This window comes from Loxodonta africana, chromosome 7, assembly GCF_030014295.1.
Source record: "Loxodonta africana isolate mLoxAfr1 chromosome 7, mLoxAfr1.hap2, whole genome shotgun sequence".
Taxonomy (NCBI): domain Eukaryota; kingdom Metazoa; phylum Chordata; class Mammalia; order Proboscidea; family Elephantidae; genus Loxodonta; species Loxodonta africana.
In genome coordinates, this window is record NC_087348.1 from 13041587 (window position 1) to 13325775 (window position 284189).

Genomic DNA, 284189 nt, shown 5'->3' on the forward strand with positions numbered 1-284189 from the left:
ACCTGTACATAGACCAAGAGGCAGTCATTCAGACAGAACAGGGGAATATTGCACGGCTGAAACTCAGGAAACGCACGCATCTTTCACCATGCTCATTCAGTCTGTATGCTGAGCAAATAACCTGAGATGCTGGGCTATAGGAAGAAGAATGGGGCATCGGGGTTGGAGGAAGACTCATCAACAACTGGGTTATGCAGATGAGACATCCTTGCTGGCTGCTCAGTCTGATTCCTCAACTTTGTCTTTGATGTTCAAGGGCTCCTAGATTGTCATATGTAATTGATTCACTTGTTTTTTTCGAGTCTTTGTTGTAAGAGGGACCACAAGAAGCGTCTGACTACTGTGCCATCTTGACCCTGCCTCCTACTTCCTCTTTCTTGAAACAGGCTCTTGCCTGACTTCTGTGACCCTGTACTCTCTGATTATCCTCTTTCCATTCCGGGTGCCTTTTCTCAAGCTCCTTTTCTGGCTCGCCATCCTCTGCCCAGCACCTCAGTGTGGATGTTCCTTGGGCTTTGCACCAGGATTTCCTTCTCACTCTCCACATCTTCCTGGGGCAGCTCAGCCACTCCCTATCTAAGGGCCAGTGACTTCCAGACCTGTCTTCACCCAGAGCTCTCTTTCCAAGTGCTGACTGGACAGCCATGCTTCGGTGTCGCACATGTTTCCCAGACTCAGAGAATCCAAACCTAAACTCGCCATTTGTCCTCAAGGCTGCCCCTGCTCTCCCTCATCCTTGTCTCAGCCAGTGGCACCACTGTTTGCCAGGGGGTCCAATTCAAGCACCTGGGGCAATCTGAGTTCACCTCCCCCCACAATTTCAACGCACAATTTTACAATTTCAATTTCAAGACGAATAGGTGTTGAAGTGTCAGCAGAAACGCCTTCCCCGATCTTGTTCACCTGCCTCAGTCAGGGCCTTTCATATTTGTGGCACCTGACAATGTCATTTTCACCTTGTCTGTCGCCCCCTTGGACTTGCACCTGGGGGCAAGTGCCTCCATCTACCCCTCTCCCTCCATACCTCTGTGTCTACCATGCTTGAGAAAGGACACTGGGCCTTACTGGTTAATAGAATAGGAGCCCTGGTAGCACAGTGATTAAAGCACTTGGCTGCTAACCAAAAAGTTGGCAGTTTGAACCCTCCAGCTGCTCTGCAGGAGAAAGATGTGGCAGTCTGCTTCTATAAAGATCATAGCCTTCGAAATCCTATGGGGCAGTTCAACTCTGGCCTACAGGGTCGCTATCAGTCGGAATCAACTCGATGGCAGTGGGTTTGGTTTGGTTTATCCATTTCGTTCTACCCTGCTGCCATTACCCCCACACAACCATCATCCATCCTACACTGCAGCCAGAAGGGTCTTTCTGAAGGCAAGTCCAAACATGCCACTTTGCCACTTAAAACCATTCTAGGCTTCTCACTTCCCTCAGAATAAAGTCCAAATCCCTGACCATGGCTTACAGGACTCAGGTCCTGTCTGTCTCTAGCTTTCTTCTTCTTCCTTTTTTTTTTTTATTATAATTTTTTTTTTGTTTTGTTGTGGAGAATACACACAGCAAAATATGAACAAATTCAACAGTTCCTACAAGTTTGATTCAGTGGCATTGATTATATTCTTTGAGTTGGGCAACAATTCTCACCTTCCTTTTCTGAGTTGTTCCTCCCTCCGTTAACATAAACTCACTGCCCCCAAAGGTTCCTATCTATGTAATCTGTTGAGTTCCTCTCACCTATTTGATCTCACATTGAAATGGCATAATGCTCAAGGCAGACATTCTTTACTAGTTAAGCTAAACTACTGTTTGGTTTTAAGAAGATTTCAGGGGATATTTTTGGTTTAAGATTTAAAGATTATCTCAGGGCAATAGTTTCAGGGGTTCATCCACCGACCATGGCTTCAGAAAGCATAGTGTCCATGGTAATTTGAAATTTGGTTCTGCATTTTTCCTTTTGACCAGGATTCTTCTATGGAATCTTTGATCAATATGTTTAATAATGGTAGTCGGGCACCATCCAGTTCTGGAATCATAGCAAAGGAGAAGTTGTTCATGGAAGCAATTAGCCACACATTCCATTTGCTCCTCCTATTCCTGACTCTCCTTCTTTGGAACCATTCTTTCCTCGCCTCCTTCCACAACATACCCCCTCCAAACTCCAGCCTAAAGACATCAAACTCGATACATTGGAAACCACCTGACACAAACAAGACTTAGCTCATGACAATGGATCTAGAGGGAAGATCCAGAGTTTGGAAAGAAATGTCTAAACCAGTTTCAGGTCCCACCTCTGTCATTGACTCTTTTTTTTTTAAATAATATTTTATTGTGTTTTTGGTGAAAGTTTACATAGCAAATTAGGCTCCCATTTAACAATTTCTATACATATTGTCCAGTAACATTGGTTACGTTTTTCATAATGTGTCAGCATTCTCATTATTTCCATTCTGGTTGTTCTGTTTCCATTAATCTAACTTCCCTACCCAGTACCCCTTATCGTCTCATCTTTGCTTTAGGGTAAATCTTGACCATTTGGTCTCATATAGATGGCTATTTAAAGGAACACAGTACTTCTGGGTGACACTGTTTATTTTCTGAGCCAATTTATTTAGCTAAAAGGTGATCTCTGGGGGTGGCTTCAGTTTCAAGTTTAAAGGGTATATTAGGGTGATAGTCTTGGGTATTCCTGTAGTCTCTACTGGCCCAGGAAGTCTGGCCTCTTTTAGGAATATGAGTTTTTTTTCTACATGTTTCTCCCATTCAATACAGGATCTAGTTTCCTTCTTATCAGTTGCCATCTTGCCTCCTGCCCTGTCTACTGGACATCTCGCCCCAGAGTCAGCAGCCTGCCCTTCTAAGTTCCTAGGTGTCCTCCCCTTCTCCCATTTACACAGTACTGAGTGCCTACTTTCACTGCCTCCCTGTCTTCCAGAAGAGGGTTCTGATTACAAAACCCTACCAGGGTAACTACTAGGACAAACAACAAGGCTGGCCCATACCCAAATGAACAAAAAGCCACACATTTCTCCAGAAGTCCACTAACAGAGCAAAAAAGAAAAGAGAGAGACAAAACTCCTCTCTAGCAGCAGATCAAGGGCTTTCCTCACACAGGTGGGCAGATCCAGCCTACCAGTCATCAGGGCTCCTGGCTCCCCTTCCCTTCTGGAGGTTATCTTGAGACAGTGGCCTGAGCTTGTGACGAGGTTACTGTTGCTGACAACATCCAACCTCCAGACCATTTCTTTCTGTCATGCAGACAGCAAGTGCCTTTCAAGAAGACTAATGACAGGTCCTTAGACAACGGGCCATGACCTATCTGCCACAAATGATTGGGGAGATTATTATGGACTTTTGATAAGATTTGGCAGAACCCTAATGGGAGAACTCCAAAACTCTTATTGGCAATGCCCTGACCCTGGATCTAGCCAAACCTGCCAATCCTCCTCCTACTTGACCCTTAAGAAGCATATTCAGGTTCTCTCTGAACTTTCGAAGTCCAGCAAAACACATCTGAACAAGTCACAGCTTTGTTGAGCCCTGAGGCTTCCCCAGGCCCTGGAACTACATTCTTGGAATTTGACCAGCATTATAGAAACAGGTTTTAGCTAATCCAATACCAGGAACCTCTCCCCTAGCTAGTACTTGCTTTAGCAGGTTGGGTTATGCATCATTGACCATTGGGATTAGAAAAATTGTCTTGCCTGGATACAGGAGGCCAGACCAAATCACTCCCAGGAGTTGGCTCAGCTATGCCCCAGGAGGGTCTGTGAGTGTAGCCAGCAGACTCCTGAGTTTGCTGAGACTTAGTTGCTAGGTCTCCTCCAGTGTTGTTCACTGGCCAGGGACCCCAAAGACCCTGTCAGTTTCCTAATCCTAGTGTTCCAGAGTTAGCTTCAGCTGGTCACCTGAGACCATGAACGGTACCTCAGCAGCACTCCTTCTGACAGGAAGCCCAGTACTGGATTGTTCCTAAGCTTCAGAACCCAGTTAAGGAGTTCACAGAAAACAGCCCAGAAAAGCTTGAACCCACCTTGACTGGTAATGACAAATGCCCACCACGAACATCCTGAGAATGTGGGTGGGAGTTTTTCTACACGTTGGGGAAAGGGTGGTGAGCCCAGGGACGATCCCATAGCTGTGCCTCTTATACTGGGAAGCCAGTACCTCTGAGGGTACAGAGGCCATGGGATAAACTTAGCTCATCCCAGAGCTCCCACTCACTCTCCTCTGCCATTATGGTACTTCAGAGGGAGAGTGTAAGAGGCAATGTCCTGAAGGATAGAGAATCTTAGAATCAGAGATAACTTTGAAGGGGTAGAGTTGCTTGTTAACCCTAAAAGACTATTCATTCCGTTGCCCTTTTAGGAGCTGGTGGTTCCCGTGGAATGACAATTACGACCCCAGACTCAATTTCCAACATGTCCCCAGAATTGCCTGAATGTGTAATGGCTCCTTCATTTATTCATGCATTTTTGAGCATCCACCACAAGACAAGCATGGTGTTACTCATTTGAAGTAGTGGTTGCTGTCCTGAAGTATACGTCAGTTTAAGTTCTCAATGCTAAAGGCTAATGGAAAGGCATCAGGATCAAGTTAAAGTTTCTCAGAGTCCTCCATACAGACCCTAGAGAATGGGGGCTGCCCTTAGCCAAGAACCACAGCCACAATACCTGAGTTTCAATTCTTAAGAAATTTTCTCCTCCAGATATTCCAAAGTGAACTGTGAAATAGATATTATACCTAATAAGTGACAAAATTGGCTTTAGAACCTGGACCTGTCTGCCCCTAAAGCCCATGTATGCACTTTCCGCAGTCCTCAAAGCTCTTGAGAGAAGACATTCTTACTGCCCACCCTTGCAACTCAGAAATCTTGTGCCAAAATGGGCTTCTATTTGGAGCTGGGCTGGGGGAAGGGAGTAGAGAGCGACAGTTTAATGGGAAAAGCATTTCTTTTTGGAGTAAAAATGCTCTAGAATTAGATAGAGGTGATGGTTGTACAACATAGTGAATGTACTAAATGCCCCTAAATTGCACACTTTAAAATGGTTAATTTTATGTTATGTGAATTTTACTTCAGTTTTTTTTTAATGTAAAAAAAAAAAAAGACTTCTCTTTAACATACTGGGCACTGTGGTCCTCCTGCCCCCACCCCCACCACCACCATTGCTAAATCATTGAGGCTGTGAGGTTGCTGATAAGACAGCAAGGGATTTAGCTTTCTAGTACAGATAAATTTCCTGTTAATTTTCCCAAATAATCTGTCTCTAGAACTTTCTGACACACCACTATGAAACCTTAGGCTCTGAGTCTTGGTGCTCCAGAGTACCCAGCATGGCCCAGTCTTCTATTGCTGGCCCTAGCATTGCTAGAGACAAAGAGGAGAAAAAACACAGAACCCTTCTAGATAAGTTTTGCTTTGAAACTTGATGTGCATGTATGTTCATGTGACTGAAATATACAAATTCTATTCAGGGCAAGTCAGAAAGTCAGATTCCATTGTGTTACTACGGAGGCAAAGAACCACAAGTCAAAAGTCAGCTTTTGTTTCAGGGAATAATTCCCGGACAAAACTGCAGAGGAGACCCCGCAGGCAGAGATTACTTAAGAAGTTATTTTAAGTTGTTTCACCTAAGCAATATTTTTCTGGGTTAAAACACTTCCACGTGTCACTGTATATCATCCTTGGAAACCTACACTGGAAACATTGAGGACCTTCATGCTGAAATGAGTGAGCAGAGGAGCATGGACAACAAGACTTTTGAGGAACAACATCCATCCTAAATTCATCTTGACCAAATCATTAGAAAGTCCCATGTCAGTTAGGAGGGGCTGCAGGAGCGTCTCCTCAAGTCTCTAGCTGAGTGGTGACCAGGGCATGCACGAGAAGAAACTACCTGAGGCCAGGAAAAGACCCATCAGAAAGCTGTAGGCGAAACAATTCTTAAAGCACACAGAAGGCTGGGGATGGTTCTGGCAGCTGGAGTGGAAAGACCTTACAGTACCCAGGGCAGCACCTTAGTAACCAAATCAAACCAAACCAAACCAAACCAAACCAAACCCATTGCCATCTAGTTGATTCCGACTCATAGTTAGCACCTTAGTCATGGGAATAAATCAGTTTTTTAGAGTAAAGACTGCTATGGACCAGTCCTAACAAAGCTTAAAAGCAAGTCTCAAAAGGATCAAACTGATCCCAAGTAACTAACTGCATGCCAGAACACAGTCCAATACTACTTCAATGAATACAACAAAATCTATCATCCATCAATATAAAACTGACAATGTCTGGTGGCCAGTCAAATATTTTCCATGCATGCAAAGAGGCAGGAAACATGGCCTATATCCTGGAGAAAAATCAATGAATAGAAATAGACCTAAACGTGACAGAGATGGAATTAGCAGACAAGGATATTAAAAGAGCTATCATAAACAGGCTTCACGTGTTCAAGAGGTTAGAGGAAAGCATGAACAAGATGAGAAAAAAAAAGAAAGACATAAAAAAGACCCAAACAGAACTTGCAGGGATGAAAACTAAAATGTCTGAGATGAAAAACACACTAGATGGGTTAAACAGCAGATTAGACACTGAAGGAGAAAATATGGGTGAACTAGAAGACATAGCAATAGAAACTGTCCAAAATGATGTATTGAAAGCAGAGGAATGACAAAAAATGAACAGAGCTCCAGTGACCTGTGGACAATATCAAGCACTTTAGCATATGTGTTACTGGAGTTCCAGAAGAAGAGGGGAAGACAGAATCATTGAAGAAATAATCAGACCACTTTCCCGCTGAAAACTTTCAATAATTTTCCATTTACCTTAAAATAGTGTCCATATTTCTTATAGTATTGAGCTGTAAGATTCTACCCTCCTCCCTCACTGACCTCTCCAATTTCACCTCTCCTTCACCCACTTCCCACCAGCCATACTGGACTCTTCTAAGCTCTGCAAATCTGCTCTTACCCTGGGCTTTCCCACATGCTGTTCCCTATACCAGGAAGGCTCTCCCTACTACCAGCTGACTCCTACTCCTCATTTCGATCTTAGCTAAATATCACTTCTCCAGAGAAACCCTCCCTGAATTCCCAGCATCTTTGCGTCCACACATCTTGGCAGCATTTTGCACACATGAGATGAATTAACTAAAAATTTAATGTCTTCTTCCTAGATTCCAGTTTATCACCACATTTCCAGTACTCACCCTAGTGCTCAAGCCCCTCAGCTGGAAAGAGGCAGAGGTGAGATTTCAGCCTTGAGCTTCTCTCTCTCTCTCAAACTCTTTCTGTTGTGACAAGTAGCTCCTTGGCTTAGTTTCTGCCTCCTCAGCAGGGAATGGCTGTCTGAAACTCAGTAGCCCCTCTAATATCTACTGGCAAACATTGCCTTCTCCATGAGCATAATGGGCCAGGAGAGCCCTTGGAGAAGGTCTGAAATACCAGTCTAAGAATCCCTCATACACACACCTCTATGAAGCCCTTCCCCATTCCCACAAGTATTAAATATTTCTTTCTGTGCTCCCAAAACACTTTGTTCCTCAGTTATGGCAATTATTGTATGCTGCTTGGCTGTGCTGACACCTTCTGAGTAAGGGATCAATCTTACTCATTTCTGTGCACTCAGAGTTTTATCTTGGTAGCTAATTCATAGTAGCCACAAATAAACACTTGCCAACTGAACAACTTGGGTTAAATGCCAGGATTTACTCACCTCAGAGCACACCCTTTGAAGAGCTCCTCCAGAAACTCTGGGACAGATGGGCCCATTCACACTTTGGGCTCGCAGTTACCCTGACGAAGCAAAGTGAAGTCAAAGGAGCCAGTGAGGTTGAGCCCTGGGCCCAGGGTAACACTGCCTAGCTTGCAGGCCACAGTGGCTGCATGGAGACACCTTTAATTCCTGCTTCTCTGTTTTTTAAGAACCCAAGTCTTCACCATAGGGGCTTTGGGGTCATATATAACAGGGATCCAATACCAGCTCCTCTCTCGTATTTTTCAGTAAGAAAAAGATGAATGATCCATTAGAAGAAATGGCGAAGAGATATAAGCAAAATGGCAACAAAAATGAATAAATATAAAAAATGTTTGATTTCATTAATAATTAAAGAAGTATATATTAAAACAGGGCATAATTTTTCATCTAGGAGATGAATAGAGATGTAAAAGAATGAGAATACCCAGTGTTGACCAAGCCACGAGGAAACAGGTCTTCTCACCAATATTGTAATACCCATTGCAGTTGAACTGGTTCCAACTCATAACAACCCTACAGAACAGAGTAGAACTGCCCCATAGGGTTTCTAAGGAGCTGCTGGTGGATTTGAAGTGGCAGCCTTTTGGTTAGCAGCCAAGCTCTTAACCACCGTGCCACCTGGGCTCCAAATAATAGTAAAACAAAAAAAAAACAAACTTGCTGCCATCGAGTCGATTCCTACTCATAGGATTCCTACTCATAGCGACCCTACAGGACAGAGTAGAACTGCCCCACAGAGTTTCCAATGAGTGCCTGGCGGGATTCGAACTACTGACATTTTGGTTAGCAGTCGTAGCATTTAACCACTACGCCACCAGGGTTTCCAAATAATAGTAAGGATCTCATAAAACTTTTGGGCTAACAGGGTTTAGCAGATGTACATACATAACAAATGCTCCCTTTCTCTCTGTCTCCTTTACTTCCTTTTACCCTGTTGTCCGCCTTCTTTCTCCCTCTAAGAAGTCTTTTCCAAGCCATGAGCTTTGATTCTCTGGACAGGAATGTTTTGTCTTTACCATCCACAATGCTGCTTTTCTTCTCATGTCTGGTGAACCTTGGTCCATATTTGTTGTTGTCATTGTTAGGTGCCGTCGAGTCAGTTCCGACTCATAGCGACCCTATGCACAACAGAACAAAACACTTCCTGGTCCTGCGCCATCCTTACAATCGTTGCTGTGCCTAAGACCATTGTTGCAGCCACTGTGTCAATCCACCTCATTGAGGGTATTCCTCTTTTCTGCTGACCCTGTACTCTGCCAAGCATGATGTCCTTCTCCAGGGACTCATCCCTCCTGACAACAGGTCCAAAGTATGTAAGACGCAGTCTTGCCATCCTTGTCTCTAAGGAGCACTCTGGCTATACTTCTTCTAAGACAGATTTGTTCGTTCTTTTGGCAGTCCATGGTATCTTCAATATTCTTCGCCAACACCACAATTCAAAGGCGTCAATTCTTCTTCAGTCTTCCTTATTCATTGTCCAGCTTTCACATGCATATGATGAGATTGAAAATACCATGGCTTGGGTCAGGCGCACCTTAGTCTTCAAGGTGGCGTCTTTGCTCTTCAACACTTTAAAGAGGTCCTTTGCAGCAGATTTGTCTTTTGATCTCTTGACTGCAGTTTCCATGAGTGTTGATTGTGGATCCTTGACAACTTCAATCTTTTCTCCATTTATCATGATGTTGCTCATTGGTCCAGTTGTGAGGGTTTTTGTTTTCTTTATGTTCAGGTGCTGTGGTCTTTGATCTTCATTAGTAAGTGCTTCAAGTCCTTTTCATTTTCAGCAAGCAAGGTTGTATCATATGCATAACACAGGTTGTTAATGAGTCTTCCTCCAATCCCGATGCCCCGTTCTTCTTCGTATAGTCCAGCTTCTCGGATTATTTGCTCAGCATACAGATTGAATAGGTATGGTGAAAGAATACAACCCTGATGCACACCTTTCCTGACTTTAAACCAATCAGTATCCCCTTGTTCTGTCTAAACAACTGCCTTTTGATCCATGTAACTGTTCCCCTTGAGCACAATTAAGTGTTCTGGAATTCCCATTCTTCATAATGTTATCTATAATTTGTTATGATCCACACAGTCGAATGTCTTTGCCTAGTTAATAAAACACAGGTAAACATCCTTCTGGTATTCTCTGCTTTCAGCCAGGATCCATCTGGCATCAGCAATGATATCCCTGGTTCCACGCCCTCTTCTGAAACCAGCCTGAATTTCTGGCAGTTCCCTGTCAATATACTGCTGAATCCACTTTTGAATGATCTTCAGCAAAATTTTGCTTGCATGTGATATTAATGATATTGTTCTATAATTTCCACATTCGGTTGGATCCCCTTTCTTGGGAATAGGCATAAATATGGATCTTTTCCAGTCAATTGGCCAGGAAGCTGTCTTCCATATTTCTTGGCATAGACGAGTGAGCACCTCCAGCACTGCGTCTGTTTGTGCCCATTCCAAAGAAAGATGATCCAAAAGAATGCAGAAATTATCAAATAATATCATTAATATCATACACAAGTAAAATTTTGCTGAAGATCATTCAAAAATGGTTGCAGCAGTACATCTACAGGGAACTGCCAGAAATTCAAGCCAGACTCAGAAGAGGATGTGGAATGAGGGATATCATTGCTGATGTCAGATGGATCTTGGCTGAAAGATAGATACCAGATACCAGAAAGATGTTTACCTGTGCTTTATTGCAAGGGCGTTGGACTGTGTGGATCATAACAAATTATAGATAACACTGCAAAGAATGGGAATTTCAGAACACTGTATTGTGCTCACGTGGAAACTGTTCACAGACAAAGATGCAGTTGTTTGAACAGAACAAGGGAATACTAAGTGGTTTAAAATCAAGAAAGGTGTGAATCAGGGTTTTATCCTTTCACCATACTTATTCAATCTGTATGCTGAGCAAATAATCCAAAAAGCTGGACTATATGAAGAAGAGCCAGGCATCAGGATTGGACGACAACTCATTAACAACCTGTGTTATGCAGATGACACAACCTTGCTTGCTAAAAGTGAAGAGGACTTGAAGCACTTGCTGATGAAGATCAAAGACTATAGCCTCAACAAAAAGAAAACAAAAATCCTCACAACTGGACCAGTAAGCAACATCATGAAAAATGGAGAATACGTTGAAGTCGTCGTGTCTTGGTCATCTAGTGCTGCTGTAACAGAAATACCACAAGTGGATGGCTTCGACAAACAGAAGTTTATTCTCTCATAGTCTAGTAGGCTAGAAGTTCAATTTCAGGGTGTCAGCTCCAGAGGAAGGCTTTCTGTGTCGGCCCTGGAGGAAGAGCTTTGTCATCAGTCTTCCCCTGGACTACCGGGTCCAAAGGATGCACTATTCTGCTGGCTCTTGCTTCTTGGTGGTATGAGGCCCCCCCCTCTGCTAATTTCCCTTTCCTTTTTATCTCTTGAGAGATAAAAGGTGGTGCAGGCCATGCCCCAGGGAACTCCCTTTACATTGGATCAGGGATGTGACCTGGTTAAAGGTGTTATAATCCCACCCTAACCCTCTTTAACATAAAATTACAATCACAAAATGGAGGACAACCACACAATACTGGAAATCATAGCCTCGCCAAGTTAACTCGTATTTTGAGAGGACACAATTCAATCCACGACACCAAAGATGTTATTTTATTTGGACCCACAATCAATGCCCATGGAAGCAGCAGTCAAGAATCAAAAGACATATTGCATTGGGCAAATCTGCTACAAAAGACCTCTTTAAAGTCTTCAAAAGCAAAGATGTCACTTTACTAACAAGGGTGTGCCTGACCCAAGCCATGGTGTTTTCAATCGCCTCATAAGCATGTGAAAGCTGAACAATGAAGGAGGAAGACTGAAGAAGAATGGATGCCTTTGAATTATGGTGTTGGTGAAGAATATTGAATAAACCATGGACTGCCAAAAGAATGAACAAATCTGTCTTAGAAGAGGTGCAGCCAGAATGCTCCTTAGAGGCAAGGATGGGAGACCTCGTCTCACATACTTCGGATTTGTTATTCGGTAGGAACCAGTTCCTGAATAAGGACATCATGCTTAGTAAAGTAGAGGTCAGTGAAAAAAAGGAAGACCCTCAACGAGATGGATTGACACAGTGGCTGCAACAATAGGCTCAAGCATAAGAACAATTTTAAGGATGGCGCAGGACTGGGCAGTGTTTTGTCCTGTTGTACATAGGGTCACTGAGTCGGAACTGACTCTATAGCACCTAAGAACAACAATACAATGAAGGCTAGGTGGATTATTTTAGTAGCCAGTGTGCATGTCCTCTTTGCCCACAAAGTCTGTCTTCTGAGTGGCCCCTCTATGCGGCACTGGGTTTTTGGGCTCCTCTGGGAACCCAACTCTCACTTTAACTACCAAAGTTCTTCTCAAGCAGTTCATTCCTTTCCTTGCAGAAGAATACTCTTGGTTCTGTGCCTAGGGCTAAATGGCTGGTTATCTACCAGCACAGGAGTGGAGGTTGGAGGGAGAGAGTACAGGAGTGTGAGCATCTGATGAATACGGTTGTTCAACAGATGGACTTTCCATTAGTCCCTGACCTGCCTCCCCATCTCATTCCCACCGTCTTTTTTTTTTTTTAATTGTGCTTTAAGTGAAAGTTTACAAACCAAGTCAGTCTCTCATACAAAATCTTATATACACCTTGCTATATGAGTCAGAATCGACTCTACGGCAGTGGATTTGGTTTGGGGTTTTTATATACTCCTAGTTTCTCTCCGCCTAATGAGACAGCACACTCCTTCCCTCCACTGTCTATTTTCGTGTCCATTCCACCAGCTTCTGACCCCCTCTGCCCACATAGTCTCATGTGTCTACTTGATCCAAGAAGCTCACTCTTCATCAGTATCATTTCCTATCCCATAGTCCAGTCTAATCCCTGTCTGAAGAGTTGGCTTTGGGAATGGTTCCTGTCTGGGGCTAACAGAAGGTCTTGGGACCATGACCTCTGGGGTCCTTCTAGTCTCAGTTAGACCGTTAAGTCTGGTCTTTTTACGAGAATTTGAGATCTGCATCCCACTGCTCTCCTTCTTCCTCTAGGGTTCTCTGTTGTGTTCCTGTCAGAGCAGTCATCGGTTGTAGGTGGGCACCATCTAGTTCTTCTGGTCTCAGGCTGATGTAGTCTCTGGTTTATGTGGCCCTTTCTGTCTCTTGGGCTCACTCCCACCGTCTTAATGGAGGTATCCTACTCTCCTGGGTTCTATTCAGCAGGTTGACTGTATCCTCCATTGCTTTTTCTTGGTTGTGGTTTCCCCACTCCATTTCATCCTTCAAGATGTTTCTATCTATAACCTCCTAAAATCGACTTAAATCCCTTGTCCACTAATGCTTCCATCCTACTCTTCTTAGTATTCCTCATTAAGGTTTTTTTTTGTTGTCGTTTGTTTTTTCTAATTTTAATGGAGTATCAGGAGTGAGGGGAACAAACACATGTGTTCAGTTTGCCATACTGGGTGGGACATCCAGAGTAACCTTCTAAAAAGCTAACTTTCTTCTTACTTGAAGGTTTTGTTCCAAATCAAAGTTCACGATATTAAATTTGTATACAAACCCATAAGCTTTATTTATCAGCCTTCATTTGAGAAGGGAATCAGCCCTAGTTAAATGGAGACTATGAAGCAAATCCTTGGACCAAAAAGTACTTTGCTTATTTGGATACTGTGCGGGTACTCTTGTGGGAGACTGACTTTCCAACCTAGGCCACCATACGAAGATCCTTGATTGACGATGAATCAACTCAGGCAAAAGTAGCAAGTGAAACTGAAGCTAATTCTGTCCTCTTTTCTACCATAAATTACAGCACCTTCGTTTTCTTTTCCTACCATTTGACATAAAGAGATAAGAACCCTCTTGTCAAATTGTTTGACTACAATCTGTCTTTACCATCTGAAATAAGAACTTTATGTTTTGATAGACATCAAGGTTGTAAAACAGGTTTTAAATAACTATAAAAACCCATAAAATAGTACGCTATCATTTATCTGAAAAACTTACATACACACACTCATATTCACTAACACATGCTGTGGTAAACTGCAAAAATGCCATAAATTCTCATCCCTGTATGTACGCCTTTTTGCAATGTGACTTTATAGCTCCTCCCATCAAGAGGTAGAGTGTATTTCTCCATCTTGTGAACCTGGACTTGGCCATGCGATTTCCTTAGGCCAAGGGAATATCAGCAAATATGATGTGAGCAGGGACTTGAAAAGTGCCTGTGCATTGGGGTGTACCCTTTTTTGCTGCTGGGAACTCTTCTGTCATGACATGAGTGAGATAGGTCTAGCCTGCTGGAAGATGGGAGGCATGTGGCTTTCACTCTAGTTGACATCCAGCCAACTGTCAGACACGTGAGGACCCCCTAGTCCAGCTAGCCTGTTAACTGCTAGCATGAGCCTGAGTCCATCCTAGGCCATCCAGTCTGTGGTGCAATGAATTACTTAACATGGACCTTCCAGCCATGCATGGTCTTGTGGCTTCTACAAAATAATTGGGTGGGACAATGCAAATAAGGTGCTTATGGCCCAACAAGGGGATAGGACGGCCTGCTAATAATGTAAATAAGGTATATGGAACCTCTGTGCGGATACCAAAAAAAAAAAAGCCAAACCAGTTGCTTTCAAGTCGATTCCGACTCATAGCAACCCTGTAGTACAGAGTAGAACTGCCTCATAGGGTTTCCAAGGAGGGGTTTGTGGATTCGAACAGCTAACCTTTTGGTTAGCAGTAATAGTTCTTAACCATTGTGCCACCAGAGCTCCATGGGACCATGCAAATAAGGTGTATGGAACCCTAATGAGGGGATTGGTCAGTTTTGCCATCCTATTAGGCTTAAAAAGAAAGCCAATCCCAGAGCAGGGGTGATCTCACCACCACCAAAAAAGAAGAGACAAGAGTGGAATATGTCCTTTGGACCTAGGGTTCCCGTACTGAGAACCTCCTAGACCCAGGAGACAGACAGAGGGCTGTTACACAAGACACAGTGCAAGAGACAAGAAGCAGTGGCAGAGAAACAGCAGCAGCAGAACCAGCAGACTGGTGCAAGAGGGCGCGGTAGGTTTCCCGGCCCACAAAGCAAGGTGGCAACAGTGGGTGTGCTGACCCATGGATCAAGAGAGCTGAGTGCCTTCAGGCAAGAGGCTTGCTGGTGGAGTGGAGTGGGCTGAATTATGTCCCCCAAAAAATGTGTGTATCAATTTAGCTAGGACATGATTCTCCATATTGTGTGGTCGTCCTCTATTTTGTGATTGTAATTTTATGTTAAAGAGGATCAGGGTGGGATTGTAACACCCTTACTAAGGTTATATCCCTGATCCAATGAAAAGGAAGTTTCCCTGGGGCGTGGCCTGCACCACCTTTTATCTTACAAGGGATAAAAGGAAAGCGAAGCAAGCAGAGAGTTGGGGGCTTCATACCACCAAGAAAGAAGCACCGGGAGCAGAGCACGTCCTTTAGACCCAGAGTTCCTGTGCAGAGAAGCTCCCAGTTCAGGGGAAGATTGATGAGAAAGGCCTTCCTCCAGAGCCAACAGAGACCGAAAGCCTTCCCCTGGAGCTAATGCTCTGAATTTGAACTTCTAGCCTGTTAGACTGAGAAAATAAATTTTTCTTTGTTAAAGCCATCCACTTGTGGTATTTCTGTTACAGCAACACTAGATGACTAAGACAAGTGCCTTCGGGCACTTATCAGCAGAGCTAAAAGAGTTTTGTAACACTTGCCCAAGCATGGCAAAGGCCAGGTAGAGGGGCTGAGAGAGGTCTGCCTGTGGGCATGGCTGAGCAGCTATCCTGACTGGAGAGTTGTATCCTGAGTCATTCCTGATCCTGAATTGTAACCAATGGTTGTTGTTGTTATGTGCCATCCAGTTCTTCTGACTCATAGTGACCCTGTGTACAACAGAATGAAACATTGCCTTTTCCTGTGCCATCTTCACAATCATTGTTATGCTTGAGCCCACTGTTGCAGCCAGTGTGTCAATCCATCTCATTGAGGGTCTTCCTCTTTTACTCTGACCCTCTATTAAGCATGATGTCCTTCTCCAGGGACTGGTCCCTTCTGATAACATGTCCAAAGTATGTGAGACAAAGTCTCGCCATCCATGCTTCCAAGGAGCATTCTTGCTATACCTCTTCCAACACAGATTTGTTCATACTTCTGCCAGTCCATGGTTTATTCAATATTCTTCACCAACACCATAATTCAAAGGCATCAATTCTTCCTGGTCTTCCTTATTCATTGTTCAGCTTTCCCATGCATATGAGGCAATTGAAAATATCTTGGGTTGGGCCAGGTGCATCCTACTCCTTAAAGTGACCTCTTTGCTTTTGAACACGTTGAAGAGGTCTTTTGCAGAAGATTTGCCCAATGCAATACGTCATTTGATTTCTTGACTGTTTCTTCCATGTGTGTTGATTGTAGATCCAAGTAAAATGAAACCCTTGACAACTACACCTAACCTGTTACTTTAATAAACTCCATAGCTATGGTCTGTGAGTTCTGTGTGGCCAGTGCAATGAATTATTGGGCAGAGAAGCAGAGAGTGCTGAAGGAGGTATGTCTGACCTCCACAGGGATCAGTTTTGGGCTGATGCTGATGGTGATTTTCCCCCCTCGTGATGTTAGATGAAGAGGCCTGATGCCCCTTTGCCACTTTTTTTTATAGTAGGGGATTGGTAAGGCTTAAAAAAGAGCTAACCCCAGAGGAGAAAAGGATCTCACTACCACAAGAAAGGAGTGGAGTGTGTCCTTTGGACCCAGGGTCCTTGCACTGAGAACTTGCTAGACCCAGGAGACAGATAGATGGCACAAGATGGCTTGACGGCAAGAAGCAGTGGCAGAGAAATGGCAGCACCAGAACCAGGATACCAGTATGAGACAGCACGGTAGGCTTGAGGAATCACAGAGGGAGAGAGTTGAACACCCTCTTACTGGGAAGTGGGGCTCTTCTGGGCACTTATTAGAGTAGCTAAAGAGCTTGGTAACACTTGACAGAACCGGGCATAGGCTAGACCTAAGCGGGGGCCAAGGGCTGAGATAGGAGCCCTGTTCTAAGGGGGCTGAGAGGAGCCCTGTAAGGCAGAGAGGAGCTGAGAGAGCTGCCCTGCACTGAGGAAGGGAGACTTTACCTATGTCCTTCCAGATCCTGATCCCAAGTTGTAGCCTGTTGATCCTGATCCCAAGCTGTAACCTGTTATTTCTCTAATAAACCCCATAATTGTGAGTATGGTTTGTGAGTTCTGTGTGGCCATTGCAACGAATTATCAAAGCCAACAGAGAAGTAGAGTGCCGTGGGAGGAACGGCTGAAAGGTTGTAGGGTGGAGGTATGTTTGACCTCCACCTCACAGGAAATCAGCCTTGGGCTGATCTTGATTCTCTTTCCTCCCCCTTGTGAAGTTAGCCAAGGAGGCCTGGCACTTCGATGCTGCCATTTTTACACAGTCCTGGGTGAAAAAGCCCAGACCAGAACTGCCCAGCTACCTCATAGAATCTCGAGCAAACAAAAATGCTTATTGTTTGAAGCCAACAAGTTTTGGAGTGGCTTATCGGGTAGCAAAAACTAACGTAGAAATGCAGAGACTATCTCTTGAAAGATTTCTTACTTGGTTACATTGATTTCTGGGGTTTGGGGGGTACAGGCTGGGATAGAGGACTGAACCTGGGGCAGGGACAAGACAGAGAACTTTCACTTGTAATCCCTTTTGTACCTTTTGAATTGTGAACCATATGACTGTACATAATTGGTTCTAAAGAATAAATTTTAAAAGCTATAAAGCATGACTGGTGGAGTAGGTAGCTTCAGTTCATAAAATTGTACTTTTTGTTATTATTTCAGAAGTAACTGAACTGAAAATGAACTTAAAAGACTTTTTGTTTTGTTTTCCTTTCTCAGACAGATCTCGATCTTTGTTTTCCAGCACAATAAAGCCTCAGGGTACTTAACTATCTTGTCTTGTCTCTTCTGAAGTGGTCTAATAAAAATGCCTATGACAGTTTCTAAACCTATAAAGCCTTGAAGCACTTTTTGTTCAGATCTTGTCAAAGATCTTACTCCAAAGTCCATTCTTTCCACCATCATGTACTGTCTCCTTACTGGGAGAGAATGAAGCCCAGGGATCTGAATGATATTGGTTGCATGGGATAAAGCTTGAATTGACTTAGGAGGAAGGAGGAATTTATGGTCTCACTAAATTCAAAGAAAGGTTGAACCGTTAAACCGTGGGACAGGTAGGGATGGAGTGGGACCTCGGGAATACCTGGATCCAGGGACTTGAATGCTGCCATGTTTCTTTCTCTCTCCTGTTTCTGCTTGATGTCACTTCATTTTCTTTCCCTGCAGGCCAGTTTCTCCACGTGGTGCATACACTGCTGAACACTCCTAATCTCTGTAGGTAGAAACTCAAACACTTGAAGAAGGACCCTGACTGCCATGCTCTCTCCTTGGATCAAGATTCTACGCCTAGATTCACCAGGCTTGAATCAGAACGATCTCAAGTAATCCATGTGGTTGGACGAGGGGAAGGAGCCATTCTCAGAAGAAGACAGTGTTGCTTCCAGAAGAAAAGGGAGTGCTAGGCGGACAAAACCACAATCCGAAGGCAGAAAAAATACAGGCTTCAGCATCAAGATAGGCCTGGGTTGGTGTACTGGTGCTGCCAGAACTAGTGTGACCTCCGGCAGGTGCATTTTTCCAAGCCTCAGTTTTGTCATTTATAATACCTACTACCTAGGGTTGTTTTTAAGGAGCCCTGCCCTTGTGGTGCAGAGGTTAAGCTTGGCTGCTAACAGAAAGGTCAGTGGTTAGAACCCACCAGCCTCCCCACAGGAGAAAGATGTGGCAGTCTGCTTCCTTAAAGATTACAGCCTTGGAAACCCTATCGGGCAGTTCTACTCTGTCCTATAGGGTCACTATGACTTGGAATTAACTCAGTGTCAGTTTTTGGTGTAGGGTTGTTTTAAGTATTAGCAATAATGTGCCTAGCATACATAGTGGGGGCTTCAGTGCCGACAGCTATTCTTCACTGTTTTCTTAAGACCAATCTTTGTTTTTTAAGATTTTAAAGAAGTCTTTTGCAGCAGAATTCAATGCAAATAATTGCCTTTTATTTAAAAATTTGCCTTTAAAAAAAATTATGCCCTCTTAAGCGATCTGCTTCTGAAAGGTCACAGGCTTGAAAACCCTACTCTGCACACATGTGGTTGCCGTGACTCGGAATCGACTCAATGGCTACTAACAACAACAACAACAAATATCTTTGGTAGTAAAAAAAAAAAATTAATGAAATAATGGTGACAGTAGATGGTAGAGTTTAAAAAGTATGTTTACTGGACAAAGGGAAAATTTGATAACCCTATGCTGAGTTCCATTTTTAATGTACTGCTCCATAGAAAATTCAAACATACAAGAACCACCGAACCAGCCTAACTCTTCATTGTCAAGTAGGAAAAAAAAACGTCCTAGCATGATGGTATGACTTGTCCAAAGTTCTGGAGTTAGGAAATGAGTACTACAGAGATCATCTAGTCTTGCACTTTGACTCAAGGTAGGATTACATCAGGCAGAATGGATGGTATTCTGTTTTTAAGGTCTCTTTCATTATTTTTTATTATTAGAAAAACAAGAAACATTCACTTTGAACATCAGAAAATAGAGATAAGCTAATACATATGAAATATGTTTATACTGCCTACCCAGAAATAACTACCTTTATTACCTCTGTGTATGCCTAAATGATCTTTTTCTCTGTGTGTGTTGCTATATATGTATGTGGGTGTGTGTGTGTATAAACATGTTGTTAGGTGCTGTCAAGTCAGAACAAAACTCTGTCTGGTCCTGTGCCATCCCCATGATTGTTGTGGATTGGACCATTGTGATTCACAGGGATTTTTTCATTGTCTGATTTTTTGGAAGTAGATTGCCAGTCCTTTCTTCCTAGGCTGTCTTGGTCTGGAAGTTCCATGGAAACCCGTCCAGCATCATAGCAACACACAAACTACTGCTGACAGGACGGTCCATGAGGTACATTGGCCAGGAATGAACCTGGGTCTCCCATATGGGAAGGGAAAATTCTACCATTGAACCACGGGTGTCTCTTGTATAAACATATGTATACTTAAATAGAATAGCCCCTGGTCTCATGGAGCTCCCAGTATGCAGAGAAAGCCAGCCAATACATAACACTCACAAGACAGTGAGTTAAGTCCTGAGGAGTTCAAGGCTAAATGTTAAGGGGAGATAAAGTTGCAGAATAACCTGAGAGCCAAGAAGGTTGCATAGACAGGTGAAAGGGGACTGGGGAGTGGGGATGGTAAAAATGTTCCCAGAAGCGAGAAGAAATTATTCACAGCACAGAAATCAAAGAGATCTTGGCAGTTTCGAGGATTTGAAAGAAATGTAGTAGATCTGGAGCACAGAAACTGCCACGGAGTGGGCACATGGAGTGGAGTATTTCAGGCAGGAAGAGTGGGAGATGAGGCAGGAGGGGCAGGCAAGCATAGCTCATAAAGGGCCTTGCAAGCTATATTAGGGAATTTAGACTTTATCTTATAAAGGTCAGTGAGAAGCCAGGAGATTGGTTGGCTACAGTGTGCAGAAGGAACTGAGGGTGGCAAGACTGGAGGTAAGACATAACCCACTTATTCATTCAACAAATATTTACTGAATTATTGAATACCTACTCCACGTCAAGCACTGTTCTAAGTGTTGGAAGTACAACTGTGTACAAGAAAGAAAAGGTGCTTGTTCTCATGGTGCTTATATTTTAGTGGGGGAGAGAGAGATAACAAATAATTCCAGAGAGTGTTAAGTGCTGTGAAGAAGCAAAAATAGGGTGACAGAGAGTAACTGGCAGGGGAAAGATGACATAAGGTGTCTCAGGGAGACAAGTTATCTGGACTATTGGACAGCTGGATCCAAAGATGTGGCTTAGGGACACAAGGCCCTGACATAGCTTTTTCTCCCCTAGACGAGGATATAGTCTTGGTGCTACTATGGTTAAAAACTAGCAGAGCCCAGTGTTTATAAAGTTGCCCTTAAATGGAAGCACACAGACTGTTAGTGTAGTGTTCCCACTTGGTGACGTAACCCTGAGTTTAAAAAAGCAGTGCTATGGCATGAGTTGAGTTGAGTTTCCTTCTCAACTCCGGCAGGACTGTTCTTGTGCAGGAGGATCAGGGGACAAGAGGAAAAAAGCCCAGACAGACTTGCAGTTCTGCTCTGTAGCGGTATCATCCCCTCTAAGTCCTGTATCATTAGTTACCTAAATGCTAAGAAGGAGCCAGACTTGTAAAGACCTGTAGGAAAAGCATTGCAGGAAGAGAGAATAACGAGGAAACAGTGAATTTGGGATGCTCGGGGCGCAGAATGGACAGTGTAGTTGGAGGAGGTAGTGGCTGGGCAAGGAACAGTAGTTAATGAGGTTTGAGAAAGAGCCAGTGACCAGATCACTCAGCATCTTGAAGGTTTCGGTAAGGTGTTTGAATTTTAAGTCCACTGAGAAACCATTGGAGGGTTAAAGCAAAGGAGAGAAATAATCTGGTTTATACATTTTTTAAAAGATTTGTAAAGAATGGATTATAAAGGGGGCAAGAATCCGAACATGGTAGTAGTAGTAGTAGTGGCAAATGATGGAAGTGGTCCAATGAAGGCAGAAGTGATGGAGCTGAAGAGAAGTGGATACATTCAGAATATCGGTCGCCAAGAAGAAATAAGAGAAATCAAGGAAGACTCTTAGCCTTTTGGCTTGAGCAAGTGGGTGAATAATGGTACCATTAACCACGATGGAAAAGTAGAGCGGATGTAGAGATGAAAAATTCCTATGTATATATCAGGTGGTGGCAAACAATGACAATTTCACTTCTTCCTTTCTAATCTGTATGCCTTTTATTTCTTTTTCGTGGCTGGTCCCTCCTGTACAATGTTGAATAAAAGTAGCGAGAGCAGACATTCTTGCTTTGCTCTTTATCTCAGGGGGAAAGCGTTTAGTCTTTTGCCAATAAGTATAATGTTGGCTACAGGTTTTTCAGAGAAGCTCTTATCAGATTGAGGGAGTTTCCTTCTATTCCTAGGTTGCTGAGACTTTTTTTTATCATAAAGCATGTTGAATTTTGTCAAATGTTTTTTCTACTGGGAAATGATCATATAGATTTTCATCTTTATTTTGTTAATGTGGTGAATTTGCATAAATTATCATATACTTTTTCTTCTTTATGGTGTCAATGTGGTAAATAGCATTGATAGATTTTAAATTTTAAACCAGTCTTGCATACCTGAAATAAACTCCACTTGTTTGTCATGTATTATCCTTTTTATGTATTACTAATTTCCTAATATGTTAAGCTTATGTTCATAAGGGATTCTAATCTATAGTTTTACTTTCTTATGATGTCTTTGTCAAGCTATGCTGCCTTTGTAAGATAATTAGGAAAGTTTGCTTCATCTGCTATTTGTTGAGAAAGTTTGTGTAGGATTACTATTATTTCTTCCTTAAACATTTGCTAGAATTCACTAGTGAAATCAAAAAAAGCTTGACATTTTCTTTGTGGAAAAATTTTTGTTATGAATTTGATTTCTTTAATAGATATGGGTATATTCCGATTTTTTTCCTTATGTCCATTTTTTGTGTGTTTTTAAGGAATTTGTTCATTTCACCTAAGTTGTTGAATTTACTAACAAAGTTATTCATAGTATTCTCTTATTATCATTTTAAGTCCATGAGATCTGTAGTGATGTCTCCTTTTTCATTTCTAATTTTTAAAATTTGTGTTTTCTCTTTTTTCTTGATTATTCTTTATCAATTTAATTTTCTCAAAGAGCTAATTTTTTATTTTATTGATTTGCTCAACTTTTGTTTTTATTTCATTGATTTTATACATTCTTTTTTCTAACATAAGCATTTAAAGTTATAAATTTCCTTTTAAGGACTGCTTTAACTGCATCTCACAAATTTTGATATGTTGTGTTTTCATTATCACTCTGTTTAAAATATTTTCTAACCACTGTGATTTCTTTAAACCTTCCGGAATATATGATCCATTTTATTTAGTGTAATTATTCATATGGTTGATTTAAGTCTATCATTTTGCTAGCTTTTTTTTAAAAAATTATTATTAAGGTGTTTTATTTTTGTTTGTTTGTTTTGGCATTTCACTTTACCTCCTCCACCGGCTTTTTAGCTATACCTCTTTGTTTTATATTTTAAGTGGTTGCTGTAGGGAATATAACATATATCCATAACTTATCACAGTCTACCATACATTAATATTATACTGTTGTAAAAGAATAGCAGCAGTAATAGCAGTGGTAGTGTCTGAACCTGTCTAACTTTACGAGGGAGAATGATGAGAATTACCATCAGCATATAGCTGATCCTATGAGGTGGAGGTCAGACATAGCTCCACTCTCCAACCTTTTCACCAATTCTGACTCCAGCCTTCCCTCCCATGGCACTCTGTACTTCTCTTCTGGGTTTAATACTCCACTGCAATAGCCACACAGAATTCACAGACCATACTTACAGTTAAGTGATTTATTAAGGAACAGGGTACAACTCAGTATCAAGACCAAAAGGCTACAACTCAAGAATCAGGATCAGGAAGCATGTAGGCAAATCTCCCTTCTTCAGTCCAGGACAGCTCTCTCAGCTCCTCTGGACAATGCAGGCCTCCTTTCAGCACCCTGAGAACGGTCTCCTCTTGGCCTTCTGAGGACAAGTGCTCCTCTTGGCCCTGCTGTCTGTCACCACTGGCTTTGCCACTGGGACCCTTGTGGGCCTGTCACCACTAGTTCTGCCACTGGGCCTCTTTTGGGCCTCTCACTGTCTTCAGTATTACAGCCCTTGACCCGCATTACAGCTCTTTCAGAGAGTCCTTGCCTCCTCTCTCTCTACTTCTTTCTTCTTTCTGCTTCTTCCTGCTGCTTCTCTTCCTGCTTCCATTGTCTGGCAAACCTCTGTGGTACTGGCTGCTTATATACACAAATTCCTTGTCAATTTCAAGGCATGGCCATGAACTGACCAATCCCCTCTCAGTAGCCCACAGACACTTTATTTGCATAGCAAGTGTCTTAGTTATCTAGTGCTGCTATAACAGAAATACCACAAGTGGATGGCTTTAAAAAACAGAAATTTATTCTCTCATAGTCTAGGAGTCTAGAAGTCCAAAATCAGGGTGCCAGCTCCAGAAGAAGGCTTTCTCTCTCTGCCAGTTCTGGGGGAAGGTCCTTGTCATCAATCTTCCCCTGATCTAGAAGCTTCTCAGCAGAGGGAACTTGGGTCCAAAGGACACGTTCCCCTCCTAGTTCTTCATTCTTGGTGGTAGCAGGTCCCTCTGTCTTCTCTTTGCTCAATTCTACCTTTTATATTTCAAAAGAGAATGACTCAAGATACAACATAATTATTAACATAATGGCCTCTAATCCTGCCTCATTTACAAGACATAGGAAAATCACATCAGATGACAAAATGGTGTACAATCACACAATACTGGGAATCGTGGCTAGCCAGGCGGACACACATTTTGGGAGGACACAATTCAATCCATAAGAGTAGGCTACAACTTGCCTCATTTGCATAGCCCATTGACCAATCCCTGCAAGGTACATATTAATTACAGGGCAGGCTGCAGCTCAGGAGCAGATAAAAAGTATAAAAACCAAGTTGTTTACAGCGTACTCAGGAAATGTCAATCAACCTGGACAAAAGTAATGAACCCTCCAGGGTAGAAAACTTGGGCAAAAGTAACACATCAGGGTTTAAGGGAAAAACTCTCAAGGTGTCTTTCCAAAGAACCAAGGCAAAAGGCCACATAAAGGAACTTGTCTCACCACAACAGTATATATTATAAACCCCAAAATATACTATTGCTATTTCTTCCTTAAATAATCATCTTTTAAAGAAATTTAATAAATGAGAAAAAAGTATTTTACCCACATATATATCATTTCTGGGGTTTTCTATGCCTTCATATAAATCCTAGCTTCCATTTTACATCATTCTCTTTCAACTTGAAGAATTTGCTATAATATTTCATTTCTTGTACTGCAAGTCTACTAGTGAATTTTCTCAGTCTCTTTGTTTGAAAGTATCTTTATTTCGCCTTCATTTTCTTCAGGGATGTTTTCACTGGATATAGATTTTGAGATTGACAGTTTTTTTTTTTTTTTTTTAATCTTTTAACACTTTAAAGATTTTGCTCCATTGTCTTTTAGCTGGTGAAAAATCTGTGGTCATTCTTATTGTTGTTCTCCTGTCTATAATGTGTCTTTTCTTCTCTATTTTTAATATTTTTCTCTTTCTATATTTTCAACAATTTGACTATGATGTGCCTAGGTGTGATTTTCTTTGTATTTTTCCTGCTTGGGGTTCGCTAAGCTTCTAGGATCTACGAGTTGATATTTTCATAAGATTTGGAAATGTTGATATCTGCCATATTCTGCCTGGATTCCACCTTATTAGAGCATCATAAGTGCCTCATGCAGAAAGCCAGGGAGACTTTGGGGCTCACCTTGTATGTTTCCTTTCACTTAGGCATCACAGTCTTGTACTTTCATTTGTCTAGTGTCCAAAAACAGTTGCTTCATATACGTTGTCCAGTTTTTAGTTGTTTGTGATGGGAAGGCCTCAACAGTTGTGTAGAATTTCAAATATTATAATTTATATACCTTGTCTCTAATTCAATGGATATTTAGATTGCGCTAAATGATAGTTATGCCATTATAATTACGTGCATACTCTGAGTTAAATTTCTAGCTCTGCCACTTTCTGGATGTGGGACCTTGGGGAAGTTACCAGCTCATTTCCCTATATACAAAATAGGTATACAACAATAAAAACAATTTCATAGAGTTGCTCTGTGAATTACATAAGATATTATATTTGAAATGCTTAGGATAGCTCCTAGAACATGATGAGTACTCAAAATATTTGCTGTTATTATTCCATTTTATTACTATTACAAACAATGCTATAATGAACTTTTTGGAACATATCTGCATTCTAAGGTGAGAAATCTTTGGGGATTCCTATCAATGAATATATGCCTTTTATATTTTGATAGATATTGCCAAATGTTTTCAAAAACACTGCACTAATTTACTCTCTACACGTTTGTCAGTTTATCATATTGTGGTGGCTTGCGTGTTGCTGTGACGTCAGAAGCTATGACACCGGTATTTCAAATACCAGCAGGGTCATCCATGGTGGACAGGTTTCAGCTGAGCTTCCAGACTAAGGTAGACTGAGAAGAAGGACCTGGCAGCTCAATATCATCAGCCAGAACAAGGCCAGAGGCTGACTGTGGGACAGACCAACAATTGGTCATATGCAAGTTCGAGTTGAAGCTGAAGAAAATTAGAACAAGTCTACAAGAGCCAAAGTATGATCTTGAGTATATTCCACCTGAATTTAGAGACCATCTCAAGAATAGATTTGATGCATTGAACACTAGTGACTGAAGACCAGACAAGTTGTGGAATGACATCAAGGACATCACCCATGAAGAAAGCAAGAGGTCATTAAAAAGTCAGGAAAGAAAGAAAAGACCAAAATGGATGTCAGAAGAGACTCTGAAACTTGCTTCCGAACATCAAGCAGCTAAAGCAAAAGGTAGAAATGATGATGTAAAAGAATTGAACAGAAGATTTCAAAGAGTGGCTCAAGAAGACAAAGTAAAGTATTATAATGAAACATGCAAAGACATAGAGTTAGAAAAAGAAAAGGGATGAACACGCTTGACAGTTCTCAAGCTGAAAGAACTGAAGAAAAAATTTAAGCCTCAAGTTGCAATTCTGAAGGGTTCTACAGGAAAAATATTAAACCTTGCAGGAAGCATCAAAAGACAATGGAAGGGAGGCGGAGCCAAGATGGCGGAATAGACAGACGCTTCCGTTGAGCCCTCTTTACAACAAAGACCCGAAAAAACAAGTGGAATGAGTATATTTGTGATAAGCTAGGAGCCCTGAGCATCAAAGGCAAGCTCAGACAACGAACTGAGGGGCAGGGGAAGGAAGAGACCGTTCAGAAGCAGACAGGAGTTGCCAGACCTGAATGCCGGGGAGCCCTCAGGCACCATTCCTGGAGCAGCGGTGGCGGTGGTGATGGGCTGGTTCTAGGGTTCAGCCGCAGTTTCCTCAAGGAGAAGCAGCCAGCCACACAGCCCACTCACATCTCCGGAACCTGAGAAGGACAGCGCTCTCGGCAAAAGCTAAGTACTTGCATATAATTTACCGTGCCCCCCCACCCCCACCCCCAAGTCAGCCTCAGCAGCTGAATCCCTGGGCCTGAGATAGACCCTGGTGAGCACCTGGAGCCGTCCTCCCGGCCTTGGGGAGGGGAAAAATTTGCAACTGGGGGGAGAAGGTAATTTGCTAGCTCCATTAACTGGGGGAGCTCAGGACAGAGGCGGCTCCTGTCCAGGCATAAACCGTCCATGGACCTTGAATACCTTTCTCTTCTGCATGGACCTGTGTGGGCCTATTTCGGGAGAATAGACCCTGTTGGCAAACTCCAACCATTTCAGCTGTGCGGTGGAGAGGTGGGTGTTTGATGTTCGACATTGCTTTGCCTATTAAACAAGGTCCTCACCTACCCACAACAGGGACCTAAGGACTGGTGTCTCCACTTGGGTCGCCCAGCCACCTGCGACAGAGGCCCGGGGATAACTGGTACCTCCCAGTCCTTACAACGAAATCTTTGGGTGCCCATGGTCCCTCTGCAGAGCCCACCCACCAGCACGCTCTAGGGAACAGAGACGCGTTTTCCTCAGAGACACTTGGGGGTCGGTTCTCAGCCCCCTGCCTTGTTCAGAGCGTGGCCCCCTGCTGGAATCAGATACCGGTATATATGTCAGTCACCCCTGCCCCTCTAAGACTGTAGGACAGAGCCTGTACCACACACTTGATACCAGCTACCTGGAAACGTGAGCTAAATTCATACAAGAAAACTGAATGGACTCCTAGACTGATACACCTGATAAGAGCTCTAGCCAGCTGGGGACAGGACACCAGAGCTCCAAAGGCGAAAATAATCAAGCTAGCTCACTTAAGCAACCCATAGGGGTATACCAAAACAAAACAAAGCAAGCAGCTACAACACAGTAACCAAGCATAAACTAATACAAAAACTTACAGATGGCTCGGAGACAAGAGTCAATATCAAGTCACATAAAGAAATGATCACCTCAACAGGCTCTCAAAACAAAGAATCCAGGGATCTTTTAGATGAAAGTGCATTCCTAGAATTACCAGATGCAGAATACAAAAGTTTAGTATACAGAACCCTTCAAGACATCAGGAAGGAAATGAGGCAATACGCAGAACAAGCCAAGGAACATACAGGTAAAGCAACTGAAGAACTCAGAAAGATTATTCAGGAACATAATGAACAGTTTAATAAGCTGGAAAAATCCACAGACAGACAGCAATCAGAAATTCAGAAGATTAATGATAAAATTACAGAATTAAAAACCCAGAATTAGATAACTCAATAGAAAGTCAGAGAAGCAGAATTGAGCAAGTAGAAGCTAGAATTTCTGAACTCGAAGATAAATCACTTGGCACTAATATATTTGAAGAAAAATCAGATAAAAGAATGTAAAAAAATGAAGAAACCTTAAGAATCATGTGGGACTCTATCAAGAGAAATAACCCACGAGTGATTGGAGTACCAGAACAGGGAGGCATAACAGAAAATACAGAGAAAATTGTTGAGGATTTGTTGGCAGAAAACTTCCCTGATACTGTGAAAGATGAGAAGATATCTATCCAAGATGCTCATCGAACTCCACATAAGGTAGATCTTACAAGAAAGTCACCAAGGCATATTATAATCAAGCTTGCCAAAACCAAAAATAAGGAGACATTTATAAGAGCAGCAAGGGATAAAAGAAAAGTCACCTACAAGGGAGAGCCAATAAGAATAAGCTCGGACTACTCGGCAGAAACCATGCAGGCAAGAAGGCAATGGGATGACATATTTAAAAAATTGAAGGAAAAAAATTGCCTGCCAAGAATCATATATCCATCAAAACTGTCTCTTAAATATGAAGGTGAAATTAAGACATTTCCAGATAAACACAAGTTGAGGGAATTTGTAAAAACCAAACGAAAACTACAAGAAATACTAAAGGGAGTTCTTTGGTTAGAAAATCAATAATATCAGGTATCGACCCAAGACTAGAACACTGGGCAGAGCAACCAGAAGTCAACAAAGACAGGGAAATCCAAAAAAACAAAACAAAAAAAAAAACAAAGCAAGATTAAAAAAAAAAAAACAAAGCAAGATTAAAAAAAAAAGCCCAACACAGGATAACAGCAATGTTATTATATAAAAGAAGACAACATTAAAATAATAAAGAGGGACTAAGAAATGTAATCATACACCTTCCATATGGAGAGGAAGATACGGTGATACAAAGAAATAAAAGTTAGTTATAAATTTAGAAAAATAAGGGTAAATAATCAGGTAACCACAAAGGAGACAAACTATCCTACTCATCAAAATAAAATACAAGGGAAAATACAGACTCAGCAGAAACAAAATCAACAACAAGAAACATGAGGAAAGGACAATATATAAAGAAAATCTACTCAGCACATAAAATCAAGTGGGAAAAAGAAGCTGTCAACACACAAAAAAGACATCAAAATGATAGCTCTAAATTCATACCTATCCATAATTACCCTGAATGTAAATGGACTAAATGCACCAATAAAGAGACAGAGAGTGGCACAATGGATTAAAAAATAAGATCCATCTATATGGTTTTTTTTTTTTATATGCTGCCTACAAGAGACACACCTTAGACTTAGAGACACAAACAAACTAAAACTCAAAGGATGGAAAAAAATATATCAAGCAAACAACAATCAAAAAAGAGCAGGAGTGGCAATATTAATTTCTGACAAAATAGACTTTAAAGTTAAATCCATCAGAAAGGATAAGGAAGGACACTATATAATGATTAAAGGGATAATACACCAAGAAGATATAACCATATTAAATATTTATGCACCCAGTGACAGGGCTGCAAGATACATAAAACAAACTCTATCAGCATTGAAAAGTGAGACAGACAGCTCCACAATAATAGTAGGAGACTTCAACACACCACTTTCGGTGAAGGACAGGACATCCAGGAAGAAGCTCAATAAAGACACGCAAGATCTAAATGCCACAATCAACCAACTTGACCTCGTAGACATATACAGAACACTCCACCCAACAGCAACCAACTATACTTTCTTTTCTAGTGCACATGGAACATTCTCTAGAATAGACCACATATTAGGTCATAAAGCAAGCCTTAGCAGAATCCAAAACATTGAAATATTACAAAGCATCTTCTCTGACCATAAGGCTATAAAAGTGGAAATCAATAACAGGAAAAGCAGGGAAAAGAAATCAAACACTTGGAAACTGAACAATATCCTGCTCAAAAAAGACTGGATTATAGAAGACATTAAGGATGGAATAAAGAAATTCATAGAATCCAATGAGAATGAAAACACTTCCTAACAGAACCTTTGGGACACAGCAAAAGTGGTGCTCAGAGGTCAATTTATATCAATAAATGCACACATCCAAAAAGAAGAAAGGGCCAAAATCAAAGAACTAGGCCTACAACTTGAATAGAAAGAGAGCAACAAAAGAAACCCACAGGCACCAGAAAAAAACAAATATAAAAATTAGAGCTGAACTAAATGAAATAGAAAACAGAAAAACAATTGAAAGAATTAACAAGACCCAAAGCTGGTTTTTTGAAAAAATCAGCAAAATTGATAAACTGTTGGCCAAACCGACAAAAGAAAAACAGGAGAGGAAGCAAATAACCCGAATAAGAAACCAGATGGGCAATACTACAACAGACCCAACTGAAATTAAAAGAACCATATCAGATTACTATGAAAAACTACACTCAAACAAATTTGAAAACCTAGAAGAAATGGATGAATTACTAGAAACACACTACCTACCTAAACTAACACAAACAGGTAGAACAACTAAATAGACCCATAACAAAAGAAGAGATTGAAAAGGTAATCAAAAAACTCCCAACAAAAAAAAAGCCTTGGTCTGGACGGCTTCACTGCAGAGTTCTACCAAACTTTCACAGAAGAGTTAACACCACTACTCCTAAGGGTATTTCAGAGCATAGAAAAGGATGGAATACAACCAAATTCATTCTATGAAGCCACCATATCCCTGATACCAAAACCAGGTAAAGACATCACAAAAAAAGAAAATTATAGACTTATATCCTTCATGAATGTAGATGCAAAAATCCTCAACAAAATTCTAGCCAATAGAATTCAATAGCATATCAAAAAAATAATTCAGCATGACCAAGTGGGATTCATACCAGGTATGCAGGGATGGTTCAACATTAGAAAAACAATTAATGTAATCCACCACATAAATAAAACAAAAGACAAGAATCACATGATTTTATCAATTGAACAGAAAAGGCATTTGACAACGTTCAACACTCGTTCATGATAAAAACTCTCAGCAAAATAGGAATAGAAGGAAAATTTCTCAACATAATAAAGGGCATTTATACAAAGGCAACGGCCAACATCACCCTAAATGGAGAGAGCCTGAAAACATTCCCATTGAGATCGGGAACCAGACAAGGATGCCCTTTATCACCACTCTTATTCAACATTGTGCTGGAAGTCCTAGCCAGAGCAATTAGGCTAGATAAAGAAATAAAGGGCATCCAGACTGGCAAGGAAGAAGTAAAAGTATCTCTATTTGCAGATGACATGATCTTATACACAGAAAACCCTAAGGAATCCTCCAGAAAACTACTGAAACTAATAGAAGCGTTCAGCAGTGTATCGGGATACAAGATAAACATACAAAAATCAGTTGGATTCCTCTACACCAACAAAAAGAACTTCAAAAAGGAAATCACAAAATCAATGCCATTTACAGTAGCCCCCAAGAAGATAAAATACTTAGGAATAAATCTTACCAGAGATGTAAAAGACTTATACAAAGAAAACTGCAGTACAGTTCTGCAAGAAACCAAAAGAGACTTATAAGTGGAAGAACATACCTTGCTCATGGATAGGAAGACTTAACAGTATAAAAATGTCTATTCTACCAAAAGCGATCTATACATTTAATGCAATTCCAATCCAAATCCCAATGACATTCTTTAACGAGATGGAGAAACAAATCACCAATTTCATACAGAAGGGAAAGAGGCCCCAGATAAATAAGGCATTACTGAAAAAGAAGAACAAAGTAGGAGGCCTTACTTTACCTAATTTTAGAAACTATTATACCGCCACAGTAGTCAAAACAGCCTAGTACTGGTACAACAACAGATACATGGACCAATGGAACAGAATTGAGAATCCAGACATAAATCCATCCACATATGAGCAGCCGATATTTGACAAAGGCCCCAAAACAGTTAAATGGGGAAAAGACAGTCTTTTTAACACATGGTGCTGGCATACCTGAATATCCATCTGCAAAAAAATGAAACAAGACCCATACTTCACTCCATGCACAAAAACTAACTCAAAATGGATCAAAGACCTAAACATAAAATCTAAAACGATAAAGATCATGGAAGAAAAAATAGGGCAACGTTAGGAGCCCTAATACATGGCATAAACAGTATAGAAAACATTATAAAGAATGTAGAAGAAAAACTAGATAACTGGGAACTCCTAAAAATCAAACACTTATGCTCATCCAAAGACTTCACCAAAAGAGTAAAAAGACTACCTACGGACTGGGAAAAAGTTTTTAGCTATGACATTTCTGATCGGCGCCTGATCTCTAAAATCTACATAATACTGCAAAAACTCAACTGCAAAAAGACAAATAACCCAATTAAAAAATGGGCAAAAGATATGAATAGACACTTCACTAAAGCAGACATTCAGGAAGCTAACAGATACATGAGGAAATGTTCACGATCATTAACCATTAGGGAAATGCAGATCAAAACTACAATGAGATTTCATCTCACTCCAACAAGGCTGGAATTAATCCAAAAAACACAAAATAATAAATGTTGGAGAGGCTGTGGAGAGATTGGAACACTTCTACACTGCTGGTGGGAATGTCAAATGGTACAACCACTTTGGAAATCAATTTGGCGCTTCCTTAAAAAGCTAGAAATAGAACTACCATACGATCCAGCAATCCCACTCCTTGGAATATATCCTAGAGAAATAAGAGCCTTTACACGTTTTCTGGTTACACGAACAGATATGTGCACACCCACGTTTATTGCAGCACTGTTCACAATAGCAAAAACGTGGAAGCAACCAAGGTGCCCATCGACAGATGAATGGATAAATAAATTATGGTGTATTCGCACAATGGAATACTACACATCGATAAAGAACAGTGAGGAATCTGTGAAACATTTCGTAACATGGAGGAACCTGGAAGGCATTATGCCGAGTGAAATTAGTCAGTTGCAAAAGGACAAATATTGTATAAGATCACTATTATAAGAACTTGAGAAACAGTTTTAACTGAGAAGAAAACATTCTTTTGTGGTTACGAGAGGGGGGAGGGAGGGGCGTGGGAGAGGGGCATTCACTAATTAGAGAGTAGATAAGAACTACTTTAGGTGAAGGGAAAGACAGCACACAGTACAGGGGAGGTCAGCACAATTGGACTAAACCAAAAGCAAAGAAATTTCCTGAATAAACTGAATGCTTCGAAGGCCAGCGTAGCAGGGGCAGGGGTCTGGGGACCATGGTTTCAGGGGACATCTAAGTCAATTGGCATAATAAAATCTATTAAGAAAACATTTTGGATCCCAATTTGAAGAGTGGCGTCTGGGGTCTTAAACGCTAGCAAGCAGCCATCTAAGATGCATCAATTGGTCTCAACCCACCTGGATCAAAGGAGAATGAAGAACACCAAGGACACAAGGTGATTACGAGCCCAAGAGAAAGAAAGAGCCACATGAACCGCGACTACATCATCCTGAGACCAGGAGAACTAGATGGTGCCCGGCTACAACCAATGACTGCCCTGACAGGGAACACAACAGAGTCCCTGAGGGAGCAGGAGAGGAGTGGGATGCAGAACCCAAATTCTCATAAGACCAGACTTAATGGTCTGAGACTGGAAGGGCCCTGGTGTTCATGGACCCCAGATCTTCTGTTCCCCTAGGACAGGAACCATTCCCGAAGCCAACTCTTCAGACATGGATTGGACTGGACAATGGGTTGGAGAGGGATGCTGGTGAGGAGTGAGCTTCTTGGATCAGGTTGGACACTTGAGACTATGTTGGCATCTCCTGTCTGGAGGGGAGATGAGAGGGTGGAGGGGCTTAGAAGCTGGCGAAAAGGACACGAAAAGAGAGAGTGGAGGGAGAGAGCGGCTGTCTCATTAAAAAAAAAAATTTTTTTTTTTCATCTCATTAGGGGGAGAGTAATTGGGAGTGTATAAAAAAAAATAGCAAGGTGTATATATGGGTTTTTGTGTAAGAGACTGACTTGATTTGTAAACTTTCACTTAAAGCACAATAACCATTTCAAGAGGTAGCATATGATCAAGAACTGATGGTATTAAAGGACGAAGTCCAAGCTGCACTGAAGGCATCGGCAAAAAACAAGGCCCCAGGAATTGACAGAAATCAAATTGAGATGTTTCTACAAACAGATGCAGCGCTGGAAACCCTCACTCATCTATGTCAAGAAATTTGGAAGACAGCTACCTGGCCAACCGACTAGAAGAGGTCCATATTTGTGCACATTCCAAAGGAAGGTGATCCAAGAGAATGCTGAAATTATCAAACCATGTCATCAATATCACACACAAGTAAAATTTTGCTTAAGATCATTCAAAATTGGTTGCAGCAGTACACTGACAGGAACTTCCAGGAATTCAAGCTGGATTCAGAAGAGGACGTGGAACAAGGATATCATTGCTGATGTCAGATGGATCTTGGTTCAAAGCAGAGAATACCAGAAGGATGTTTAGCTGTCTTTTATTGACTATCCAAAAGCATTTGACTGTGTGGATCGTAACAAGTTATGGATAACATTTCAAAGAATGGGAATTCCAGAGTACTTAATTGTGCTCATGAGGAACCCGTACATAGATCAAGAGGCAGTCTTTGGAAAAGAACAAGGGGATACTGTGTGGTTTAAAGTCAGGAAAGGTGTGCATCAGGGTTGTATCCTTTCACCATACCTATTCAATCTATAGGCTGAGCAAATAATCCAAGACACTGGATTAAATGAAGAAGAATGGGGCATCAGATTTGGAGGAAGACTCATTAACAACCTGCATTATGCAGATGACACAACCTTGCTTACTGAAAGTGAAGAGGACTTGAAGCACATATTGATGAAGATCAAAGACCACAGCCTTTGGTATGGATTACACCTCAACATAAAGAAAACAAAAATCCTCACAAGTGGACCCATAAGCAACACCTTGGTAAACAGAGAAGAAGAGATCGAAGTTGTCAAGGATTTCATTTCACTTAGATCTACAGTCAACGCCCATAGAAGCCACAATCAAGAAACAAATTAGGCATTGCATTGGGCAAATCTCCTGCATATGTTTAAAGAGTTAAAAAGCAAAAATGTCACTTTAAGGCCTGAGGCGTGCCTGATCCAAGCCATGGTGCTTACAATAGCCTCATATTCATGTGAAAGCTGGACAATGAATGAAGAAGACCAAAGAAGAATTGATGCCTTTGAATTATGCTGTTTGTGAGGAATATTGAATATACCACGAACTAGCAGAAGAACAAACCAATTTGCCTTGGAAGAGATACAGCCAGAATGCTCCTTAGGAGCAAGGATGACAAGACTTTGTCTCAGGTACTTTGGACATATTATCAGGAGGGACCAGTCTCTGGAGAAGGACATCTTGCTTGGTAAAGTACAGGTTCAGCAAAAAAGGAGGAAAACCCTCAGCAAGATGGATTTACACATGACTCTGTTACTGAACGCAATGTGTTCACTGCCTGTACTTTTGTTAAGACCAACTAGAGTCAAGTGGATTTTAAAGTAGACATAGTTTAATACTCACAGTAAGTAGGAGACAGGGAGATCACTCTAAAAGCACTGTCTCCCAGAACAAAGGGCTGGGAGAAGTTTTATACTATGCAGTAAAAGGGAAGTTATACATATTCATTAAACTCCTGGCAAATAGCATGCTTTTTTTTTTTTTTTAAAGGGCTGGGATGAGACTTAGCACGGAAGTGGGTGTCAGACCTCTTGCTTCTAAATTGGGTCTGTTTTTTTCTGGTAATGTATGTCTGGCGTTTTTTAGTTCCTTGACACGAGTTTCTTGGTTCCCAGGCAGGACTCATTATGGGATGGGGACATCCAGCGGTCAACCAAATCGTTTCTGCGCCTGCGCAGGACTCTGGCTTTAGTTGGTTAGTCTAAAGAACAATCCTAAGAGGAAGCATTAAGGGAAATCTGATTGCTTATCATTTAAAATTTGGACTCAGGTTGAGATACTGGTTTCCTCGTGTCTGGCCCACACAGTATCTTGTTTGCTTTGGAATTTTTACAGCCTCTGTTCACAAGAGGGTAAATTTTACCTCAGGACCCCAGACCTGTCTCAGCTGCAACAATGGGCTCAAGCATAACAACAATTGTGAGGATGGCGCAGGACCGGGCGGTGTTTTGTTCTGTTGTACAAAGGTTTGCAATGAGTCTGAACTGACTAGATGGCACCTAACAACAACAACAATTTATCCTGCTTTGAATTGTTTTTTCAGACTCTTCACAAGTCTAAGAGATATGGCCAAACCTTTAAATTTTTGTCAGTCTGTTAGGTGAAAAATACAATCCCATCCCCCCCCCCTTTTTTTTTTAATTACAGGATAGAGTTTGAGCATCCTTTCATATGTTTCCTGGCTCTCTGTACAGTTTCTTCTCATGTCCTCCTGTTGGTGTCATTCCTTTTGGTTTATCTTTTTCTTGTTGGTTTTATTTATTCATCCAACTAACTCTATCGAGCACATATTAAGCATACAGTGCTGAACAAAACAAAACTCCCTCATGAAGCTTATAGTCTAGTTATGGAGACAAATACGCAAAGAAATAATAAAATAATTATAAGTCCTCTAAGAAGAAAACAAAGAGGATGTTGAAAACAAGAGTAAGCAGCAGTAGGGAGAATGCGGTGAGTGCCTACCTGTTATGGCTTGAATTGTATCCCCCAAAAATGTGTATTGACTTGGTTAGGCCATGACTCCTGGTATTGTGTGGCTGTCCACCACTTTGTGATCTGATGTGATGGCCCTATGTGTTGTAAATCCTAACCTCTCTGATGCTAATGAGGCAGGATTAGAGGCAGTTATGGTAATGAGGCAGGACTCAATCTACAGTTGTATCATGAGTCAATCTCTTTTGAGATATAAAAGAGAGAATGGACTAGAAAGGAGGTGGACCTCATTACCACCAAGCGAAAGAGCCAGAAGCAGAGCACGTCATTTGAACCTGGAGTCCTTGCACTGAGAAGCTCCTGTTGTTTTTGTTGTTAGGCGCTGTCAAGTTGATTTCGACTCATAGCAACCCCACGTTAACGGAAGGAAACACTGCCTGGTTCTGCGCCATCCTCACCATCTTTGTTATGCTTGAACCCGTTGTTGCAGCCACTGTATCAATCCATCTCATTGAGGGTCTTCCTTTTTTTTTACTGACCCTCTACTTTACTAAGCATGATGTCCTTCTCCAGGGACTGATTCCTCCTGATAACATGTCCAAAGTATGTGAAATGTAGTCTCACCATCCTTGCTTCTAAGGAGCATTCTGGCTGCACTTCTTCCAAAACAGATTTGCTCATTCTTTTGGCAGTCTATGGTACATTCAATATTCTTTGCCAACTCCATAATTCAAAGGCATCAATTCTTCTTTGACCTTCCTTATTCATCATCCAGCTTTCACATGCATATGAGGAAACTGAAAGCACCATGGCTTAGGGTAGGTACACTTTAGTCCTCAAGGGTGACATCTCTGCTTTTTAATACTTTAAAGAGCTCTTTTGTGCAGATTTGCCCAATGCAATGAGTCTTTTGATTTCTTGACTGCTGCTTCCATGGGTGTTGATTGTGGATCCAAGTAAAATGAAATCCTTGACAACTTCAATCTTTTCTTTGTTTATCATGATGTTGCTTATTGGTCCAGTTATGAAGATGTTCGTTTTCTTTATACTGAAGTGTAATCCATACCGAAGGCTGTGGTCTTGGATCTTCATCTGGAAGTAGAAGTCCTCTTCACTTTCAGCAAGCAAGGTTGAGTCATCTGCGTAACACAGGTTGTTAATAAGTCTTCCTCCAATTCTGACACCCTGTTCTTCTTCCTACAATCCAGCTTCTTGGATTATTTGCTCAGCATACAGATTGAATAGGTATGGTGAAAGGGTGCATCCCTAACGCACATCTCTCTTGACTTTAAACCACACAGTATCACCTTGTTCTTTTCAAACGACTGCCTCTTGATCTATGCACAGTTTTCTCACGAGCGCAATTAAGTGTTCTGGAATTTCCTTTCTTCGAAATGTTATCCATAATCTGTTATGATCCACACAGTTCAATGCCTTTGCGTAGTCAATAAAACACAGGTAAACATCTTTCCGGTATTCTCTGTTTTCAGCCAGGATCCAACTGACATCAGCAATGATGTCCCTGTTCTATGTCCTCTTCTAAATTTGGCTTGAATTTCTGGCAGTTCCCTGTTGATGTACTGCTACAACCGATTTTGAATGATCTTCAGCAAAATTCTATTTGTATGTGATATTAATGATATTGTTTGATAATTTCTGCATTCTGTTGGATCATCTTTCTTTGGAATAGGCATAAATATGGATCTCTTCCAGTCGGTTGGCCAGGAAGCTGTCTTCCAAATTTCTTGGCGGAGACAAGTGAGTACTTCCAGTACTGCAGCTGTTTGTTGAAATATCTCAACTGGTATTCCCTCAAGTCCTGGAGCCTTGTTTTTGCCAATGCCTTACTTCTTCCTTCAGTACCATTGGTTCCTGATCTTATGCTATGTCCCGAAATGGCTGAACATCCAGCAGGTTGAACGTCCTAGACCAGGGTAAGGTTGAGGACGAGGACCTTCCCCCAAAGCGGACAGAAGGAAAAAGGCTTCCCCTCAAACTGGCGCCCTGAATTCGGACTTCTTTCCTCCTGAACTATGACAGAATAAACTTCTGTTTGCTAAACCCATCCATTTGTGTTATTTCTATTATAGCAGCACTAGACAATTAAGACACTACCTTAGAAACTATAATAGTTATGGACGGTGCATATGATGAAATAAAATTTAACTTAGGAACAGATCAATGAGGAGACAATCATATGAAGTGCATGAGATCATGTTTAGGTGGAAGGAGCAGCCATATGCAAAAACTCTAATACAGCAATGAGTTTAGCACATTCATGGAATAGAAGGAAGGCTAGTGTGGCTATAGTGTCCCAGGTAAGGGAAAGAGACTACCAGTCGTGATTGGAGAGACAGGCAGATAACACAAGAGAATGAATTTAAAAAAAAAAAATTTTTTTATTGCACTTTAGATGAAGGTTTACAGAACAAACTAGTTTCTCATCAAACAGTTACTACACACATTGCTCAATGACATTGGTTAAAAACCCCATGATATGTGAACACTTTTCCTTTCTGAACCTTAGGTTCCCTATTACCAGCTTTGCTCTTCCCACCTGCCTTCCAGTCCCTGCCCCAGGGCTGGTGAGTCCCTTTAGTCTTGTTTCGTTCCATGGGCCTGTTCAATCTTTGGCTGAAGGGTAAACCTCAGGAGTGACTTCATTACAGAGCTGAAAGGGTGTCCGGAGACCATACTCTCAGAGTTTCTCCAGTCTCCGTCAGGCCAGCAAGTCTGGTTTGTCTTTTTGAATCAGAATTTTGTTCTACATTTTTCTTCAGCTCTGTCCGGGACCCTTGATTGTGAACCCTGTCAGAGCAGTCAGTGGTGGTAGCTGGGCACCATTTATTTGTACTGGACTCAGTCTGGTGGAGGCCGTGGTAGATGTTGTCCATTAGTCCTTTGGACTAATCTTTCCCTTGTATCTTTAGTTTTCTTCATTCTTCCTTGCTCCCAAAGGGGTGAGACCAGTTGGGTATACTAGATGGCTACTCACAGTCTTTTAAGACCCCAGACGCTACTCACGAAAGGAGAATGTAAAACATTTTCTTTATAAACTGTTATGCCAATTGAGCTAGATGTTCCCCAAGACCATGGTCCCCACATCCCTCAGCCCAGCAATTCGGTCCCTCAGGGACTTTGGATGTGTCTATGGAGCTACCGTGACCTTGCCGTGTACAAGTTGTGCGGGCTTCCCCAGTATTGCGTACTGTCTTACCCTTTACCAAAGTGACCACTTACCTATTGTCTATCAAGTGTTTTTTCATCCCCACCCCTCCCCTCCCTCATAATCATCAAAGACTATTTCTTTTTGTATGTAAACCTTTTCATGAGATATTACAGTAGTGGTCTCATACAATATTTGTCCTTTTGTGATTGTCTTATTTCACTCAGCATAATGCCCTCCAGATTCATCCATGTTATGAGATGCTTCACAGATTTATTATTGTTCTTTATTGTTGTGTAATACTCCATTGTGTGTTTGTACCACAGTTTGTTCATCCATTCCTCTATTGATGGGCATCTAGGTTGTTTCCATCTTTTTGCTATTGTGAACAATGCTGCGGTGAACATGGGTGTACATATGTCTATTTCTGTGACAACTCTTATTTCTCTAGGATATAGTCGTAGGAGTAGGATTGCTGGATCATATTGTATTTCTATTTCTAGCTTTCTAAGGAAGCACCACGTCATTTTCCAAAATGGTTTATCATTTTGCATTCCCACCAGCAATGCATAAAATTTCCGATCTCCCCACAGCCTCTCCAACATTTATTTCCTGTGTTATTGATTTGTGCCAGTAATGCTGGGCTGAGGTATTATCTCACTGTGGTTTTGATTCACATTTCTCTAATGGCTAGAGATCATGAGCGTTTCCTCATGTGTCTGTTGCCCACTTGAATGTCTTCTTTGATGATGTGTCTGTTCATTTCCTTTGCCCATTTTTTAATTGAATTATTTATCTTTTTTGTTGTAGAGGTATTGGATTTTCTTGTAGATTTTAGAGATTGGATCTTTGTCTGATTTGTAATAACTAAATTTTTTTTCCCAGTCTGTAGGTTCTTTTTTTTTTTTTAATTTTATTAACTTTTATTGAGCTTCAAGTGAATGTTTACAAATCAAGTCAGACTGTCACATATAAGTTTATATACACCTTACTCCGTACTCCCACTTGCTCTCCCCCTAATGAGTCAGCCCTTCCAGTCTCTCCTTTCGTGACAATTTTGCCAGCTTCCAACTCTCTCTATCTTCCCATCCCCCCTCCAGACAGGAGATACCAACACAGTCTCAAGTGTCCACCTGATATAATTAGCTCACTCTTCATCAGCATCTCTCTCCTACCCACTGTCCAGTCCCTTTCATGTCTGATGAGTTGTCTTCAGGAATGGTTCCTGTCCTGGGCCAACAGAAGGTTTGGGGACCATGACCGCCAGGATTCCTCTAGTCTCAGTCAGACCATTAAGTATGGTCTTTTTGTGAGAATTTGGGGTCTGCATCCCACTGATCTCCTGCTCACTCAGGGGTTCTCTGTTGTGCTCCCTGTCAGGGCAGTCATTGATTGTGGCCGGGCACCAACTAGTTCTTCTGGTCTCAGGATGATGTAGGTCTCTGGTTCATGTGGCCCTTTCTGTCTCTTGGGCTCTTAGTTGTCGTGTGACCTTGGTGTTCTTCATTCTCCTTTGATCCAGGTGGGTTGAGACCAATTGATGCATCTTAGATGGTCGCTTGTTAGCATTTAAGACCCCAGACGCCACATTTCAAAGTGGGATACAGAATGTTTTCATAATAGAATTATTTTGCCAATTGACTTAGAAGTCCCCTTAAACCATGGTCCCCAAACCCCCGCCCTTGCTCTGCTGACCTTTGAAGCATTCAGTTTATCCTGGAAACTTCTTTGCTTTTGCTCCAGTCCAGTTGAGCTGACCTTCCACGTATTGAGTATTGTCCTTCCCTTCACCTAAAGCAGTTCTTATTTACTAATTAACCAGTAAAAAACCCTCTCCCACCCTCCCTCCCTCCCCCCCCATAGCCACAAAAGTATGTGTTCTTCTCAGTTTATACTATTTCTCAAGATCTTATAATAGTGGTCTTATACAATATTTGTCCTTTTGCCTCTGACTGATTTTGCTCAGCATAATGCCTTCCAGGTTCCTCCATGTTATGAAATGTTTCACAGAATCGTCACTGTTCTTTATCGGTGCGTAGTATTCCATTGTGTGAATATACCACAATTTATTTAACCATTCATCCGTTGATGGACACCTTGGTTGCTTCCAGCTTTTTGCTATTGTAGACAGAGCTGCAATAAACATGGGTGTGCATATATCTGTTTGTGTGAAGGCTCTTATTTCTCTAGGGTATATTCCGAGGAGTGGGATTTCTGGGTTGTATGGTAGTTCTATTTCTAACTGTTTAAGATAACGCCAGATAGATTTCCAAGTGGTTGTACCATTTTACATTCCCACCAGCAGTGTATAAGAGTTCCGATCTCTCCGCAGCCTCTCCAACATTTATTATTTTGTGTTTTTTGGATTAATGCCAGCCTTGTTGCAGATGGAATCTCATCATAGTTTTAATTTGCATTTCTCTAATGGCTAATGATCGAGAGCATTTTCCCATGTATCTGTTAGCTGCCTGAATATCTTCTTTAGTGAAGTGTGTGTTCATATCCTTTGCCCATTTCTTGATTGGGTTGTTTGTCTTTTTGTGGTTGAGTTTTGACAGAATCATATATATTTTAGAGATCAGGCGCTGGTCGGAGATGTCATAGCTGAAAATGCTTTCCCAGTCTGTAGGTGGTCTTTTTACTTTTTTGGTGAAGTCTTTAGATGAGCATAGGTGTTTGATTTTTAGGAGCTCCCAGTTATCGGGTTTCTCTTCGTCATTTTTGGTAATGTTTTGTATTCTGTTTATGCCTTGTATTAGGGCTCCTAAGGTTGTCCCTATTTTTTCTTCCATGATCTTTATCGTTTTATTCTTTATGTTTAGGTCTTTGATCCACTTGGAGTTAGTTTTTGTTCATGGTGTGAGGTATGGGTCCTGTTTCATTTTTTTGCAAATGGATATCCAGTTATGCCAGCACCATTTGTTAAAAAGACTATCTTTTCCCCAACTAACTGACACTGGGCCTTTGTCAAATATCAAAAGCTGCTCATATGTGGATGGATTTATATCTGGGTTCTCAATTCTGTTCCACTGGTCTATGTGTCTGTTGTTGTACCAGTACCAGGCTGTTTTGACTACTGTGGCTGTATAACAGGTTCTAAAATCAGGTAGAGTGAGGCCTCCCACTTTCTTCTTCTTTTTCAGTAATGCTTTGCTTATCCGAGGCTTCTTTCCCTTCCATATGAAATTGGTGATTTGTTTCTCTATCACCTTAAAAAATGACATTGGAATTTGGATCGGAAGTGCATTGTATGTATAGATGGCTTTTGATAGGATAGACATTTTTACTATGTTAAGTCTTCCTATCCATGAGCAGGGTGTGTTTTTCCACTTAAGTATGTCCTTTTTAATTTCTCGTAGTAGTGCTTTGTAGTTTTCCTTGTATAGTTTTCCTTCTTTTACATCTTTGGTAAGATTTATTCCTAAGTATTTTATCTTCTTGGGGGCTACTGTGAATGGTATTGATTTGGTGGTTTCCTCTTCGATGTTCTTTTTGTTGATGTAGAGGAATCCAAGTGATTTTTGTATGTTTATCTTATAACCTGAGACTCTGCCAAACTCTTCTATTAGTTTCAGTAGTTTTCTGGAGGATTCCTTAGGGTTTTCTGTGTATAAGATCATGTCATCTGCAAACAGAGATAATTTTACTTCCTCCTTGCCAATACGGATGCCCTTTATTTCTTTGTCTAGCCTAATTGCTCTGGCTAGGACTTCCAGCACAATGTTGAATAAGAGCGGTGATAAAGGGCATCCTTGTCTGGTTCCCGTTCTCAAGGGAAATGCTTTCAGGCTCTCTCCATTTAGAGTGATGTTGGCTGTTGGCTTTGTTTCAAAAAAAAAAAAATTTTTTTTTTTTTTTAGATGCCCTTTATTATGTTGAGGAATTTTTCTTCAATTCCTATTTTGGTGAGAGTTTTTATCATAAATGGGTGTTGGACTTTGTCAAATGCCTTTTCTGTATCAATTGATAAGATCATGTGTTTTTTGTCTTTTGTTTTATTTATATAGTGGATTACATTAATGGTTTTTCTAATATTAAACCAGCCTTGCATACCTGGTATAAATCCCACTTGGTCGTGGTGAATTATTTTTTTGATATGTTGTTGAATTCTATTGGCTACAATTTTGTTGAGGATTTTTGCATCTATATTCATGAGGGATATAGGTCTGTAATTTTCTTTTTTTGTGATGCTTTACCTGGTTTTGGTATCAGGGAGATGGTGGCTTCATAGTATTCTGTCATTTTCTATGCTTTGAAATACCTTTAGTAGTAGTGGTGTTAACTCTTCTCTGAAAGTTTGGTAGAACTCTGCAGTATAGCCATCCGGGCCAGGGCTTTATTTTGTTGGGAGTTTTTTGATTACTGTTTCAATCTCTTTTTTTGTTATGGGTCTATTTAGTTGTTCTACTTCTGATTGTGTTAGTTTAGGTAGGTAGTGTTTTTCCAGGAATTCATCCATTTCTTCTAGATTTGCAAATTTGTTACAATACAATTTTTCGTAATAATCCGATATGATTCTTTTAATTTCAGTTGGATCTGTTGTGATGTGGCCCTTCTCGTTTCTTATTCGGGTTATTTGTTTCCTTTCCTGTATTTCTTTAGTCAGTCTAGCCAATGGTTTATCAATTTTGTTAATTTTTTCGAAGAACCAGCTTTTGGCTTTGTTAATTCTTTCAATTGCTTTTCTGTTCTCTAATTCATTTAGTTCAGCTCTAATTTTTATTATTTGTTGTCTTCTGGTGCCTGATGGATTCTTTTGTTGCTCACTTTCTATTTGTTCAAGTTGTAGGGACACTTCTCTGATTTTGGCTCTTTTTTCTTTTTGTATGTGTGCATTTATCGATATAAATTGGCCTCTGAGCACTGCTTTTGCTGTGTCCCAGAGGTTTTGATAGGAAGTATTTTCATTCTCGTTGCATTCTATGAATTTCCTTATTCCCTCCTTAATGTCTTCTATAACCCAGTCTTTTTTCAGGAGGGTATTGTTCATTTTCCAAGTATTTGATTTCTTTTCCCTAATTTTTCTGTTATTGATTTCCACTTTTATGGCCTTGTGGTCTGAGAAGATGCTTTGTAATATTTCGATGTTTTGGATTCTGCAAAGGTTTGTTTTATGACCTAATATGTGGTCTATTCTAGAGAATGTTCCATGTGTGCTAGAAAAAAAAGTATACTTTGCAGCAGTTGGGTGGAGAGTTCTGTATAAGTCAATGAGGTCAAGTTGGTTGATGGTTGTAATTAGGTCTTCCGTGTCTCTATTGAGCTTCTTACTGGATGTCCTGTCCTTCTCCGAAAGTGGTGTGTTGAAGTCTCCTACTATAATTGCGGAGGTGTCTATCTCACTTTTCAGTTCTGTTAAAATTTGATTTATGTATCTTGCAGCCCTGTCATTGGGTGCATAAATATGTAATATCGTTATATCTTCCTGGTCAATTGTCCCTTTTATCATTATGTAGTGTCCTTCTTTATCCTTTGTGGTGGATTTAAGTTTAAAGTCTATTTTGTCAGAAATTAATATTGCTACTCCTCTTCTTTTTTGCTTATTGTTTGCTTGATATATTTTTTTCCATCCTTTGAGTTTTAGTTTGTTTGTGTCTCTAAGTCTAAGGTGTGTCTCTTGTAGGCAGCATATAGACGGATCGTGTTTCTTTATCCAGTCTGAGACTCTCTGTCTCTTTATTGGTGCATTTAGTCCATTTACATTCAGTGTAATTATAGATGTAGGTTCTCTTTTTACTCTTTTGGTGAAGTCTTTTGATGAGTGTAAGTGTTTAATTTTTAGAAGATCCCAGTTTCCTAGCTTATCCTCTGGAGCTTGTGTGTTGTTGGTTGTGGTTTATATCCTGTTAATGCTGTCTACTAGGGCCTCTAGCATTGATCCTATTTTTTTTTTTCTATGAACTTCATGATTTTTGGCTTTATATGTAGGTCTTTGATCTATTTTGAGTTAGTTTTTATATATGGTGTGAGGTATGGGTCCTGTTTCATTTTTTGCAGATGGACATCCAGTTTTGCTAGCACCATTTGTTAAAAAGACAGTCTTTTCCCCATCTGATGGACTTTGAGCCCTTGTCGAAGATCAGGTGACCATACCTGGATGGATTTACATCTGGGTTCTCAAATCTGTTCCATTGGTCAATGTATCTGTTGTTGTACCAGTACTAGGCTGTTCTGACTATCGTAGCTGTATAGTAGGTTCTCAGGTCAGGTAGTGTGAGTCCTCCTACTTTATTCTTCTTCTTCAGTAGTGCCTTACTTATCCAGGGCCTCTTTCCTTTCCATATAAAGTTAATGATAAGTTTTTCCATCTCTTTAAAGAATGTTGTTGGTATTTGGATCGGGATTGCACTGTATTTGTAAATCGCTTTGGGTAGAATTTTCATGTTCACAATGTTGAGTCTACCTATCCATGAGAATGGCATGTTTTTCCATTTATGTAGATGTCTTTTGGTTTCTTGCAGTAGTGTTTTGTAGTTTTCATTATATAGGTCTTTTACATCCTTGGTTAGGTTTATTCCCAAGTATTTTATTTTTTTTAGGGGCTATTATAAATGGTGGAAACTGTGGTGGCATAGTGGTTAAGTGCTGCGGCTACTAACCAAAGGGTCGGAAGTTCGAATCTGCCAGGTGCTCCTTGGAAACTCTACGGGGCAGTTCTACTCTGTCCTTTAGGGTCGCTATGAGTCGGAATCGACTTGATGGCAGTGGGTTTGGTTTGGTTTGGTATTATAAATGGTATTGTTTTCCTGATTTCCTTTTCATCATTCTCTTTATTGGTGTATAGGAATCCAACTGATTTTTGTATGTTTACCTTGTATCTTGCTAATCTGCTGAATCTTTCTATCAGTTCCAGTACTTTTCTTGTGGAGTCTTTTGGGTTTTCTATGTATGGTATCATATCATCCACAAATAGGGACAGTTTAACTTCTTAATTACCAGTTTGGATGCTCTTTCTTTTTCTTGCCTTATTGCTCTAGCTAGGACTTCCAACACAATGTTAAATAGGAGTGGTGATAAAGGGCATCCTTGTCTTATTTCTATTCTCAAGGGGAATGTTTTCAGCCCCTCTCCATTGAGAATGATGTTGGCCATTGGTTTTGCATAGATGCCCTTTATTATGCTGAGAAATTTCCCTTCTATACCTATTTTATTGGGAGTTTTTATCAGGAATGGGCATTGAACTTTGTCGAATAAGAGTATGAATTTTTATAAGTGCATGGGAAACTAATGACAGATTTTAAATAGGAAACGGACATGTTAATTTTTTAAATGGTAACAACTAATGTTTCTAATTTATTATTTTAAATTATGTTTTCCTAATTTATTACTTAAAATTTTTTTTAATGGTACTTTAGATGAAGCTTACAGAACTAGTTTCTCATCAAACAGTACACACATTATTCTATGACATTGCTTAACCACCACACGACATGTCAACACTCTCCCTTCTCAACCTTAGGTTCCCTATTTCCAGCTTTCCTGTTGCCTCCTGCCTTCTAGCCCTTGCCCCAGGGCTGGTGTTCTCCTTTAGTCTTATTTTGTTTTATGGGCCTGTCCAATCTTTGGCTCAGGTGGAAACCTCAGGAGTTACTTCATTACTGAGCTGAAAGGGTGTCCAGGGGCCATATTCTCAGGGTTTCTCCAGTCTGTCAGGCCAGCAAGTCTGGTCTTTCTTTTTGAGTTAGAATTTTGTTCTACATTTTTCTCCAGCTCTGTCCAGGACCCTCTATTGTGATACCTGTCAGAGTAGTCAGTGGTGGTAGCCGGGCACTATCTAGTTGTACTAGACTCAGTCTGGTGGAGGCCGTGGTAGATGTTGTCCATTAGTCCTTTGGACTAATCTTTCCCTTGTATCTTTAGTTTTCTTCATTCTTCCTTCCTCCCGAAGGGGTGGGACCAGTGGAATATCCTAAATGGCTGCTCACAGTCTTTTAAGACCCCAGATGCTACTCACCACAGTAGAATATAGAACATTTTCTTTATCAACTATGTCATGCCAATTGAGCTAGATGTTCCCCGAGACCATGATCCCCAAAACCTTCAGCCCAGCAATTTGGTCCCTCAGGGACTTTGGATGTGTCTGTGGAGCTGCCATGACCTGACCTTGTACAAGTTGTGCAGGCTTCCCCAGTATTGTGTACTGTCTTACCCTTCACCAAAGTTACCACTCATCTATTGTCTATTTAGTGTTTTTTCACATGATGTTAAATTTTAAAAAACCACTCTAGATGATCTGCAGAGAGTGGATATGAAGGAGTCAAATGTAGATTGAAGCAGGAAGGCTGGTTAGGAGACTATTGCAGGAATCTAGGCAAGTGAAAATAGTTTGGATGAGAGTGGAGGAACTGGAGAGTGCAGAAAGTGAGGAGATTTATATTTCTGGTGGTAGAGCTGGCAAGACTTGGTAACGGATTAACTACGGAGGCTCATGAGGTTTCAAAAATAACTCCCAGGTCTTTGAATTCTCCCACTGAATTAACGTTTATAGTGATGGGACAGACCACCGGAGAGGAGACGGTTTGGAAGGTGAAGTGGGAGATGAAAACTTCAGGCTTGGGCATGTTAATCTGAATATGGTGGTAAGACATCTCAATGGAAATGGTAAGCAGGAGCTAGAAGAGTGGTCTGGACTAAGTGTATAAATTTAATGGGAAATGCTCCTAGTGTTTTTACCATTACACCTGAGAGTAATTAAATTTACCGATATGAACATTTACAGATTGCAATCTAAAATGACCTAGGAATGAATTAATCCCAGGGAAAGGGTCTAACGGACTCAGACTGGGTCATATGTTGAAACTCTGGGCCAGTCACTGTTAGAGGGATGGGTTACTATACGTGGCCAGGCCTAGGTCACAAGCCCAGCAGTTTGGGGAACACAGTCTGTTCCTTCTTGTGGGCAGTCACCAAACAAAAGCACTCACAGACCACCATAATATTCCTACCACTTACTGCACGATGTTCAGTCTCACAGCCTCTTGGACCCTCCGTTTCCTCATAATAAAATAGAGATAGTTTAATCCCCAACATCTCTTACTTATTATTCGTTTTTTGTTTTTTAATGAGGACCAAAGGATATATGGTATATGAAAATGCCATACATATGTATATGAAAATGATTGTTTTCATGATCTTAGCTAGCAATATTGGTCAGGTCAAAATACTTTAACCAGGGTCACTAGATAACTATTAATTTGTGGTGAGAGGCATAACTATGTAAAAAACACTTAATAATCTTCAACAACAACAAAATGGCATAAACTTAATAAGGGTGTCATATTTATTTGCCTTAAATGACAGGCTGAGGAAACTAAGATCCATTTATTATCAGAAGCATTATCGCTAGGTGAACACTCATCGGAGGTGTGGCATCTTGGGAAAAAAATTTCATCAAGAAAGGCATAAACTGCTAGTGCTGGAAGGAATCTGGCCAGGCTCTTCATATTACAGATAAGATGAGGAATCTGAGATCCAGAGAGGTTGACATGACTTATCCAAGTGACCATCTGTTTGTCAGTTCGTTGTATTGTGGTGGCTTGTGTGTTGCTATGATGCTGGAAGCTATGCTACTGGTATTTCAAATACCAGCGGGGTCATCCATGGAGGACAGGTTTCAGCGGGGCTTCTAGACTAAGACAGACTAGGAAGAAAAGCCTGGCGACTGGCTTCTGAAAATTAGCTAATGAAAACCCTATGGATCACGACAGAATATTGTTTGATATAGTGCTGGAGATCGAACCCCCTAGGTTGGAAACCACACAAAATACACAAGTGGCTGCAACAATGGACTCAAGCATACCACTGATCACGAAGATGGTGCAAGTCCAGGCAACTTTTTGTTTTGTTGTACATGGGGTCACCATGAGTTCAAGCCAATTCAACAGTAACTAACGACGACAACAAACAGGTAGAGTAGGAAGTCTAGGAACCAGGCCTCCAAAATACCAATCCTTATTCTCTTTTACCACATTGCCTCCCTTCTTTGCTAAATCGTATTGCAACTTGACAGATGCTTCTCCAACTCCGAAGTATGTTTACAAGAGAATTTAATTGTAGCTAGATATTGTAATGATTTGCATAGAATGACGGAGGGAGTGAGAGACCCTCATATCACAGAGTGGTAGTGTTCAGAGTTCAAAATACCGGTGGGAGGCTGCTGGCCAGGGAGCTGCCGAGCAGCATTCCTTTCTGCGTCTGGTGACCGCGCTGTTGTGAAACTAGGGAACAGATGGTAAGTGCTCGATAAACACCTGTGAAATTTTGCTGGGAAGCAATGTGGCAACATACAAGAGCCTAGAAACGCTCCTATGCATTGGTCCACTGATTAACCACAAACAGAATTCATCCTAAGAAAATGCTCAGAAATATAAACCAGTATCTATCCACAGAAATGTTCACTACAGCAATATTTACAAAAACAAAAACTTCTAAATAAATGTCTGACAACAGGGGAATGGTTAAATACATTAGGGTATATTTATATGATGACTTGCCACAGTGAAATAAGCAATTCCTTTCTCCTTATAAATTTTTTACAAAATTTTTTATCGTGATAAAATATACGTAACAAAATATTTGAACCATTTGGACGTGTACAATTCAGCGACATCAACTACATTCACTGTGTTGGGCCACCATCACCACTGTTTCCAAATGTTTTCTTCACTCTTAATAAAAACTCTGCCCCTTATGCACTATCCCCCATTATAAGTGTTCTAAGCTTGTTGCTGTTGTTAGGTGCTGTTGAGTCGGTTCCGACTCACACAGACCCTATGTACCACATAACAAAACACTGCCCAGTCCTTTGCCATCCTGAAAATTGTTGTTATGCTTGAGCCCACTGCTGCAGCCACTATGTCAGTCCATCTCACTGAGGGTCTTCCTCTTTTCTGCTGACCCTGTACTTTACCAAGCATGATGTTCTCCTCCAGGGATTGATCCCTCCTGACAACAGGTCCAAAGTATGTAAGACGCAGTCTCGCCATCCTTGCCTCTAAGGAGCATTCTGGTTGTACTTCCTCCAACACAGATTTGTTCGTTCTTTCGGCAGTCCATGGTATATTCAATATTCTTCGCCAGCAGGACAATTCAAAGGTGTTAATTCTTCTTCAGTATTCCTTATTCATTGTCTGGCTTTCACATGCATATGATGCAATTGAAAATACCCTGGTTTAGGTCAGGTGCACCTTAGTCTTCAAGGTGACACCTTTGCTTTTCAACACTTTAAAGAGGTCCTTTGCAGCAGATTTGCCCAATGCAATGCGTTTTTTGATTTCTTGACTGCTGCTTCCATGGCTGCTGATTGTGGATCCAAGTAAAACGAAATCCTTGACGACTTCAGTCTTTTCTCCGTTTATCATGATGTGGCTTACTGGTCCACTTGTGAGGATTTTTGTTTTCAGAATGTTGAGGTGCAATCCATTCTGAAGGTTGTGGTCTTGGATCTTCATCAGCAAGTGCTTCAAGTCCTCTTCACTTTCAGCAACCAAGGTCGTGTTACCTGCATAACGCAGGTTGTTAATGAGTCTTCCTCCAATCCCGATGCCCCGTTCTTCGTACAGTCCAGCTTCTCGGATTATTTGTTCAGCATACAGATTAAATAGATATAGTGAAAGGATACAACTCTGACACACACCTTTCCTGACTTTAAACCACGCAGTACCCCTTGTTCTGTCCGAACAGCTGCCTCTCGATCTATGCACAGGTTCCTCATGAGGACAATTAAGTGTTCTGGAATTCCCATTCTCTGCAACATTACCCATAATTTGTTATGATCCACACAGTCGAATCTCTTTGCATAGTCAATAAAACACAGGTAAACATCCTTCTGGTATTGTCTGCTTTCAGCCAGGATCCATCTGACATCAGCAATGATATCCCTGGTTCCACGTCCTCCTCTGAATCCAGTCTGAATTTCTGGCAGTTCCCTCTCGATATACTGCTGCAGCCATTTTTTGAATGATCTTCAGCAAACTTTTGCTTGCATGTGATATTAATGATATTGTTCCACATTTGGTTGGATCACCATTCTTGGGAATAGGCAAAAATATGGATCTCTTCCAGTCAGCTGGCCAGGTAGCTGTCTTCCATATTTCTTGGCATAGATGAGTGAACACTTCCAGCGCTGCATCCTTTTGTTGAAACATCTCAGTTGATATTCCATCAATTCCTGGAGACTTGTTTTTCGCCAGTGCCTTCAGAGCAGCTTGGACTTCTTCCTTCAGTACCATCGGTTCCTGACCATATGCTACCTCTTGAAATGGCTGAATATCGACTAATTCTTTTTGGTATAATGACTCTGTGTATTCCTTCCATCTTCTTTTGATTCTTCCTACGTCATTTAATATTTTCCCCGTGGAATCCTTCACTATTGCAAGTCGAGGCTTGAATTTTTTCTTCAGTTCTTTCAGCGTAAGAAATGCCGACTGTGTTCTTCCCTTTTGGTTTTCTATCTCCAGCTCTTTGCACAAGTCATTAACATACTTTACTTTGTCTTCTTGAGCTGCCCTTTGCAATTTTCTGTTCATTTCTTTTACTTCATTTCTTCCTCTTGCTTTAGCTGTTTGACATTCGAGAGCAAGTTTCAGAGTCTCCTCTGACATCCGTCTTGGTTTTTTCTCTTTCCTTTCTTTTCAGTGACCTCTTGATTTCTTCATATATGAAGTCCTTGATGTCATTCCGCAACTCGTCTGGTCTTCGGTCATTAGCGTTCGACGTGTCAAATCTATCCTTGAGATGGTCTCTAAATTCAGGTGGGATATACTCAAGGTCATATTTTGGCTCGCGTGGACTTGTTCTGATTTTCTCTGTTTAAACTTGAACTTGCATATGAGCAATTGATGGTCTGTTTCAGTCAGCCCCTAGCTTTGTTCTGACTGATATTGAGCTTTTCCATCGTCTCCTTCCACAGATGTAGTCGATTTGATTCCTGTGTATTCCATCTGGTGAGGCCCATGTGTCTAGTCGCTGTTTATGTTGTTGAAAAAAGGTATTTGCAATGAAGAAGTCATTGGTCTTGCAAAATTCTATCATTTGATTTCCGGTATTGTTTCTATCACCAAGGCCATATTTTCCAACTTCTTTGTGTCCAACTTTCTCATTCCAATCACCAGTAATTATCAATGCATCTTGATTGCATACTCAGTCAGTTTCAGACAGCAGAAGCTGATAAAAATCTTCTATTTCTTCATCTTTGGCCGTAGTGGTTGGTGCATGAATTTGAAATAATATTCGTATTAACTGGTCTTCCTTGTAGGTATATGGATATTATCCTATCACTAACAGCGTTGTATTTCAGGATAGATCTTGAAATGTACTTTTTGATAATTTATGCAACAACATTCCTCTTCAAGTTGTCAATCCCGGCATAGTAGACTATATGATTGTCTGATTCAGAATGGCCAATATCGGACGATTTGAGCTCACTAATGACTAGGATATCGATGTTTATGCATTCAACTTCATTTCTGACAATTTCCAATTTTCCAACATTCATATTTCATACATTCCAGGTTCCAATTATTAATGGATGTTTGCAGCTGCTTCTTCTCATTTTGATTTGTGCCACATCAGCAAATGAAGGTCCCGAAAGCTTTACTCCATCCATGTCATTAAGGTCAACTCTACTTTTAGGAGGCAGCTTTTCCCCAGTTGTCTTTTAAGTGCCTTCCAACCTGGGGGCTCCTCTTCTGGCACTATATCAGACAATGTTCTGCTGCTATTCATAAGGTTTTCATTGGCTAAATCTTTTCAGAAGTAGACTGCCAGGTCCTTCTTCCTAGTCTGTCTTAGTCTGGAAGCTCAGCTGAAACCTGTCCTCCATGGGTGATTCTGCTGGTATCTGAATACCTGTGGCATAGCTTCCAGCATCACACAAGACCCACAGTACAACAAACTGACAGACAGTTTGAGGGATTCTAAACTTGGCCTCTTTTTTTTTTTTTTTTGCAAACAGAGCTCCTTTGTACTGTAAAGTCGAATTAAGAGATCAGCAAAAAGCCTACAAAGATGCCTGAGCAGTCCAGACCAATTCCCAGGGGAAATCTGAAGGTCTGGGGTTTCTCTCTTCTGGCAGGCCTTCTCCCATCTTATAGAGGCAGGTCTAAAGGCTTAGGAGAAAGAAGGTATCCCAGAGAAGCAAGAACACCAAAGCTGGCCCTGCCTTCTCTCTCCTCTTTGAGCCAGGATGGCCTTGTACCAAAACCATTTATTGAACCCACTGTTTAGGAACTCCTGGAGACAGGAACTAAATGGTACAAATGAGTCTTAGGGTACATTCCAGCCTAGACTTCCTGTTTTTTATGTGTGGCTCCAGCTCTTGGGACTTCAGCCACCTCAGTCTCTAAGGTGTCTGTACACTCTACAACAATAACAAGAAAATTGTATTAAGGAACTGCCATGAGTTCATCTCTCATTGGTCTCCCACCACCTCTGTTGTTAGAAGGTGGTAAAATGAAAGAATCTTTGCTTTCTAGTTCTCTCTTTGCCTCTAACAGAAAGGGGACCTTGGGATCCTTTCTCTCTCTACGTTAAGCATCATACATCATGCATTATTTTGTAATAATAAACTACTTGTCATTAACCTGGAGAGCCGCTATAGATGAAACAAAGACTGTTTCAGGTAACTGAACTACTGTGTGTCTGGCATCGCGCTCACTGATTCTCCTAAGACACGTTTCACAGAAACCTAGATACTGTGAAATGGTTTTGGTTTTTAATGGCCCTGCTACCAGTATTCTTCCTCCTGGACTTGTTGACTTTGTAAGAGATCAAGCCCATTGTTGGACTATTATATCTGTTAATCCCTTGTCAAAACAGATCAAAATCTGAACTTGCATCTCAGGCTATTCCAAGGGCCTGTAGTAATTATGTTACTCAGATAGGCCTGATCGGAATAGGCATTAGGGTCTTAAGCTGATTTCTCTTTGTACCCAGAGTAGTAAAATTAGTCAGAACAATGAAGTGTATTTACAAGTCTCAACCTGGGCTTAAGCACGTGAGTCATATCCCAGATAAGGCAAGTTTACTTATGATCAGCAGAGCCCACAAGGCAAGGATTTGCCTAGCTGGCTCCCACTTGGGCCCGGAAATGGGTTTTCCACGGTCTGTATAACTATCTGTATAAAAGGACAAGGACGTGAAAGGACACCTGACATCTGCATGTTGGCCTCTATGCTCACCTATATTTCTTCAGGTTGAAACCATCAGTTAGTTCAACAAATTTACAGATTCCACACATAACTCCAAACTAGGCACTCTGAATATACATCAGATAATTGCTGTTGTTGTTGTTGTTAAGTGCTGTCAAGTCAGTTCCAACTCCTAGCAACCCTGTGTACAACGGAACGAAATGCTGTGCCATCCTCACAATCGTTGCCGTGCTTGAGCCTATTGTTGCCGCCACTGTGTCAATCCATCTCATTGAGGGTCTTCTTTTTCACTGGCTCTCTACTTTACCAAGCATAATGTCCTTCTCCAGGGACTGGTCTCTCCTGATAACATGTCCAAAGTATGTGAGACGAAATCTTGCCATGTTTGCTTCTAAGGAGCATTCTGGAGCATTCTGGCTGTATTTCTTCGAAGTCAGATTTGTTCATTCTTCTAGCAGTCCATGGTATAGTCACTCTTCGCCAACACCATAATTCAAAGACATCAATTCTTCTTTGGTCTTCCTTATTCATTGTCCAGCTTTTGCATGCATTATCAGATTATACTAAATAGAACCTACAGTCCCTGGCCCAGATTATAACCTAGTTAGGGAGGTAACCAAAATACGTGACACTGACATAAGAACAAACACAAAGAAATACAAATGCAAATTCATATCACACAAACATCTTAAATGCTGAAAATCAGAAAAAGGATGTAGTTTGTATTTATCGTACTGAAGCCGTCAACTAATAGGTTGTTGTCCAAGCAGACTAGAGAACTGAAATCAGCCAGACACAGGGTTAGAAGAACAGAAGGGGTTATTCACAATTAGCAAACTGGGAGACAGGCAGGGTCTCGGGACCTAAGGCTGCGAGCTCCCTGAACCAGGGCAGGTTTGCTCCTTTTATAGGGAGTGACATACATCTGCATGAACAGTGTGGGGAGGACCTTCAGTCTTTTGATGACAGCGCAGTCCGCATAATTTTAGCGAATGGGTTTTTCTGCACGGCTCTAAAAATGCTGTGCACAATCCTGAAAAAATGGCAACGCCTCACTACTGCCACCCCAGGAAGGTCATATAGCAGGTAGATTCAGAGTCATTGTGCCTGCGCCTCAGCCTCCTGCCAGGAGAAGACAAGAATCCTAGGGATTTGACCAATCATGGTGATGTGCTGTAAAATATGTAACAAAAATGTAGCAAGAGTAGACTTTTCTGAAAAACAACTATTATGGGATGGTTAATAGCCCTTAACTCTTTCATGACTGTCTGCTTCAATACCAAAACCCAACCCCATTGCCATTGAGTTGAACTCCGATTCATCCTATAGGACAGAGTAGAACTGCCCAATAGGGTTTCCAAGGCAGTACATCTTTTTGGAAGCAGATTGCCAAATCTTTCTCCCACAGAGCAGCTGGAGTGTTCGAACTGCTGTCCTTTCCGTTAGCAGCCAAGTGCTTTAACCAATGCACCACGAGGGCCCCTTCTTGTATTTATCATACTGACCTATGATCAATGATATACTTGTCTGTCTCCCCCACTGAACTTAAGCTAGGCATGGCCCGTATAGTACTGGACTTTGTATTCTCAGCACCTATTGAAACCACTGACAAGTAGACACTCTGTAAATGTTGAATGAAACAGTGAATTATTTTAGGTATGTGGAGGTATGTGGGGTTAACTGAGGACTCACCGTACTAGTGTTATATGTCTTAGTTATCTAGACAAAAATACAAGTAGATGGCTTCAACAAACAGAAATTTATTCTCTCACAGTCTAGGAGGCTAAAAGTTCAAATTCATGGCGCCAGCTCCAGGGGAACACTTTTTCTCTCTGTTGGTTCTGGAGGAAGGTCCTTATCATCAATCTTTCCCTGGCCTAGGAGCTTCTCAGTGCAGGGACCCCAGGTCCAAAGGACGCACTCCACTCCTGGTGCTTCTTTCTTGGTGGCATGAGATCCATCTCCTCTCTGCTTGATTCTCTCTTTTATATCTCAAAAGAGACTGACTCAAGATATAACCTAATCCTGTAGATTGCAATTCTGCCTCATTAACATAACTGCCTCTAGTCCTGCCTCATTAACATTCCAAAAGTTAGGATTTACAACACACAGGATAATCACATCAGATCACAAAACAGACAACTGCACAAGACTTGGGAATCATGGCCTAGCCAAGTTGACACACATTTTTTGGGGTGGACACAATTCAATCCATAACAGTTTTTTTTTTTTTTTTAAATAACCTTTTTCCCCCCAACTGTAAAAGTAACACATGCTCATTGCAAAGAATTCAGAAAGTATTAAAGAGAAAATATAAATTACCTTGATTCACCCATCCAGAAATAATCACCATTCTCATTTCCTTCTAGTCTTTCTCTACAGTGATTATCTCCTCTACTGTTAAATTTCATCACTTTTTTTTTTTAATGTCTTCATAATATTCCATTTATGGACATTTAGCTTGTTTCCATAAATAGTGCTTCAATGAATATTTTTTTCTGTTTTTCCAAAAAGATTTCCATGGGTTCTACCCCTAAACATGGAATTATTGGGAACATCTTTTTTAAAGTTCTTAATGAAGTTGCCAAACTTTTTCCAGAAAGGTTAATCAATTTACACTCCCACCATAGTGTAAAGAGCCTCTATCCCATTGTACCTTCACTACAGGAACAATGGTTTAAGTAAGGTTTTTTTTAACTTAATGAGCTTAATTAAGCAACTTTAGAGGAAAAAAAAAAACTCAAGAGTGTTAAACTACGAAACGTTTTCATCATGGCAGATTCTCTTCTGTTATCTCATACTCCTGGCTTTCTTACATAATTGTAGTCAGAGGGTACACACTACTTTGGGTTCTGTCTTTTACACTGGGAAGTATTTTCCACCTATCAATAGAGTTCACAACCTGGTCGTTTTTAATCGCTCTGTAATTCCTCATTGTGCTAACATATTTCAGTGATCTTGGCAATTTTCTTATTGTAGGGACTTGAGATTGTTCCCACTTTTTGCTTTTAAATTTGCTGTAAGCATTGCAGTGGGCTGACATTTTCAGAGCCTTGGTGGTGCAATGGAAATCCTGGTGGTGAAGTGGTTGAGCATTTGGCTGCTAACCAAAAGGTCAGCAGTTCGAATCCATCAGGCACTCCTTGGAAACCCAATGTGGCATTTCTACTCTGTCCTATAGGGTTGCTGAGTCAGAATCGACTTGACGGCAACAGGTTTGGTTTATAACCATCTTGCATACTTCCTTCATCCCTTAGTTTCCCAAGAGTGAAATTACTTGGTCAGAGAGTACAAACCATTTTGGAGCTTTTGTTACACATTGCCAAGTTGTTGGACAGGTTTTTTAAAAAAGAATATCATATGGTTATGAGAGTGGGGAGGGAGTGAGGGAGAGAGGCATTCACTAATTAGATAGTAGATAAGAACTACTTTAGGTGAAGGGAAAGACAACACACACTACAGGCGAGGTCAGCATAACTGGACTACACCAAAAGCAAAGAAGTTTCCTGAGTAAACTGAGCGCTTTGAAGGCCAACATAGCAGGGCCAGGGGTTTGGGCACCATGGTTTCAGGGGGAACATCTAAGTCAATTGGCATAATAAAATCTATTAAGAAAACATTCTGCATCCCACTTTGGAGAGTGGCGTCTGAAGTCTTAAACGCTAGCAAGCGGCCATCTAAGATGTATCAATTGGTCTCAACCCACCTGGAGCAAAGGAGAATGAAGAACACCAAAGACACAAGATAATTTTGAGCCCTAGAGACAGAGAGGGCCACATAAACCAGAGACTACATCAGCCTGAGACCAGAACTAGGTGGTGCCCAGTTACAACTGATGACTGCCCTGACAGAGAACACAACAGAGAACCTCTGAGGGAGCAGGAGAGCAGTGGGATGCAGATATCAAATTCTCGCTAAAAAGACCAGACTTAATGGTCTGACTGAGACTAGAAGGACCCCAGAGGTCATGGTCCCCAGAACTTCTGTTAGCCCAGAACAGCAACCATGCCCAAAGCCAACTCTTCAGACAGGGATTGGACTGGACTATGGGACAGAAAATGATACTGGGGAGGAGTGAGCTTCTTGGCTCAAGCAGACACATAAGACTATATGGGCAGCTCCTGTCTGGAGAGAGGAGAGAGCAGAGGGGGTCTGAAGCTGGCCGAAAGGACAGGAAAACAGAGAGTGGAGGGAAGGAGTGTGCTGTCTCATTAGAGGAAGAGCAACTAGGAGCATACAGCAAGGTGCATATAAATTTTTGTATGAGAGAGTGACTTGATTTGTAAACTTTCACTTGAAGTACAATAAAAATAAAATAAAAAAAAAAAGATAAGAAGGCAGGAAGGGGTAGATAATCAGGACAAGAGAAAATGGGGAAACCCGGGCAGAAATGGCGAGAGTGCTGAAACATTGTGTGGAATGAAACCAAGGTCACAAAACACTTTATGTACAAACTATTGAATAGGAAACTGATTTGCTCTGTCAACTTTCACCTGAAGCACACACATACACAAAAAAGAACGTAAGGGAAGTCCAAGCAGTATAAATACACAGGAGACCATGCTTAGGCACATCATAGTCAAATAGCTAAAAAACAAAGAAAAAGAGAAAATTTCAAAAATGGAGAAAAAGAGACACCTTCAAACAAGCAACAATGAGATATCACGCTTACTTTTGTAGAGAACTTACAGAAGCCAGAAGGTAATGAAACGTGATAGTTAAGTGCTGAAAGAAAAAATAACCGCCAATCTAGAACCCTAAAGAGAACTGCCATGAGAACTGCCTGTAAAAGTGAAGGCAAAATACATGTGTCTGAGGGAATGTACTACAAGGAGACCCACACTACGAGATATATTGACAGAAGTATTTCATGCTAAAGGAAAACGATCCCAGATGGAAGCACAGAAGGACATGAAGGAGTGAAAACTTCATAAAACACATTTATACTGATGATGTTAAAAAAATGGACTGTTTTAAATGCAATGAATAATAAATTCCTGTAGGTGAATCAAATGTAGAGAAGTAAAATATACAATAAGAGCACGAAGGACAAAAGAGAGACTAACCCATGGTTAAACAAAAAAAATCAAAAACACCTGTTGCGGTTGAGTCGTGACCCTATAGGACAGAGTGTAATTCCCCCGTGGGGTTTCCAGGGAGTAGCTGGTGGATTTGAACCGCCAACCTTTTGGTTGGCAGCCAAGTTCCTGGCCACTACATCACCAGAGCTCCTCAATACAATATAAAACCCGCTGCTGTGGAGTCGATTCCGACTCATAGTGACCCTATGGGACAGAGTAGAACTGCCCCATAGGATTTCCAAGGAGCAGCTGGTGGATTCGAACCACTGATCTAACCCTAACCCTGGTGGCACAGTGGTTGGGAGCAACGGCTGCTGACCAAAAGGTCGGCAGTTTTGGTCCATCAGGTGCTCCTTGGAGAAACTCTGTGGGGGCAGTTCTGCTCTGTCCTATAGGGTCTTTATGAGTCGGTATCAACTCTACGCAACCGGTTTGGTTTTTTGGTTAGGGAGGGGAGGGGTGAGGAGGGGAGAGCACTAACTAGACAATAGATAAGTGGTAACTTTGGTGAAGGGTAAGACAGTACACAATACAGGGGAAGTCAGCACAACTTGACCAAGGCAAGGTCATGGAAGTTTCATAGACACATCCAAACTCCCTGAGGAACGGAGTTACTGGGCTGAGAGCTGGGGACCATGGCCTTGAGGGACATCTAGCTCTACTGGCATAACATAGTCCATAAAGGAAATGTTTTACACCCTACTGTGGTGAGTAGCGTCTGGGGTCTTAAAAGCCTGTGAGTGGCCATCTAAGATACTACACTGCTCTCATCCTATCTGGAGGAAGGGAGAATGAAGAAAACCAAGGGCAAAAGGGAAAGATTAGTCCAAAGGACTAATGGACCACAACTACTACAGTCTAAACCAGACTGAGTCCAGTACAGCTAGATGGTGCCTGGCTACCACCACCAACTGCTCTGACAGAGATCACAATAGGGGGTCCTGGACAGAGCTGGTGAATGTAGAACAAAACTCTAACTCACAAAAAAAGACCAGACTTACTGGCCTGACAGAGACTGGAGAAACCCTGAGAGTACTGAGACCCTAGCCTCAGGGCACTATTACCAGCCTCCAACTTCTGAGTAGCATGAGCCACCTCCCCTCCTAACCGGTTTCTCTAGATGTTTTTTAGACAATCGGCCAACTTCCTAACCAAGATAAGAAAGACAGGAAGCTGGGGTCTGCAGACCACAGAACCAATTAAAACCAAATCTGGCCCTCCTGACATGCGCAGAACCATCAACTCCCCCCCCCCGCCGCCCCCCCGTTCTTAGTGATCCCAGAACTATTCTCCAGCTGGAGGGAACCAAACTTTAGTGGCCCCAAGGTGGGGGAAGACTTTCAGAAGTGAGCGGTACAAGCTGAAGATCATGTTTGAGAGACTCCTCCCGCCCCCCACCCCCCGCCCTTTGGACTGAGTGAATGCAGAGACAAAACCACCCTGGAATGTCCCTTTCCCCAGGACCCTAAATACTGTTTATGCCATCATTCGGGGAGCCGTTTTGGTGACACAAGTCCCAGTGTGTTCCTTTACTTGGCCAACCAAATAAAGTTTATTCTTTCGCTTTCAAAAAAAGAAAAGAAAAAAAAAGGAATATTGGCTATAGATGGGTTCAGTTTGCTCATTCCTGAGCAAGGTGCAGTAACCTGGCATCTTAACTAGAAGACAGGACACCTGAGCTTTTTCTACCAGAAATCTGGCCATATTTATCCTAGTCTGCTCTGTATTAGCTTTTCTTGACTCCCAGGGGCTCTGACTTTAGCTTATGGCTTAGGATAAAGTTAGGCTTCCTTTCCCTTGGCTGTAGAGTCACATCCAAGTGCCCAAATACTACCGCATTCAGAGGAGAGATAGCAAAGCCCAGGGGTTCAAAACACAGGCCAGGTTCAAAGCTCACCCTGCCATTCATTAGCTGTGTGACAAAATACTTAACCTCTCAGTGGCTCAGTTTCTCCATTTGTAAATGATGTTAATAATAGTTCCTTATCACATAAGGACATTATGAGAGTTAAATTAATATTTGTAAAACACTTAGAACAGTGCTTGGCATATAAAGTGCTTTGTAAGTATCTGCTAAATAAATAAAAGAAAATTTAGCCCCTAAATCTAGGGTCTCTTCATCTCCCAGTGAGCCCGACTTGCTCAGTGATTAAAGCATTTGGCTGCTAACCGAAAGTCAGCTGTTCAAACCCATCTGCTGCTCCGTGGGAGAAAGATACGGCAGTTGGCTTCGGTAGATTTACAGTCTTGGAAACCCTATGGGTCATCTCCCAGTGAGCCCTACTTGCTCAGTGATTAAAGCAGCATTTGGCTGCTAACCGAAAGTCAGCTGTTCAAACCCACCTGCTGCTCCGTGGGAGAAAGATACGGCAGTTGGCTTCGGTAGATTTACAATCTTGGAAACCCTATGGGACAGTTCTACTCCGTCCTATAGGGTCACTATTAGTCGACTTGACAGCAGTGGGTTTTTCTTCATCTCTCACCTGCAGGACTGCAAGAGCTTCAGCCTTTGGGTGATTTCCCATTCCTCTTCCTAAAACCCAGAGATCCTAAAAGTATCCTAAGGCTCCCAGAAGAGTCCCTGGGTGATGCAAACGGCTAAGCGTTGTATTAGCCAAAAGGCTGATAGTTTGAACCCACCCAGAGGCGCCTGAGAAAACAAGCCTGGTGACCTGCTTCTGAAAGGTCATAGCCTTAAAAACCTCACGATTTTTCTCACATGGGGTCGCCATGAGTCGTAACTGACTTGACCAACAACTGAAAACATGGCTCCCAGGACTGAATAAAAATACGTCACCTTGAAGACACACAGACGTCTTAGAAATCAGATCCCAGTTTGCTAAGAAAAAACAAAAAGGCAAACAGGGTTACAAACAATGTCATATTGAGCAAATAAAAGCAACTCTTTGCCCCTCCACAAAAACCCCAATAAACCATAATTACGTTGTTCACGAGGTAACTGCCCTTACTAGTGGACTGCTAACAGACTTCCTTCAGGTGCACAAGAAGTGGAGATGGCAAGGCGAGGGGGCGGCTTATCAAGGTCTGGGAGTCAAGGCTTCAAGACTCCTGCGTGCACGTCCTAAAGACGGCATCCGTCCCTCGGGATGGCCTCGGTACTGGGGACGGACGTGCCGGGGACCCCGCCTACCCTCAGGCTGCCCCGCCCCCTCCAGCACACAAACGCCGAGCTCGACCGCCGCCCACACCTGCCCGGACAACTCCTACCCGGAACCCCAAGCCTCCCCGTGAACCGTTATTCGGCTTGGGGCCCCCGGTAGCGAATGCCGCAACACTCCGCCAGCGGCAAGTCAGGCAGTGGAACTAGGCGGGTGCCACGTTGAGGAGCCCGCGAGAGGGCGGGCGTTCCCGCCGGGCCCAGGGTCGCACACATCCCCGAAGCTGCGCCTGCCAGCACCGCCCACCCAGCGCTGGGCGGGAAGGCGGAGGCTCGCTCCCCGCGCCACGCGGCTCAGCCAATGGGAGCGCGCGCTGCGAAGATCGGCGGTCCGCGCCGCGGGTGCTGAAAACCCGGCGCTTGGGCAGTCGGTTCCGGGCGGGCGCCGACGGACCCGTTCCTGGAGCACGCGAGGCAGGCGCGCGCTTCTCCGCGGGCCCCGAGCGCGCCCCTAACAGTCCTTGCCCGGCCGGCGCGCGGCGGTGCTAGGCCAGGGATGGCCCCCGACCAGGTCGCTGCCAAGACCCTGGCCGCGGGACCGGCCCCGCGCTATTTCACCTGGGACGAAGTGGCGCAGCGCTCTGGGCGCGAGGAGCGGTGGCTCGTGATTGAGCGTAAAGTGTACAACATCAGTGAGTTCATCCGCTTGCACCCGGGGGGCTCTCGGGTCATCAGCCACTACGCGGGGCAGGATGCCACGGTAAGCGCTACTGCCACCTTGGGGGCGGGGCCGGGGCGCGAGGCTGCGTGCGCCGAAGACTGGAAATTTGGCACCCAGGGCTGGAGAAAATCCGGGAGGAGCCAGGGTTATACCTGTTGCCCGGGTGGTTGGTTGTGCTGCAGTCACAGGAATGCGAGGGCAGGAGACAGGCTCTGAAAACGGGAGTGTGAGGACTAGGGCTGAAGGCCAGGAACGTGCAACCAGAAACAAAGGGCTGCGCTGCCTGTGGCTTGGAGTCCGCGGTTTCAGGGCCGGGAGCAGGAGTAGGAGGGAGGGGAGCGAGAGTGCAGGGCGCCAGGAAGGAGGGGTCAGTGGCAGAGGGAGTCACGTCCTGTCTAGGTGGGCTGGGAGGGGGAGCGCAGCCGTGTCTGAACGGAGCGTGACGGCAGCATCGGACACGGGAGCGGGAAGGAAACAGGCGAGGGAACCACTCTCCAGATGGGGCCGAAACGAGAAGCCACGGAGCACCCGCTTCTTGGGGAACCCCAGGATGCGGGCGGGGAAAGGACTAGCGGCCACAGGCGAAACGAGGGGAATGGGAGCGGCGTGCCGGGGCTGGGGGCGCATCAGTATGCACTGAGCGAGGACTCCCGGAGCCGTCCTCGAATCCTGCCGGCAGGTCACTGAGCCGCAGGCCAGCGGGGTCTCCAGCTACTCGCCGCAGTGGACAGCCGTTTACAGTCCAGGGCGGTAGGCCCAGTGCGGGGTAGCGTCCCTCCCCACTCTGGCCTCACTCTGCGGGGTCTGCGCACGCCCCAGTTCGGTCCAGCTGCTTCTCCTAGACCGCCCAGTCTTGGACCTAAGGCACCCAACGCCTCCCCGCCGAGCTAGAGCGCCAGGGATCACCCTTGACACCGGAAAGTTGGGTCTTCCGCTTCACCGCCTTTCCCCATTTCGGCGTCGGAATCGCGTCTCCTCCCCTTGCATCCCTTTCTCATACTGCGCCCAGCGTCGTAACTCCTTCCGCTATTCCCACCCCCGCCTTAGCCATCCCAGAGATCTCTGGCCATAGGGTTCCTTTGTGTCTCAGAGGGGCTTAGATTCCTTGGGCGAGGATCCGCCCCTACCCCCTCTGACGCTGCTGTCTGAAGTTAGAGGCCGGAGCCTGCACGGGTCACCCCAAGTGACCGCTCCGGAGCCCAGACAGCTGCCGAAGGCGCAGGCGTGGGCTGGCGCATGCGCAGGCAGAGCAGACACCGAGACCCGGGCTTCCTGCAGTGTGGTTTGGGGCCCGGGATGGCTGCGGCGGGGACGGCGATTGGTCGGGATGTGTGGTGCCACTGGCCGCCGGCTCCGCCCTGCACGCCGCATCTTTGCTAGGATCTGGGGCCGGGGGACCTGCGGATAGGGATCTCATCGCTCAAGACCACCCCCCCCTTCCCCGCCGCGATAACCAAAATTAGCTATCTTAGGGCAGGTGGTGGTCAGAGAGCTAGGGAAAATGAACACCGCCTAAGCCAGTGGCGGTGACAAAGGATGGGGGGAGGAGGGGCAAATGCAGAAGTTCCCCCGTTCGGATGTAGGGAGTCACCATTGCTAATAGCTCTTCACATTTTACGGAGAACACTGGCTCTGAGAACGAAGGAGCTTGTTAAAACTTCTCCTGCCCCGTGGTACCTTTAGCGACCATAAACTTTTAGCCTCCGCGGTTCAGTAAACCACTGCTATACCGCTGCATAGTGGTTAAGTGCTAAGGCTGCTAACCAGAAGTTCGGCCGTTTCGAATCCACCAGGCGCTCCTTGGAAACGCTATGGGGCAGGTCTGTTCTGTCCTACAGGGTCGCTAGGAGTCTGAATCGCCTCGACAGCAACGTTTTTTTTTTTTTGATACAGGTTATAGTGCGTGCTGCCCCAAGGCAGGGACCTTTACGACTGTTTGAAACCAGTGTGTCCCGCAAATTACTGTTTTTACAGGGTATTATTGTATGAGGTGTCTGAAATTTTGGTAGGAAAAATAGAAATTTTGAAAATCTGCGTTTGTTACACTTATGTACCAATAGACCCCGATTGAGAATCTGGGGTATAATTAGTGATACTTCATATGTCTCAACTGAACACTTAGGGTAGGCCTGTGGGAGAGGGCAACAAAAAATAACCCATACTTAACTCTAAAAAATCCCGACACAGTTAATGATTCCGCATGCTTCCATTCATGAAAAAGCATGGTATCAACAAGAAATTCAAAGCAGAAAAAAATGGGTCTCTAAAGGGTTAAAAGTCCACAAGGGACAGATTGGTCTCATAGCCCCACTCATCCCTTCTGGATGTTTCTCTTCTATAGCTACACTCATTCATATGCAAAAGCTGTCCCTGGCACACCCGGGGGAAAGACCAGCCCCAGCAGGTCTTTTTGGGTAATCTTGACTTGTGGGTACCTGGGAAAGGCCTGAGCGCTGTCAAAGGACAGATGGCTGGATAGAGGGGTTCTCTGTTTGAACCTCCTTGCTGGCAGGAGGTTGGGGTGCTGGATTAGGAGGACGGCCTTTGGTGTGAGCCCTCCAGGAGTCCAGGGAGTTGGGGCTGGCTTCCTCACCTTTCTCCTTTCTCCTCATCCTTGCAGGACCCCTTTGTGGCATTCCACATCAACAAGGGCCTCGTGAGAAAGTATATGAACTCTCTCCTGATTGGAGAACTGTCTCCGGAGCAGCCCAGCTTTGAGCCCACCAAAAATGTGAGACCCAGTTTGCTGTTTAGAGACGCTGTGGTGGCTGAGGGGCAGGGAATAGAAGGAAGGTCTAGATGGGAACACTGGGAGTCTTGAGCCCCTGCTTCTCCTGTATAGGAGTCACAGGCCCAAGGGAGCAAGGCTTTGGAACTATGGTCCTTCCAAGTTCACTACTATCATCATCACCAACATGAGACCTGTTGATTGAGCACTTGCTGTTTGCCAAGCATAACCTCATATAATCCTTACATATTTACAGATAAGAAAACTGAGGCTTAGGTTAAACAACTTGGCTGAGGATCACATAGTAAGTGGCAGAGTAGGAGCTTCAGTCAGGTCAGCTTGACTCCAGAGATCACATGCTTTGAGGCATGATCTTATATCACCTCCTACTGTCATCCTCACTCAATATTTTGGTGTCTTTACCTAGGACCCTGGATGTCCCATAGCTATGTCGGTGGGTGGGGAGGTCCTTGAGCCAACAGAGGGCCAGAGGGTTGCAGCTGGGAAGAATAGTGGGCCGCTCCCTTCCCTCTCTTCCACAGAAAGAGCTGACCAATGAGTTCCGGGAGCTTCGGACCTCAGTGGAGCGAATGGGGCTCATGAAGGCCAACCATGTTTTCTTCCTGCTGTATCTGCTGCACATCCTGCTGATGGATGTCGCTGCCTGGCTCACTCTTTGGCTCTTTGGGACATCCTTCGTGCCCTTCCTCCTCTGTGCAGTGCTGCTCAGCGCAGTGCAGGTGAGAGTTCTTGGCTTGCCATGCACACAGCAGTGCTTAGTATCCCTGGGGAGCGCTCTCTGTGCCCTTCAGAAGGCCAGGGAGCCATGCACACAGCAGTGCTTAGTATCCCTGGGGAGCGCTCTCTGTGCCCTTCAGAAGGCCAGGGAGCCATGCACTTCGATCTGGCAAGAGTTGGTACAGAAAGAGAACATGCCTTCCATTGTCTGTGGCTTGTATCTGCTCTTTAGCCACATGTGCATCTCATGTCTCTCACTGCCTCTCCAGCTGTTCCTCCCAAGGTTCCTGTCTCCTCCGAAACTTCACGTTCAGATTCTGCCACAGTCCAAGCATGCCAAGAACCAAGATTGTGGATTCTCAGGAAAGCTTCACTCCCTCCCCACCACTGACATTGCCCGACATGCTGATGACAGCCGGACCCTAATACCTGGCTGTTTCAGAACCCACTTGCCAAGCCTTCTGCCCCTCTGAGTTTGCCACTCTTCATCCTCGTCTATATTCTGGATGTTTAGTCCACCACGAGTCATGGAATTTGAGAGTTGGGGAAACTGAGGAACAGAGAAGGGAGAGCAATTTGCCCCAGCTCTCACGTGAGCTAGTGGCAGAGCCAGCTGGCTTTCCCGACTGCTTTCGTGATGTGCTCAGTTTGGTGAGGGCAGCCATCACAGGCCTGGGTGGGTGAAGGAAGAGGGAGAGGCTGAAGGAGCCGCTGAGGTCAGTGAGAGGAGTGCAGGGCTGGTGGGCTGCTCTCAGTGCTACCCTTTCTCTCGTAGGCCCAGGCTGGCTGGCTGCAACATGACTTCGGCCATCTGTCTGTCTTCAGCACTTCTACGTGGAACCACCTGTTACATCATTTCGTGATTGGCCACCTGAAGGTCAATAGGAGGGGGAGGGGCTCTCTGAAACCCCATTGGATGGATGGCTGCTGGGAGTCGGTGGGGGGAGGACAGTAGGTGTTCATCCCCATGTCCCCGCTTTGCTGTAGGGGGCCCCTGCCAGCTGGTGGAACCACTTGCACTTTCAGCACCATGCCAAGCCCAACTGCTTCCGCAAAGACCCAGACATCAACATGCATCCCTTCTTTTTTGCCTTGGGGAAGATCCTCTCTGTGGAGGTGAGCGGAAGTATTGGTGGAAGGGTCTTGGGGAATGAAAGTCAGCCAGCACAGAGAGCTTTGGAGTAGGTGCTCCCAATATTGTCCGCGTGGCTAAGACTGGCCAGGGCCCGTGCTGTTTACAAGTTCTGGGAGGCAGTAAACCAGGGCCGCCCAGGACAGAGTCATACATCTTCCCTGGTCCATTCAAGTCAGCAGATAGTTATTGAATAAGAGTACCACATGATGCCAAGGGTCTGCAGGATGACCAGGTTGCTGTGCAAATTTCTGCTAACCCTGGAAGGTGATGGGTGTTACTTCCTTGGCGGTACCTTTTGACATCCCTAGCCTGGGTGGTCATTCCCTAGCACTTTGTGTTCCTCTCTCGCACATCTGGTATCTTGTTACGTCAGAATCTTCCCCATCAAGAGCTGGACTGTCTTACTCCTCTTTGGTGCCCTGCCCTTAGCCCAGTGCCTGGAACTGATTCATTCACCGAGTCATTCTCCCCCACTCCCGATCTGAGCCCAGCCTGACTTCCAGGGTGGTCAGCACTGGGTTTCTCATTTGAGGTTGTGAGCAAAAAATTATAATGCAGCTACTCAACGAAGAATGCCTGGGGGTGGTGACCTGATGGACTTTTAAGTGAGCATAAGCAATGGAAGTCTTTTAGTGGCCAGCGGAGTTCTTTGAAAAGCTAATTTAAAAGGTTTGGTCTCAAGGCTCCAGGCTGCAGCTCTGCCAGGTCCCGTTCCCCCACTTTATGAAATTTCAGCATGCCAGAAATTAAACGGTCATCAAGTGGGCTTGAGCTGTAGGTAGTCTGGCTCTCCTCTCGCCTCTGGTCAACTCTGAAAGGGCTTTGGCAGGACTGGGTGTTGTGACGTGAACTCATAGCATGAGGCTTTATGCCCCACCTGTCCATCATGTTCTCATCTTCCCATTTCCTAATCATGGACTCAGTTCATTTGTTACATGATCAACACTGTTTATGGTCAGCAGTATGTGGACGGTGAACCAGAGCTGGCCCCTTACCTGGCTCAGGTGGCTGCATCGGGGGTGATATGGGTTACTTACTGGGAAGTACCGCAAGGCTCTCGGTAGCACTTCTGTTGTCACTGTAGAAGGTTAGGAAAAAGGTGGGAAGACAGAGTGGAAAAGAAGCTTCTTATGCCACTGCCTTTATTGATTCTTACCTGTTAAAACCAAACTCATTGCTGTTGAATCGGCTTTGACTCCCAGCAACCCTATAGGACAGATGAGAATTGCCCCACAGGGTTTCCAAGGAGCTGATGGTGGATTTGAACTGCCCACCTTTTGGTTAGCAGCCGAGCGCTTAAGCAGTGCACCACCAGGGCTTTCAGGAAACTCCTATCTGTAGACATCAAAAATAGAGAATGAAGAGATCTGGGATTCAGAATACCCTTCGTGTGTGTGTGTGCGCGCGTGTGTGCGCGCGTGTGTGCAGGCCTAGCTATAAAAGTATCTGCAGGTGAGGATTGGGTAGCGTGCCTGTTAGTAAATGCCTGGCCAGCTCCTGGAGCTTGGTTCAGCCCTTCTGGTACAGCTTAGCAAGTGGGCATTGATGTCTATGTATGCACCCTGGTTCCTCCTGACTCTTCTGGAAGATAAGGTGGTGAGGACACTTCACCCTTACTAGAACCCTTCTGTCCTCCGAGGGTCTAAACACAATCACTGGGGCAAAGTTATTAGGAGGTGACATTTGATTTCTATTCAACAAGGCAGCAATGGACAGGACTCCTTTCCGTGACAGTTCCAAAATAGGAAGCCCAGGGCTCTGTCCCACTCACCCCACTAAAAGAGCAGGTTGCTTCTCTTCCATCTCAGTGTTGCTCAGGATGGGGTGAATCACCTCGTCCTTACATCCCGTTCATCAGCAGGCCTTATTTACACGGCCTCCACAACGTAGCTCAGATCCATCGACTTCTCCATCTCCACTGCTCTTCCTCTCCCCATTCTGAGGTGTCTCTGGCCTGGATTACTGTTCCGGCCTTCTCACTGGTCTCCCTGTAGTTATACCTGCGCCCTATAGTTCGTTCTCCTACCTCTAGCTGGAGGTTTCAAAGCACAAAGTGCAAAGAGATCTTAAAACACAAAGCAGATCATGCCACACCCCTGTTGAAAACCCTCAGTAGCTTTTCGTCACCATTGGAATAAAATCCAGACTCCTTACAGTGGCTCTACCAGGCCTTTTTAAGGCTCTACATCACCTGGCCCCTCCCTCATCTTCTGACTTTATCAATTAGTCTCCCATTCTTCCTTGTTCTTTATTATTCTCTAGCCACACTGGCCTCCTTTCTATCCCTTGAATATCCCAAGAGCCTTTGCACTGGCCGTTGCCTTTGCTCTGATGCTCTTCCTCAGAATCTCTGCACTGCCCTCAGGTCTCAGTTCAGAGGTCAGCGCCTCTGGGAGGTCCTATCCGACCACCCTAGCCAAAATGCTGCCACCCTCATTCTCTGTCCCGTTGGCCTGTTTTTCATCTGCAATTACCTTGAGTTGTTTAAGAATTTATCTTCAGCTTCCTCTCAGATTGTAAGCTCCGTGAGGGTAGAACTCTGTATTGTTCACCTCTGTATCCTCAGCACCTAGAACAAACTGTGCCTGGCACATAGCAGGTGCTCAGCAAGTAGTTGTTGAATGAATCAGGTAATACAGAATGCTTCATTTCACAGACTGCCTTGCACAGAATAAGCTCTCAGTAAATGACCTGTCAAAACAGTGGGTGGACGTGTGCTGGGGGGACGAGTCCCACAGTTTGCTCTGGGGTGGAAGGTTCCTCCGGTGCCCTTGAGGTCGTCTGTTTGCCAGAACTAACTGGGGTGAGAGGAGAAGGAACCACCAAGTGAGACAGCAGAGCTTTGCTGCCTTATCCGTGAGCCCGCACTAGAGACTGTGGTCCAGGCTTGGGCTGATTTGTTGACCTGACAGCCCAGCCTGTTTTCTCAGCCCTTAGGCTTACAAAATCACCACCGCCCACTGGGAAAAAGCTTCCAGGACCTGCACACTGCCAGGTTTTCCTTGTTATCCTTTGCACAAACATTTGCCAGACTTGGCTGAGCTTTCAAGGGATTTTATAAAACTCGTGTGTGAAGTCAAGAGAAAAAAATTTTTTTTGATGGGGAGGATCAGGGGCTGGCTGTAGAGGGGATAGTTACCTGGATAGGGGTGAAAACAGTTGTCCGTGGAAACTGATTTCAAAAAATGACCGGGTGGGAGAAAGGAAGGGGAGAAGGAGGTAGACATCTCGTGACAAGGTGTCTTTGGGTAAACACGAGGAACCTGTAGACCATGTTGGGACAGCCTCATGTGGGCACAGGCCATAGCTGTGCACTGTGGCATGGTGCACTCAGCCAGATTCCAGCCCAGGCCTTTATGCTCCATGTGCTAGAGGTAAGGCTGGGCCTGCTGGAGCCTTCCAATAGCACCAGCAAACTGACAGCCCCTGGGGTGGGCCTAAACTCCTGAGTAGGAGAAAGCCAAGGTCATGGGTGTGCGGGGAGGATGGGCGACTGTTGCTCCATGCGTGCTGATTTGTTTACTGTTCTTCACAGCTGGGGAAACAGAAGAAAAAGTACATGCCATACAACCACCAGCACAAATACTTCTTCCTGAGTGAGTGTCCTCATCCAGCTGAAGAGAACTGCCTTGGGGTAGGCGTGGGGGGTGTGCGAAGGGGGTGTGAGGAGGAAATGACTCACTAAGGAATTATGTAGCCCGCCCCCAGCCCCACCCCAGTTACTCTCTGCATGGGCCCAGTTGTCATCACAACTGAGCAGTCATCAGTTTGGCTGACATTTGGTTAAAGGTATTTGTGTTCAGGACAAACTATTTCCTCTCATCCTACCCTAGATTCCACAAAGAAGCTGAGTGATCAGGTGGGGCCCTCCTGACTAAACCTTAAACCTGGACAAACAGGCCTGGGCCAGGGGGACCCCCTGAGGCCTGGAGCAACCCCCAAAGGAGCAGAGGAACTTATAGCTATGGGAGGTTGGACCCTACCAGGGAACAGAAAGCTGTTGGAGGAGGAGAAAACATTTCTGTGTTCATCTTCAGCTCTTTCTGAAGACTACTATATATTCCCTGCTTTAAAAGTTTGTTCCACCATGCCTAAAACTTGAGTTAGAAACTCCTTTAAAAATCCAAAGGAAGAGAGGGAGGGATTCTGGTGATCCCATTTTAGTTGGGGGGAATTTATCCTAACTGCCCGTGGCCAACCAACCCCCATGGAGAAACGTGGATGGTGGGAGGGTGGCGCAGAGACGTCCGGGAGAAGAGATTTAAGAATCCACGGTACTTCAGAACAGAGGAGGCATGGTGGGCACTGAAATGAAAGAAGTGGGTTATAGGCAGCATCAGGGCGCTGGAGAAGGGACACAGAAGCATGGGTGGGCACTGAAATGAAGGGGGTTATAGGTAGCATCAGGGTGCTGGAAAAGGGACTCCGAAGCATGGGAGGGCACTGAAATGAACGAAGGGGGTTATAGGTAGCATCAGGGTGCTGGAGAAGGGACACCGAAGCATGGGTGGGCACTGAAATGAAGGAAGGGGGTTATAGGTAGCATCAGGGTGCTGGAGAAGGGACACCGAAGCATGGGAGGGCACTGAAAGGAAGGAAGGGGGTTATACGTAGCATCAGGGTGCTGCAGAAGGGACACCGAAGCATGGGTGGGCACTGAAATGAAGCAAGGGGGTTATAGGTAGCATCAGGGCGCTGGAGAAGGGACACAGAAGCAAGGGTGGGCACTGAAATGAAAGGGGTTATAGATAGCATCAGGGCGCTGGAGAAGGGACTCCAAAGAGGACATGGGGGAGCATGTAGGAGGCATCCACTTTTTCAATTCCCAGTTGGCTTTCAAAAGAAGCACCTCACTACTCCTTCCCACAGCCTGCCTCCAGGGCTTCAAGTTGGGTTGGCACAGGCCTATCTCCCAAGTCCAAGGAAGTAGGCTTCTCAGCCTGTGAGTGGTCTGCAGGATGCCCGGCACCCTGCTTTCCTGCTGCCCCAGTGGAGGTGGCTGGATGACAAGGCAGCCAGAAACACAGGGCAGAGGACTGCAGGGACAGGCCTAGGCCCAGTGGGTAGGCCCCTGGCAGGGTCAGGGCTGTGCTGAGGCAATGTCGGGAGTACTGGCAGTGCCCTTTAAAGGTGTGGGAGAGGATGAGTTCTCTGTGTGGCATTGGGTTGCCCTAGCTGCCTTCTTCCGCTGGAAAAGAAGGCCACTGCTGCCTCTCCCCCTCCCTGGCATCCATGGACCAAGGAGTGCAGAGGTAGCCAGAGGGGTGACAGGAGAGGACGGCAGGGCACGCCTGTGCTGGAGGCCGTCTCTCCAGCTCTGACCAGCCCTTTAGTGATCCTTATGCCGCTCACACCTCCTCCCTGTCTCCATTTCCTCCCTAGTTGGGCCCCCAGCCTTGCTGCCTCTCTACTTCCAGTGGTATATTTTCTATTTTGTTGTCCAGCGGAAGAAATGGGTGGTGAGTATCCATGGCGCAATAGTCCTACATCCTCTGTTTTCAGGACACTGAGGGAGGGGAATCCCATTGAGATTTACTTTGGCCCTAATTTAGAGCAAAACAACAGAGTCAGGTATCAAACCAAACCAGTTGCCATCGGGTAGATTTCAGCTCATGAAGAACCAGGTGTAGATGCCCGTCTCGCCTGTCTCTAGGTGGGGTGAAATGATGGGGGCCCACCAGGCAACCTGACTCTCAATGCCTGATTTCATTCAGCCAGTATCTCCTGAGGTTCTTGTGCTGGGCATAATGCCAGGTGCTGGGGACAAACAGCGAGTAGGAGACCGTGTCTACTCAGGAACTTTTGATGAAGCAGAATGTGGTTAGTACCAGAGAAGGGGTATAGGCAGAAGGTTCTGGGGGTTCTACTAAGGGCCTGACTGCATCTGGAGGGAAAGAGGCACCAGAAAAGGCTTAATGGAGTCAGTTTCCTAGCTGGCCTCGGAGGACAGGCAGAACATGACAGGCAGAGTTAGGTCAAGGGGAGATAGATGCCACACAAAGGAGCTGGAAAGTGAGGGGCGAATGTGACCAGTGGACATGTCGTAGAGGGCTCCGGGGTCTAGGGAGGAGTGGTGCTTGGTACAATATACAGAAAAAACAGTTGGGGATTTCATCAGGGTGCTGGCATGGACTGAGCCATGGTCTGGAAGCTTCATTTGGCAGCATGAGGAAGGGAGTAAGGATTTAGATGGTTGGAGAAGAGCTGGAGGCACGGAGACCCAGTAGGCCTGGGCACCTCTGAAAGCAACAGGCCAGGAAGGCTGAGGTGGTACCACTAGGAATGCGGAAAAGGAGACAGTGGCTCTCTAACAGTATGGATAACTATGAGAAGTTGAAGGTGACCAAGCATTCCAGTATGGGTGTCTGGGAGAAAAGCTCCACCACACAAAGTAGGTGAAGGGAGAGAATGGCTGCTGTGTGCAGCAACTGTCTTCTGCCTTCCTCTCTGCAGGACTTGGCCTGGATGATCACCTTCTATGTTCGCATTGTCCTCACTTACATGCCATTGTTGGGACTGAAAGGCTTCCTGGGCCTTTTCTTCATGGTCAGGTAGTATTTGGTGGAGGAATAGGGATTGGTGAAGGAAAGCCTGATGTGTGGGAGGAAGCAGTCTGGCCGGAGGGCTGTGCTGGAGCTTTGGGGATCAGGGGTGTATCTCAGGTGTTGGCTAGGGAAGTAGACAGGCCAGAACAGTTACCTGAGGGGGAGTAAGAACTCTTGGCTCTGCATGTACTGTTTCTGTCCATGTACCATATCCACCAGGTTCCTGGAAAGCAACTGGTTTGTGTGGGTGACCCAGATGAACCACATCCCCATGCACATCGATCACGACCGGAACAGGGACTGGGTCTCCACTCAGGTAAGCAATGTCACTTGGAAGACCCTGACATAACACAACAAATGAAAAGGGAGGGTAGGCGCCAGGCATAGGTGGGGGGTGGGAGGCAGTAACTGGAGGAAAAAAGGCCCCCCGACGACATTGCTTCGTTAGCTTGAGGCTTCTTTCCTGCCACACGTGAAGGGACCAACCAGGGGGCAATGCCTTGCTCTGTCCTCACTGCCGGCTTTACCTGGCTGACCTTTCCACCTGATACCCAGAAACACGCTCTCACTTGGCGTTTTTCTTCAGCTTCAGGCAACATGTAACGTCCACAAGTCTTTCTTCAATGATTGGTTCAGTGGACATCTCAACTTCCAGATTGAGCACCAGTGAGTAAGGGAGACCTGGGAGGCAGGGTCCTGGGGGGATCTCAGTGTGGGAGGCAGTGGGAGGAGAGGAGCAACAGCTGCTGACTTTCCCTCTTCTCCCTGAAGCCTGTTCCCCACCATGCCTCGACACAATTACCACAAAGTGGCCCCCCTGGTACAGTCCCTGTGTGCCAAGTATGGCATAGAGTACCAGTCCAAGCCCCTGCTCTCGGCCTTCGCCGACATTGTCCAGTGAGTATCCGAGCCTGGGAAGATGGCTGGTAGGAGGGAAGAGGGCAGAGGCAATGGGATGGGTGGTAAATGTGGGCTGGGGAGCAACAGGAAGGCTTCCCAGTCCTCTGGAATGGAGGTCACCACAACATAGGCAAGGCATTCTATTGGTTTTGTGTCCATGTCAGGCCTTCGCTGTCATGAGCGCTCACCTCAGTGCCACTGACCAAGCCATCTTCTCAGACGGGAAGGGGGGGAACTCCTTCACATGGACGGGGGCCTTAAGTCATGGAGGTCAGCCTCTTTGACTCTGCAAGAACCCTACCACTACATCTCTGGAGGGCAGTATGGCTTTCGGGCTCAGCTCCACTGTCTCCTTCACTGCTCCCATTTTGCCTCTGCAGCTCACTGAAGGAGTCGGGGCAGCTCTGGCTAGATGCCTATCTTCACCAGTAACAGCCCCCCATCCAAAAGAGGAAGATGAGCCTTTGGAGTCAAAGCAGAGGGGAGCTTAAGGGACAATGCCACTACAATTCTAATTCCTAAAGGGTGGGTTTGGGAGATAAAAGCTCTGACTCATACCCCCACCCCCCTTTATCTTCTAGGCACAGATCTAAGACTCAAAGAGGGGTGGGGGGCATCCTAATCCCCCAGAAAGAAAGGAGGTGTTGGGACAGGGATGAAAGTTTAATTCCTTTTTCTAGTTTGGCAGATACAGATGGTTGGTGAGCAGAGGGAACCAGGAGGGTATCAAAAGAATAGGGAGGATCTCCTGAGACCAGAAGGGTCTTCTCAGTGCCTTCCCCACCCTCCCTTGCGAATCTCAGAGCTTTGGCAAGCTGGAGGGACATAGCAGCTGAACCTTCTGAGCAAGGTTTAGAAAGGAAGCATTGGTGCCTAGAGTTCTGAGGGCTGGCACAACCCCATGCCTGGGGGCTCAGCTTACTGCCCAGGGCTGGGTGTGACCTGTGTCTACAAAGGACATGCCTCAGGCTCCTGCGAAAAGCCATCGTCAACTTTAGAAGCAGGCAGGCCAAAAGCCAGGACTGCAGTACTGGAGAATCTGGTCCTAGAGGACTGTGGCATCACCGATTATGGCCTTGTGCTCCATCCAGGGTACAGAGGGAGCATCAGGTCCTAGCTCTTACCTCTTCTAACCGCCACCCAAGGAAAAGAACACTCCCAGGACTCAGGGTCCATTCTTGCCTCACAAGCCAGTGAACAGATGGGGGAACCCACTCTTTTTCCCTCTCCAGGAACACAAGGGGCTTCTGATGGTTTCCCTTAGCTTCCCTGCCTGTAATTCCATAAAGTACCAGCCAGTGAGCTCAAGTGACCCAGTGGGGTGATGCTAACTTAACCAGGCATGAGGAAAAACACAAGTGTCAGTAAGAAAGACTATAAAGGATGTAAGCAGAAACTGCTTCAACCCAAATGATGTCAGTGCATTATTTCTGAGCAGGAGCAATGGGTCAGACATCACTTTTCAGTTCTAAACCAGAAATAGGAAGATTAAAAACGGAAGTTGGTGATCATCATTGCTGCAGTTAGACATCATCTTCTGTCCATTCTGTTGGAGTATTTTATTCTGCTGGGGACTCAGTAGAATTTAGGATAATCTCTCACAAAGCATGTCACTCTCAAGAGCGAGCATAGGAATGTGCCCAGGAGTCTCCCCTTCCTCCCGAGGCTTATCAGCTTCACAACCTCCTCCCCCTCCCCAAGCCCACAGCCTTTCAATCCAGGTGAAGGAACTGTTTCTTCACCTGGTCAACTGCACCACTCTAAACGTAGCATTTTGGACACTGGAAGGAAAAGGCAGAGCGCTAGAAGAGGTCGCATTTAGTTTTGGGAGGGACTGGCAGACAGGAAGACAAGGGTACTGAAGGCATGTCAGGGCGGGCTTAGGGGCACCACCACCTCTGGAGAGGCTGTCCATTTCTGGGAGGCCTGCCAAAACAAATGGGGTGGGGAGGGAGGGAGGGGGGAGAGTTCGGGGAATGCAGGTGGAAGAAGGGTTCAGACCTGTCTGCATTTGGGCAGATTTAGAATTGCCGAGCTGGAAAACACGGTAGAAAAATTATGATCGGAATTGCGGAGTTCTGCGTTCATTGGCTTCAGCACTCCAGAACAGGCTCTGATCCTTCCCCATCCCTGTTTCCTGCCACCTAAGATCTGGGTATGGGTGTCATCAGCCTGCCCAAGCCATCTGGCCATGGGTCCCAGGCTCCCCAATGTGAGGAAACACCATTGAGGCTCTACTGAGCCCAGACCAAGTTCTCGGAGCATCTCAACCACAGTGGACTTCTCTCCTCAGTCTATACCAGTGGTCTCTCACACGGCCACAAAGGGACACGCTGTTGACAGAAGTTTCAGACTGCTATAGTATTAACATGAGAGATCTTAATTCCAAACCCTGACACGAGAAAATAGGCTCAGAGAGGAAAAGGAACCTCCAGCCACATGGGTCACTGCAGAACTAACATTTGAACTCCTTTTTACTCCAACTTCTACATTTACCTTTGTTATTTCTATCTTCCTACCACCTGGCTGGAGGCGTTTTAATTAGTCCTGGTATCATTATCCTTTTTGTATGTGCCAGTTTTGTTACCACATTATGATGAAGTAAAGCTGAAAAATAAAGCTAGTTTTGACCAAATGAAGGCTGTTCCTTTGTAATCTCTGAGGACCTTCTATGCGTGCGTGCCCAGGACTCCCTGGCGCCTCTACTTTCTGAACACAAGTCACTGCAAAGACAACCCCCCCTCCTCTTGTATAAGCCCCTAGGTCTGAGGAAGGAGCATCAGGGCCCTCCAAAAAACACCAAGGCAAGAGCAGGCGAGGAAAAAGCAAAGCCAACTCCTTCCCATGACATCCTGTTCCCGTACGTCCATGTGCTAGACTACCTGATCACACTTGTCAGGTTTTATTGCACCATTTCCTCCTACTTCCCTCACGCTTTTATCCTTCAGTTTTCCATTTTGTACTTCTAAATTCATTTCTAGTCTCAGTAGTCTCCATAAATCCTATCTGTCTCAATCTTTGCAGGAAAAATGCTTCAGAGTTTGATGGCAAAGCAATGCCTTTTTAACCCTCCATCCTACTAGGATGGCTCTCCTCTCTGAGCGAGAACAGTATTACCAGTGGCCATGGAGTTCACTCCAACTCACGGTGACCCCAGGTGTCAATATTATTGTTAGGTGTTGCTGAATCGATTTTTCACGCACAGCAACCCCATGTGACAGAGAAGAACTCCATAGGGTTCCCTAGGCTGTAATCTCTATGGAAGCAGATCACCAGCTTTTCCTCCCACCGAGCCACTGGGTGGGTTGGAACAGCCAACCTTTCTGTTAGCAGCCAAGCACTTAACCATTGCACCACCAGGGTTCCCTGCTGTCAATATTAAAAACAAAACTGACTGCCGTCAAGTTGACTACGACTCAGTGACTGTATCGGGCAGGGTATAACTGCCCCACAGGGTTTCCAAGGCTATTATCTTTATGGGCGCAGACTGTCAAATCTTTCTCCCGCAGAGCCGCTGATGGATTTGAACCGCTGACCTTTCAGTTAGCAACCCAAGCACTTAACCACTGCGCCACCAGAGCTCCTCACGTATCAATATTAGAACATGTGAAATAAAAATACAGGCAGAATTGATTTTCCCGCAATGTGCCCGAAGTTAAGCAATTCAACAGTTCAAAAAACAAACCACTACATGTTTTCACTACCACAGGGTACTAGCCCTAATTAACTAGAGCAGCTGCACTGAGGAGATAATTCAAGAAGTCTCACCACCCTGGGCCCTATCACCATTACTGCAAGCCTAGAATCAAATTACTCAGAAAACGTAAGTTCTGTGGCTTGGTTCAAACTAGGAAAATCAGTTTCATTCAGCAACTACTAGAGATACAACAGTGAACAAGATGCCTGCTCTCAGGAACTCACGTTTCACTGTAGAACTGCACCATCAGTTTTTAGTCTACTAGTTATGAGGTGGCTGCTGAGAGACTACATCCCACTCCTGCTTCAACCAGAGCTCTTACGTCCTAGAGAGTCTGTGTAAGGCTGTACTTGAAAAATGCGTTGTTACATTTAAAGATTTGAAACCTGTTAAGACACTGCCAACTTAAATTTCAGACAATTGTCCTTGTTAACTACAAATGGCAGTGATAGTAGGAATGCTAACAATGAAAAACTCAAATAGGACAGCCACCCCTGCAAGCTTCATCAGGATTATAAAAACTGAGTACAAAACATTATCTCTCTACAAGATACACCAACATGAATCTGACGTCATAAAAAGAACCAGAGAGTGACTCTGAATGGCAGCCTTCATAACTTACCAAACTGGTAAATACTTGGATGCTATGGAGTAGCGAAGAAGACTTAAAACACTTACTGATGAAGATCAAAGACTACAGCCTTTACTATGGATTACACCTCAACGTAAAACAAAAATCCTCACAACTGGACCAATAAGCAACAAGATAAACGGAGAAAAGATTGAAGTAGTCAAAGATTTAGCTTTACTTGGCTCCACAAACAATGTCCATGGAAGCAGCAGTCAAGAATGACATATTGCATTAGGCAAATCTGCGCAAAAGACCTCTTTAAAGTGTTAAAAAGCAAAGATGTCACTTTGAGGGCCAAGGTGTGCCTGACCCAAGCCATGAATATTTTCAATCACTTCATGTGCATGCAAAACTGGACAATAAATAAGAAAGACCAAAGAAGAATTGATGCCTCTGAATTATGGTGTTGGCAAAGAATACTGAATATACCATGGACTGCCAGAAGAACAAACAAATCTGTCCTGAAAGAAGTACAGCTAGAATCCTCCTTAGAAGCAAGGATGGTTAGACTTCATCTTACACACTTTAGACATGTTATCAGTAGGGACCAGTCCCTGGAGGACATCATGCTTGGTAGAGGGTCAGCAAAAAGGTGGAAGACCCTCAACAAGATGGACTGACACAGTGGCTGCAACAACGTGTTCAAACACACCAACAATTGTGAGGATGGCGCAGAACTGGGCAGCGTCTTGTTCTTTGTAGTACGAGTCACTATGAGTCGGAACTGAACAGACTCAAAGGCATCTAACAACAACTTTGAGTACGTGATCTAAATTTTGAGACTTTTAGATGATGCCCAGCTACCACCACAAACTGCTCTGACAGGGATCACAATAGAGGGCAGGGAGAAAATTCTAGAGCAAAATTCTAACACACAAAAACAACCAGACTTACTGGTCTGGCAGACTGGAGAAACCCCTAGAGTATGGCCCCCAGATGCCCTGATAGCTCAGTTATGAAACCACTCCTGAAGTTCACCCTTTAGCCAAAGATTAGACAGGCCCATACAACAAGATGAGATTAAGTGGGCACACCAACCCAGGGGCAAGGATGAGAACGCAGGAGGGACAGCAAAGCTGGTAATGGGGAACCCAAGGTCGAAAAGGGGAGAGTGCTGACATGTTGTGGGGTTGTTAACCGTGTCACAAAACAATGTAACTATTAACTGTTTAATGAGAAACTAGTTTGCCCTATAAACCTTCATCTAAAGTATTAAAGAGTTAAAAAAAAAAAATTGTGAGGCTTTTTCAAATGAGTTCCTTTATCTTACACAGATTAGGTGGAAACTAGAAATCCACTCAATTTATTAAAACTCTTCCCAGCAAATTAAGATAAAATAGGCATCCTTCAAATGGCTGAGATATCACCATTATCTGCTGTGGCCATTCTATGGGACATGGTGCCACCTTGTGGCCACTCAAACCACCTATTGCTAATAAGGTACAAGTCCAGCAAGTTACCTTGGGGTAAAAAGCAGAATATTACATTCTGTCTGGAGACTGGGGTTCTCTAGCGTTTTCAAATGTTCTCGAAGAACATGACATTCCAGTTACTTTTATAATTTTATTGACTTTCTTCCTCTCATATCTTTGAAACAAAAACATTGTAGAAACCAGCATTTTATCCCAAAGTCTCAACTTGGTTGATCACCTCAGAGGCCGTGAGTATAACATCTCTTATTCCTGTGAACAACCACTGTAAAGACTCAAATTACATAGCAGGTTCAAGCTTCTGCCCACCCCCAGACACACAGCCAATAAGCCAACCCTTACTGCCAACTTCAGGGACTCCTGCTCTCTGCCTGTTATTTCTCAGTAGCTCTTCACATTTGTGAAGATTTGGTCTTCCTGATGGCTGTTGTTCAGGTGGGATCCACACTGAACTAGGGAGAGCAGCAGTCTGGTTCCACTATCACCTCCCATCTGGCACTAGTTGGCCAGCAAGGAAATAACTCACCTAGTCTTTTGTCTCTACCATTCATCTCCCTTTCCTTTCTCAAAAACCACTGGGCCACCAGGGCTCCTTCATCACTTTCATATAACAATGGATCCACTCACTGTCCATTAAACTGCCCGAGAAGTGGTTTGAGCCTGAGATACTTTCCTGAGCAAACAAAGAACAAAGCACCTCAGTGGCCGTCCTGCTCCATGATCAAGTCAAAAAAGGAAAAGCAATGCTGAGAATCACAATGGGAAAGCAATGCTGAGAAAGACAGTGGGGGAGAAGCAATGGAATTTCTCCGCACCCTGACGGAGGTTGCTCTAATTCTAGCTTTTGAGGGTACGAGGCAAATATTCCGGGCTAAGGAGGTATAATGGGGGAAAATACGTGTTTTATTTCCCCTTTTTGAACTTCCCTGCTGCCCCAGCCTTTGCCTTCCCTGCTGCCCCAGCCTTTGCCTTCCCTGCTGCCCCAGCCTTTGCCTTCCCTGCTACCCCAGTCTTTGCCTTCTTCTTAGCGGATCCCTTGGGTTCTGGCTCCTTGCGCTTGGCTGAAGAGAGACAGCCCGTCACCTTGAAGAAATCATCCAGGCGGCCCTGGGTGCTGCCCTGGCGGCTCTTGCACAGCCGCCTGACCCCATTGCGGATTCGGTCCTCAGAGAACTGCTTTTCACCACACATGAACTTGACCAGCTCTTCTTCGTTTGGCTCACTCCACTTCAGCTCCACAGCCTCTGGGTCCAGCACTTCGGGCTCCAGAAAGAGCTGCTGGGCCTCTTTGTGGAGCCAGTTTTCTGGCACAGAGTACTTGTTGGGGTCAAGCCGCCGCACAATCTCCTCGATGCTCTTATGTTTCTGGATGAGGTCTACAGCCCGCTTGGGCCCAATGCCCCGGATGCTCTCACAGTAGTCGCTGCCCAGGAGGATGCACAGATCCACAAACTGCTCCTGATTCAGGCCCAGCTCCTGCAGAATTCGGCTCAGGTGGAATTCCTGGATGGGCAGCTTCTTGGCCTCACTGGCAGTCAGGTGCCGCATGAGCACAGGGCTGCCAAAGGTCAGGCAGTCCATGTCCTCAGTGGCCGCAGCATAGACTTTGCCAGCCTTCACCAGGGCAGCACAGCTGGCCTCCGCCTCACTGGGTGCATCAAGGTACGGAATGCCCATGAGGCCCAGCAGTTGCTTGCACTCATCGTTGTGCTGCTTGGTGACCTTCACCAGCCGCTTGGTGTACTTTTCCACCTCCTCCTCTGCCCCAGTAGCCTCAGCCTGCTGCAGCTGCTTCTCGGCCTCAGCCCGTCGCTCACTGCGTTTGGCCAGCTCACCCGACTTGAGCTGTGGTGGCTTGCCATCAAAGACATACACAGGCTTGATGCCATTCTCCATCATGCGGATGGTACGGTAGAACATGCCCATCAGGTGGCTGGTGGTCTCGCCCTCCTCGTTCTGCAGCACATCACCACCCTGGCGAACAGCAATCAGGAACTGATAAATGCTCATGGAGGCATCGATGGCCACCTTGCGGCCAAAGTAGCTCTTGATGTCATTCTCGCGGATGGCGCCGGGGGCCACATCAGCAATCAGTTTGGCCAGGCCTTGAATTCCCATGGCAACACAGAGGAGGCAGCTAAAAAAAAGTGATTAAGAGAAGGAGGAACTTTAATGACATAAAAGGAGCAAGGGTTATAATTGGTGCTATTGCACCAAATTCAGTCAGCACTGCCGACGCTGAAAAGATGAACAAGACATAGTTCCCACTCTCGAGAAACTTATGGTCTCGCAGGAACATTCATTCAATGAATATTAACTAAGGCGAACTGAGTATCAGCAACTGAACTGAGTGCAAAGAGGAATAACACGATGTTGACGTCCTTGAGGGGCTTCAGGTTTTTTGGATAAAGCAGTGGCATAATCTAGCATGAAATGAGGGCTACAACATATGTCTGCATCAAGGACCATGTAAGTCCAGCGGAGTGCTGGGCTTAGCTTGAGTTGTTCAGGGATCATAATGGCAGAACTGTGCCCAGGAGGACAGGCAAATGTCAGCTAAATGAAGAAGGCGAAATGAGATAGGTACAGAAGCAACCATAATACACAGCCAGATGTATAAAGTAATCAAATAAACAACTAACAATGAGTATCTACCTTCCTGCCAATCACTGAAAATGTTTACTCCTTCTTTGTGTCTTTACACCAGTTGTTAAACACCCCCAACTCAATCCTCTAGCTTACCTCCTCTTAGCAGCCCTGCAGAGTTGGCAACAACAACATATCTGAATGAGGGTAATGTGGCTCTCCCACCCTGCTCCCTTCAGGAGCCCCTCAGCACTGAAGAGCTGCTACTTTTATTAGGACGTTGCTAAGAGTTTTCAGTCTTCTCCCTTCGAATTTTCTCTCCATCACTAGATCTGAAATGTGAAGTCAACGGCTTGTACCCCACCCCAGGTCCTAATCTAGGGGTCTGGCGTACTGTGTCACTCAGCCTACCACTGCACTTCTGTGGTTCAGGCCCCTTATCAAATCTTTCCTCAGCCTTAAACTTCGGCCAGGCCCAAACCACCTTCACAGGTTTTGCCATACGTGATTAAATCCTGTACTTTCATTAACTTAAAAGTTTCCTTCAAGGGACATTTTTTTGTTTAACTAAGTTGAAAAAGAGAACTCATCTTAAAAGCAGTAATATCTGTTATATCAGTTATATTTTCATATGTGTTAAGTGTATAACTATCAAAAAATTTTTTTTGGTGCCAGTTAAAGTCATCTTGCACCACTGGTGGTATGCTTCCAACATTCTAAGAAATGTTGTACTAAGGCTCTTAATTTTTCTCATTCTTCCTTCACAGGGTTCTTTCTAAAGCGTAAGTAACCTGTTACATTCCTCCTCCTAATTAAGCCCAAACACCTCAGCACCTTCCATGCTCTGGTTCCCAAGCTACCTTTACAGTCTTGAAACCCAGTAGAAAGGTTTACATCCAAAACCTAACCCATTGCTGCTGAGTCAATTCCAACTCATAGCGACCCAACAGGATAGAGCAGAATTGCCCCACTGGGTTTCCAAGGAGTGCCTGGTGGATTCAAACTGCCAACCTTTTGGTTAGCAGCTGAACTCTTAACCACTACGCCACCAGGGTTTCCAAGGCTGAAGTAGGCTTGCCCTTTCTCACTCTTGTTCAGCTGTGCTCTCCCACCATCCTCTTACCCATCCCTCCTTCAAGATCCAACTCCCTTTAGTTCCCCTGTGAATAAAACAAACCAAACCTGTTGCTGTCGAGTCCATTCCAACTCAGGGTGACCCCATGTGTTACAGAGTAGAACTGCTCTATAGGGTTTTCTTGGCAGTAATATTTATGGAAGCAGACTGCCAGGCCTTTCTTCCGCAGCATCACTGGATGGTTTCAAATGGCCAACCTTTAGTTGTCTAGCACAAATTCTCTGTGCCACCAAGGAACCCTTGCCCTGTGAATAGCAGTGGCAAAAGCTCTGGCCTTGACCCTAGGCTCCAGCATTTACTATCTGTGCGATCAGCTGCTAACTAAAAGGTCAGCAGTTGGAATCCACCAGCGGCTACTTGGAAACCCTACGGGGCAGTTCTACCCTGGCCTATAGGGTCGCTATGAATCGGAATCTACTTGACAGCCATGGGTTTTGGGGGCGACATTACTAAGATATGTAAATTCAGTCTTCTCATCTATAAGAGTGACAAGCACACCTGTCATGCAGGATTACTGCAACGGTTAACTGAGATAATAACCGTAAAAGTCCCGTTACACATTATAAGCTCTGTAAATGTTTCCCATCCAAAATCCATTCAGACCTTCGGTTGAGGCCTCAGGTTGGCTGCCTCGCTGGAATGTACACTAACCCGTGGCTGTCGAGTCCAATCCGACTCAGAGCGGCCCTACAGGGCAGAGCAGAACTGCCCCACTGGGTTTCCTAGGCTGTAATCTTTACGGGAGCAGACTGCCACATCCTTCTCCCACGGAGCGGCCGGTGGGTTGGAACCGCCGACCTTTCGGTTGGCGGCCGACCGCTGAACCACTGCGCAACCAGGGCTCCTAGAACGTGCACTAAAAGGGTGTTATTCTCCCACAGCATCCCACAGAAGTAGGCAGGAAAAGGGCCCACAGAAGTGAACACGAGCGAAGTTTAAAAAAGTTTCTCACCCAGGACCTTAGTAAAAACACGTAGCGACCCCACAAGGTGGAAGTTATTACCCTCTTCCCACAGGTGAAAAAGGAAGGGTTCTGAGGTTACCCGAACCGTTCAAATCTCAAGGCGGGAAAGTGGCGGGACTGCCTGAATGCGAAGCCCGCGCGCTCTCGCCTCCGCCCGGAAGACCCGGCCCCACAGAAGCGTTGCAAAGCGGACCCCGCCGCTATCATGAGTGTTTCCCGTAGGGTCTCACCTGGGGTTTGGGGTGTAAGGCCTCGGCAACTAGCACTTCGTCGGGTATCGACCGAGGACGTCGCCCAGAACAATCCTAAACCCACAATCTCCTCAGCTCGGCCGCTAATAGCCTCACGCACCTCGGTCTTCCAAAGCCCGCGCTCTCGTTCACGTGACCTATACGCCGCGCACAGCCTCCTGGGGATTGTAGTCCAGGCCCCGGCTCCCTCAGCCAGCTTCTCTCATGGCAAACGATCCCGCCGTTATGAACAAACGTTATCGGCGACTCTGAACTGCTTTTCTCCACTGCTTCCCTCAAGTCCACACCAGACCCCCGTGACTCCGGCTTCCACTACCGCCCAAACTGCAGGACTACAAGACCCACAATGCCACTTGCATTGAGGCACTTCCTCTTCCTGTTGGACAGGACGCTACCTACTGTCGACGTGTGTTTCCGGTGGCAAAGCGGCGGCGTTCCCTGTCCTGCAAGATGGTGAGAGGGTTGAGGGGACCATTTTAGGACCCGCCCAGTACCTCTTTTCTCTCCTGGAGACTTTAAGTCCCGAGAGCTACGGGGCGGGAAGCTTCTGAAACCTCCGGCTTAGACTGAGGGGTGGGAAAGGGAAGCCCCTGCTGTGGACTCTTAGGTTGAGGTTTTGATCGCATTGGGCTCCTGAACGCACGATTTGTAAGGGTGGGAGAGCGTAGGGTGCACCCTTAATACCTTGGCGCTTTTGCCCAAGCTGTTATTTCTATCTGGAAAGTTCTTCCCCCTGCCGAACTCGTACTTATACTGTTAAGCCTCCGGCACATGTCTTCTTAGTGAAGCATTTCCAACTCTCAGGCACTTGGCTGCTCTTTCCCGGGAGCTCCCACAGCTCTGCGCAGACCTCTTACCACGTTTCATGGACTTCTTTGTTATCTGCCACGCCTGCCAGTGACCTCCATCTGACGTGTATCTCGTTCTGGAATGATGTTTATTCATCTTTGTACTCCCAGTGCCAAACACGGAGCCTGCAATGAGAGGCTCGGTAAATGGCAGCGATTGTTTTTATCATTTTCAGGGGGGCATAAATGTTTACTGAATTGAATTGCAGTGTGTCGTAGAACAATGGGGTCGGTTTACTTCTCTCGAGTTGTGTTCTGCGTGCTAGAAGCACTGGCTGACGGGTGACAATGGAATTTAACATGTGTGCAGAACTTTATGGTTACAGCTCTCTTTCACAGGCATTATCTCCCCATAACCTTAGGAAGGAAACAAAACACTGAGCCACTACTCTGTGCCAGCCACGGAGCTAGATGCTTTGCCATACATCATCTTTCTTAAGTCATACACCAACCCTGCAAAATAGATATTATTACAACCACTTACGGAGGCCATTGACTCTAGAGAAGGACATCACGCTTGGTAAATTAGAGGGTCATCGAAAAAGATAAAGACCCTCAACGAGATGGATTGGTGGCTGCAACAGTTGGGCTCAAGCATAACGACGATTGTGAGGATGGCACAGGACCAAGCAGTGTTTCATTTTGTCGTATACAGGGTCTCTATGAGTCAGAATTGACTCGATGGCAGTGGGTATGAGTCTTTGGCACCTAACAACAACACTTACAGAGACTCACGTTAATCGATAGAACCAGAATTTTAACTGATGTCTTTTGCCTGTGGATCCTGAGATACCATAATAGTGTAGTGGGAAAAATACCGAATTAGAAGTGGAGAGCCGGGTACCAGTGCAATTTCTGTGACTTAAGCAGGGATCTTAGCTTGGTGTCTTTAGACTTGTATCCTCTAAAACTTTAGGCAAAAACTTTTCTTCTATGTGCTTTTCCCAGGCAGAGAGTCCATAACTTTCATCACGTTTTCATAGGGGTCAATGTCCTCAGGAAATTTTTAGGACCATTGATTTATAGCTAATCACCTTCTGTGTCTCAGCTGCCCTTCCTGTCATTGAAAAGACAAAGTGCCATATCTTAGCTGAGGATACAATTGTAATTGTTGATATTATTGTCATTCATAAATTGAATCACTTGATGTTGGTCCTGAAAGATCTCCACATTTCCCAAGCTGAAATGGATCTCTAGCAGTCACAGCAGCCCAAGGCTCTTGCTAATCCTCCAGTCCTCCCAGGGTGAAGTCATGGGATTGAGGGCTGTGATCTCATGTCCTCCCTAGGAGCTCGAGGCCATGAGCAGGTATACCAGCCCAGTGAACCCAGCTGTCTTCCCGCATCTCACCGTGGTGCTGTTGGCCATTGGCATGTTTTTCACTGCCTGGTTCTTCGTGTATCCTTTCACTGAGCGGCCAGTGGGCCAGAGTTAGTGATGTGGGAAGCTGAGGGAGAAACCACCCTGCCAGTTTTGCACATTGGGTTGGGGCTGGGGAAAGGTAAAGAGGTCAGGGGAAGGCTGTTGATGCCCAAGATCAGGTTGTGACCTTATATTCCAAGTTCAAGTGAGCTCAGTTCACTCTTTAGATTTCTAGGACAGTGAGCAGAGGGCTTGGGTGAAGTGGAGGCTGGGGGTAGGGGATTTGAAGTTGGAAAGGTGGTGAAAAGGTACACTCAGATGTCAGGAGGTCCGAGAGCTAGTTCCAGCTCTACCACTCATTAGCTGTGTGGCCTGGGGTTAAGTATCCTAACCCCTGGGCCTTATTTTCTTCATGGGCGGTAGAGGGGTGGGATGGACCACCATAGTCCAGGGCATTTCTTGGGATGCTCTGCCTGGCTCCACTGAGCTGGACAAGCCTCCCAGAAAGTGCTCAGCCAGCGTTACACTGGCCAGGCTCCCTGCATCCTGCAGTCCATCCCTTTGCATCTCCTTAATAGCCCAATCCAGTTACGAGGTAACCTCCACCAAGTACACGCGGGATATCTACAAAGAGCTCCTCATCTCCTTGGTGGCCTCACTCTTCATGGGCTTTGGGGTCCTCTTCCTGCTGCTCTGGGTTGGCATCTACGTGTGACTCCCAAAGGTAAGATCCATGTTGGGGTTGTATGGTTGAGCCTCCAAGGCACAGCCTAGAAAAGCCTTTCCACACTCACCTCAATAGAGTCCTCATGCTCTTAACCTGGGGTTAACAGAGACAGACTCTGCAGGGACACTAGGCACATGTGCCTCTTTCCCTATCCCTAATGGGTGTCCCTGGATGGTACACATGATTAAGCACTTGACTACTAGCCAAAAGGTTGGTGGTTTGAACCCAGGGGCACCTGAGAAGACAGGCCTGGCAATCTGCTTCCAAAAGGTCACAGCCGTGAAAACCCTATGGAGCAGTTCTACTCTAGAACACATGGGGTCACTGTTAGTCGCCAGCAACCTGGCAGCAACTAGCAACAATGGGGATTTGAGCCAAGTGTGGTCAGTTTGTCAGTTCTGGAGATGTGCTCTGTGGAGATGTGGGCACAGGCTTCCCATGGTGATGTAGCGACTTGAAGAGGGTGCCTGGAAGGGAACCAGGATCTGGGACTTTAAACTTGCTGCGGATAACCACAGAAGATCACCAAGAATGGGCTGTGGGCAGTCAGCTTCAAAGGAGTGTGTCTGTCAGCCCTTGGTGTGCCCCAGGAGCGTAGAGGTTCATTGAGAAAAGTAAGTGGTCACTGGTCTCACTCTGATACTCCTCTCTTCTTTCAGGTACCAACCAGGCGGCTTCACAGAATCCCTGCTTCTGTAAATTGGTTTTTTTTTTTTTTTTTTTATTGTTGCTGGAGCTGTCCCACCTGCTGCTCACAATAAAGGCACACGTGTGACAGTCCTGTCTGGTGTCCTGTGGGGGTGGGGTGCTGCCAGGACCGACATGACTTCCCCAATCCCACCCCTTCCCATTTCTCATCAGCCCTTCCGAAAGCTCCAAGGGGTCAGGAGAGTGTGAGAAGGGTATCTGTGCCATTGGCCTGTGAATAGGAAGAGTCCAGGCCTGCCCTCTCTGTCATTTCTAGAGCAAACTCCTCTAGGGACCAGTACCCATTAACTCTGCCCTGGGCCGGTCCCCTCCTCTACATGTAGCCACCCTCCTCTGGGCTGGGGCACCCTCGTAAGACTCCCCTTGTCCTCTAAGAAGGCTTTACCCAAAGGTGGCTACTCTTAAGCCAGGTAGAGCAGCAGCAGGTCTGTGTGAAGGGAGAGGGGTGGCCAGTGGAGTGATTGCTAAGGCCTGTCCCCAACCCTACTCTGAAGCCAAAAAGGATAATGGGTTACAGAGCATCCCTAGCAGAACCCCCAAGATACAGACATCTTGGAAAGAATCTTGAGTTCCACTTGGCCCCAGCTCCCACCATAACGGTCTCAAGAGATGAGGAGGCAAGCTCAGATACAAAGCAGTATTTATACATTTATTTATATATGTATATTTACTCCAGAAACAACCAGGGACAGGAAGCAAGCAGGCCTGGGGCTGCTTCCCTCGCTGCCCCCCTCAGAACTGGTACAAGGTAAATACGAGTCCAAGCTCAGGGAGAGGAACTGGGAGTTAACTGGGGGAGGGGTGCTCTATGCACATGCACGCTTTTACTGGGGCGAGAGTGTGGGCAGGGGGATTTGTGCACCGCGAGGCCCTATGTACAGCTTGAAGCTTGACAGAAGGGAAGGGAGGAATGGGCTGGGGACCCCAGGTGGGGGATGAAGCCGAGACCAACCCCCACTCCTCAGCGCCAGCCTGGCGGCCCTGTGTCTTCCTGAAGCCCTTTTACCTTGGGCACAAGGCAACTTTGGTCCAAGGTCGACCCCCTCAAGCAGCTTGGAGTCCCAACCCCTGCACTGAGGACTCCTTTCCCAGGCCTGGAAACAGCCAGCTGCTAAGCAGATTGGGGCAATGCTGTGTCCAGATGGGCTCCAGGGGGCGGTAGAGGGTCACATCCCAGTTACGGACTGGGGGCTGCAGGCCCAGAATATCCACCCTGCAGTGAGGAAGTCCCAGAATCCTGTTACAAGGGGTGGACTCCCAGGGTTGAGGCACTAGGGAGGGCTCCCCCTGTGGGAGGAGGGAGAATAGTCCTAAGTAAGGCTAGGCTCCCTACCACACACATCCTATGTCAGACCTGGGGTGGAGACAAATTGGGGGGGGGGCTGGTATCCCTGCTACCCTAATTCCCCAGATGTTTCCCTATCGGGGCAGTAAGTGCTTTGAGATGCATGGCAGAGGGGCCTGCAGCTCAGAGGCTGCTTCGGTTGGCTTCCCCAGAAAGCCCCCCATTCAAACTGAGAATGAGAGGTAGGATGGGGCAAGGCCCAGTTCCCAAAGAGGTGGCAGAACACCATAGGGCAAGGATAGCAAACCCCGTTTCTGAACCCAGAGCCAAAACCAAAAAAAAACATTGCCATCAAGTCAATTGACTCATAGAAACCCTATAGACAGAGTAGAACTGCCCCCATAGGGTTTCCAAGGCTATGAATCTTTACGGAAGCAGATTGCCCTATCTTTCTCCTGCAGAGTAGTTGGTGGGTTCAAACCGCCAACCTTTCAGTTAGCAGCCAAGTGCTTAACCACTGTACCACCAGGGCTCCTTGAACCGAGGGCAGACATGGCTAAATAATTCCCATTCTCCGAGCCTCAGTGTGGTCTCAGAATGCTCCAGGCGCACACTCAGAAAGTGAATGAAGTTGGCGTTTGAGATAAAACGTCTTCACTAACCCAAGCCCACCACTCTGCTCCTGGGAAGGTGGACAGAGGTAGGGCCCATTGCCAAGCATGGGTCCCCACAGCTTGGCTGTCCCAGTCCAGCAAGGGAGGCTTTGAGGAAGGTCACTAGCAGACAAGACTGAAGGAGAGGCCAGCATCTTGGCGGTGGTTAGGCTAGACAGGATGATGGGAGTCACTGCCTTGTCTTTGCAAGTGTCACCCCAGGGCTCTAACCCCCTCTGGGCTTTCTAGCTCCATCCTCCCACTCCCTCCTGCCCTGGTTTAAGTGCATTTTAGTAATTACTTGGTTAATAACAGCAAAAGCTATTTGCCTCCACCCACCAGCCAAGACCACCTATGGTCTTGCAGGGATTCCTGCTTCACTGCTCAGAGTGATGGAGTCATAGATACCCACTGTGAATTCTGGACTTCCCTGGAATACCATCTGGGGCTCACAAGGGAACTTCCCCTTCCGGGAGGGCACTCCAGGTTCAAGGGTCCACAGCTTACCCAGCCCACTGGTTCAGGCCTGTGAAAGGCTAAGGGTGGCTTCAGGCAGGCACTAAGGGATACATAAGGCACATGGTCATCCCCATCCCATCCAGAGCTGAGCTGAGCTGCCCTGAGGGCTCTTGGGAGCCAAGCTCTCCCAGGGAGATGAGAACCCCTAAGCCATGCTTAAAGCTTAGAAGTCCAAGTCCAGTGTAACAGTCAAACCCCAAAAGTCCAGTACCAAGCCACCCCCCAGGGAGCAGCTGCGCGGGTAGGGCTCTGCCCTCCTTTGACTCATGGGTCCAGCCAAGTCTCTGAAGGTTGGATCCAAGCCCCCGGCTGATCTCAAAGGCAGGCAGGTCCTCTCCCAAAAGAGGGGTCGCTCCCAGTCTCAAAAGGGGAGGTAGGGGAGAGTGGGCTCTGGAAAAATCAAGGTACAGGCTTCCCCTGGCCTCCAGGGCACCTGAAGCTAGCCCTCGAACCACCACATCTGGACAGATATCAGTGGGCCTTGTCCTGGCCCTGAGGAAGGGGACAGGCGGGCAGGCCCAAGAGGTCTGTCTCTGGCTCCCTCCGTGGTGTGTGAGGGGCTCCCAGCAGGAGCAGCAACTCCAGTGTGAGGACTTCCAGTTCAACCAGTCACGGGGAGGGCCAAGCCCTGGCTCCAGTCTCTGCAGAGGGACTTCCAGCGGCCAGCAGAGAGCTGGCCAGTGCAAGCTCCAGTGTAACACCACTGCATCCAGTGTGGAAGGGGGGCCCAGGGGCCCCTGGTCCCTGCTGTGCTGCTGCCTCGGGGAGGGCAGCTCAGTCACACAGGCGGTAGAAGTGGAAGTGGTAGTCTGTGACCGGCTGGACCAGGGCCTCTGCGCTGCAGTTGGCCTGACCCTGGGAAGAAGTGCAGCGAGAACGGGTGAGACCAGCTCTGGGGGTCGGCCCTCACCCTGCTGACACTGCCTGACACCGTGCCCCAAGTTCTACCACACGGTCTGCAAACTCTCCATTCCTCCCCCAGGCAACACACTGCAGCTCTAGGTGCCTGGCCCTCCAGGGTAGATGGGGTGCCCGTGCTTACCAGCAATGCCACCCGGAAGTGGTAGGTGAATTCGCGAAAGGACAGGATGGTTACTGGCCACTGGTGGGAGGTGCCCTGGAGAGAGCAGAGAGAGGGGTCAGGATAGCCCCTGCCCCATCCCAACCAGCATCTCTGTCACCATGGCCATGCAGCCCTGGGTTCTGCGGCAAGTTTTATGAAGGGGGAAAAGCAGAGACAGCTTTGACAGGAGACGGGAGGCAGCCAGATCTGCTTTGGAGAGTAATGGCGACCACCCTCTGTGCTGGGTTCTTCCAAGTCCACAGCCTCTCACCTGGTCCCTGCGTCCTTTCTAGTCTTGTCTCCCACTGCTTTCCCTCTCAGCCACTATATTCCAGGCATAGGTCTTCACTATAACCCAATGAGGTAATGCTATTACCCCCATCTTACAAAAAAAAAAAAAAAAATTTTTTTTTTTTTTTACAGATGTGGAAACGGAGTCACTCTGGGATTCAAACCCAGGTCTAACAGGCTCTCTCCCTTTCAGGGTGGCATGAGGTCCAGCCGTAGGGAGCTCCCTCAGCGGCTACATGAGGCTTTGGCTTCACCTTGTGTTCTGCGGTTCCGGCCTGTGCACCACGCCCAGTGAGCACCTGGCTGGGCTGGCCTTCTACTTTCCCATGCTCTCTCCTCTCTGTGGGCCACAGGCCTGGGCTCTCCTGGGCACTCATCCCTCTATCCTCTACAAGCTGGCCCAGCACAGAGCCTGGGACAAAGGAAGCCCCAGTCACTATGTGCTGAATAAACACATGGATGGGTGGGAAGAACCATCGCTGCTTCCCTTAACTTGTCCTAAGAGTCTTCTCCTCCCCTGGACTATATGCCCAAAGAGAAACTAGTGGTGGGTCAGAAGTTAGGGAGAGTTGTAACTTCTGGTCACGTGGCCAGTGAAGGGCAGGATGGTGACAGGGCCTAGACATCCAGTTTCCAGACCAGACGTAGCCCTCTCTACATGTTGTAGCCTGAGGGATCTTCCAAACTGGCAGCTCTAACGGTGCCACTTCCCTGACCTGAGTCTGAGGTCCAGGCTCCTTCCTGTCTCTCCGGACACACTCCACCTCCCCGTGACTCACTGCCCTCACCGTGTTTTCACTTCTACCCCCCTCCCCCTGGTCTCTGTATCTCTACTAATTCACTTTTCTTTCCCTGGCTGACCCCTTCAGGTCTCATCTTAAATATTACTTTCCCAGGGCAGCTGACCTGACCCTCAGGCCAGGCCAGGTCAGCTCTCCCTCCCATGGGCTCCAGAGCACCCTGCCTATCCCCATCACGGCACCCATCCCATGCTGGTCCTGCGGAATGCTCTCCTTTCCTGGGGCTCTGTGAGGGCAGGGGCAGATGGGAGAGGCTCAGGAGTAAGTGGAATGAATGAATGTGTGGGTGCCCCTCCCCAGGGTGCAGACGCCCAGGCCCCAAAGGCAGATTCATGTTCCTTATGCAGCGGCCTTGACTCTGACTCCCGGCTCCCTTTCCCCACCCATATGGGGACCCAGTTGTGCTGGGAGAGAAGAGGCTCTGGGGCCTGGCTAGTCCCCCCTACCTGGGTGTTCTGGTGGGTGGGAAGGCTCTGTGGGAAGCCCCCCTCCTCACACGGCTCCTCCTCTGATGTCAGGCTGCACAGCACCACAGACACGGGGGAGGAGGAGCTGAGGAGAGGCCCAGTTAGCAGGATAACGAAGTTCCAGAGTCCCTCAACCCAGCTCCCTCCCAGCCAGACCCCCACAAGCTACTGAATCTTCACCCAGCCTGATAACAAAGCATGACAGAGTCCTAGACAGTACAAACCCATTCCCATTCACCATCCCATGTAGTCCTCAGAGCCCCTGTGAGCCAGGGCCCCCCTTTTCCAGAAGAGAAACAAGCCGAGAGGGGCAATGATTGCCAGGGTCATGCAGCTAGTTAACCACAAAGCAGGCAATAAACAGGGCCAAACAGATGTGCCACTGCAGAGCCTCAGGATGGTAGGTCTGAGCACAGGGCAGGAGCCGCCATCACGTTCCCTTGCAGTGGGCCCAGGCAGTTTAGGGGGAAGGGGACCAAACAGGGATGCTGAGCACCTCCCCCCGCCCCCAGCACTCACTTCATCTGTAGGGTCAGGCTGAGGTGCAGTGGGGTGCTGCTGCTGACAGGGATGTGGTAGGTGAAGTTCCCAGGCCTGAAGGGACAAAGCTGGCTCCTCAGCCCCAGGCTACCCTACTGAAGCCTCCCCCAGCAATTCCTCAGCCCCCAGGAGCCTAGAGAGGGCTGTCCCACCTTGTGGGGGAAGCTCCTCCCTGAGGGGGGCGGAATCTGGGTATCAGTCATCTGGGGGGACCTGCCCTAGGGGTGAAGGGAGGAAGCCAAGCCCACCTGCAGGCATGCCCTGGAGCGCAGTATTGGGAGGTGATGGGCATCGCATTCTCCAGCACCTGGATTGAGGTCAGGGAGGGCATGGGGTCTGCAAGGAGAGAGGATGTTGGGGCAAGGAGGGTGACACAGGTGAGAACCAGCCAAGTCCTTCCTTGCCAGACTTAAATCAGTCACTCACATTTTAGTGTGAATAAGTTCCCAGTTATTCCTTCCAAACCACCACAATGGCTGGGGGTCATACCATCCCCTTTCCCCACTGGCCCTAGGACTAGCCAGTTCCCATGAGCCTGAGATTTGCCTCTCGACAGAACGGGAACACTCAGGGGCAGAGACAGGGCTTCCGTATCTTTTGCCAGTAGAATACAGAAGCCCACTCATGCTGGCCCTGTGCCTCTTTTCCTGATGGTGACAACTCTTCCCAACTCTGGATTCAGCGCTGTTAAGTTGATAGCTTGAAATCGGTCACAGTGGGAGTATTCACACCACACAGATTAGGGACCCCAAGAACCAGTTCTTCAATATTTACCAGCACACTACTGCTTGTGGCCCTCTGAACGAGCCACTCCAGACTGGCTGACTGGGGGTTAGGGGGACTAAAGTCTCTCATGTGGTGTGTGATGTGGGTGGCAGGGGAGACAAGGCTTTCTCCCCACCCATTTCACCCACAGGCTTGCTGCCTGACCATCCTACGCATGAACTTGGAACTGAAGCTATTTCTGGAGGTCACCTTTCGGCCAAATAATAGATTGATTCATAAAATCAATAATATCACCTGTAATGTGCTCCCTTAAACAACGACAATGAACTATATGAGACCAAACAGTCAACATCTACCCAAAAGCAAATAAGAGAAGGCAACAAGAGGAAGGGAAGCTAGGTCAATGGAAACAGAAAAAACAGAATGAAAATAGTGAGAATGCTGACACACTGAGAATTGTAACCAAAGCCATTGAACAATTTATACAAAAATTGTTAAATGGGAATCAAATTTGCTAAACCACATTATTTTTTTAAAAAATTCTGTAGCAGAGATATGAAAGGTAAAGTGATAGTTGAATACTGCTTCTAAAAACTCAATTCCAACATCACCTCTTCCAGGGAGCCTTCCCTGATCACCCCCCCCACCTTAAAAAAAAAACAAAAACCACCTTAGCCCAGGTTAATTGCCCTCCTGTCCCAAAGCTGCCTGCACGTCTCCTCAGAGCCTCACCACACTGCGGTATTTTTGTGACTGCCGAGCTCTTTGGGGGCAGGCACATGTCTGTCTTCATCACCCCCAGTGCCCTGTGCAGCACCAGCCACAGAGCAGTGGCCCAGGAAACAGCTGCCCAGTGCGCATCTACCCCTTGGGGTTTCCCCAGCACTTTCAACTTCAATCTCTGCAAAACCACGGTTTCCAAGCTCTTTTTTTTTTTAAACCACAAAACCCTTTTAAATGAGAATTGATGAGGAGGCTGGATACTTAGAGCAGAGCTGCCCGGTAGAAGCCGAAAGACTCCCAGTCTCCCCTTCAATTCCCATGGCAGCCCCCAAGGGAACCTCAGAGGAACCCACTTTGAAAATCCCAGTGGTAACGGATTCTCTAGCTTTGTTAAAACCAAAGATTTTAGGCCTGGGGAAAAGTTGGGGGACCCGGTACAGCACCCTCCTCCCATGCTGGCATGGGAGCCAGGCTTTGAAGTCAGGCAGACCTTGGATTGAATCCCAGATCTGCTGCTGACGGGCTGCCTGCCCCTGGGCAGGTCCCTTCACCTGTCTAAGTCTGCTTCCTCCTCTGAACACTGAGCCTGGAATTCCTTCCTTGCAGGCTTGTGGTGACGATTCAATGAGACAATCTAGATAAGGCCCCTGGCCTGATTCCTGGTACTTAGTACCTGCTCAACAAATGTCTATTGACTGATGACTGGCACTCAGGTGACTGGGCCCAGATGGCCTAGCCAGAGGGCCTTGCTGGGCTAGGGTGAGAGGCGACAGGGGATGGGGCAAGTACCTGGCTGACCCTGAGTCTGGGTGGACCGGGCAGGGCCCAGGCTGGGCTGCAGAGCGCCTCGGCGGGCCCGGCCGTGGAGACCAAGGTTGGGGCTATTCTTGGCTTTGCTCTGCCCCCCAGGAAAGGGGACTACAGGGCTGGCCACAGGCTCCAGGCTCTTGGGATGCTTGGAGTGGCCAATGCCATTGGCTGAAAGGCCCCAGGACTTGGCTCTGATGTTGGAAACCGGCAGCAGGGCCATCTGACTGGGGCCTGTGGACAGAAACCAGGGATAGGCTAAGAAGAGGGCAGGTGGCTGCCTCCCACCTGGCTATCTCTAGGGCCCTGATGGACCCCCATCTGTCTTCTGATCCTTTCTGGAGGATGTCCCCAATCTGCCTCCACAGCCTCACTCTAATGGATCTTCTAGGTCTTTCTCTGGATTCAAGTAAGCCCCTCAAGCCATGCCCTGGCCCCACGATAGCCATACCTGAGCGGTTGGTGGCGGGACTGGAGCTGAGACCACGGCTGGGGCTGAAGGTGGAGCCAACACTGGGGTTAGTGGCCAGGCTGGGGCTGAGTGAGGAGCAGCAGACAACCGGGCAGGGGTGGCTAGAGCACAGGTCCAAGGCACGGATGGCCGGAGCTGGGGCTGAGCTGGGCAGGCCAGTGGTAACTAAGAAAGACAGAGGTTGTGTGAGCTGGAAGGGGCAGCAGAGCCCCCGACCCAGAACACAGTCACTCCCCGCATCCCTTCCCTGCTTCCACCTGCAGACCTGCCCCTGGCACGCACCCGGCAGCAAAGAGGACCGTGTGCCAGGCAGCCCCACGGTCACAGGGGCCTGTCGAAGCTGCGTGGTCCCAAAGCTCTGGCTGGACCTGCTGGGGAAGGGTGGGCTGAGCTCAGAGGAGCTAGCAGAGCCCAGGGGGCAGGCGGCAGGTGGCGGTGTGAGCCCGACAGTCCCAGAGAAGCAGGAGGAACAGGAGGGCGTGGACAGGGAAGGTAGAAAGGAGACAGGAAGATGGACAGCAGGAGCCAGAAGCAGGAGGGGGCACTTGGTCCAGACACGTACCATGGGCACATGGCCTCACTCCCCCCAGGGTGCTGGGGCCGGAGCAGAGCCAGGAGACAGGAAGTGGACACGGCAAAAGGGCTAAGGTGCAGTAAAGACCAAAAGGGGAAGACAGGTGACAGGGAGGAGAAAAAAGACATAATAAGAGCTGGGGACAGTGGGCAGACAGAGCCCCGAGGTCCTGCCCTGGCCCTGCTCCCCCAGCCCGTTCCGACCTGGGGCCCCTCAGATCCCCCGACTCTCAGAGGCCCAGCACTGAGTAGGCCAGAAAGAAACATCAGCTTCAGCAGGGACCTGGAAATGGCTGTCTACCCTCTAGGGGAGACCCTCCCACAGTAGGCTAAGAGGCTGAGGTTGAGCTCCCTTCAGAGGAGAGAGACTGCATGACTCCTCTGACCCATGGCTCCTCTGACCCTGCACTGCCACCAAAGCCCTGCCTGGCCCTGGCAGCTTAGCCAGCAGGCCGGCCTCCTGGGACATACCCATCGGTGTCTACCAGGTCCTCCTCGGTGCGCAGGCTCAGCACATACAGTGTGGACATGGACACCACGCTGTGGGCCGCAGAAAAGGGTCAGTGTGAGAGCTGGGGTCACCATCCACTGTCCCCTCTCTAGGGCAGGGCCTTGGCCCCAGGGGCTGGGTGCCCAGGTGGTACCTGCATATGGGTCTCTCCATTCCTGGGGAGAGACATAACGAGACAGCCTGCCTCCTTCCCTGAGACCTCAGCCACTTATCTCCCAGGCCACACCTTCTTCCCCAGGCCTGACGCCACTGGGCTCCTAGACTTCCCCAGCCAGCCACCCCCCAGAGCCTGGGGTAAGTCACCTGAAGGCCATGACCACCACCAGGGCGATGATGGTGCCCTGCAGGAAGCGCTGGCTGATGCAGGCCTGGTCTGGGGCCACGGACGACGACTGAGGCCAGAGAAGCAAAGGGGAAGAAGCAGAAGAGGTTATCAGTCTGGCCCAAACTTACGGCGCCCATGGTCTCTGGAGGTGGGGGAGCTGTGGTCCACCCATTTGCCCAGAGGGGCAGGGGGAGAGGAAGGAGAAATGGGCTGGGAAGGCTACAGGGCCCAGAGGGGAAAGCGAGCAGCTGGAGTCAGTGAGGCTGGGGAGGGCCAAGCTGGAAGGGGGGCCATGTGGGAAGAAGAAGCTGCCAGTCCAACCTGGCCACTCACCTTGCTGGCCACCTTGGGGGCCCTCTTCTTATGGGGGACACTGCCTGCCCGGCTGAACTGGCTCCCAGCGTGGCTGTGGTGAGAGGCCCAGGGTCAGGGGTACGCTGGCAAGGGGATCTTTTCCTCCCCCACCCCATCCCCCATGCCCCCACCTGAAGGCACCCGAGCTGCCAGAAGACTTGACGCTGTCAAGCCGTCGCAGCTTGGCCAACTTGTGGCTCCAGCGCTCCAGCTCGTCAATGCGTGTCTCCAGGTTGTCTGTCAGCTTGCATAGCTCCTTCACGGCACCCACATTCTCCATGAAGATGCGCTCCTGCCGAGGGCGAGGACCAGGGTTCAGGGCGCAGCCAGCCCTGGCAGCGAAGGCTGTAACACCAGCAGGAAGAAGGAGGGGAGCCCTGCTGCCCACAACCTTTGTGACAGCCTCAAAATCTCCCTACCCAACTCAGTCTCCCTGCTCCAGTCTGGCCTCAGCTCCTATGGCTCCCTGTGCCTGCCTCCAAACGGCACCCCCACACCTGCCCCTGTGCAAGACTATCCCCTCTGCCTGAACAGCTCTTCCCACTCCCAGTCAGGACCCTCTGTCCAAGCCAGGAGGCTCCAGGCCTGTGACCTCTCCCCTCGACTAACACAGCGTCTCAGACTTCAGCACTTTACTACTCAGCCAAGGCAAAAACACACTACATGCTCACCACACGTCTGGTGTCAAGCCAGGTATACAAACGTCCTCACAACAACAACGAAAAAGAGTTGCCACTGAGTCGACTGCGACTCATGCCGACCTCGTGTATGTGAGACAAGAACTGCGGTCCACAGACTTTGCAGTGGCTGATTCTTCAGAAGAAGAACGTCAGGCCTTTCTTCCTAGGTGCCACTGGATGGATCCAAACCTCCAACCTTTTGGTTAGCAGCCGAGTGCGTTAACCATTTACCCACCCAGGGACTCCTCACAATAAACCACATGTTTAAGCCACGCAACAACCGTATGAGAATGGAAGACAAAACCAAAACCGAACCCACTGCCGTCGAGTCGATTCCAACTCACAGCGACTCTACAGGACAGAGTAGAACTGCCCCATAGAGTTTCCAAGGAGCGCCCAGTGGATATGAACTTCCGACCTCTTGGTTAGCAGCCATAGCACTTAACCACTACGCCACCAGGGTTTCCGACAATGGAATAGAGATTACTATTACTCTCATTTTACTGGGGAGGAAAGTGACCCTTGGCCAGGTTCCTCTTGTCCTTCATTATACAATCACGGAGTAGCCAAGTCCCCCCACCTCCACTTGACGGCTCATTCCCTTCCCTGAGGGCCTGGTGGGGGGAAGATCTGGAGGCAGCAGGAGAGAAGATTCAGGCTGCTCCTGCCCTCTGCACTGCCCACACCCATCTCTGTGGAAGAGATGATGCCCCCAGCTGGTCCTCCTCTCCGCCCTGGGCCTCTCCATCCACCAGACCCGCAGACCTTGTTCACCACCAGGAAGTTCTCAATGGTTTTCCCGTTGGCAAAGACCACATCTCCAGTGTCCTTCACAGCCTCGGGAAGTATCTCTTTCACCTCCTGGGCAATGACGCCTGGGGAGAACCAAGCCAAGTGTGTGTCGGGGGGGAATGAGGGACACAGCACTTTAACGAACGAGGCAACGGGGCACTGGAGAGGACAAAGTTCTAGGGACTAGCGATTTGGGTTCCAAGGAGCCCTGGAGCAGGGAGCTACCAAGGGACAAGTTTTCACAGGGTCTCGGTTCCAGGGGTCAAGCTGTGGGCTGGGGAGGGCCGGACTCCTGGGACTAAGGATCCCAGGGGAAGGAGACAGAGTTTCGGTGGTTAGGAGGCTGGGTTCCCGGGTCCAGGGAAGGAGCGATTTTCCAGGGTTCGAGGGGCGGGGCATCTAGAGGGTCAGATTCCCGGGGCGGAGTTCCAGGAGTCCAGGGGTAGGGTTCCTGGGAGTACGGTTTCCAGAGAACGGGGACAGGATTCCCAAAGGACAGGGGAAGGGGCCGGTGTCTGAAGGCTGAGGGGCAGGGTTCCTGGACCCCAGCTCAAGTCCGCGCCCGCCCAGCCCTACCGGTCTCTGGCGCCGTGGCCTCGATGCCGGCGCTGGCGGCGAACTCGGGCTTGTATCTGTAGTGCACCAGCCGCATACGCGAGATCCTTTTCAACTGCTCCGTGGTGTCCACCTGCCGGGAGCCAACACATTGAACCCCCTCCCTCCAGCGCCTATCCAGGTGAGAGCTCGGAGCCCAAGAGGGCAGCAGTCCGGAGGCTGCAGGGGAGGGGAGATGCTGCCTCCGGGCACCCGGGAGTCCAGAGATTCAGGGTCAGCCGCCTCCTCCGGGTTCCCCAGAAATCCCGCCCTTCCATCTGGCCCACCTCCTCCCCAAGAGCCACGCCCACAAACCCCGCCCCCAGTGGCCCACCCCTGCCATCAGCCCCTTCTCGCTCGAAGTCCAATCCCCCACAGCCCCACCCCTCTCCGACAGCCCCGCCCCCGTCGACAGCCCCACCCCTCACCGGCAGCCCCGCCCCCGCCGACAGCCCCACCCCTCACCGGCAGCCCCGCCCCCGCTGACAGCCCCACCCCTCTCCGACAGCCCCGCCCCTGCCGACAGCCACACCCCTCACCGACAGCCCCGTCCCCTCCGACAGCCTCGCCCCGTTGACAGCCCCGCCCCTCGCCGACAGCCCTGCCCCGTCGCAGCCCCGCCCCCGCCGACAGCCCCACCCCTCGCCGACAGTCCCGCCCCTGCCGACAGCCTCACCCCTCACCGACAGCCCCGCCCCCGTCGACAGCCCCGCCCCTGCCGACAGCCACACCCCTCACCGACAGCCCCGTCCCCTCCGATAGCCTCGCCCCCGTCGACAGCCCCACCCCTCGCCGACAGTCCCGCCCCTGCCGACAGCCACACCCCTCACCGACAGCCCCGTCCCCTCCGACAGCCTCGCCTCCGTTGACAGCCCCGCCCCTCACCTCCTGCACTTGCTCCTTGGCCCGCAGGTCCGAGGGATGCATGAGAGAGCCCATGACCTTGACGTTCCCGTGCACGACCAGCGCCTCATCTGGCCGGTCTGTGTTGATGCCTACGCGGCCATGGTGGAAGACAGTGTCGGGCACCTGCGCCCGCTGCCACAACACGTCGCTGTCGCTTTCAAACTGGCCCGGATTGGAGGCCTACGGCAAGTTGGAGTAGAGTCAGTCTCAGGAGTAGTTGGGGAGGGGGGGTGGTCTCTGCAGCGCCCTGGGATAGGGAGAAATCCCGCAGCCAACCCTCTCAGTCCAGCCAAGGCTCCTCACCCCACCAGACCCCAGCTTAATGTACCCCTCCCAGTGTGGCAGTGTGGTGGGATTCCAGCAGGCTTCCAGGCCTGCTCCACCCCCATGTTTCACTGTGGAGACAGTGCGGTCCAGAGAGGGTGGGAGCCTTGCCCAAGGACACACAGCCAGTGCCCAGCAGGATCAGCACTCTGGCTCCTGGCTCCACAGTACCCCAGTATTTCTCCTGAGAGCTGTTACCTCCAGTCCTGGGGACAGCTGGAAGGAGGTGACCCTTACCCGAACGATGATTCTCTCTGAAATCTGGGCGGCCAGTGTGTAGTTCTGGTTCTGTGCATGGGCCTGGAGGGCCACCACCAGCATGAAGTACCTAGGGCACACCGGGGTCTTAGAGGCACCAGCGCCCTGCCCTACCTCCTCCTGACCCCTGGCCACCCCTCCTGGTCCAGAATGCGCACAAAGCTGTCCACTGGCTCATCTCAGCAGATTCCCAGCGCCCCCACGAAGTGAGCATGGACACCTCATCCTACAGAGGAGGGTCCTGAGCCTCCACTAGGGGGCAGACATGCCTCAGGGCCCGCAGCTAGGAAGTCAGACAGCTGTCTTAATCCAGAAGCCAAGCTCTGCTCTTCCCATCAAAGGCTCTGAGTCTCAGGCCTCTCATCTGTAAAGTGGGTCAGTCTGTGGGACTCTGCAATGGGGTAGGGTCTTCCTGCTCTACTTCCCCAGAAATGAGGGGGCTCTTGGGGGAGGGAGGGGGTCCAGCCTGCTCACCTCTGGTCAGGGTTGGGCTTGCCCTTCTTGCGCATGTTGTTGGCAGTGGTCTCGCTGAAGTGTAGCCGCCCCACAGTCACCTTGGTGACCTGCTCAGGGGGCAAAGTGACCCTGCAGGGGAAGAACAGAGTACTCAGGGGGCAGAGAGGAGGGGGCAGAGGGCCAGGCCGGAGCAGGGCACCCAGGCCAGGTGTTTGTGGGAGGTGAATGCCGTGGGCCCCTCATAGGCCACCCTCAGCTCCCATCCCAGTCCCCGGGTCAGCCCTGCTGGGTACCAACCCGCACCTGGGCAGACACTCACGTGACGGGGTTGAAGGGCCGCTTGCTTCGGTCAGACTGTGACTGCTCAATGTTGATGGACTGATTCAGCGCCTCCAGCTGAGGGGGAGGGTAGTCCAGTGGCACCTCAGGGACAGGGCTCCCCACCTAGTCAGCCCACCCGCACCCTCTGAGCCCAGGCCTGCTCCAGCTGTGAGGAAGAGTGGCACCTCCCTCTCCCCAACCTTACTTCCCCACAAACTCAGGTGCCTTATGCACAGGGACACACCCCTACAGACCCTACACACACACCCACACCCACACCACTCCCCTCACCTCCACGCAGATGCTCACACAGACCTGGAGAGTCACCCTCTTCACACTACACCCATATAACTTCTCCACACTTCTACATGGCTATACACAACCCCATACCTCTCCTGCTGTACCACTCCCCCACTTCTGCATGTGCACATACCCATACACACCCTCATATCCACACCCCACACCACACCCCCACCTGAGTACACACACACCCTCACAGTGCCCACCCCCCCACTACACCACTCCCCCACCTCTGCATACACATCCACCCTCAGTCACCCTCATAGCCCCTGCCCCCTCATATCCACGCCCTACGCCCCCTCCCCTACCTCTGCATACACACACACCTTGAGTCCTCCTCACAGCCCCTGCCCCCTCACATCCACACCCCACACCACTCCCCCACCTCTGTGTACACACCCTCAGTCACCCTCAAAGCCCCTGCCCCCTTACATCCACACCCCACACCACACCCCCACCTCTGCGCACACACACACCCTCAGTCGCCCTCACAGCCCCTGCCCCCTCACATCCACACCCCACACCACTCTCCCACCTCAGTCACCCTCAAGCCCCTGCCCCCTCACATCCACACCCCACACCACGCCCCCAACTCTGTGTACTCACACACACCCTCAGTCGCCCTCACCACCCCTGTCCCCTCACATCCACACCCCACACCACACCCCCACCTCTGCGTACACACACACCCTCAGTCGGCCTCACAGCCCCTGCCCCCTCACATCCACACCCCACACCACTCCCCCACCTCTGCTACACACCCTCAGTCACCCTCAAGCCCTTGCCGCCTCACATCCACACCCGACATCATGCCCCCAACTCCGTGTACACACACACACCCTCAGTCCCCCTCACCACCCCTGCCCCCTCACATCCACACCCCACACCACACCCCCAACTCTGCGTACACACACACACCCTCAGTCCCCCTCACAGCCCCTGCCCCTCACATCCACACCCCACACCACAGTCCCACCTCTGCCCGCATACACACACACACCCCCCTCAGTTGCCCTCAAAGCCCCATCCTGACGCCACTTTCCCACCTCTGACACACCCAAACCAGCCTCGACCCACACCCACCCACACCCAAGCCCACGTACCCTCCAGACCCTCTCCCATACCCACATCCCCTCAACCCCTCCAGGAGCACTGGCTGAGCCAAGCCAGGCCCAGCTCACAACCCTGAAGGAGACAGACCCCCTCCCTGTCCCAGGGAAACAAAATCAACCACACTGTGGCTAGGCCATGGGGATCCCAGGGGCTGGACCTCAGGGAAGGTTTCCTAAGGAGGGCACCAGCATGAACAGTGAAGGTGGAGGAGCCAGCCAGGAGGGGGAGGCTGAATGGGATGCTAGGAGGGCGTTCGAGCAAGAGGAAGCCACATGAGAAAAAAAATTTTTTTTTTTCCCCAAATTAGGGAAACCCCCAAAAAAAACCACCAGTAGCCGTGGAGTCTGAGTAGAACTGTGCTCTACAGGGTTTTCAATGGCTGTCATCTTTTGGAAGGAGATCGCTAGCCCTTTCTTCTGAGGCGCCTCTGGGTGGACTCAAACCACCAACCTTTCAGTTAGTAGTAGCCAAGCGCTTAGCTATTTGCACCACCCAGGGTCTCCTGAGGGAAGGCAGAGAGGTGTGAATCCAGAGGATGGGTTCAGGACCCAGCAAACGGCCAGGCTGGAGTGAAGGGCTAGATCACTCAGGCTCTTATGCACTAAGCTTAGACGTCGGGGCTTTGCCGGGAGCCCTGGGGAGCCTGGAGTGTCTTGGCCACCCATGTCTCAGGTGGAGAATAAGTAGGGAGCCAGAGTAGAAGCTGCTGTGGTCACTCAGACAAGGAGGGGAGAGAGGAAAGAAAAAAGGGGGTATCACGTAATGTTCTGGGGGACAAACAGCAAAGCCAGGTGCAAGATGAGGTGAGGGCAAGAGGCCACAGATTTCTGGCCCGGGTGACCGGGGCCCCAGAGCCCCATTCCCTGAGAGGGGAGCCCAGGGGGATGGGCCAAGTTCAAGGGGAATTCAGTTTGGGGACACTGGGCTGAGAGGCCCGTGGCAGCCTAGTCAAGAGGTCCAGGAGACAGCCAAAACAGGGGTTAGGAGAAGGGTGCTGGCTGGGGACGTAGACTTGGGGATCACAGGGCAGAGACCAAAACAGGAAGTGTGAATGAGAAGGCTGAGGGCAGGTGGAAGGAAAAGACCACATGGGAGAGACTGTGGAGGAGCGAGGGGCAGGGGAAAAGGCAAGAAGGGGCACCACTAGGAAGCACGGTTGGGTTTAGTGACTGGCGGGGGGGGTGTTTCTCACACACACACTCACTTCCCCTTGGGGCCGTTCGACACCCCAAGCCTTCCTGGTCCTCCTGCCCTGCCCTCCCTGCTGAGTCCCCAGACCTGCCTTCACTCCATGCAGCTTCAGGTAGAAGCAGTCTAGGGGCTTGAGGCCTTCAGGCGTCTTGACGTACTTGGGCTCTCCCAGCATGCCAATGTACACTGTCACCTGGAAGTGGTTCTTCTTCTGGCACACAAAGGCGTCATCACCCACCGAAAAGTTGAAGCCTTTGTCAGCATCCACACGGTAGGTGAGCATGGGCCTGGGGAACATGGAAGGCACTCACCCGAGGCTCCCCAAGCTAGGCTTGGAATGTCAGCCCCTGCCACCTGCCTGCATTCCAAAGCAACTTCCCCTCCTGTACCCCAGGATCCTCAAACCACTCACGGAGCTGCCTCCACTTCTCAGAAGTAGAAACTGAGTCTCCAAGAAGAGTCAAGCTCAGGTGGGCCAATTCCTTCTCAGGTAATATTCTTTCCCCTACAGGCCTGGGACTAACACCCTGACCTGGTGAGGGGGTAGGCAGGGAAGGCCGTGTGGCCCACCAGCCCGGAAGGGAGCCCCTGAAGAAGGGGCTTGATGAATCCCTCACCCCACTTGGCTCCTTCCCAGAATCCTGCCTGAAGCCCCCTCCCTCACAGGAGATGTGGTGAGGGGTTGCGCCTGGGGAACCTCAGTACTCCTGACAGTTGGTTGCCATGGAAACGGTGGAACCAGGCGCCGGCTCTGCCTAAGGCTCAGCCCCTGGCCACTAGCTTGCTCAGCCCCCCAAACACCTCCATCCTGAAGCCCTCTGCCTACACGGTTAGTGAGACGGGCACTTCTGGGTGGCCTGGACTACTCTCCAACTCAGCCTCAGTTTGCCCATCTGCTGCTGGGGACAGTATACCAAGTCCCCCTTGGGGGAACCTCCAGGTGGCAAGAGAGGGGGCAATTGTTGGCCTATGGCTTGCCCACCTCACCCAAGTCCCTGGGCACAAGCAGTGCCCCCGATGGTAACAGAAATGCCTAGTGCCAGGAGTCTGGGCAGGGAAGACTACTTCGAAACCTGTGGGAAGAGGCCTTTGGGCCTGGCTGCCACCTACAAAGACTGAGACTCCACTCACCTGCCTGAGCAAGCAGAGCCCCCACCCAGAAAGTGCCTGAGCCATGCCAAGGGCCTCAGCCCTGAGCTTCCTGGTCTGAGGTGGCAGGGCCTGCCCAAGGTGGTTGGGGATAAGACTAGGGGGTTCCTGTCCAGGCCACAGGGACTCAATCCCCAGAGACCCGTCCCCCTCCCCCACCCCCAGCACGACCCTATAGAACCTTCAGCCACTAGGCAACTGGAGCTCCCCAGCCCAGCCCTAGGGCCTTCTGACCAAGAATCCCACACAGCCTGGGGTGCCCAATTCTAGGAGGATCCAAGTTTCAGCCACTCAGCCCATGCCCACCAATGTCCAAAGTGAGCTGAGGGGAGTCACCCTCTTGCTGCCCACTGGCCTTCTGGCAGAGTGAGGAGCAGTCCCCAGCCACCCATAGATGAACCCCTGTGGGTGTTGAAGGAGAGCTAGGAGCGCCTGGGCAGCCTCTGGTGCAGCCCTCCCTACTCCCTCCTCCTCCCTCCAAGGAGGGGGCTGCTGGAAGCTCAGCTTCCTGCTACCTTCCTGGAATGCAGAAGGAGGTGGTAGAGGAGGAGGGGAAGGCGGAGCCAGAAAACACCCATCACCCACTTCTCCCTGACCTGGCTTCCACTAGCCCCTCCCCAGTAGACACCACCTTTTTTAAGACTGCCTCCATCTGGCCTAGGAATCAGGAACTAAAAACCTGTTTCCTTGTCTGTAAAATGGGACCATATTATACCCAGTGTATTTTCTGCCCAGGCCCTGTTCTAGGACCATGATGCCAGGGCTGGGGTCCAGCTGCCCAAGTGAGGTGTCCCAGAGGAGTTGGGGTGGCACCCATCACTCACAGCTCCTTGTAGTTCGCGTCATAGAGTGTTGCCCACTTGTTCTGCTGGTGTGGTTGCCACTTGATGGACTGGTAGTTGGGGTCCAGGTAGGAACCACTGAGGCTGTCACTGTCCTGCAGGAGACCTGGAGGGAGGGAACACTGTGGGCCCCATCCTGGGCCACCTAGCCCCTTGGCTGTGGCACCCACTCCCCAACTTGAAGGGTCGGTTGATCTGGCCAGCCATGTACCTGGTGAGGGTGCGCCTGGTGGGTGCCAAGGTGGCGTCTGGACCCGGGCAATGCTGAGAGGCAATGAGCCAGGACCGGGGGAGAGGGGCCCCTGAGGAGGCCAGGGTGGGGATGGGGCCCGAGCAGGGTGCGGGGGCAGGGCTGTCATGGTCCCAGGCTCCTGTTTGATCATTCCATTTAGCATCTGGGCATTGAGGGTGTTGGGGGGTGATTCGGAGTGCTTCCTCTTCTTAGAGGGGTGTGTAGGGAGCCTGGGTGGGACAGAGGTGTGAGTCAGGGGAGCTGGCTCCCCATGAACCACCCTGAGCCCCCTCCCACTGGGCAGTACCACCTCTCCCGTCTCTACCCTGTTTCCAGCCCAGAGGACACCTCCTGCAGGAAGCCCCTGGGCTGTGCCTCCTTGATGCTCTTGGGGGGCTTAGACAGACCCCCGCCGTGCTCCCTGTCACTCTGTGTTGTCATTTTCTGTTTCTGTCACTCTTCCCTATCCCCTGACTGTGGAATCCAGGAGGGCAGGGGCCTCGCCTGCCTTGTCTGTTTGTCCCCATCATGCCCAGCACAGGGCTTGGCACTCAGGGAGAGTTCAGCAGCTGTCTGTGGACGGAACTGGTCTTGGCCTTGTATCACTCTCTCAGTTCTCTATGGTGGGGCTCTACGGAGAGCAGCCTCCTCAGTCAGAAAGAAGCCACAGAGGCTCTGTGTCAAAGGGCGTCGGGAAGTTTCCTGGTGGGGAAAAGCTGGGGGGCCGCACAGCACCCCTTCACCTTCTGGCTTACACAAAGTTTTGGCTGGGGAATCTTTTGTTAAATTAAATCCTTCATGAAATCTCAATGTGTAAAACATATAAAAAGACAATTGTGCACGTTGAAGTCCAAGTGGGGTTCCTGGGCCCAGGACTAGAACCTTCTCAGAAAGCTGAGGACTCTGTAGACGGTTGGACAAATCACTGGGGCCCGGGCCACAGCACAGACCTCGTGGCCTACAAACCCAGGTTCAAACCCTGACTCTGCCCCTGCCTAGTTTCATGACCTGGGCAAGTCACTTGCCCCCTCTCAAAGCCTCAGTTTATCTGTCTGTGCAAGGGGGGTGGCAACGCCCACCGAACAGGTAGTTGTGAGCAATTAGCCATGGCTATAAATCCCCTAATGTGCTGCTGGGCACAGAGATGTGAGCATGTCGACCCTCAGCTTCCCTGTAGAGCCTTCCACCCTCCCTGGGTGCATCCACGTCCCTGCTCCCGTCTCTGTCCTCCTTATGCTGCCCTGGTGCCCCACACCCTGCCCTGGTGAGGCAGCTGCCCAAGTCTTACTCAGCTCCATGGTGCTGCAGCAGCTGGTGCAGCATCTGGGACTGCTGGGTGTGGTGGAGATCGGCAGGTGCCAGCCCCTGCCCCATGGCACCATAGGTGGGGACTGGGGGCTCGGCCTTCATGTACAGGTCCCGCTGCAGGACAGGGTAGTGAGGTGGGGGCGGCGGGGGTGGTGGGGGGCCTGGCAGGTGGGCTGGAGGCGGGGGCGGGTGCTCCAGTCGGGACGGCACTCCCACGTGGCACAGGGTCTCAGGGGTTAGCGTGCGTAGGAGGTGGGGGTCTGTGGGAGGGGGAAGAGGCGGGCATCACGGACCTTCCCCACTCGAGTTCCCGGCACCTGCTCTCCCCTAGGCGGGGTCTCCAGACTCCCACCACCTCCTGAGCCAAGCCTGGGCACTGCCCTCCCACCAACCCCTAGTGGGAAGAGGATTGGACAGCAAGAGGCTGGCCACTAGGGGCCTGGGCAGAAAAACAAGACCATGCCCAGGGGGCGGGCAGCCCTTCACCCCATCCCAGCCAGCTCCTTCCCCGGGACCAGGCCAGCCAGCTTCCTCTCAGGCCAATAGTCCTCTGGGGCCTCAGAAAGGAGTTTACCAAGACCCCCAGCCCAGGCTCGAGCCTCCCTCCTCCCTCCGGCAGCCCCTCTACCAGGTTCCCAGGGGCCAGCCCCCCAGCCTGAGGGGGAGGCCCAGCTCCCTTTGTTCCCCAGGAAGCATTCCAGGGATGTTTTTGGTAAGATAAACAGAACTCTTGACCCCTCTCGGGGCTTCGGGAGCCGGCTGCTGGCCCGTCATTCTGCTCTTGGCCACCTGGGGGCTGCTGCACCCCTAAGGAGCCCCCTTGGGTGGGGTAGGCCGGCCGGCGGCCAGGCCTGTGCTCAGGCTGCACCTGTGGCCTTCTCCGGCCGTCCACTTACCGCCATAGGGCGCGTCCATGATGGCGCAGGCGGGCAGGCGGTGGCATCACCAGCCGGGACACTCACAGAGGCCGGGCTGGCTCCCCACCCGCCCGTGGGGGAACAATAGCCAGCGCCGGGGAGTATTTGACCAGCGATAATCTCGGCCTGTTGGCGGCCACTGGCCCCCTCCCTCTTTCCCTCCCTCCCTCCCTCCCGATAAGGCCGCCCCAACCACTTGCCCAAACCCCAGAAGGGAGGGCGTGCCCGCTGGACTCACCATTCACCTGCTGGGGGGAGTAGGCCTCGGAGCCCGAGTCTGGGGGCGAGTCCGGCAGTGTGCTGTGGAAGGAGGAAGGGGCGTTGGGCAGGCGGCTGTGCCCCTGTACCTCCAGCTAGGGCTCCTCTGCGGGGTGGGGATGAGCAGGGCCTGGCTGGAGCTGGCCCTTCCCACAGACCCCCTAGGCCGTGGACATCAAGGACTCCTCATGCCCACCCTCACAGGCATTTCTCTGCACCCCTACCTTGGGGTGCCTGGCAGGGCCTGGAGCTGAATTATGGGTGGGGGTCTTGACATCCTGCAAAGAATCCCCTCAGACTTACTGGGCACTTGGGGACCAAGAGCAGTGTGCCTGCTGATGGCACAGGGACTCAAGGACTCCCTCTCCAGATGGGGAGCCAGGCCTGCCCCTCAATTCCTGGACCCACTGATACCCTACTTCCTAGAATTGTGGGGCCCTGGGGACTGGGCCTGGTGCTATTCAGTGGGTCACCTGGGGGGCTGCCCTGCTGGGGACAGGTGTAGACCGGGCAGGGAGCCAGCTCCACTGAGCCCAGGCTTATTATTTTTCTTGCAGGTTTTGTTTTATCAGTGGTTTGAGCAAAAGAACAAACTCAAACCCGAGAGGTCAGCACGTCCTGCGTGAACCCTGTGCTCGCCTGGGGAGGGCTTGGGGGCTGCGCCTTATGGGGATCTTGCTCTTTGCCACCCCTGGTCCCATGTCTGGAGAGACCCCCTGCCTTGCCCAGGGAGCTGCCAGGTGGGCCGTCAAGCTGTTGCGGACGCAGCCGCACCCTATATAACGGAGGCAGTAATATGGACCCCACAGGATGGGTGACAATGACACAGAAAAATAAACAGGGATTCAAACCTATGCTCCATGGCCCTACGGGCTGACCCAGACCTCTCCAGCTTCGTTTCCACCATCTATGGCCGGCTTCTGCACAGCCCTGACAATAGTCATGGGTGTCTCTAGTGTGCCAAGCTCTTTCTCAGCCTCCGGTCCACAGTGAAAAGCCCTTAGTTCTCTGTTACACACTGTCGAGGGTCCTCATGTTCCTTCCTCCGTAAACTCCCAGCAGGTCTCATGATTCCTCTATTTGGTGATTTATTGAGTTACAGCTCTTGCCCCAACTAGTCTGTAGGATCCACTGTCTTGGCCACCACCTAGAACAGGCCTGGGAGGAAGCAGGGCTCTTGGAGCTGGGTTCCTCCGGGGGCTGCCCCAGCCACAGGGTCCCTGTGTGACCCTGGACAAGCCCCGTTCTCTCTCTAAGCCTCAGGTATGAGGAGCCGTGGAATGTTCTTCAAAAGCCAGTCGCGGGGTCCCCCAGGAACTGGCTCCTAGGGCCAGCTGAGGAGGCCGCACAAGCTGACTGGAGGTACAGCAGCCAGCCCTCAGCAGGTGCCTGTCAGCAGGTGCCTGTCAGCAGGTCCCTGTCAGCGTTCTTCCCTGCATCCTTTAGGCTCCACCCTCCAGGGTTCTGTGGCTTAGGGACAGCCTCCTAGCCTCAAACAGACCGTGCACCTTTTGCAGCTCTGACACGCCCACCTTGGCATCCACTGTCCCCCCAGAAGCTAGGAAGCTCAGGGAACACTATGGATGATGTATCGGGGGCTACTGTCCACCCAGCACTTCTCTGTGTTTAAAAGAAAATCTGTTGCCGTCAAGTCCATTCAAACTCATGGCAGCCCCATGTGTTACAGAATAGAACTGCTCCATAGGGTATTCTTGGCTGTAATCTTTACAGAAGCAGATGGCCAAGCCACTCTTCCGCAGCACCACAGGGTGGGTTTGAACCGCCAACCTTTGGGTTAGTAGCTGAGTGCAAATCATCTGCACCACCCAGTGGCTTTTCTTCTGTCCTTATTCTCTCTTCATTTCCACCCGGAGGGGTAGTCAGCTGGGGGCTCACTTTACAGAGGAAGAAATTGAGGGCCTGACAGAGGATGTAGGTTCCCAAGGCAGATGGCTAGGAAACAGGGTGCTGGGGAGATGAAGATGGGCCATCTGGACGGTGCTCATGCTTCTAGCACTTTATTATTCTTCCACCCAGAGAAGAGCCCCCTTCCTCCTACCCCAGGCCGGGGAACCCAGAACCCCTCTGCAGAGCCCAGTAGAGCCCGTGTGCCCTGGCTCTCCCCATGAGTATGTGCCTCTGGGCCACCCTGGAGTCTAGAGGCTGCCTGGGACTTTTGGTCAAAGCCAGGGCCAGCCTCAGCCCTTGGGTCAAGTCCCTGGTGTGGACCCCCAGAAGAGATGTGGGGGAGAGGGGCCGGGGAGGCTGAGTACGGGGAGGACTCTGGCTCCATGAGGCTTGGGTGAGGGAAACTTTCGGTACCACATCTGAGCCACTGGCCAGCTCCCTGTGGCCACAGTAAACATCAGCTATTTGCACACGCAAGTGGATGGGGCAACGCCATGAGTGGTGTTGTGTGCCTCTGCATGTGTGCACACGTGTGTGCACGTGTGTGCAGGTGTTCCCATGAGTGTCAGCAGTCGTGGCCTCCCATTTCACCCTCTCCCATCCACTCTCCACACAGCTCTCTGATTTTTCTAGTACTTTTTTTTTTTTTACCGTCAACCCTCATCACTCCTCTGCTCAGAACCCTCTGTGGCTCCCCACTGCTCATGACAAAGCCCATGAGCCCCTCCTCACCTGGCCCTAGACCTACCCCACCCTCACCTACCCACAGGGCAGTCCTACCACACTGGGCCTTCCCAGCACAGCCCAGGCCCATGGTCAGTGGCCCCTCCCTGAGAACCATGCCCACAGCCAGGCCCCTGCATCCTACTCACCCTGGGGCATAGGGAGCCTTGGGCTCTGCCTTGATGGGGGGCCCAGGACCCCCCAGGAAGGGCTTAGGAGCTGCGCCCATGCCGTTGTTGTTGTTGCAGTTGAGAGGGGCCCCGTAGCTTGGGGTTGGGAGGGGGCCATGGCGCCCTGGGGAGGGTCCACCCCCAGGGGGGCTCAGGTGGTGCACCCCACTGGAACCAGGGATCGCTGGCTGCCCATGGGGGTAGGAGGCAGCATGGGCAGGAGCAGAGATGTCGGGGAAGCAGCTGCAGAGAAGGGAGGAGGCTCAGTCCCAGCTGGGGCCCAGCTCCCTCTTTACCCCTCCCCCGGCCCCCCCTCCCCAGGGACACTGCTGCCCCCTCCCCACAGGGCCCTCTGCAGAGGATGAGGAGTGGCTTTCAGAGAAGGGGCCACGTCAGACCTCCCAGAGGGTGAAGGTTGCGGGGCTGGGCCCAGGCTGGATGCAGGGACTCACAGGTCAGAGGCATCCTCCTTGCTGATGTACTCCTCCAGGATGCTGGTGTCTATGTTGGAGGGCTCCAGGGCACCGTTGATGTCATGGCCTGCGGGGCAGGGGCTGATGTGAGCTGGGGGAAAGGTTCGGCCACCCTGATACTCCCCAGCCTGGCCTTGGGGCCCAGCCCTCCATCCTTCCCCAGCCTGGGTCTCCAAAACATATGCTTCCCCAGCTCCTTCTCATGTATATCCATGTGGAGCAGGCGGGTTCTTCAAGGTCCACACCTGACACCCCTGCAGGAAGCACCACCATGCCTCCCTCAGCCCACATGGCCACCTTAGTCTCCAAGGAGCGGGGCCCAGAGCGTAGATTCAAGGCAGACAGGCTGCCTTCTGCCCCTCCACTGCCTCTTTCTAGCTGTGTGACAAGTCCTTTCCTCTCGTCCATAGAACGGGGTGGTCGTTCCCCCTGTCGTACTGGGTGTCGAGGCAATGATGTGCTTGACGGAGTCGAGTGCCCAGTGGGTGTCTGCCACCCTCACTGGCTCAGCCCCAGCACAGCCCGTCCTGCCCTGTCTTCCAGGGGTCAGTTCCAGATGGCCCAGCTGGGGCACATGGGAGCACGAGGTCTGCCTGGCTAGACCTCACAACCTGGGGGGCCCATGGGCTGGGGGAGCTCCTGCACTCCAGGCCCCACTGTGGAGGGGGAGCGGTGGGGGCAGAATCGAGAGTGTGGGTAAGCCCATCACCCCCTGGCCGGGCTGGAGTGCTTAGCGCCCAATGTTCAGAGGAGGAGGCAGAGGCCCAGAGAGGTAACACCACAGAGAGTGATGGTGGCCTGGCTCCACTCCCGCCACCCGCCCTCTCCTGGGCCCTCCCCACTGGCCCTGGCCCAGCCCTCTCAGAGGAAAGGGGGAGGCGCTAGCCTTTCCCCTCCCGGGGTCACCTTGCTGGGGGGAGCTGGAGGGCGGGGTGATAAGGGGGCTGACGTGGGAGATGCGTCAACCCTGATAATGGAGGACAGCCCCACCCACACTGCTGACCTGGGCAGGCCACTGCCTCCAGCCAGCCCCATTGAGGAAGGAGGGGACCCTCCCCAGGCCTCTGGAGCCTTGAGTCTGGGGTCTGCATATCATGTCCCTCCTCTGGTAAGCACTGGGGATAGAGCTCAAACAGGTCCAGATACAAATCCTAGCTCAGCCTCCCTCTGCCGTGTGACCTTGGGTAGGTTGCGTACTGTCTCTGAGCCTCAGTCTCCTCATCAATAAACTGGGGACGTGAAAGCTAATGCTTCACAAGATTGTTGTGAGGAGAAAACAAGATAAGGTAGGTGAAGTGCTGGCACATCCTAGGTGCTCAGCCCCCAGAGCCCTGGGGTCCCTGGGAGCCCCTGGCCCAGGCTCCTCCCTGGCCCCAGGCGGCATTTCAAGAATGCTGAGCCCCGCTTAGGTGATTAACAAGCGGCTAAGCCCTCCAAGGAGTCACGAGCTGCCTGGGACAGGACAGGGCCCTCCTGCTGACCCCCACCCCCAGCTCGCCCACCAAGCACCACCAATGGCTGTCCACAGCCCTGTGTGGCCAGAACAAGAGAAGGCGCCGTCTGCGTGCCCGGGTTCGAGGCCTCCCAACTCCGCTCAGGCCCCCACCCCATCCTCCCTGGAAACAATTAAAAAAAAAAAGAAAAACCCAGTTGTGCCATCGAGTTGACTACAACTCATGGTACCCCCATGTGTGTCAGAACAGAGCTGTGCTCTGTAGGGTTTTCAATGGCTGATGTTCTGGAAGATTGCCAGGCCTTTCCTCCAGGGCACCTCTGGGTGGACTCAAACCTCCAACCTTTCAGCTACCAGCCAAGTGCATTATTTGCACCACACAGGGACTCCTGTTCCTATTTATTGAGCACCTACTGTGTGCTAGGCACTAGAGTCAAGCACATTAATAATCATAGGAGCTTACTACGCACCAGGCACCCTGCAGGCCCTTCGAGAGCAGTGCACCCCTTAATCCTCCTAGCCCATCATGGTGACGATGATGATGTAGACAGTGATAGTGACAGTGGTTCTACCAGCACTTCTCAACCCATAATGGTGACAATAATGATGGTGATGGTGACAGTGGCTCACAGTGAGCGTCTACCATGCCGCACTACTCAAAGTGCTTTATGTGTTTTATGCCATCTGCTCCTCCCGATGCCCTGCGGTCTTGGTGCTATCGTCATCCTCATTGCGCAGAGAGGCCAAATCTCTTGCCCAAGACACATGCAAGGAGGACACACACCCAGGCCTGACTCCAGGGGGAAGGTGTGGTGGGTGGTTGTTGTGCCTTCCGGGCCATCCTGGGCTGGCCCGCCTGCTGGGTTGAGAGGTTCCTGAGGGAGGATCTAGCACTGGGTGGAGGGCACTGGAGCATCTCCCCCATCCTGGCCACTGGAGCTGCAGGTTTTTGAGCCTGAACTTGGAATTTACAATGAATAATGGGCTGATGCAGTCATGGCGTTTCTATTTATAACAGGCCCAGCCCCCTCCCTCCCCACCTCCTCCTGCCCTGGCCAGGAGCACTCCTAATCGCCCCTAATCCTCCTGCCCACCTCCCCCAGAATGGGGGGCCTCAGGCAGAGGCATCCTGGGAGACCCTAACAAGAACCAGATGTGGCTGGGGGGAGGAGGGACCCTCCCGTGCCAGGGGCCGGGTGGATGGGAGTACAGAGGAGAGAGGAGGAAGAAGGATGCCCTGGAGCAGGGTGGGGGTGGGCCAACGAGCCGGGGGGAGAGGTTGGGGGCTTGGGGAACCTCCTAAGGAACACTGAGCCCACACCCTTCTCCTTCACCCTCAAGGCTGTGGGACCCACCTCACTCTTCTCCCCACACTGCTGGCTGCAGAAGCCCCCAGCCTGCCCCACAAGCCACACTTGGGCTTTCTAACCAAACAAACCGGGAGAAGAGATGGGGACAGGGCTTGCCGAGTCTGGGATTCCTGAAGCTGGGGCAGAACCCAGGGAACCCAGGCTGGGGAGGACCCCCAGGAAACACTTTCAGGGGTTCCCCTCCTCCAACATTTCCAAAAGAACCCTGGAACATGGTTGCTGTCTAACAATGGGGACCTGCTGGGCAGGAAGTTAAGCAAGGCACACGCTTGGCTCGTTTTGACCCTCAAGACCATCCTGGGTGATGGGGAGGCTAGGCCCACCATAGGCCCCCCAAGATCCCATACCAGAAAGTGACACCACAAGGGCACAGACCAGCAGCCCTGCCTCCCCACCCCCAAACCTTCCATGACTTCCTGGGATAAACCCACACCGTTCAGGAAGCTCAAGGCCCCTGCTGGCCCCCGGCAGCCTCCTCTCCTGCCCCAGTCCCCCTCCCTGCAACTCTCCATGGCCAGCCCCCAGCCTCCTTCCCATCCTGGAACAAACATCCTCTTCATATCGGGGCCTTTGCACATGCTGTTCCCTCTGCCAGACAAAGTTCACGCCTCTCCATCATCTGGTCAATTTCTATTTACTCTAGATTCTGGCCAAATTCCCCCAAAAGGCCATGCATGGCCCTTCCATTCTCTATTTTGGGGTCCCCCTTTCACTCTCTCATCAGGCCTAGCACAGATCTCACAGGGGTAGGGTGGTGCAGTGTCTGTCCCCCAACCACCCAGCGACCACAGCTCCCCAAGTGGCACCCTGTCGCTGGCGCCATACTCCACACGTCATGTTTCTCATAACGATGCTGGGGGCAGGCGGCTTCTTTTTCTCCATTTTACAGATGCAAAAGCTGAGGCTCAGACAGGAAAGGCACCTTGCCCTTAGCCTACAGGTATGGGAGCTGGGCTCGGAGTCTTGCCCTGCCCTGCTTCTCTGGGTACAAGCATCTACTACTAATACTACTGCCTGTTGCTGCCAAGTCGATTCCAACTCAGAGTGCCCCCACAGGACAGAGCAGAACTGCCCCACAGGGTTTCCAAGGAGCAGCTGGTGGATTCCAACTGCCAGCCTTTTGGTTAGCAGACGAACTCTTTAACCACTGAGCCACCCGGGCTCCATAAGCATCTAAGCACACCAAACCAAACCAAACCCACTGCCGTCGAGTCGATTCCGACTCATACAGTAAACACCAAAACCAAACCAGGTGCCGTCTAGTCAATTCTGACTCATGGCGATCCCATATGTGTCAAAGTAGAACTGTGCTCCATGGGGTTTTCAATGGCTGATTTTTCAGAAACATATCACCAGGCCTTCTTCCTAGGTGCCTAGGTGAACCACCAACCTTTTGGTTAGCAGCTGAGCACTTAAGCATCTTCACTACCCAGAGACTCCTTATGCACACAGTAGGTACACAATAAATGTTGATGGAACGACTGCAAAAAGCAGCAGGTGGGGACTGGAACCAGGCTTGCCTGGGCCTGGGGACCTCTGCCAGGTTGTGCTGTGGCTGGGGGTCCATAGCTACATAAGGGCCTCCTCCAGGCACCACCCCTGCCCCGCCGAGCTATGCATCCCAGCTGCTCCTCATTAATTAGGCCCTTTATTACCTGCCTCTAACAGGAGCCAGACAGTGCCCCTTCCCCAGGCGGGCTGGGGTCTGGGCTATGGGAAGGAAGCCCCCTTCCCTCCTCTCCCTCCTCCCTTCAAGGCCACCCAGCTGGGCAGGAGAGGAGCCCAGAGGACCCAGGCCAGGTGCGGATGAGGGCAGGCAGGGACCCAGGTGGCCCCTCCACCCTGGACCCCTCCCTTCCGCCCCTTCTCATGCTCACCCCCCCCCACCAGCTGTGGCTGCTGGCTGAGTCTAGGCCATTGTCCCAGGGGGACGGGGGAGGGTGGGGACATGGCACAGTGGGAGGCTTGTGCCCTGCCCACCCCCTCCCCCTGCCCCGTCAATGGGGCACTTGTCAATTCATGCCCCAAACATGGCGGAAATCCCGTCGGCCACGTGGCCACGGGCAGGGCCTGAGGATGCTGGCCAGGCCTAGTTGAGCTGAACCCTGGGGCTGGTGGTGCCCCGAGGACCCCAGCTTCCCCAGGTGCCTACCCCAAAGATCTGAGTCCAAGAGGCACCCTAGCCCCAGGCAGGAGCCAGAGGCCAGAGTAGAAGTGGTCTGGGGACTGTCCGCCTTGGCACCCACGATGTCCCAAGGAGCTCATGGAATGAGAGCGCCCTGGCGACGAGTGGGGCCCCTGCTGTATTGCTGTAAGCCCTCCAATCGGCCTGACCTTCCTGAACCTCAATGTCCTTCAAGCGGGGCAGGAATCCTGCCTCCTGGAGTGGTTGGGAGCCTTAGACTAAATCATGCGCAAGCTCCAGAGCCTCAGGAGGCCGATCCTCATGAACGTTAGTTGCTCTGTTTCCATCTTTGGGGGCTCCCATCTTCCTTCTTGTCCCCACGCCTTTGCCCAGGTTCTACCACCCACCCCATGCCTCTCTGCTTCATTGCGTGTCTGCTCCCTGGAGCCCCTGAGGGGACCTCTACACCTTGAGTCCCTAGGAGGCATGTCCAGTACCATGCTGTTCTTGGGCATGCATGGCACACTGAGCCTCCAGGCCTCAGCTCCAGCCGCACACACCCCTGCTCAGTGGGCAAGCCTTCTATGAACTGGCTGCCTGGCCACCCAGGCAGCCCCTGCTCAGTCCCCCCAGTCACAGGAGGGTCCCAGTGCTTCTAGCTCTTCTCCCAATGTTGACTGAGCTAAGCAACGTGCTCCAAACTCATTCACATCAGGGCTGTCACCTCCTTGGCTTGGACTTTCTATATTAGTATGATCTACAGATTCGCTAGCTGCCCCTGCTCAGGCTTCAACTTGTAACCGGGGCTTTCTCGCTCAAAATACCTTCAGGTCAGATGCTTGTTTTGCAAGCAACACTGCATCTCTGCAGCAAATCCGCAGCTAGCCTGGGCCGAGCAGCCCCGTCTAACAAGAACATGGACCTTGAGTCACAGCCATCAGGTCCTTAAATCTAAGCCACAGCTGTCTTTGATCCCTGCCAACTTCCTGCCAAAAACACAGAAGAGCCCCAGGGCCTTCCTGCAGAGACCCCTCACCTCTAGGGGACCCAGAATCTTTAGCCACCCCTAGGCTATGGAGTCCTGGTGGCACCACGGTTAAGTGCTCAGCTGCTAACTGACCTTCAGCAGGAGAAAAGACCTGGTGATCTGCTCCCATAAAGATTCCAGCCTAGGAAACACTATGGGACAGTCCTATTCTTCCTACGGGGTCGCTATGATTCAGAATTGACTTGCCAGCACACAATAATAGGCTTATGGCTAAACCCTCTTGCAGTCCTCACACAGTCGACATCCAGTCCTCAGGCCAACATCACAAGGCTGAACTCACCACCCCAAGATCCTCCAAGCCAGGCCTATCAGTCGTGCCTAACAACTGCGGCCTATTCTTTGAGTGGGGCTCCCTGCCCTGACTCCACAGGCCCGAGTTAGCTCTCACTCAGTGTCCCTGACCCAGCCTATTCAGGAGGTCCCCTCACTGTCCTCTCCCACAGGGACCAGGGCAGGCAGGCTGGGAAGGGCTTCTCCCACAGATTTGGAGTAGGGACCCTGCACCCTGGGATGGGGGGGTGGGTCTCCACCAGGATTACCCATGCCCTTCTGTGTTCACACATCAGCACAGGCACACTCCAGCGCACATGTGTGTATACAAGGGCACACCCCACACATGTATCACTGACACGTGATTACGCACTAGCATGCCCTCCACACAGGCACACACTAACAGACACAATGGATGACACACCCATACACACGCATGCACACAGGGACACAAATGCATGCACACACCCACAGGCTTCACGTGTTTGTTCATTCAATCACTCATTCAATAACTCTTCACTGAGCACCTACTGTGTGTCAGGCACAGGGCTAGACTCTAGAGATACAGCAGTAAACAAACAGACAAAAAACTGAGACCAAGAGGAGCTGGCATTCTAGGGGGAGAGTCAGATGACAAGATCCCATTAAAAAACCCATTGCCATAGAGTTGATTCCAACTCACAGCAACTCTATAGGACACAGCAGAACTGCCCCATAGAGTTTCCAAAGCTATCATCTTTATGGAGAAAGACATCATCCTTAGTAAAATAGAGGGTCAGTGAAAAAGACAAAGACCCTCAAGGGGATGGACTGACACAGTGGCTGCAACAATGGGCTCAAGCATAGCAACAACTGTGAGGATGGCGCAGGGCCGGGCCGTGTTTCGTTTTGTTGTTCATAGGGTCGCTATGAGTCAGAACTGACTTGACAGCACCTAACAGCAACAACAAATCTTTACGGAAGCAGACTGCCCCATCTTCCTCCCATAGAGCGGCCGATGGGTTCAAACCACCAACCTTTTGGTTAGCATATGAGTACTTAACCACTGCACCACCAGGGCTCCTGATGATAAGATAAACCAAAAAAACCAAACCCACTGCCGTTGAGTCAATTCTGACCCATAGCGACCCTACAGCACGGAGTAGAACTGCCCCACAGGGTTTCCAAGGATCAGCTGGTGGATTCAAACTGCCAACCTTTTGGTTAGCAGCCGAGCACTTAACCACTGTGCCACCAGGGTTTCCCCACCAGGGCTCAAACCAACCCCGGGCTAGATCAGTAAAATCCACAGAATTTTAGAAGTGGCAAATGCTATGGAGAAAACAAAGCAGGGAGGGGCAATCAGGGGTGCCAGGGGAAAAGGGATGAGTTGCAATTTTAAATAGAATGGTCAGGGAAGGCCTCACGGAGCAAGTGACATTTGAGCCACGTGGCTATCTGGAGGACAGTGCTCCAAGCGGTGGGACAGCCAGTGCAAAGGTCCTGTGGCGGGAGCATGCCATACATGGTCACCTCTCAGCATGCTCACATCCTGCACACGGGACATGTGTGCACATGAAAGCTCACTGACCCTATGGCAGGCCCAGGCCACACATACCTCCCAGGGGCACAGCTTCATACCAGGGGGTTAGGGCCACGTACCCACATACAAGGATGAACTTCCCCCTCTTCCTCCCTTCAGCCCCTCATCTCACCAGCTGCTCTCAGGCCCCCACCCCATGTCCTTCCTCTCCCTCCACCTCTGGACTCTGCCCCCCAGAGACAGCCCTCTGCCTCCAAGCTAGCAGGCCAGGGGGATCGGGGTCCTATAGGTTTCTATCCAGGGCCCAGCACAGGAGAAAGAGATGACGACGAGGGGGTGGGGAAGGTCCAAACCCACAGAGGGGAGATCAAGGCTGTGACTCCACACTATGGTGGCCGGAGGACTCTGGGTCAGGTGGAGGGAGGGCTTTCCTCCCTGACTCGGCCTAGAGGTGGAGGGGGGTGGGCGGGATGCCCTGAACCCCTGTCCATAAATAATCCAGGCCAGTTGGGGCTCCAGACCCAACTGCTTGCCCTTCCTTACCCTCCAGGCCATGACACTCTCGGGGTCTAGCTGCTCACATCACACACTTTGACCATCTGAGGGCACTGAGGCCCAGGGAGGTCAGGGGGCTGGGCGAAAGTCATTGTCACTGGTCATCAGAGGTGGGTCAGAACCCTCAGCATGCAACAAGAAGCCTCTTCCCTGCCCCAGCCTAGGCTGGCACCCAACTGTGATTGGCTGCCGGTCAGGAGACCCAGAGGCCCGCCCCAGCTCATCACCTCCTGCCTCAGCACCCCCTCTGGGAAATGAGGTGTCATCGCCTGTCCCTCCAGGACTCTGGGAGAGGACGCATGCAAAGAGCTCTAGCCTGGGTGTGGCAGGCAAAGACAAAGATCGGCAAGCCCCTTTTCTCTTAACTTCCCTTCCCCCCAAGTTCCGCTCTTGGAGGTGTAGGCGGGTGCAGCAGGAGCCAGGAACAGACAACCGGACCAGCCTCAGCTCGCGCTGTATGCCCTGGGAAAGGCCCTCACCCTCTCTGAGCCTCTTATTCCAGCGATAAGAGGAAGCCATGGGTCTTGCAGAGCACCCCAGGCTGTGAGGGAAACTGAGGCCAGAGGAGGACACTAGGCTGAGGCCCTTGGCTGGGATGTAGAAGGAAGAGATGGAAAAGGAGGACCTGCGGCATGGGTGGGGCGGGGCTTCCCCTAGTTAATGATTCAGTTAATGATTTCTGCACCCAGTTCCTTATCGGGGAGGGAGGGCAAAGTCCAAGGGCAACAGCCAATCAGCAGCCCCACTGGACTGTTACCCAGCAGCCTCTGCTGCCAGGGTCCCCCAGCCTATAACCTCTTAGGAGTTGGGGGAGTGGGGGCCAGGTCCCCAGGGGGGAGCCATTCTGCCTAAAGCAGTCTTCGCCTCCAACAGCTTCTGTGGCTGTGCCCGGGACCCAAAAGGGATGCTGTCTAGCACCCCAGACGAGGAAAGGCCCTGAGGCCACGGGGTTGGTATCAGCCTGATCCTCACTCCTGTGCCCCCTCCCAGGCCTCCCCAGAGAGTCCGCTTCCCGGGATGCCCCCACCCCATCCTTGCTCACATGTCCACTGCTGCCTGCATTGACCCTGAGAACATTCCCTGCCCTCCCCCTCGCTCCCATGTGGCCTGCGCTGGGAGTCGGGATACAGGGATGAGTCAGGCCCCCACTACTTGCCTCCTCCCACCTGTGCTCAAGACATGGGGAAGGAGGGGTGTGGCGATCAGTTTCATGGGCTGGGCCTGGGACAGGAAGGGGGGGGTGATTCTGGGCAGATCCAGGGACACCTCACCTCCCTGGGAGTCAGTGGTCTAGAAGCCCTGCACCCGGCTGCCTCCCCATCCACTTAGTCCCTTGGGTGTCCCACAGACAGACAGACAGGCCAACACCGGGCACAGTGCACTCCCATTGCACACCCCAGCTCGGGCCCAGCCTCTTCTCCAGGGTGGACATTCTCTCCCTCAAGTAGTCAGGTGGTCTTCCCTGGGGCCACCGCCTGCCCTATAGATGGTGCTGGTCCCAGACAGGTGGCCCACCTGTCCCTTACCCCATAGACTCTGGTGCAGGGGAGTGAATGGGGGCTGGGTGATGGCTCTGGGTGACTCTAGGCAAGCCCCTGCTCTCGGAGCCTCAGTCTTGGCCCCTGGGAAATGGGCCTGATGCCACATCCCTCACGTCACCCACCCCAGAGCCTGGGGGTTTGGGGGAGGGGTAGATTTTAAACCAGGATCCTGGTACTCTTGGGGCCGTGGGGGGGCCCAGCCCCCTTTTGTCTACTGTATATGTCCTATCACAAAGCCATGAGTTTGTCTTTGGTGAGAGTTTACCAAAAACCAAACCAAACCTGTTGCCGTCAGGTCGATTCCAACTCATAGCGACCCTGTAGGAAAAAGTAGAACCTCACCAACAGAGTTTCCAGGGAGCACCTGGTGGATCTGAACTGCCGATTTTTTGGTTAGCAGTCATAGCTCTTAACCATTACACAATCATGGTTTCCGGTGAGAGGTTAGTGGCTAAAAAAATCACATTGGAAGCCCCTATTCTAGTCCAACCCACCTACCTACCCTAAAAGAGGAAATGAGGCCAGAGAAGGGCAGCCACCAGTCCAGGCCACTCATCAGGTCAGGGACAAACAGAACCCGGGCCTCCCACCCCAGCCCTAGAGGAAGGCCCCCAACCTCTTGGTGGCTTTTTCAGTGCCTACAAGCCCAGGTCCCCCAGTCTCAGCTTCCTGGGTGGCACAGGCTGCTCACTCAAGCCTCACATGCCTATAGAACCAGGGCCCTGAACACCGACGGGGCCAGCACCCACCCTCCTGTCTGGGCCATCTATGCTCCAGACCACCCCTGAACACACCCTCGAGACCTTCTCCAGCCCCTCCTGTCCTGCAGAGGAGGAAAGGGGCCCCAGAAGGGCATGGGCTCTACCAGGCTCACACAGCTCTCAGTGGCCCTGCCTGGATCCTGAGGTTCTGGCGGGATCCTTGGATGCTGCCTGTCCCTGTCCCTGGAAGACTCTTGGAGTCCCAGGCCCCAGCCATCAAGGGGATGAGGAGCACACCTGCAGTGATGGGTTACCTGCTGGAAGCCAGTGCATCCTGCCGGCGTCCCCTCTGCAGGCCCTGTGCCTGCGGCTCTGGGCAGCTGTGGCCTCCCTCTAGGGGATTAGTGGGGTGGTCACGGGAGCCCCGGCTGTACCAGCCTCGAGGGGGCCGCCCTGTCCCGGCCTCCCACCCAAGGCCCAAAGCGCCTTAGTCTCCAGTCCCAGCACCCCAGGGCGGGACACAGGATATATATACGTCTGGTGTGTCCAGGGAGGGGGTACCATGTTAGGCCGAGGGTTCCTTCCAAAAAGGACTTTCCCAGCCCCTAGCCCAGGGCTGCAAGCAGAGGCCTCCTCTACCCACTGCCCAGAGCGAGTGACTGAGGCAAAGTGGGGATCAGGCGATATCAGGCCCCCATCCATGCCCGAGTGCAGGAGCACAGGCAGCCCCTGCACACTCAGGAACAACACATCGCATGTCCCCATCTGCACAAAACACAGCGCCCCCTCCCTCTCACCTTCCCACACTTACGATCACCTTCACACACTTACGAGAACACTCAGGTGGCTGCTGCCAGCCCTCCTCACACCCACGCTGCATCCCCCACACCATTGCCCACCCCATTCCCTCCTGGGACAACCCTCCCTAGGGACCCAGAAGGCCTCAGCCCTCAGCACCCCTCAATCCAAGCTCCAGGAACGGATCCCCCTCAGCGCCAGCCCCCTGCCTCAAGACTGCCTGCAGGGCCCTCTGAGGTGGTGGGCAGCCCCACACCCACCCCTGCTCCCCACAGACATTCTTGAGCCTCCTCTTATCTCTCTGGAGGGAGCAGTGCAGCCTCCCCGCCAGGCCGCATGGCTGAGCCGTGGCGTCAGCCCCCGCCCCCCCCTCCACCCTGGCCAGGAGGTTTGGCTCAGGAAATGGGAGCCAGGCCAGCCAGGCCCACCCCTCTCCCCAAGAGGAGCATAAGGTATCTATGGGAAGCAAGGGGGCTAGCCCAGGGGCCATCCAGGGATGCCAGGCTTGGAGCACCCCAACACGGTGCCCCCAGACAAGGATGGAGGCCTCTTCCCCTCTGCTCCAGAGATCTCTAACCTCCACAAGGCCCCTTAAGGACTCCTGAGAAATGAATGGTCCCTGGGGAGAACGAGGACTCTGGGGACAGATGGGGGCTGCCTAGCACCCTCAAACGACTCAGCTGCTTTGGGATCAACCATCTAATCTCACCCAAGTCTGGTTTCTTGGGGTCTGGGTGTGCTGGGGCATCAAGGATCCTGAAGTGGGGAAGTCCTGTAGCTTGAGGATACCCTTACCCAGGCTGCTCAGTTGGCAGGAGTGGACAGAGGTGTCTGCCTCCAAGTTATAGAAAAAGAAACTGAAGCGGAGAAAAGCCTTCTTCACTCCCCCACGGGACTCTGAAGGGACCTGGGGACTGGGCTTGAAATCTGGGCCCTGATCCCTACCCTGGATGCCCCAGAGCAGAGTGTGTCCCATGGGCTACCCCAGCACCCCTAGGGCAGGCCAGAGCACCAATGGGAGGTTCTGAAGCATTGAGTTCTGGAAGCACCGAGGAGCAAAATGTTGGCTTAGTTACTGGGAAGGGGGCAGAGAGAGGCTGGGCTCCCCAAGTTGGTGGGGAGGGGCACAAAAGGGCCAGTGGTTCTGGCTGGACATTCCAATGAAGGTCTGTGAAGTGGAGGGAGCCCCGCACCTCTGCCTTCCCCTCCCACACCCCGTCTCATCCCTCTGGAGTCTAGCGCTCAGGGCGGAGGGTAGTCCTGGAGGGGAGGCAGGGGTTACTCAGGAAACAGGGCAGGGAGTTGGTTAAGTGGGGGCAGCCCCCCAAACCACTGTGCAGGGCCTATGGAGGAAAGAAGTGAAGACACAAGCTCTAGGGGCGGGGAAAATGAAATATTGTGGTGTGTGCGTGGGTCCCCGCCCTGGGGAGTACCCTATCAAGGTCAAGGTGAGGGGATGAGGTCACTCCTGGGGAGACGTAGTCAGAGGAGGCACAGCTCAGGGACAGGTACTGGGGACACAGCCCGCAGGAGCCTCACAGGGCAGAGGGATGCAGTTCACAGCACTGGGAGGGTCTCAGAGAGTGGAGGTGGCTGGTGGCTGGGGGTACCAGCTTCAAGAAGGTTCCGTCCCCAGGAGAATATGTGGAGGACAGGGAAGATGGTGATCTGGCCTAGGGAGGCATGCTTGGTGAGGGGGGGGGTCCCAGCCTCAAGTGGAAAGGGGAAGCTGCTTGAAGGGGAATTTCAGCCTTGATGGAGCAGTACTGCAGAAGACGGTGCCAGTCTTAAAGGGGGCTCCAGTCCCAGGGAAGCACAATGGGGAGGTCCTAGCTCCTAGGAGGAGGGCCAGGGGACAGGGGTGACATCCTTAAAGGTGCGCAGCAGATTCGGCCCTCTAGGAGCGGTTGAAGTTACTAGGGAGTGTCCCACGCTCTGGGAGGTACACTGGGGGCTGGGGAGCCAGCCTGAAGAGGTATGGAAGATTCTAGAAGGTGTGCTGAAGATCCGGGCCTAGAAGTGGGTTCTAGCTCCAGGGAGCACAGTAGGGGAACCCAGGCTCAGGAAGTGCACCGCAGGTTGGGGGCGTCATCATCTAGTGAGAACTACTGGTTCTGGGAGGCGTGAACATGGTCCCAGCCTGGAGAGGGGACACAGGACACAGCCCCAAGGAAGTTGTATGTCGGGGTGCGGGTAGGGGAGCCCAACCTCAGTGGAGGTGCGTCGTAACCTCAAAGAAACTCCAGGCTGGCTCCAGGATGGAGGGCCCAGGCCCAGAAAGGTCTTCTGGGGGCCCCAACGTGGTGGAAGCACAGTGGACGTCCCAGCCCCGGGGGAGATCGGCGGGGGGTTCCCAGCGCTTGGGGGTCGCCGCTACCGCCAGCCCGCGGACTCTCACCTTCGAAGAAGCGCTGCAGCGCTTCCGTCTCGTCCACCACCTCCATGTCCGGCCTGCCCGGCGCGCACTCCGGCCCCGGCCCCGTTACAGCCCGGCCCGGGGGCGCGGCATCGCCGGCGCGACCCGCGCGACAGTCCCAGCTCCGCTCCGGCCGCGGTCCCGCCTGGCCCGCCGCCGCGTTCGCCCCCCGCGCGGCCCAAGCCCGGCCCCTACCCGCCCCACGCGCCCCGCCTGCCGCGTCCTGCGCCCTCTGCCGGCCGACCCTCCCCACAGCCCTACCGCGGGCAGAACGCGCGCGTTTCCTCCAGGCGGCGCGCGGCGCGGGTTGGGGGGCGCAAGGCTGCCGCGCCACTTTGTGGGGGAGGGGCGGGCGGCCTGGGCAAGGGTGCCAGTGGGTTGGTGCTGGGGACCTCGCCCTTCCCTTGCGCAGCTGAAGACACCAGGGTTCTGAATCTTAGATTTTTAGAACCAAACATCAGAAACGTCCCCGATTCCTCTGTCACCCACCCCCCATCTCAGCAATAGTAATAGCCTGCATTTAATGAACATTTGTTATGTGCCAGGCCTGCACTAAGCTCTTTATGGGCCTTATCTCATTTAGTCCACACAACTACTCTACCAAGGAGATTATCTGCATTTTACAAACGAGGAAGCTGAGGCTCAGTGACGCTCAGCAGCTGTCTAAGGAAGCACTCTCCCGTGGAACTTTCTGTAATGAAAATGTTCTGTTCCGTGTTGTCCAACATGGTAGCCATGAGCCACGCGTGGCTCCTGGGCCCTTGAAATGTGGCTTTTGAGACTGAGGAACTGACTTTTCGATTTTATTTACTTTTAATTAGTTTAAGTTTAAATAACTGCACGCGGCTAGTGGCTACTGTAAAGGACAGAGCAGGATTCAAATTAGGGTCAAAGACAGCGTTCAGAGTAAGAATCCTGGCTGACACTGAAATTCAAGTTCCCAATCACGGCTTCTCTGGCTGGTTCAACTAGAATGGAAAGTTCTGCCTCCAAGTATGTCCTAGATAAACCCACCGCCCTCCTTTCTGGCTTCACCGTCAAACGCACCTCTTCAACTCCGGCCCAACCGTATTACCTCTCTCCTAGTCTACTCTACAATCCTCCCAAGTCGCTCTTTTCAAAACATGAATCAGATCATTTCATCCCTTTGCTAAACCCATAGTTTCCCTTGGTACCCAAAATAATAACTGAACCTATTGCCCCGGTCTCCGAGGACTTGTGTGATCTGGCCTGCCTTTCCCACTGATCTCAGCTCCTACCCCTCTCTCCATTGCTAAGCCAGAGCCACCAAGGCCTTTTTGCCATCCCTCAATAGGTTAGGCCCACACCTGCCACAGGGCCTTGGCACGTGCTGTTCCATCTATGTGGCCAGCTCCTCAGCAGTCAGGTCTCAGCTCACATGTCACCTCCCTGACCCCCCTGCCTTAAGGAGCTCCTCTACCTAGGCCTTTTTTCCTATCTAGGGCTTGCTTTCTCCCCTTTTGAGAATATGATTTTTATTTAGTTTTTGTTCATTCTCCTTGCTCTAGAATGGAAGCCCTCCGAGGTCCAGAGATTTTTCAGTCTTGGTCACTACGGTCACTTCAACACCAGGAACACTACCTGGCACACAATTGTTGTTAGGTACCATTGAGTCAGTTCCGACTCATAGTGACACTATGTACAACAGAACGAAACACTGCCTGGGCCTGTGCCATCCTCACAATCATTGTTATGCTTGAGCGCATTGTTGCAGCCACTGTCAGTCCATCTCGTTGAGGGTCTTCCTCTTTTTCCCTGACCCTCTACTTTACCAAGCATGATGTCCTTCTTCTCCAGAGACTGATCCCTCCTGATAATACTTCCAAAGTATGTAAGATAAAGTCTTGCCATCTAAGCAGCACTCTGGTTGTACTTCTTCCAAGACAGATTTGTTCGTTCTTCTGGCAGGCCATGATGTATTCAATATTCTTCACTAACATCATAATTCAAAGGCATCAGTTCTTCTTCAGTCTTCCTTATTCATTGTCCCGCTTTCACATGCATATGAGGCGACTGAAAGCACTATGGCTTGGGTCAGGCGCACCATGGCTCACAGTAGGTGCTCAATAAATATGTATTGAATGAATTGACAGTGGCACATTCGAACTACAGGATCCTTGACCTTGAAGCCTCAGAAGCACAAAATTTAGGAATCCCAGAACCAGCGATGGAGTCGCTCAACTCGAAGCCTCTGAGGGCCCTCAGATACAGCAGAGCTGGACAAACCCACCCCACCCCTATTTCACAGGTGATCAAACTGAGGCCTGGGGTGGGGGGGCCCTTGTCTGAGCTGGCGGATCAAGACGCTAACCTAGCCAGACTTGAAATCCCAAGTCTGTGTGGCAGCAACCCCCAAAGGAAGGTGGCGATGAGCTGGGCTGCTCAGTGTGGGGTGACAGTGTATGAAGCTGGACCTCCAGAGACTTGCTCACTGCTCTCATCCCCAGCCCCCCACAATAGCCAGCCATGGGGGAGGACAGCCAGTGCCCGAGCCCCAGATGTGGCCCAGTCAGCAGACCCCTGGTGGCCCGCCGAGGAGGGTCAATGCCACAACAGTTCTGGGGCTGGGGGAGGGGGCGCCAGGCCGGCGGCCGCCTCACAATGAGGTTTTGTCCCTCCGGGGGCCGCTCTCCTGAGCTCTTGCTCTCAGAGATATAGAATGGGTTTTGCTGGAGGCCCCAGCTGTGTGTGCTGACCGGTGCTCCCCCCGTAGGGCCGGGCTAAGAGGGGGGGAGAGGGGCCACACTGAGACGCCTATTCTTTCCCAGCTGAAACACCCCAGAGGTTTTTCTCCCTCAGCAGACTCCCTTAAGACAATTGTTATTCTCTGCTCTGCCCCCTCCCCCACCGGGTCAGGCTGCCTGTGGACAAAGTAGACATCCGCCCACACTGGGTGATTTTTCAAAATGTATTTCTTTTAAGAGTAGCCCAGGACCAGCTAGGAAACCAGCTTCTTCATAAACCTCCACCACCCACAGATCTTTCCTCCATTTCTTACCATCGCGCCTGGAGAGGGTTGAGTTGTGTCCCCCGAAAAGATATGCCCAGGTCCTAACCCACGGTATCTGTGAATGTGACCTTGTTTGGAAATAGGGTCTTCGCAGGTGTGATCAAGTTAAGATGAGGTTGTCCTGGATTCGGCCCTAAATCCAATGAACCAACGAGCCAACCAGTTGCCGTTGAGTCGATGCCGACTCCTGCTTGACCCCATGTGCATCAGAGTAGAACCGTGCTTCACGGGGTTTTCAGTGGCTGATTTTTCTGAAGTAGATCAACAGGACTGTCTTCTGAGGTGCCCCTGGGTGACTCGAACCACCGACCTTCCAGTTAGCAGTGAATGTATTAACCATGTGTACCACCCCTTCTCCCCCAAAACAAGACAAAACAAACTCATTGCCATCTAGTTGATTCCAACTCATAGCGACCCTACAGGTAGAGCTGCCCACGGAGTAGAACTGCCCCAGAGTAGGACTGACCCACAGGGTTTCCAAGGCTGCAATCTTTACGGAAGCAGACTGTCACCTCTTTCTCTGGTGGTGGATTTGAACTGCCAGCCTTTTCTTAGCAGGGGAGTGCTTAACCACTGCACCACCAGGGCTCCTTTTGCACCACCCAGGGACTCCAAATGCAATGACTGGTATCTTTATAAGGGAAGGAAAAGGGAGATTTGGACACTAGGCATAGTGAAGACAGACACGCAGGGAGAATGGCATGTGATCACAGAGGCAGAGCTTGCAGCAATGAAGCTACAAGCCAAGTAACGCCAAGGATTGCTGTGAGCGACCGCAAGCTGAAAGAGGCAAGGAAGGATCTTCCCTAGAGCCTGCACAGGGGCACGGCCATGCCAACGCCTTGATTTAAGACCTCTAGCCTCCAGCCAAGGATTGCTGTGAGCGACCGCAAGCTGAAAGAGGCAAGGAAGGATCTTCCCTAGAGCCTGCACGGGGGCGCGGCCCTGCCAACGCCTTGATTTAAGACCTCTAGCCTCCAGAAGTATGAGAGAGTACACTTTAAGCTGCCAAGGTTGTGGTAATTTGTTACAGCAGCCATGGGAAACTAATGCGGTACCTAAACGGCCACCATTCGAGGGCCCTCCTGATTTGTTCAGCATTACCCTTGTCCTGGTCACCAAGGAGTGGGATGGAGGGATATACATATTTTGTCCCCAATACCCCAACTCATGAAGTTAGATTTTTTTGTTGTTGTTGCAAATATATATATATGTGTATAGCACAATATTTGCTGAGACTAGGGCACTAAATCTCTGAGTAGCCTTCAAATTGGAGGGAGCCTACTGATAAGCTGGTGGGAGCTGGCCTGGTTCAGGGGCCCTGCTATCTCACCTGACTTCACTGGACCATGGAGCAAAGGGTCAACTATCCTCAGGGGTTTTCATCTCTGGGCTGGGGAAAGAGAGTGGCTGAAATGTTTCAGGCTCGAGGTCTTACTCAAGGGTTGAGGCTACCACTCCTCTACTTCCCAACTCCAAGGGGGCAGAGGTTGGTGCTGGGAAAGGTGGTGGCTGGGGCTGGTGAAGGGGCCCTAGGAGCCTTGTACTCCCAGGACCCTCAGAGGTCCCATCCGTGGAGATGAGTCCCCATCTGGGCTCTCCCACCGCAAGCCACAATGAGTGAGGGACTGAGACTTCAGCTCCAGCCCAGCAGACTGCTGGACTGTGGCTGTTTTTCCCTGTGGCGCCTTTAGCCCATTCTCTAAGGCCTGCCCTCTGGTCCTTGGAATCTTCACCTATGAAACATAGCCAGTTATTTCTGTCTCACAGCATAGGTAAAGAGCCAGGTAAAAAAACAAAACAAAACCCGTTGCCATCAAGTTACTTCTAACTCATGGAGGCCCCGTATGTTGCAGAGTAATCTTCATGGAATCAGATCCCTGGGCCCTTCTTCCGTGGTGCCGCTGGGTGGGTTCAAACCACCAACCTCCAGGTTAGTAGTGGAGTGCAGTGTTTGTTCCACCCAGGGACCATGAAGTGCCAGGTAAGTGCTCAACAGATGGTGCTTTCTACTATCCGGGTCAGGTCCCAGCACCCATTGCTGGCCCTTGACGGGCAGAAGGCATCCAGAGACTTGGGGGTTAATAAGTAACAGACAGGGAAGCCAGCCCAGGAGAGGGCAACCCCGGGCCTTCTGGCTTCCCACAGACCCACCCAATCTTGGCATCAGCTCCATTTCCCAGAGGAAGAGAGAGAAGCCCAAATGGTGGTGAGTCAGTGGGGGTCAGGGGTGAAGGACCATGTTCTGGTCTGTGGGTCCCTCAGTGTAGACTGCCTTCCAAGATCCTGAGGAGAGCTGAGGCAGGAGAGGCCATATGAGGGTCCTGAGTGGTCCCCTCTATCCAGCATTGCCCCTCATGAGGGCCCCTCTCCATTCAGCCCACCAGCTGCGTGGCCTTACGCACGTCACAAAACCCCTCTGGCCCTCAGTTTCTCTGCTGCTAGTTGACTAACTAGCTGGGTGGTTTGTGAATGGGATGAGGCTATAGGGTGGGAAGAACCTGTGAAAACCATTAGTTGAGGGTGGAGGCCTGGGCTTGGTCCCAGATCTGTTCCCACCTCCTGGGTGACCTTGAGTGGGTCTTTGCCCTTAGCTGACTGATCTCAGTTTCTGCTTCTGTTCAAACAGGCTGTGGGGGAAGACAGGTTGAGAATACTGTTATATAGCCTTCTCCCAGCCCCTCACCAAGCTGGGTCACTCTGGACTAGGGGGAGGTCACGCCAGGGAGGACTCCAGGGAAGGTCAGGCCACCTACAGTCTGGGTCAGTGCCTGGGCCAGCCTCTGCTGGAAGAACAGCGCCACCTGCTGTGTGGAAGGGGCAGGCCCTGCTCCGTGCTTACCCTGTGCCCTCTAGTCCCCAGGCCTCACTGCAGGAACCAGGCTGGGGTGGGGTCCCGGGTAGGGGGGCTGCCTAGGGACACCCTCGGCAAAGACTTCCAGTGGCCCCTGCCTTTCAGAGCTCTCCTGCTGGGGGCTTTTAGTGGGACCCCACTCCTGGCCCAGCCCTCAGCATGGGGTCGGGGGGCCACCGTCAGACCCAATCCCAAAAAACCAAACCCATTGCCATCTAGTCGATTCCGACTCATAGCGACCCTATAGGACAGAGAACTGCCCCAGAGGGTTTCCAAGGCTGTGTGTAATCTTTGAGGAGGCAGACTGCCATATCTTTCTCTTGTGGAGTGCCTGAACCGCCAGCCTTTGGGTTAGCAGCTGAGTGTCTTAATCACTGCACCACCAGGGCTCCATGCTGTCAGACCAGCCTAGGGTAAACCTCGGCCAATCCCTGGCTGTGCAGTTGTGGGCAGCTTACATACGCTCTCCGAGCCTCAGGCTTCTCAGGGAGGAAAAAGGGGCAAACGAACCCTGTCTTTCAAGGGTATAATGATGTTATAAACCCAAGCAACCTGCCCCACCTCCCACACAGGCAGGATCAACAAGTGGCTGCCCTCAGACACATGGGGCTTTGAGGGGGCATCTGGTCCCTCACTGCAACTCGATGTGGAGCTGGTTAGAAATGCAGGCTCTCACGCTCACCCAGACCTGCTGAACCAGCAAAGGCATTTTAACAGGAGCCCCAGGTGAGTCGCCTGCAGGTAAACTGACCTCACGGTTCTAACCCAGCACTCAGCCTCAGGCTGGTCTGTTGCTAAGCCACTCCAAACACACCTGGTGCCTCTGGGATCAGAACAGGATCTGGTCCCCAGAGTCCTCGGTTGCCCCTCAGGGCTTTCTGGCTTGTCTGGGGAACAGCTCCTGTGCTTCCCTGGCTCCAGGGGTCTCTTCCACCATTCTGGCCCTGAGCTTGGCAGCACAGCCCTCCCCGAGCCGCTGGGAAGACAGGTCACTCAAGGCCGTCAGCGTGCGCCTACATCCAGTTTATACACAGCTCTATACAATATACAGAAACCTCTATATACAGATATATTTATAGAATAAGCTATATTAATTTGTCTCTTCTTTTTACAGCATTATTAGTTTGGATCTTTCATACATGAAGTACAAAAAAGTCACGGGAGAATGGCACATCGAGAGTGCATGGGTCTGGGGCCTGGCCGCTCCGCTTCCGATTGCATATGGAGGCTGTCCAGGCCCTGGGAGGGCAGGCCAGAGCGCGGCTGGGTGCGCTTGTGCTGCGGGCCTGGGGGATGCGTAGGGGTGTGGGGGTCGGTCTGAGCTGAGCTGGGCTGGGGGGGGTGGCTCAGACCCCCCAGGTGCGGTGTAGGGAAAAGGGGAGACGTGCAGCAGGCCCGTCCTGCGGGGGCGGGGTAGGGAAGGGGCAGGTAGGGCCTGGGGGCGGGTCCACCCTGGGGCGTCCAGGGCTGAGTCCGAGCCTGCCCCAGCCCCAAGCCTGAAACACTGTGTGGCTGCAGTCTTGGGGGTGGGGGGTTTGTCCCTGATGGCTCAGTCCTGGGTGTGAGTGGTCTCCACACCCACCTGAGAGGCCCCAGGAACTGCCCTGGCTGAGGACAAATTAAAAGGCCAGACCCCAAGTCTCTCCTTGCTATTGGCCAGGGTGCTTGTTAGAACTTGATTTGGATTTAAGGTTTTGTCTGGTTTTTTAAACTCTACAAGCCACTGATTTCGCCTTATGGGCTGGGTTGAGGCTTGGCCGACAACAGGGTATCCCTGCGGACTGGTGAGGGGTGGGGGCACAGAGAGTGAGGGGAGGCCCAGCTCCCAAGTCTCTGTCCCCATCTGTCAGGGTGGGTAGGTGCCCCAGGGCAGCCCTCTGGGCCAGTCCCAGCTGCATGGAGGGTGGGTAGAGGGGGATATGTGTGTGAGGGTTCAGACCCCCAGATGCCAGTGATTATGAGATGGGGGGCTTGGCTAGGGGAACCCTGCAGCCCCAGGGAGGCTAGGTGCGGGGGCTGGAGTGGGGGGACTGTGCCTCTGAGGAAAGGAAGGCACAGTAGGTGCTCCATGCCTCGGCACATGAGCCAGATGTCAGAGTAGCAGGCTCAACCAGGGAACGCACAATATCTGAAACTGAGGTTGTCCTGATCTGCCTAGGGCCGGTTCTCAGGGCCCTGCCTCCCGTGCTCACCGTCTGTCTCTGTGCAGGCTGGGCAGGCAGTGGGCAGGGAGGCGGTGGGCCCAGGGCGCCTTCTGCTGGGATGGTACACACATGCATATGCACACATGCACATGCACACACAGGCCCCACACTCACATGCACGGCTCCCCCACCCCTGCTTTTGGGGCAAGGCCAGGTCTCTACCTCCCCAAAGGCTTCCCAGACCCAGCAGGGAAGGAACGCCTCACATGAGGGCTGTGGAGGCCCCAGAGCCCCCAACCCCTCCCCTGGGCAGGGGGCAGAGAGTCTCTGGCCAGGTTGCACGACACCCCACTCCTGGCCCTACTCCCTGACAACAGGAGGATGTTGGGGGTGGGAAGGGAGAAAGCCCTGCTCCCAGGAGGGACCCCAGGCCAGTGAGCAGGCAGAGTGAGGGGACAGGTGTGTTTGGTTTCAGATCCCAGGGCTGGGGGCTGCCTGGGCATGGGAATGACACAAAAGTGTTGGGTGGGGCCCTCCTCTTCCTATGCAGCCAGGGGTAGTCACACCAGTATCTTCCACCCTGCGAGTGTCCAGGCTCTCCGGGGGCAGAAGGTGAGCCGGGAAGCAGCGGGCAGACTGGGCAGGTCGGGTACCCAGGACCCATCCACAGAGGTGCAGCAGGAGAGGCACCCACAGAGAAGGGGCGGTCCTGAGCCCACCCTCCTCCAGGCCCCAGGTCTGCCTTGGGCCCCATGATTCTGGCCCTGTTCAGAGGAGGGTGCTGAACACATGATTTGGGATAGGGGGCTTGCAAACCCAGGACACATCCTGAGCCAAGCCCGGCAGCTTCTGTAAACATACACAGCACTGCGGGCCACCTTAGAGGGGGGTCACTCAGGGGCTGGCCAGCAGGCTCCAGATCTGGGGGGTGGTCAGGGCAGATGGCAGCCTGGAGCTTGGATGAGAGTATGTGGGAAGGGGCTGTTCTCCTTCCACCTCAGCCCCAGGTGGGCAGCAACGGGGCATCAGCTTGCCCCCTGCCTGTCCTGAAATAGGGTTGCCAAGGTGCCCCCGTGGGGGGCAGTCGGGCTGAGAGGGCTGAGTGCTGCCCTGCCCACTCTGGCTGGCTGCCTCAGGCTCTTCCTGCTCCACCCCCTCCTCCATCACTCCCATCTGGAGGACTCGGGTCCCCTCGCCTTGGCTCTGGGGGTCCTAAGCTGAGGTAGGGATGCGGACCCCCGGCTCAGCAGCAATTCCCCGCGCCTGAGGCAACACTGGCCCTGAGGGGCCTCTCCTCAAAGCTGCCCGCCCTGGGGGCAGTCTCCAGGTACCCATGGGGCCACCTGTTCCAGCCTGGGCCCCAGATGGCAGCTGCTTCTGTGTGCTAGCGTGCCGAGATGACCAGGTCATCCTGCTTGGCAGGGCTGGCCCCTCGGCCAGTGGGGGTAGAAGTCCGGATTTTGTCGGTCGCCAGGCACTCCTGGCTGCTGAGGCCTGTAGGCGTCAGGTCCATGAGTTCGCCAGAGGAGCTGAGTGGGAAGGAGGGTGAGAGTGAGATGCCCGAGGAGGGGTCGCCTGAGCCGGCGAAGAGCCTTGGGGGCTTGGGCACCAGGTTGGGCTCGAACTGGGCTCGGAGCAGGATCTCCTGCTGGCTAGGGGACTTGGGGCCCTCAGTGTAATCGCTGGTGGGGCTCTCAGGCACCACCATACAGTACAGGTCCTGGAAGGAGCTGCTCTCGCTGTCCAGGTTGAAGAGGCTGTCAATAAACTCAGCAAACTCCAGTACTTGCGGGCTGGGCGAGTCCCCCAGGCGCCCATTGTGCAATGCCAGCTCTCCGTGGGGGGCCGTCCCACTGTCCCCCTCTTCCTCCTCGCCCTGGGCTCCTGCGCTGGGGGGCCGCTCAGGTGAGGCGCCTCCGCTGCCCAGGGCCGCCTCCAGAGGCTGCGTGTCCTGTGAATGTTTGGACAGGCTGTCAGCTGCCAGCAGCTCCGTTCGGGAGCTGAGGGATGGGTTCTCCTCAGGGATAGCGGGGTCGATGTAGAAGAGATGACCCTCGTCACGTTCCAACACGGCATGCAGGCTGGGGGAGCCACGGATGCTGCGGAAGCCGGAGGAGCGGCGTGAGTCGAAGCTGTACAGTGACTCCGTGTCCGACAGGCTCTCCATGGTGGCCAGCGGCGCCCGCCGAGCCTGCAGCTCCGCCGCCAGCCGCTCCTGGGTGGACAGCAGCAGCAGCTCCACAGGGTCCTGGCGGGCCGCTGCTGCTGCGGCCACAGGGGACAACAGCCGGCCCTCTGAGAAGCCCTCCAGGCTCATCTCAGACTGCGACTTGCTCCTGCAGAGGGGGAGCCGGGAGGACGTGAGACTCTGCAGGCCAGACTGACTCCTCAGCTATCTGGAGGATGAACTTGTGGGGACCAGGGTACAGCTAATTCAGGGGTTGTCAAGAGGTTTGAGGCAGGAAACCCTTATTTTAAAAGGACAATTCACAAGAAGCTGAGATAGAAGACACCAGAGTCACCGCCAGTTGAGCCAGGGTGGGGACCCTGAGGCCCTAAGGCCCCGCTGGGAGTGCTGGGCTCCAGGAGCACTGCTGGGGGCCCTCACTGGTGCCCTGTCGCTATATCCCAGACTGAGGCCGGGGGGTAGGGGGGAGGCTGGCTGCCCTGGCCCCTCCCCCCACTCATGAGGTAAAGCCTGGATGAGAGGGAGGGAGGAGCAAAAGGAGGGAGAGAGGCTGCCAGAGCTGCTCCCCACCAGACTCCCTCCCGGCCCTGGGGCTGGACCCCTCTGTGCCCTGCCCGGGACTCCCATTGCTTCTGTCCTCATACTGTAGCCCTCTGTTGGGTGGGTTGTTGTTGTTAGTTGCCATTGAGACAATGTCAGAGCAGAACTGAGCTCCACAGGGTTTTCAATGGCTGATTTTTTGGAAGTAGATCACCAAGAACTTTATTCTGAGGCATCTCTAGGTAGACTCAATTTCCAACCCTTCAGTGAGCAGCCGAGCATGTTAATTCTTTGCACCACCCAGGGACTCTAGAGATAAGGGCAGTGGCTTTTTTACCACTTGGCCCCCAATCCACACACAGATGAGGGGAGGACCAGGGAGGGGGTGGGTGCAGGTGTCTGAGGCTGTGACTGGACACTGGATCCCCCTCTGCGTCACTTTGAGGAGTGCAGGGATGAGGGAAGGACCAGGGAATGGGTGAGTGCAGGTCACTGGGGCTGTGACTGGACACTGGCTCCCCCTCTGGTCACCTTGAGGAATGCAGGGATGAGGGAAGGACCAGGGAGTGGGTGGGGCTTTGACTGGACACTGGCTCTCTCCTGCAGTCCTTCTGCAGCCTCAGGAAGTGCACGATGGTAGGAGGGTGGTCCAGGTGTCCCCTCCAAGGGCTGGGAGGCAGTGAGGCCCTGAGCAAGTCCCCATTGCCTTCTCAGCAGCCTCTTGGCCAGATGCTCCAACAAAGGCACAGGCCCTGGGTAGCGGGAGGGGTCCCAGAAAGGCAGGAGCAGCCTCTCCCTGGGCAGCCATCGCTTAAGGGCCTGACCCCCCAAAGAGCTCATGTGAATGTGGGGTGTGTCTGCGGGCCTGTGCTGATGTGTACCGTGTGCATTTCAGTCGGTCCGTGCATCTGCGTCTGGGTCTAGGTCTGGGCACTTGCACACACACGTCTGCCTGTCCTGTGTGCAGGGATGAGGGAAGGGTGAGAGTGGGTGGGTGCAGATCACGTGGGTCTGTGTGTACCTGGATGCCCACAGCCCATGAGGGAAACTCTGGGACATGGCCCCGTCAGTGTCGGCAGCTGGGGGGCAGGTGGAGCCGCGCGGGGAAAGATTACAAGCAGAGGGGCAAGCTCCACCCCTCGCTTGTGTGTGTGCAGAGCTGCATGCTCACACATGGACCCAGTACCTGCACCGGCTCCACGTGCACACCAGCACATGTGCTCTCTGAACACACTCTTGTACTCCGCACCTGACGCTGCTGTTGCGGCGATCTGTGGGCGGAAGCTCAAGTGCCAGACCGACAGGCAAGGGTGGCCCGGTGGGCAGTGGCTGCTGCTGGAAGATGAGCTCAGGCGTCAGGTCCACTTCCGTGGGGCTCACCATGACCTTGGCAGCAGACAGCAGGGCCGTCTTCCCCTTGTTGTAGTTCTCCAGCACCTGGGGACAGGAGGGGAAGCTGGCAGTGGTAGAAGGGGCAGTCATGCATGGGAGTGGGGATGGCAGGCTGGCCCTGGAGCAGGAGTGGGGCAGTGGCCCAGGCCACTTGGGCCAAACAGTGCTTCACGAGGGGAATCCACTCTCTTCCTTCCTGTGAGGTCCCTGCCCCTCAAGAAAGCCCCTGGGCTTGCCCAGTAGATCATGCCTTGCCCCAGGGACCCTCAAGGAGTTCTCCTTCCCTGTGTTCACTAGCTGGGTGATGGCTAAGGCTGGCCCTGCTTGGCTGTGCATCTGTTATGGGCCAGGTGGCCTTCAGGGCCTCTGAACTTAGCCTGCCTCAGGGGCGGGTCTCTGTGCCCTGCCATATGCCCAGCCACTGGGGGTCTTCTAAGTCCTCCAACAAGGCAACACGATGAGGTCAAAGAGCCAGGGGTGGAGTCCAAGGACTTGCATCTTCTGGCCCCACCATAGCTCAGTGGGGACCTGGGCTGAGCCACCTAGCTTCTCTGGACCTCAGCATTCGTGTCTGTGAAATGGGGCAGTGGCCCGACCTGGAGGTATTGGTGGGGGTTTCGGCTGAGCCGCCTAGCCTCTCTGGGCCTCAGCATCTGTGTCTGTGAAACGGGGCAGTTGCCCGACCTAGAGGTGTTGGCGGGGTGCTGGGAGGGTGGCTGCTGGGTGGGCTCACCTTGTTCAGCCCCTCCATGACCACGTAGGGGAGGTGCTCATGCAGCATGGCTGGCGAGATGATCACCTCATTGAAGGCCTTGTTGTCACCCCAGATGGCAAAGTATGTAGGATCCTCCTGTTCACAGCAGCTGAGAGCACAGGGGCCAGAGGAGGTGGAGGGTCGGGTGCAGCCTGGCCATGGACCCCAGGCCCCTGGCTCTGCTCTCTGGCTTTCCTTGGCAAGGGGTGGGTGTGCACCTGGGGGCTCCCACCTCACTGGCCAGCAAGGCTATGTCCTGGGCTCCTGGGCCAGGCTCTTTGCTCCTGCCTGGCCCTCCACCCTCTCATCCACACCAGGGGATGTTGCCAAGTGGAGGCCGGAAAGGCTGCCCCCGAGCCTCAGCCCAGGTCTCCACACAGCCCTTTTCCTGCTGCTAGTCTGGACCACGCCTGCTACGCATAGGCAGGGCGTGGCTCACAAGCTTTTTTGGGGAGATGGCCCACACTGGGAATGAGGGTCCAGGGCCCACCCTCTGAAGGACTGCTCAAAAGTCCATGTGCTTGTCCATTCCTTCCAGCCCCAGCCCCTGCCCACAGCCCTGTCCTTGCTTGCAGCTCTCTGCCAACTAACCCCTGCAGTAATTTCAAATGACAACCCAGGGGTGAGCTGGCCAGGGCCTTAGGGTGACTCTCCAGTGCACCTGCTTTTGAATGGGCCACAATGGGGAGAGCTGCCCTAGAGGAGAACAGGGATGGGCTGAGCTTGGGGGTAGAGGCTGGGGCTGTCAGAGATGAGCCAGGAGTCCTGCCTGGGCCGGCCTTTTGTCCACTTCCAGGGTGAAGGCTGGGAGAAGCCCCGTCTGTGGCACCCTGAGCCATTGTCTTGTAGCCTGGTGGGGTGAGTGTGAGTAGGCCAGCCCAGCCCTCTTCTGCCCCGGATGCTGCCAAGGCTGCCCCGGGTGCTGGCAGCACCTACCAGCACTGCTCAGCAGGGTGGTTGTGGACCACGTGGATGATGCGGCCAGGCGGGTAGAGCGGGGTGCTGGCAGACAGAGCGATGGTCAGGTCACTGGGATGCGTCCAGAGCCGCGTGCTGGACAGGGTGGTCACCTCCACCTCCTCAGGCAGCTCCGACTTGGGGATGCACTTGGTGGCCCCCACGATGATTCGCCACTGTGCAGGGGGCAGGGGTAGATGGGGACAGAGCTGAGCAGCACTGGCTGGGTGGGCAGGAGCAGAGAGATGCTCAGTAGAGGGGCTGGCAGGGGGCTGGAATGGTGATGGGGCAGAGGGAAGGGCCCACCTGAAGAGGCAGTGGCTGACGTGTACGGTGGCCATGAAGGCCAAAAACATGCCAAGCATAGATGACATGGAATTGATGAAGTTCAAGGCTGGAAAGGGGCTGGAAGTCCAGTGAACCCCCTTATCTAAAGGACAGGGAAGCAGGCCCAGTGAAGGGGAGGGCTTGGCTCTTGGTCATTTCTGAAGTCAGAGGCAGAACAGATCCTGGACCTCATTCCGGCTGAACCTGCCAGGCTTGGCCAACCCTGGGTTGGTCCTGACAGCTGCCCAGTGGTGGGTCTGATGAAGGCAGTCCTGCCTCCTTAGAGCCAGGTGCCCCAGGCAAAGACTGTCCCCCAGGCTTACTGCCCTGCCCTGCCCTTGGCTCCTGGCATGTGGGTCCCAATGCTGGGAACAGTCCAATCTGGGCTGAGACAGCAACTGGGGGTGAAGGCCTGTCTGGGTGCTAATGGAGGGTGACTCCACAGAGGACCCACTGGATCATGTCTGCTTCCTCCTGGCCTGGCCTGCCCTGGGGCACCTGGCAGCGGCATGCCCCACCTGCCCGGCCTGGGATGCTGAAGGCCAACTTGCCACAGGAAGAGCCCCCTGCTACCCAGTGTCTTCCAAATATCCAGTGCGGGATTAGAAGTGCTAACCCTCACCTCTCAGCCACAGAAAACCAGAACAAGCTGCACCGGGCCCGCTCCACAGAGGACCTCCAGCCTTCCTCAGCCGGGATCTCTGCAGGCTTAGGGAGAGGCCTCCATCACACGCTTGGAGCACTAAGCCCCAGGGATGGCTGCAGCTCTGGATGATGGGAACTAGGACTCAGGAGCCCCTGTCCCCAGTCTTGACTTGGTTATAACTTGTGGTGTGACCTAAAGCAAGTGTCCTGCCCACTCTAGGCTTCGGTTTCCCCATCTGGAGGGTGTGAGTTCTGAAACACTGAAATGCTGACAGCCTGAAGTTCCTATGACACCTCCCATGGCTGGGCCTCATGTCCAGGGGACAGGTGAGAGACAAGGGTGGGGACAGGTGTCCAGGCAGGGGAGGGAGGACTCACTTTGGGCTTGGTGCTTCGCTGCAGGACGTCCAGGAGTTGTCTGCGGAAACCCTCCAGCTGGGAGAGGCCGATCCTGGGGTGCAAGATGGGGCATCAGCCTGGCCTGCCAGGGCCTGGGAGGGGTGCAGGGTAAGGGGCCGTGGGCCACAGGGTGGCTGGAGGGGAGCCTGCAGCTCAGCGCAGCAGAGCCCAAGAAAGGCGACGCCAGGTAGGGCTGTACCAGCACCTGTGTTCACCTGTCTGCTCACTGTGGCCACTGAAGGTAGGAGGGGTACTGGGCACTTGGTGGGGTCACCCAGGGAGATGGTAGGTGGAGAGAGGACCCAGGAAGGAGAACAGCCCAGGCAGGGGGCCTTGGAGAGCAGGGTGACTCGCCTGGGGACGAGGTCCTTGCCGAGGACCACGGCAGTCACAAATTCCTTGGAGTACTCCATCGCATCCTCACTGCAAGGGAAGCCAAGGGTGAAACTAAGGCCAAGGGGAGGGGGCTGTGGTATTCCCGAGTAGAGGAAAGGCTTCCGCACTCCTGGGGTTTGCTTCTCGACTCAGGCCTCCAGGGGCCTGGCTGGGCTGCCTGCTGCCTGCCACGCCTTTCCTGCCAAGAAGGCTTTGCCAGGGGAGACCCAGGGGTCTGCCTGGCATTTTACAGAGCTGCCCCTCCACTCTCCACTTGCCCTGTCGATCGAGGCTCCAACCCATGTCAAGACCAGGCCATTCCCAGGCCTCCATGTGACCCAAAGCCAGTCCACCTAGTCCAGCCCCAAGCCCTGGCCCGCCCCCAGCCCCCTCTGAGGCTCCAGGCTGCTCACCTCAGCAGGCCCCCTGGTGGGGAGTAGGCAAAGCACTTGAGGGTCGGGTACTGTGGGCGCAGGAGGAAGGAGAGGATGGCAGCGGTCCCTGCGCCCAGGGAGTGGCCCACCACAATCAGGCCGTAGTGTTTGGTTCCGCGGCCCTGGGGACCGAGAGAAGCCTGAGCCCACTACCTGCCAAGCAAATTGTCTTGGCTGATACTAGGGGGCAGAGGATCCTTCCAGAGTCCTGGGAGTGGGGCTGTGTGGCTACCGGGGCAGGGGAAGAGCCAAGCTAGACCTCCACAGAGCAGCTTCTGAGGGACACTATTTTAACAAACTCCTACTCATCTTTCGAAACATTGCTCAGAGGTTACCTCCCCTTGGGGAAGCCCTCCTTGATTTTCCAGGAGAAGCTCACACTCTCTGAGGCATTTCATCTGTACCTGGGATAATCATGTTTATCACTACACTTGTTCCTCACGTGTTAACATAGTTGGGTTCCAAAAATCATTATGTAAAAACCTGCATTACATGAAAAAGGAGGATGACCACATTACATCACATCACAAAACTGGATGGCTACATCATTACGTAACTGCCAAGTTACATCATTAAGTAACTGCCAAATTACCGAGAATCACAGCCCAGCCAAGCTGGCACAAAACCTTAAGCACCACAGCCAGCATTACTCTCTCCTCGCACATTCGTGTTTCTTACTGTCAGACGTATGTTGTTAACACGCAAAATAAAAACAGTAGGATTTTTACTGTTGTTGTAAATGCAAAACGTAGGATAACGAGGTAAGTGAGGAGTACGTGCATAGCGATTACACTATCTTCTAGTTAGTTGGCCCTGCACCCCAACAACTAGACTGGGGCCTCAGAAGCCCCTGCACAGGGATGCCCGGTGGGCTCAGATGGCCCCAACCAGAGCAGCACCACTTCTGTGTACTCTGTGGCTGCTTTCTTTGTCATCGTGCTCTATATTTTGAGCTTCTCCACGACATTTCTTTCTGACAAAGGGTTTTGTAGCAAAGGAGCTTTGAACCCCTGGCCTGAATCATATTTGTGCCTCCAGTGCCTGGCACAGGACAGGGGATCCAAAACTGAGAATGGGGCTGAGCAGGGCATCCATGATGAGCCGGTACAAGAAGCGGGGTCAGAGGAAACATGCTAGGAAGGGGCTGGGAGTCAGAGAGCAAAGGAGAGAGTAGGGGCCTGTCCTGGGGACAGCTCCATCCACCTCCTCTTCCTCCTCTGCTGCCCAGCAGGAGGGAGAGCTGGGCATAGCATGGAAAAAGCCTCACCAGGTCCCGCCCGAAGGCCTGGGACAGGACCATCTCCTGCTCCAGCTTCTTCTTGATGTACTCAGCCGAGAGGACCATGCCCTGGGTGAGAACAGAGGCAGTGCTGAGGGAACGGTCCTGGCGGGAGGTAGGCTTCCAGTGATCAGCAAAACCACAGAGACTCACAGCTCTCCAACCCTGGCCCACCCATGCTCCCTGTTGACCTGGGGCTTGGTGCTGATGGACACATTGACCATATCATTTCCATTTCAAGGATGAGAAAACTGAGGCTCAGTGGAGTTCTATGTCTAACAGAAACTCATGTGATCTCTTCTAAGCTGCCTTCTCAGGCTCTTCCGGGGGCAGGATCTGGGCCAGGCAGGGCTGTGGGCTCCTGGCGGATGGCCCATGGTAACTTTCTGCTCTAATCCATAGCTCTCTGACCAAGTGGTCGGGGTGAGCCCAGGGAGCAGAGAGGAACTGTCAGCTATAGGACTCGTCTGCATGCTGGGCAAGGAGGCAAGGGCCCTGGGGTGGCCCATGAGGTAGGGTACCTTGTGTCCCAGCCACGTCCCATGGTGCCCCTCCACAGGGAGGCGCTCAGCATCACCGGTCAGGTCGGTCAGTGCGTCCTGGAGGGGACAGAAGGGACAGGTGAGAGCTTGGGGCCAAGCGGGACAGGAAGAGGGAGGCAGGCACCCCTCAGGAGGCCATGAGGATTTCCCCAGAGGGAAGCTGGGGAGCTTATGAGCAGTGTACCTTAGGGGACAGGGTTCCCCGGATGCTGATCACCACTTTCTTCTTGTCGTGGTCCACCGCCACGTAGAAGGGGGTTTCGTAGACCTAGAAGGCAGGCAATTCATGAGACTGAGAGGCCCCTGGAAGGGGGCTAGGCTCTGGGAAAGTGACCTAAGTAGGTTCCCTTTCCTGGCCAGGACATCTGGTTCCATGGCCCATGGGCCCCCAATGCCTGCAAGGCTGACAAGCTCCTGGTGGCACTGAGAAGCCTCCCGTCCCTGGCATGTGACGTCTCAGGCCTTTCCAGAGCAGCCCCTGTCCGCCTGCCTGCCAACCCCTCTCTGACCCATGGCAGCCTTGCATGCCACTTCAGTGACTGCTGGGACCCAGTGGACTGCTGCCTCTGGCCTGTCCCATGCAGCCCAGCCCCCACTGCCCCCACTCCTGGTTACACATTCCCCTCCCGACTGCTTTCTCCTTTGGTCCCCTTTCCCTAAAGAGTGGGACCAGGAAACCCAATACTAGGTGTAGGGTTGTGTCTGCTTTCCTGGCCCCAGAGGTGGTGTGGGCCAGGGCGTGGGGAGGAGGTGGGCACACTTCTGGTCTGCCCAGAGCGGGGAAGCCTGGAGACTGCAGCCCGCCAGTGGCCTGGGAGGAGGCATGCGGTACCCCAGGCCTTCAGCGCCTGCCCCCTGGCCTCTGGGCAGCGTGTCTGTCCCTGCCCTTGTCACCCCAACACCAGGCCCAGCCCTGCCTGTTCTGTGGCAGCCAGCAGGGTTTGGGGGTAACAGGGGGATGACCCCCACCCCAGCCTAGCCTGACACTGGCTAGAAAGGGGGTGCACACGAGGGTCCTCTGTCCTCCCTGACTGGCTCCTGGCCACAGCCTGAAGGCCCGTGGGGCAGCCCCCCGGCCTCCCGCCCACCGCCCTGCGCCTCACCGCGTCGTGGCAGGAGGTATAGACAATGTCCACTGCAGTCATGTTCTCGTCCAGGAAGTGGCGCCGAATGGCGATGGCGTTGCAGCCGCAGCAGTTGTCTTCCTCGATGGTGACTCCAGGGGCAAACCGGGGCCGTGCAGGGCACAGGCAGCACCTGGGTATACAGTGGCACAGTGCTTAGGGTTGGGGACCATGATAGAGCAATCTCCCCTCGAAACCTCCCTGGCTACACCCCCGGTGACCCCCCACCACCTAACCGACCACCAGTCCCTGGCACTCGCCCCACCCTCCCGCTACTGAGAAGAGCTCTTCTCACTTGGGTGGAGGCACCCTCTTGGTTGAGAGGCAGTTCGAGTCTACCCAGAGGTGCCCGGGAAGAAAATCCTGGTGATCCACTTCCAAAAACTCAGCCACTGAAAACCCTACAGAACACAGCTCTACTCTGACAGGCACGGGGTCGCGTGACCCCATGTCTCCACGGCAGCTAACGATAACATATGCCAACGAATCCACTGCAGACCTGCTCCTGACCTCCAGACACTCACACGCGACTGCCTACACGACATCCCCACTCACATGTCCGACAGGATCTCAACCTTTCCAGGCCCCAAACCCAGGGCCCGACTACCCAGCCCGGCCTGCCCCCTGCTCCTCTCATATCCGCTTCCAGCTAGCCAGCACATCAGCCCTGCCTTCAGTTCAGAACCAGCCCCCCTCTTTGTCCCCAGCCCCCAACCCCTCCTCCTGGTCCAGGCCACCCTGATCTCTGCCTGGGATTCCTGCAATGGTCTCCTGAAGGCTGCCCCTCGTCTACCCTTGGCCCTACGTTCTCGACTCAGCAGCTGAGTGACTCTTTTGAGATGTAAGTCAGGTCACGTCACTTCTCCACTCAAAACCCTACTTGCCCAGTGACTCCCTTCTTGCCCAGTGTAAAAGTTGAAGGCTTCACCACAGGCCCTCCCCAACTGGCCCCCTCCCTGAGCTGCTGCCGTCCACTCTCCCCGACTCCCAGCACACTGGCCTTCTTACTCCGCCTCAGCATCTTCGCACTGTGCCACCCTCTGCCCACAACGTCCGCTCCCAGTGGTAGCAGGGCTGCCCCTCACCTCCTCCAGCCCCTATGCAAATGTTGCGTCACAGTGACATCTAGCCCGGTCACCTTGTCTAAAACAGCCCCCATTTCCATGACACAGCCTGTGTTGTTTCTCCCAAGTACCCATCTACTCGTGCCACATGTTTGTACTGCCTGCCTGTCCCCACTATGATGCGCGTTCCTCGAGGGCAGGGCTTTGTCTGTCTTGTTCACAGCTACGTCCCCGGCACCAAAATTCTTGCCAGACATGCAGGAGGCTCAAAAGGTAAACGAGTGGAGGTTCTGGGCTAGGAACCAGCTGGGGTGCAGCTGCCCCTCTGGCCACCAGAGGGAGCCAGCACCCAACAGATCGGGCACCAGTGCTGCGAGCACGTGATCCTGCCTGCCAGCTGCGGGAACAGGACAGCTGAGGTTTTATTAGAATCTTCGGTTTTGGTGATGCTGAGAGATTTGTCCTCACTCAGAGCAGCACCTGCTGGGCTGTTACACACTCTTCCACAGTGAGAGGCCTTGTGGAGAAACTTCAGGGTTGAGCCAAGTCTCAGAAGCCACTGGGTCTGACAATGTAGAGGGGCCTGGGTCGGGGGACCACCCCAAGGCAATGCCCGTGGGGAGAGCCCTGGCCAATGACCCAGGGTGAGCCTCACCCATCCCTACTGCCAGGTCAGGGGTCTGAGCTCCTATTCTCAGGAGGTTGCCTCCATTGGCGCTGAGGAATCTTGGCCAGGAAATAGTAGGCTTGGGTTGGAATCCTGCTGTCACATACTGGCTGTGAGGGCCCGGAGGGAGCTCAGTTTCCAACACTGTGAGAGTGGGGGGCTGACAACTACTTCATCACTAGGCTGGTGTGACATCGAACGCCATGATGCAGAAAGGGCCTGGCAGACCACCAAAACCACTTGCCATGAAGTCAATTCCGACTTACAGCGACCCTACAGGACAGAGTAGAACAGCCCCGTAGGGTTTCCAAAGAGCGGCTGGTGGATTCGAACTGCCGACCTTTTGATAAGCAGCCGAGCTCTTAACCACTGTGCCACCAGGGCTCCATAGGTGCTCCGTAAATGCTGGCTCTTCCTCTCTCATGACAGCGGCTGTCTCAGAGTCAGGGCTCTCAGGGGCTCTGCTGGTGGGAGCAGGGTGGGACCCTACAGGATGGAGTAGAACAGCCCCACAGGGTTTCCAAAGAGCGGCTGGTGGATTTGAACTGCCGACCTTTTGATAAGCAGCCGAGCTCTTAACCATTGTGCCACCAGGGCTCTACAGGTGCTCCGTAAATGCTGGCTCTTCCTCTCTCGTGACAGCAGCTGTCTCAGAGTCAGGGCTCTCAGGGGCTCTGCTGGTGGGAGCAGGGTGGGAGGCTGTGGGAGCCAGGGTGCCCACCTGGCCTCTGGCAGGGCCTCTCAGAAAGCTGAGTGGGGGTTTCCCGAGGCAGCAGGGTCCTGGGTAGGCTGGGAAAGGGCTGCCACCCTAGAAAAAGGCAGGGTGGTGGCCCTCCTTCCCTGGGTCAAACCCTGGGACCCAGGGCTACAGTGGGCAGGCTGGGGTGCTGAGAAGGGTGCCCAGCCCTCTGGCCTTGAATGACACCCTTGGCTGTACAGCCTGAGTTCAGCCTGCCTCATCTCCATCCCAGGTGCCTGGTTCTTCCAGGCATGAGCCATTTGGCCCTCCTGGGGTCTCAGGTGCGTCTGTTCTCTCTCTCCGCAGCATCAAGAAGCCTGATACAACACCTCTCCTGTGTGCAGAGCACCGGAAAAGCCCAGCTATTGGGTAGGCCCCTCACCCCAGTGCTGGGCAGGCAAGACAGACACCCCCTGTACAAGTGAGAAGCCCCAGTGGGGCCGCCAGTGGCAGGGCTGGTCAGAAATCAGGCCTTGGGACCCTGGTCCCCTGCTCATCTCGAGACGCTTCTCAGCTGCAGCAGGGCCCCCGAAAATGCTAGTGTTTGAGGGCTGGTAAAGATGGAGAGCCGGAAGTGCCCTGCTCATCTCTGATCAGCCGCCGGAGGGATGGTAGGAACAAGGTTGCAAGTGCTGCCCAGTTTGTCCAAATGGAAGAAGGCCGAAAGGAGGGCACTGCACGGGGTGGCTGCTGAGGACAGACACTGCCCGCCCAACACGCCAGCCTTTCCAAGGACGGGGAGCTCAGGGACCTGTCCTCCTTCTGCCTGTGTGGGCTGAGGGCCGAGACACCAGGGACAGGGAGGGGCCCTCTGTGGAGCAGGGCGTCCCATCTGGCCCACTTAGGAGACTGGTGTGCACCCCAGCCCCCAGCCCTGCCTGTGGCCTTTCCCAGCGCCCTCCTGACAAGGGTTGGGGTCTCTGATGAACAGGCCTTCTTGATGCCTTTCCAAAGGCCTCTGCATTGGGCTCTCTTGCCCTTTCAGAAAGGCAGAGCACAGCAGGGGGAGGGGAGAGAAGGGATGATGTAGGCAGAGGGACTGGTTGAGATGGGCAGAGAGAAGGAGGGAGCAACAGCAGTGCCAGGGGCTGTGCAACATGCCACTCAAACCTCTCAAACCTTCCGGGAGGCAGGCATCACCACCCCCATTTTACAGGTAAAGAAACTGAGACTCTGGGAGGTGGACTGACATGCCCAAGGCTGTGAGTGACAAGGTCTAGATTCAGACCCCAAACCGGGTGACTCCACAGTCCACGCTCCTCACAGCCCTGGGATCAGGCAGAACTAGAACTCTAGAGCTCAGCCTGAGAACATGCAGAGGGGAGGCAGCTCGGCTGGGGAGGCAGTGGGGCAGCAGGTCTCCCAGGGGCAGGTCCAGCCTCATCCTCTGGGCCCCTCCTCACATGGGGGCGGGGCGGGCACTGGCATCCCTGGGCCAGGCCGGGGTACTCACGAGCAGGAACGCGCCAGCTGGCAGAGGCCGCAGGCCGGCTTCCGCATCAGGTACATGGGCCAGCCGTAGGCGGCCAGGGCGAAGAGCATGTAGTAACAGACCTCTTTGTAGCGGAGCATCTCTTGCTGGAAGACAGGGGCAGGGGCGCCCGTCACGCACTGCCCTTCCTGCCCGTGGCCTCAGGGACGCGGCCTCCGAGCCTTCCCGCTGCCCAGATCTGTCCTCCCCGCAGGGAAGGGCTGCCGAGTGGTGGGGCCCTGGCTCGGAGGAGGACCGGCTCCTCCAGACGATAATTGCATTTCCCTAATTATCTCCATGCAATCGGGGCGCGAATTCTCCTGGGGCCCGTCCTGTTGCTCCACACTCAGAATTAATGATTTGGGGACAGAAAAACACTTGAACACTAGATCGATTTCCTTGCCCACTTTCCAGGGAAGGAAAAGAGGCTGGGGGGAGGCTCAGAGTAGCAATAGCAACGCCTCAGCAATCAGGCCCCGTGGGAGGGGAGTGTGATGCTGGGAGTGTTTAACCCTTGCAAGGCCTGCGGGTGGCCAGGTGTCCAGCAGGCCCTGAGTGGCAGGGCAGCCTGGTGACACAGGACAAGCCACTCAGTGTCTGGCCCCAGCTCCTCTGCAGATACGATACGGGGACACTGAATCAGTTGACTCATGGAGTCACAGGGCTCCCATCAGCAGGGGGAGGTCGCGTCTGGGGGAGATTGGGATCTCTCGGGAGAAAGGCGCCAGTTTGAAACCAAGTGTGTCTGTGGCTGAGCGGCTGGTGTTGACACAGCAGTTGTTATCAGTGTGAAGGGCGGAGGGGGAGGCACAGGTGTCGGAGTGCCCCAGGCACCGGGAGGCCTCCCGTGTGTACTTAGAGGGAATTAGTCACCTTGTAAAAGTTAGAAGGTGATTAGTCATCGTGTGAAGTGGAATAGGGAGTGCCTTAATCAGGGCCCAGAGGGGTGGAAACGTCCCTAGTCGGTCTGTCTGCTCTTCAGGAATGAGGTGGAGAAGGTAATTATCCTTCTTGTGCTGGGGAGCCTCTGTGCCGGGTGGGCAGTCTCTGTGGTGGCTGATGTGGACCCAGGGCCCCGGGCACCCAGCTGCCCCTGCCCTCAGTGCTGAGTAGGGGGCAGTGGGGAAAGTGGTGGACAAGAGCAGCCTGGGAAACAGAGATGGGCTGGCTTAGGGCACGTGCTATGGAGGTGGCAGTTTCTAACAGGGGGTACAGATGCCTGCTTTGTGGGGTAAGGAGAGGGGGGCTCCTCTAACGGATTTAGGTGCATGGATGATCCTTTCCAGCAGCGTCCACGCTGGCCCTGTCCTTTACTGGCACTGTGCTGGGAGCCGGGTGCAGGACAGCTAATTTCATCCCCATGGCAGCTCTGTGCAGAAAATGTGCCAGAGTCATTTTACAGATGAGGGGACAGGCTCAGAGGAACAAGGGCCTGGCTCCAGGTCACAGCGATAGGCAGCAGGGCCAGTTCAAATCTGTTTGCTCCCCTGGCTGCATGGGGCCTGGGGTGGGGTTCCACTGACTCACTAACAGCTCAAGGTGTTGAAGAAAGGGTTCTGCTACTCAAAGAGGTCGGAAAGACAAGCAGTCCACTCCCTGCCTTTTATAATAGAAGTAGCCACAGCAGCAATGACAGTTCAGCCTTGTGAAGCACTCTGTAATCTCAAGCGGCCAGGACCAAACGTGCCGGCCTGGGTTAAATGGATTTGGGGGTGTCGTTTGGAGCATCGGTGGGATGTGGGGGTTCGCGGGGAGGAGGGGACATGATCTGCGGAGAAAGACCCTCTGGGGAGCTGAGGAGACTCATCACGGAGCAGGTGGGGCTGAAGCCCAGGGCAGCTGGTAGGTGGTCTGCTCATATAACCCCTGCAAAGAGATAAAGGCACGGGCGACAGGGTGGGACAGGGGGACAGGGATGAAGGAGCATCCCTGAGGTGGTTTCTGACTCACCGAATTTTTGAGATCGAGGTACTTGGTGTTTCTGGTCACAGGCATCCCAGAAAGGAAGGCCAGGATGTCGTTGTTCGCCTGGAAAACGGGCATGTGAAGACAGGTGCCGGTGCCCCAGGCCCAGCCACTGGCCAAGAAGGGCCGTCCGGGCCCCTGGGCTGTGCACGCTGCCTGCTGCCCAAAGGCCTGAGAAGCCCCGGAAGCATGTGGTTTCCAGCTCCTCCAGAACTCAGTTTCTCTAAAATCCAAGGTGCCCTCATATCTCCAGTTGCTCCCCTCCTGTCCAAGCATCAAACACCTGGGGCAGGGGACGCTCCTAGCCCAGGCCAGGGGGAGATACTGAGAGACCCCAGCTGGCACTGGGGTGTTGGTGGGGGGTGGTGAGACAGGCAAATGCAGAAGGCTGAGGCACCGAGCTGGCATCAGCCCCCTGCGATTAGAAGCCCGAGGGCCAGGCCCCAGAAGCAGCTGGCCTGGCGCAGGGGAGTCAAGACAGCCATGGAATGGCTGGGAAAGGAAGAGAGTGTCCAAAGATAACCTCCAGGGTCCAAAAAGTTGAGCAGGAGTCAGGAAGCCAGCAGCAGCAGCAGGGGCAGCAGGGCGGGGGCCCACTGTGCTCACCTCATCCAGAACGGCATTACGCTTGGCCCGCTGCCTCTGCCGGAGGAGCACCAGGCCGGCAATGATGTCGGACGGCACAATGTCAAGGTCCCGGAAGAACTCGGCAAAGAGGTAGGCTATTTCCGAGTAGGCATCCTGGGAAGTCCAGGCAGGCAGGAGGCGGATGGCAGGGGAGCAGGAGAGAGGAGAGACCAGGCGTGAAATCCCCCAGGCCTGCGACCCTTCTCTGCTCTGGGCCCCTGTGCAAGCTCACCCCAGTGCCTCTGTAGGCCACGTGCAGCCTCGACCTGAGGGTCTGTCCTGGGCTTTGGGCCCTCAGACCTAGCAGGACCTGATGGGACAACCCTGCTCCATCCTCCACCTTCAGGCCCAGGGGAGGTCTCTTCTCTCCTACACGTCCCTATGGCACTCACTACCACGTGCAGATGCCAACGTAAGCCATTTCCTGTTCTCTTTGCCCAGACATCAGGAATCAAGGCCTGGGAATCCCCCGCCTGTCTCTCCTCTCAGCCTTTCACTCCAGTCAAGAAGTCAACACTGAGCTCCCAGCTGCTCCTCACACACTGAGCTTCTCCTTCCAGCTGTGACTTTGGAGGGTTCCCTCCCCCAGCTCTCCTGGCAACAGAGGGTGGCTCCGTTAAGACTCCCAGATCTCAGGCCCCCTCCCACAGCCACCCATGGGCCGCTGACATGACCCTTATGATGTGCCTGGAGAAAGGATGTGACAGTGGGGCCAATGGCCTCCTGGCTTCACCCCAAGTCCTTGTCTTTGGGGACAGCTCATGTGTAGGGCTTCAGGCAGACCCTGCTCATGGGTGCCCTGTGTGTCTCCCAGCCTCCTGCCAAGCTGTGGGCCTGGACCATCCTTCATGACCAGTGAGGAGGCTGTGGTGGGAAGAAGCTCAGGGCAGCTGGTTCTCTCACTGGGTTTCACCCTGAGCATCTGGCACTTGCAGGAAAACAAATCAAGGGTTGCGAAGTCAAATGCTGAATGAGTTCAAGCAGGGCCCTCTGCTACTTAGCTCCAGCCGCCTGGCCCAGCGAGAGTGCACATGCTCCCAGATCCAGAGAGACAAAAGTTTACACAAGCGCCCCTGATTTTTAAATGCAGGCGTCTAATTCAAAACTTTAAGAAGCACAGCCCAGCTGGTCAAAGCGTGTTTTGGACTGGACCTGACCCCTGGGCTGGCAGCGTCTGACCTCTGTGCTGGGTTCTTCCAAAACCCAGGCTCTGCGGCTTCCTCCCGTGACATTTTGCTTTTTTGCTGAGCTCTAACACTGCCCCAGCCCTGTGCCCATGTGCTTGGGAGAGGTGGGGTGTGCCCTCAGGTCTGGCGGCCTAGCCACCACCTGCCTGGGGGCTACTCCACGTCCTCTGCGTGGCCAGCCTGGCCCAGCCCTGGGCCATGACCCCTCAGGCCCCTAAGAGAGACCAGTGGGGGTGCTCCCGCCCACCGGGGATCTTGGGGCACTTTCTGACACTTGGCTACTCACTCCACAGCTCAGCAGGGGCTGTGGTGGGGACACCCACTCGTGGCCTTCTTGGTGGCTTCTACTGGAGGGCACTTTGTGCCCGGCTCAGTGAGGAGGGTCTCCTGACCTTCCTGGCTCTGCCACTAACTACCTGTGGGATGCTGAGCAAGGCACGCCACCTCTCTGGGCCACAGCGCCTGATCTACAAAATGGGTGTGGGGCTAGATGACCTCTAAGGGCCCTGATGACCTGTGGCGCGTGGACTTGAGGACCCAAGGGCCCTGGCCACCCTTCCTTCCCTAGTCCTCCCATCCTCTCTCCCCCAGGACCCCCTCCTGCAGCCCGGACACCGGCCTGGCTGGCCCTCTGGGTACTACGGAGCCATCTATGGCCATGCTGAGAGCTTCACATATGAAGCTCCAGAAGCCCCCTCAACCCTGTAGTGGATCTTCTGGGTTAATCTGCAGCTGGTGACATGCTACTTCTCCTGTCTCTAGGCTGCCTGAGCTTTGAGCATCTCTGTTCCTAAACTGGAGTGTAAGTTCCTCAGGATCCATGCGAGGTCTTCAGATCCTTCCGTTCCCTTGGCAAGGAAGGTGGCCGGCTGTCCTACAAGCTGGACAGCGTCAGTTGACCGAAGAACAGATCTGCACGTGAGCACGTGGTCACCCTACTCACACTCCAGTCACAACTTCCCTCCACACGACCTGCCCCACTTACACACTGGCTTTGCCCAAGCAGCAAAGGGCTCCTGACCGTCCGGTACTTACTGACTGGGAGTCCTTTGTCCTCGTGCAGCACAGGACTACTTTGAGCCGGCGTGACCAGCTGGTGGCCTGACCCTCCTCTAAGCGGTGCCTGCAATGGGTGGGGGGGGGGCCGGTATGTGGGAAGTCAGAGGGCAGGGCCCAGATGTGGTGGAAACAAGACAGCCTGTTTCCAGGGTCCCACCAAAGGGCTCCCTGGCAGAGGGACCTGGGGGAGAAGAGGGCCCAGGCCCAGACACATCTGGGTTGCCAGTGACCTGGATGTCAGCCAGCAGGGACACTCCCTGGGGGGGCTCCTGCTGGCCTAAGATGGGGTGCTGGTGGCTGTGCTCTGTGACTTTCGGCAGTATGAACCTGAGCATAAGCTGGGAGCCCAGAATGGGAGCTGCAGCCCAGGTGTCCAAAGGCTCAGACTAAGCACCTGGGAGAGGTGAGCAGCGTTGGGGCCTCTCTGCCAACTTGTTGTGAGGCCTGCGGCCAACTCCTCAGACAGACCTGCTTCTCATCTGAAGGGATTTCAGACACTACATGCTCTAGATGTATGGGAAGTTTCCAGGGTTGAGGGAGGCTCTGCGTTTCCCAATTCCTTGGACCTGTTACACAGGTCTCCCCCGGCCCTGCATGGCTGGCCCCTGTCTACTCTCACCCCCTGCCCTAGCCCCAGTGGGTCTGGCTGCTCAGGTGAGGAAATGGTACAGAGGAGGCTGGGTCCCCTCAGTCCGAAGGCAGAATGGTGGGTTAATGATTCCACGGAGTCCCCCTCCCCGCATGCTGGCTGCCGAGAAGTCTGTGTGTTGAGCATAAAGATAAAAGACCCAACACTGAGCTCTAAATGTCCAAACTGAGAATGCTCTAGTGACACCTGGCCTCTCATGGCCCCTGGTGGTCAGCAGGGGAAGGCAAGGGTGGCCCTCAAATGCATCCAAGGCACTTAGCACCTATCAGGAGTGACAGGCGGGCCCTCCTTCCTGAGCCCTGTGGCTCTTCTCTGCCACTAAGGACAGCCTCTCCACTCCCCGACCCTGGCTCCACAAGGAGACACAAGGAGAGAGAAACTCAGGGGGCCTCCCAGGGCCTCAGGAAGAGGTCAGGAAAGAGTACCAGGGAATCGGTTTCTGGGAGCTGCCAGCCCTCAGGGACTGGGGCAGCCTTACAGATCCTAAACCAATGACCCACCTGCTGATGGTCTTGTTGAAGGGACAACCCATTGGCTAAGCGGGGTTCCCTGAGCATCACATTTTTAACCCTTTTTTAACGTAATAGGGCTTTCACACTTCCAAGGAGAACTTCCTGCTGGGCCCTGGCCTGACAGACTGTACACTTTATTGCAATACCCTTTATGCACAGCAGGGGGCAGATGATTGTTAGGAATCTGTGTGAGACGGTGACAGACAGGTTTGGCCTAGTGCATCAGTAAGGCTACCAAGGCCAAGAAAGGGAGACGCGTACTAAGTCTGGACAGGAAGTTCACAGACCCCAGCACGCTCTGCCCTGCGACCCACTAAAGTGAGGGACGGCAGACACCCCTCTGGTAAAGGTCCAAGGTCAAGGCTGCCAGGGAGTAGTAGTGATGGGAGTTACTCCCCCCCCGTTCCCGGGCAGATTTCACTGGGAGGAGAAAGGGCCAAGGACTTGAACAGCTTCTCAACTCCCAAAAATGAAAACAACCTCTCGGTGTGGCATCACAGGCGTGTGTGAGCCCCCAAACCTGCAAGCTGCTGGCCTGAAAATTTCCTGGCTGGAAAAACTGTTTGTTGGCTTCAGAGCAGAGAATGGGCAAACAAAGAATGGCCTAAGGGGCCATTAATAAAGTCCCAAGGCCCAGGCTACCCACCCCCAAAAGCCTAGCCCAAAGCTTGAGTAACTGCAATATTCAGGAGCCTGTGAGCACCCCGCCTCTTGTTCACCTGCTGAAAAACCACAGGAAAGTTTTCTAATTAAAATGACGCAACCGCCAACCACCAACTGCAGAGGCGTTGGCTGCCCTGGGCCCCAAAGGCAATTACCGAGATACAGGGAGGGAAAAGTCTTTTTCTAGGGCCCAAGGAGCCCAGAAACCAGGTCAGGTGGGGGCGTGTGCTCAGAGTGAGCAAAAAGAGGTGGATGGTGGTGGCCGCTGGCGGGAGGGACATGGGCTGGAGCCGTGGCTACAAGGTCTAGTATTTAGGGCAGGGAGTGGCTGAATTAGGCACGGGTGTGGTTCTGGCTGCAGTGCCAAGCTGACACGGAAGGCCTGAGGGGAGCCAAAAGCAGAAGTGCAGAAGCGTGGGGTGGAGGGCACCCCTGCTGGACAGTGGGGTCAGGGCAACCTGCTGCCGGAGTAGGGGCTCCTGCCCCAGTTGCTCTGGGCTGGAGGATGGAATGCCAGCTCTGCTCCTCAGCAGCTTGACTTCGAGCAAGTGACTTGTCCTCTGCTGGACTTGGATTCTTCATCTGCGCAATGGTATCACAACCGAACCAGAGTTGGCAAAAGGATTAAATAGACTAACTGTGCAAATGGGCAGCTGTGGTTCAGTGGTGGAACTCTCATCTTCCATGCCAGGGGCCTGGGTTTGCTATCTGGCCAACGCATCTCATACACAGCCACCACCCATCTGTCAGTGGAGGCTTGCGTCTTGCTATGATGTTGAACAGGTTTCGGCAGAGCTTCCAGACTAAGACGGGCTAGGAAGAAAGGCCTGGCCATCAACTTCTTAAAATCAACTAATGAAAACCCTAGGGAACACAATGGTCTAACCTTCAAAGGTCCTATCCCCAACCCATCACAGGAATGGTGCAGGACTGGGAAGCATTTTCTTCCACGGTGTATGGGGTGACAATGAGTTGACGGCCAGCTTCGCAGTGGTTAAAAACAATAATTGTGTGGCGGGCTCGGTGCAGGGCCTAACTCATAGTAAGAGCTCAACTGACAGAAACTACTGTGACCCTGCCTGGAGGCCATCCTTCATTTTCTCTGCCATACCACAGCATTCCCTCTTTTCAAAACACAGTGCAAAACTCACCTCCTCCAGGAAGCCTTCTTTGATTAACCTCTTCCAACCCCTTTAATAGGAGCCCTGGTGGTGCAGTGGTTAACAGCTCAACTGCTAACTGAAAGGTGAGCAGTTCAAACACATCAGCCACTGCGTGGGAGAAAGATGTGGCAACCTGCTCCCACAAAGATTATAGCTTTGGAAACCCTATGGGAGCAGTTCTACTCTGTCCTATTGGGTCGCTATGAGTTGGAATCGACTGGATGGTAGTGGGTTTATTAGGTGGGGGTCAGAATTGACTTGACGGCAAAGGCTTGGTTTCGGTAACCCCTTTAATGCTAGAGGCAGTCTAGTCCAGTGGTTAAGAACAAGACTCTAAAGCCAGATTGCCTGGGCTGGATCCTCATCATTTACTAGCTGTGTAACCTCAGGCAAGTCCCACAATCTCTCTGTGCTTCAGTTTCCTCATCTGTATTATGGGGGTGATGATAACAGCTAGCTTATGGAGTTGTTGTAAGTTAATACGTATAATGAATGAACTTAGATGGTGCTCGGCTTAGTTTGTGTTTCCCGCTATTACAGAAGTTGTTGTCAGCACTGACGAAGATGAGGGTAACAACAATGGCTACCACTTACTGAGCACATACAGGTGTGAGCACCATGTTAGCCAATCTGCCTGTGTTATCTCATTTAAATTCCACTACAAAGGAGGACCTGTTACAATTCCCACCTCATAGACAAGGAAGCTGAGGTGGGGAGAGGTGAAGCCTTTGACTGGTACCCATGGCTCGCACTAGGTCGAGATGCAGTTTGGAGGTGGAGGGCCACCTCCTGGAGGGCCAGGACCTTGCCTCTGCTGCCTGCCAGCAAACCCACTAGGTGGCCGCCCACCTGCCCACCCAGCCGACTGACCGCAGGTTGTAGGTCCGCAGGTTGCGCTGCCTCCTCTTGGTGGCTCTCAGCTTGACGAAGGTGCGGCCCGTGGGGTCAAAGACGCAGAGGACAGTGATGCAGACACTGAGGATGACCACCCAGTTGCAGACGACCATCCCTGTAGAGGCAGCAGTGGGATGGAAGAGGTGAGGGCACCGGGGCACCCTCACACCCTCCCTGCCTCCCCAGCTCTGAAGAAAGGGGCACAGAAGTTTCCCTGCTCCCAACTGGGTCTGGGGCCCATAAGCAAGGCTCAGAAGTCCCTGGTCCCGGCCTCTGGCTACATGGCTGCCCCCTTGCTGAGCCCTGCTCCCAAACCCACCCTCAGCACAGGGAAAGCAGCACTGGGGTGTCTAGGGAGGTGTGGGGAAGCTCAGAGGAGAAGCCTCAAATGCTGCCTGGGGCAGCTCTGTGCCTGTAGCTGCTCACCCCGACAAGGGGCCCCAGAAGTAGACAGTGGGCCACAGGACGAAGGAGGCAGCCTGGCCTGCCAACCTGCTGGTGTCCTCACAGAAGTGTTTCCCTCTGGCCACGCCCGGAGATTCCTCTCCTCTAACCTGGCTCTGTCCCTTCCACCCCCAGGCCTGGCAAGGCTCCAGGCAGGCTGCACCAACGTACCGAGGGTGACGTTCTTGGCAGTGAGGTCATTGCAGGAGGTGTAGTACTGAGTGAGCCAAACGATGCCCACGATGGCATAGATGAACTCGATCACCAGGATGGCTGCAAAGAGAGCAGGGCCTGGCTGGAGGGTGGCCACCGCGCTGCCTGCCAGGGAAGTGCCTGGAACCTTGGCGAGGCCTCCCAGGTGGCTCAGCTCCAGGGTGGGAGGCAGTGGGTCCACATCACTTGCCCGCACTGCCCCGACACATGGGCCACACGGCAGGCAGCACCTAGGGAGCATGGCTGTCCTGCACCATTCCATCCTGCTGGCCCCGGTACTGTCCCTTGTAATGTGCCCACTGCCCGCTCTGGCTTACTTGCCCCCTGGCCCCAACGCTTCCTGGGAAGGTGGCTGGGAAGGTGGATGAAGAGGCATTTCCCAGCTCTTTCAGGATTTTACAATTACATGCTCCGACTCAGGATTCCGATGTCTCTTAGGAAAGTTACTTAGTCTCGCTGAGCCTTTGTTTCCTCATCTGTAAAATGGGGGTGACAATGTTTATGTCATAGGACCAAATGAGAACTAGATGAAAGACTGTTCACGGAAACTGCTATTTCCCAGGAAGAGGCCTCTGGAACCTGAGGGAAGAGGAGGGTGGAGCCGTGTGGCTGGGCTGCCCAAGGATTCCACTGAGCCAGCACACTGAGCCCAGGGCTGACACGGGGTCGGGGAGAAGATCTGGTGGCCCCACAGGGGACCAGGCACAGGGTGAGAAGGTGCTGGCCATAGCCTCTGGGTGGCAGCTAGGAGCTCGGGCTTTGGAGCCAGATGGCCTGAGTTCAAATCCCAGCTCTGACACTTAGACATATACTAGCTTTGCTGCCTTGAGAGGCTTAATTAGCTTCTCTGGGCCTCAATTTCCTCAACTGTAAAATGAGACTAATAATCACTCGTTCCTATGAACTAACACATGGAAAAGGACTTAGCACGGAACACAGTAAGCACAATAAAAGTATTTGCTCTGAAAACCAGGAGAAGCAACCGGCCCTGGGAGGAGGCCAAAGTTGGAGCCCCCAGCCAAGTAGACGATACAGGCTGGTTCTCTGGGAAGCTGGTTCAAGCCCTTTAGGGGCTTCCAGGAAAGGGGTGGGCTTATTTTGAGAAGTTTCACAGAGTGGGTGAACAGAAGTACATGGTGTACGAGAGGCCTCGGCAAACTTTTATAAAGGCCAGAGAGCAACTCTTCTAGACTCTGAGGGCCATTCCATCTCTGTTGCAACTACTTAACTCTGTCGATGTACTGCAAAAGCAGCCACAGACGATGTGTAAATGAGTGTGTTACAATAAAACTTTATTTATAAAAATAGATGGTGGCCCGAATGTGGCCCGCAGGTCACAGTTTTTCCACCCCTGGTCTAGAACGTAACCTCGTGAGGACTGGGACTCGGGTGGGTTTTGCTCATTGCAGTACCTGGCGGCTAACACAGGGCTCGGCCACAGCAGGCGCCCGGCACATATGGGCTGAATGACTGAATGAGTACAGGAGGAGAGGGACAGGGTGGGGCACCTGCAGCACCCCGTCTACCCAGGCTGGCGGCCCTTACCCAGGCGCACGTAGAGCACATACTGCATGGAGTCACGGGGCTCTGTGTAGAGGATGCCCCCACGCATGCTCAGCCAGATGATGGCCATCTCTGCAATCATGCAGCTCAGCAGGATGCCCAGGTAGCCACGGCCGTGGTCCACCAGGTTCAGCGAGCAGGCCTCGTGTGGGCTGTAGACCAGGCCGAAGAGCACCACAGACAGGATCACAAACCTGCGGGGACACCGCGTAAGAAGCCCAGCCCGCCAGCTCCGAGCGGACAGCTGTTGCACCTCCTGCTGCCCCTGGACTCGGGTGCCAGAGGGTGTTACTGCTGGGCACAGGAGGTGGCAGCAGGCGCCCCTCCCCTCAAATGCCTCTAGAAGCCTGGGTGGCCACGACCAGGGCGTAAGACTCAGGGACACAGAAGCGAGCACAGGGAGCCCAGCTGTCAGCTGTGGGGAGGCGGCAGCTCCACCCAGCACTGGGGTCAGGTCCAGCATGGCCAGGATGGGCACCGCTCTAAGGGGGCAGATATTTCAGATGCCTCCTCTGGGGGCTGGGAGCAAGACAGGGTCAGGACTTGGGCATGGTAAGGAGGAACAGATGGCCGGAAACCACCCAGCCCTTTCTCCCCAAACCCAGGCCAGGCCCAGCTGCGACACTCACCAGGTGGTGTGCAGAAGGAAGAGGAAGACGGCTGGCAGGACGAGGTCATCGCTGCCCACAGACCAGCGCCGCCGGAACACCACAATCCCGGGCATGGCTGGCAGCTCTGCAGAGGCTCAGCGGGCCTGGCACTCACCTCCTGGGAGAAGGCAGAGGGCCCTGGAGCTGCCTGGGCATCTGCGGCACCCAGAGCCACTGCATGCCTGGGCCACCAGCCAGTCCGAGGTGCAACCAGCGGCACAGACATTTCTGGCACTGGTCGCAAGTCTCAGCTCCCATGGCCCAGGGGTCTCTGGGCCACTAGAAATGCTGACCCATCTCTGGATGGGACCCGCCTCCCACCCTCTCCCTCCCCTCCCCGTCAGAGCCAACACAAAGGACCTCAGCAGGCAGACACTGGCATCAGCCTTATCCCTGCCTGAGGTCTCCTGCCCCCAAGACTGGCACTGGCCCCTTGGGACCAGCTTCTTCCCAGAGTTACCCCAACAGTAGCTGTCCAGCTCCACTGAAGACCTGGGCTCACCCTTGCCTTCTCTGTGGGATCAGTGCCCCCGGCTCCTAGCCCCCTATTTTCCTTCCACAAGGAGGCCTGGCCCATTGCACACAGTTCTTGTGGGGTGGGGGTGGGGGAACATCCCAGACCAAGACTGAGCTGGACGGGGTGGGGGCGGGGTGACTGAAGGCCCTGGGGGAGATGGGCACAAGGACACATATGTGGTTGCAGGCTGGGACTGACAGAGCATGGAAGGTGGGGAAGGCCCTGCACACAGTAGGTGCTCAGTATATATTTATTGCATGAGGCCTTTAGGCTGTAGCTTTGCTGGAGCCCTGGGAGTATGCCTTACAACTTGGACCTGTACCATAAGACAGAGGCCCCCACTATAGCTCTGCCTCTTGGGAGGGAAAGACATGGTCAAACTATGGGCTGGGAAGGTGGCTTGGGAGCACTGTGGGCCACATACTGCTGGAACGGTAGTGGGGACCCTCTGCAGGGTACCCCGAGCTCCCGGGGCCGCACCTCCCATGCCCACCTGAGCCAAGCAGCCTGCAGACCCCAGCTCTCAACTCTTTGGAGTAGCTGAATTCCAATTAGCTCCAGGCTGCCTCAAGAGGGAACACTAAGGAATCAGGGCCCCACCCCTTAGAGCCCCAGGAACCAGGTGGCTGCGGGCTGGGAGGCTCCCCCACAGGAGGCTGGTCCCAGAGGGGCTCCAGGGCAGCTCTGCTGTGGGGGTCAGGGCACCCTGCTGGTGGGCGGCTGTCCCCAGGCCGGCAGAGGCTTACATGGCACCTGGTCCAGGGGCAGGCGACAGGTCCTCCTCTCCCGGGTGATGGCTCCAGGGAAAACGTGTGTCTGAGGAGACTGGCATCACTTGGGAAGGAAGTGGCCAAGTCTTGCTCAGCCGGTGGGCACGGCCCTCGGGGAGGACAAGGGGCTGTGGGGCCTGGAGGCCGGTCGGCATATCTGGCCCCAAATGGCTCCCTGTCCCTGTGAGGCTACTTCTCGCAGCCCTGCCCGGCCGCTCCAGCAAGCTGCTGGCTGGACGGGTCGTGCCTACTCCTCCCCCCACCTGCAGGAAGTGACATCATCCCACTCTTTTTCTGAGGAGGAGTTGAAGCTTGGATGCTGGGAAGCTGGGAGGATGGAGAACGGGAGCCACAACTGAGGGCTGGCCGGGGAGTAGGGGATGGAACCTGGAAGGGCTGGGGCTCTGGCAGTGTATGTGACAAGTGGCCAACTGCACAGCTTCGGGCTCCAAATGATGGGATGGCAGGGGGCTGGGGCAAGACAGAGCTGCAGACAGCTGGTGCTTTCACAGCTAATTCCCTCTAGCTCTTTCCAGTCTCCTGGAGTTCACCTGGTAAGGTGGAGGCAAGGTGTGGCTTAGAGGGCTGCCAGGGGCCAGCATAGTCTCGGCAGTGCTGTAGCTCTGCACCTGATCTAACCAGGAGACCTGGGGCAGAGGGAAGGGCTTTCCACCTGTGCTGCCCCTGCCCACAGCCCAGAACATCACATCCTCAGGTACGCCCTGGGAAGGTTCTCCCCATCACCCTGAGGGGGACCATCCTCCTGTCCGCACGCCTCACCTCCTGGAGTCTAGAATAGCAAACCCTCTCTCACACACACACCATTTGCTGAACACCCTCAAACTCACACTGCAAGCCCCCCCGCCCCCCGGCACTGCACACAGCCCCGCCCCTCCTCTGCCCGTGTGCTCTGGGCCTCTCCAGCTCTCGGGCTGGGTAATCCATCTCCAGGCTGGGAGAGGAGAGGTGAGCCTGCCCCAGGCCCTGCGGAAGCGACAGGACCGTGAAGACAAAGCAGTGACATGGCAGGTGGCAGCTTCTGCCCTGTGGCTGGGGGTGAACGGCCACAGGCCAACAGTCAGTGCCCGCCCAGATCACATGGCAGACTCCTGAGTCCAGGGCTGATGCACCCTGCAGAATCCTGGGTGATGAAGCTGCCTACTAACTGCATGACTTGCTAGTTAAGCCTCAGTTTCCTCATCTGTGCAACGGGGATTATCCCCACTCCTAAGGTTCTGGTGGGGGTCAAATGAGAGAACTTCTGCAGAGGCCGGGTGAATGGCAGTGATGACTGTCTCAGCTGGAAGTGGGGAAGGCGGAGGGGTGCATGTGAACCCCTAGGTGTTGTGACTGCCCCTCCCCCACCTGGGCTAGTGGATTCTCCAGCTGGTCACCAGCAGGTCATGGTCGGGGGCGGGGGTGGCAGGGCCTGTGCTGCTGCCCGAGGGAGGTGCTCCGTGCAGATTCATAAATCTTGGGGCTGCTATTTTTAAGGGCCTGAAAGGCGCCCTTTCTCTTGAGACCCCAGCCCATCACAATATGGGTCTGTTCCCCGGCTGGGATGTGACTTCATCTAGAGGAAATGTCTCAGGAGGAGGAGGGCAGAGGCTACTTCCTGGTCCGGGGCAGCCACAAAGCATCTCCTCTGCTCTCCCCGCCTCAGGGACAGGATCATGCCCGCGACAACCTCAATGGGGAGGGCTAGGTGCTGCCACCCTGTGTCTGTACCACACCACGGGTACCACCAGGGCAGGCGTGAGCCCCCGCAGGCAGGGAGGTGCAGGGGTGCTGCTGGGAGTTTCCCACACCCCTGACTAGCCCTCAGCCTGGGCAGGTGTGAGTAGGGTACAGGGGTCTACCTCACATGAATGGAATGACCTGTAAGACCCTAGGGGTCTCTTTGTTTCCCCACTTACATGACCTCAATTTCCTTGCTGGTGATTCAGGCCCTTGGGTTAAGTACTAAACCAGTCCTGGAGTTCCTCTTTTCAAAAATCAAAGCTGTTTTAAAATGCACATGGGCCCCCGCTTTAAAAACCTTCCAAGGCCCCCTGCAGCCTTCTAGATAAAGTCCAAGTCCTTCAGATGGGTGGCAAGGGCCTCTGTCACCGACTCACTGTGCAACCTTGGGCACCTTCTGTGCCTTCTCTGAGCCTGTGCACGCCTTACTCCTGGTGCAGAAGATGCTCCCCAACCTGCAGGATCACAGGCGCAGACAGCCTCCAACACAGGGCTGCCCTCAGCCAGCAGGTTCCTTCTGGGTAGAGAGGAGACCCGGCCCTTTCTCCCACTGCCTGGCCCTCTTTTTCCCCTCCCAGGCTCCCTCCCCTTCCTAAAATCACTTCTTCCTAAAGGTTCCATGCTTTGTTCACCTGGGTTCCTCTGCCTGGCAAAATCCTCCTCATCTCTTCAGGTCAGTCAAAATGTCACCTCCTCTCTGAAGCCCTCCTTGACAGGCTCCACCTACCTCACCCTTCTCAGGGGGAACAGGCTGCTCCCTCTGGGATTCCCAGGCCCCTCATCCTCAATGCGGCCCCGGTCACACGGTCTTATAGTTAACCTACTGATGCCCCCTGCCCACCGTCCCCAGCTCAGAGATGTGCCGACTGCACTGCCCACACCAGCCCCCACAGGGTGAGCACAAATCAACTCGGACCTCAACTCCAGCCCTCTCCCCTGGGCAGCCTTGGCCCCACCCCAGCCACCTCTCTATGGCCCCGCCAGCACAGCTCCATAAAAGCTGGGGACAGTGGCTCCTTTTCCCCTTCTTGGTTCACACCCTTCCTTTGCCGGAAATGTCCCTCCCTCTGCCTGCCAGGCTGAGCTCCCAGCCCAGTCCTTTCCTGACGGCTCAGGGAGAACCATCTCCCTCGCCTCCTTCTGGGCCTTCAGATTCCTCATCTGTAAGATGGGGAGAATGGCAGCCCCGCACAGTAGGGAAGATGGCTGAGTGAGGTAACTGAAGGGCTCTGCACAGGGCCTGGCACACGCTGACCGTCTGTTCACCAAGGCTGCTGTATTAACAGGACACCTGGGGGGCATTCTGGAACTTCTGGGCAGGGAGAGCTGTGACTCCTGATGGCAAGAAGGTGTTGGGCAGGTCCTGGTGCTGCCCCACAGTTGCAGCAGCTGAACAGAAAGGGCTGGATGAGCAAGTAAAAGCCCTGACATGGCCTGTGTGTACCTTGGAGGGCTGGGCCTCATCCCCTGACCCAAAGGTCCTCCCGGGGCTTGGCCTGGGAACAGGTCTTGATGGGGGTCCATGATCCTGGGGCCCAGCCGATGGGTGCCAAGAGCTCACAGGGGAAGGAAGAGGGCAGGGGAACCTGGGTCAGACTTCAGAGTGGTCCAGCACAGAAAAGTTCCAGCGCAAGCTGGAGGGAGATGGGAGTCGCCCTGCTTGCCTGCAAAGGGTCAGGGCACCGGACTCAGGCTGAACCTGGTGCCCGCAGGGGACAGGACAGTGTGCTGTGGGAGGCTTGTCCACTGCCACCTCCAGCCTCTAGGCCAGCCTATGAGATTTCCCACCTGAGCAGAAGTGGCATCGGATACCTGAGCCCAGAGTTGGGCTGGAAGTTGAGTCTGAAGGAGAGAATACGTCTGACCTCAGCTGAGCACCATCTGTGGCCCAAGTCCTGGGCTGGTCAACTTCAATCGTGCAGCGGCCCTTGATTCCACAGAGAGAGGAGGTGTGGGCGAGAACATGTGCCCTAAAAACAGACAGCCACGCCTGAGTCCCGGCTGTGTGACCTCGGACAAGTTACTTAACCTCTCTGTGCCCCTCGGTTTCCTCATCTCAAAATTGCTCCCATAAAGATTACAGCCTAGAAAACTCTATGTGGCACTTATACTCTGTCACATGGGGTCGCTATGAGTTGAAAATTGACTCGACAGCACCTAACAACAACAACAAAGTTGGGGATAAGAACGTATCTACCAAAAAAAAAAAGAACATATCTACCTAAGAATTGTCACGAGGGCTAAATGAGTCAGTTATAGACATAAAACACTCCAGACTCGCCTGTCACATAGTAAGTGCTCAGCATGCTGGCACTTCCGTTACTATTCCTATTTTAGGAGGAGGAGCTTGAGGAAACCCTGCCCTGACACCTTGTGAGCAACAAGAGGCTGAGCAGGAAGGATGCACAGGTTACTTCCCCTGCCATCTGAGGCCCACGCCTAGTGCAAGAATGTCAGAGTAAGAAGGGGCCCCAGAAATGGTCCTGCCACCTCCTTTTCTGGTTGAGGATACTGAGGCTCGCAGAGAGCACAGGTCTGTCCCAGTCACCCAGCTAGGTGAAAATACCTGCTCTAAAAACAGACCGCCTGCGCCCGTGTCCCGGATGTGTGACCTTGGACCAGTTACTCAACCTCTCTGTGCCCCTCGGTTTCCTCATCTGGCCCCAGAGACTCCCAGTTCCTCCCCACCGGCATCACCACTGGGGGCTGACCATACAGCCTGGAGTCCCTGAGCCAGCCCACTCCCTTCTCCTTCCTCAAGTACACTTGCTCAACCTCCTGGGGAGATGCTTCCATTAACAGTGTTCCCCCAGGGAGCCTGGCCGAGATCCTCTCTCTCAGGCTCTTGAAGATACACAGCCCTGGCAGAAGCCGGCGAATCCCCAGGAGCTCCCTCACCGGAGATAAATCTGCGAGGACCCATCAGCCATTTCCACGGTTTCCAACAGAGCAATCTACGGCCTGTCTGTCTGGAGGAGGAGAGACGTTCAGACACAAACCCACCTTCCCTGGGTTCCCATCTTGCCCCTGCCTGCTGAGGCTGGTGGTGGGGACAGGTCCAGCCACACCCTAGAACTGCCCAGTCTCTTGGTCAGCGTCCCCAGGACAGAAAGGCACGGCCCCGCAGGGTTTCCTCATCTGTACAATGGAGAGCCTAGACTAAGTGGGAGCCTTTGGTTTGGGATTTATGTAGTGTTTGTGTTCACAATGAAAGGCTGGGTGTGCCTTCAAGGAACCACAAACAAGGAAAAGGTAATGAATGAAAAAACAAAAACTTCAAGAACAAAAAATTAATTAAAACAGAAGGCTGGGGGAATCAGCTACATGTGTGCAAGAGACCAGGGCCCACACAGCTGATAGCTGTAAAACTAACATTAGACCCCAAACTCCCTGGTAGCCAGAGTAAAAAGGAAAACTTGGTGGTGTGTAAGAACTTTGAGCTGGACGGGGTTCTAGGATCCTTGGTGTCTGGAGGGCTCAGGGCTCCCTCTTCCATGGTGACTGGGACCCCCAGGTGAAAGGCCTAAGCACATCACAAGTAGCTCCACCAAGGGGCGGTGAGGGCCCCAGCTGCCTGCAACGCCCTCTTGGTCTGCCTGGTTCCGTGTGTGCCTGTCAGGAGTTGGCGGCTTGTCTAGTCTTGGGGGCCTGACTGCAGCAAGGGGGGCCCTGGGCAGCCTGCAGGGTGAGTCACAGCCCCTAGAGGCACTCAGAGGCCCCATCCCAGCTTGGGCAGATTCAGATTCACGGATGGGCCACCCTGTTGCCCAACTGGGCGGCTTCTCTGCTTTGCTGCTGTAAGACCGTGAGAAGCCAGTTAACGCTCTGAGCCCACTTTTGAGGCTTAAATGAGATAGCCTTGCAGATGCAGGGGATCAACTCAGGAACGAGCATCACTTTACAAAACTGCAGGGACCCCGGGTTCCAGGGTGATGGGGAGAGGAAGCTCTCAGCCCAACATGGGTTGTTTTGCTTCGTCCAACATTTCCGAATTGCCTACCATGTCTTAGTCCCTCATTGAAGCTCTTTACAAAGAGTGACTTTTCAATCCTCAGCACTCTGTGAGATAGGCACTATTATTTTACCCATGAGCAAGCTAGGGCACAGAGAAAGGAAGAGACTTGCCCTAGGTCACGCAGCCTGGCTCCAGAGCTCACGCCATAACACTGTGCTTCCAAGGAGCAATATCAGGGTTCAGTAAAGGGCCAGTTCTGAATCCAGGGCCCGGGGTGAAACCTCCCCTTTCAGAGTGAGGAGGCAGAGGCCTTAAGGTCCAGAAAGACCTCTCCAGGTCTCGTTTGGCTGCAGACTCCCAGTCATGCCACCATATGGGAGAGTGCAGGTATCAGTCCCATTCTGCAGATAAGGAAAACTGAGCCCAGGGGAGTTCTATAGTCTTGTCTTGAGGTGACAGGGAGTGAGTATGCAGCTAGGGACACTTTACACGTTCTCTTATTCCACCCTTGTCAGGCTGTAGAGTGATATTAAAAAAAAAAGTCTCACTGTGACCCCCATGCACATTAGAGTAGAATTACGCTCCATTGGGTTTTCAGTGGCTGATTTTTCACACGTAGATTGCCAGGCCTTTCTTTTTTGAGGCACTTCTTGGTGCACTTGAATCTCTAACCTTTCAGTTAGCAGCTGAACATGTTAACCATTTATACCACCAATGTGCTCCCCCAGATTTACAGGTGAAGAAACCAAGGAAGGAGTGGGGAAGGGACTTGCCCAAAGATCACAACAAGGACATGGTAGAGCAGAGGTTTCAAGCAGGCCCCTTAGTTACCTGAGAGAAAACATCTCTCTGTCCTGTCAGTCCGAATCTCTAGTCTCATGCATCCGCACTTGCAGTCAGAGTCCAGCACATTCCACCCCGAGTTCTGGGGGCCGTAGCTCTCTCTCCTTCTCCTCCCCCAGGTCTGTAACCCCACCAGCCAGGCCAAGGAGCAGTGGCCTCTGAAGGGCACAGGAAGGGGAAGGCAGCGAGAGAGGAGGCAGAGAGAAAGCACGTGTGGGCTGGGGGCCGTGTGCACCACCAGCCTGTGCCCGGGTGTGTGCAGCCCAAGTTAGGGGCCTGAAAGCTGTTGCCTTTCACACATCAGCTGTGCTGGAGCAGAAGGCAGAGCCGAGTCAGCCCAGGGCTGGGGTTGGGTTGCAGCATGAGATAGGCCTCATACACCCAGGCCCTGGGATGAACTCCGGGTGTGACTGGAGCGGCTGCAGACAGGAGTGGGCAGCCACTGCCATTTGTTCCCTCCTACCCCCCGGGTCTTAGACTAACATCTCCCTGGTCTTGAAGGACCAGGGGAAGCACCTCCTTCACCCCTCACAACATGCCAGGTGTCCAACAGTCCTTACTATAACCCTATGGGGCGGGTATGGCTGTTCCCATGCCACAGAGGGGGAAAGTGGGGCTCCAAGAGGTGATATCACCTTGTCAAGACCTTGAATGAACGAGTGGCCAGGTCAGGGTTTGAAGCCAGGGCCAGCTGCTGTGTTCTCTGGGCTTGTTGGCCAGAGACCCCGCCCCACAAAAAGAACAATCTGGGAGGTGGGCACAGAGTTCAGTGGAGAGGATGAAAGGAAGGGGCCTCAACTACCAGGGTGCTGCCTATGGCCACCCTGGGCTGGGTCTGGAAACAGCTCCAACAGTTACTCACTCACACGTTAATTTGTTTTTAATTCTTATATGGCATTTACTACATGCCAGGGACTGTGGCAAGCGGTTCACAAATACTGGGTTAATTTAACCCTTAACAACCCTGTGAGGTCAGTGCTACTCTTGTTCCCAGTTTACAGATGAGGAACTGAGGCCTGGAGAGGTTAAGTAACTTGCCCAAAGTCACACAGTGAGTCAGCGGCAGAGCCAGGGAGCGAGGACCCAGAGTCCACGCTTTCTGTCCCTCCCCGCGAGCCCCCATCAGGGTTCCATTTATCACCGAGGCTCCAGCTTCTCGTTCTCACGCTAATTATTTTCCACTTGTCTACAACGAGCAGAATTTGCCATCTGCCACTGGCCCTGTCACTGACACCAGCCAACTCCCTGGGAATCAATTGGGGCCTTTCGTTTCCTGCTGGTTGTTCTGGGAGGGCGGCTGGCTGCTGAGGAATGAAGGAGGAATGAGGGAGGGAGGGCCTGAGAGGTCAGCAGGACCCTTCCTTGGCAGCCAAGCAGGACCCTGTGCCCACCCCCACCCACCCCTGCTCTGCTCCACTCGGGGTTTTAGGTCACGGCTCACTCAGTCTGCAAGGGACTGTCCTGGCCCCAAAGGATTATTTTCCAATAGTGGAAGGGGCTCCCCAGGTTCTGGCCAGAGCAGGAGTGTTTTGTTTTGTTTTGTTTTGTTTCTGAATTCTTCCTTGGAGACCATTTATTTTCCTGAAACTTAGAATGAGCCCTTGTCCCACCCTCATTCCGGAGCCCTGGGCAGAGGTGCCTTGGAGAGTCTCAGACAGTGGGGCTCTGCTGGCCTCTGTAATCGGCGCTGCTTTGGTGTCTGGGCACCCTCACGGCCAGGCCGACATTGCTACGGCTCTAGTGGCTCTGGGCCACTTTCTTGGGCCTGTCTGTGGGGAAGGACTCAGGCAGGCAGGAGGGTGGCCGAATGGACACCCATCTTTGGTCTGCTCAAGAATACTCTCTTACCGCGCCTGTGGTGTCCTCACCTCCCCGCATCCTCTAACACATCTTTATTCTGCTCTCTCTGGGAGCCCCTCCTTCCCACCCCCGGCCAAAACACATAGCCCAGATCTAGAAGGTGATGGCCATCCAAGTGCCAGCTGCTGCCCCCTTCTGGCTCCAGAGTGGGGCAGCCCTGGGTTTGAATCTTGGTTCTGCCACTGTTAGTTGCCTGTGAGCTTCACTTCTCTGAGCCTCAGTTTCCTCATCTGCAGAATGGGCTAATGAAGGCAGCCACTTCACAGGGAGTCACGAGGATGAATGAAACAACGCACACCAAGTGCTCAGTGCACAGGAAGTATCAGCTGCTCACGTTACTATTGATCAATCATTCTCCCGAGCATGCTCGGAACCTTCTCCTCACCACCCCTGTCCCCTGCCCCCACAGTGTAGCAAGGTGTGCGGATCTCTCTGCCATCTAAGTCAACCCTCTCAAACAGAAAGGCCCTGTTTTCTACCCCTGCCCTCGCCCCGCCAACCTACAAATCCCCTGACCTAACTTCCCAGGCAGGGAAGGCGGCACCTGCCAGGACTTCCGCCTGCGCAGTGCTGAGGCTTCTCAGGGCACTGCCTTGTTCAACCCACAACGAGCCACAGAGATGGGACTCCCTACCCCGTGGGAAAGATGGGAACCCCAGGACCAAGGCCTGTGCTCCTGTGGAAGCTGTCTGCCTGCCACTGAGTCTCAGGCTGCCCAAGGGCAGCCCCTTCCCAGCTCAGATTTGGGATGCTGGAGGAGTGGCGGTCTGCCCACCCTTCATGCCCACCTGTCCAGTCCACAATCCTACTTGTCCACCCTACCCCCACCCCCAGGCCTGTCCCTCCCTGAGACCTTGATCCCCAGAGGCCCCTGCCCGGCAGCCCATCAGTGCCCCACTTGAAGCCCAGCATTTGCCCTTGCTTCTCATGGCTTCCTCCAGAGAAGACTCAGTCTAGGGTGCTGGCAACACCTCGGAGAGGAATTAGCACCTTCCACTTCACCAGGGAGTCCCCTAATTAGGCCGCTAATGAGGATGCTAAGTGAGCACACCTAGCTTGATATTTCCCCTCTGGGGCCCTGCCCCACCACCCACATACCCTGTGCCTCCTCAGGCTCCATGCTCTGCCTCGAGTGGGTGCATGCTGGCCGGGGGCGGGCCAACACCTCTGGCCTCCGTGAGGCTGCATGGGCCTCAGCTCCTTGGAGGGCCACCTCCCTGGGCGGTATGGCCATCTAGGGCACAGGCCCAGTGCTCAGGCTATTGGGTTTCATTTCGACCATTCCCTGGGCATCACGGAAGCAGGCAGGGATCAAGTGACTGCGTAATAGGAGCTCCTTCCAGGCAGTATGGGGGGGTGGGGGAGGAGGTTTGCAGAGCTCCCCACGTCACAGGAAGGGCCAGCACCCCTGCCCATGGAGTATGGTGGGGGAGGCGGCATCTCCTTCCAGCCAACGACACACAGCCAATGGCCAGCCCCTCCCCTGTGTCCAATAAGCTGGTGTCAGTGCTCTTCAAACTGGGTTCCTTTCCAGAAGCCTTCAGGGACACCCCCCCGCCCCCATGAGAGGAAGTGGTAGAGCAGGCAGGGCTCAGGGGCTTGTAAACCACCCACTGCCATCGAATCAGCTTGTAGGCCCTGTCAATCGGAGCAGTTTTAGCCCTTTTACATATCAGGGGTCCTGGTCCCAATGCAAGGACCCCTGGTAGCACAGTGGTTAAAGTGATTGACTGCTAATGGAAAGGTCAGCAGTTTGAAACCACCAGCAGCTCTGCGGGAGAAAGATGTGGCAGCCTGCTTCCGTAGAGATTTACAGCCTAGGAAACCCTGTGAATCGGAATGGACTTGATGGTGATGGGTTTGGTTTGGGTAGCACTGTGTTTGAGCTAAACATGCTCAGGGCTCAAAAAACATTTGAACTAAAAAAAAAAAAGTTTGAAAGCCTCTGGGCAGTACAAGGAGGGTCTGGGTGGCACGACCGGTTAAGCACTCACTACTAACCGAAAGGCTGGCAGTTAGAACCCACTCAGAGATACATCGGAAGAAAGGCTAGTGAATTACTTACAAAAGGCCTTGGCCTTGAAAACCCTATGGAGCACAGTTCACTCTGCAACATGGAGGGGTCACCATGAGTCAAAAATGACTGCATGATGGTTGGGGTTTTTTTGGGGGGGCAGGATGAGTTCTCTGTTCCATTCTGGCCTGGACATTTAAGTTCTACCTGCTGTTTCGGTGCAGGAAAGAGTCCTCGGGCTCCAGGTAAGTGCCTGAGCTGGTGCGAGCATCACACCTGTACCCTCCCTTTGCCTGAACCAGGAAGGCAAAGCACCACAGAGAACACTGGCCCAGGAGCTTGGAGTCTGGGGCCTCTTCTGTCCCCATCCTTTCCCCACCTCCCTGGTGTGGTAAAGCTGGACCCAAGCACAAGTTACCACAGCCTCTAAGAAGGGGAGCTGGCTCAGAAGGACATCTGCTGTGGGGTCAAGGGGGCGCCACGACCGCCAAAGCCCGACACAGGTGCAGGCCACTTCCCAGGATGAGTCAAGTACAAGGGAGCAGTCACCCTTCAGAAGTTTGCCATGAGGCTCCCGTGTCTATGCCCTTGCTTGCGCGCCTGTCGGCTGACTTTCAGGTAGCCTGTGCACCTGCGTCTCCCCCAATAGACTGGGGCTCCTCGGGGACAGACTCCATGTTTTCATCTCTGGTCTGCAGACTCCAGCACAGAGTTGGGGGGTCAATCAATGCTAAAATGTTGGTTGAGTGGATGAATGAATTATGACATTTAAATCAAGTGGTGCTTTACGATCATCCAACTTCCTCCAAGCTCTACTCAGGAACCTAATGACAGTTTCAAGAAAGGAAGACCAGCGGAAACATGGGGCTGTTCCAAACAACTTGCTAATGGCTTGCAAATGGGAGCCGCCTTACTGCAAACCCTCAGCCATGCAGCTGCTGTGTCTTCCCTCTTGGGCCACCTTACAGCACCAGCCACTCCCTTTCTGTTACTGGACCTGCCACAGACATCCCAGGCTGCCCGCATGCACTGGGACCAAGGCTGCAAACAGCACAGCCAGTGGCTGGGAGCCTGGACCAACAGCCCGACTGGCCCCCGCATGCACCTCTGCACAGCTGTCCTGACTCTTTGGTTTCCTCTCCTGGTCTGTGAAACACGGATGAGAGGACAGCACCTCCCTCATGGGAATGCAGTCAGGATGAGGCGCACTGAAAGTCGTCAAGTGTTGAGAGCAGGGCCCAGCACAGAGAAAGTGCTCGGTAGCATTAGCCACATGTACATATAAAAAAAACATGTACATATAGTTTTAATTAAATCGATGCCCTTCTCAGAAGCTTATTATGGCTCTCAAATGCCCTTTAAGTAAAATTAAAGCTCTCAACCATCAGCTACAAAGCCCTCCACCAACCACAGCCCCCGGCCCCCCCATGAGTGTTCACACCCTCCACTACGGCTGCCGCATCGCTGCCAGCCAGGCCAGCCGACCACCTTCTCCCACACACGTGTGCCCACCTGCTCATCACCTGAGCCAGCCCCCTGCCTAAGCACTTTCTCCTCTCCACGAAGCCGGCTCACTTCAGCTGCTCCTCCCTCCCAGTCTCTGAGGCCTCTTGGGTGTCTCTCCCCAGCTGGCCTCCAACCCCTGCCCTGGGGTGATCAGCCTCTCTTCACTGGTTAAGTCAGCAGCCCACTCTCCTGCGGGCTGCTTGTGCGTCTGCCTCCCCTTCTCCGTTACACTGCAAGTTCCCAAAGAGAAAACCTTGGCCTTCCTTCCACCTGCCTCTCCTGGCACTCAGGGCAAGACTGCTTACGGGAGGGACCCTGATGCACTGGGTGACATGTGGATTGGAGCCAGGGAAGAGCAGAGCAGGGGAGCACAGGGCTGCAGTGACCCCAAGCCTGAGTGGGACTGAAGGGCTCACTTGTACCTGGGTAGGTATGTGTTATGAACTATGTTCCCCTAAAACATGTTTTGGGGTCTTAATCCCTGTATCTGTGGATGTAAGCTCATTTGAGAATAGAGTTTTCCCTGTGATGCTAATGAGGCCATCAGTGTAGGGTGTGTCTTAAACCTAACCACTTCCGGGCAATATAAAAGAGCAGTATAGAACCAGCAAGCCAGCACAAATGGGGGAAAGATAGATGCCACGTGGAGATCGCCAAGGAATCAAAGAACGCCAGGGCTAGAGAAGCTGAACCAAGGGTTTTCCCACAGAGCCGACAGAGTGAGAGCCTTCCCCAAAGCTGGTGCCCTGGGTTCAGACTTCTAGCCTTCTAAACTGCGAAAATAAGTGTCTGCTCATTAAAGCCACCCACTTGTGTATTTTGTTACAGCAGCACTAAGAAACTAAGACAGTATGCAAAAGACCTCTTTAAAGTTTTACAAAGCAAAGGTGTCACTTTGATGACTAAGGTGCTCCTGACCCAAGCCAAGGTCTTTTCAATGGCCTTATATGCATGCGAAAGCTGGATAACAAATAAGGAAGGCAGAGGAATAATCGACGCATTTGAATTGTGGTGTTGGAGAAGAATATGGACTATATCGTGACTGCCAGAAGAAATACTACCAGGATGCTCCTTGGAGGTGAGGATGCTGAGACTTTGGCCCTCTTACTTTGAACACATCATCAGGAAAGACCAATGGCTAGAAAAGGACAGACATCCTGTTTGATAAAGCAGACAGTCAACAAAAATGAGGGAAACCCTCAGTGAGAAGGATTGCACAGTGACTGCAACAACGGACTCAAACACAGCAACAATCACGAAGATGGCGCAGGACTGAGCGATGTTTCATTCCGTTATACATAAGGTTGCCATGAGTCAGAGCCGACTCAACGACAGTAACAATAAAGGCTGGGGGAGAGCAGGGCCTCTGGCTGCTGAACACTGTGGCTCCAGCACTTAGCATCACTTTCCTTTCAGAGGACTTGCCCTTGGGAGTGTGGGATCCCAGCCCTGTCACATTGTCACCTCAGTGTCCTCTGCTCCCAGCCTGCTCAGGGGTTGGAGTGGGAGGTAGAGCTGGGGCCACATGCTTGGCACAGCACTGGTGACCACCTGGCTGGGACTGTACCTTTCAGTCCTGGGTGGCAGGACTACTGCTTAACAAGGACACAGCAGGGAGGCAGCAGGCATTTGGCAGGGTCTCACCCTAGACCACTGGGGCTGGTGCACTGGGCACCATTAGCCACCCACTGACCCCTGCCAGCCCGAGGGAGGTCAGTGAAGCTGCCAGAAACCCCAGGGCAGGAGCCTTTCAACGAGAAGTTGTGACAGCTGAGAGAGAGCAGCCAAGCCGGGTGCCGAGTGCTAATGGGAGGCCCACCTGGGGCCGGCTGGCCAGACTGGCCAGACTGGCTGAGGCCGAGGGTCCTGCCAGGCAGAAAGTGGCACCTCGTCCCCTCTGGGGCTGGGGAGGCAGTGTGACAATGCCGAGCTTCCTCTGTAGGCCCAGTCCTCACTGTTCATCCCAGCGGCTCTGGAGAGGGGGTTGGTGGGGAGGGAGTCAGCAAGAGCTAGGGGACCGCGGGGGTGGGGGGGGTCGGCCTGCGTCATAGCTCGTGCTGACTTCTCCACCTTCGGTGGCCGCTGGCTGCTATAAATACCACTCCCGTCTCTCGGTGTTCCAGGAGGTGACCTAGAATCATGGGCTCAGAGGCGCCCCCTCCCCGCCTATTCTCCGCCTGACCAGAACATCCTTGCCGACTGGGAGCCCACACCCTCACCACGAACGGGGCCCTAGGCCAGGGATGGGAAACCCCAACACTGAGGAGGACAGCTGAGGCTTCCAACCCTTTGTCCCATATGACCTGCATTCCTACCGTGTTCACAAGGAAGGCACTGGAGACGCTAGGTCCCTGGAGAGCACAGACTGGAGTCTGAGGCTGCTGCTCGGCCCGTGCCCACCGCAGCCTCGGCCTCCGGCTCTCTCCCTGGAGCCCAGAGCCATTTGATTCCATGTTCCCCTCCCCGCTCCCTCCTGCTCAGTCCCGTGATTCCTCAGCAATTCTCGGTTCAACCTGGTTTCTAATCTTGTCTTTGCCCTGGAAGCCTCCTTGGGGCACACTCCACTCTGACAAGGGCCCTGTTAAAATGCTTCGGTGGTTGTTCAATGGGGCCCTCAACAACTTCAGTCTCCCATTTTGTTAGCCAGTCTCTCTGCAGGAGACCTCATAAGGCCCAGGACCCAGACCTAGCAGTTACAAGGACACTAACCGTCACAGGTGGCTGGGGTTTGGTCCAGATTCCCCAGCTTAGCAGGGCAGGGGCCAGGCTCTGAGAAGAGAAGAAGGCTGGAAACCTTGGTTGTTAGTGGCTGTTGAGTCGGCCCCAACACATGGTGACCCCATGAGCAATGGGAAGGGTATGTTGTGATCCATAAGGTTTTCATTGGCTGATTTGCGAAAATAGATCGCCAGGTCTTTCTTCCTAGTCTGTCTTAGTGTGGAGACTCTGCTGAAGCCTGTTCAGCATCATGGCAACAGGCAAACCTTCAATGACAGATGGGTGGTGGCTGTGGACAAGATGTCCTGGAAACCCCTGAAGCTCCAGGGGATATTAGCTCCTGGGGTAGGCCAGGGAGATGTGAGTACAGATGAAATCTGGTTAAATTCATGCACACGGCCATTCTCCACCCAACCAAGAAATAATCAGGGCAGCTATACCACAGGCTGCCAAAAGAATGAACAAATCGGTCTTCGAAGAAGTACAGTCTAAAGGCTCCACAGAGGCAAGGATGGCGAGACTTCCTCTCACGTACTTTGGACATGCTATCAGGAAGGACCAGTCCTTGGAGAAGGACATCATGCTTGGTAAAGTAGAGGGTCAATGAAAACGAGGAAGACCCTCAATAAGACAGAATGACACAGTGGCTGCAACAATGGGCTCAAGCAGCAATGGCTGCAAGGATAGCGCGGGACCAGGCAGTGTTTTGTTGTGTTGTACGTGGGGTCGCTATGAGCCGGACTGACTTGACAGCACCTAAAAGCAACAACAGTATGTGCCAGGGGCTTGGGAGACAGCACTAAATAAAAATCGACACGAGGCCAGCCCTCACTGAGCCACAGTCCAGAAGGAAAGACAGGCTAACTCTTCACACACATGAAAATGTCTGACGAGTGCTTGGAAAGGGGGTCCAATCAGAGCCTGTGTAGGGAGGTGAGGGGCAGCTGCCATAGGAACTTTGAGCTGAGATGTGAAGGACGGATTGGAGTGAACAGGCAACAGGGAGAGGGTAGCTCGGGAACTGCCTGGGAGATGGCCCTTCCACAGCTGTGTATGTGAGAACAAGGGCGGGCGGAGGTAAGACTAGCCCAGCCCGAGGTAGACAGGCCAGTGGGGCCACCCACACAGGGCCTTGAGGGCCAGGTTCCTGAAACTGAGCTTATTCCAAGAGCAATGGGGACTCCTGGGCCAAGGTGCGGGCAAGGGTGGAGAGAAGTGGGTGGCCCAGACTGAGATCCAGCAGACAAAATGGCAGGCCGTGGTAGTGACAGATGGAACTGGGCAGTGAGTAGAGGGCACTGTCCCGGACAGCCTCAGCTTTCTAGCCTTGACAACCAGATGTGTGGAAGGGGTACCTGTCAAGGCAGGGTGGGGACAGCAAAGACACCTGCACTGGCATCTCTCCTGGGTGCCCTGCAGACACCAAATGGTCTGGGCTCCAGGCTCCATTCCTCCTGGGCGTATGGGGAGCCACTGCCTTCTCAGTCTCTTCCCAGCTGCAGGAGAGAAGGGGCTCCCTCTTCCCTGGTGACCCTGGGCAAGTCTCTCTGCCTTGGTTTCCTCTTCAGACACCAGACAGAACAGTCATTGCCTCCCAGAGCTGCTGGGCGATGACTTGGTGAAGGGCCTGTTCTCCCTCAGCTGCCTCCCTGCCCAAGACCCTGACAGGCTCTCTGCAAGCTTCTTCGGAGGATGAGAGCAACCAAGATAGAAGGGAGGCTTCTTAGAGGGAAAGCACTAGAAAAGCCTCAGTGGTACTGTTACTTCCCTCTAAATCAGAGCCACAGGTGGGAATCCCTGGATTCTCCCAGCATCTCTCCTTCTCCTGGCTCATACCTGCTGCACCCAGAGGGGACCAGAGGAAGAGCAGAGGCCACCCCGCGAAGCACGCCTCTGCCCAGGATCACCTCCAGCCAGGCCTGGGAGGCTGAGGGGGCAGATTTGTGGCAGGGGACGTCCCTGGAGGTGGCTGGGGCCTAGACGGTGGGGAGGCTGGTCTCTAGTCTCTGTGCCCTGGCCCTTCTACCATCCAGTGCTGGCAGTGGGGCTTCCCCTCTCTCAGCTCTTCTGGGCCTCAGGAGAAGGAATGAGATCATGTCTGGGAAGCACTCCGAGCTCCTCAGAGAGAAAGGCCAGAGGGAACTAAGGTGGGATTAATTATGTGTTAACCCATCGCTGTTGAGTCGGTTCAGATTCATTGCAATCCCACAGGACAGAGTAGTACTGCTCCATAGGGTTTCCAAGGAGTGGCTGGTGGATCTGAACTGCCAGCCATTTGGTTAGCAGCTGTAACTCTTAACCACTGTACCACCAGGGCTCCAATTTTTTTTTTTTTTAATTATGTGTTAGTGTGCTCATTTATTAGCACCTCTGTGGACTGCGGGGGCATAAGGGCACATGGGGCCTGGTGTCTGAGAATCCAGCTCAAGCTAGACTCAGCCACTGAATAAGTGTGGTCAAATCGCAACCTCTTCCAACCCCAGTGCCTGTAAAAGGGGACGAGTGACACTGAGCAATGTAGGTTAAAAGTGTTCCACAAGTAACAGTCTCCTTACCTGTAAGCTGGGACTGTAAGAGTCCCAGCTTCAGGTGTTATTCGGAGGAGCAGCAGCCCAGTGCCTGGCACGGGCTGACACTGTGGGTGCCTGGTACGCACTGGGTATCACTGCAGTGGGGGCGGGTATAGAGCTGCAGGATGACCGGCCTGAGGATGGGGCTGCTTGCACTGCCACCCAGGCCCGGACACTGTATCCAACCCCAGGCCTACATCCTGAGCCAGCACCCCAGCAGCGGGGGGGGGGGGGGGGGGGTGCGGAGACTGTGGGGGCCTGGCAGCCACAGTGACTGACACAAGTTACAAATCTTGGAAGGCCGGCATTCCTCTTCTTCCATGTCTATCCTGCTCCCCAGCTGAGAGGCGGCAGTGGAAGAACAGGCTAAGGTGCCTGGCTGGGTTCCCTGGAGCCAGAGGCCACCCTTCCCATTCCCAGCACATGGTTAGGCTCCCTGAGGGCCAGGATGGGAGTGGCCAGGCAACTCTGTCACTGTGCGCACCTGGGAAGCCTGTCGCCAAGCCTGACTGATGACACTCCCCTGGCTGCCATCTGCCTGCAGAGCTCCTTGCCCATGGAGGGCTCAGTGCAGCCTCTTGTGACAGCTCGTTTGTCCTCACGGCTTGTCTGACAGGTATCAAGTGGCGGGGAGACCACAGGCCAGAAGCAGTGGGTTGCTAGAGGCCACAGTGCCAAGGAGGGTGGACACCCCTAGGCAGTGCCCTGAGATTCCCCATGTCCTCTTTCTTCTCCTCTTGATGGCACGTGGGCCACTCTTCGAGGGCGAGGCTGGCCGCAGGCGGGACTGCCAGGGAAGGTGCCTGACTTTCTGCCCAGCTAGTGTGGGCCCCTCCTTAGGGTCCCAGCTGCAGGAGAGAAGGGGCTCCCTCTTCCCTGGGTTGCCAAATCCACCCACCTCTATTCCCCTTGACCCTGGGGACCAGGACCACGGCCTTTGAGGATGCCGCTGCCATGTTCCCGCCATCAGTACTCTGCCAGGCACAGAAGGGCTCAGACAGATGAGATAGAGGATGCTGGGAGGCCACACCCTCAGCAGGGCGTGTGCCTCCGGGGTGGGCCCAGGGGCTGGAGAAGAAATCCGTTCAAGTCGGAGCTGATTCATCTGCAAGGGGGTGAAGGGAAGGTCAGGGCAGGGATTGGCTGAATTAAAGCAAGCATCATGGCTGGGAGGAAGGGTGAGAGCCTGCAGACAGCTGCTCCAGGAAAGAAAGGGGCAGATGTGTCTGTGTGACCGCTCCTGGCCTGGGTCATGTGCTCCTCTGCTCTGACCACACAAAAGTTCCATTGATGGAGCCCCTCGCCCACACGTCCCGGGGCCAGTGCCCCGAGAAGGCTTCTGCAGGCTTCCCTGCTCCTCACCAAAGTCCAGCTGTTCTGCCGCTGCCGCCCAGGCACACCAGGCCGAGGCACTCTAGAGTCACGTGCTCTGTGTGGGTGAGGCCAGGCCCTGGGGGGCAGCACCAGGACTGCAGGGTGTGGCGCTCTGGGCAGCTCAGGGCCCTCCTGGGTTACACAGAAGAGCTGGATGCCTGGCAGCATCTGACCACCTGCCTGCCCCCCTTGCCCGGCCCCACCCACCTTCCAGGAGGGCAAATCCTTGGGCAAACAAGCAGGCAGGTGTGAGTGACCAGCAAATTCTGGGCTGGGCAGAACAAACACTGGGGATCCCCACTCTGCCAGTCTGCTGCCTGACAGGACGTGCACTCAGTTGCTGGGGCGGCCCGGCCCATAGCTGCCACCGGGGCTACCAGCCTCGGCCTTCAGTATGTGGAGGGTCCCCCAGGGTGAACGGATTGGCCTTCCCACCCTACCCCTGGGAGGCTGAGGAGATCGTGGGGGGAGAGAGGGAGAGGACAGCAATGGAGAGAAAGGGCAGGGGATGAGTTCTCAGGAGAGCTGGGCTTCCTGTGCTTGGTGTCACACCCCTCCCCACCCCCTATCCTGAGCCTTCTCTAGAGAACAGGGTAAGTGAACCAGCAGATGGCAGGCTGCAGAGGGTCAGGTCAACCCAGACATGAAGCCTCTGCTCAGCCATATACTGGCTGGGTGACCCTGAGAAAGGCAGAACCTTAGGGATGGTGATGTCCACCGATGGTGGACCACCATGCATGGTGCTTGCGAAGGTTAAATGGGATGGTGCCCGTTGCGGGGACACCTAGCACAAGCCAGACTCAGATGAGGGTCTCCATCCAGGGATACACTCAGGTCTGGTGCAGCCTGTGAGTACAGGGCAGGGCCAGGGCAGGTGCTGCAGAGGGCATTGTGGTCTGGGCACCACAGCCCTTCAAGCACACTATCGGTCCTCGGCTGCTCCATGGGGCAGCTGGGCCAACACCAGACTCTGACCTGCCCTGTTCTACACCACCAGCAGGGGTGGCTCAGGCCTGGCCCCAAACTCGGCAGCTATGTGCCAGGACCCAGAGGTCCCTCTCCTGAAAAAGGACTGTGGAAACCACTGGCTCCCATACAGGGCTTCTGCTTCTGGCTCACTCTACCCACATGCAGCCAGAGGAGGGCTGGCTTCTCCCTACAGACCCCTCCCTGAGGTTGAGGAGCCCGTCCTGCTGAGGCAGGGCTGCCTCCATCTGCTCCACCACTCACTGCAGCTGAGCGGCTCTCCCCACCCCGCCCCCGACCAGGGGCAGAGCTCTCCACGCCTCTGTACCTTTGCTACAGGCTGTTCCCTTTGCCCAGGATGCCTTTCCAATCTCCATCTCCTGGGAACGCTCTAGCCTTCCACCTCTTCTTTGAAGCTCTCGGAAGCCTGCCAACCCAGAGGCAGAGCTGATGGTGTCCCCTCCATTCCTGGACGCTCCTGGAGAGCAAGGATATACCCCCTGTACCTCCTTAGCACCCAGTGCAGCACTTAGCACCTGCTCAAAAAATGCCCATGCAGCCCAGGACCCAGCTCTCAGACCACACTACTGGTACATTTGGCCAAAGAGACCTAGAGAGCACGCGCACGTGGGAATCAGGGCAAGACTGAGCATCCCCACCGAGGGAGGTGGGTCTCTGGGCTCCCTCCCCTTTGGAAACTGTCCAGGCACCCAAGCCCGAAGCTTCACCTACAGTCTGAGGAGGCTCTGGGGGTTCACAGGCTGTCTCCTAGCTCCAAAAGCAGAACCCAAAGTTAAGAGGAGGGGCTAGCAAAGGGAAGGGAAGTGCAACCGGAACTGCAGGGAGAAAGGGTGTGTGGCTGCCATCTGCTGTGAACAAGATGTTTGGAGAACACACGCTCCTCAGCACGGAGGTCTCCCAGCCAACACCAGAGGGCTGGGCCGCCCCTGTGCAGATGGGCACTGTGGCTCAGCCAAGCCAGCAGAGTCCCGCTCCTGTGAGACACCAGGGCCCCCCACCTGCCCAGGCCCTCCGGCTGCCCTGGCTGACCTCTTGATTCTCAAGCAGGCCTGGGGCTAAGACACCAGCACAGGAGAGGACACCAGCCACAGTGCTCCTCCCAGGGAACACCCGCAGGCACTGGACAGCCAATCCCACAATAACAACCATAAGAACTTAAACTCAATGATAGTAAGGATAATAATACCAGCTACTGCTTATAGTGGTTAAGCACTAGGCTGCAAACCGAAAGGTCAGTGGTTCAAACCCACCAGTGGCTACGTGGGAGAAAAGACCTGGTGATCTGCTCCCATAAATATTACAGCCTAGGGAAATCTGTCACATGGGGTAGCTAGGAGCCAGAATCAACTCAACAGTACCCAGCAAAAACCTTTACAGAACCTAATTAGTGCCAGCAGGTTGTGTACTGGAAACTTGTCACTATCCCACCTGACCTCCTACACAGGTCTTTTCTCCCACATAGTGCAAACAATTAAGCATTCGACTACTAACCGAAATGTTGGCAGTTTGAACCCACCCAGAGGTGCCTCAGAAGAAAGGCCAGGTGATCTGCTTCCAAAAGGGTACAGCCAAAAAAATCCTGTGGAGGGCAGTTCTACTCTACAACACGTGGGGTCACATGAATTGGAACCGACTCAAGCAATTGGTTTGGTTTGGAATCTCCCGCCTAGGTCAGGGGAGGGGGCTGTGTGTGTGGGGGGAGAAGTGGAAGCTCAGCTTCAGCGGGCACCCTAGCCCTGCTCCTCACCACAGAGGCACCTGGCTACCTGGGGCCCACCAGGAGAAGGTCCTGCCCCTCCCAGCACCTCCCCACCCCTTTCTCTAGAGTAGGGTGTGGAATACAAAACTGAAGAGCACCTGGGCAGGAAGGAACCTTCTGGATCACTGAGTCGCATACCCTCATTTATGTAAGGAGGAAGATGAGGGCCAAGAATGTGGATGCAGGGACCTGCCCCAGGCCACATGAGGTGAGCAGCAGGCTGGAAGAACCAGGAACGTGACCACACAGGGCTGTCATCTGTCTTCCCGCCCTCGTACCACCTGGCCTGGCCCATGAGGGCTGATCCCCCAACCAGCTTGACACATTTCTTTAAAGAGAGATGCTCCAGAGGACCAAGTGGTGCCAGCCCTGCCCTGAGGGTCCCTCCCAGTTCTGGTCAGGCCTCCCTACCCCACCTCCTTAAGAAGCCTGTGCAGGCCGCAGACAGCTCAGCCTCAATGCTCCCAACCGCAGCAGTGGGCCGAGCTGGGCCCCTTCGTCATTGCTGGGAGGCTGGGCAGGGCTGGGCACAGCAGGCCACATTCCTTTCTGGGCAGCTGGTGCCTGCCCACAGAGGGATTAACTAGGCCAGCTTGGCCGGACATGCTGGAGGGGGTTAGGTGGTGGCTCGTCAGAGCCACTGGGGCTGCCCCGGGGCACCTGGCCAACAGAAACCTATGCAGTTCTCACCAGGCTGGCTGGCAGGCCAGGGGGGAAAAGTCTGCCTGCCAGGCCTGAGCTGTGCCAGAGCCCCCATGTCACCCATGCTCAGTCCTGGCCACCTGGCCCGGGGGTGGCAGTTCCCAGCCATTCCAGCCCACCAAGGCCAGGCAGTGACCCTTCCCCATCCCCCACTGGCAGCAGGAAGACATGGACTCTGGGGCCAACCACCCAGAACTGTACATCCCTGCCCGCCCCCTCCTCTCTCCAGCGCCCCACACGGCTCTGCTGCCACCGCCCCCACAGGCCTGCTCGCAAGCCGCTGGCTCACATTTGTCTGCTCAGCCTCCCCCAGCCCCCCACATACCGTAATTGCGACACCTCCATGGCGCCTGCCTCTGCCTGCTCTCTGCCAGGGAGCCAGCCAGGCTGGCACAGGCAGCTGGGGCTGGGGAGGGCGGTTGTCAGCCCCCCAACCAGGTCAGCCCCTCACCAGGGCCGGGGGATGTGCTCTAGGAAATCCGAGGCCCCAGAAATGGCACAGACTGGTGTGGACTGTTCTGGACAAGGGTCCACAGTTTTTTCCCTTTCTCCCAGGGTCCTTGGCCCCTGGCTAAGCCACTTGCTGACTCCCACTTCCTGCCTCTCACAGTCCCCAACCCGGGCTGCTCTGTCTGTGAAGTGCCTCTTACCCTGTGAGGACCGGTGGGGCCTGGGGTCCAAGGGAATCAATGCTTCTCTATTCTTGCTCCTCTCTGGGCTGGCGTGGAAAGGGAAGGAAGGCATTTCGCATTGCGTGGAGTCTTTTAGGGAGGCAGAGGAGTCCCCTGGCTGTGCTCAGGGCCTCACTGCTCCCCCTGTGCTGGGAAGTGAGGTGGTCTGCATGGTGGAGAGCCCGGCCTAGGGTCTGCCCAAAAGGGATGGAGGCGGTGGGAAAGGCAGAGGGGTGGGTAGCTGAGGGCATGTTGGGGCTCCTATCCACAGCCTGCCTGGGTTAGGAGTGGGCCCAAGGCCACACCCAGGCCCCTCCGCTCCCACTCTCCTGGCTCCCGGGACTCTATCGTCCCGACAGATGTGTGAGTTGCTATCGCTACCCAGACACCTTCGCAAACAACTACTGCCTAGGCTGAGGCACCACCAGGCCGAGGGTGAGTCAGCAAGGGAAATCCCGGCACCGGCGCCCACCGCTGGGTGACAGTTCTGCTGACACCTACAGAGTGGGGCACCCAGCCCTCCCAGCGTGAGGTGAGAGGAGCACCCAGGCTCCCCCACCCCCATTTCCTGCTCCCCATGAGGGGAGCCTAGCGGGCAGGGGCAGGGAGGAGCCACAGTGTGGAGGAGTCCTACATGCCAGGGCCCTGGACCTGGCTCAGCCTCCCTTCCCTTATCCTTGTCATGTCAGTGGGGAAGGGGTAGAAAATGGTCATCAGGGCCCCTGACAGCTCCTGCCTGGTGTCTGCCACCTGGACACTGAGCTTCCTGCTTTCCAGGGTCTCAGTATCCCCAAGGTCTCATTGGGCACAGGGCAGGGACCCTCTTCCTCATTTCTGTGGGCCCTGGCCTCTGCCTTCTGCCTTCTGCCCCGGCAGGGCTCCTGTTCTGCCTGGGCCTAGCACCCCCACTGCTAGCTGCCCTGGACCCCAAGCAGGGCAAGTCGGGCAGACGACCCAGGCCCTGGCCAGGAGCTGACACCCTCCCAGAAGGAAGAGAGGAGGGGGCAAAGATGAGAGCAAGGCCAGGGGAAAACCGGTCTGAAAGGAGAAGAACAGAAAGAACAGGCCTGTGGCTGGGAGCACAAAGCCTCCTCACAGCAGGACGGCCTGTCCCTCAGGTCCCCACAAACCCGCTAGACCAGTTAGCGGTTAGCTGATCTGGCCACCTCATTGCTGCCTGAGGGTGGAGGAGAGGGAGCTGGGAGAACACCGCCTACAGCTGACACTGCCGAGCTGTGTCTGTCCAGTGTGTCTGTCCATGGGGCATTTCAGCCAGTGCCTCACTCTGTAAAATGCCCCCACTGCCCCTTCCAGTCTGATGCCTGCCCAGCTAGGACCATCTTCTAGGGACAGGTGAGAAGAGTAAGGGGCCCCTGTGGCCGGGGGTCTGCAGAGGAGGCATGGGATGGGGTCAAAGGCAGAAGAGCAACCCAAGGCTTCAAGCCTGTGCTTCAGTTCCATTCAACAGGACTCTTTGAGGGAGCTTATGAGCATGAAGGTAACCAGCCTCACCCCTGAGGAGCTCAGAGTGCAGAATAACAAGGGAACCCACGCTCAGGCCAGCAAATGTAGAGATAAGATGAACCAGCGGTGCGGACAGCTGCTCTGCACAAGAAAAGGCCTCCTGGGGGGCAGACGGTTGAGCAAGGTCTGGAGGGATGAGGAACTCACCATCAGGCAGGAAAAGGGGGCGGGGAGCAAGACTGGCTCTTCTCTCCCCATTCCGTCTGCCCCATATGCTAGAGCCCCACAGAGCCTAGGAGGTGGTTGCACCTTGTTCATGGACCAGATTCCTGCCAGCCTGGTGGCCTGTCTCCCTCACCTCTGTCCTTGCTGGGCTCTGTGCTGGACATGACCACTAGCTCTCAATCCCACCTCAGGGTTGCCGGAAGAGGCACGGTTTCCCCAGGCTCCCTGGGCCAGGACAAACACGGATGTGAGTGCAGAGAGAAGACATGTGGGGCTGCTCCCCCCGGCATCACAGGTGCTCAGAGTAACCGGGCAGGTATTGCAGGCACGGGCAGACAGAAGCCTGTGTTCAGGTGGCCCCAGTGCCCCAGCTTTGATCTTCCAGCCCTGGGTGGCTTTCCTGAAAGACCAGGCCTCTTGTACTTCCCAGCCAGGAAAGTTGGTGGTGGGAGAGACCCAGCAACCTATCAATTACTTTGAAAGAATTCTGAAAACATGTGACCACACAAATCCCATGGGTTTACTTAAATGTGTTTCAAGTAAATGGCTTGAATGGATTTGCTCCCACCCTCCCTCCCCACTGAGCTGCTCGATGAAAAACTGCAGCCCAAAGGGCTAGGGATTCAGGGATGCTGGGGGCTGGTGGAAACGGGGTCTCAGAAGCAAAAGACCTGGCAGGGGGCACCGGGATAAAGAAAGCTTTGGGCAGGAGAAGATGAAAAGCCCACACCTGACTACAGGCAGCACAGAGGCTACAAATGGCTCACAGGAGGCTGATATCAGATCAAGGAACATGCAGGTGCCCGAGCCATCTGCAGTCGATGGATCCGCAGCCCAGAGCCGCTGGGAGAACTTTGGCTGCTGGCATGAAGGCCTAGCCACCCGTTCGGGCCTCCTCTGCTCCAAGTCCTAACCCTGAGCAGCCGCTTCTGTGCAAACTCCAATTGGCAGCTGGAACAGACAAGGAGGTGTTCTTGAGCAGCACAAGCTGCTTAGAAAACCAGGCAGGAGTGGCAAGCCACGTGAACCCCCAGAAGATCAGAGTTGGAAGGGCCCTGGGGAGTCAGAGTTCAAGCCTCGTCATCTCCCTGAATCTTACAGCGGAGGACCCTAAGTCCAGAGAGGTACACGGACATGCCCAAGGTCACACAGCTACAGGTCCCTGCTCTGTCCTGGGGTGAAGTCCAAGCCTCAATCATTCCTCTGTTATTTCCTAAGCACCTCCGATGTGCCTAGGTGATGCCCCGATGAAAATCTGAACTCTGCCCCAGAGACTGGCAAGTCGGCGGACTTCTCATCTCTCAACTCGCCCCTTCCTGCTCTCTCCGTTTATGTAAAGTGGAGGTGGTGCATCTGCGAGGGCCAGGAAGACTTCAAGTGAAGAGGAGAGGAGAGGAGAGAAGTGAATAGGCTGGGGAAACAGGGTGAAGGACCAGGGAAAATCAGGCAGAGCCGGTGACTGGACAACTGTTGGGTAGGTTTAGCGGGAGAATCACTGTCCTGGAAGCTAGGGACAGCCTCGGGCTGGGGACGCCTCAAGTTTCAGGCAGGGTAAGCACTTTGTTACTTGAGGGCCTTGAACCAGACACTTTTATATAAGCTTTCTTTTTTCTTGTTATAAAACACATGTTTTTTTCCTATGGAAAACAAAAAGAAAATAGAAATCACCTGTCATCTCTCCAGGAAAATTACAATTAACAGCCTTCTAGTCTTTTTTTTTTACCTCTGTCCAAATATGGAATCACTCTGAAACCTACTGCTTCTCTTCACTGAACTCGAGAAAGTGAACATTTCTCTTCATTAAGTATTTTTCAACCACAATCTTTCCTCATTTTTGTGGAGGACTCCTTGTACACGATGTACGTGAGTTTATCCAGCCAGCTTCCTGCTGGTGGACATGAGGCTGCTTCCCTCTTCTCACTGTGAGAAAATCGCCACAGCTGTGCCGAAGGCGGAGCAGCTCTGAGATCCCAGGGCTTGGCGGCAGGGGCAAGCCGGAGGCTGGGACTCCCGACCTTGGGCCTGCTAGGGGCAAAGCTTATTCACAAGGGGGTGGATGGGGGTGTGGGGGTGGGTGTGTGTGTGTGTGTCCACCCAGAAATTCAGAACCAGCAGGTTTGAGATGGGCTCAGGGGCTACATTTTTAGCAAGTCTCAGCATTGCAAGCCCTGGGAGATTCGGAGGCCCCACCGCTCTTGGGGTGAGCCCAACTGGGGTCTCTCCACCTTGAGAGCAGGCTCCACCCCCAGAGAGTCTGATTCAGGCAGGGAGAGGGGACGCTGAGATCCTGCATTTCGAACGTGTTCCCAGGTGACGCTGACGCTGCCGGCTCACAAACGACACTTTGAGGAGTGCTGAACTAAACCCATGGCAGGCATGTGTGCGGGTTCCGGGCAGGGGCAGGGCATTTTCTGCCTGGCTGAATAATCCCAGTTAGCACTAAGTAAGCACTTACCAGGGGTCGAACACTGTGCCCTTGCTACTCAAGGTGTGGCCTGTGAACCAGCAGCACCAACGTCTCTAGCAGCTTGTCAGAAATGCAGATCTTGGGCCACAAATCAGACTGAACTGAGACATGCATCGTAACAAGCTCCCCCAGTGATCTGTGTGCCATCACAGAAGCACTATGCAGTGTTCTTAGCAAGCATCACTCCATTTCAGCCTTCTAACACTCCTCAGAGGTCCAATTTTACACCAGCAGCCATCGAGTCGGCTCTGACTCATGGTGACCCCATGCATGTCAGAGTAGAACTGCTTCACAGGGTTTTCAATGGCTGGTTTTTTCAGAAGTAGATTGCCAGGCACTTCTTCTTAGGCTCCTCTGGGTGGATCTGAACCAACGACCTTTCAGTTAGCAGCCGAGGATGTTAGCTATTTGCAGCACCCGGGGACTCCCCAGGTCTGATTAGTTTCCCTAATTTACAGGAGTGGAAACTGCAGCTGAGAGGTTAAACAACTTGGTTAAAGTCTCACAACTAACAACAGCAGGAGCTGCGGCTGGAGGCCAGACAGTCCAGTTCCAGAGCCTGAGCTCTTAACCCGCATCCTAACATCTCCTGAGGTTTCCTGCTTAATCTTCACTTCTTTCCCCCATTTACAGATGAAGACCAGGGAGGCTCAGGGAAGTCAAACTCACTGCCCTAAGCTCCCTGGGGGAAGCGGTGGGCTGGAGTTCGCCCGGATTGCTGTCTCCAAGCTGTGTGCATTCCCTTCCGGCCCACTCTGTCTGCCACACCGAGCCAAAGCACAGGGACCGGGTGGGGGTCCCTCCTCCAGAGCCGCAGGCTCTGCAGACCCAGTTGGGGGCAGGAAGTGGGAACTGGGGCGGAGGAGCCCGGAGCTCAGTTTGGTTTGAGGACATTCTTTTTTCACAGCCAGACTCGATTCTATGTGCCCTTTGAAAGGAAGTAGAGAATAGCTGTGCTCAGCCCAACCGGGCCTTCCTCTTTCAAGCTTCCAGTTGCTGCCATTTCCAATTACAACTTCAGAGGGCACCTATAATTTATACATCCCAGGATGCACCGCTCCAGCTGCTTTATGATGGGAGTTCATTACACCATTTAGGTTAAACTTTTATAAAGTACTGAGCAGGTGGTGGGCTGGGCGCCCGGCTTAGTTACCGCTGCCAGAAGCCTACTGAATGGGGCTCACCTGGAGAAGGGAGGGGTCAAGGCTCTCTAAAGGGGCCAAGAAACGGAGAAGGCGGCTCCTGGGGCACGGGGGGCCCTCCATTAGCCCGTTTATTAAGCTGTGGGGTATAGCAGGCAGGCAGCAAGAGGACAATATGCAAGAACCCAGCACCACTGGCAGGGGGCATGTGGGGTGAGAAGAATGAGTTTGTGTAAGCCTGCCAAGGCCAGCGAGGCATGGGGTCTGAGGAGAGCTGGGCTGGGAATAGCAAGGTGGCCGAAAGCCCCAGACAGGCCTGACACTGAGGGTGTCCTGGGGGTAGAGGAGGCTGGTTCTCTCAGCAACTGGGTGGTCAAAGTGGCCTTGTTTCTGTAGGAACCTCTTCATCCCCAGGCTCACACGGTCCCCAAACCTGACACAAAGTGGAGAAGGCAAGAACAAATGCCCCGAGAGCAGGGGCCAGTCAGACAGGGGTCTGAGTCCCAGACTGCCAATTGCAAGAGCAAGGCCTTTAGCCAAAAAAAAAAGTTGCCTTCAAGTTGATTCTGACTCAGTTGGAGACCCATGTGTGTCAGCAGAGAACTGTGCTCCACAGGGTTTTCAGTAACTGATTTTTCAGAAGTAGATCACCAGGTCTTTCTTTCAAAGCACTTCTGGGTGGACTCGAACTGCCAACTTCTCAGCAGCAAGCTCATTAACCATTTGGACCACCCAGGAACTCCATAACCTCTAGCAGGTTCCCCGTATTCTCCAAGGACGCGGAGCTCCTGGACCTGCACCCCTGTGTATAAAACACAAATGCCTCCCCCCAGGGGTGTCGTGAGCACAGTCCAGCGCACAGTGGCTGGATCTGGATGAACAGCTACTACACGGACCAAACCAAAACCAAACCCACTGTCGGCGAGTCAGTTCTGACTCATAGTGACCCTGCAGGACAGAGCAGAACTGCCCCATAGGGTTTCCAAGGCTGTCATCTTTACGGGAGCAGACTGCCACATCTTTCTCCTGTGGAACGGCTGGTGGGTTTGAACCACCGACCTCCCGGTTACCAGCTGAACTCTTAACCACTGCACCACCAAGGCTCCTTCACTGAACGGAAGCTGTCACTATTGTTTGTATTAAATGAGTTACTACAGTACCCAGAACAGTACAGTAACTTAGGGCAGTGCCTGCAGAGAGGACTCCTACAGACTTACTATTGCTGCAGATGTGCCACGTCTGCTCAGGAGCCTGTCACTAATCTGGAAACTCCCTGATGACAAGGTGGTAACTTCTCTCTCATTAGCCCCAGCTCCAGGCCTAAAGCTTAGCACTAGCAGGTGCTCAATAAATGTCTCTGGATGAATGAGTGGACAGGAGATTAAAAGTGGTAAAGCTATTCTCTGCTCCGTGGTCTGGCCTTAGGTCCAGAGAAGGTGTCAGAGGAAGACCAAGTTCACTTAAAGGTATGAAACTGAACAACCTCTTGAGGAAAATGCCTCAGTTCCCAGAGGGAAGGAGACTCCAGATGCAGGTAGCTGTCTGGCTCCCAGGAGCATTGGGGCTGGCTCTGGCCTTGAGGCAGGAAAGCTTCCCTTTCTTCACATCCTTGGAACCAAGGAGGGTTTGCTGTGACTGGGCCCTTAAGCCTCACTTGGGGCTTTGTGGTCCTGCAAGCTGGGCTTGGCCTCAGCCAGCTTCCCTGGACAGAGCTGGTCACCTCCTCAGTCACTAGAGAGGCTGCCTGGACCCAGGGGCTCCCAGGCTGGAAATGACGGGAAGGAACTCCGGATCTGTCAAGGCTGACAGTGTCCTTGGCCATGAGGCCAAGTCCTGACCCACTCTCGTGATGCATATCTGACAGTCCCCCAGCCCGAGGGGAACTGGCGCGGCTGCGGGGCATCAGCTCAGCACTGGGAGGACCAGAGAGTCTCTGAGGAAGAAACGGTCTTCCCCGAAGGCCTCAGGAGAGGAAAAAGTAGACAAAGAAAAGGCAGCGGATGGAAGAGGCACCAAAGGGAAGGAAACCAAAACAGCAGAGAGTAGAAGGAACCGGGGGCAGGGAGGGGCAGCCTCCGCGAGAGTTGGGCGGGAGCAGTGTGAGATGCCAGAGGTCCAGGGGACCTGCCAGCTCCCAGCTCCGAGGGAAGGAAGTCCCAGGGCAGACCTGCTTCGCAGAAGTGGTGCTGGGGCTGCCTGGCCGAGGGGAGACGCAGCGTCAGTAAAGGAGGGTCCTGTCAGCCTGAGCACACACCAGGGCATATACAGAGAACTGTGGAGAGATAGGATGAGGATCGTAATAGCAGTGAATAGTCACTGAAGCCCTACGATGTTTCTGGCACTGGGTGAAACTTCCTGTGTGGTGTCTCATTTGATCCTGACAACAGCCCAATGGGTTATATACCATTATAACCCCCCAGATAATAGATGAGGAAACTGAGGCTCACACAGATTAAGTGACTTGCCCATGTAGTAGTGGAGTCCCTGGGTGATGCCAAGGGCGAATGCACTCGACTCCTCAACAAAAATGTGGAGGTTTGAGTCCATTCAAGGGTACCTTGGAGGAAAGGCCTGGTGATCCACTTCTAAAAAATGAGCCATTGAAAACTCCATGGAGCATAGTTCTACTCTGGCACACATGGGGTTGTCATGAGTTGGAATCGACTTCACGGCAATTAGCTTTTAAGTAGTAGTGGACTCACATGTAGCTCCATCTTTATGTTGAAGCCTGTGTTTGGAGGCCTATGCTATGCTGAATCGAGAAAGACACAGAGAATGTGCAATGGACAGCACAGTCTTGGTGGCCAGGTAGTTGTGAGTGGGTGAAGCGGGCAGGGATAACTGGGGTAGGGCAGTGGGGATGACCTGCAGCTGAGAGTGAAAAGGCCAGACCAGTCCCCTGGGCCAGTGAAGTTACGGCAAGGCAGTTGTCCCAGGACGGTGTCGGAGCTGGACGAAGCGGGAGTTGGCTAAAGGGCGTGACAGGCAGGCCTGATGTAATCCTGGCCTGCAGAAGGCGGAAACTTGGGAACTGAAACCAAATGTCACCTAATGGCAGCTCGGCCACAGATTTCCAATACACAATGCCAGGCGTGTTTAGCCCCCACCCACGAGTCTGAGGGCCCTGCCCTCTTCTCCAGGGCCAGGGGCAGCCCTGACAGCACACCATCTTCCCTAGCCCTGCTAGGCACTGAGCACACCCAGAGTAAAGCTGATAAAAAAGCAGAGGATTCCTGGCCAACGTCCTGAGACCCCTACCAAGGGAGGGTGACAGTGTCACATCACTTTCCGGAACAGACGCAGGGCTCACCTCTTCACCAGGCTTTCTGTGTATTCCAAGGGGGAGGGGAGGTCCAGGCAGCTGCTTGGCAAGCCATCCTCCCTCCTCACCAAACCCAGCCTGAATTGACCTGCTTTGGTGGCCTAGGTATATGGAGACCAGGAGAAGTAGAGCCAGAACCCCAGGTGGACCTCCCATACCGTCTGTGGGGCCCAGAGTGGAGGGGCTACCTCCAAGGACCCAGGCATTGCTCAGCAAACCGAGACACCGTCCCACTCTAGGGACCTGCCCACTCTCAGCCACACAGGTCCTTGCGCAAGTCTGTGCCAGCTGGCACGCCCCAGAATTCATATTCCCCTCCCAGGGTGGCTCGGAGGGTGCATGGAGATGGCCTGGCCTGGGTATATATACTCAGCCTTTAGCACTCCTGGCCTTCGCACCAGCTCTTGAATCTCACACACAAGCAATTCTAACCCTTGATTAGTGCAGTGTTTTCCCCAAAGCTCTTCCCCATCCAGCACTGCCGCTGAGTATGGGGACAGTCATGAAGGAGACACGATAGCATTACTGTTGCTATTCCACAAACAGGGAAACTGAGGCTCAAAAAGGACAAGTGACGTCTCTGACATTGCCCAGTACAGCCAGGAACAGAATCCAGGCCCAGCACTCTCTTTATTCCTTACTGTCTCCCTAAAATCACTCACCCATGGGAGGGAGCACTCATGGTCCCCAACGCAAGGCTGGGGGCCCAGTACAGGCCGACACAGGCCATACAGAGAAAGGTGTTAGGCCATTTGATGAATATACAGATATTTGATAAACAAACAGGCCAAGGAGATGAAGAGAGAAGGGCATTACAAGAAGAATCAGACAGGCGCTCGGCGTCCCAGGGCTGCTGGGGCTCAAATCCTGACTCTGCCATCTATTAGTAGAGTGACCTTGAGCACGTTCCTAAACCTCATCTGTAAAATGGGTTAATGCCACATGCCTCTTGGGGGTGGTTATAAGGGCTAAATAAGATAACGTCTGAGAAGGGCTTAGCAGGGGGTCTGGTGTGTTCAATCTGTACCCAGTAAATGTTAATTTGCCATTATCGTTCGTCTTCAATGAGGATGTGGATTAGCGAGGGGAACAAGCCAGCAACATTTAACAGCACACGCACTCTCATGGGGAGCCAGTGCTAGGCCCCCCAACGCAGCTTTGGATAAGACAGTCTTGGAGTTCAGAGGGAAGAGTGTGGAGTGTTGGGGTGGGGGTGGCGTAAAGAAAGGTTTCACACATGTGTTGGGGCCTGAAGGAGAGGTGGGGCTTGGCAATGAGAGGGAAGGGTTTGGAGAAGGAAACAAAAACGAATCAGTCCTGGGTTCCAACCCTGGCTCCCCACCCAATTGCTTCCTATCAACGTATCCTTTGGAGCCCTGGTGGCATAGTGGTTAAGACTTCAGTTGCTCATTGTGCTAGAAGTCCTAGCCAGAGCAATTAGGCTAGACAAAGAAATAAAGGGCATCCAGATTGGCAAAGAGGAAGTAAAATTATCTCTATTTGCAGATGACATAATCTTTATACACAGAAAACCCTAAGGAATCCTCCAGAAAACTACTGAAACTAATAGAAGAGTTTGGCAGAGTCTCAGGTTATAAGATAAACATACAAAAATCACTTGGATTCCTCTACATCAACAAAAAGAACATCGAAGAGGAAACCACCAAATCAATACCATTCACAGTAGCCCCCAAGAAGATAAAATACTCAGGAATAAATCTTACCAAGGATGTAAAAGACCTATACAAAGAAAACTACAAAGCTCTACTACAAGAAATTAAAAAGGACATACTTAAGTGGAAAAACATACCTTGCTCATGGATAGGAAGACTTAACGTAGTAAAAATGTCTATTCTACCAAAAGCCATCTATACATACAATGCACTTCCGATCCAAATTCCAATGTAATTTTTTAAGGTGATAGAGAAACAAATCACCAACTTCATATGGAAGGGAAAGAAGCCTCAGATAAGCAAAGCATTATTGAAAAAGAAGAAGAAAGTGGCAGGCCTCACTCTACCTGATTTCAGAACCTATTACACAGCCACAGTAGTCAAAACAGCCTGGTACTGGTACAACAACAGGCACATAGACCAATGGAACAGAATTGAGAACCCAGATATAAATCCATCCACATATGAGCAGCGGATATTTGACAAAGGCCCAGTGTCAGTTAATTGGGGAAAAGATAGTCTTTTTAACAAATGGTACTGGCATAACTGGATATCCATTTGCAAAAAAATGAAACAGGACCCATACCTCACACCATGCACAAAAACTAACTCCAAGTGGATCAAAGACCTAAACATAAAGACTAAAACGATAAAGATCATGGAAGAAAAAATTGGGACAACCTTAGGAGCCCTAATACAAGGCATAAACAGAATACAAAACATTACCAAAAATGACGAAGAGAAACCTGATAACTGGGAGCTCCTAAAAATCAAACACCTATGCTCATCTAAAGACTTCTCCAAAAGAGTAAAAAGACCACCTACAGACTGGGAAAGAATTTTCAGCTATGACATCCCCGACCAGCACCTGATCTCTAAAATCTACATGATTCTGTTCAAAACTCAACCACAAAAAGACAAACAACCCAACCAAGAAATGGGCAAAGGATATGAACACACACTTCACTAAAGAAGATATTCAGGCAGCTAACAGATACATGGGAAAATGCTCTCGATCATAAGCCATTAGAGAAATGCAAATTAAAACTATGATGAGATTCCATCTCACTCCAACAAGGCTGGCATTAATCCAAAAAACACAAAATAATAAATGTTGGAGAGGCTGCGGAGATATTGGAACTCTTATACACTGCTGGTGGGAATGTCAAATGGTACAACCACTTGGAAATCTATCTGGCATTATCTTAAACAGTTAGAAATAGAACTACCATACAACCCAGAAATCCCACCCCTCGGAATATACCCTAGAGAAATAAGAGCCTTCACACAAACAGATATATGCACACCCATGTTTATTGCAGCTCTGTTTACAATAGCAAAAAGCTGGAACCAACCAAGGTGTCCATCAACGGATGAATGGTTAAATAAATTGTGGTATATTCACACAATGGAATACTACGCATCGTTAAAGAACAGTGACCAACCTGTGAAACATTTCATAACATGGAGGAACCTGGAAGGCATTATGCTGAGCGAAATTAGTCAGAGGCAAAAGGACAAATATTGTATAAGACCACTATTATAAGATCTTGAGAAACAGTATAAACTGAGAAGAACACATACTTTTGTGGTTATGAGGGGGAGAGGGAGGGAGGGTGGGAGAGGGTTTTTTACTGATTAATTAGTAGATAAGAACTGCTTTAGGTGAAGGGAAGAACAGTACTCAATACATGGAAGGTCAGCTCAACTGGACTGGACCAAAAGCAAAGAAGTTTCCAGGATAAAGTGAATGCTTCAAAGGTCAGCAGAGCAAGGGCGGGGGTTTGGGGACCATGGTTTAAGGGGACTTCTAAGTCAATTGACAAAATAAATCTATTATGAAAACACTCTGCATCCCACTTTGAAATGTGGCATCTGGGGTCTTAAATGCTAACAAGCGGCCATCTAAGATGCATCAATTGGTCTCAACCCACCTGGAGCAAAGAAGAATGAAGAACACCAAGGTCACACGATAACTAAGAGCCCAAGAGACAGAAAGGGCCACATGAACCAGAGACCTACATCATCCTGAGATCAGAAGAACTAGTCGGTGCCCGGCCACAATCGATGACTGCCCTGACAGGGAGCACAACAGAGAACCCCTGAGGGAGCAGGAGATCAGTGGGATGCAGACCCCAAATTCTCATAAAAAGACCATACTTAATGGTCTGACTGAGACTAGAGGAATCCCGGCGGCCACGGTCCCCAAATCTTCTGTTGGCCCAGGACAGGAACCATTCCCGAAGACAACTCATCAGACATGAAAGGGACTGGACAGTGGGTAGGAGAGAGATGCTGATGAAGAGTGAGCTATTTATATCAGGTGGACACTTGAGACTGTGTTGGTATCTCCTGTCTGGAGGGGGGATGGGAGGATAGAGAGAGTTGGAAGCTGGCAAAATTGTCACGAAAGGAGAGACTGGAAGGACTGACTCATTAGGGGGAGAGCAAGTGGGAGTATGGAGTAAGGTGTATATAAACTTATATGTGACAGTCTGACTTGATTTGTAAACGTTCACTTGAAGCTCAATAAAAGTTAATAAAAAAAAAAAAAAGGCTTCAGTTGCTAACCAAAAGGTCGGCAGTTCAAATCCCACTGCTCCTTGGAAACCCTATGGGGCAGTTCTACTCCATCCTATAGGGCAGCTATGGGCTGGAATCAACTCAGTGGCAAAGGGTTTTGAGTGTGTCCTTGGGCAGGTAATTCAATCTCTCTAAGCCGCCTGTAAGATGGGGGATAGGGAATGGAAGGGGTACCATACAAGGCTGTCACAAGGAGTAAATGCAATCCTCTTTCTATAGACACTGTTTTGAACCCATCCAGTGGCTCTACGGGAGAAAGATCTGGCCATCTGCTTCCGTGAAGATTACAGCCAGGAACGCTCTATGGGGCAGTTCTACTCTGCCACGTGGATTCGCAATGAGTTGAAATCAAGTCGGTGGCACCCAACAATAACAACATATATTGGAGCCCTGGGTGGTACAAACAGTTAATGTGCTTGGCTGCTAACTGAAGGTTGGAGGTTCGAATCTACTCAGAGGTACCTTGGAAGAAAGGCCTGGCAAAATACTTCCAAAAGATCACAGCCATTGAAAACTCTATAGGGCACAGTTCTCTGACACACATGGGGTCTCCATGAGTTGCAATAGGCTCAACTCGTTATAAACTGTATCAGAGCCCCTGGGTGGTACAAATAGTTAAGGTGCTTGGCTACTAACCAAACTGTTAGAGGCTTAAGTTTACCCAGAGGTGCCTCGGAGAAAAGGCCAGGTGATCTTCCAAAACATTACAGCTGTTGAAAACCCAATGCAGCACAGTTCTCTTCTGACACACATGGTGTTACCATGAGTTGGAATTGTTTCAACTGGTTATATACTGTATCAAGTTCAGCGCCTTTGCACTTATAAAATGGAAACTATGTTACCATTACTGTTGTTTTGTAGCTGAGCAAAGCCTCCTACAGATAGACCTTCTGGTGCCCTCCCCAAGGCCCAAACCCGAAAGGATTTGACCAAAGCCGAGTGCAGGGCCCAGTGCCCCAGGGGACCTGGGACCCACAGGCAGCAGTTGGCAGAGGCACAGCCCCACAGCTCACCCCCACCGCGTGCCCTGCTGAACGGGAGCAGCCATGTGCTGGGAGGTGCAGGGTGGCTTGTCTATAATGAAGGGATATCAATAATAAATTAACCTCAAGTAAGTCCAGGGACATCAATCATAAATTAATTAAATGGCTCCAGGAGAGACAACGACAAGGGGCCTATTCAGGATAAAGAGAAGCAGCGTCCTGCCTCACCTTACACAAGCCGCGCCCATCTCCCCAGCCCTCACCCGCCTCCCTGCTGCTCTAAGGCAGGAGCCTTTCCAGGTGTAGAACTGGTTCTCAGGAGCAGCCCCCAAAACCCAGGTGAAGACAAGACCTGTTCTCCCACCCACTATCCAGCTCAGAGAATCTGCAAATGCTGAAATGGTTTTGATGAAACTTCCCAGAATAGTAACCTCCCGGTTTGAACTCAGGCAGGCAAATTTCAAGGGGTAATTTGGTGAGAAAATGATCAAATGGCTGGAAATAAGTGCAAGGAACACTGGAACCCCTCCGTGGGTCCTCAGGGATGGGAACAGCCTCCCGGGGTGCCCTGAACGCCTCCTCTCACACCCCTGGCCTGGCCCAGATGGAGGCAAACCTGCTGAGAGTTAAGTGTGTCCCCGGCCAGCCTATCTCCTGCCCCTTCCCCATGCCCACCCCCTACTCCATCAAACTGACATATCTCCTGGCTTCTGCTTCCCCCTCCATGCCTCTTCTGTTTGCACTCTCCCCCTCCCTGTCCAGGTGGCCACTGCTCCTGTTCAGGCCCTCCATACCTGGACAATGACCCTAAATGCCACCTGGCCTCCCTGTCCCAGTGCCTCAGTACCCCCTGGTGTCTGCTGCCAGACGCCTCTGCCTAGGGGGTGGCAGCAGCCCCCCATGCTCAGACAGTTCAGTGACTGGCCATGTTTTCCAGTCTCAGGACCAAGCCCTCAGACCTGCAGTCAGGGCTCTCTGGGACCCAGCTTCCCAACTCACTTTTTCAACCTGAGCTCCTATTACTTCCATTTTGTGTACTCTACACTCAACCTGAAGGAGCCCCAGTGGGTGGCACAACGATTAAGTCCTCAGTCAATAACCAAAAGGTCAGTGCTTTGAACCCACCCAGTGACTCTGCAGGAGAAAGACTTGGTGATCTGCTTCCATAAAGATCGTTGTTGTTAGATGACATGGAGTCGGTTTGGATTCAACGACCCTATGTACACCAGAAGGAAACACTGCCCAGTCCTGTGCCATCCACACAATCGTTGCTATGTTTGAGCCCACTGTTACAGCCACTGTGTCAATCCATCTCATTGAGGGTCTTCCTCTTTTTCGCTGACCTTGTACTTCACCAAGCACGATGTCCTTCTCCAGGGACTGGTCCCTCCTGATAATAAGCTCAAAGTATGTGAGATGAAGTCTTGCTTCTAAAGGTTGTAAAAATTACTGCCTAGGAAACCCCATGGGGACAGTTCTACTCTGTCACATGGGGTCACTATGAGTTGGAGTAGACTCGAGGGACCCAAAGGCAACAACTCAAGCCAGGCTGCAAGTGGGCAGAGCCTCACCTTCCCAAGCCACATGCTCTATAACCTCTCAGTTCAACTCCTACTCATCCCTTAGAGCCCAGATTACCAGTCATCGCTGCCCAGATCTGCCTTGATCTCCCTGGTTCAAGTCAATCTCTCTCCTTTGCACTCTGGTGTCACCCACCTCTCAAGAGTGTGGGGTACACCTTTATGTCCATCTTGTATCTTCTCAATAGATTTAGAATCACTGAGGGCAGGATCTACATCTTACAGGCTCTGGTATGTCCAATTCACTACCAAGGCCCTCACGGCCCCAGCCAGTGCCTCACACACAGTAGGTGCTCAATAAATAACTGCGGGCTGAATCAGAGTGGGAACATTCCTGGGGGCTAAGGCATTATTCTTTGGTATGACATTGACGACACATATGCAAGTCTCCAGGGCAGGGTGGAGCCAACTTCTCCTAACCAACAAATGGGACTTGATCTACTGTCTTCCCTGGTGCTAATGTATGCAGACCATGATGTAACCACTTTTCTACGGAAAAAAAGTCAACCAGCAACAGCAAAAAATACCTGAGTGCTTGCCTCGTCATAATCTCTCTACTCGGCAGGCATTAGGTCGCAGAATTCTTACCACCACCAGGTGGGAGGTTTCACTGTCCCCATCTTACAGATGAGGAGACTGAGGTGTAGAGAGGTACCAGCGTTGAAACCTAGGTCTGTCTGACTCCAGAGCCCAAACCTGTACAACCCACAGGCTCTAATGCTATCTCCTGCCATCCGGGTGGACTCTCCCCAGCTGGCTTCCAGGTGGGCTTGGGAAGGATCGTGCATGCAGGCGTGTGCAAGGCACCCTCAGGTAGTGCACATATGTTTGAGAGCCCTGCCTTCAGCCTGGGCAGCCTTCTAAGGAATACTGAGAAAGCAGCAAGGCTCCTCCGTGAGACTCACCACATCAAAGTGTTGAGCCCACCCTCCCACCCTTCCGGAGCTAGAAGGCGGCCTCCCCTTCTCCCACTGTTCTCTCCTGCTGCATGGAGTCCGGCTACACCCCGCTCCACACACCCACCGACACCAAGCCAGCCAGACACAGAAGCCCACAAGTCCCCACACCACCAGGCACTCCACGCCCCCTCAGCCCTCACTTCCCACAGACACGCTCCAGGCACACATGGCTTCACACGCGTGTGAGCCCTGGGCAGCCCTGTGGCGGTGAGGGCCCCATCCCACTCACCTTACCCCCAGTCTTGCACTCCTGCCAAATACCCCAAGAAAACAACACCCTCATCCATCTCCATACCACTCCCCTCCATGTGTCCCGCTGAACTCCTTCCTCAGTGGCAAAGAGGTCCCAAGCAGTACCTGGGTCTTCCTTGCCCACCACCCCCCACATACCTGTCTTTATTTGTACCCTCTGTCATCCGACCCAGGGAGCTCCTGCAAGCCAAAATTGGTATCAGAAAGGAAAAAAGACAATCAAGATCATAAAGTGTTCAGTCCTGCCTGCTAGGGTGGTAACCACATCCTGCAAGGTTCTGGGCTCTGCGGTTCTAGAAGATTGATCTTCTGCTGACCACATGCTCATTGATGTTTCCCCCAGCGCCACTTGCCCACTCGGGTGGAGTGTAATGGTAAGTTATTCCGATGAGAAACTGAACTCAGGTGGCCAGCTGGACCAACAGGTGATTAAATGCTGAGGGCCCCTGTGGTCCCGGGGAGAGGGGCTGCAGAGGCAGACGTGAGCAGATGGATCACAGAAAAGCAGCTTCCACCCGTGGGCTGTACTCTTGGCTCTGGCCAGAGATGCCCTATTCCCCGGCACCCCTGGGGCAAAGCAGTGAGCATCTTGATTTATGGGGCAGCTGAGGAAGGAAAGAGTGCCAGGAGCCAAGGAAAGTAACTTTTTGGTGAAACATGGACAAAGAAGATGGGAGTAGGATTGAGGACCAGAAGTTGAAAAACCTCAGCTCCCGAGAGCCACCTGCCCTGGTTCTCACTCACATACCTGGGGACATGTTACCAGCCCCGCGCCCCTGCTGGAATCCGCTCAGAATCAGCATTTGTGCACAGTAACAACGGGTGGTACCTAGTTTGGCTGCCTCCTGCCCCAGATCCCCAGGACACTGAGGAAAGCTCAGGGTTGCTTTTGGGGAGCAGAGGCCAGCTCCTCCTTCAGTGTTCCCGATCTGCCCCGCCTGTCACCCAGCTCTGCAGAGCAGCACCCGAGCATCCCAAGTAGATGGCAAGGGGTGGCCAAAAAGGGCTCCTGAAGCCTAAAACTATAAGGCTGAGCCACAAAACAGAACAGGCGCAGGAGTGAAGGGTGAACTGAGGGGACACGAATGCTAAACATTCTCCACAGGAGGGTTAGAGCTTCCTTGCTAATGGACTCTGCACTTAAGAGAGCTGTTCAGGGCGGCAGCTGAAGTGCTGCTCAGCAGCTCTCCAGTGGCAGAAAAAAGGCGCTGAGGAAGCATGAAGGACCGGCCTCGAGCAACCCTCTGACGACCAGGGAAACACTTGCCATGCCAGGTGGCAGCCACTAGGACAGGGTGAGTCCCACAGCATGGAAAAGTCAGCTCCCCACCCTGTGCCTGGCAGGGCTTGGTCCTCCGACCCACGTGGCTTGACACAGGGAACAAAACTTTCTGCCACGGGAGCTAGCTATGAAATGAGCTGCTGGCTGAGGCAGACCCCCTTGTGGAATGCTCGGGCAATAGGATGGGACAGAAACAGGGCTGTAGCCTCCCAGCCCTGGGGGACTGTCATTCAGACCCTGCAGACTTGTTGGGAACTAGGGCCCTGGCAGCAGCAAGAACTTGCAGCCACCCTCACCTTCCCCACCTCGGAAGGCCCTTCGGCTAGGCCAGAACCCTCTGAGGCTGTCCACTGACCCTTTTCCTTGCTCCATGTGTCTGAGGACACCCCCCTACATTCCCCAGGCCCCTTGCTGTCCAGCCTCAACCACCCTCTCAACACCACCCAGTCCTGCACCCACCCTGTGGACACTGACCCACTTTGCGTTCCTCAGGCCACAGCCCCAAAAATGCTGACAGGACTGCTCCCCACCCCCATTCTCAAAACCCAGAGCCAAAGGAAATTCTCCAGAGAAAACACGCACGCTTCCCAAGTCTCCCTCCCACGCAGGTAGCCCAGATCTGTCAGCCACAGACACTCCCAGACCATGAGGCATGTCTGCAGCCCCAGTAAAGGGCTTCCTCTGGGCCACTCATGCTAGATTCCATAGTCGCTGCGGCCGCACTCAGCTCAGGACCGTCCTTGGGAGACCTGGGGCCTGGTTCCAGCCAAGCAGTGACTCACAGTGGCAGCAGAGGCCACTTTTCCCCACCAGGAGCTTTTACCCTGGGGTCCTTTAATTCCCTGTGACAGGCCTTGGCCCTTCCACTCCCTTCCTCCCCAGTACATCCCGTGCCTGCATTTGCGATCGCCCCCTGCTTCTGCCCTGGTCTCTTTACCTTATGAGAATCCCTGGCCTTTATAGGGACTTTCACTGTTTACAAAGTGTTTCCTATGCACCCTCTCCTTTCATCCTCCTCTGACCCCCCAGTAGGCGTGGCTTTGAGAGGGAAAGTCACCTGCTCAAGGTCACACAGTCAAGACTGGAAGCCAAGTCATCTGGCTCCAAATGTACTGCTCTACTCCAGCTTATGGAACCTCAGTAGCATTCTGCAAGCACCCTCCCTGGTAAACGAGCTGCCACCGTCACCCTAGCCTTCGACACCCTCCGTATCACCTTTCTGGACTGCTAAATACCTTCCCCAGACCCAGCCCAAGTTCCCCTCTTTTATTCTTCTGCCCCCATCCCACTTCTCTAAAAGATCTGCGAAGACCTGACGATTTCACTCATATCCTAAGAGTTCTCTGGGGGTCTATAAATTCCGCCTCTGAAAAATACAACAGTGTGACGCTAGGTGAGACCCTCATCCAGAGCTTCGGGAAAGAAAAGTGGGGGCAGACACAATCCTAGCACACTCCAAGTGGCTGCAGCTTTCAAGCGCCCCCAAATGATCTTCTGGGCCCAAAGTCTGCCAAGCATCAAAGGAAAGGGGCAACTACTAGACACCCTGGAGCAAACCCAACTAGCCAAGGAGAAGGCAGGGCCAAGTCACTATAGATAGGGCAGTGCCCCACCCCTCTTCCAGGCCCGCTGATACCAGTCACCTCTCACCCTAGCACAATTTTCGTGGCACATGTTCAGGCACGGTGGTCACCACTGAGAACCATCCACCCCTCCCTTCTTCCCCAAAGCTGAATGAATTCAGGAACCTGGGAGAATGCTAGTACTGGACAGGTCTCTGTCTGGGTCACCGTCAGGGCCGTCATGGTAGAAGCATCTCCTGGCCTCTCTCTTTCACGGTCCGTTACGAAAGACACCAGCCTTTTCCACAGCCTTCTGCCCTCCTCAGGGTCCAGTTCAGTCTAGCTAACAGAAATTAAGGGAAGGCCCTGTGACTGAGGCAATGCCCCCCATCATTGCTGGGCTGGGAAGATGGGCCGTTCACCCTTCCTATGCACCAGGGTCTGATGGTCACCCAGCACCACAGTGGGCCAAGGCCATTTTTCACAGTCACGCCAGGAACTCACAGTCAAGCCAGCCACACGAAAGACACTGATTCTTCAAGCCCCCAGTGCCATCACCCCAGAGGATAGCAAGGCCAGAACCTTCCCAACACCCAAGGGCAGTATTCCTCATATCCATCCCATTGGTGCCACCATGCCCGCACCAGCTGGCGACCGCCACCCCAGAACCGGTCCAGGTGCTGGACCATTACTACCTGTGCAGAGGGCTGCACCGCCTCACACCTGGGCCGCCACCACCACACCAACGTGGGGGTGAGTCTCTGACACGCGTGCCAGGGAAACCACACTGCCTGTGCCAGACCCACGCTGCCCACGCCCGTGCCACGGATGTCACTTATCTCCACAACGATGCCACGGCCACCGCGGACCTCACACCTGCCGCGGGCGCGCGCGGCAGCCGCACCTCCGCCCGCGGACCCGTCGGGCCAGCCACCGCGCACCCTGGGCACTGCCCGGCCCGCCGCGCCCCTCTCCCGCGCCCGCGCCCGGGGTCCGGCCGGCCGCGCCCGAGGCTCCCTTACCTCCCGCCCGCCGCAGGGCTCGGCCCGCCTTCGCCGCCGCGACCGCCACCTCCATCCTGCGCTCCCCAAGGCCCCAATTCACTAACGCCGCTTCCGCAGGGCGCCGGCGCCGGCGCGAAGACCGCCTCCGCCCCCCGGGGGACGCTGCGTCCTTTACGTAAACCCCACTCCGCCGCCAGCGGTGACCATGGCGACGGCCGTGGGGCGGCAGCGCCCCCTGGTGCCAGGGAGGGGAGAGGCGCCGAGGCCCGCGCAAGCGGAGCCTTTCGCGGGCTCCTGGACCGCGCGTGGGGGCGGCGGGCGCGGGCCGCGGTGGGGGCTCCGTGGGCGGCCGGGAGGCGCGGGATGGGCGCGCTGCATGAGGAGAAGGACGATGCCTGGGCCTTGCTCCTTCATGTCCCGCGCGATCGGGTTTGGCGTGGGAGTGGGAATAAAAGCAAGTGGGATTACAAGAGAACTGGTTCATTGTGGGGAGGAGAGAGAGAGGGGTGTGGATGGATTCCACCTCCTCAGGGTGACTGAGCTATGCTTTTGAGCACGTCTTCATTGCCCAGTCCTGTGCTTGGCGTCCAAAGGGCGCATGGGCATTAATTTATTTGTATTTTCCTGGTAAATGAAGAAAATTGCCCTTCCTGTTCACCTACACAGGTCCCTGGGTGACGCAAATGGTTTGCTTTCGTCTCCTAAAGATTGGTGGTTAGAACTCACCTAGCAGCACTGTGGAAGAAAGACCTGGCGATCTGCTTCTGTAAAGATTACAGCCAAGGAAACCTCAGGGAGCAGTTCTACTCTGCAACAAAGGGGGTTCCATGAGTTGAAACTGAGTCAACAGCAACGGTTTTAGTTTTGCTTCTACCCTCCTTCACACATGCCCATTGGTTCAATCCATAAGTCACTCAACATACCTTCCTGGAGGGAGGCCGCTGTCTGGTAAAGACACTCCTGCATCCCATGCTCTGTGCTAAAATGGGGATGGGGGAATGGGTGGGCACAAAGAGAAACCGTACCCAGGCTCTTCCTCCAAGGAGTGCGGTCTCCAGGAGGAGGCAGGTGCAGAAATGTGCAATCACCATAGGGCACTTGTGGGGCTAAGCAGAGGGGCTGTTTAGAAGGGACACTGAAATTAGCCTTGGGGGAGGAAGTTGAGTCAGGAGAACACGATCACCCAGCTGGGTCTCAAGGTTTAGCAGGACATGTCAGAGGGAAAGAGGGGGTAGTGTGTTCCAGGCAGGAGAAGAACCTCTAAAATGTACCCTGGGCCCTGTTGTCACACCAAGAAATCAAGATGAGCAGGTGCAGTTCTCTGCAAGTAGGAACCTCGAGTGGGGAGCCTAAGTTGCTATATGTAAGGGGATTTGAGGTAGAGCCTTGGCATGAAAATTACCTGAACATTTGGATTTAAAGTGAAACTCTGAGTCCAGAGCAGCTTGCCCCCACCCAACCCCCCCACCACTCCCACCCCCACCACCCCTGCAACCCCTGGTGAAACAGATGGAAGCTACTTCTGGGAGGAGCTCTATATTAGCTATGGTAATTTTGCAGACAAACTCTAGCTTGCTTAAATAAAAAAGAAAACTTGCGAGGAGTAATACTGGGGTCCCTCAAGGAATCTGAGGGAAAGTTAGCACCCTAAGATGGAAGAAAGGCAGAGATCAGCTGAGACTTCAACCCTTCAAGGACTGACAGCAACAGTAGCAGTTTTAAACCAACCAACCAGTTGCTGTTGAGTCGATTCCGACTCAAGGCGACCCCGTATGTGTCACAGTAGAGCTGTACTCCATTAGGCTTTCAGTGGCTGATTTTCCAGAAGTAGATCACCAGGCCTTTCTTCCAAGGTGCCTCTGGGTGGACTTGCATGGCCAACCTTTTGGTTTGCAGCCATCACCAGGCCTTTCTTCCAAGGTGCCTCTGGGTGGACTTGCATGGCCAACCTTTTGGTTTGCAGCCGAGTGCATTAATTGTTGCATCACCCAGAGACGAGACCTTCTTTCTAGATTGTTGGGATTAATCAACTCGAAACTGCCAGACTTAATATCTCTTGACTCAAAGTTCCAGATTGCCAGAAGAAAGTGTCAGGAAATTCAAACATGGTGGCCCATCCCTCCACCTACAGATGAATTCCCAGAGGAGAAATCATGACCTGAACAGCAGCTCCAAAGAATGTCTACTACATTCCATTCCTTAGCTGACCCATGTGTGCGTGCGCACACACACACATCCCTTTCTTCCCAGTCATCCAAAGTTGCCCTCACCTAACAAATTTCAATATTCCGTGATCAACTACTTCTGGACTTAATGTCATGATAGATAGCTGCCATCAAGTCGATTCCGATTCATGGCAATCTTGTGAATAACAGAATGAAATGCTTCCTGGTCCCATGTTATTCTCACAGTCGCTGACATGTTTGAGTCCATTGCTGCAGCTGTTGTGCCAATTCATCTCGCCGAGGGTCTCCCTTGCCCTCACTGACCCTCTGCTTCACAAACGTGATGTCCTTCTCCGGTGATCGATCCCTTCGATGTGTTCAAAGCAAATGAGTCTGACAATATTCTGCTGTAATCCATAGGATTTTCTTCAGCCAATTTTCAGAAGTAAATCATCAGGCCTTTCTTTCTAGTCAGTTTTAGTCTGGAAGATTCACTGAAACCTGTCCACTGTGAGCATCCCTGCTGGTGTGTGAAATACCAGTGGTATATCTTCTAGCATCATAGCAACCCACAAGTCACCATAATAGGACAAACTGACAGATGGGGGAGTCTCTGGGTGGTACAAATGGTTCAAGCACTTAGCTGCTAACCAAAAGGTTGGACGTTCAAGCCCATCCAGAAGTGTCTTGGGGAAAAGGCCTGGCAATCTACTTACAAAAAAACAGCCATTGATAACCTTACGGAGCACAGTTCTGCTCTGACACATATGGGTCACCAGTTGGAATCAACTTGACAGCAACTAGTTTTTTGTTTTTTTGAGTATCTTTTCTTGTATTTATTCACCATTTGTGTATCTTCTTTGGAGACCTGTCTATCCTAGTCATTTGCCCAGTTTTTTTTTTAATTTTTATTGTGCTTTAAGTGAAAGTTTACAAATCAAATCAGTCTCTTACGTAAAAACTTATATACACTTTTCTACATACTCCCAATTACTCTCCCCATAATGAGACAGCCTGTTCTCTCCCTCCATTCTCTCTTTTCCTGTCCATTTCGCCAGCTTCTAACCCCCTCCACCCTCTCATCTCCCCTCCAGGGAGGAGATGCCAACATAGTCTCAAGTGTCCACCTGATCCAAGAAGCTCACTCCTCATCAGCATCTCTCTCCAACTCATCGTCCAGTCCACTCCCTGTCTGAAGAGTTGGCTTTGGGAATGGTTCCTGTCCTGGGCCAACGAAAGGTCTGGGGGCCATGACCACCGGGATCCTTCTAGTCTGTCAGACCATTAAGTCTGGTCTTTTTATGAGAATTTGGGGTCTGCATCCCACTGGTCTCCTGCTCCCTCAGGGGTTCTCTGTTGTGTTCCCTGTCAGGGCAGTCATTGGTTGTAGCCGGACGCCATCTAGTTCTTCTGGCCTCAGGCTGATGTAGTCTCTGGTTTATGTGGCCCTTTCTGTCTCTTGGGCTCGTAATTACCTTGCGTCCTTGGTGTTCTTCATTCTCCTTTGACCTAGGTGGGTTGAGACCAATTGATGCATCCTAGATAGCCGCTGACAGCAACTAGTTTTGATGTCGTGAGGCTGCTCTTATTCAAGTTCAAGATCTCCAAGGAGATGTTTCTCCTCAAGTTCTATTGTGATCCTATCTAGGCATTGAACAACTGATTTTAAGAGTAAATTTAACCACCCACAAACAACATGTTCTATGAACTCTTGCTACTCAAAGTGTGGCCCGAGGACCAGCAACATTGGCACCACTTGGAGCTTGATAGAAATGCAGAATCTCAGGCCCATGAATCTGCATTTTAACAAGATCCCCAGATGACCTGTATGCACGTTAAAGTTTGAGAAGAACTGCTATTATAAATTTTGGGGGGAAAGGAAATGGCAAGATAAGGAAAAAGCTTTTTAATTATGAGAATTCCTATTTAAAAAGAAAAAGGATTAAATTATTCGATCTTCAGAAACTTCAGTATCAAGCAAAGAAATACAGGCAGAAGCTGCAATCCTTCAGTTTGCAACTGGTCACAAACTCCGAGAAGGTACTGATGACTTTTTTCCTCTAACTTCTTATTCTATGCCTTTCTTGCCTTCTACCTGCATCTCCTTTGGCCAGGATTCTTTGGCTGGTAGACTGACCTAAATCTTCATCCTCAAGGAGGCTGAGCCGCTGGCGATGCTGGCTATAAAGCATTTCCATGTACTACTGGGCATGATGATAGAGAAGCAGCCCTGGTGGCCCAACAGTTAGGCACCAGGCTGCTAAATGAAAGATTGGGCTGTTCGAAAGCACCCAGCGGCTCTGAGGGAGAAAAGACCTGTCATTCTGCTCTTATAAAGATTACAGCCTAGAAAATTCTATGGGGGCAGTTCTACTCCATCACATGGGGTCGCTATGAGTGGGAATCGACTCCATGGCACCTAATAACAGCCTGATAATATAGTGGTACTAGTACATGGGGCCCCTGGGTTCCACCCACACCTCTTCTGTGTGTGTGTATGTGAGACGAAGGTCCCCAAATAGCCAGGTGGCAGTCCCAGTTTCCAATTCAGTGGAACTATGATTGTGCCCAAGTGGCAACGTGGCTAAGCACTTGTCTGCGAACTGAAAGGTCGGCAGTTCGAATCCACCAGCTGCTCCAAGGGAGGAAGATGTGGCCGTCTCCTTCCTTAAAGATTACAGCCTTAGAAACAGTATGGGGCAGTTCTCCTCTGCCCTATAGGGTCACTATGAGTCACAATTGACTCAGTGGCAATGAGTTTGGTTCGGATGATTGTGTCTCCTGGTGGCAATATTCCTCCCTTCAGTTCTAAAACCACCAGATAATCGAAATCCAGGGTTGCCTGAACATGAAGCAAACATTTTGAGAGTGGGTCATGCTGACAGTCACCATTGCTGCCCCTATCCCTAGTTCTGACACCCTTTGGAAGAAATCTACCCTAATGGGTGGTGCTTCAGAGCACACACTCCCTGGGGGCCTGCCCTGGCCCAGCTACCAGGCTGCACCCTCTCTGCCCCAACACCATATTTGCCTATCCCTCCGAGGGCTTTAAGGCCCCATTCTGACAGAGTTCGGCCAACTGGCTTTGGAGACAGCTGCCAGACTAGATGAGCAGACTAGAGTAGGGAGGCAGACAAAAGTAAGGGCACCAAGAAGGGCGACGAGTCATGGTAGACTGGTCCTGGTCCAGCTGCCTGGCTTCACTCCCTCTGCTCCATGCCAAATTCCCACTCTGGCCTCAGTTTCCCTGTGGGTTCCAGTGGGGATAATAACATGGCTCCTCCTCCTGGGGCTGTGCGGATTAACTAATTAGTGAGTGTGACATCGTCTGTTTCCACAAAGGGGCTGATTAAATACTGAGTGTTGTTATTAGAAGCGATGGAGGGTGTGTGACAGGCAGAGTCGGCTGGAGACGGATCTGCTCCCTCGCCTCCTCCCCACCCCCTCCCTCCGTCTGCCCTGCGCTCTGCAAGCTGAACATCTTGCAAGACAAAACCAAGATGATTTTTGACACCCCAAAGACTGGTGTATAACTTCTGCACATTTCCCCTGCGTTGGAATGTGAGTCACAGCCGAGCCTAAGAGCGTAATTTATCTCCAACAGCTGGCACAGCTGTGCTTGGCCCCAGACTTTCTGTTCTGAGCAGCTGCAGAATGGGATGGGCTGGCCAGCGATTGCATCAGGGTACAGCCCCCTGCAGCAAGACAACTGCAGAATTCCTTACTGGGCACTAACCCCCTGACTGTGTTGTCCCGTGGACAGGAGATTGAGTGACTTGCAGGAGGGAGGGGCCAGCATGGTACTCCGGCCCAGGGCTGGGGGGCATTAAAGTAGGCAAGATTTTAAAGTACAAGGTGTCTGCTCGTGGCCAAGGGAGATTCAATGACTACATTTTCATTTGGACGCAGAGTATAGGATAACTGATGAGATCACAGCCCTGGGGAATGGTGACTTTAGTCAAGCTTGTCCCCAGATGCCGAAAGTCCAGAGGGACCTCTGGGTTAAACAGTGAATGTGACTTTGCAGTACACAGCCCTGGATTCTAGTAGCCAGTGTGAGGCCATTGCCCATCCCCAGAGGCTGGGTGCTCCACTCTTGAGTGTCATAGGGTGCTGGTTCCTACCTGAGTCCTGGCACCCATGATGGGACTTGTGGAAAGGAATGGCTCAGTCCCACCACCAGGTAAATAAGTCTGCATTTGACAACCAAGGGGCGTGTTGTTTACCCAAATAGCACAAAACTTAGCCTGCCTGGGGAGGCGACAGAAAAGCTCCTGTGGCTGAACTGTCAGACTCCCACACGGAGAGAAATCAGCAAGGTCAAGGAAACACTTGTGAATTGGGGCTTGGGGCACCCGGAGCCAACAGGTTCTTGCTCACGGGGCATCTCCTAATAGGATTCAGCCTTCTTGCTGCTGGAAACAGCTGCTCTCTCTGTACTCGCCAGGCCTTTCCCCTCCTTGCCTTCCTTGTCCCTCCTGATATGAGGTACAGGGAAGGGGTCACAGGCTCAATATGCCTGGAAATGGGGGCTGGATGGCATGACTTTGCTGGCAGTCCAGGAATTAAAAGATCAGCCATTACACTGATGTGATGAGGTCCCATCCAAGAGGCAAATAGTTCCCATCCACTAGAGGGGAGCCTGTTGTTGTTGAGTGCTGTTGAGTCGATTCCAACTCACAGTGACCCCATGAGACAGAGCTGAATTGCACCATAGGGTTTTCTTGGCTGTAATCTTTATAGAAGCATACCACCAAGTCCTTCTCCCATGGAGCCACTTGTGGGTTCGAACTGCCAATCTTTTTTTTTTAATTAACTTTTATTGAGCTTCAAGTGAACGTTTACAAATCAAGTCAGACTGTCACATATAAGTTTATATACACCTTACTCCGTACTCCCACTTGCCCTCCCCCTAATGAGTCAGCCCTTCCAGTCTCTCCTTTCGTGACAATTTTGCCAGCTTCCAACTCTCTCTATCCTCCCATCCCCCCTCCAGACAGGAGATACCAACACAGTCTCAAGTGTCCACCTGATATAAATAGCTCACTCTTCATCAGCATCTCTCTCTGACCCACTATCCTCTAACTGCCAATCTTTTGGTCAGCAACTGAATGCTTAACAATTGCGCCACCAGGGCTCCTTAGAGGGGAGCCTACCAGGCCATATCTTTTATTTGAGAAAGTACAATTTGCAATTAGAGTATCAACCAGTCTCTGCGGTGATGGTAGCAGAGGTGATGGTGGTGATGCTGGAGGAGGTGATGGTGATGGTGGCTTGGGTGGTAGTGATGACAGGGAGGGGAAAGAGGACTGACGACCTCCGAGGGGTGAGTCTTGTGAGGTTTTTCCACTCCTGCCTTATTCTATATTCAAGTGGGTATCACCAGCGCTTTCCCCAGAACTTGCAGTAATGCCCATAGGATTGGGGAATTCTTGCATCTCATTAAACCAGCCTGTTTGTAAGTGGCTGCTCCCTGATGGGCACTGTAGTAAACTAGTTTTTCTCCTTGGGGCACTGGGAACTATGGGGGTGTAAATACAGATGTCTCAGGGGAAAGCCTACATGCTCGCTGACTGGTGTGATTCATCTGAACTTTCTGGAGACCAATAACCAGAGTAGAGAGTCTGCCCTGTGGAGGGCATTCATCTACCCACCTAACCACCTGTTCTTCTACCCACCTATTCACCCACCTACCTGTCCATCCTCTCATTCATCCATCTAGCCTCTCATGTAGCCACCCACTCATTCTTCCACCCATCCATCCACTCATCCACCCATCACCCCATGTATTCATTCTGTTCATATCTTCCTCCATCCATCCGTTCATCCAACCGTCCATCCATCCCTCCGTCCATCTGTCCATCCATCTATCTGTCCATCCATCCATTTATCTACTCATCCATCCATTCATCCACCCATCCATCTATCCATCTACCTATCAGCTCATACATCAATTCATCCACCCAGTAGTAGCCACCTTAAGGTGGCAACCAGCTGCTTTCTCACCTACCCTGGGTCCCATTTTTCTATCTCCGCCACCAACCTCACTACTGCCACAGTAGAACATGACCAAGAAGAAGGCCAAGGTTTGCCTCAAAGTCTTTCGAAGGTGCCAATACTTATGGTGCCGGGGTGGGAGTGGAGTCTCAGCAGCAGAGGGGAGAACGATCTCTTCCCCAACTCTGTTCTCTGGGACCCGAACCAGCTGTGCTTGGGCCTTTAAGTCTCCAAAGCCTCTCAATGAAACAATTTTTCAACTGATGGCCCTTCGTGACCATCAAATCTCAAATCAGTCCAAGGGTTAAGACAGGAAACTGACACCATGTTACCCCTTTCATTGTTCTCACTTCTCCCTCTCCAAAACCCCATGGACAAAATCAAAGCATCCCCCTCCCCAGATTATCATGGCTACAATCTGATCCTGAGGAGGGCTAGGGGTGGGTGAGAACTCCAAACACTAGCTATTCCCAACTCACCCAGCTGAAACCTGAGATACAATGTAAAGAATCTTAGCATAAGAATGGAAGAGCCAAGGGCCCTGAGAGAGGAAGTTCAGAAGGGAGAGACCATACCCAGACCCAACAGTTGAGAAAGGCTCCTTGAAGGAAATAGCTTGTGAACTGGGCCTTGAGGGTTGAGTAGGCATGCCTGGGCGGTGATTCTAACAGGGAGAAAAGCTTCGGCCCAGGTTACTTGTCTGAGATCCTGCCCCGTGTATCCAACTGCCAATTGGATGTCTTTGCCTGGATGTCCCATGAGCCCTTGCGACATGGCCCAAAACAAATGGCTCCAGTGAGCGCCATTACAGTGACCACACCTGCTTTTCAGTTACCCAAGATCAGGATCATCCTTGACTCTTTTCCTCAGCTCTGATAGAGAGAGAGAGAGAGAGAGAGAGTTTCTACAGAGTCATCTCCACCTCATAGCGACTTCATGTACAACAGAATGAAAGGTTGCCCAGTCTGCCATCCTCATAATTGCCAAAATGTTTGAGTCCATCACTGCCGCTACTGTGCCAATTCACCTCACTAAGGGTCTCTCTCACCCTCGTTGGCCTTTTACTTCATCAAGCATGATGTGGAAGGTATTTCCAAAGCAAACGAGTCAAGCAGTGTTCTGTTGTGATCCCTAAGGTTTTCATCGGCCAGCCCATTCTTCCTAATCTTTCTTAGTTTGGAAGCTCCACTGAAATCCCATCCAATATGGATGACCCTGCTGGTATTTGAAATACTGGTGGCAAAGACTCCAGCATCACAGCAACACACAGTACAACAAGCTGACAGGCCCACTGTGGTCAGCTCCTGTCTCATCCCCCAGTCATGTCTTGCAGATTCTTCCTCCTAAATATCTCTTGAAACTACCCGCTCTGTGCCTCTCCACTAGCACCATCCACATTCAGGGTGCTTTGTCTCTCTTTAGGGGACCTGCAACAGCCTCCTAACTACTCTCACTTCTCATCTATTTTCCACCCAACAGAGTGACCTTTTATAAATGAACATCGCATTATGTCAGGTCGCTGCTTAAAACCTTGCTGTGGTTTCCCATTGCTCTTAAAACACATACTCCAGGTTTTGTTTTTTTTTTTTTAACCCTGGTGGCGCAGTGGTTAAGAGTTTGGCAGCTAACCAAAAGGTTGGCAGTTCGAATCCACCAGCCGCTCCTTGGAAATCCTATGGGGCACTTCTACTCTGCCCTATAGGGTGGCTGTGAGTCAGAATCAACTTGACGGGAACAGGCTTGGTTTTAGATACAGTAAACGAGCGAGTCTTAAGTGTACAGACTGATGGATTTCTGCACGCATACATACATGGAACTACTACCCAAGTGAAAACACGGAACATTCCCAGTTCTTTGTCTCCTTCCAGTCAATACCCACCTCCCAGAGGTGACCACCATTCTGACTTCTATGCTGTGGATTGGTTTTGCCTGATCTTGAACTTCCTATAGATAGAATCACATAGTATGTACTCTTCTGTGTCTGACTTATTTTTGGTCAACATTATGTCTGTGAGATTCATCCATGTTATGGCGTGTGTGTTGTTCATTCTTTTTTACTAGTGTGTAATATTTTATTAGGGGGCACTGGTAGCTCAGTGGTAGAATTCTCACCTCCCACGTGGAAGCCCTGGGTTCGATTCCCGGCTAAGGCACCTCATAGGCAGCCACCACCTGTCTGTCAGTGGAGGCTTGCATGTTGTTATGATGCTGAACAGGTTTCAGTGGAATTTCCAGCCTAAGACAGACTAGGAAGAAAGGTCTGGTCATCTGCTCCCAAAAATCAGCAAATGAAAACCCTGTGGGTCAGAGTGGTCTGATCCACAACTGATCATGGGAATGGCACAGGACTGGGCAGTGTTTCATTCCATTGTGCACTGGGTTGTTATGAGTTGGTGGCCCACTCGGTGGCAGCTAATGACAACAAATATTTCATTATATGAATACACCACTATTTATTTATCTACTCTGCTATTGTGGCTATTTGGATTTTTCTCCAATTTGGAAATAAGGCTGCTATGAGTGATCTTCTACAAGTCTTTTGGTGAACACTGTACTTACTTCTCTTGGGTAGTGTGGTAGGCAGGGTAATGCCCCCTACCAAGATGTCCATGTCCTAATTGCTGGAAGCCACGGACATGTCAGGTTGCGTGGCAAAGGGGAATTAATGTTACAGATGGAATCAAGACTGCTGATCAGTTAATGCTATGGGTTGAACTGTGGTTCCCAGAGTATGTGTCATAAATCCTAGCCCCTATGGCTATGGTTATAATCCCTTTTGGAAATGGTTGTCTTTGTTATATTAACAAGACAGGGTTAGTGTAGGGTGTATCTACAGTCAATCTTTTTTGAGATATAAAAGAGATTAAACATAAGCTAGTGAGCAGAGATGGGGGAAGAGAGATGCCGAGCCACATGAAGATTGCCCAGGAGCAGAAACTGAAGAGACAAGGACCTTCCCCCAGAGCTGACAGAGCGGGAAAGACTTCCCCTAGAGCTGCTCCCTGCGTTCGGACTTTCAGCCTCCTGAAATGTGAGAAAATAAACTTCTGTTTGTTAAAGACACCCATTTGTGGTATTTCTGTTATAGCAGCCCTAGGTAACTAAGACAGCTGACCTTGAGAAGGGGAGATTATCCTGGCATACCTGGGTGGGCTCAGAGTAATCACAAGGGTCCTTATAAGTGGAAAAGTGAGAGAAGAGAGAAGCAGAGAGATGGCAGCGTGGAGGACTTGCCCAGCCATTGCTGGCTTTGAAGATGAGTCAGGGAACGCAGGCGGACCTAGAAGCTGGGGAAGGCGAGGAAACAGGTGCTTCCTTAGGGCCTGCAGAAGGAACCAGCCCTGCTGACACCTTGACATTAGCCCAGAGAGACCCATTTCAGACTTGTGACTTTCAGAACTCTTAAACAATGAATGTGTGCGGTTTTAAGCCACCGAGTTTGTGGCAATAGGAAACTAACACAGATAGGTGCCTAGGAATGGAATTACTGTGGCATGGGATGGGTTCACTGGGCAAATCTCTGCAAAAGACCTCTTTAAAGTGTTAAAAAGCAAAGATGTCACCTTGAGGACTAAGGTGTGGCTGGCCCAAGCCGTCATGTTTTTGGTAGCCTCGTGTGCATGCAAGAACTGGACAATGAAAAAGGAAGACAGAAGAAGAACTGACATCTTTGAATTATGGCTTTGGTGAAGAATATTAAATATACCATGGACTGCCAGAAGAATGGACAAACATGTCTTGGAAGAAGTACAACCAGAATAATCCTTAGAAGTGAGGATGGACAGACTATGTTTCACACACTTTGGACATGTTAACGGGAGGGGCCAGTCCCTGGAGAAGGACATCATGCTTGCTAATGTAGAAGGACAGCCAAAGAGAAGAAGACCCTTAACCAAAGGAATTGATACAGTGGCTACAACAGTGAGCTCAAACATATCAAGGATTGTGAGGATGGCACAGGACCGGCAGTGTTTCATTTTGTTGTACATAGGGTCGCTGTGAGTCGGAACCAACTTGACGGCACCTAACAACAGAGGGTGGGCTATGCGGGGCAGTGGTGTTTCAGAGGTAGAATTCTTGCCTTCCATGAGGGAGACCCAGGTTCAATTCCCAGCCAACGCCCCTCGTGCACAGCTACCACCCATCTGTCAGTGGAAGCTTGCGTGTTGCTATGGTGCTGAATGGGTTTCAGTGGAGGTTGCAGACTAAGAGAGAGTAGGAAAAAAGACCTGTTGATCTATTTCAGAGAATCAGCCAATGAAAATCCTAAGGATCACAATGGTCTGATCTTCGGTCCATCATGGGAATGGTTCAAGACTGGGCAGTGTCCCATTCCGTTGTATATGGAGGCCAACTCATTGGCAGCTAACAGCAAGGACAACATCTCTACCGCCCAACATAACTGGTCCTGTCAACGTCTCCCCTCATCTCCTGCCATTCCCTGCCCTGCCTTCCACGCCCCAGCCACACTAGCCTTCTCCCCGTCCCTCAACGGTCTCCTTTACTCAGGCTCCTACACATCCCTCTGCCAGACGGCCTTCCCCTCCCCATACCTCAAATACCAGCTCTAATGTCACTTCCCCAGGGAAGCAAGGCCAGACTCCCTGTAATTTATGTGTTCTCCAAACACCCTGTTTGTTTTCTTCGGGGCACTTGTTGAGTTCTGCTATGGCATATTCACTTCAGAACATGACTATTTGGCTTTGTACCCCATGCTCCACTCCCAGACTTTATGCTCCACATAGGTGGAGATTTCTCACCGTTGTACACTCAGCTCCCAGCCCAAGAGCATGGCACGCAGTTGGCCCTCAACAGCTATGTGCTCAACATTGAATGAACTCTTTCTGCATGGCAGGCAAGGGGAGGTGTCACCTAGATGCAGTGAAGGTGTCAGAGAGAAGGGAGAGAGGAGAGAGAGATGGAAAGGGAAGGAGAAGGGAGGAAAGAAGAGAGGTGGGGAGAGGAAGATCTTTCTTTCTTTCACTCCGGGGATCCCCAGGGTGCCAGATTCTGCCCTCAGCTTTCCACACTCATGTCCCCAGCATCTCCAGGGCTATCAGCCTCTTGAAAACCATTCATGTCGATCAAACCCAAAGGCAGCAAATGCTGATTTCCTAGCAGTAACATCCTGTATTCCTTTACTGATAGCTCTATGCCTTTCCAGGGACCTCATGACTCATGCTCAGTGCCTTGGAAATAGCCGGCCTGTCCTTGAAGCAGGAGGGATATTATAAGTAGGTGAGGTGAATGAGACACAGGGACAGTTAAATTGTCCGCCCCTCCTGCACCTCCATACCCGCGTGTTAGAGTCAGAGCTGGGCTCCCACACTGGGACTCTTGACTCCCAGCTCGCGGGCAGAGTGAGTGGAGTGAGGTAGAGTAGCCAGGTTTGTTGTTGTTGTTGTTAGGTGCCATCGAGGCATTTCTGACTCATAGACACCCCATGTACAACAGAAGGAAACTCTGCTTGGTCTGTGCCATCCTCACAAGAGTAGGTATGTTTGAGCCCAATATTGCAGTCACTGTGTCAATCCATCTCATTGAAGGCCTTCCTCTTTTTCGATGACCCTCTACTTTACCAAACATGATGTTCTTCTCCAGGGACTGGTCCCTCCTGATAACATGTCCAAAGTAAGCAAGACGAAGACTTGCCATCCTCTCTTCTAAAGAGCATTCTGGCTGTACGTCTTCCAAGACAGATTTGTTCGTTCTTCTGGCAGTCGATGGTCTATTCAATATTCTTCACCAACACCATAATTCAAAGGCATCAATTCTTTCTCAGGTTGAGAGCCACTGTGCTGGAAGGACCCATTCCTTTACTGCGAATGCTGCAGTTGTTCCGCCTTAGCCTCCCAGGAGGGCCCTGAGAACCACTGCTGTCTCAGCTGCTGCCACTTGCAAACCACTCTGCAGTGGCCCGTCCACCCGAGGCTCCTCTCAGCCCGCTCTGCTCGATGCTGAGTTTCTGTTTCAGAGAGTGATGGGGTTTGGGCATCCCCAGGTTCATCAGGAGAACAGGTTGGGAGCCCCACATTTGAGAACTGAAGCCTCCGATGTGCTGGCTACAGGGCACATATGGACCTAGAGCCCCCAGGGACAGAAGCTACAGGAGTGCCAGGGTAAAGTCCAGGCGGAAAGCACGATTGTTCTTCAAGCTGCTTCCCATACTCAGCTGATCCTAAAGCCTGGTCAGATCTGCCAGCTGCGACTCCCTATAGCCCCCTGAACTTCTCCCTCACAGCAGACCATGTCCCGGTGATTACTTGCCAGAGTCTGTCTTTCCCACTGGACTGTCAACTCCAGAGCAGAAAGGAGCAGGTCTGTCTTGCTCCTGGCTGTGTCCCCTGCACCTGGCTGGTGGCTAGTATACGGGCTCAGTTAATATCTGTGTAATCAATGTTGGGAGTACCTGGGGGATGCAAATAGTTAATGTGCTCAGCTGCTAATGGAAAGGTTGGCAGTCCAAGTCTTCCCCAGAGGTGCCTTGGAAGAAAGGCCTGGCAATCTACTTCTGAAAAATAGCCAGTTGAAAACCCTGTGGAGCACAGTTCTACTCTGACACACATGAGGTCACCATGAGTTGGAGTCGACTCGACAGCAACTGGTTTGGTTTTTAATCAGCAATGAGCCCTTTGCCATCATGAACTCTAACCCCGCTGTTGTACAGATAAGGAAACAGAGGCACAGAAAGGGGAGGGACCTGCCCCAGGTTGCACAGCATGATGGAGGCTGGGTTAAGACTCATACTCAAGGAGGCTGATTTCCACTTCAGGGCTCTGTCCACTCAGCACTCCCAGGAATGTCCCCACCCCACTCCCGCTTGCCCCACCTATCTCTGCTCTGTTCTGAGCCAGCAACTTCTCCTCTGCTCAAAGACACCCCCCACCTCACTCCCCACACATACACTCTCTTCCCAAGGTCCCCTTTTCTGAGAAGTGTCAGGGTGACCCTGGCAATGGGTGAGGAGACAGGCAAAGGGGAGAGGAGGACTCTGTTCTGTGGGAGACATGGGGAGCCCCTCCAGCCAGAAGTCTTGTGGTAATGAATTGCTTTGTGTGGCTTTTGTGTGTGTGCTTCTGTGTGGTCTTTTAACTTCCATCCAGGTGATTGGGCGGGACTGTACCATAGGGCTATTGTGGCCCACCCAAGGGCTTGGTCAGTTTTGCCATCCAGCTGGGCTTGAAATGAGTGACTCCAGAAGCGGGAAGGAGAAGAGCTCATCACCACTAAGGAAGGACAGGCTAGCAGGAGAGACCTCGAGGAGACAATACAGTGGGCTTCCCGGCCCATGGAACAAGAAAGCTGAATGCCTTTGGGCAGAGGCTGAGAGCCAGGGAGAGGCATGCCTATGAGCACGGCTGGGAAGAGGCTGTCCTGATGGAAGAAGTGTATCCTTGGGTGTTCCTGAGCCTGAATTGTAACCAACATAATCGTGAGCATGCTCTGTGAGTTCTGTGTGGTCACTGCAATGAATTATCAAGCCTAAAAAAAATTTTTTTTTTTTTTTAGCAGAGAAGTAGAGAGTGCCATGGGAGGGATGGTTGGTATCAGAATTGGTAAAGATGGTGGAGAGAGGAGACATGTCTGACCCCTGCCTCATAGGAATCAGCCTAGGGCTGTTGATCTTGATTCTCCTTCCCTCTTGTGGCGTTGGAAGAGGTTAGACACTGCCCCCATGCCATTTTTACAAGCCTCCTCAACCCAACAGGCTTCAGGGAGAACACTGAAGGGTTTGGAGGGAGCCGGGACTTGTATTATTATTATTTTTTTTAATAATTTTTATTGTGCTTTAAGTGAAAGTTTACAAATCAAGTCAGTCTCTCACACAAAAACCCATATATACACCTTGCTATACACTCCCAATTACTCTCCCCCTAATGAGACAGCCGCTCTCTCCCTCCACTCTCTCTTTTCGTGTCCTTTTCGCCAGCTTCTAACCCCCTCCACCCTCTCATCTCCCCTCCAAGCAGGGGATGCCAAACTAGTCTCAAGTGTCCACCTGATCCAAGAAGCTCACCCCTCACCTCACTCCTCACTCCTCTCCCACCCATTGTCCGGTCCAATCCATGTCTGAAGAGCTGGCTTTGGGAATGGTTCCTGTCCTGGGGCAACAGAAAGTCTGGGGGCCATGATCACTGAGGTCCCTCCAGTCTCAGTCAGACCGTTAAGTCTGGTCTTAGGAGAATTTGGGATCTGCATCCCACTGCTCTCCTGCTCCCTCAGGGGTTCTCTATTGTGTTCCCTGTCAGGGCAGTCATCGGTTGTAGCCAGGTACCATCTAGTTCTTCTGGTCTCAGAAAGATGTAGTCGCTGGTTCATGTGGCCCTTTCTGTCTCTTGGGCTCGTAATCGCCTTGTGTCCTTGGTGTTCTTCATTCTCCTTTGCTCCAGGGGGGTTGAGACCAATTGATGCATCTTCGATGGCTGCTTGCTGGCGTTTAAGACCCCAGACGCCACTCTTCAAAGTGGGATGCAGAATGTTTTGTTAATAGATTTTATTATGCCAATTGACTTAGATGTCCCCTGAAACCATGGTCCCCAGACCCCTGCCCCTACTACGCTGGCCTTTGAAGCATTCAGTTTATTCAGGGAACTTCTTTGCTTTTGGTTTAGTCCAATTGTGCTGACCTCCCCTGTATTGTGTGTTGTCTTTCCCTTAACCTAAAGTAGTTCTTATCTACTATCTAATTAGTGGATACCCCTCTTCCACCCTCTCTACCTCCCCCTTCTCATAACCACAAAAGAATGTTTTCTTCTCAGTTTAAACTATTTCTCAAGTTCTTATAATAGTGGTCTTATACAATATTTGTCCTTTTGCAACTGACTAATTTCACTCAGCATAATGCCTTCCAGGTTCCTCCATGTTATGAAATGTTTCACAGATTCCTCACTGTTCTTTATCGATGCATAGTATTCATTGTGTGAATATACCATAATTTACTTATCCATTCATCCATTGATGGGCACCTTGGTTGCTTCCATGTTTTTGCTATTGTAAACAGTGCTGCAGTGAACATGGGTATGCATATATCTGTTTGTGTAAAGGCTCTTATTTCTCTAGGATATATTCCAAGGAGTGTGATTGCTGGATCATATGGTAGTTCTATCTCTAACTTTTTAAGGAAGCGCCAAATCGATTTCCAAAGTGGTTGTACCATTTGACATTCCCACCAGCAGTGTAGAAGTGTTCCAATCTCTCCACAGCCTCTCCAACATTTATTATTTTGTGTTTTTTGGATTAATGCCAGCCTTGTTGGAGTGAGATGAAATCTCATTGTAGTTTTGATCTGCATTTCCCTAATGGCTAATGATCGTGAACACTTCCTCATATATCTGTTAGCTACCTGAATGTCTTCTTTAGTGAAGTGTCTATTCATACTTTTGCCCATTTTTTAATTGGGTTATTTGGCTTTTTGCAGTTGAGTTTTTGCAGTATCGTGTAGGTTTTAGAGATCAGGCGCTGATCAGAAACGTCATAGCTAAAAACATTTTCCCAGTCCATAGGTAGTCTTTTTACTCTTTTGGTGAAGTCTTTGGATGAGCATAAGTGTTTGATTTTTAGGAGTTCCCAGTTATCTAGTTTTTCTTCTACCTTCTTTATAATGTTTTCTACACTGTTTATGCCATGTATTAGGGCTCCTAACGTTGTCCCTATTTTTTCTTCCATGATCTTTATCATTTTAGATTTTATATTTAGGTCTTTGATCCATTTTGAGTTAGTTTTTGTGCATGGAGTGAGGTATGGGTCTTGTTTCATATTTTTGCAGACATATATCCAGTTATGCCAGCACCATTTGTTAAAAAGACTGTCTTTTCCCCATTTAACTGTTTTGGGGCCTTTGTCAAATATCAACTGCTCATATGTGGATGGATTTATGTCTGGATTCTCAATTCTGTTCCATTGGTCCATGTATCTGTTGTTGTACCAGTACCAGGCTGTTTTGGCTACTGTGGCGGTATAATAGGTTCTAGGGGACTCGTATTTTGATAGGCCTCGCAGAGGGACTGACGGTGGACTTTGCCCTCTCTCTCCTGCCTCTCCTTATCATTAAGGAAGGACTGCTTGCCATGAAATCCAAAACACCTGCTGCTTCCACTTCAGTGAAGCCAAAAGGGCCACACCAAGATTCACAGCCTTACGGAGCAGGCTCTGAAGCCTGAGCCGCCTTTTCTGGTTATGGCACCTTCTCCGAAGTTCAGTTTCCTATCAGAAAAATGGGCCCAATAATATTGTCTTTGTCAAGTGGTCTTAGGGATTCTAGGCGTGGCACCTGGCACCTAGCACCTAATAGGTGCTCAGTCGATGTGCTTTCCCTGAGCCCTTGCTCTGGAGCTTGAGGCGCATTCTAAGCTGAATGTAAGCATAAAAAAAGCAGGAATTCAAACCTGAATCCTCATTTGGACAAACCAATGACATCTGCCCCTTTCTGAGGTGAGAGTCAGAAGGTGGGCTTTGTGGTAAGTTCATGAATGGTGATGGCTTCCTGATGGGCCGCAAAGGGACCAGAGCGCATTTCAGGTGCTTTCCGGCCTTTTGAAGTTGATGTCAAGAAAGGTAAGCAAACCTTCATGGAACGTTTTGATCAAAGATTCTATAGCAAAATCCTGATAAAAAGGGGAGAAAATGCAGAACAGAATTTAAATGTCGTTGAATCCAGACTCTCTGGAACCATTGAGGCTGAATGAACCCCTGAAACTATTGCCCTGAGATAATCTTTAAACTTTAAACCAAAAATATTCCCTGAAGCTTTCTTTAAATCAAACAATAAAAACCAAAAACCAAACCCAGTGCCATCAAGTCGATTCCGACCCATAGCGACTCTATAGGACAGAGTAGAACTGCCCATTAGAGTTTCCAAGGAGCGCCTGGTGGATTTGAACTGCCGACCCTGTGGTTAGCAGCTGTAGCACTTAACCACTAGGCCACCAGGGTTTCCAAATCAAACAATGGTTCAGTGTAATTAGTAAACAGTACCTGCCTTGAGTATTGTGCTCTTTTAAAGAACTATCTATATGGCAACAAATTGACAATAGCAACTTGGAAGATGAGACAGGAACCTTAGGAGACAGTGAGCTTATGTTATTGGGGGAGGAACAGCTCTGAAAAGGATGGTGAGAATGGTTGCACAACACAAAGAATGTAGTCAATGTCGCTACATTGTACATGCAGAAATTGTTGAATTGGTATATGTTCTGCTGTGTTTATTCTCAACAACGATAACAGCAAAAGAAAATTAATTATTTAAAAAAAAAAGAAGAAGGGTAAGCAAGCATTTGCACCCTGGGGCCCTGGAGGCAGGTCTGCAATGAGTCTTTCTGGGAAAGCAGATAACAGAACAGGACTAACTGAAGGGGCCCAGTTGGATCCATGAAAACTCAAGACGACCTTGGATCTCAGCCACTTTTTCTTAGCACTTCGCTTTCTTTCCTTTTTTTTTATTGAGGTAAAGGTTATATACTAATCCTAAGTGTACGGCTCAACCAATTTTTTTCACTTGTGTATACAACTGGGTAACCATTACCTAGATCAAAATTTAGAATGTTCTGGCATCCTGGAAGATTACTTGATGATCCTTCCAGTCAGTACTCCCCAAAGGAAACCACCATGTTGATTTCTATTACCATGCATCACGTTGCCTGTTCTAGAACTTCAAGTAAATGGAATCATACAGTATGTTTACTTTTGTGATGAGTTTTTTTGCTCCTTGTTGTGTCTGTGAGATTCATTCATATCATGGCATGTAAAGGTGCCTCATTGTTTTTAATTGTTGTGTGGTATCCACTACATGGATATACCACAATATATTAGCTTTACTCGTATAAAATTGCTAATATTCAATCTCTTTTATCTATAAAAAAGACCGTTTTGTAAGATTCAACCTATAGTTGATGAGTGTTTGCTGCTGTGAACATTTGTGTGCATGTTTTGATAGGCATATGTACTCATTTCTGCTGAGTATATTCCTGAAGGTAGGCTTGCTGGGTTGTATGGTAGTATGTTAGATTTGGTCAGCTGTTTCAGTTTTCCAAAGTGGTTTTACCTATTTACACTCCCACCAGCCATCTATGAGAATTCCAGTTGCTCCACGTCCATGTCAACATTTGGTATTGTCACTCCCTTTAATTTTAGCCAATTTTCCAACCAACCACCTTTTGAGAAATGTGGCCCCAACCTGTTCCTTTCCCATCTACTACAGTAGCTCCGCTGGTCATAGCTGATTGCCCTGGGGCTGGCTCCCAGTCTGAAGGCATCTTTATATAGGCTGGACAGGAGGTCTGTCAAGTCCCTGGTGAGGCTTTTCTAAGCTCCATCCAATAGAATTGCTGCATAATGAGTGGCATAGGGCCACCCAATCAAAGCCTTTCTTCTGGACATATACCAGCAGAGAGTAAGTGATATGCATCAGGACTACTGTGGTGACCCTGGGTCACCCCAGTGGGATAAGCTGGGGCCTGGGGATTGTGGGGCTGATGTATCAACTGCCCCCTTCATCCCTGTATCTTCAGAGCATCTATGCCTTTTTCTAGTTCCCACCTGTCTCCTTTATTCAGCTTTGTCGTAGCTGGAAAGCACTTGGCTTCTGCCTATGTAATGCTTTTCAATTGTATGTCAGAGTTCTAGGTGGGGAGTGGAGTCAAGTTGGAGCTTGGAGCACAGACTGAAATATAAAGAGTAAGATTCTGCTTTCTAAGTGAGAGAAGCTGGAAAGTGTTAAACAGATTGTTGGGGTCCGAGACAAGTCATCTCTCGCATAGAGAGGGACATCCACACAGACATCCAGAATATCTTAGAGACAACTGAGACAGGAGGATTGGCAGAGGTAACCATGATGAGGTTATGGGTTGACTGAGACCAACCTACGGATGCCTTTGTGATTAGCAACCTTGAAATTCATGGAAAAGCTTTTCTGAATTCATAGTCACCTTTTGTTATATTTTCTCAGGAAATAAATACATAAAAATACAGTTATTAACAAGCGGGGTGAGGGTAGAGGAAACTGTTCAAATTTAAAAGAGTTCAGAAAAGAAAATTGTTCAGATGGGCGCTGAACTGAAGCCAACACAGCTGTTTGGGGTTCCCATTTGGGGGCCAATGCTTCATGTCTTCCACTTCCCTGGAGTCACCCTTCTCTATAAGATCCAGTTCACATGGCTTGAGCCCCTGCTCTTTGTCTGACATCCTTCTCCATGTTTCTGAGATGCTTGTGACCAATGGATGCTCATGACCTCCTGTTACCCCTTAGTCTAGATTTCTGCACCCCTGCTCCAGCTCCCCGCCTCTGCTGCTGTTTCTCTCCACAGTGCTTTACAACAAGCACAGGCCTGGCACTCTCTGTCGAGATGATCAAGTGCGTGGCCAGAGAGCCAGACTGCCAGGGTTCAAAGCCTGGCTCTACCATTTATGAGCTGACTGGCCTTGGACAGGGTCCTCTGTCTCTCTGGGCCCTAGTTTTTATAAATGGGGTAAGTATGGACTCTATTCTTAAGGTCGGCCAAAGGTAACACAAAGAGATGTGGGTAAAACAACCTGTATCTGGCAGCTAGGGGATATGAGCCATCACTTTTATTTATCTCCCCACTAAACATTATTGGAGGCAGTGGTGGTTCACTGGTAGAATTCTTGCCTTTCACATGGGAGACCCAGGTTCAATTTCCAGCCAGTGCACCTCATACACAGCCACCGTCCGTCTGTCGGGGGAGGCTTGCGTGTTACTTTGATGCTGAACAGGTCTCAGCAAAGCTTCCAGACTAAGATGGACAGGTGATCTACTTTTGAAAATTAGGCAATGAAAACCCTATGGATCAGAATGAAGAAAACTAAAGATAAAGGGAAAGATTAGTCCACAGGACTAATGGATCACATCTACCATGGCCTCCGCTAGACTTGAGTCCAGTACAATGAGATGGTGCCTGGCTACTACCACTGACTGCTCTGACAGGGATCACAATAGAGGGTCCTGAACAGAGCTGGAGAAAAATGTAGAACAAAATTCTAACTCAAAAAGAAAGACCAGACTTACTGGCCTGAGAAGAGGCTGGAGAAACCCTGAGAGTATGGCCCCTGCACACCCTTTCAGCTCAGTAATGAAGTCACTCCTGAGGTTCACCCTTCAGCCAAACACTGGACGAGCCCATAAAGCAAAACGAAACTAAAGGGGCTCACCAGCTCTGGGGCAAGAACTAGAAGGTGGGAGGGGACAAGAAAGCTGGTAATAGGGAAGCCGAGGTTGAGAAGTGAGAGTGCTGATGTGTCGTGGGGTTGTTAACCAATGTCATAAAACAACATGTGTACTGTTTAATGAGAAACTAGTTTGTCCTGTAAACTTTCATCTAAAGTACAATAAAAACAAAAAACCCCATGGATCACAAAGTTCCAATCTTCTTGAGCATGGGATCGCTAGAAGCCAGGGGCCAACTCCGGAGCAGCTAACAACAACAAACACTATTGTGTATGATAGACTTTTGTGGAAGGATTGGTGGTACAGGAGGGGGATTACAGCCCAGCAGTGGGACAATTTTTAACTGAACCGTGGACCTCACATGTTAAGCATCTCTTGGCCACCCCTGTCACAGGAAACGTCTCCTCTGGCCCTGGGCTGATGCCATCTCTTGGGATGGTTTTACCAGGCCCCTCTTTGGACCCCTTCCAAGCTCTGCTCCCATTTCCACAGCCTCCCACCCCCCTTTCAGCCACCAGGAGAAGATGCAAAATCGCTTTTGCAGGGCATCTAGATTTGGGTCTCAACTGCTGTCATTACAAAAGAGGCTCTAAGACAGTGATGCTCAATGAGGGCAAAACAGCCCCCTCAGAGGAGTCTGGGAAGTGTCTAAGGGCGTTTATCACAATGGATGTGTGTGTATGTGTATGTGTGAAACCTGTTTCTATATAAACACGAAGTATTTCTTGCATGCTTTTAATACACACAGATTTTTCCAAGAATGCGACTATCGTGTTCATGGAGAGAAGATTGTCCTTTGTTTTGTTCGGAATTTTGCCAAGATGCGTTGCCCATTTCACATCGCTGGCAACACCACCACTCACGGTGTCTGAGTCACCGTCACAGCCGCGTGTCTGTTCTCATGGCTGCTGTGTTCCTAGGGTCCCACCTATGGGAGCAGGCACCCAGCCACGTCTCCACACCTCCTGCCACAGTCTGCTTGCGCATTTCCCTCCTGAAATTCACATGTTCTTACTATAAATGACTTTCCTTTCATTTCTCTTATGGTTGGGATATTATATTGATTTTTTTTCAAAAAAATCATGTGCAAGGGCAGATTATATTATTTATGAATTTCATTTCAGCTTGGTGATGGGGGCATTACAAAATATCATCCAAGAGGGGGAGCTTAAATCTGACAGGACTGAGAGTCGCTGCTCAAGGGCCCACCTTTGCATAATTCAAGAAACTCGTTTCTGGTCTCTATCAACTAGGAGTGATTTGTTTCTAAATTGAAATTCTCAGCTCACACCAATGTGGAAGCTGTGGCAGTTACTGATTTTTTAAATAGCCTTTTTATCCTCTGCTCTATAAATGCTAGGAGGCCCCTGGATGGTGTAAACGGGTGCTTGGCTGATAACTGAAAGGTTGGAAGTTCAAGTTCACCCAGAGGTGCCTTAGAAGAAAGGTACTTCTCAAAAAAACAAAAAAACAGCCATTGAAACCCTATGGAGCACAGTTGTACTTTGATACACATGGGTCCCCATCAGTTGGAGTCTGCCCAATGGCATTGGTTTGTTGTTGTTGTTGAATGCCATTGAGCTGATTTCAATTCCCAGCAACCCCATGTAACAGAGTAGAACTGCCTCATAGGGTTTTCTAGGCTGTATGTGACTGTGTACTTCTCTACCTAAAACCCTCTGTGGCTCCAAGTCCTTCATGGCTCAAGTTCAGTCCTTTAGCCCCACTGCAGGGCCTTCCTGGAGCTCTGAGCAAGGCCGCTCTTCCCTCCATTTTGCCCTCCAGGCTCTGTGCCTTCACCTAAGCTGTGCCTTCTGCCTGGAGTGTCCCATCACCCCACCAACCCCACCTTCTGGGTATACCCCAGGGCTTCTTATTTCTCCCCTCTTGGTTGGAAGCTCAGCTCTGAGGTTCCTGCCTCTAGAAGATTCCTCCAGAAGACAGACTTCCCCTGGGCCTGGAGTTGAACAGGGGAGTGTGGTCACTGGGGGAGGAGGAGCAAGCTTCTGGGCTTTAGAGATTTCAATCCCAGCATACACAGCCAGACAGACACCCAACTGCCAGACAGATAGAGACCAAAGCATTTTCCCTATGGCTGAGACCAGATTTGTGGCCAAGTGGACGTACAAATACCCTACACCTGAACTCAAAGTTCACCCACAAAACCACCCATTGCTTGGCCCAGCAGGGAAGTGGGAGGCTCCTGACAGGCAGGAGCAGACCAGTAAGGCTCCCGGAAGAGGTGGGGCTGGGCAGCCACGCCCAGGGCTCCTCCGGAACTTGGCCATCAGATAAGCCCATTCTCCTCTCCAGGGGAGGAGGAGGGAGGGCACATACAGAGAGAGGCAGGAGTGTTTCTGTAATTCCTCTTCCACCGGAGATGAGAGGCTACAGAGACAGGGAGAGAGAGGGAGGGGAGGAAGGTGATGTTTGGAGGGGAGGGGAAGCCGTGGCCTGAGACACCAGTGCGCCATCGGTATCCATGGCAGGTCCCAGGTGGGTAGGAGCTGGGAAAGGAGGCTGAGGTCAGAGGAGACTGTCAGAGTTAGGGACTATGTGGAGAACTTTCTAACCAAAAGAGCTCCAATGGCACAATGGTTAAGTGCTTGGCTGCTAACGGAAAGGTTGGTGGTTCGAACCCACCCAGTGGCTCTGCAGGAGAAAGACCTGGCAATCTGTTCTCAGAAAGATTACATCCTGGAAAACCCTATGGGGAACTCAACAGAGAACCCCTGAGGGACCAGGAGAGCAGTGGGATGCAGACCCCAAATTCTCGTAAAAAGACCAGACTTAATGGTCAGACTGGGACTGGAGGGACGCCGGAGGCCATGGTCCCCAGACCTTCTGTTAGCCCAGGGTAGGAACCATGCCCAAAGCCAACCTTCAGACAGGGATTGGACTGGAATAGGGGGTGGAAAATGGTACTGGTGAAGAACGAGCTTCTGGGATCAAGTGGACACATGAGACTATGTTGGCATCTCCTGTCTGGAGGGGAGATGAGGGGGCCAGAAGCTACCCGAAAGGACACGAGGAGAGAGAGTGGAGGGAAGTACTGTACTATCTCATTAGAGGGAGAGCATTTAGGAGTGTATGGCAAGGCGTATGTAAATTTTTGTATGCGAGACTGACTTGATTTGTCAACTTTCACTTAAAACACAATAAAAATTAATTAAAAAAAAAAAAAAACCCTATGGGGCAGTTCTACTCTGTCACTTGGGGTTGCTATGAGTTGAAATTGACTGCACAGCCCCTAACATCAATTTAACATCACCACCAAATCTGTATATGTACGTTGTAGAAAGCTGGAACGCACAGTGAAGCAAAATAAGAAAACAAAACCGCCTTATTCCCACCTCCTGGGAAGTACCACTAAAAACACCTCATTGTCTAGATCTTCCAGACCTTCTTTTATGCACACCTATGTGTTTTTTTTAAACCAAAAATGAGATCCTATCATTTTGTTGCTTTATAATCTGTTTTTTTTTTTTTGCCGGTTAACAATCTTGACCTCTCCCTGTCCATACATCCTCATCTTATCTAATTTACAGTCCAGATTCAAGTTTCCCGTGTTGTCCTCAAAAGGTCCTTTATGCTGTTTTATACAAACAAGGATGCAGCTGAGGGCCACGTAGAGCCTTTAGTTAGATGTCCTTCTTGTTGTTGTAGGCTGCCTCGGAGTTGACCCCTGACTCATGGAGACCCCGAGCACAACGGAACGAAATTCTGCCTTGTCCTGCACCATCCCCATGATTGGTTGCGGATACGACTGTTGTGATCCACAGGGTTTTCACTGGTTGATTTTCAGAAGAAGACGGCCAGGCCTTTCTTCCTAGTCCATCTTAGCCTGGAAGCTACACGGAAGCCTGTCCAGCATTATAGCAACACACAGCCTCCACTGACAGAAGCGTGGTGGCTGCGCTTGAGGTGCACTGGCCAGGAATTGAACCCAGGTCTCCCCTATAGAGGGCGAGAACTCTACCACTGAACCACCAATGTCCCACGTCTCTTTTAGTCTAACAGATCCCGTTTTTATGACAATGACTTGTGAAGCCTGGACCAGTTAGTTGTCTTGCAAAATACCTGGTTGTTTCCCTCTTGCTTCCTGAAGTTCGTTCCTTTGTCCCCAGTATTTCCAGCAAACTGGAAATTGGCAGATGCCAGATGTTAGGCATTTGGGGCGAGGACAGCATAGATGATGGTGGCATTTCACATGGCATCATGCCAGACACCACATAACATCTGGTGGACCCTTCATTTAAAAAAGGATGCTGAATTAGGGTGAGGATTTCTTACAGGGTTGGGCGGGGGGATCCCTCCAGCCAGAAGGCCCTCTGGGGTGCCTCGCTCTCATTTCACAGGCACGGAAGCCCCCGAGAGTGCAGCCCCGAGAGCACACCCCCTTGCAGTCTGCAGAGTTCCCTTTGGAGCTTCTCTGTAGCCCCAGCACACAAGAGCTATGACGCTCACTTCAAGGAAACTGAGGCTGAGGGGCTAAGGAACGTTTGTGCGGTCAGGAGCCGGTACATGATCCCTGGGCTCTGCCTCTGGGTCCTTTCTCTTTCCCCTGTGCCAGGCCTCCTTCTGCAGGACAGACCTCAGCGTGTCTGCCCGGAGGCCCTGCACCTGTCCTTGCCTTTCAGAGAAGAGGCCTCTGCTCTGGGCTGGGGTGTGGGGCACAGCTGTCTGGACCCCAGAACCTGCCAGCTCAGCAGGGCTCAGGTTTCCCCTGGGCAGGAGGAGCCTTTCTACAGGCAGCTGAGGACGGAGTGGGAGATTCCAGGCTCAGTGGTCGCCCTGGCTTGGGCTACCCACTACCCCCTGGCTCTTCTTCCCTTAGGATCCTGCTTTGAATTGTGAGCAAATAAATTTCTGTTCTTTAAAACTACCCACTTGTGGTATTGCGTCCCTCGGCCCTAGGAGACTAAGACAGGGCCTGGACCGAAGGGGCGGTAGCCACCTGGGACGTATTCTTCTGGTGGCTACAACAGAATACCAAGGGTGAGGACAAGCCCAGCCAAGAAAGTACTTGTCAAGCCTCTGTTTGCCTCACAGCCTGTTGGTCAAAGTGAGTCACATGATCAAGTTCAAAGTCAATGGGCAGGAATTACACTGTATGGGCCAGGAGGCCATGGTGAAGGGGTCCTCATAATATGCCACCAGAGAGTGAGAATTGCGATAAAAAATGGGAACGTCCACAGAAGAGAAGGATCCAGGGCTGGGAGTCCCATAGGTGGTACCTGGTGACCCAGCTTGCGGCTGGACATCAGGTTCAGGACCACTCAGAAGCTAAGAGAGGCCAGGGCCACATTTAGTTTTAGACGCTCCCAGGTTATTAAAAAAACTAGAAATGCAAGCACAGCATGCAAACGTTTGTGACATATTTTAGATATTTACATTTAACAAATTAATGCTTTTAGCACACGCTCAAATTGCCAAGCAATGTAATTATGCTATTCACAAGAAAATTATAGGATTTCCTAGAATTATTAATTGGTGGTGCACTCTGGGCAGCAGGGTCAGGCGATGGGCCACAGGTGAGACACTTTCTGATGAACGTTCCCGTTCATTCAGGCCAGGCTCCCTGTCCCTGGGCAGATGACCCCCTTTGGAGATAATGCCAAAAGCCTACCCTCTGGCCTCAATGGGCAATAGAAATACCTGAGAGGCTTTTAAAAACTGCTGATGCCTGCCCCCACCCCACACTGTTTCTTACTTAATTGGACTGGGGTGGCGCCAGGACATTGGTTTATTTCAAAAACTCCCTGGGTGATTCTGACATGCAGCTAGGGTTGAGAACCATTGGATTATGGGATTGGCAGGTCTAAGCCAATTTGGGCTAACGGAATGTGAGTCAAGGCTTACTCATGGCTTTTGGGAAAGAATCTTCACTGTTCTTGAGAGAAAGCCCTGAAGCTCAGTCTCTCTTCCTCCAGACATGAATAAGAAAGTATATTGCCCTGGCTACTGCTGGCAGCCTCTCACAGCCATGAGGGAAGCTAGCGTGAGGACAAAGAAGAAACAGAGGAGGCCGGAAACAGCCAACGCCCTGATCTCACCATACCTGAAGCCTACCCATATTTTATGAATAATGTCTCATGCTAGTGAATACGTTTCTACTCTCAGAGAGGCGGTGGTTATTGTCGTTAGGTGCCGTCAGGTTGATTTCAACTCGTAGAGACTCCATGCGACAGAGTAGAACTACCCCAGTTTTCTAGGCTGTATGAGCCAATAAAATCTCCTCTTACTTCAGCCCCTTGAGTCAGGTTTCTGTTACTTGCAGCTGGACACACCTCATAATGAAAGTAGCTGCTGTACAAGGTTATTATGAGGATTGAGATGAGCATACATAGTGCCTCACACAAAACAAGTGCTCCATAAATGTTCGCTAAACAGGTCACCTGCGGGGGTGTGTGCAGAGAATGGGCTGCCCCAGGAAAGGAAGTCCGAGGCCCATGTGCTGTACCCAGCAGGTACTTGGTAAATGTCTGCCCAGTGGGACAGAGGCTTTTTGCTTTCATCTCCCTTTGCTCAATGCACTGATCTCTGCCAGATACAAAGGAAGGAAGTAATCTGATTATCTGATTAAAGTAATATGGCCCCGTGACGAGCAACTCTGAGGCTTAAGCCAGCTAGGGCAGATTTGTGTGACTAAGAGGCTTACCGCCCAAAGGGTGGGATAATCAGGCAACTGGGGGAGCAAGTAATTAACCAAATGCTCACGAAGTGCCTACTATGTGCGGACACTGTGCCAAACCAAGGAAGCTAAGGAAACCCGGGGTTTTTGTCCCTGACAGGAAGCTGGAGGGGGCCCATCCCTTGCCTATATCGTCTCCTATATACCTGAGCAGGTATGTTGTTGTTGGGTGCCATTGAGCCAATTCTGGCTCGTAGCAACCCCATGTAAAAAAGTAGAACTGCCCAATAGGGTTTTCTTGGCTGTAATCTTTACAGGAGCAGGCCTTTCTCCCCCAGAGCCACTGGGTAGGTTCGAACTGCCAACCTTTCAGCTAGCAGCTCGATGCTTAAGGGTCATGCCACCAGGGCTCCTTCTGGGCAGGTATAATGGTGGCCGACGCCCCAGAGAAGATTCAAGGCTTCATCCCTGAGCACCACAGACAGGCAGACAGACAGATTCATGGGTCTGAACACCCAGAGTTCCCCACCATCTGCCAAGCCTTCCAATCCTTCCCCACAACCCAGGGGTGGGGAGAAGTTGGGGTTGGCAGCCATTATTTTGTGTGTGTGTTTTAAATAAGGAGCCCTGGTGGCGCAGTGGTTAAGAGGGTCACTGCTAACTGGAAGGTCAGCGATTTGAACTCAGCCTGAAAAGTGTGGCAGTCTGTTTCCATAAACATTTACAGCCTTGGAAACCCTACAGGGCAGTTCTACTCCATCCTATGCTATGGCGTTGCTATGTGTTGGAGTAAACTTGACAGCATCTGGTAATGGGTGCTTTAAATTATCATTATTTTTTGAGTAAGCAATACAGTTGCATGGTCCAAAAATCAAAACAAGATAAAAAGGCAGACTAAGAAACCTCTTCCCACTGCTGTCTGGTTCACCCGGTTCCTGTCTCTATGGCGGAACACTTCCATGGTTGCCCAGATGCCCCTGCTGATTGGTTATTGAATATTTTGGCTGTCATCCTGCCTTCCAGCATCTTTTTAATTAAATACAAGCGGACACAAACTATGCTCTTTCTCCTCTCCCCTCTTTCTCACACAGAAGTAACATTATAAACACACCATAGTATATCTTGCCTTTTGCATTAAAAAAAATCCCAGAGCTCTTTCCCCATTCGTATGCAGGAAGCTTCCTTGTTCTTCTGTACAGCTGGGTAGTATTCCAATTTTCATGGTTTATTTAACCAGACTCCTACACATTGTAAGTTTGTTTCCAGTCTTTTGTTATTATAAGCAGCTCCATAGCAAATTATCTAATATGTATGTCACTTCATACATGAACAGCTCTCCCTACAGGACAAGATATGGACTTGGGATCACTGAGTCAAGGGCACGTGCGTTTACAACTCTGATAAATACCGCAAACTTGCTCTCCAGGTGGATGTCCATGTTGAGCCTCAGCAGCAATGTATGAAAGTTGCTTAGTTTTTTTTTAAGGGAATCAAAACAAAATACTTTTCTTCCTGAAAACATAAACATGTGCCTTGAAGAAAATATGGAAAATAGAATGACGAAGCAGAAAATAACAAGCACTCAGGGATCACCCTTATTCATAACCAAGTCTTAATTCATACTCTGCTTACTGTTCCAGGACCTGATTTACTCACTTAACCAATAATCCGTGAACAGTTTCTCACGCTAGTAAACATATTTCTGCTCTCAGAGAGGTGGTGATGGTGGTTGTTGTTAGGTGTCATCAACTTAGTTTGGACCCAAAACGACCCATATGACCAAGTAGAACTGTCCCATAGGGTTTTCTAGGCTGTAATCTTTATGGGAGCAGATCACCAGGTTTTTTCTCCATGGAGCCGCTGTGTGGGTTTGAACAGCCAACCTTTCTTTACGCAGCCTAAGGCTTAACCGTTGCGCCACCAAGGCCGAGCAGACATATTAAGCAAGTGAATCTTGGTTCGAATTTTAGCTGCGTGACCTTGGGCAAGTTACTGGGCTGTTCCCTGCTTCTGTTTCCTTGTTGTAAAATGGGGATAACAATAGCACCCACCTAATAGGACTCTCACAGGGACTGGGTGAGTCAGTGTATGGGAAATACATAAACAGGGCTGGGCATAGTTAGCTCAATAAACGTTAGCTGGTGTGGTTCATTTTTATTGAGTCCTGGACATTTTCTTGGAGTCCTTGGGTGACATAGACGGTTAAGTGCTTGGCTACTAACCAAAAGGTTAGTGGTTTGAATTCACCCAGAGACACTTCTGAAGAGCCGTTGAAAACCCTATGGAGCACAGTTCTAGTCTGAAACACTTGAGGTTGCCATGAGTTAAAATCTACTCAACACCAATTGGTTTGGTTTTGGTTTGGTACGCTCTTGGAGAGACGTGCCGTAATTTATTGAACAAATTCCTTATCGTTGGACTTGTAGGCTATCTCTGGTGTTTCACAGTTTTTAGCAGTATTGTGATGAGGCAGCTTTGTAGAGTTAGCTTTGCCCAGATACCTGGTTGTCTTTGATGAGGAACCAGGGGGTGGGCATAGCTCACCTTTCACTGCTTCTCTCACCCTGCCCTGCTATGCCCCTTGGAGCTCTTTGGGGTTGCTTTTCGCACTCTCTTTTCTCTGGGTTTACCTCTGTGCAGGCTCTATAGGCAGTTTCCACCTAGGACCTCTCTTGCCCCACCACCTGGGATTGCCGGGTCACCTGTCTTGGCCAAAAGAATGTCAGAGCCTTAAAACCATCTGTCAGTCAAAAAGTGGATCAAGAAAAGGTGACATGGACACACAATGGAATATTGTTTGGCAATACAAAGGACGGAAGTTTTGATACATGCTACCACATGGATGAACTTTGAAAATATTATGCTCAGTGGAAGAAGCCAGACCCAAAAGGGCAAATATTGTATGACTCCACCTACATGAAATGGCCGGAATAGGCAAATCCTTGCTCTTGTTGTTGGGTGCCATCGAGTCAGTTCTGATTCGTAGTGACCCTGGGAACAACAGACCGAAACACTGCCCAGCCGTGCGCCATCCTTAGAAAGTAGGTTAGCTATTGCCAAAGTATCAATGGGGAGGGAATGGGGAGCGGTGCTAATAGGCACACCGTTTCTTTCTGGGGTGATGAAAATGTTCTGGAATTTAATAGAGGTGACGGTTTCACCGGTTGCCGTCAAGTCGATCCTGACTCATAACAACCTCGTGTGTGTCAGAGTAGAGCTGTGCTCCACAGGGTTTTCAATGGCTGATTTTAGGGAAGTAGATTGCCAGGGCTTTCTTCCAAGGTGCCTCTGGGTAGACTGGAACTGCTAGCCTTTTTGTTAACAGCCCAGAGGGTTAAACATTTGCAACAGCCAGGGACTCCAATGGTTGCACCATCTTGTGAATATCTGAAAAGCCACTGAATTGTATGCTTAAAGGGGTGAATTTTATGGTATGTGAATTATAACTCAATTTTAAAAAGTAATAAAAGGCAATTGAGAAGACACAAGATAAAAAAAAAAAAAATCCTCCACAGGTGTAATACCTCAGCAGAATAAGGTTAAGCTCAGTTTCCTGCCTGCAAGGCCCTTCTCAAGCCTGGGTGCAGGTTAGAATCACCTGGGGAATGTTAACCAGCTGATACTCAGGCCGCATTTACACCAAGGACACCAATGACTCCCATGTACAGCCGGGGTGGGACCCAGTGCTCATGCGATCTTAAACACACACACATAAAACGACAAAAAACAAGAAATCAAACAAAAACCCATTGCTACGGAGTCGATTCCAACTTATAGCTGCCCCATGTGTGTCCAAGTAGAACTGTGCTCTATAGGATTTTCAACGGCTGTAACCTTATGGAAAGGAGCCCTGGTGGTGTAGTGGTTAAGCACTTGTCTGCTAACTGAAAGGTCAGAAGTTTGAACCTACTAGCCGCTCTTTGGGAGAAAGATGTGGCAATTTGCTTCTGTAAAGATTACAGCCTAGGAAACCCTTTGGGGGCAGTTCTTCTCTGTCCTGCAGGGTTGCTGTGAGTTGGAATCAACTTGACAGCATGCAATAACAACAATCTTAAGGAAGTAGGTTGCCAGACCTTTCAACCGCAATGCCTCTGGGTGGATTCTAACCTTCCACCTTTCAGTTAGTAGCTAAGCGCAAACTGTTTGTGCCAACCAGGGACCTAAAACAAAACAAGACTCCCCTCAAAATATTTGGCCTGACTGAGGACACTGAGGGCCAGGGAGGTGAGTAAACTGGCCTGGCAGGTCCCGGGCTGCCCCACGAGGGACACGTATTTCACAAGAGCATGGGTCCTAGGGCCAGGTAGACCTGGATTCAAATCCTGACTCTACTACTCTGGGCTAATCACTTACACCTCCTTGTGCATCAGCTTCCTTATCCGTGGGGTGATAGCATCCGTTCCTCAGGGTTGTCACAAGGATCGGCTGAGATGCTGTACGCAGAAGGACTCTCCTTTCTCACATCACAAGTGCTTGCCATAAGCACACATCTAGCAGTTCCCAAAAAGCTTGGGGAGAAACAAGGGGATGTGACCCTGACCTAATGCATCTGCTCTTTTATACCTTAACAATAAAAGTATGGTTGTTGTTGTTGTTAGTTCCAACTTAGAGCAACCCTGTGTACAACAGAATGAAACACTGCCTGGTCCTGCGCCATCCTCATAATCCTTGTTGTGCTTGAGCCCATCATTGCAGCCACTGTGTCAATCCATTTTTTGAGGGTCTTCCTCTTTTCCGCTGACCCTGTACTCGGCTGGTTTGGTGTGTGGTTTGATTTCTTGACTGCTGCTTCCATGGGTGTTGATTGCGGATCCAAGTAAAATGCAATCCTTGACAACTTCAATCTTGTCTCCGTTTATCATGATGTTGCTTATTGGTCCAGTCGCGAGGATTTTTGCCTTCTTTATGTTGAGGTGCAATCCCTACTGAAGGCTGTGGTTTTTGATCTTCATCAGTAAGTGCTTCAAGTCCTCTTCACTTTCAGCAAGCAAGGTTGTGTCATCTGCATAACGCAGGTTGTTAATGAGTCTTCTTCCAATCCTGATGCCCCATTCTTCTTCTCCAACTTCTCAGATTATTTGCTCAGCATACAGATCGAATAGGTATGGTGAAAGAATGCAACCCTGACACACACCTTTCCTAACTTTAAATTATGTAGTATCCTCTTGTTCTGTTCAAGCAACTGCCTCTTGGTCTATGTACAGCTTCCTTATGAGTACACTTAAGTGTTCTGGAATTCCCATTCTTTGCGATGTTATCCATAATGTGTTATGATCCACACAGTTGAATGCCTTTGCGTAGCCAATAAAACACAAGTAAACATCTTTCTGGTATTTTCTGCTTTCAGCCCGGATCCATCTGACGACAGCAATGATATCCCTGGTTCCACACCCTCTTCTTAATCTGGCTTGAATTTCTGGCAGTCGATATACCGCTGCAGCTGCTTTTGAACCACCTTTAGCAAAATTTTACTTGTGTGTGACATTAACGATACTGTTCGATAATTTCCCCATTCAGTTGGATCACGTTTCTTGGGAATAGGCGTAAATATGGATCTCTTCCAGTCAGTTGGCCAGGTAGCTGTCTTCCAAATTTCTTGGCCTGCACTCAGCTGCTAGCTGAAATGTTGAGTTTCAAGTCCACCCAGAGGTGCCGTGGAAGAAAAGTCTGGCAATTTTCTTACAAAAAAAAAAATCAGCCACTGAAAACCCTGTGGAGTATAGTTTTACCGTGACGCCTCTGGGGTCACCATAAGTTGGAATGGATTTCACAGCAACTGTTTTTGCTTTTGTTTTTAATAAAAGTATAACAATAATTTTTAAACTCTTGCTCCTTGTAGGTGCCCTGTGGGCACCCACCCATCAGGCCGATGTGGAGAGCCAAGAACAGGGAGATGGGTGTCTTGCCCTAGCCCCCTGACCCACCCCTGAGCTGTCTTCTATGGGGACGTACGTGGAGCTAGGAACGGGGTGGTCCAGCCTCTGCAACTCTCGTGGTGGTCCAAACCGGGAGGGCTTCTCTTGGGACATGGATCGCCATCTCTCAGAGCCCCACGCACCTAGCACAAGGTCTGGCACTTAGTAGGAGCTCAAGAAATGTTTGCTGACCCAGGGAGAGGAGGGCCAGGGCATGAGAGCAGACCCCTCTCCTGGTGGGAGCTTCCGTTCAGAGAGTCGAAGTCCCGTTTGTGGTCACTAGGGGTCTCCATGCTCCACTGAATGGCTCCTTGGGTCCAGCAACTGCTCAGGTCTCAACCGCTAACTTGGGGCTGGTGGCACCGCGCTTGGAGCACAGAGATAGAGGGTGACGGGCCTCCCGGAATGCCACTAGCCCGCCCTGCTCTCCCTGGGGTTGTGTCACAGACCATAGTGTCCAGCTGTGGGTGAGGGGAACCTACCTCCAAAATTGTGGAGAGTAAAGTGAAGGGGGGTGGGTGGGTCTTTTTCTTTAGTCCGCATGGCTACGACTCTGTGGAGCAGCTTGTTTCTTTCGTTTTATAAATGAGGAAATTGCCACTTGGAGAGGTGAAGTTATGGGGTCATTGGTGGGGCTGGAGTTCGAGCCCCACTCTGCTTGGTTCCAAAGCCTGTGTTCTTTTTAGGATGACGCTGCCTCCCTCATCATCCCTGGGGACGCCCTGAGCCTGGCTTCTGGATGGACTGACTGTCCCCTCGTGTCACACACTTGGTCACACACACTTTCATACACACACACACTCACAGTCACACTTATACACACACATACTCTCTCATACACACACTTTCATGCACAGTCTCGTACACAGTCACACTTATATACTCACACTCACACTGTCACACACATATACACAATCACACTTATATACTCACACACACTCTCATAAACAAAATCTCACACACTCTCACATACACACTTTCATAACAGCCTCTCATACACACGTACACAGTCATATACTCACACGCACACACAGGACCACCCCTCGCCCTCTTAGAATCTCAGAGTCCAGCGGAGATTTGATCCTCCGTCCCTCAGACCAGGGTTCTCAGTGAGGAGTTGAGTGGTGGCAAGCCACTGCAACAGGATCCTTTGCTCTAGTCCAACTGTCTCTGTATTTTTGTCTTTTTCCCTCTGCTTATCCTCTGTATTTATCCTCTGCATCAAGGGCTTGTCTTCTTTGTTCCTATGAGGACGCTGTGCTTTTTCTTAACTGGTTTCACTTATTGTTTTTTCCTGTTCTTGCAAAAGCAGTTTGAGCCATTGCAGAAAACACAGAAAAGCCAAGAAAAGAGAACCCTCCACGACCGCAACCCCTGCCTCCAGGGACAGCCCAGGCTGACTCGAGGTGCCTTCCTTCCGGCACCTTCTCCTCCTCAGCACACACACCCTTTCCACCACTGAGTCCGGGAATCTCAGGTTGCATCTGAGCCGGTTCCGTGTGGCCTTCCAGGCTGGTTGTCTGAGGCTGGTCTTCCTCCTTCCTGTCACTGGGTTCTGTGCGTCCTTAGGCAGGTTCTTCCCTTTCGGGGTGGGCATGGGATAATCCTAAATGGCCATTGGCCCTAACGCTCTAGGACTCTGGGCCTGCCAGGAAGGTTTCAAAGCCCAGTGCAAACCAAGGGCTTTTGTCATGCAGGACAAATGGATCTGGGGCTAGGCTAATGAGAGTGAAGCTTCTGGGTAGGAAGGGGTCCTCATGTAACAGTCTGGAGACCAAGAGAGGCAGAGGGGAAGGCAGCCCAGGTGCAGAGTTGATCAGACCGGCCACCCTCCCAGGGACAGACAGCTGAGTCTATTATAGGGACCCTGGTGTCCTGTCTCCTACTCATGGTCAGCTCGTGGCCACATGACCTGTGCAGGCACACAGGGCCCCACACTCGGAAGGGCCCAACGCTTGATTTAATGCTCTGCTGTTGCCAACCTGAAATTCTTAACTGTTCAGCAAAAAAAAAAAAAAAGCAAAAAACCAAATCCATTATCACTGAGTCAGTTCCAACTCATAGCGACCCCGTGTGTTACAGAGTAGGACTCTCTATAGGGTTTTCTTGGTTTACAGAAGCAGATCGCCAGGCCTTTCTCCCATGGTGCCACTGGGTGGGTTCAAACTAACAACGTTTAGTTTAGTCAACTCTGATTCACGGCAACTTCATGGGTGCAGAGTAAACTGCTTCATAGGGTTTTCAAGGCTGTGACCTTTCGGAGGCGGATCACCAGGCCTGTCTTCTGAGGTACCTCTGGGTGGGTTCGAACAGCCAACCTTGCAGCTAGTAGTTGAGTGCTCAACTGTTTGAACCACTGAGGGACTCCCTTTAGGTCAGTAGCTGAGAGCAAACCATTTGTGCCATCTTGTTAATTCTTGAACAAGGGACCCCACATTTTCATTTTGCATGCGGTTCCAAAAGTTATGTGACCAGCCCTGCTCCTGGTAGAAATGCTGTTTACTGACACACAGCTTGCTGTGTACCAGGTGCCATGTGTTCTTCCTATAGACTAACTCACCTGTCCCTCACAGCAGCCAGGTGTAAACCGCCTCCCTTAGACTCAATCAACCCGTACAATCATCCTGACTGACTGCCAGGCACTATACTGGAGCCCTGATGGCACAGTGGTTAAGAGCTGCAGCTGCTAACCAAAAGGTCGGCAGTTTGAATCCACCAGCTGCTCCTTGGAAACTCTGTGGAGCAGTTCTTCTCTGTCCTACAGGATCTCTATGAGTTTTAGTTAACTCAGTGGCAACGGGTTTGGTTTGATTTGGGTTTTAGGTACTTTATAAGCAGCCCTGGTGGCACAATGGTTAAGCACTCATCTGCTATCTGAAAGGTTAGTGGTTCGAACACACCAGCAACTCTGTGGGAGAAAAGACCTGTGATCTGCTCCTGTAAAGATTCGTTAAAGTTCAAATCTACCAGCTGCTCTTTGGAAACCCTGTGGGGCAGTTCTACTCTGTACTGTAGGGTCGCTATGAGTTGGAATCAACTCCATGGCTCACAACAACAACAACAGACACTTTATATCTGCTAATACTCCTAAGTCTCTCAACAAGGCAAGAGGTACTGCTACCATCCTATTTTACAGATGAGGAACTGAGGCCCAGGGAGGTGAAGCAAACTACTCGCAGTCGCAGAGCTAGTGAGGGGCCAAGCTGCTATTTAAATGCAGGCCATCTGGCACTCCAGCCCACGCTGTTAACTCCCAGACGTCCTGCCACTGTGTGAGAAGGCGGCCTTAGGCCCCTGTCCTCCCTCCCCGCGTCAGCCAGGAGCTCTGCGATTCGCCCCACCCCCACGGGTCCTCACACTGAGGCAGGACGCACCGTGCCCAGGTGGGTGAGCAGCTCCATTGACACTGTCGGTTTCTATTTCCGCTGCCTTCTGATCTGCCAACAGCTGCTGGCTCTGCCACCTCCTGTGCCCGGGTGCGCCATCCACTCCCCTGCTTGGGGCAGAACCACGGGGCCCAGAAGTGTCAGTTTCCTCCATTTCTCCCTGTGGCACTGAGCTCTCTGAGCACGTTGGGCTGCAGCTGGGGCTCCGGGGACTCTGGTCCATCGTGCTGGTTATCACTGAGATGACAGCCCTGTGGGAGGGGTCGATGCCAGGGATGACCAGAGATGGGTTGGATAGACCAGCACTCGGAGACACTCCCATACTCGGGCCAGTTTACTCAGCTTCTGAGTCTCAGCTTCTGTATCTATAAAATGGATCAAAGAAACTAGGCCCACTAGTTACGAATTTAGGTCCTGTTTGAGTCCAGCACAACTAGATGGTGGCCGGCTACAGCCACCGACTGCTCTGACAGGGATTACAATAGAAGGTCCTGGACAAAGCTAGAGAAAAATGTAGAACAAAATTCTAACTCATACACACACAAAAAAGACCAGACTTACTGGTCTGACAGAGACTGGAGAAACCCAAGAGTATGGCCCTCCGACACCCTTATAGCTGAATACTGAAGTCACTCCTGAGGTTCACCCTTTAGCCAAAGATTAGACAGGCCCATAAAACAAAACAAGACTAAATGGGCACACCAGCCCAGGGACAAGGAGGAGATGGCAGGAGGAGACAGGAAAGCTGGTAAAAGGGAACCCAAGGTTGAGAAGGGAAGTGTTGACACGTTGTGGGGTTGGCAACCAATGTCACAAAACAATGTGTATTGTTTAACGAGGAACTAGTTTGTTCTGTAAACCTTCACGTAAAGCACAATAAAAAATGGTGATAATAATTTGGGGTCTGAGTTGAAGTCCCAGCTCCAGCACTTAACCGCCCTATGACCTTGGGCAGGCTACCAATGACCTTTAGTTTCCTCCTCTGTAAAAAGGCAGCAAGAAGAAGAATCCTAGTAAAGAACTCGGACCCTAGAGAAAACTGACTTGAATTCAAATCCCAGCCCCAACACTTCTGAGTTGTGAGGACTTGCATGAGTTTCTGAGCCTTGGTCCCCATCTGCCAAGTGGTGGTAATGGCTGTGGCCACCCCATGGGGTTCTGTGAGGACTGAGTGACTTGGTGCCCACTGAGCCCTTGTCACAATGCCTAGTACTTAATAAGTGCTCCAAAAACCGTTATTAAGAGTATGGCCAGATGGGCTTGCTGGGCCATCGAAAGAGCTGGGGCCCTGCTGGAAGGACATGCATCAGGCCAAGGCAAGGGTACTGCCCAGGAATCTGTATTAAAAAAAAAATCTCCTCAGGGGATTCCAATGCACAGCCAGGGTTGGGGACCACTGGTTGCGGGGAGCCTATACTCTGAATACCTCTCGAACCTGCCCACCCCTTCCCACCTCCACCACCAGTGGCCAAGCCCCGGCCACTGACATCTATTCTGGACTATCACAGAAGGCACGTGGCCCACCTCCTGGCCTCCATCCATACGCGGCTGCCCCAGCGACCTTTCTAAATCACAAATCCTATCCTGTCGCACGGCTCCGCTAAAGCTGTGTCGTGGCCTGCTATTGCCCTCAGTACAAAACAGAAAAAAGCTCAAGAGTCTGTCTCCGCAGCCTTGAGTCAGGGAGTCAGAAGCTGAAGAGGGTGTTACAACAGGGGGCCTTTGGAGCCAGGGCAGAGGTAGGTCCTTAAAGGACCTGGGGGAGGTGAGGGAGGGCGCCAGGAGTCAGAGATGAATTCTGCCATGAAGTGGGTGGCTGGGATGCTTCCCAGAGAAAGAGGTGCTTGTGCTGGGCATTGGAAGGTACGCTGGTGTTTGTCAAGTGACTGAGCAAGGGCAAAAGTTGGGGTGTGTACATGGGCTGTCGCGGTGTACCATTGGGTAGATTCTGACTCATAGTGACCCTATATGACAGAGCAGAACTGCCCTGTAGGGTTTCTCAGTTAGCAGCTGGGTGCTTAACCAGTGTACCACCAGGGCTCCTTGTATGCGTGGAAGGGGCTCCAAGCTGAGGTAAGGTTTGTGGGTGGTGGGGGGATGAGGGGCGAGCAGGGAGAACATGAGGGAGAGAGTTAGCAGACATGGTCGCTGAGGGGTAAGTGAGGTGAGAGCCCAGTTTAGCCGGGACAGGGAGGGGCAGGAGAGGGGGCAGAGGACAGCCTTGGAGACTGGCTCGACCTCCAACTCCTGGAGCCATTTGATCCCAATGTGGCCGTCCAGACCTGGGATCCTGTTACCAGCTTCAGGTCTTCGTCCTTGCTGCTCCACACTCTCATGGGAGGGGGGCCTTGGGCAAGGTGGTCTGGCTGGGAGGGGGACAGCTCTGTTTGCTCTGAGCCCCACAGCTTCCCAGCTATCTGAACATACCCCTAGCTCTCAGTCATCTCCCCCAGAAGCCCTGGACTGTCCCCTGGACCTGTGGCTTTCCTTTCGCCTGTGTGTTCTGTCCGTGTGAGTCTATTCAAGGCTGCGTGGGTGGGTATGGCCTTTGTCTTTGCCCTCTGCGTGTCTGTTTATTTGTGGGTGTTTCTTAACAGCCGGGTGTGCCGCAGAGTATACGGGCTCACAGGTGTTTCCCCTTCAGCGTCTCAGCCCCTGGGCCATCCCAGGACGTCAGAGGGAATTGTAGGTGTGGAAGCAATAGGGGCCCACCAAGAGGAGGATCTGGGAGAGCTCTGGCCCCATAATTCCATCGGCCCCACCGCCAGCCACCCCCAATAAACACACAGCCTGAGCATAAAGAGGGAGCCTGTCGTGCAACCACAGCGTCAGGTAGGCCCCCTTCTCCTCCTGTCAGCTCCATATCCTAAATGAACACCCCCCCTCCAGGAATTCAGGGACTGCCACTACCCAGCATGCATTTCAGGAAGGACCCTTTTCACAGTCCTTGGGTGGTGCAAATGATTAGCATGCTCGGCTGTTAACAAAAAGGTTGGAGTTCGCCCAGAGGCACCTCAGAACAAAGGTGTAGCGATCTACTTTTGAAAAATCAGCCATTGAAAACCCTGTGGAGCACAGTAGTACTCTGACACACATGGAGTCACTGGTAGAGACCAAACAGTCGGGTTCTCTGAGGCAGGAATGGAGGCTACCCTTTTTTGCATCCCCCTACCGTCGGAATCGACTCGATGACACTGGGTTTTTGGGTACCCCACTGGTAGAATGCTCCTTAGAAGTGAGGATGACGAGACTTTGTCTCATATACTTTGGACATGTTATCAGGAGGGACTAACCCCTGGAGAAGGATATCATGCTTGGTAAAGTGGCAGGGGAAACCCTGGTGGCATAGGGGTTAAGTGCTACGGCTGCTAACCAAAAGATTGGCAGTTCGAATCCACCAGGCACGCCTTGGAAGCTTTAGGGGGCACCTCTACTCTATCCTATGAGTCGAAATTGACTCTATGGCATTGGGTTAATGGGTTAAAGTGGAGGGTCATCAAAAAAGAAGAAGACCATCTACTAGATGGATTGACACAGTGGCTGCAACAGTGGGCTCAAGCATAACAGGTGCAGGACCGGGCGGTGTTTCGTTCTGTTGTACATAGGGTCACTACGGGTCAGAACCAACTTGACAGCACCTACAACAACAACAACCCCACTGGGGGAAGCCCTGCTGGTGCAATGGTTAACAGCTTGGCTGCTAACCAAAAGGTCGGCAGTTCGAATCTACCAGCTGCTTCTTGGAAACCCTATAGGGCAGTTCAACCCTGTCCTATAGGGTTGCTGGGCGTCAGAATCAACTCAACAGCTATGGGTTTGGTTTTTTTGATAGCCCATTGGGGAGGTCTTGTCATTCCTCTTCCCCGACCCTGCCCCACACAATACCTCTCCTGGAACAGAAGTAAGGTCCCACTCCGGCCCGCAGGGGCCTGGCCAAGCAGGCCAGCCTTGTTTCCTGGCTGAGGACCTGAGGTCTCTGTGCTCACAGCCAGCAAGGCGTGGCCCCCACCGGAGGCAGCTTCTGGCTCACACAAGGCTTCTGTCTTCCGGGAAGGAGATGGGAAGAGAGATATCCCTGCCAGCACCGGGAAAGAAATCACATCCTATAATTGTTGTCAGGAAGGCTAACTGGATGTGGTCATAAGTTTGTTCCTGGGACAGGCGAGCTACCAGTGCTAAAACATCGGAAAACGCCCAGAGCCACGTGGAGGAGGTAATAGGCTCAAAGAGTCCAGGGTCACGTCAGACTGCAGAGAGAGTGGAATGAGCCCTGGACCAGGAGCCTGAACCTCTAGCTCCCCACCTGGCTCTGCCCTCAGCTCTCTGTGGTCCTTGAAAACCATTACTGTGTGTAAGGCAGGGTGGCCTGGGTCCCCCATTAAAGCGGAAAACAGGGTCATTGTTAATCACGATCTTCGTTTTGTGCATGAGGAAACTGAGGCTCCGAGAGGGGAGGTGACTTTTGCCACGGCTGGTGGTGATGGAGTCAATACTAGACCCTGACTTCAAGCTGAGAGCCCTAAATTAAGGGGCTGGACTAGAAGCCACGTAAGTATCCTCTGTGCCAGGGTAGACATTCCCTCAGTGTCCACTAGGAGGTGACCAAGACTGCTCCTGTTTGCACTGGCACCTTCATCCCTCAGCCAGTGTGGTCTCTCCTGGGTGGTCTCTGAGCTAGGTGGGGCTGGGGGCTGCCAGCTCCCGGGGCAAAGTCAGGAGGCCCATTGGTCCTCCTTCCCCCTCTCTCTCCTCCTAGTCCGCTAAGGCAGAAACCTACCTCCATGGGGAGCTTCCTGTCCTCACCTTTCTAGGCCTGGTGAGAGAGGAAGAAGAAGAACCTTAAACTGACAGGGACTGGGCCAGCTGGAAATGTCGGTGGCTCAGAGAGGGTTGTAACTTGTCCAGGGTCACACAGCCAGGTCCGTCTGATTCTGATGCCAAACTCAATCCTGGTTCAGGAGGAGCTCAAAGCAGATGGCACTGGACTCAGCCTGTCACGTGACCCACAGCAGGCTGGAAGGTGCTGGTCAGCTGGGCCAACAGGACTCAGTGGCAACAAAAGGGCTCAGCCTTCCACACAGTGCCTCCAATGGCTCAAGTGTCCAGGTGATCAGGGCTGGGGCTGGGGGCTTGTGACAGGGCAGGGGAGGCACTCAGCTGACAGCAGTGACCATCCTTGGCTTCAGTGTCTCACTTTTTATCTGAAGTGAGGGTGTAAGTGGTGTGGGAGAGGAGAGGGCACAGGCAGGGCTTAGGACCCCTGGTCACTCTGGCCCAGAATTCAGATTTGTCAGCATGTTGGAACAGAGAGGTGGTGACAATTAGAGGGGCCTTTTTTTTCTTTTTTTTTTTAGGAATGGGAGTCATGGAAGATGAGATTTGGGGAGGGGGTTGAGCTATGGCTCCCAGACCTGATGTGGAGCTGCCACGTAGGGATTTTGGGTTGGAGGAGGGGCTAGAGCTGGGTGAGGGGAGCTGACATTGAATGTGAAATGCTGCCCCCTCCTGAACCGGGACTGAGTTTGGCATCAGAATCAGGCGGACCTGGCTGTGTGACCTTGAGCAAGTTACTAACCCTCTCTGAGCTCCCGACATTTGCGGCTGACCCACTCCCTGTTGGTTTGAGACTCTTCTCCTCCTTCTCTCACCAGGCCTAGAAAGGCGAGGACAGGAAGTGCCCTCATGGAGGTGGATTTCTGCCTTAGTGGACTAGGAGAGAGGGGCTTTCTGGAGGGTGGGTGCTTCTCCACCCTGCAGGGTACGTAGCCTGGACCTGCCAGGGAAGCATGTCAGAGCACAGTGCCTCCTTGCCTTCTTAGAGTTGCAGCCAGCTCCTGCCCTCTGTCCCAGTCAGGATCTTCCAAACTAGGACCCTTCCCCAGGGTAGGCTGGACCCCCTCAATCCCCTCCCAGCCTAGAAACCATCTCATCTAACCCCAGTCATTCAAGCCAAATGCAATAATGGAGGCAGGTCAGGCACACGGCTGGGCTCTGGAGTTCAAGGTGTGGAGATGAACACGGCCCCACCTCCAGCACCCTCAGCACAGCTGCGGGGACAGGCTTTCCAGGTGTGGGGCTCATCTCCTCGAACTGCTGGCAGGATGGGTGGGGCCCGGTGGACAAATGCAGTGAGGGGGCATCAGGCCAGAGGAGCCGACCTGGAAAATCCCAGCTGCAGCCCTTCCCCAGGTAGGCCATAGAACCTGCTCTGCCAGCCCAAGGCCCTTCCCTCAGCAATGTGTCCAGGGGCACCTGACTTGAACAGGCTATAAATAGAGGGATGACAGAAGGCTCCGGAAGCCCAGGAAAGGGCAGGACAGAAGATTCTGATCCTTCCCAGAGGGGCCCAGCGAGGCTGCACTGAGCAGGCGACATTTCCTGGTGGGTCTTCCAGGTTGAATAGGAGTCCCCCAGACAGAGGTGGTCCAGGGAAGAGCATTCAGGTGAAGCAGGAAACAGTGGCCAGTGGTGGCTGGGCAAAGGCTGGCTGGAGTCCTGGTAGTTGATGAGACCTAATGGCAAAGGGCCTTGAATGCCAGGATGAGGAAATTGGCCTTTGTTCTGGGAGTCCAGGGCTTGTTCTCGGGGTAATTTCAGTTTTGTGGTGAGGAGTTAATAGCAACACACAGGAAGTAGTCGAGGGCACCCGAGGGCTAGCTGGAGCACAATGCCAGAAGGTACATGGTCCTCTGTCCCCAGTGGAATGGAGGAATATTACGGTGTGCCCAGAGACTGCGAACTATCCCCAATACCTGTTCTCCCTGTCTCTCTTGTCATGTTGTTGCTGTTGTTAATTTTTCTTGTTCGTTGCCATCGAGTCAATGTCTACTCGTGGCGACCTCACGTGTTCAGAGTAGGACTGCTCCTCAAGGTTTTCAAGTCTGTGATCTCTTAGAAGCAGATCTCTAGGCCTGTCTTCTGAGATACCTCTGGGTGAGTTTGAACCGTTTGTACCCCCGGGGACTCTTTTTTGTCATGTTGTTGTTGTTAGGTGCCATAGAGTTGGTTCTGACTCATAGGGGCCCTATAGTACAGAGTAGAATTGCCCCATAGGGTTTCCAAGGAGCAGCTGGTGGATTTGAACTGCAGACTTTTGGCTTAGCAGCCAAGCTCTTAACCACTATGACATCAGGCTACCTTGTCATAGAACCCTTTTTTTTTAGCTGGGTACAGGACTGCTGTCATGGATTGAGATACGTCCCCTCAAAAATATATGTATCAATTGGTCTCAGCCATGATTCCCAGTGTTGTGTGATTTTCCTATGTGTTGTAAATCCTGCCTCTGTGATGTCAATGAGGGAGGATGGGCAGCTGTTGTGTCAGTGAGGCAGGACTCAACCTACAAGACTGGATTGTGTCTTGAGGCAATCTCTTGAGATATAAAAGAGAAAAGCGAGCAGACAGACAGGTGGACCTCATACCACCAAGAAAGAAGCACCAGGAGCAGAGTGTGTCTTTTAGACCCAGGGTTCCTGAGCAGAAAAGCTCCTCGTCCAGGGGAAAATTGACAAGAAAGACCTTCCTCCAGGGCAGACAGAGAGATAGCCTTCCCCTGGAGATGATGCCCTGAATTTGGACTTCTAGCCTGCTAGACTGTGAGAAAATTAATTTCTCTTGTTAAAGCCATCCACTTGTGGTATTTCTGTTACAGCAGCACTAGATGACTAAGATAACCACCTGAAAGAAAAACTACGATTTCCAGCCACTTACAGCTAGGCATGGCTGTGTGACTAATTCTGCCACTGCTATGTAAGAAGAGGGGTCATTCAAAGTCAAGGGATTGCACTTGTTTCGCCTCTTCTTCCTTTCTGTTGACTAGAATACGCATGTGATAGCAAGAGTTTGGGCAGCCATCTTGGGTTATGAGGTAGATGCCACTCATTAAGGATAATCGAGCAACAAGAAGGAAGGAATCTGGATGACGGTGGAGCTGCCACACCAGCCTTGGACTAGATACTTTGAGAGAAAAATAAACTTCTGTCCTGTTTGACACATGATTTCTTTGGGTTTCTCTATCTCCTTCAGCTAAACTTAATCCTAAACAACACACAGGTCAGGAGTGAACCACAAGAGCCCTTACACACAATTGTTCTGTCACCTAAAGAAAGCGGTAAACTGAATAAAAAGGAGAGCCCAGAGACATTTTACACCTCTTAAATAGTAACAGGAGCCCTGGTGGTGCAGTGGTTAAAAGCTTGGCTGCCAAACAGAAGTTCGGCAGTTCAAATCCACCAGCTCCTACTTGGAAACTCTATGAGGCAGTTCTACCCTGTCCTGTGGAATCGCTATGAGCTGGAAACAACTTGACGGCAATGGATTTGGTTTGGTTTTTGGAAGCAATAACAGCTGACATGCTACCGTTACATTCTGGCCAGTACCGCTTACTCCTTAGACCCTTTCCAGAATCTTCTTTCCCTGCAGTTTCAATAGGATGCTTGGGAATGTGTTGTCTTTGTTGCAGATCATATGCCACAGGCTGAGAGAGGTTGCTTCCCTGTGCCGGCCCTCCGTTCAGGATTGCTGGTCTTCTGGACGACATAACTCAGGCCCCTTCTCCAAGCCCTGAGGTTCAGGAGCCCATGGGGGCATCAGAGGCTTTAGCCACTCACTGCTCGAGGAGTAAACTGCTGTTGTTGCGTGTGCTGTCAAGTCAGTTCTGACTCATAGCAACTTTATTTGACAGGGTAGAACTGCCCCATAAGGTTTTTCTAGGCTGTAATCTTTATGGAGCAGGTCACCAGGTCTTATCTCCCGCAGGGCAGCTGGTGGGTTTGAATTGCTGATCTTCTGGTTAGTAGCTGAGTGCTTAACCATGGCTCCTTTTGAGGAGTAAATAGACGAGGGAAACTTTGTCTAACCCCTTGGGATTCCTGGGTGGGCTCTTTGAGCCCCTTTCCCAAGGCACCAGATTGTGTGGTCTTAGCTGTGCTGCCATGACAACAACAAAATAAAAGTTGCCATTTAATGAAGACCCTACTGTGTACCCCATGAGGAGTTCAACCCTCCATGAGGGTAACTGGACAAATGCCCCCTCCCTCTGCCTGAGATGGAAGCAGAGGAGAATTCAGGGCTCTAGGCTAAAGTGTTAATGGGGTCATTTACAGCAGCTAAGGTGACAGCAGTCGTTAAAGGCTTGGGCAATGTTCTGCACCATCACACCACTTACTGAATCCAGGGCAGGAGCCACATTGGAGAGGGGGAGGTAGATGGGAAAACATCTCCCTTCTCCTTTGCCTTCAGGAGCAGCTTGTGGGGTCCCCAAGGCAGGTGGGCTACATTTGTGGAAGGAGGATTGGGGTTGGCCAAGAAGGGCTTCTGCCAGGATCACCCAAGTCTATGAAATGGGCTGGGGTACCTCAGCCCTTCCTCATTATCCTGAGGTAAGGGAGCTGCTGGGGTAAAATCCCTCCGAGAGGGTGGAAGACACTGCTTCCCAACATCTTTGGGTGGGTTTGGAGAGTCATACCAGCAGAATAGGAGGAAGGAGCCCTGGTGGTGCCAGGATTAAACACTTGGCTGCTACAGGAAATGTTGGCAGTTTGAACCCACCAGCCGCTCCACGGGAGACAGACCTGGCGATCTGCTCCTGTAAAGATTACAGCCTGGGAAACCCTATGAGACAGCTCTACTCTGTCACATGGGGTCGCTAAGAGTCAAAATCAACTCAACAACAACAACAACAAGGATAGGAGGCAGCGAGGTTAAGAAGGTGGGCCAGTAAATGAACATGGGATAAATGAATAATTGAAGCCAGGCTGCCTGGGTATGAATCTTGGCCTCACCACCATCAGCTATGGGATCCACCCAAAGATTTAACCTCTCTGAGCCTCAATCTGGAAACCCTGGTGGTGCAGTGGTTAAGCCCTATAGCTGCTAACAAAAAGGTCGGCAATTCGAATCCACCAGGTGCTCCTTGGAAACCATATGGGGCAGTTCTACCCTGTCCTATAGGGTCACTATGAGTCCGAATCGACTCGATGGCAATGGGTTTGGCCTTTTCGTTTGAGCCTCAGTCTCTTCATCTGGACAATGAGTCAACTCACAGCATCTTCTACCTCCCAGGGCTGTTGTGAGGATTAAATAAGTTAATACATGTCAAGTTTCAGGATGGCGCGTGGTGCATAAAACCTACTCAGAGAATGTTAGCTGCTGGCGTATTATTATTGTTGTTGTTAATTATTATTATCAGGGAGGTGTTTCAAGAGAGAATTTCAAACTCAATGAGCGCCCACAGTGAGGGGAACTTCCAGCAAAGAATTTGACTTCTGAGGGCTACCTCAGAACAGTTCTGTCTAGCACACACATTGAAGTTTCACCTCCCACACCGTAAGGCCAGAGGCTCAGAAATGGGCATTTGGAGCCCAGGCCTGACTGGCCCTGGAGCCCCCCACCATTGATCAGGACATCCCTGGCCTCCCACTCCCAGACGAAGCCTGTTGCCTTAAGCCAGAGTCACCCATCTCTGGGTGCAGCAGCAGGCCAAGCCCACCCTTCTCAGCTGCTTTTCTTGCCCTCCGGATCCCACTGCAGACACCTCTTACCCCAACCTTACTTTTCCTATTCCCACCTACTAGTTCTCCTTTTTCCTCTTTATCCCCAAAGGCAGCAACTTGTAATTCATAAGAACCCATGCCCTGGAACCTCAAAGACATAGACTCAAGCAAAGTAAGCAAGCTGAGGAAGAAATCACAGTCTAGAACGGACACGCTTTGCCACCAAAGCCTGCTGGGGGAACTGTGCTGGAGTTAGCTAGGAAGGCTTCCTGGAGGTGGCAGGCTTCAAAGAGGTGATGCCACTCTGCCAAAGCAATGCCAGGAAGGGCATAGCTGCTGAAAGCTGTGGTGTCTGCCTGCCTGGGTTCAAATCTCAGCCTTGCTGCCTACAAGCTGGATGAGCTTGGGCAGGGTAATTAACCTCTCTCTGGCTCATCTGAAATGGAGCCACAAAGAGACACTGATGAAGGCGTACTTCATGGAATGAGCACTAATGGGGTTCAGTCCCTACTCCAACCACACCTCAGGTGACTTTGATAGTAATTGTTGTTGTTTGGTGCTACACAACTGCCTCACAGGGTTTTCTAGGTTGTAATCTTTACAGGGGCAGATCGCCAGTTCTTTCTCCCTCGGAGCTGCTGGGTGGGTTTGAACCTCTGACCTTTCAGTTAGCAGCCGAGTGCTTAACCATTGCACCACCAGGGCTCCTCGATACTTGTACCTGATGTCCATTGGGTGCCTACTCAATGCTACATGTTTTACACGTACCGTCTCATTTAAACCTCATGCTCACCTTACTTGGAAGGTCCTAGGATTGTTCCCATTTTTTAGATAAAGAAATATGCCCAGAGAGGTTTGGTGACTTACCCAAGGCCACACAGTTGGCAGGTGGCAGAGCAGGGCCTGAGAACCCCAGCCGTCTGATTTTTGAGCCTACACTCCTACCACTCTAGCCACTTCCTCTAACCCACCCTCTTAGGCTCCCCCATCATTAGAAAGGGCAAGGGGTGGCCTAGTGACATTCTGCTCCATCATGACTTGAAGCCCAGCTGCCAGCTGCTCTAATAAGGGTCCCCACTGGTGCCTTGCGTCTCCACTGGTTCCTCAGTGATGCCCCTGCCCACCTCCAGGGTGGTGAGGAGCAAGTGCTGGGGCGAGAAGCTCCCCTTCAGGGCTTGATTTCCTGTCTCCACTGAGGGCGGGGGGCTTAGGGAGGGAGGATCCAGGTCCCCAATGCCCAGCCTCTGGTAGCTAAATTTAGGTGCTGAGATATAGAAGGAACAAGGGTAATTAAGGGGTGCTGTGCCTCTTTCCAGCTGCCTCTCATGTCCCCGAAGCAGTCACACGCCACTTGGGAAGGAGGGAGGAGGCGTGGGTGACACAGAGAGGAGGAGCGGAGGAGGAGTGGACGGACAGCTGGGGCTGGAAGAGGTGGGGGGACCCAAAGTCTCCAGCCCAGATCCGTGGGCTCCCAGAGCAGGGGCTGGCTGGGTCCTGGGACCTTGCAGGTGGGGGTCACAGAGAGGCAACTTTCAGCCCAGCACCCCAAGGTCCAGTTAACACGATCCACAAATGGAAGGTCCCACCTTGAATGCAGTGACCCCCTTGTCTTTGGAATTGTTCTGTCCAGGGGGAAATTTACCGAGCACTGATCGTGCAACAAGATTTATGTGTATTTTCTAAGCAGTTCCTTTCAACAACTCTATAAGAAGGCTTGATCATTGCCGTCTTACAGAGCGGAAAACTGAGACATTAGCTGCCAACGTTTGCACAGAAGTCCCTGGGTGGTGCAAACGGTTAGCACACTCGGCTGCTAACTGAAAGGTTGGAAATTTGAGCTCACCCAGAGGTGCTTTGGAAAAAAGATCTGACAATCTGCTTCCGAAAAATCAGCCACTGAAAACTCTACGAAGCACCGTTCTACTCTGACAGATGAAGTCACTGTGAGTTGGGAATCTACCCCGATGGCAACTGGTTGGTTAAGTTTGCACAGCTAAGGTTTGGAGGAGGTAAGCTGGCTCCAGAGGCTGTGTTCTTAGCCACAGGCTACAGCTGACTCTAGTCCACTCCAGTGTGGTGAGTTATCACTCTGATCAGAGAAGGATTACGGAGAAGCCTTCGCCAAAGTGGTGAAAAAAGAAGGCAGTTTAGAGGGCAGGACCTGCCTCTGCAAAGACCAAAAAGAAGGCAGCGTGAACTCCAGAGAGCACAGGCTGGTGTATAAGACAGCACATGCTTCCAAGTTGGGGTCTTCGTGATTGTTGTTTTATTCCTATAAGTATTAAAACCAGACCTGAATAGCCCAATCAATAAATAGGCAAAAGATTTGAATAGGCATTTCTCCAGAGATGATACACAAATGGCCAGTAAGCCCACAAAAGATGATTCCCAAATACAAATCAGAACCACAATGAGATACAACTTCACACCCACTAGGATAGGAATTGTTTAAAAAAAAAAAAAATGAAAGTAACAAGTGTTGGCGAGGATGTAGATAAATTGGAATCCTCAAACACTGTTGGTGGGAATGTAAAATGGTACAGCAGCTTCGCAACACAGTTTGGTGGTTTCTCAAAAAGTTAAACATAGAGTTACCATATGGTCCAGCAATTCCACTCCTAAGAATACGCCCCAAAGAACTGAAAACATATGTCCACAAAAAAAAAAAACTTGTACGTGCATATTCATAGCAGCACTGTCCAGAATAGCCCAAAAGTGCATACAACCCAACTACCCATCAACTGATGAGTAGATAAACAGAATGTGGTATATCCATAACAATGAAATATTATTTGGCCCTAAAAATGAATGAAAAGCTGATACGTCCTGCAACATGGGTGAACCTTGAAAACTTGATGCTCAGTGAAAGAAGGCAAACACGAAAGGCCACAGAGTGTGTGATTTCATTTATATGAAATATCCAGAATAGGCAAATCCATAGCAACGAAGAGGAAATTAATGGTTACCAGGGCTGGGGGAAGGGGTAGTGAAGAGTGACTGCTAATAGGTACGGGGTTTCTTTTGGAAGTGATGTAAACATTCTGGAATAGTGGTGATCCATGCACAACTTTGTGCATATACTAAAAAAAAAAAAAAGCACTCAATTGTACACTTTTAAAGGGTGAACTTTGTGGTATGTGACTTATATCTCAATCAAACTGTTATTAAAAAAAAAATCCAGACCTGCCTCTAATATTTGCAAGAACACAAATGGAGTTCCACATACCATATGTCTAAACATTGAAAAATAAGGCAAACAAGCTGTTAAATAAAACAATGTTCTCTTCTCTTACCTTGACAAATATACTTGCATAGTGACAGAATTGAAAAATACATGCAAAGCTATAGTTTTTATATGCTTGAAAGCTGGCATGTCTGGGTATTTTGTTGATAGACTGGCTGTGTTTAGACAAGTGATAAAATAAAGACTTACATAATCCATAAATTATTACAGCTTTATTTCATAAAGATGGTCATGCTCTCACTTGATCACAATCACTAATTAGTGATGGTTAAGGTGGTGTGTCAGCTTGGCTGGGGCATGATTCTCAGGGGTTTGGCAGTTACGGTGCAGTTTGGCAGCTATGTAATGACGTAATCACCTGCGTGATGAGATCTGCTATGAGCAACCAATCAGTTGAAAGGGAATTTCCTTGGGGATGTGGCCTGCATTCAATATATGTGGACTTTCTGGCAAGGCTCGCTGGCTTTTGCTTACTGTGGATCCTGCACCCGGCTGCTGATTCTTGAGATTTCAGCTAGCAGCTTATCTGATGATCCTGGGACTCATCAGCCTCGGAAGTCTTAGAACTTCCCAGCCTCTACAACAGTGTGAGCCATTTCCTTGATACAATCTCTCTCTCCTTCTCTATCTACACACACAGACACACAAGCTTCACTGGTTTTACTTTTCTAGAGAACCCAGCCTAAGACAGTGACAGAAGTGACCTAAAAAAAATTTGTTATTGTATTAGGTGTCATAGAATCAGTTTTAACTCATAGCGACCCTATAGGACAGAGTAGAACTACCCTGTAGGGTTTCCAAGGAGCAGCTGGTGAATTTGAACTGCTGACCTTTTGGTTAGCAGCCGAGCTCTTAACCATGATGCCACCAGGGCTCCTAAAAAGACTAAAATCATATATTTAATTTTCATTGAATATGGAAATTACAGTAAATGTAAAACTCGAAAATATTTTTCAAAAAGGTGTTTTTCTAAAATAATCAAAATTATGAAAATGAAAGACAGAAACAAATTATAATTCATATAAGATTTTAAATAAAAATTCTAAAATTAAATCTGAGTTTTTACTGATGTTTGACATTTCAATCGAATCTTATTGAACATTTTTGGAAAAAAAATAACATCACTAGCAAGTCTACTGTTCCATGCTTACCTAATGGATAATGCGTCGCTATCACGCTTCATGCATGTTACATCTAAACTTCTCTATAGATAAATTTAAAAGTGATATGAATTGTTTAAACATTGCAAATGTTCCTCCACCCCCATGGGCATTGCTGTGGATATTGCATGAATTCAGGAGCATCTCTGGAACCAAGAATTGGTACATGAAGGAAAGGAAGAATATGGACGTAATAACCACACTGCGAAATGACTTTGTTATGCAAGAATCTATTGCCTTCAAGCTCTCTGAGAGGAAGGAGCTGACAAGTTAATTCATTTGTCTTTTCTCTCTCATAAGCACTTCCGCTGCTCAAATCCTCCCCTCCCTCAGAGGCAGAATTCTTCTCTTCTCTTCGGTCAGCAGCAGCACAGCCCACAAACCTTCATAGAATTTGGAGTCAAGTTGCCTTTTGTTCCCAGGACTTAGAGCAAGAGAAGTGAGGAAACATTTCCCTGAGCCCTGAGTGGTAGTCACGAGAGCCGATGTTTAGGGTTATGGTTGCACTGGGCCAGCATTAAGCTCAGGGCAAGGGTACTTCTTGACCTTTCTAAGGTTGGGAAATGGCAGACCTTCCCTGGATCACCCGCTCTGGTGGATTAATCCTCACATGCACCTCCATGTGACTGGCACCTATTTCCTCAGTGTTTTTTAGATGTGAGCTCAGAGACTCAGAATGTTCTAGCCCAGAGAGATCTGAAGGATGGCCCAGTTTTAACCTAATGCCTGTCTTCTCCTGGCCTCAGCATTCTGAGTCCTTGTGGCACCCTACTGCATGCACACCCTTGTTGTTGCTGTTAGTTACCTTTGAGTCATTTCCAACTCATGGCGACACCCCTCGTGCAGAGTAGAACCACATTCCATTGGGTTTTCAGTGGCTATGACCTTTTGTGAGGAGATTGCCGTGCCTTAATTCTGGGGCACCCCGGGTGGGTTTGAACCGTCAACAATTTGCTTAGGGGTCGAATGCTTAATGATTTGTACCACCCTCTGCACACACACCCCTCACACAAAAGAGTTCATCAAGCCCCAGGGACCAGCCCTCACTCACTTCCCAGCCTTCCCTGTCTTCTCTCTATCCCTCACACTCACTCATCTGAACTGCTGGTCCAGCCAGGCCTCTGCATGTGCTGGTTCCTCTCCCGGCTCTTTATCTGGCAGCCCTTTTCCTTTTCCCTCGCCTCTCCCTTGCCCTCCATGACAGGGACCAGTGCCCCTCCTGTGGGCTCGCTCTGGGCTTGCCTAGGGTATAAGCTCCCTGCTTCCCTGCTCACTGCTCTATCCCAGAACTGGGATTGGTCCAGCCTGCTGGGTAAGCGGAGCTCCACCATTTAAGAGGCCCTGCTTCCTCCACATCCCACCATTTCCTCTATGGTGAGATCTCTGGAGCGTGAGCAGCTGGAGATAGGTGGGGCATCTGGTGTTTTCCTCATGATCTAGGGAGCAGTTGGAGCTAGGTGGGGGACATCTTGTGGTCCCTTCATGATCTGGAGAGCTTAGGTCAGAGGCCCTGGAGACAGACTCGTCATTGCCTGGTCCACCAAAAGCTCTCTGACAGCTTCCCTCCCAGGTTGCCTCTTCAGCCTCCCTTGACTCCCACTCACCCCAGTCCTCAGCTCCTCAAGCTCATCACAGCTGAGACTCAGGGGGCCCTGGGGCCACGCTGTCCACCAGGGCCGCTCTCCCTGTCTGTACTGTTCTTTGGCCAAGAAACAAAATGGTCAAGCTGGTTCCCTCAACCCAAGGGTGTGAGATGAGGGAAACAGGAGGTGGGCTCTGGAGCTCCACACACATAGGATCAAAACTCAGGTTCACCACTTACAAGCTGTGTGACCCATTCTGAGCCTCAGTTTCCTGCATCTGTAAAATGGGGACAGTTATAGTTCTGCCTTACAGTATTGCTGTGAGGATTAAATGAGATAATGATGAATATGGAAGGTGTAGCAAACTCTCAATACCTGGGATTACTGTAACAATTATAATAATGAAGACAATAATTATTATTATGAACCTGTATAAACTAGATCCTTGATATTCATTTATTCAAACATATGGACAGTCAGTCAACAGGTATTTGATGGTGCCACTGAGGTACAGGTTCCCAAAGAGCTTAAAGTAGTTTGGAGCAATGGAGACATCTACAGACAGATTCCGAGTCTGTGCCTGTGGGAATACATTTGGACATGAGTAAAAGAAAACCTGAAAACTGTGGCTTAAACACATCAGTGCTTTTCTCACATAAAAAGGAATCTGGAGGTGGGCTGCCCAGGCCTGGTACGATGGCTTCATGATATCTTCCAGTTTCTTGCTCCACTGTCCTTTAGATGTTAGCTTTCAACTGCATGGTGGCAAAATGGCTGCCACACCTCCAGACATCATGTCTAGGTTCCTGGCAAGAAAAAGGGAGATTGGAGGGAAAAAGAAGCAAAGAAAGAAAAAAAACTCTCCTAAAATCCCACATAGCTAATTTCTGTTAAACCTCATTAACCAGGCATAGACAGGGAAAGCTGGGAACTTAGGGAATATAAGCTCAGACCAGCTACTATCTATCCTGGAGAATGCGGATGACTGGTTGGAGCCTTGTTAGCAAGGAGAAGAGAAGGAATTGATACTAAGGTGGCAATGAGTAGTGCTTGCCACAGAGTCATTCAGTGGAGGGACTTGGGGCCCATCCTCTCGCTCCTAGTCCCCTTTGCATATCAGGAACCAGGGCTCAGAGAGGCGAAATGACTTCCCCAAGGTCACACAGCAAACCAGGGTCAGGACTGGAACCTGAGCTTTTTAACGCCACAGGCAAAGCTCTTTCCACCACCTACCCTCCACCACCAACATGACATGACTTCTTAACTACAAGCCCCCTTTAAAGGACACAGGAGATGAGGACCCCCAGAACTAGGACACCTAGAAGCCTTCAGGAGGGGGAAGACATCGGCCATAGTGGGAGGTGAAGGAGGCCTTCCCTACTGTCATCACCTCCCCAGGGCAGTGAGGCCTCCTCGGGGTGGCTAGCAGGCAGGCAGCTAATTACCCTTGTCACGCACTCTCTTCCGGGAGAGACAGCCATATAATCTGCCTGTCAAGCAGGAGAGGGGGCGGCCCCTCTGCTCTACCCGCTGCTGAGGCTGACACTCTGCAGACGAGGTGTAGGGTGGTGGCAGGGTAATGGTGAGGAAGGTGGTGGTGGGGGTGCAGCTGGTGGGGAGAAGGACAAGTGAGAGAAGAAAATGGGACGAAGAGAAGGGCAAGGATGCCAAGGGCCACGGCACTGTCAGAATGGGTAAACTGAGGCAAGACTGAGGATTGGTCCCTGCCCCAGGGAGAGTGTGAGCTAACAGATCTTCTCATGCTGCTGAGTCTCCAGGCTGGGTTGGCAGTGGGGGTCAGAGCAGAGGATGCTTCAAGCTCCATCTGGGAGAGGGGTGAGGATTCTGGAAACAAAGAAGGGAGGGAAAGGCATCCCAGAAGGAGGGGCCAGCATGAGCAAAGGCCTGGGGGTAAGGACAGGTAATAGGACCTGCAAGCATGTTGGATCGGTTTTGCTACAGCTTCAAGTGAGGGACAGAAGTGGCACAGGGTGGCTGCTACTTGAGCAGTGTTGTTCTCCAGGAGTCCCTGGGTAGTGCAAAGATTTAAGCACTCAGCTATTAAAAGAAAGGTTGGAGGTTCGAAAACACACATTGGTGCCTCAGAAGAAAGGCCTGACGATCTATTTCCAAAAGATCACAGCCTTGAAAACCCTCTGAAGCACAGTTCTACTCTGACACACATGGGGTCACCATGAGTTGTAATCGACTTGAAAACAACTGCTTACTGGTGCTGGGCTCCTGGGGGTTTACACTATTTTACGGAATCCTCCAGCAATCATGGAGTGCTCTTACCATTACCATTTTACAGGTGAGGCAGTTGAGGCTCATCGGCCACATTGCTATAAGTGACTGAATTGGGATTCAAGCTCAGAGCCACCTGACTTTCTAAACAGTCCCTCCCTTTCCTTTATTTATTCTCCTGTTTACTTCACAGAGGATCTGGAACCAAGTCTGGAATCAGGGTTCAAATATTCACTCTGCCATATACTAGATGTGTGACCTTGGGCAAGGCTTTAACCTGCTGTCCCTCAATTTCCCCAACTTTAAAATGGACTTAAGTGTATCTGCTTGGGCAAGATATTTAACTTTTCTGTCCCTCAGTTTCCTCAGTCGTGTCACTAGGGTTGGTGTCACCCAGTGTAGTAACTTAAAGTGTCACCCCCCACCCCATGGACCTCCTCCAGTACCAGACCATACAGAAGCCTTACTAATGTTTTTTGTACTAGCGATACCCGTGAGTCATAATTTCCGTATATCCTTTTCCTTTCATTACTACTTCATTCTCAGAAAGTTATTGATATAGGCTCACAAATACTAATTACCATAGTATTGTAGCTAAAACACCAGAAAATCTGAAAACATCAGTGACTATAAAAATACCAGCAGCAACGAAAACAACTGTGTGCTTATAGCACATGCAGACAAAACCACGTGATTTGAAGAGTCATTGTAATTGGGTAATAAAGAGGCTCCCACGGGAGGACGTTCCAGAGTTCAAAAAGTAAAATAGCATAGAGTTTTAGCTGGGCTTACGAAAAATGTTTTTGTTGTTATAAATAACTCTAGGGATATTTTTATAAAAGAACAATACATTTCTGCTGAAACAGTTAACAGTAATTTTCTAGACAGTCTTTTTGGTGTCACCCCCTCTGACAGCGTCACCCAGTGCAGTTGGCACCCCTGCCCCCCCATAGTGACACTACTATAAGTTTTCTCATCTGTAAAATGGACATGAAAAGAGCTCCCACTTCACAGTGCCAGGTTAGAGATAAAGAGTTACATACGAATTCTGAAAACAGTGCCAGACAGGTAGCAAACGCTCAATAAAGGTCAGCTACCGTTACCAGAGGTGAACATTAGTGGTTCAATGATAGAATTCTCGCCTTCCGTGAGGGAGACCCGGATTCAATTTTCAGTCAGTGCACCTCATGCGTAGCCCTCACCTCTCTGTGAGTGGGGGCTTGCGTGTTGCTATGATGCTGAACAGGTTTGGTTGAGCTTCCAGACTAAGACAGATGGGAAAGAAAGGCCTGGTGGTCTACTTTCAAAAATCAGCCAGTGAGAGCCCTATAGATCACAACAGTCCTATCTGCCACTGATCACGGGGATGGCGCAGGACTGGGCAGCATTCTGTCCCACTGCGTATGGGGTCACCATAAGTGGGGGGCCAACTAAAAAGGCAGCTAACAACAACAGCAGCATTACCAGAGCACCACATTTTGTAATTATGAATTTATTTGTTTTTTTACTTGCTTAACGTGTTTCTACTGCATCCTTGCTACATTGTAAGCTCCAGCTGGCCTGGGACCATGTCACTCACCAAAGCATCCCAGTCCCTGGCCAGGGGGGGATCTGTAGGGTAAACAATAAACTGACAAATGGTTTCTTCTGATGGTGAGCTTCTGAGGGCAAAGACTCAGGTCCCCATCTCCATGTCCCTGGGGACTAGGGCAGGCAGGGCCTGCTCTCCGGGTGAGTTTGAATTTAGATGCACCTTGGGGGATTTGCCCAGCCAGCTGGCTGGCCAAGCACACCCTGCTCCCCCACTCCCTCTTCCCACTCCCTTTCCCCTCCCCGCAAGCCACCTCTGAGGGCTGGAAGGGGTGGTGAGTGGGCTGGGGTGGGTGCTGACCTCCAAAGGGCAGGCCTAGTTGCTGAGCCCAGAGCAGCTGACAGCCCGCTGAGCACTTCTGCCATTCAGCACAGACGAGGCGGTCCCCGGGGGACACGTCACAGCAGCCGGGGTGACTGGTGTTCCTGACACTGCTAATCAGGGGGTGCAAGCTGCCCGTGTATCAGGCAGTGACTCACAGCAGGGGTGAGGAGGGGATCCTGGCTGGGGTGGCAGCTGATGCTGACTCAGGGGACAGTGGGCTCCTCCTGTGGGGGAGGGCAGGGGAGGGCCAGCTGGGGTCTGCAGGCCCATGTCCTGGGCCCCCTGCCCAGGAGTCCCTGGTGCCCTGGCCCCCTGCCCCTCCTGCGGCTCCACGAGGCTCCAGCATCTGTTGGTCAGCCCAGCTGAGCCCAGAGGCCTGGAGGGAAAGGAAGGACCAAGGCAGCAGCTTTAAAGGTCAGCGGCCCTTGGGGCCGGGAACATCCAGGATGCAAATGTGGAATTTACACTCCTGAAGTGCCTGCTGGCCGGTGGCCACGTGTCTGGACACCAGCCAGCCGCCTGGGCAGCAAAAGCACAGCAGATATCCCGGGCCCTGCCCAGAAACAGGTAGTGCTGGGACTCCCCACTGCAGTGATTCTGTCCCAAGGAGGGCCCTGGTGTGTGTGGGGGAAGGGGCCTCAGCGGGCTGGGCACAGGATGTGTGGGGCCGCCCTACTGGATCCATCCATCTTGCCTGGGAATTCCCGCTGGCAGCTTTCCTGGCTCCATGGCTGAAAGACCCCAAGGCCAGTCATGGGAGGACAACTGGACACCCATCACCCTCCTTTCCTTTCATCCTGCCTCCCCACCTTCTTCCCAGGGTCAATTCCATCCCTTGACAGGTTACCGATCTTCTCATGCCCCTGGAGTAAGGGGGAGGAAAAGCAGAACCATGGAGCCTGCCTAGTGCCGGGGAATTTCAAATGCTTAGATTTCCTTTAGCGCTCCTTAAACCCATTGCTGTCAAGTTGATTCTGACCCAGGTGTGTCAGCATAGAGCTGCTCCATAGGATTGTCAAAGGTTGATTTTTCTGAAGCGGATCTCCAGGCCTTTCTTCTGAGGAGACTTTGGCTGGAATCGAACCTCTAAACTTTCAGTTAACAGCCAATCGCATTAACTGTTTGCACCACCCAAGGACTCCTGAAGCCTCCTAACAGCACTGCTATTATTATCCAGAGATTCCAGGGGAGGAAGCTGAGGCTCAGAGAGGAGAAATGTTTTGACAAGATCCCCCATGCTCTACAGAATTGTGGAGCTGGGATTTGAACCCATGTGTGTATCATCTCCCACACCACAGGGTGCAGGACTGTAATCTTTCCTTGGCATTCGTGGCCCCTTCTCACAAAGGACAGCTTAGCAGACCTGAAAAGATGTGCCCATACCTGGCTTGACACATTAGCCCCTTTCCTAGGACTTTCATTTGGTAAATATCCTGAGTGCGGGGCCTTTGGGCAGGCATCCAGAGGTTTTTTGTTTGTGTGTGTGTGTTTCGTTCAGCTGGGCAGTTACCCCAGGACAGTGGAGTGAGCAAAGGACCAGGAGTCCTGGGCTCAGGACCAGGTGTGTGACTGGCTTGCCAAGTGCCCTTGGGAGCTTCCCCTGACCTCTCTGGACCTCAGCCTTATCATGTGTCCCCAAGGGCATTGGTCAGGCTTCTTTCTAAGTTGGCCCATGCCCGCTCCTCATGTGTCTAGAGCCCCCAGGGCAGAGCCGACCTCTTCCCTTTTTGCTACTGCCAGCTCCCACCTGCCCCCGGCAACCAGTGCCGAGCTTGACACTCTGTGGGTGCTTAATACATCTTATCCTCGCCTGAGTGACAAACCTGCCATTCTGAGTCCCTGGAGACGCCGTCCACAGCCTCCTCAGGAGGCTTTCCAGGGCAGCACGCTTCCCTGTGCTCAATCTTTGTTTTCTGACTCAGTTTGCAAACCATCTCTCTCTCTCTGTCTCTGACTTGCTTTCTTTCTCTCCATATCTCTGGTTGTGTTGCTTGGATTCTGTCTCTCTCGGTCTATCTGTCTCGTGTCTTGTTCTCTTTTTAAATTTTCTCTCTTCATTGCTGGTCTCTCACACTTCGCCTTCTTCCTCCTGAGACCCTCTGTCTCTGTGGTTTTCCTCTCTCCCTTTATCCATCTGTTGCTTGTCTCTGTCTCTCTCCCCATGCCGTGTCTATTCTCTTTCTCACATACACGCACACACATACACACGTGTGTGCAAGCACACAGGCACGCACACACGAATGCAAGCAGTCTCAGGGCCCCGCCCTGGGAGCCCTTCCCCACCGACCATCATGTCACGTCATGTCACGTCACACTTGTCTCCCGGACATCAGAGCCTTTAATCCTATTGACATTCAGTTAACGAGTTTCTGCCGCTGTTGACAGAACCTCCAGCCCCACCCGCGCTGGCCAGCCTGGGGCATCACAGTTCAGAGTTGTTGCTGGCCCTTTGGAAGCCTGCAGAGAGGGGAGCGGGGAGAAAAGGCCTTGGCAGAGATGAGCCCAAGGAGCTGCCTGAGGGTAGTGTAATGGGGACCAGCCCCTCCTGGCTCCTGGGGTCTCCTTGGCCTTCCCTGGGAAAGAAGATAGCCCAGAGGAGCCTGACATGTCCCTGGGGCACCTGAGAGTCTGCAGGAGGTGGTGGGTGCAGTGAGGGAGGGGAAGGGACTGGGCCAGGGCCACCCAGTGAGGCGGGCTTCTGATTCTCAGCTCAGGGCCCCCTTCCTGGCCTCTGGGCTTGCCAGGAGGAGAATCTAGAAACAATAACTCACTGGCTGTGCCAGAGAGACCCAGAGCACACAGTCAGAGGGCTGAGAGCCAGGCCCACGGGATTCAGAGCTAAATATGGACAGGCCACTGGGGCTATGGGTGTCTGGGGAGGGAGGCGGAAGAGCTCCAGAAAAGGAGAGAGGCCTGGGGGAGCAGCCGTGGAAGCTGCTGCCAGATGAACCCCCGTGGTTGCTGAGGGAGCTGACATTGCCTCTGGACTCCCAGGGGTGCAAACCTGCCCAGAGCTGGGGACTGCGGAGGCCACTTCCTGCTGAACCCCAGCCCTGGTGCTCAGGAGGTCCTCCTCAACAAGGGCCTCCCCCCCGCCCCAGGCAGGGCTGCGTCAGGCCAAGTCTCACCTTGACAGTCATCTTCAACCTGCTCCCAACCTGGAAGGGTTCACAGCCTGAGAATAACCTGGGCTAGGGAGCTGGGGGTCAGCCTGGGCTCCCAGGGAATGAGAAGAGCCAGAATGCTTACAGCTCAGGCTCTAGAGCCTCATGCTGAGGTTTGAACCCCTTCTCCACCAGTCACTAGCTCTGTGACGTTAGACAAATGACTTAATCTGTCTGTGCCACAATTGCCTCAAATGTAAAATGGAGATAAAAATGGCATCTGTCTTCCAGATTGGAGGACAGGTAACTGAGAACGCAGAGAAGGTGCTTAGCAGGCTGTCTGCCGCGTGGGGGCTCTGAGTTCAAATCCTGACTCTGCCTTTTACTTGCTTGACCTTGGGCATGTTATTTAAGCTTGGGCCTCAGTTTCTCATCTGTATGTTGGGAATAATAACGATCCTTTTCTCTTCGGGTTGTTGTGAGAATTAAATCAGTTATTACATGTAAAGCGCTGAGGAAAGGTGGTAGTCATTAATATCATTATTATTAGTGCTGTTGTTGTTGACAGTGGGAGCCGATGTGTCCATTTCCATCCGGGAGTTGGGAGCAGCCAAGGCTGGAACCCATGCTGAGATCTGGCGTGTTCCGGAGTAGGGCGCATCCCGAGGAAGTTCAATTCAGAGAGGGACCTGGGACCCAGGGCACTCGGACCTTCCGTCGCCCCACTCCTCCAGAACAATATCTGTGGCTGGGGTGAGGAGGGTGGCAAGGTGCGTGGTCCTCAGGCCTGGGAATCTTCAGCAACCCCTCCCTGGAGGCAGCCTGGAATGAGGAAGGAGCTCGGCTGGAGTCGGACCATCTGGGCTCAAATGCCTATTCTGCCTGTTCAACGCTGTGGGACGTTAGAAAAGTACCGCACTGTTTTCTCGTGTGTAAAATGGGTCAACCGCTTCAAAGTGTGTGCGTGTGAGAATCGAACACAACATCACGTGTAACCTGTGCTTAGCATGGTGCCCTCCTGCTCCGTAAGCAGCCACCAGCATAATTGTTGCTTTAGGGTTCTTAACCACACTGACATACCATTGCTCACATATCAGGTTGGCAGAGCTTGCAGAGCTCAATAACACACTGTGCTGGCAAAGCTGTGGAGAAACAGGCGAAGGCCATCCTTGCTGGTGGGAGCGCAGGCTGGCGCAGCCTCGGGGAGGCAACTTGGTGCTCTCTCACTTCACGACTGCACGTCTACCGGTCTCCGCTCGTGGGAATTTATCTGCAGGTTCACCAGCAAGCACTCAAAGTGGCATACATACGAGGTTATTTACTGCAACATTTAATGTAATTACCAAAGACTGGAAACAAGCTAAAAGTGCATCAGCAGGGGGTCAGTTAAATAATTTGTGCTCCATCCATACAGTGAAGTTACCTGAAGCCATAAAATAAGAATAAGGAGGTTTTTTCTCGACTGACATAACCAAGATACTCATTTAAGGGAGGAAAGCCAGGTACAGAGCAGGATCTCTATACGTTTTAAATAGATAACAAATAAGAATACTATGGAGGGGAAGGTGATTGTTTATACATAGAATCTCCCTGGAAGAACACACGGGAACTGCAACAGTGTCTCTCTCCGGAAGGGGAACTGGGTGGCCAGCGACAGAGGCGACAGAGGCGGGAGAGAGACTTTGGAGTGTACGTTCTTCGTGCTTTTTGAATTTTGAATCTTGTGAATGTATTGCCCATTCAGAAAACAAATGTAAACCCTTTTTTAAATACTGATTTTATTATCAGACCCTCCTGGCCAAATGAAGCTTCAGATGTGTTTTTGGCTTCTTTTAAGTGTCCCGAGGGTGGAAATGGCATCAGGGGCTCCTCAGAAGCTGGGGCCACAGGCCTGGGCAATGAGTTGAGGTCCCCAGGGCCCTAAGCCCACCCCAAAGGCAGGGAAATGTTGAAATTGGGCAGCTGCACCAGCACCTTCCCAGCCATGGCAGCCAAAGCAGGAGTGTCCCTAAGGTCGTTGCTATGTCCTGTCCCATGTAAGACTGGGCACAGGTCGGGCATACCTGGGAGGCTGGACTGGGTGGGTGTGAATGGGTGGAGAGGGTTCTGGGGTGTGTGGAAGGGTGGAATGTTCTACATCCTCCCAATAGCCATTATCAAATGTCCAACCACACCCTGCCCGGAAATCCTGGCCCTGCTGGCACCCAAGGTGTTCAGAACCCTCAGAGAAGGTCCTCCTACTCCCTGAGTACCAACTGCATGCCTGGGGCTTGGGCTGGGGTCGGGGTGGGGGGTTTTCCCTTCTGCTGGAGCGGGAGCCTGGGGCAGTTCTCCCCCTGCCTGTACTCCCTGGGGGGCACCCATGCTGGCAGCTACCCACTGGTGGGTGGGCATGGAGGGCTGGCCCTGTCCCTAGCCTCATTGACTGATCCCCCTCCCTACTCCCAGGGGCAAGTCACACCCCCACCCATGCTAGAGTGCCTGCAACCCAGGTGGGTGTGGCAGCTGCAGACACCCATGTGGGGTGGCAGGAGCTTCGCTGCCAGGAGACGGTCTCCCTGGATTCCGAGTCTGAGGCAGCAGCAATGTGGAGGAGGGAGGGTGCCGCCGCCCCCTCCCAGAGAAGGGGATGTTTGGCACTGGGCTCCTGAGACAGGTGAGGCCCCTTCCCTAGGACTGGTCATAAAGGGTACCTTCCTGAATTCAACTTCACGGATGGAGGGTAGGGGTCTCCTTACACCTTGTCACAACAGGTGGTTGTGGATCTACCGTGTGCCAGGACCTTCACATGCATGAACAGCTGGCATGAGCATCCCTGTTTTTTAGAAACTGAGGCTCAAAGAGGGGGTGACACGCTCTAAGGTCACATGACTATCTGACCCCAGAGCCCCTAATCTCTCCACTGCCCCCCAGCACCACCACCCCTGCCTGCCTTGCTCTCTGTAGGGGCTAGTATGTCCTGGGGTAGCTCAGACATACTGAGCAGGTGGTTTTGCAGCTGGATAGAACACACAGGAAAGAGCACAGCCCAAGCAAAATCACAGAGGTGGACGGTCCTGAAAATGGGCAAGAAACTGATGGATGAGATGTGAGCAGAGTCTCGATAGTGTGCAGAACACGCATGGGGAACGGAGCAGGCGGGAAGGCTGCTGCTTAGGAAAGACAGAGGCTTCGACTGCCGGGATAGAAGTCCATTCAGTGAGCACAGGGGCACCGTGGGAGGTATCTGATTGGAAGACGAGCACAATGACCGTGTCTTTCCAGATGATTCCCAGAGAAATGACCAGGGTGGTGGTGGAGGATGACTTGCGGGGAGGAGGACCAGGGGCAGGTGCCGTCACAGAGCAGAACGAGGGAGTGAAAGAGAGGCTTCCAGGAGCAAGGATGCCTGGATTGAAGCCCAGCGGTACTGTTCACTGACTGTGTGACCTTGGGCCAGTTTCTTAACCTCTCTGGGCTAAGCTAACTTATCTATAAAATGGAAATGACTTTAATAATACACCTCATTGGCTGTTGTGAAAGTCAAGTGTATTAAAATTTTTTTTTTTATTTTTTTTTTTAGCACTTAGAACAGTGCTGGGCACACAATAAACACTAAGTTGTTGTTGTGTGCCAATTCTGACTCATAGTGACCCTATATGACAGAGTAGAACTGCTCCATGGGGTTTCCTAGGCTGTAATCTTTACAGGTGCAGACCACTGGATCTTTTCTCCGGCCGAGTGGCTGACGAGCTAGAAACGCTGACCTTTCGGTTACCAGTTGAGCGCTTAACCATTGTACCACCAGGGCTCCTTAAATGTTAAGTAAATCTCAAAAAAAAAGTCCCGTTGCTGTCGAGCCCATTCCTACTCATGGCAGCCCCATGTATTACTAGAGCTGCTCCATAGGGTTTTCTTGGCTATACTCTTTATGGAAACAGTTCACCAGGCCTTTCTTGCACAGCACCACTGAGTGAGTTTGAACTGCCAACCTTTAGGTTAGTAGCCCAGTGCAAACAGTTTGCACCACCCAAGGGTCCTAATAAGTTCCAGTCATTTCTTGTTATTGTTACGACCATCACCCTGGTATTCAAGCCCACATCCCAAACCTCAGGCTCCTTGGGTATACATCTGTGCTCCTGTTGCTGTAGAAGGGAAGACATGAGGCCCAGTGGGGAGGGAGGAGCTGCCTTCAGTGGACACTGAGTGCCACCCATGCCCCTGGCTTTGACCTGGGTGGCCCCCACTGTTTTCAGGCCCCTGGTGGGTAACCAGAGAATCAAGGAGTGGTCCTGGTGGCTGGCTCCCTGCCATACCCCATCCTTGCCTCAGTTCCAGGTGGGCCAGGAGACTTTAACACCCATTTCTTGAACGGAGATCACTATGCCCACTGTGAAGCTTCTAAGCGAGACTCCAGTGCCTGCCCCGCCCCCAAGCCCAGGAAGATGGTGGGGGGGAGGTGCTGTCTAGGCAGCGGCCCATGGATGAGCAGGCGGCTCTAATGAGGCATGCGAAGGCCACAGAGGCAGCCTTGGCAGCGGCACTGTCAATATGAGGACTGGACAATACTGCCGTGGATCAGCCTTCGCCAGCGGTTGCTCAGGTGAGCAAGCTCGCTCTGAGTCATTCGGCTGCAATAACCCTAATCAGCTCATTACTGCTCCCAGGGCCAACAAGTGACTCAGGCCAGAGCTGCCAAGGGTCTCTGCCTTTGTAACCCCCATCCCACCTGCCCCTCACACACATCTATGCAACAGCTGGGTTTGGGAACAGCCTTAGCAGGCTCCGGTACCACCTGCTGCCCCTGGGGGATCCAGGCTCCACAAAGGTGTGCCGGGGGGTTGGGCCCCCAGCAGCGTAGAGGTGGAGCTTAGGTACGCCTGGCCTCCTGTTAGGGAGCTCTGAGCCTCACTCTGCTGCACCCCAGAAATGGATCAGGGGCTCAGGCAGGATGCTCAGGAGACCTGGGCTCTCTCTGTGGCCCCTGGTGCATATTAAATGACTTGTCTCCCTGACCCTTGAGCCTCCTCTGCATGACGGAAGATCTGCCTGGCTCCCTCCCTGCTTCTCCAGCCTGAGGGGAGCCAGCTGACACCCAGCCTAAGGCATGGAGGGGCTTTTCTGATGTGAGGCCCGGGCTTGTGTGCGTGTGCCTGTGTGCTTTCCATTAGAGGATACTTGAATCGCTGGCTTCTTCCAGGTTATGGCTGGGAGATGGGTGTGGTGAAGGGGGACGGGGGACAGAGGCACAGCCCCTCCCAGCTCCCCCCTGCCCATCCACCAGTTTTGGAGTCCTCAATTTCTTCTCTCTTACCCCTGTCTGGCTCATGGGACTGTTTCTCCAAGACTGTCCAAGGAGCCGTTGGGGTCCTCGGTAATTCTACTGCTAATAATAATTATGTTTATCAAGTACCTACCATATACCTTTGAAGGCATTATGCCACGTGATTCTCACAGCAATTCATTGAGATTGGTGTTTCATTATCCCTAGGTCACAGAAGAGAGACCTGAGGCACAAAACCAAAAACAAAACCAAAGAAAACCCATTGCCATAGAATTGATTCTGACTCATCGTGACCCCATCTGTTACAGAGCACAGCTTCTCCATAGGGTTTGCTTGGTTGTAATCTTTATGGAAGCAGACTGCCAGGCCTTTCTTCTGCAAAGCTGCTGGGTAGGTTCAAACCACCAACCTTTAGGCTAACTGCCATTGCAAACCCTTGTGCTACCCAGGCACTAAGGCCACACGGCTAACAGAGGGTGGCGCTGGGGTTTGAACCGTGGTTTGTTTGTGTGACTCCGGAGCCTTCTCACAGAGCTATATGTGAGACAGATCTGGGGCTGGGGCTGGGGTTAGGGCTTCCCTTCTAGACAGGGAGATCACTGAGGCTGGGGAACCGGCTGTCTCACTTATATACCATCCGGCAGAGTGGGCACTCGGGGCAAGGGAACCATCGGACTAGCTGCTTAAAGGACAACTACTCCAGCCCATTGGAAAATTGCTAATGTGCTTGTCGTGGATTGAATTGTGTCCCCCCAAAACATGTGTCAACTTGATTAGGCCATGATTCCCAGTATAGTGTGGTTGTCCTCCATTTTGTGATTGTAATCTGCCTGTGGTTAATGAGGCAAGATTAGATCATGTTAAAGAGAATTAGGGTGGGATTCTAACACCCTTACTAAGGTCACATCCCTGATCCAATGTAAAGGCAGTTTCCTTAGGGTGTGGTCTGCCCCACCTTTTATCTTACAAGAGATATAAGGGAAAGGAAACGAGCAGAGAGGGAGAACCTCATGCCACTAAGAGAGCAACACTGGGAGCAGAGCGCATCCTTTGGAGCAGGAGTTCCTGTGCGGCGAAGCTCCTAGACCACCGGGAATACTGATAACAAGTACCTTCCTCCACAGCCAACACCAAAGAGAAAGGCTTCGCCTGGAGCTGATGTCCTGAATTTGGACTTGTAGCCTACTAGACTGTGAGAGGATAAGCTTCTCTTTGTTGAAGCCATCCACGGGTGGTATTTCTGTTATAGCAGCACTAGATGACTAAGACAGTGCTCCTCATCCAGCTTTTTATTTCCAGAGAGGAAAACTGAAGTCCAAAGAGGGAAGGGACTGAAGGGGTCCCCACTGAAGCTGGTGGCAGACTCCCAGGAGCAGATTATCCAACAGGCAAGGTAAGCACGGTGCTTACCTTGCTTACCAGATCATCTGTAGTGAACAATTTCACATTTTTCAACACATCAGAGATTCTGCTGGTAGGTGCGTCTGGTACCTGTCTCTGTCCCAACCCCAGTGAACCTTCCTACAGAATCAAAGCCTCTTTTCAAATTTACAATCCCTGACAGGGGCAGATGACCCAGTAAGCAAAGTAAGCACAGGCTTACTTGTGCTTACTTACTAATCTGTTATTCACTACTGGTAAGCACCGTGCTTACCTTGGCTATTGGATATTCTGCCCGTGTGGCAGAGTTGGGACAAGAACCCATATGTTGGGCCTCCCCCAGGGGAGCAAGGACAGCAGTCTGAGAAGTCAGAAGGTGGCACCTGGAATCTCTCCCCGCCCACAGGGCGATGAGTCATGCCCCCACCCCTTTCCTCAGGCTGACCAGGGAGGCTGGACCCAGCCTAGGTCAAGCTCTCTGACCACCCGATTAATGTGTGCATTGGCTCTGTGGGCACGGTTGGGCTCTGCTCCCGCCACCTGGAACCCTGCATGGCGCTCTCAACGACTGGCTCCAGGGACAGCCCGTGTGTGTAGTTGAGGGCCACCTCATTCTCCGCTGTTGACACACCCAACTCTTTATTCCATCTGCAAACATTGGGCCTGGAGAGACAGTCTAACTGGTTGGCAGTGTCCTCCTCTCGGCTCCCCTCCTTGCCTAAACAGATAGCCCGGTTTGTCTGGTCTGCCCAGCCACTGAGACCTTGCCATTGCCTATCTCCCTGCCCCATCGGCCACTTGCCCCCCTCCTGCTCCACAGAATCTCCCTGTCAGAGCTGGAGAAGCCCATGGAAAACTTTCAGAACAATTCTACCCACCTACCCAAGCAATACCACCCCCACTTTTACAGATGAGGGACCTGAAACCCAAGAGGGGAGGGAAGGGGAGTGCTCCAAGGTCACACAGAGCAACAGGGCAGGGCCAGCATCCAACCAATGGGGCAGGGCCAGCATCCAACCACTCAGCGTCACCTCTGGGCCTTCTCATGGGCTATTCCTTCTGCCAGGGAAAACCGATCCTCAGGGAAGCCTCAGCCCACCGAAAGAATGACAACCCCCTCTGTGCCCCCGCTTTCCCTGTGTCTGTCTCTATTATAGCTATATAGCTCATAACACCCACTGTCTTCTTCACAGCCCTGCGAGCTTCTGAAGGCCAAGAGCTGAGGTGATTCATTGCAGGGTCCCCAGCTCTCAGCCCAGGGCACTCAGAGTGGGGCTGACATGAAGAGGGACTGACAAGCAGTGAATCAGGTCCTCTCAATCTTGTCCCAGCTTCACCCCTCAAATCTGGATCCCTGCTTCCCTGGGGCCAGGACTATTCCAGGAGGCCTCCAGGCCCCTCGTTTCAGAACCCCAGTGGCTTTCTAAGGCCCTGGCCTCCCTTGATCCCCCCATGCCTGGGCCCCACCTGAGTAGATCCTGCTCCAGGCTGTTGTGGTGAGTCACCCACAGGCTGTAAACAGCTCTACGCAGCACTGGCTGTACCACCAAGGCCCTGGCGCTCGTCCTAGCCATGCTGGGGGGATCTAAAAGAAGACGTGGCTCCCACGCACCCGGGATGGAAAGAAGAAGGTGGAACAGAAACAGGGGGAGGCTTCCAGGTTTGCATATCAGCACGTGCCTTAGAGTCTGCAAATGTAGAGGAGCTTGGGGGTGGGGACAGAGGCTGGGGGCGGGAGGAGAGTGAATCTGGAAGCTTTCCTGCTGCCGGGAATTTGAGGGCATCGATCTTTGTTGAACACCTACTATGTGATAGAAAGAGCCCTGGTGGCACAATGGTTAAGCACTTGGCTGTTAACCAAAAGGTCAGTGGTTCGAACCCACCAGCAGCTCTGCAGGAGAAAAGCTCACCGTAAAGATTGTTGTTTTTGTTTTTTTTTTTTTTGTGCCATAGGGTCAATTCCAACTCATAGCTACGCTATAGGAAACCCTTCCGGGCAGTTCTACTCTGTCATTTAGGGTCATTATGAGTTGGCATTGACTTGACAGCACACAACAGCACTATGTGACAGAAGGTACCCTGGTGGTACAATGGTTAAGCACTCGGCTGCTAATTGACGTGTTGGCAGTTGGAACCCACTCGGCTGCTCCACAGGAGAGAGGCCTGTGATCTGCTTTTGTAAAGATTACAGACAAGAAAACTTCATAGGACAGTTCTACTCTGTCTGTCTCATGGGGTCCCTATGAGTAGAAATTGACTGGAAGGCACCAACACCAACAACTATGTGACAGGCACTGCTGAACCAAACAAAGACCCTGGCCCTCGAGGAGCCTTGTGCTATGGAGAAAAAGTAAGGGAGGGTGTGTGTGCGGGCAGTCGGGGGCTGCCGTATTCATCATTTGGACAGGACCTTGGAGACTTTTCCAGCCGTAGTTGGAAACTGAGGCCCGGGGAGGGCTGAAGATTTGTCTGAGGTCATACTTAGAAGGCTCAGAGGTGAGGCAGACCCCAAGGAAGGAGGGATTTGGGCCTTCAGAAAGGTCCTGGGCTCAGTTCCTCCCCAATGTGGCCCAAACGGGGTTTCATTTCCATGGTCTTGGGGAGGGATGGCTGAAGGAGGGTAGGACCCCTTCCTCCTCTTGCCCCTGGGGACAGGGGTCCCAGGGCACTCAGAGAAGCAGCCAATGCTTGTGGGTAAAAAGCAGGCACTGAAGTCACTCAGGGGTGGGTTCCCACGCCTTACACCTCCTCTGTTTCCCCTTTCTAAGTGGGCAGCTCTGATTGCTTCTTCCGAACAGCCTTTCAGGGCTGAGAAAGTTGTTTCTTTGCCCTGGGCAGCAACCAGCTGGGGTCACTGGGATGGTCTGGCATCTGACCATCTTCTAAGTCTGCCTCACCTCTGAGCATCTCAGCCTGCTTCTGGCCCCGCATCCCCACTCCCACCGCAGTACCAGCTTGGGGCTCTATGTCCGCTAAGTGACTCCATTTCCCTGGCTCCAGCTGGCCCGGCCGCTGCGGGGTCAGACCGCGGGCACTGACATTTCAGAGGCGCGCGCTCTGCTAAGTGAACTTTAGACACAGATTACTTAGCTGCTGAAATCTGTGGCAGCCTCCTACATGCGGTTTGATAAGCTTTTATTGCCACCTCCCTCTGGTGCTACATCCCTGGAGCCAGGAGGAGGTGGACGAGGGGAGAAGAGGCGGGGAACCGAGCAGTGGACACACAGAGCTCTGGCTGGGAGCCCCTGCTCACCTATGTTACCTGGAGCATGATGCTTGCCCCTTCTGATCTCACCTGGAAATGGCTCTCCATAGCAGGACCCAGCTACCCTGCCCTGCGGCCTTCTCCCTGGTCCGTTCCTGGCTGCTGTCCCAGCTTCTGGGCAAAACAGTCTGTTCTTGGGGCACCAAGCCAGTCCTCCAACCCTAGCCTCTGTCCCAAACTATTTGTCATTCAAATATGAAGCTTCTTAGGACCCCTACTTCAACACTACCCCTCCCTCCTCTGAGCTCCCCACATACCTTTTCGGGGCTCAGCCTGGGCCACTGCACGTGTGGGTGCCTGCCTCCCCACCAAGGACTCTGTGGGGGTTGGGCTGGGTCTTAGTCACTACTGGGTCCCCTGCACAGGGCCTAGGACATAGTTGATTTCTATAGATATTTATTCATCCATTCAACAAACAGCTCTTAGGGCAAACAGTATACCCAGCTCTGTGCTGGGTACTGGGATACAGATATAAGAGGCTAATAAGGCACAAACCTACCCTCAAGGAACTCCCAGTCTAATGGAGGGAGAAACACAGTTGTCTACTAGGTGATTAGTGCCCTGGTGGGGAAAGCTCGAGAAGTCCAGGGAGCACATTCCAGGGCCACTTAATCCTGGGAAAACCAGAGAGGACTTCCTGGAGGAGGCAACATCTAAATTGGGACTTGAAAGATAAGTAAGAGTTATCCAGATCGGGGAAGGAGCTCCAGGAAGAGGAAACAGCTCAGGCAAAGGTCAGGAGTGTAGAGAAAACATGGTGTGTCTGGGAACTCTGAGTATTTGATCTGATCTCTTTGCTCCTCTCTGTTGCCTGGCTCTTTCCCACCCCTCTAATAAAAGAAGGGGAAAGAATTCCCTCCCCTTGGGTGAGCTTCCTTTCCCCCTTCCTTGCCCGAAGAGTCCAAAGAACTCCAAGGAGGCTGGCCACTTGCCCTCTAACCCCCTGATCTGCCAGTTGCTTCTCCACTCTGAGCCTCAGTTGCCTCATCTGTTAAATGGGGATGCAACACTCAGGTCATGTGATTAATAATGTGAGAGACCCAGAGGAGAGAGCAACAGGCCCAGTCCTTCCCCTTCTTTGCTGGGGGTGCAGCCCAGAATTGGGCCTGGGTCTGCAGGAGACTCTGGATGCTGGTGCCCACAGTCTGAGCTCAGGCCTCAGGCTCCTTCCTGTCTCCCATCTCAGGAGTCTCTTTTCCTGGCCCCCTCCCTCCCAGCCACTTTGGATGGTGACAAAAAAAGAAAAGAAAGAAATGGTCCTCCCACCACCTGGCAGGCGCGCCCGTGATGAGAAATGCCTTTCCAACCAAGCATGGCCTCTGCAGAGCCCTTGCCACCTCCCAGTCTACCTGTCATGATCCATTTCCTGTCTTCTCTGCCCCCAACCATGCCCTGATTGATTGGGGGACACCTCTCCGTGGTGGGGCTAAGGAGTCAGACCTGGGGGCAGGAGGAACGGAGGGGTGAGAGGAGAGTCCTGGGGCCAGCTTGAGACAGGTACTCCTTCCCAACCTGGTCTGTAGGGAGAATGGGAGGCAGGGGTGGGAGGTGAAGCTGGTGGATATAGAGGGGTGGAGTTCATGACCAGTGGACATGCTGAGCCTGGCTCAATTCCCAGAAAGGTCTGGGGCTCCTCAAGCGTTCAACGAGTGGATGGAATCAGAGCAGCAGAGCCAGGAGGGACGTCAAAAATGGTCTTGTCCAACAGATGTGAAAACTGAGGCTCAGAGAGGGGCTGGGGCTTCACCAAGGTCACAGAGCAAGTTAGAGGAAGCAGAGTCAGGACTAGAACTCGGGGCTTCTGACTCCAGTCCCAGTCCTGGGACCAGTGGTGGAAAGAGAAAGCAGGGCTGCCTTGAAGACTGATGAAAACCAGGCCAGGCTGCTACAGGACTGGGGTCCAAGCCTGGCCACGGCTTCTATTCCTCCCCTGCGCTACGAAGGCTGGTCCATGCACGGGCTGGTTCCCGACCCACTAGCCTCTAGTCAGGGCACAGTGCGGCACTGCAGGGGCAGAGGGAGAAGAATTCCTACTTGGATCTTTGAGGAGTCTTTTGACATTCCAAAATTACAGAAACGCTGGAAAGGAACTTTCTGGATCACCTGTCGGATGAGGAAACTGAGGCCAGAGAGAGAAAGATAATTCCCAAGCCCAGACCCAAGTGAATGGCCAATGCACGCCTTCTGACACCCGGTTCAGTGCTCTTCCCTGGTATATCACAGCGGTTAAGAGGCCAGGCTGTGGATGGGCTCTGACCAACTTGGGTTTGAATGCCTGTTCTGCCACTCACTGGCTATGGGACCTCACTTACCTCCCTAAGTCATCTAACCTCCCTAAGCCTCAGTTTCTTCACCTGTAAAATGGGGATAATAATACCTAGCACATGGGTGTTATAAAGATTAAAAGTGGCAAAGTGAGGGCCACAGGGCAGCGGCTTTGTCTCTTCCCCCACCTGACACCTAGTAAAACCAGTTGCCGTCAAACCAATTCCAACTCATGGAGACACCATGTGAGTTGGAGTAGAACCGTGCTCCATAGGGCTTCCAGTGATTTATTTCTCAGAAATAGATCACCAGCCCTTTCTTCCAAGGCACTTCCTAGGCCCTCAATAAAAGTAAACAGTTATTATCACTCTGTGTTTCTGGCTTGACATCACTGGTGGGGACAGAAAGGGGTAACTTCTTCCATTCCACAGTCTCCTGGAGGGAAGACGTGGGCAGAGTCTGGCTGTTGCAGAGGGAGGCAGCTGGCTACCTTAGAAAGAATGGCTGTGCATCCTTAGGCAAGTCCCACACTCTCTCTGTTTGTTTCCCACCACAGCACAAAGAGGTGATGCCTGAAGTCCCCCCAGCCCAAGGACTGTTCTTGAAACCTATGCTATGGCCCTGCCTAAGGACAAAGCCTCTTCCCTCGGGGGTACCCAGAGGGAGGGGCCCAAGGGGGCAGAGCTGGACACAAGGAATGGGAGTGGGTAGTGGCCTGTCTCTGTCAGGCTTCCAGGAGCCTGCCCTCTATTAGGCTGCCTGCAGGAGTGCTCAGGGCAGCCAGGCGTCAGTGCAGGCACCAGCCTCTGCCAGGGTCTGAGGGCGAAGCTGGTAGTGGAGGCTGGCCAGCTCATTAAGGGAGTGAAGGTCAGGGCTGCAGCCTGGCTGAGCACTTCATGTGCCCCCACCCTACCCAGCCTTACCACCACTTGGCTTTTAGCAGCTCCCTCCCCTGCCCTCCCTGCCAGGCAGCCAGGCACTGGGGAACTATAACAGACATTGTGGATGGCATAACAGTCTATAGAGCCCATTCTGGCCCATTAGTTCTTGTTCCTCACAGGCCTCCTGTGAGGGAGGCTTTATTGCTACCTCCAGGTTTCAGGAAGGAGGGTGGAGGGGGCAGAGTAAAGTTCCAGGAGCATCTGAGGCCCCAGCTGGGCATGGGGAGCAGTGCCCTATCCCAGGGCTGCCAGCTCCCATCCAGTGGCCTTGCTCTGTCGCCCACCAGTTGGAGGAGTGCAAGGCCATATCTGCCCCTGTTAATCCTCCTGCCCCCGTACACACACACACAGGGCACACCCTCAGCAGAACCCCCTGATCACAGCCTCTGGTTAGGGTCTGGGCAGCTGGCCTATTTTCTAGAGGCTCGCCAAAGCCCAGATCTAGAGGTTTGCACGTCCAGAAAGCTCCAGGCTCCGGAGAGAGTGCAAACTTTGTCCTGACCCCTTGGAGGAAATGGCCTCCAGGGGTCAAGGAGGAAAAACAGGAAGGGCCAGGCTGGGGAGGAAGTCCTGAGGGTGGAGCCCCCGCCCCCCCGCAAGAGGCACCAACCCCAACCCTTCTCTCCCGCCCTGCACCGGTGGGCTCTGCCAAGGGAGTGGCCAGTGTGGCGTTGGCCCTGGACTGAGTCAGGGACTGTGCTGGGCTGAACTGGTGGGTCTGCCACCAG

General features: G+C 51.1%; 5 protein-coding genes across 19 annotated transcripts; 2 read left to right on the forward strand and 3 right to left on the reverse strand.

The window, feature by feature from the left end:
- Window positions 1–63875: 63875 nt before the first annotated feature.
- FADS1 (fatty acid desaturase 1) lies at window positions 63876–77291 on the forward strand. 2 transcript variants are annotated; one of them, XM_064287945.1, is made up of 12 exons: window positions 63880–64160; window positions 66742–66852; window positions 67392–67589; window positions 68363–68464; window positions 68575–68703; window positions 72258–72318; window positions 74105–74181; window positions 75176–75273; window positions 75487–75583; window positions 75854–75933; window positions 76039–76164; window positions 76548–77291. In XM_064287945.1, the coding sequence occupies exons 1-12, from the start codon at window positions 63957–63959 to the stop codon at window positions 76597–76599; spliced, it is 1335 nt and encodes a 444-aa protein (XP_064144015.1). In that variant the 5' UTR covers window positions 63880–63956; the 3' UTR covers window positions 76600–77291. The 2 variants fall into 2 exon arrangements, with proteins under 2 accessions (XP_064144014.1, XP_064144015.1); XM_064287944.1 differs by lacking the exon at window positions 67392–67589 and having other exon boundaries at window positions 63876–64160.
- Window positions 77292–78796: 1505 nt separating this feature from the next.
- FEN1 (flap structure-specific endonuclease 1) lies at window positions 78797–87258 on the reverse strand. 2 transcript variants are annotated; one of them, XM_064287942.1, is made up of 2 exons: window positions 86962–87258; window positions 78797–84062 (listed from the first exon to the last, which is right to left on the reverse strand). In XM_064287942.1, exon 2 carries the CDS (start codon window positions 84041–84043, stop codon window positions 82829–82831), a length of 1215 nt encoding a protein of 404 aa, XP_064144012.1. In that variant the 5' UTR covers window positions 84044–84062; window positions 86962–87258; the 3' UTR covers window positions 78797–82828. The 2 variants fall into 2 exon arrangements, with proteins under 2 accessions (XP_064144012.1, XP_010597418.2); XM_010599116.3 differs by having other exon boundaries at window positions 86841–87253.
- Window positions 87235–90575, forward strand: TMEM258 (transmembrane protein 258). Of its 2 annotated transcripts, none has more exons than XM_010599118.3 (4): window positions 87235–87314; window positions 88998–89107; window positions 89660–89795; window positions 90458–90575. In XM_010599118.3, exons 1-3 carry the CDS (start codon window positions 87312–87314, stop codon window positions 89784–89786), a joined length of 240 nt encoding a protein of 79 aa, XP_010597420.1. In that variant the 5' UTR covers window positions 87235–87311; the 3' UTR covers window positions 89787–89795; window positions 90458–90575. The 2 variants fall into 2 exon arrangements, with proteins under 2 accessions (XP_010597420.1, XP_010597419.1); XM_010599117.3 differs by lacking the exon at window positions 87235–87314 and adding an exon at window positions 87334–87852.
- Window positions 90576–91139: 564 nt separating this feature from the next.
- Window positions 91140–129386, reverse strand: MYRF (myelin regulatory factor). 3 transcript variants are annotated; one of them, XM_064287940.1, is made up of 27 exons: window positions 129312–129386; window positions 115510–115597; window positions 115037–115300; window positions 112237–112298; window positions 111062–111341; window positions 109753–110003; window positions 109524–109647; window positions 107642–107837; window positions 104945–105021; window positions 104644–104754; window positions 104149–104239; window positions 103567–103767; window positions 102664–102775; window positions 102061–102170; window positions 100747–100907; window positions 100595–100667; window positions 100240–100328; window positions 99897–99965; window positions 99415–99495; window positions 99135–99223; window positions 98832–99017; window positions 98363–98614; window positions 96373–96460; window positions 96104–96178; window positions 95564–95669; window positions 94006–94080; window positions 91140–93818 (listed from the first exon to the last, which is right to left on the reverse strand). In XM_064287940.1, exons 1-27 carry the CDS (start codon window positions 129355–129357, stop codon window positions 93738–93740), a joined length of 3438 nt encoding a protein of 1145 aa, XP_064144010.1. In that variant the 5' UTR covers window positions 129358–129386; the 3' UTR covers window positions 91140–93737. The 3 variants fall into 3 exon arrangements, with proteins under 3 accessions (XP_064144010.1, XP_064144009.1, XP_064144008.1); XM_064287939.1 differs by lacking the exon at window positions 99415–99495 and having other exon boundaries at window positions 99135–99220; XM_064287938.1 differs by lacking the exon at window positions 99415–99495.
- A 6815-nt stretch (window positions 129387–136201) lies between these two features.
- On the reverse strand, window positions 136202–208453 carry DAGLA (diacylglycerol lipase alpha). Of its 10 annotated transcripts, XM_064287948.1 has the most exons (22): window positions 185006–187330; window positions 168684–168841; window positions 165108–165195; window positions 163824–163962; window positions 163177–163388; window positions 161590–161691; window positions 160951–161089; window positions 157070–157157; window positions 154827–154961; window positions 154206–154283; window positions 152238–152362; window positions 148294–148447; window positions 147375–147458; window positions 147170–147247; window positions 146637–146717; window positions 145349–145491; window positions 144915–144983; window positions 144540–144612; window positions 143169–143365; window positions 142212–142341; window positions 141336–141523; window positions 136203–139694 (listed from the first exon to the last, which is right to left on the reverse strand). In XM_064287948.1, the coding sequence occupies exons 4-22, from the start codon at window positions 163916–163918 to the stop codon at window positions 138743–138745; spliced, it is 3123 nt and encodes a 1040-aa protein (XP_064144018.1). In that variant the 5' UTR covers window positions 163919–163962; window positions 165108–165195; window positions 168684–168841; window positions 185006–187330; the 3' UTR covers window positions 136203–138742. The 10 variants fall into 10 exon arrangements, with proteins under 10 accessions (XP_064144025.1, XP_064144018.1, XP_064144020.1 ...); XM_064287950.1 differs by lacking the exon at window positions 165108–165195; XM_064287949.1 differs by lacking the exon at window positions 165108–165195 and having other exon boundaries at window positions 168660–168841.
- Between the last annotated feature and the right edge of the window lie 75736 nt (window positions 208454–284189).

Bases quoted from the DNA above. Each gene is read 5' to 3' on its own strand.
- FADS1 (XM_064287945.1), top strand. From the start codon at position 63,957: ATGGCCCCCGACCAGGTCGCTGCCAAGACCCTGGCCGCGGGACCGGCC. The intron at 66,853-67,391 runs GTGAGACCCAGT...TCTCTTCCACAG, and splicing joins GCTTTGAGCCCACCAAAAAT to AAAGAGCTGACCAATGAGTT. The intron at 68,465-68,574 runs GTCAATAGGAGG...GCTTTGCTGTAG, and splicing joins TCGTGATTGGCCACCTGAAG to GGGGCCCCTGCCAGCTGGTG.
- FEN1 (XM_064287942.1), bottom strand. From the start codon at position 84,043: ATGGGAATTCAAGGCCTGGCCAAACTGATTGCTGATGTGGCCCCCGGC.
- TMEM258 (XM_010599117.3), top strand. The intron at 89,108-89,659 runs GTATCCTTTCAC...AGCCCAATCCAG, and splicing joins TTCACTGCCTGGTTCTTCGT to TTACGAGGTAACCTCCACCA.
- MYRF (XM_064287940.1), bottom strand. From the start codon at position 129,357: ATGGAGGTGGTGGACGAGACGGAAGCGCTGCAGCGCTTCTTCGAAG. The intron at 115,301-115,509 runs GTGAGTCCCTGC...CCTTCTCTGCAG, and splicing joins AAGGAGGATGCCTCTGACCT to CTGCTTCCCCGACATCTCTG. The intron at 100,668-100,746 runs GTGGGGGCATGG...CTCTCACCACAG, and splicing joins GGCAGCTCGGGTGCCTTCAG to CCACGCTGGGAGCCAGTTCA.
- DAGLA (XM_064287952.1), bottom strand. From the start codon at position 163,918: ATGCCCGGGATTGTGGTGTTCCGGCGGCGCTGGTCTGTGGGCAGCGAT. The intron at 163,389-163,823 runs GTGAGTGTCGCA...GTGTCCCCGCAG, and splicing joins TTCCTTCTGCACACCACCTG to GTTTGTGATCCTGTCTGTGG. The intron at 143,366-144,539 runs GTGAGTCCTCCC...CCCCCTGCACAG, and splicing joins AGCGAAGCACCAAGCCCAAA to TGGCGAATCATCGTGGGGGC.